The 288,358-nt window shown below is 39.0% G+C and overlaps 3 protein-coding genes and 1 long non-coding RNA gene across 16 annotated transcripts; 3 read left to right on the top strand and 1 right to left on the bottom strand.

The window, feature by feature from the left end:
- The first annotated feature begins 13,317 nt into the window (after positions 1 to 13,317).
- CFAP300 (cilia and flagella associated protein 300) lies at positions 13,318 to 54,978 on the top strand. Of its 5 annotated transcripts, none has more exons than XM_047753744.1 (7): positions 13,318 to 13,468; positions 25,553 to 25,634; positions 36,067 to 36,142; positions 42,084 to 42,250; positions 46,072 to 46,244; positions 52,963 to 53,029; positions 54,310 to 54,834. In XM_047753744.1, exons 1-7 carry the CDS (start codon positions 13,455 to 13,457, stop codon positions 54,436 to 54,438), a joined length of 708 nt encoding a protein of 235 aa, XP_047609700.1. In that variant the 5' UTR covers positions 13,318 to 13,454; the 3' UTR covers positions 54,439 to 54,834. The 5 variants fall into 5 exon arrangements, with proteins under 5 accessions (XP_047609700.1, XP_047609697.1, XP_047609698.1 ...); XM_047753741.1 differs by lacking the exon at positions 13,318 to 13,468 and adding an exon at positions 24,847 to 25,451; XM_047753742.1 differs by lacking the exon at positions 13,318 to 13,468 and adding an exon at positions 24,847 to 25,448.
- A 14,093-nt stretch (positions 54,979 to 69,071) lies between these two features.
- On the bottom strand, positions 69,072 to 70,070 carry LOC125110589 (uncharacterized). The gene is made up of 2 exons (XR_007130672.1): positions 69,839 to 70,070; positions 69,072 to 69,465 (listed from the first exon to the last, which is right to left on the bottom strand). It is a non-coding gene; the product is annotated as an uncharacterized LOC125110589 (long non-coding RNA).
- A 721-nt stretch (positions 70,071 to 70,791) lies between these two features.
- On the top strand, positions 70,792 to 184,659 carry YAP1 (Yes1 associated transcriptional regulator). Of its 8 annotated transcripts, none has more exons than XM_047751941.1 (9): positions 70,792 to 71,527; positions 74,336 to 74,586; positions 124,766 to 124,881; positions 146,190 to 146,309; positions 162,563 to 162,756; positions 165,685 to 165,732; positions 175,597 to 175,727; positions 179,684 to 179,796; positions 181,593 to 184,659. In XM_047751941.1, the coding sequence occupies exons 1-9, from the start codon at positions 71,204 to 71,206 to the stop codon at positions 181,829 to 181,831; spliced, it is 1,536 nt and encodes a 511-aa protein (XP_047607897.1). In that variant the 5' UTR covers positions 70,792 to 71,203; the 3' UTR covers positions 181,832 to 184,659. The 8 variants fall into 8 exon arrangements, with proteins under 8 accessions (XP_047607897.1, XP_047607899.1, XP_047607898.1 ...); XM_047751943.1 differs by having other exon boundaries at positions 70,818 to 71,527; positions 162,563 to 162,744; XM_047751942.1 differs by having other exon boundaries at positions 70,818 to 71,527; positions 146,190 to 146,303.
- A 77,897-nt stretch (positions 184,660 to 262,556) lies between these two features.
- LOC125110729 (baculoviral IAP repeat-containing protein 3) lies at positions 262,557 to 279,832 on the top strand. Of its 2 annotated transcripts, XM_047752236.1 has the most exons (10): positions 262,577 to 262,693; positions 267,117 to 267,222; positions 268,355 to 269,092; positions 269,194 to 269,293; positions 271,933 to 272,011; positions 273,003 to 273,051; positions 274,888 to 275,130; positions 278,500 to 278,754; positions 279,018 to 279,059; positions 279,178 to 279,832. In XM_047752236.1, the coding sequence occupies exons 3-10, from the start codon at positions 268,456 to 268,458 to the stop codon at positions 279,369 to 279,371; spliced, it is 1,599 nt and encodes a 532-aa protein (XP_047608192.1). In that variant the 5' UTR covers positions 262,577 to 262,693; positions 267,117 to 267,222; positions 268,355 to 268,455; the 3' UTR covers positions 279,372 to 279,832. The 2 variants fall into 2 exon arrangements, with proteins under 2 accessions (XP_047608191.1, XP_047608192.1); XM_047752235.1 differs by having other exon boundaries at positions 262,557 to 262,693; positions 265,910 to 269,092.
- Positions 279,833 to 288,358: the final 8,526 nt, after the last annotated feature.

Genomic DNA, 288,358 nt, shown 5'->3' on the forward strand with positions numbered 1-288,358 from the left:
GGAGTTCCCGTCATGGCGCAGTGGTTGACAAATCCGACTAGGAATCATGAGGTTGCGGTTCGGTCCCTGCCCTTGCTCAGTGGGTTAACGATCTGGCGTTGCCGTGGGCTGTGGTGTAGGTTGCGGACGCGGCTCGGATCCCGCGTTGCTGTGGCTCTGGCCTAGGCCAGTGGCTACAGCTCCAATTGGACCCCTAGCCTGGGAACCTCCATATGCCATGGGAGCGGCCCGAGAAATAGCAAAAAAGACAAAAAAAAAAAAAACAGTTATATCCCAAATTAAATTCCTCACACCAAACAGCTACGCAACTCCTTTCTTTTATCAAAGCAGGAAAATTTAACAAACTAAAAATAAAAGAGAACTGCTTTGCTGTGCTAAAGGACATTTAATAATTGCTGTGATACCCTGCTGAGACTCCCCCTTCAGGCCTAAGTAGCATTTGGCCAGGTGGTGGGGATGTGGGCAGCTTGCAGCTCTCAATTGAGTCTCTAGCCATTGGCTTCAGGCCATGAGACTCCTCACACAGGGTCCCACCTGATCCCTAAGGGCAGCCCTTAGCCAGTAACTGGTAAATGTTGGGTATAAAAGCCAAGCACCTTTGCCTCAAGGCAGGACAATTCTGAAAGGCATTGCTATACACAAACAAGAAACAGAAAATAATACTTTTTGAGAAAAAGAAACCATTTACATCAATGACAAAAATTTAAAGTACGAATGATGAACCTTTAAAAAGACATGCAAGCTTTTTTCTGAAAGGAAATATATATAATATTTAAAGACATCAAAATAAATAAATAAATAAATAAATAAAAGTATATACCATGTCATTGGATTTGAAAATGCACTCTCATACAGGTGTCAGTTCTTCCTATTGATCTTAAATATTCAATGCAATTCCAGTCAAAATACTAAAAATCTGTGTGTGGAACTTGCAAGCCAATCTGAAAATTTATACAAATGAAGAAGAGAACAAGAATAGCCCAAATACACCTGTATAAGAAGAACACATGGAAGTACTTGCTTTATCAAATAACAGGACTTAGTGGAAATTATAATTAAGATAATGTGATATTAGCACAGGGATACATATAAAAATCAGTGGACGAAAATAGAGAACCTCAAAATAAACCCATGCAAACAAAGAAATCTGATTTATGACAAAGCAGGCATTACAGATCAGTGGGAGAAGGGCAGAAGTAACAGTCATGGGTGTATGCTGCTGAGATTTCCCCTTGTAAACCAAAAGTACAAAAACTGTCCACCATCATTCCATTATACAAAGGGTTAACACTGCAACAGTGTACCCTGAGGGGAATTCAGGATGGGAAAAACAAGATGAAAATTCTGTGCTTTGGATATGTGGGATGAGGGGCACGTAGGTTGTTAAGATGCATATATCTAAGGGAGGATTTCAATGGCCCCAGATTCGTGCATCTTCCCATAGTAGAAAAGCACTAAAATTATTAACTTGAAATATCTATTATTTGTGATGTATGCTTGGCTACATATATCTCCCAGCCCCTGCCCCCAAAAAATCATATGTTCTGACTAGCTCTTCTTCTACTTCTTCAGAGCAGTCCCCTCAGAACTACTGAGAGGATGTTTCCTGGGCTATAGTCCTCAGTAAGACCTTGGTTGTTTTTCTTTGACACCTTTGAAAATAACTTACATCAAGGAGGATGTTGTCTGACAGCCCCCACCTGTTGTACCTTCAGCATCCACCATAGTGTTCAAACAAATGCTTTGCTCTCCCAGGCGGCTCCCTGGGACTGAATAGTGAGTGGATTAAAAGAGGACCATTCTGGCCCAATGAGGACGCCTCTTGTGGGCAGTCTTTGCTCACAGGTGACTTATTAGCTTGGGCAAGACTTCCTCGAACCTGCTTCTTCCTTCCCTCCTTCTTTTTCAGACATTACACCCACATCATAATATCAAAACTTTCCTAGCCAACCCCTGCTCCTGTTCGACTTTATCTTCACAGATGTGTCCTACCAATAAATCCTGTACATCTCTAATTCCATCTGCTCCTCAGAGGAACTGAACTGAATACTTGGTACCAGGAAATGGTCTAAGAAAACAGCCTGGAGGGCAGAGACTGGATCCCTCACTGGCTGGCAAGGAAAACCCCAACCTGATAGAAACATTGGCCACAATTGTCCTTGGCACAAGATGGTGGCTCAGCTGCTGAATAGTTCACAAATAATGGCCTGGGGAAACATACCTAGCAGAGAAAAGCAGGCTTACCAATGCAGTAACTCAGGCTTTTAAAAGACAAAGGAGGAACAATGCCTACAAGGACAGCAGCTAGATTTTACTAAGTGAATGGAAGCCCTTCAGAAGGATAAAGAGAAACTGAGGGCAGTTAGCAAACAGTTTAAGGCTGAATGTGACAGCTAACGTATGCTTTATGCTTGTGGTAGTTCGTCTTACAAAGAGACCCTTTTTTCTGCAGTAGAAGAGAGAACATAGCTAAGGAGCAATCACAGGACTTAATATATAGAGGGAGAAGCTTCAGAGACAAATTCCGTGTTACACTAAGGTCAGAGTGCTGAAACATGGAATGGGGACATCTGGGTGGATGTCCCCCCAAATTGAGGCTCAACAAACCTCCAGCTCTGTGCCACTCTCCTACCATCATCCCCAGACTACAGAGGGGAACCACCACTGAAGTTCTTAATCATGCTGGTACCTATCTCACCATACAGATTCTTCTTGCAGATCCTTCAGGCCCAGCAACTCCCTAGCAGTATTGTGCAGGGATTTAATAATAGTTATCTGCCTGTCAGCCAGGAGAGGAAATGGGGGCCCAAGAAATGGCAAAAAGACAAAAAAATTTAAAAAAAAGAATGGATAAATAAAATATGATATAGCCATTTAATGGAATATTATTCAGCAAATTAAAAAAGAATGGGCGTTCCCACCTTGGTGCAGTGGGTTAAGAGTCCAACTGTAGCAGCTCAGGTCACTGCAGAGTTGCGGGTTTGATCCCCAGTCTGGTGCAGTGGGTCAAAGAATCCCGGGTTGCTGCAACTGTTATTCAAACCCTGGCCCAGAGAACTTCCAAGTGGTGTGGGTGCAGCTATAAAATTAAAAAAAAAAAAAAAAAAAAAAGAGTGAAGTACTGACAAACTTGAAAACACTAAGCTCAGTGAAAGCAGACAGTCAAAAAAGACACATATTGCATGGCTCTCTTCATATGAAATGTCCAGGAAAGGCAAATCCATAGAGGCAGAAAATAGTTTAGTGGTTGCCAGAGACTGGTGGAAGGGGAAATAGAGAGTTTCTGTTAATAGTATGAAGTTTTTTTCTGGGGTTGCAAAATTATTCTAAAATTATGTAGTAATAATTGTTCGACTCTATAAAGATATTAAAAACCATGGAATTGTATACTTTATAAGGGCAAATATTACGGTAAGAGAATTATATCTCAAAAAAACTGTTGTAAAATTAAAACTAAAAAAAAAAAAAAAATCCAAAAAAAGGCAATGTGAAACGTACAGCAGAAAATAGTAAGGTTGAAAGAAAAAGAATCAGAAGAAAAGCCGAAAGCCACAATTCAAGCAAATGTGTATCATGGTTAAATAAGTGAGTGATAAATTATAGAGATCCTCACTCACAGAGTCACACATGGAAATTTATTTCTCAAATTTGGATATAAAAAGTAATATTCCTTCTGATTTTTATATACAAAATATTTACATACTGATTACCATAAACAAATGTTCAAATAGTTCAAGATAGTTGGGTTTAAAAAAAAAAAATTTTAGGGCCTAGGGATTAGAACAAAAACCTATGACGATCTATTTCATCAACATAGGGAAGTAGACTGTTTTTTCCTTGGCTTGAGAAGAAAAACAAGGACTAAGCGGGATTTTTTTTTTAAATAAACTGTTTAGCAAGGAGATACCCCATTTTTAGGACAGTCTAACAGAAGTACTCTGATGCAAAAATATTCCCTAGTGTTTATTTAGGTTGCTTTCCAAGTGCACATATTGCCTAAAGTGAGGAAGGTTTTCAAAAGGCTTTTTGCCAAATGAATTGTGAAGGCAAAAATATCATCAAAGACCCAGAGATGCTATCAGAGCATTACAAGAAAAGACCTGGAAGGAGCGCATGGCCAGGAAGCCAAGAGGGCCTTCCTCCAAATGAGTCATACGCCAAAAGCATCATTTTCAATGGAAGAGAATGAAATCAGCCTCTTCCATAAAGCCATCTCCTCACTTTCCAGTTTATTTCCATTACAAACAAGCTAGAAATACATGAGACTTGACTGGCAAGGTTAGTTTTTTAATCATTTGAGGCATATGCATAAATTAGATATAAACAAAAGGTAATCTCTTCCTAGAAATAGCTGCCAAACTATCTCATATATGACGTTTCACTGATACATACTTTCAGTCAGATCAATTCTTAATTCCTGTAACTTTATCTTTCAGCTCAGGTACCTAATAAATACAATAAAATACAAACACTTTGAAACTTTAAAAAAAAATATGACCAAAAGAAAAGAATTATTTTGAGGAATAGGATATTTAAGCATAGCATTTCAGATCTTCAAAGGCAGGAGTATGTATAAGCTTTCTAAGCAAGCCTAGCTAATGTATAGGTCAAGACTGTGAGTTTATTTTTTATCTTCATGAATCAGAAATGCTAGAGCAAAATTAATATCTATATATTACAGCCATACTCTGTTAAAATAGTCTTAAAATAATTGTAAATATTTATATTCAAATATGCTATTTTGAGAATTTCTCATTCTCAAAAAGAAGGATTGAGATTCCTGTTGTGGCTCAGTGGTAATAAACCTGACTAGTATCCATGAGGATGCATGTTCGATCCCTGGCTCTGCTCAGTGGGTTAAGGATTCAGCATTACCATGAGCTGTGGAATAGATTGCAGACATAGCTTTGTTCCAGCTGTGGCGTGGGCTGGCAGCTGCAGCTCCTATTCGACCCCTGGCCTGGGAACTTCCATATGTCTCAAGTGTGGCCCTAAAAGAAGAAAAAAAAATATTGTTTTTATATCCCACAGTTTCCAGAATACATTTCAAGGTAAAATTCAAACTTCCTATTATTGAAATGTTTCAATATGCTTTCTTTTACGATTAAAGGCATCAAATAAAAATAATTCAAGTTACAGAGTTCCCACTGTGGTGCAGTGGTTTGAAGATCCAGTGTTGCCACAGGTGTGGCGGCATAGGTTGCAGCTGCGGCTTGGATTTGATACCTGGCCTAAGAATGTCCATATGTCACAGGTGTGGAAAAAATATATATATAAATAAATGATTCAAGTAACAGTTAACATATGTGACCCAACAATAGATTCATAAACTTCATAAATGGAAAAGTAAGACATCTCCAACTAAGTTTTCAGTCAGTTTTTATTAAGGACTCACCTTAGGTCAAGCTCTCATAAATTAAGGTATCCTGGATTATTTTTCAGAAGTAAACAGTGGTATGCAGTTAAGGACAGCTTTTGGATGAGTTACTATAAAGATAATTTATTGACATTTATAATAAATATGATATCATTGATAATGACCATAATAAATTAATGGCACTTTATTGACCACTTACAGTGCATCTTGCTAGGCACAGTACAACATCTTTTCATCTAATGTTCTCAAAACCTTATAATGCAGCTGGGACAGTTTTACCTCTTTTAACAAACGGGACAGTGAAGCATAGGGAGGTTAAGAAATTTCCCCAGAGCCACACAGAAAGTGTGACAAGTTGGAATTCTAAACCAGGTAATCTGACCCCAGAACCTACACTCTTAACTACTAGACCATCTCTTGAAATTCACGAGTTTTCCTTTGGATCCATATTGTAACTGTAATTAGATTCAAAAGCTTGTCTATAAAAGCCTAGAAACATACCTAGACAATAGACTATACACACATAACGGGACTGATGAACCATTTCAGACCCAGAAGGAATTGCTAGCAAAATGGGTGTTTTACCTCTATTTTTAGTGATAGTCTTTACTTTGAAAAAAAGGATTTCAAAGCCAAAGAATCCTCTTTGCAAGTGAAATCTTACCCAGCACTTCAACTTTTAAGATGGGGAAGAGTAGGACTTCTCTAATTGAACTAGGAAAGGAAAAGCCATACTCTCCTCCCCAACCCCCCAAAATAAACCCCAAGCAGGTCCCCAAAATTTCAGGGCTCCAAGGAATACAGCCTTAAAACCACTAAAGTAGACAGAAATTCCCACATACCCAGTGGACTGTATTTTCCACAAACCATTGGAGAAAGCGTCTTCTGATATTCTCATAGACAAAAAATCAGATAAATATGGGTTGTAAGAAAGTTACACTCAATGTCCACAGTAGATCTGCCCATCAAGTGGAGGGTTTTCATTGTCATGCCAGAGGATACTGTATCCTCTTCCCATTCACTATTTTTCATCAATAACTTGGATGAAGTCATAGAAGACCTGCTTATGAAATAAAACGAAAACAGCTATAAATTATCACCAAACTTAGAGTATAAACTGCAAGCAATTCAGGAATTTGCATTTTAAAACACTGAATATTTTCCACAGAAATCTTTTTAGGTGAGACCTAGCACAAGTGCAGACCCTTGAAAGGAGTCAAAGCATTCAAGACTCCATCTTAAACCTAAACCTCAAAGTGAAGTCACCTCCTCCTTGCACAGAGTTAACTTTCCAGTTGTGTGAATTCCTGCCCTCCTCCCTAGGCTGCAAGAATGGATTGCTCACAAGATCACAGGGAAAGCCAAAATCAAAGAACAGAAAACTAAACTTCAAGGAGACAAGATGATATACAGATTAAATGATCTAGAAACAGATAACTAAAACCAGTGTAAGGAGCCAAGAATTATAAAACCAGGGAGACGGGGATAACCAACCCATGGATCACAAAGGGAGGTCTGGGTCAAATGTTATTCCTTTGTTTTGCTTATATTAACTGGCCAGAGTGTGGAGCAGGGGCTGACAGCCAAGTTTAAAGGTCCAGAATTGAAACAGACACAATTCTCTCCAAGGTAGGGTGGAATCAGCATTTTCCTGGTTAACCCAATGAGAAGGTATAATAAGTTCTAGGCTATTCTGGAGGTGAGTGCATATTCACACACCCTCTTTCAATCCCAAGCACTAAGCACTCTCACAAATATACTAAGTACTTGAACTGAGTTGGTGTCAAAAGAAATCTAATGGTTTTCCACTCTGTATTCTGTTCCCTATCTCAGATTACAGAGTGTGGGATAGAGAGCAGGGTTTCAGCTGGCCAGGTGAAGCCAGGAAGTAGTAGATGGAGTAGACAACCAAGGAACAGACTAATATCTGTGGCAATGTCATAGCATTTGTGAATTCCACAAGATAAAAAACCCTGTATCTGGTTATTGCTATCTTTGTCACTGCTTTAGGGGAAGGCCAGCATGTATATGGGAAGGCGAGATGAACAGCATCTCTCTAACTGCCCAGTAAAAATAGGTCTATGCTTTGTACTATTAGTAATACCCACATAATGGTGTCTCTGAGAGAATTCAGGGAAAACACATGGAAAATGTTTAGAACAATGCCAGATGGAACAATACATGTTTAAAACTATTAGGTATTATTTTACTATTATACTATCACTATGATCATCCCCCTGGCTTTATGATTCTGGCACCTATCAATCCTCTTTGACAGCCTGTAAATCCCCCAGGTACTGAACAGCTGCTGGGGTGGTGGTATGGAAAGATTACGGCACCATGAAACCAGAATATTTCAGCCCAGATCTGGGATAAGGGCAATGAAAGTTCTAGAAACTATATTTTTGCCATCTTAAAAATTGCTTTCAACAGCCTAAAGTATATCTTCTGTTAATTGCCCTCTCTAGACCAGATAAGTGGTGATGCTTCCTGTAGGCTAGGCTCCAGGGAGTTTGCCTAGGTTGGAGATCAGAATAAGTAAGAGCAGGTAATGGCCTATAATGCTCATTAAATTAGTGTTCAGTAATGGCAGAGTGTCTGATGAAATCTCTACAAGTTGGCAACTACATAAGTGTTGAGGAAGTTAGTTTTGGACTTCAGTAGGGACCATACAACTCAGACCCTGGCCGCCAACTCTTTTTGAACCGAAGTCAGTTTAGGGGATCCCTTTCATTCCCAGGAGGAATCTGAAAATATCCTCTGGCAGGTAACCTTTGATGAGGATTCAAGACCCATGTGGGGTGGGAAGCTGGGATGAGGGTGTTGTTGTATGGACTGACTTCATGGAGGTCTTAGATAATGATGTGGCCAGATTCAGAGGTAAAGAAAGTGCAGACTGTGGGTTTCCAGGAAGACACTGAAAGCTAGAGAGGAATTCATGTAATACATGAGGAAAACACCTGGTCCTCAGAATGCATCCCCAAGTGTAGCTCAAGGGACAGTTTTACAGATCACCAGAGCCCCTAGCAGAAAGTGTCCCCCACCAAGACTGCCTCTTCCAGGGTTCGATGAGCAGTTGGACCAAAACTTGCAGTATATTCTCATCTTTTTTCTTATGTGTATGTTTGTGTTTTGTAAATAGCAGGATCATCATCAACATAGCTTTTTTTAGCTGCTCATTTTGCCTAAAGATATATAAAGAAGTTCTTTTCATATCATCAAATAATGTTTTATCAACTCCTTCATTCTGCAAATGTTTACTGGGCTCACACTACATGTCAGGTGCTATCCTAGCACCAACGGTATGGTGGTGACTAAGACAGATTAGGCTCTCAGTCTCAGGAGATTTCAGCCTGGTGGAGGAGAAAATAAACAAATAATAAGCAGAGACTGAGAGTGTCAGATCTTGATAGGAGCTACGCAAAGAATTCAACAGGGTGATGTGATTGAGTGCCTGAGATGACTTTTAATTGCTTGGTTAGAGAAGGCTTCAGTGAAGAGGTCTTAAATTCAGATTGAATGACAAGAGCCAGCCACACAAAGATGAGGGTAAGGAATTGCAGACAAATGGAAAGCTAGCACAAAGGCCTAAGGCAGAAAGAAAGAAGCTCAGCCCATGAAAGAAAGGCCAGGTGACTAAGTGTCTTGGGGAAGGGAGATGAGGTCACAGAGGTTAGGAAGGCCTAGCTCTCCCAGCAGAAGTGAGAGGGATTCAGGGTTCTATTCCAAATGTGAAAGGAAGACATTGGAGGTTATTTTATATAAAGTGTGTGTGTGTGTGTGTGTGTGTGTGTGTGTGTGTGTCTTCTTTACTGAGGTACAATGTTAAATACAATAGAACTTCCCAACTTTAAATCTACAATTTAATTAATTTCATACATATATACAGTTGTGTAATCAATACCACAAGCTATGATATAAAACATTTTCATCTTTCCAAAAAGTTGTTTTCTGCCTCTTTGCATCAATCCCTTCTCCCGTCACAACCACTTGTCTGCAATCACTAAAATTTTAACTTCCCTATAATCTCATACTGATGGAATAATGCAGTGAAGTCAATTACATAATTTGCAGGACCCAGAGAAAAATTAAAACGTGGTGCTCCTTGTTAAAAAATTATTAATAATTTCAAGGCAGCAAAAACATAACATTAAACCAAGCAGAGTGCCCTTCTGAGCATGGGGCCCCACGTGAGTACACAGGTTGCCCTCCCCTGAAGCCATTCAATAAGTTTTTTTGTGTCTGGCTTCCTTCTCTTAGCATGGAGATTCATTCCGTGTTGTCACACGGACCTGTAGTTTGTCCCTTTCTATTGCTGAGTAGTATTCCATTGGGTGAGTGTGCCACAATTTATGTATCTACCAATTAAAGGACATTTGTGTTGATTCTGTTTTGAGCTGTTATGAATAAAACTGCTATGAACATTGAAATACTAGTCTTTTTGTACAGTCTTTTGAAGAAATGTTTAAATTTTAACAAAATCCAATTTCCAGTCTTTTTCCTCCATGATTGATACTTTTTATCTCCAATCTAAGAAATATTTACCTAATCCAAGGTAACAAAGATACTCTCCCAACTTCTTTCAGAAGTTTTGCAATTTTAGATTTTAAATTTAGGCCTGTGCTCCTTTTTGAGTTAGTTTTGTATGTAGTGCAAAGTATGACTCAAAGTTCTTCTTTTTTTAAACTGATTTATTAGCTAGCTGTGGGAAAGGAAATAAAAATTGGCAAATATCCAAGGAAGCCTAGGATAAGTTAGGTGTGGGTTTGTTGGGGTTTTTTTGTGGTTGTTGGCTTTTGTTTTTGCCTTGCTTTTTTCCAATTTATTGAAACTAAAAACAAAACAAAACAAAAATAGTTCACCCATTTCTCCCCCCTCACCCACCCACCCCCCAGCTCTTGCTGACTTTTCTCTGCATCTATGAGCTTGGGACTTTTTTTAGATTCCATATGTATGAGAGATCATACAATATTTGTCTTTCTCTGTCTAGCTTATTTCACTTAGCATAATACCCTCACTGAACATATAAATCTCCATGAAATAGACTATTGGAATTCTCATAGGGCTTGCATTGAATCTCTAGATTTCTTTAGGTGGTACAGACATTTTAACAGTCAGCAGCCATCAGCATTGAGGCAAGACTTTATCATTCCTGTGTTCACTGGAGTAGCACTTTTAATTTCCTTCAAGATCTTTTCCCTTGCATTCACAACTTGGCTAGAGGCCTAGCTTCAGGCCAAACTCAGCTTTGGACATGCTTACCTCACAAAGCTTAGTCATTTCTAACTTTTGATTTAAAGTGACAGTCATTTCTAACTTTTGATTTAAAGTGACAATTCTTCCTATCATTTGAACACTTGGAGATCATCGCAGGGTTATTTATTGACCTAATTTCAACATTGTTGTGTCTCAGGAAATAGGGAGGCCCAAAGAGAGGGATAGAGATGGGGGAATGACTGATCAATGGAGCATTCAGAACACATATAACACTTACTGGCTAGGTTTGAAGTCCTATGTGGGTATGCTTTATGGTGCTCCAAAACAATTACAATAGTACCATCAAATCACTGAACATAGATCACCTTAACAAATACAGCAATAGTGTAAACATTGAAATTTTTTTAGAATTACCCAAACGTGACACAGAGACATGAAGTGAGCAAATGCTATTGGAAAAATAACACTGATAGACTTTCTTGATGCAGAGTTGCCACAAGCCTTCAATTTGTTTGCAAAATGCAATATATGTGAAGCGCAACAAAGTGAAGCACAGTAAAATGACATAAACCTATATAATGGAAGCAAAAGTGGAAGTAGATCAGTTGGAAGATTATTTATAGTACAAGTGAGAAATGATGGAAAGTTGGACTAGTTTTGAACAGTGGAATAACAAAATCTCACTCTGATTTAGATTGTCTTTTCTCTAATGACTAATAATATTGGGCATTTTTATGTGCTTATTTGTCATTTATTTGTCATGATTGGAGAGGTGTCCATTTAAACCATTTGCCCTTTTGTTGTTGCTATTTTACGTTTAGGTCCAATACTCATTGCAGGATTTTAAGTAGAAGAGTGACAACTCTCATTGCAGTTTAATTGACATTTCCCCAATATCAAATGATGTTGAGCATTTCTTTGCCATCCATTTAACAGCTTTGGTAAAGTGTCTGTTCAAATCATTTGTCTGTTTGTCTTTGCATTTAGTTCTATGATCCATTAAAGGATTTTAAGCAGAGGAGTGACAAGATCTTTTCACAAGATCATGCAGCTGCTATGAGAATGGATTATAATGAAACAAAAGTATAATCAGAAAGATTAGTTAGGAGGCTATAGTCCAAGGGAGAAAAAATGGAAGCTTGTACAAGTGTGAGAATAGGAGATGGGAAAAGAAAGGGACAAGTTTGGAATGTTTTAGAAATAGAATTGATAGAAATTTCTAGTAAATTTCTGTGGAAGATAGGGGAAAGACAGGGATTCTTATATTTAGGACAAACACTACGAAGAAGATGGAGAGGCTATTGACTAGGATGGAAAAAACTAGAAATCAGTGGAAGAGGCAGGAAAGGGAGGTGGCCTGTTCTGGCCACGTTGAATATAGGTACTTGTTTGACATCCATGCAAGATGTTAAGGAGGCATTTAAAGATATAAGTCTGGAACTTCAGAGAGAAGTCAGAGTCAGGGAATTCTTTTTTTTTAATTGACATCTAAAAGGTATTTAAAACCAAAATGACTATTACGTACAAAGTTGTGCGTCCCACCCCAAATTTCTTAGGTTGAAGCCCTAACCCACAATGTGATTGTAATTAGAGATAGAGCCTTTAAGGAAGTAATTAAGGTTAAATGAGGTCATATGAATGGAACTCTAATCCACAGGGCTAGTCTCCTTATAAGGAGTGAAAGAGACACCAGAAGTACAGAGCTGCTAAAAGGTCAAGTAAAAGAATAAATAAGAAACAGTAAGATTTAGAAATGTAGTCACTAAATTCCTTGACAAGACAGTCTGAGTGGATTGGTGCAGACCAAAGTTTAACTCTCCAGTTAAAGAGCAGATGGAGGAGAAAATGTGAAGTAGTACAGTGACTAAGACAAGTTTTCAGGATGTTTTGCTGTGAAGGGGAGCTAAGAAATGGGGCAGTAGCCAGAAGGGCATATGGAGTCCAAGGAAGTTTTTATGAGTTTGCTTTGTTTTTAAGATGGAAGATGATAGTGCAATTTGTGTGGATGATCAAGTAGAGAAGATCAAATAGAGAATCAAAGTACCAAAAAAAAGAGAATCAAATAGAAAGAGCTAATGCAGGAAAGAAGGAAGCAAATGCAGAAGGTAAGTTCTTGAGGAAGTTGAAGCTTTAGAATACAAATGAAGTGTTTGATGTTTAATGGGAAACATAGCAATGGTGTTTCAAACAGGTGTACAGAGTTGATGGTGTGGAAATGAAGAAATTCTAACTGCTTCTATTTTTCTCATTCAAATATGAGGCAAGGTCACTAGCTAATGTTAATGTAGAATTTAGGGGCTATCAGAAAAGGTATGATATAGGTGTTGTAGAAAGTGGGAGAGTGAACACACTAGAGAAATTTCATAGGATTGCTCAGCAGTGTTGAAAGTCCAGGGAGGAATCTTTCCTGGAAACATTCCAGCCGATTTCCCTTCTATTTCAGCATCTTTTTTTTTTTTGGTCTTTTGTCTTTTTTTGTTGTTGTTGTTGCTATTTCTTGGGCAGCTTCCACGCATATGGAGGTTCCCAGGCCAGGGGTTGAATCAGAGCTGTAGCCACCGGCCTACGCCAGAGCCACAGCAACGCGGGATCCGAGCCGCGTCTGCAACCTACACCACAGCTCACGGCAACGCCGGATCGTTAACCCACTGAGCAAGGGCAGGGATCGAACCCGCAACCTCATGGTTCCTAGTCGGATTCGTTAACCACTGCACCACGACGGGAACTCCTATTTCAGCATCTTAAATGGAATTCAGATTTATCCTTAAACCAGAGACTGAAACTGCCTTCACTGAGAACATTAAACCTCTACCCCATTTGAAAACATAGCTATGATCCTGTTAGCAAAGAAGAAGGCTGGATGGTGGCTTTTGGGTAAGTAACCAACAGTATCTGCCATACTTTGCCAGGTTAATATGTGGGGGAGAAAAGGATGTCGTTCTTTTAAGACATCCTTTTCTTTGATTATTAGAAATTTCTTTGATTCTTAGAATTTTTTAATTGTGGCTGGTATTTAATATTTTATCTTTTGTGAATTAGTGGTTTATATAACTGCCCAATTTTTCTATTTTTAAGTTGATCTTTAAGAACTCATGGTCAGAATTGTAATCTTTATTTTATTTGTTTCCGAATATATTTACCATTTATCATTTGGCTTTCCTTTTTAGTTATGGTGTTTTATATGTGCAAATGTTTCTAATATTTCATCTAAATCTGTCAAATTTTTCTTTCTTTCTTGAGTGTCATGCTTTAAAATGTAACTCCTGTGATATCACGTTTTTAAGGAAAACCCCAAGATTTTGTAAATATTTATGTATTGTATAGTAATTTTATGATTTCATTATGTGTCCATATATAATCCACCTGAGAACTGTTATAGAACGTGAGGTAGAGATTTCATTTTTTTCCCCTTACATTTAACTGTTTGCCTCAGTGCGGCTCTGATCACGTCATTCCCTTAATTAAACACTGTCAACACTCTCTACCCTCCTATGCTCACCTCCAGAATAATGTTCAGACTTCCTATCCTGACATTCAAAGCATTCAATGGCCTGGCCCTGTTTTTTTTCGTACCCTATCTCATGGATTCTGTGATTTTCCTACTAGTTTTCAAACTGTACTCAGATGACACCCAGTGGGTGTGTAAAGCCCTCTGAAAATCATCTTGGCATAGAATCAGGAACCCAAAATAGGCAAAGACAGTAGCACTCACTCCCACTTCAAGTACAGAAACTCCTCTTTCACCTGATTTATATGATGGTGCTTCCAGACAAGAATTTTATTGAAGAGATTAAACTGCTTTGAAAGGAAAAAAAACCATCTCACACTTCTCTAGACCAACTCTTCCTCCTGTGCAAGTCTCATGATGTCTGCATTTATTTATTTATTTATTTTTGTCTTTTTAGGGCCATACTTGCAGCATATGGAGGTTCCCAGGCTAGGGGTCAAGTCAGAGCTGTAGCTGCCAGCCTACACCACAGCCACAATGCCAGATTTGAACTGCATCTGCAACCTATACTGCAGCTCACAGCAACACTGGATCCTTAACCCACTGAGTGAGGCCAGGGATCAACCCTATATCCTAATAGATGCTAGTCAGATTCGTTTCCACTGAGCCATGATGGGAATTCCCCATGATGTCTGCCTATTTTAGGTCGAGGTGCACAGGAAACAGACTTTGAGGCAGAGATCTGTGCGCCAGAGTTTTATCAAGGTGTGCTATCTGGTAAAGGAGTGAAGGAAGTAGGATGAAACAGAGAGAGATGTTTGAACTATGGAAACAGTTCCAGCAGAGATTCCAGTCAAAACTAGAAGGAACTCTGAAGCTCAAATGAGATGCCCCAAATCGAGGCAAGGGTCAATGTCATCCAGCCATTGGACTGTGGATATACTGAAGAAGTAAACTTGGGTGAAGGAGCTCCCTTTGGCTGTGGGTCTTTCCTGGAGAAAGACTCACTTGTAAGCCACCAGAGACCACAGTTCCATCAGTTGGACGAATGAGTGGCTCACCCAGTTCGGCAAGGCTTTCTGGGTGGTACACGCAGCATCTGCACCGTTTCCAAGCACTGGCTCAGGCTATTTTGTCAAGGGTGATTATTTCTCACCACCTCTAAAGCCTACCCACCCAACCATTAAGCCCAGCTCTCAAACTATATCCTCCGTTGAACACTCCCTGATTCTTGTCATTGTGAATACTTTCGAGTACTTTGTCTGTACTCCTCTTATGGCACTATGGCATTTATCCTGATCTATCTTCCAGTAGAGCTATTTTTCACTTCAATAAATTGAGAATTTTCAGTGATCTAGGCAATAAATTGGGACCTGGGGATATAGAGTGAACAAAACAGATATGAGTCTCTACATTCTTTATACAAATAATTGAAAGTTTTAAAGTACACAGGAGTAAAGGAGCATGCGGAGTGAAACTGAATTCAAACAAGGGTGTCAGGGAACGACTCTCTAAAGAAATGATATTAGGAGTTCTCATTGAGGCTTAGCAGGTTAAAAACCTGATATAGTGTCCATGAGGATGCAGGTTCGATCTCTGGCCTCAATCAGTGGGTTAAGGATCCGGTGTTGTCACAAGCTGGGACGTAGGTTGCAGATGCGGCTCAGATCCAGTGTTGCTGTGGCTGTGGTGTAGGCCAGCAACTGCAGCTCTGATTCAACCCCTAGCCCGGGAACTTCCATATGCCACAAGTGCGGCCCTAAAGAGGAGAAAAAAAGAAGATAAAGAGCGATATTAAACACAGACCAAGAGGATAAGTAGAGGGTAGCTCAGTGAAAAAAGGTGATGAGGATAAGAAGTGGGTTGTGTTCAAGTAAGAGAGAGCCACGAATTCTAACCCAGACACTTATTCAACAAATATATATGTATATTGATCTCTTCCTGTGTATCAGACCTCCCCTTAGCTGCTGGAGCTCCATCACTTAAACAAAACAGAAGAAAATTCCTTCCCCTCATGGACCTTGCATTCTAGGAAGCGAAAAAATCCAACATAGTTAGAGTTTAGAGAACAAAGGAGAAAGTGGTGCAAGGTGCTACAAGATGTGGTTGTTTTGGCAGGTTAGAAACAGATGACTAGTGGTCTGGTACGAATTTGAAGATTTTAACAGCACAGGATATGATCAGATTTTTTTAAAATAATAACTCTGGCTGCTATGTATATGTCCTGTCTCCCCTACTATATTGTAAGCTTTTAGAAGACTGCTCTCTAAGAAGCATATAAAACCCCTTTGTAAATAATGAGCACCCAGTAAATAATAATAGCTCACACTTGAATGCTTTCTGTGTACAGGAGACTGGTCTAAGCACATTCCATGTGTTAAATCATTAATCCTCACAATCCACCATTTCAGTTGACTGGCTGCATGAGAGGAAGCATGCTTATTCATTTGCAGCACTGGTACTTGGACACACCTGAAAGTCTACAGATACCACTCTATGTGCAAAGGAAGGGGAAAAGGAAGTTGCACAGGGGAACAAAAAAAAATCGGAATGCCACATGCACAACTCCATATGCCTTGGCATCTTATCTGAACCAAATCATTAAAAAACATTCACAGTGAGCTACAAGATAAGAAATACATGGACCAGAAAACAGTGTGATCCTAGAGCCAAAAAGGACTGATGTACCCACTGGCACATCTCTAGGACCCTCATTGTTTCATCCGTATTAATAACCATTTCAGGAGTTCCCATTGTGGCTTACTGTGTTAAGAGCCCAAAAGAGTGTCCCTAAGGATTCAGGTTCAATTCCTGGCCTCACTCAGTGGGTATTGCTGAAAACTGCAGCATAAGTCAAAGATGCTGCTCAGATCCAGTGTTGCTGTGGTGTAGGCCTGCAGCTACAGGTCCAGTTTGACCCCTAGCCTGGGAACCTCCATATGCTGCGAATGTGGGCAGAAAAAGGAAAATTTAAAAAATTTTAAATAATAGTAACCATTTAAAAGTATGTCTAAAGAACATGATGAGCTGGTTTAAAATATTTCTGCAGAGCCATTTATTATAAATCACAACAATCACTTAAAGCATCACCAATACTCCATCCCTCTTGTTAAAAAAAAAGTTGTTTTAATTTTTTTAAACCTCAAGAATTTGTCTCCTGGAGTCCACAAAGAGACCTGCTCTGATTGGGGATCGTCCCACCCCGTCCCTGCAGCTCCCCGACATGGCAACACACAAATGAAAGAGTCCCCTACAGCCTGGAAAGAGCAGCCATGCTTGCCTGCATGAGAAGCTAAATATTCCACTTATGAAGAGGCACCAAGGAACAAATAGCTATTAGACTTAAGTCTCACAAATTAGTTCTTATTTCCAAATAGTAAACAACACAATGAGCCAGGACTTCTCAGAAGATGAGGAAAGGCAGTTGAGGTGGGAGGATACAGTTGTGCAGTGAAGGGTGGTCAGGGTTAATAGGTTACCATGGAGGATCTTTGACCAGAATTCTATTTGAATTCAAAACAAGTGTGAAACAGCTCAGGGGACTTTTCCTTCAAGCAATCCCAAACAAGTCAGATCTTGGATCAAGTGTAAGTCTATCTATAGACTTATCCGTAAAGAAAAATGTCTAAATAATAAAGAGCCACACCCTCCCCCACTCAAGCTTTATTTCTGCGCACCAATTTCCCTAAGATTTCACCCCCTGCTTCCTTTCCTCAGTGTTTGCCTCCATCTCAGGCAAGAGGTATAGCCCCTCCTTGCGCCTTATCCCTCTTACAGTGCTGGAGGCATGGCAAACTGATTGGAGTAGGAAATCAGGGTACCCTATTTTATAACATTTCATAAATTTTGTTTGAGCAAGTGTAAACCAAAACCAGAATTTTGCAATAAAAAGTATTTTTATAGAAACCAAACAAGACTAACGAGAGCTGTACCCAGCCATTAGAAAGGCAAAGAAACTGCTTTTCTTGACAGTCCTGAAAAGCTTTAATGTCAAAGACAGGAGGCCTATCCCAGACCAGAGAGACAAGTTCCAGCCCCTACTTGTTTATATCTTCCCTGGCCATAACTCCACCCCAGCCCATCCCCCCTCCTCCACCCCCAGGCTTAGGTCTTCCAGAAATGAAAGGAGTCAGGTTTAACCCTTTCCTTTACCACAGGGCCTTTTAACTGCCCACAGATACACAATGTGATGAGCTACAGGCTGCTGTGCTAAAGCATCCAAGTCAATACGAAAGCAAATAATGATAATGTTCATTTAGTTCAGCACATACCAGACACAGCAGATAAAGGAGTATATTCTCGCAACAACCCAGACGAGGAAACTGAGGCTTTAAGAAGGTAACTTGCCAAGTTACCGTCACACGATTAGTACGTGGCAGAGCAGATCACTTGACCTAAAAGTCTATATTTACCCACAGTACTACACTAGCTATAAATTAAATTTATAAAATGTTATCCTTTTTTTGGGGGGGGCGCTCTTCTGTAAGCCATATGGAAGTTCCCAGGCTAGGGGTTGAATCAGAGCTTCATGCAGCTTCCGGCCTACACCACAGCCACCACAACTCCCAATTGGTAATCCACTGAGCAAGGCCAGGGATTGAGCCTGAGTCCTCATGGATACTAGTCAGGTTCATTACCACTGAGCCACTATGGGACCTCCTATAAAATGTTATCTTTAAATATACTTCTTAATCCTTAGAGTACAAATTGTTTAATTTCTTTATTCATTTGGCCAAGCCCTCAGTATGTGGAAGTTCTTGAGCCAGGGATCAAACCTGCGAGGCACTTGTTACCTGAGCCATAGCTGAAGCAACTCCATACCCTTAACCCACTACCCTGCAAGGGAACTTCCTCAAATTGTTTTAAATACATCCAGGTAGCAAGTCTGACTGTGGCAAAAATTAATACCACAAAAATACAACTTAGTCCAGTTATTTGTCTTATTCATATATAATATAAATCAGTAAAAAGATTCACTGATTTGCTTATTCAATAAATGTTTTGGAATTTCCTTCTATGGGCCAGCCACCAAGAACACATGTTGAACAATCTCTGACCTCTTGAATTGTACTAGCTAGTGAGGGAGACAAACATTAACTATGGAAGCACACAAATATTTAAATAATTGCATGGGGTTATAAGCATTGTGAGGGACAAGTATGTGTTATGAGAGTATAACCAGGAAAACCAGTGTTAACTGGTCTGTCAGAAAGGTCAGCTGAGGGAAGCAATTAATAATCTGAACCGTGAAGAATGCATAGAAAGTAGTTAGGCAGAAAGTGCAAAGAAGGAAGGTGGTCCAGGCAAAGGATTTTCTTTTTACCAAGGCCCCGATCAAGAAGAGAGAGTTGCTTTTTCCAGACCAGTGATCCCTGTGTAGGGAGCCCAGGAAAGAGACAGGAAAAGAGGTTGAAAATAAAAACCATGGAGCAACAGGAGTTGGATTTTATCCCGAGGGAAATGGAAACCCATTAAAGGATTCTCAATAGTATAGTTTTAGAGTCTGATTTTTTATTATTAATTTTTTTTTGTCTTTTGAGGGCCACACCTGCAGCATATGGAAGTTCACAGGCTAGGGGTCTAATCGGAGCTGTTGCTGCCAGTCTACACCACAGCCACAGCAACACCAGATCCCAGCCGCGTCTGTGACCTACACTACAGCTCAGGGCAATGCCGGATCCTTAACCCACTGAGTGAGGCCAGGGATCGAACACGCAACCTCATGGTTCCCAGTCGGATTCGTTTCTGCCGCACCATGACAAGAATTCCTGATTTATTATTTTTAAAACTCCGTCTGGCTGCTGATGTCAGAAGGGCACAAATAGAAGAGGAAGATGAGTTAGGAAGTCTTGCTTACAGTCATCCAAGCAAAAAGATAGTGCTAGCTTGGACTAAAGTGTCAATAGAGGAACCTGGAGAGAAGTGGACAGATTGTAGTACATACATTTAGAAGATTATATGATTTTATGATGAGTTTGATTTGGGAGAGGATGGGGAGGGGTGAGACAAGATGGAATCAGAGATAATTCTAGGTTTCCGAATTGAGCAGTTGGGTGGACAGAGGTGTAGAATAGCTTGAAAATAAAGGTGAAAGGGGGTAGGGCTGTTGGATAGGTTTTGTCTAAACCAGCACTTCTCCTTTAATATGTATATGAGTCACCTGAGGAATCTGATACTGTAGGTCTGTGGTCAAGTCAGAGATACTGCATTTCTACAAGAACTCAAACGGTGTCAGTGCTGCGATCAATCGACCACACTTTAAGTAAAAAGGCTCTACTCTAACATGCCAACAGACATAGGGTTTTAAAATTTGTATTTAGTTGTCATGATTTCCTAAGGAAAGGAGATCTCAATTAATTAAAAAGAGTATAATTTAAAAATAAAGAAGTTTTTATGAAAAGCTAATTTAGTTTTATGAAAAAGTAGAGCACCCTAGGAGTTCCCGTTGTGGCTCAGTAGTAACAAACCTGACTAGTATCCACGAGGTTTCAGGTTTGATCCCTGGGCTTGCTTAATGTGTTAAGGATCCGGCATTGCCATGTGCTGTGGTGTAGGTCACAGACACGGCTCAGATCTGGCTGTGGCTGTGACTGTGGCATAGGCCAGAGGCTGCAGCTCTGATTTGACCCCTAACCCGGGAACCTCCGTATACCACAGGTGTGGCCCTGAATTTAAAAAAAAATAAGTATATCACCCTAAGTGTGTTCATTTGGCCATGGATGAAATGAAATATTGATTATGAACAGACTTTGAATAGCCACAGATCTAAACAAAATAACTTATTGATAAGCAACATTTCTCAGATTTCAAGTAGTTGTGATTACAACTATTATTTCATTCCTCCAGAAAAGTAAAAATTCTATCACTATTTATCAGGAACACACAACCACTAGAATCAACTTAATATTGTTCTTGGCTTCTGTGTTCAGTAAATCTTTTTCATATCATTAGAATCATAGAAAATGTATACCAAGTAAAAACATAGAAAGAAAGAAAATAAGTGTTACATTAATATAAATTAATATTTAAATTCATTAATTCTAATCATTAATATTTAATAATTTAGTAATTAATAATTAATATTAGAATTAGCTTGCTCCTCACTTTATTGAATGTTTTTAGTCAGGCTTACTTTCAGTCAAATATATGTGTATCATAAATTATCAAATAAAAGCTGGTGGCTTGGCAACTTTAAACAGTGACTAGAGAGCAAGTAAATGGTCAATGAGAAGAGTAGATTGAATTTTGTAAGAATGAGAGGAAGCAAGTTGAGTTTAAAAACATGAAATAGCAAGATGACAAGAATTTTTCAATAATTTCCAACTAATTTATAAGGACTTTTCAGGCAGAGATGGATATTTTATACATCTTGCAATTCCCATAGCGCCTAATAATATGCAGAGTATGGGCTACCTAGTCAGATGAAAGGAATGTAAAAAAACTGAAAGAATAATAACATCTAATGACCAAATATTAGAACAGTGGTATGTTTCACTTGGTAAACTTTTACGATTAAATTAAGTGAATGGGAGCCAGTAGTAGTAATTAACACATTCATCTTGTGGCAACAATTACACAATCCAATAAGACAAAGTTCATGTTTTAAGGATGTAAAATTAAGATTCATAGCTGGAGTTCCTGTTGTGGCTCAGTGGTAACAAACCTAACCAGTATCTGTGAGGGTGAATGTTCAATTCCTGGCCTTGTTCAGTGGGTTAAGGATCTGGCGTTGCCATGAGCTGTGGTGTAGATTACAGACAAGGCTCGGATCTGACATTGCTGTGGCTGTGGCATAGGCTGGCGGCTGCAGTTCCAATTCAACCCCTAGCCTGAGAACTTCCACATGCTGCAAGTGCGGCCCTAAAAAGACAAAAATAATAAGATTCATAACAATTAAGTAATGAAAAACTTGAAACAGCTAACAGCTAGAGGAGAGAAAGCAATAATTTCTAACCCAGTTATTCTCTGGGGGATAGTCATAATCTGAAATATGACAAGTCAAACCTCATTTCCTATATACACAAACTATATATTGAGATTCTGTTCTTAGAAGTCCATATGAAAATAGCCATTAATATTAATAACTACCATACATTGGACTTTTAAGTGTCAGTCATTGTGATAAGCACTTCCTACAAATTAATTTAATCCTTATGGTAACCCTATAATGTAAAAAAAAAAATTACATTCAATTTACAGATGAGGCTACTAGACACCACAGCTGCAGTTGGATTTCTAATCTGACTTCAAGCTATCAAACATAGCCATACTGAGATAGGCTTGGATCTGGGGCCTGGGACCCTTTGCTGCAGTGCTTGCACCTGGACAAACATCTCCTCCAGCAACAGAATATGAAGAAACTATAAAGGACTAAAAATAACTTCACATTTGCAATTGGGCCAAATTACTAACAACAAGATACAAAAAGGCCAATATCCAACTGCCACTTCTGAGGTGGTTGGAGCAAAAGCAGAGTATTGCAGGTGATCCCTCCACACAGCACTACAAAGGGGGTAGGCAAACCACCTAAGCCACCTTGCTGGCCCAACCCACCACTTCACCCCTACCCTCACCCCATAAGAGACCAGCTCCCTCAGGGAGTGAGCAATGAAACCTGTTACTTGCTTTAGTTTCCTTGTGCTACAGTCTCAATAAAGCCTTTCCTGAATTCCTTTTCTGGCCTCTCATCAGTTTCTATTGATAAAAGAGTCCAAGGACCCTGATTAGTTCCAATACTGTGAAAATACCAAAACTGATCATAAAATATAAAACAAACCACAAATATATGCAAAATTAAACACAATCTGATAACTGTTTTGTAAATATGGAAGAGTTTTTTTTCCACATATACTTGTCTGGCCAAGGCTCCTTAAAGTGTGAGTCAATGAAATTTAGACTGAAAACATGTTTTTTCTGGTAAATCTCCCTATGGAAAATGTTCTTCAGTGCTCCAAGAATTTGAAAAATTATATGTCTGGGATTATGGGTGTTTTTATTCTTTTTGCTTACTTGGTTTTTTTCCTCTCTGTTAAATATGTGTCACATATGCAGTTTAAAAAAGAAAAACTTAAAGATGATTCGGAGATTCAAAAAATGATTTTCAAACTGAATTAATAAAGGTTATATAGAACATATACCAATCATGCATATTTGTGACAAATACCAATTAGAAAACTATCATTTTCCAAGTAAATATTGAACTTAAGACTATGTAGTCAAAGTATAATCACTGATTATAGGGCTGAAAAAAAGAGGATGAATTTCGTTAACAACGCAATAAAAATGATTTACTTTTGAATAATACAAAAAAAAAGTTCCTAACTTAAATTAGCATCTTAAATCCAAAATAAATATAATTATATCTTTATCATGTATTACATATTTGAGGAGTTTTTAAAAACACTTTTTTAAAAAGACTTTTTAAACACATATATAAAATTTAATCACATTGTATACTTTAAATATGTGCAGTTTGTTGTATGTTGTTTATACACCAACAAAGGCCAGAAAAACCTAGAAAAAGAATTAACTAAACAAATACTTCATCCTTAGGCCCTGTGCAAAATGTTCTTATAAAATGTTAAGCAAATTCCCCCATGTTGAATAGCATGTAATCTGTTTGGAAAGATATCTACAAAAAATCAGAAAGATAAAAGTACAAAGTAGTATATGATCAAATATTTGTCTAGCAATAACTAAATATATTTGAAGTTAAAGGTAATGGAATAAATTTATTCATGAGATGGGATTTAAGATAAATTTGTGTGTGTGTGTGTGTGTTTTTAGGGCCGCACCCACAGCATATGGAGGTTTCCAGGCTAGGGCTCTAATCGGAGCTACAGCCACGGGCCTATGCTTATAGTTTTTAAATACGCCAGGAGTTCCCCTTGAGGCTCAGCAGAAATGTATCTGACTACCATCCAGGAGGACTCAAGTTCGATCCATGGCCTTGCTCAGTGGGTTAAGGAGCCAGCGTTGCCCTGAGCTGTGGTGTAAGTGCCAGATACGGCTTGGAACTGACGTTGCTGTGCCTGTGGCATGGGCTGGTATCTGTGGCACAGGCTGGTAGCTGTAGCTTCAATTTGACCCCTAGCCTGGGAACCTCCATATGCCTCAGGTGCAGCCCTAAAAAGACAAAAAAAAAAAAAGAAAAGAGAAAGAAAATAATCCCATATTCAGAATTGCACGAAAGGAGTAAGAAAAATGTAAAGGGTAAATATACCGGTAAATATGAAATAATATTGGCTGTTTAAAATAATAGTAACAAAAATAATGTATTTTGGATGAAGGTAGAAGTAAAACACTGACCCCTCCCCCACTAAAAAAAAAACACAATGAAAAGTGAATAGATTTTATATGTTGTAAGTTTCTTGTTTGAAAGTGTGTGTCGTGTGTGTGTGTGTGTGTGTGTGTGTGTGTGTGTGTGTCCCCCTCTCCTACTGTTGGCTGGGTAATATCAACATCAGTTTTTGGAGAGCTATAGGAAAGGGAGAGGGAGTTAGCAAAGAATTGGAAAAGAACTGTATTCCTCCCTCCCCTTTTCAAAGCCCAGATTCACAGATATTAGGCAAAACAAAACTATAGATACAAAAGGTAATTTTTAGTAGAAAATAAGAAATACGTGTTTCTATTAAACAGCATATTGTACTGCAGTGTGTATGGAAAAATTTGTTTAGCCTTCAGATGTAACTTTTAAGGGGGGAAAAAAAAGCCGTAGGTGGTAAAAGAGAATATAGTTTCCCAAGTAGTCATACAAACATCTACCTTCCAAAATAGCACTAATTAATTCAGAATAATTTTTTCTGCAAAAATGTTTGAGTCACTAAATTTAGATGGCTATATATCTAAGATTACAGGGTTTGAGACTAAGAAGTTAACCCACGTTGAGTAATTATTACTGACTTCATTTCAACAAAGAAGTACTGGCAATTTTTCTCCGCTCCCGACCCCTAGTTTCCAGCACCGCGGGCTGGGGTGGAGAAGCCAGAGCGCTGGATCGCGAGAAGAAAGGAGAGACTGGCAGGTTTCCTCCCTCGCCCACCGCGGCTGGGCAGGGAGGCGGGGCTCCTGGGTTGCCAAAGTCCGTGGCCCCGCCCCCCGCAGCGTCCCGCCCACCCGAAGGCCGCCGCGTCGCTATGGAAACGGCCACGGCTTCGGCGCTGCCAGGACCAGGATGGCGGCTGGGGAGCCGGGGGATTTGGGCGGCTACTACTTCAGATTCCTGCCTCAGAAAACCTTCCAGTCTCTGAGCACCCCGGAGACCACCAGCCGGCTTCGCCAGTGGTGAGAAGCCGAGAGACAGGGAAAGAAGAGCCCCTCGGCCTGCATGGATGTGGAGACTCCAGCCGACAGTCGAGGCGGCCTGGAACCGCCCTTAGGCCCCAGCCTGAATGAAATCCAGAGGAGGCAGTAACACTGGCGAGGGGCGGACTCCGTGGGTGGGGCGGGCTGGATGTGCCCTATCTGAGGATGCTACCTCACGTAGACTGCTTTTTCCTCCTCTGCCTCAGGTCCATGCTGGGCAGAATCAAGGTGCAGGCATTCGGCTTTGACCAGACGTTTCAGGCCTATCGGAAGGATGATTTCGTTATGGTTGGTATGGGGGTTGGAATGTTCCTTGAATCACTGCTGATTTCACCTTTTTACCCACTTCAGGCATAGATTCGTAAGAGCACACCGTTACTTAGTCGTTTTCTTGGAGTTTGAGAATAATTAAAAGTTCAGATGATCAATTTGAGGAGGAACATTTCCCATCACCACAAATTAGCTCATCTGCGGTATCCTGCCATAGAGAACTTTTCAATTTTGAGACGTCAGTGGTCAGTGTCTCTTCTCTTAGAAAATCTCTTTTTTTTAGTGAACACACCCTCAATTTTAAATATTATCCAGCTTTATCCCCGGCTTTATTTACTAGGCTTAGCTTCAAATTACTCTTGTTTGTTTCTCAAAATCAAATCTACCTTGTGAGAACAGGCTCTATTAGCAGTTCCAAATGAAGAATTCCCAAAAAAGTTTTAAGCAGTAGCAGAGTTATTAGAATAAGTCTTATTCTGTTAAAGTTAGCTGCCTTGAAAAGGGAAAAACTCACTTGAAAATACAAATCCTGATGTGTTAGTTGAATTCCAGTCACACTATTTAAAAGTCCTGGGTTTTTTTATCCTCAATTAAATGGAAAATACTGTTATTGTTTGTGATATTATCTTTGTCAACAATGTCCTTAAGGTACTGACTCTAGTGTACAGTTGGCATAGTTTATTCACTCATTCACAAACACTTCGTGAGGGCCTACTATGGGCTAGGAATTCTGTCAAGTGGTAGGGATGCAAGAAGGAGCAAGACAAAGAGGAACCTGGCTTCCAAAGATCTTACATACCCATGGCAAAACTGCCAGTAAACAAACAAATCATTCTCATACAAAGTGATAGTACAGTGAAGAAAATATTAGCCTAATTAATAAACCGAAATATTTACTGTGAGGGTGTATTAGTTTCCCAGGGCTGTTGCAGTAAAGTACCACAAAGCGGAGGTTTAAAATAGCAGGAAATGTATTGTCTTACAGTTTTGGAGGCAAAAAGTGCAAAATCAAGATAGCAGAGTTATGCTCCCTCTAAAATCTATAGCAAGAGTCTTTCCTTACCTCTTCCTAACTCCCAGTGGTTGCCAGCAACCTTTGGCACTTCTTGGCTTGCAGCTGCGGAAAACTTCAATCTCTGCCCCTGTCAAGGTCACTTACCTCTCTCTCCTCATCTCCTCATGTATCGATGGCTGTGTCTCTTCTTTTATAAGAACATCAACCATATTGAATTAAGGGCTCACCCTACTCCAGGATAACCTCATTTTAACTAATTATATCTGCAGCAAACCTGTTTCCAACTAAAGTCACTTTCTGAGGTTCCAAGGAGAACATCAATTTGAGGGGTTGGGAGAGGCTGGAAGGACACGATTCAATCCTGAACACAGGGTAGATTGATTAAATGTTTATTTTCCTTTACTAAGATAATGTTACAATGTTAGTGTAATATACTACTGATGATGACATTAATGATATTTCTCAAATATTTATGGTTAGTCTTTTTATATTTTTCATTTATGCCAGAACTGACTTTCAAAGTAATATTTTTTAAAAGAAGATCAGAATTTTAATTCACTGAATTTTATTAGAGTTCTGTAAAATGTTTAATGTAAGCAATTCATTCATATTTATTCAATATTTATAGAAAGTTCCCGCCGTGGCTCAGTGGTAACGAACCTGACTAGTAGCCACGAGGCTACAAGTTCAATCCCTAGCCTCACTCAGTGGGTTAAGGATCTGACGTTGCCGTGAGTTGTGTGGCATAGGTTGCAGATGCAGCTTGGGTCTGGCCTTGCTCTGGCTGTGGTGTAGGCTGGCAGCTACAGCTCCTATTTGACCTCTAGCCTTACTATATCCCTGCAAGGAGGCTGTTAAAAAGTTGAAGAAACCTGATCCCAGCTTGTAAGTCATATGTACAGTTTTGGAAGCTAGAAATGTGAAAAGTTCTCTATAAGACAATAAAATAAGTGCTATACTGGAAGATGTATAAGGTGCCGTGGACACAAGGCAAAAAAAAGATCACTCATTGGAGGGGCATTAGTGTTAGAAAAATTTCACAGAGAAGTGTGTAAAATTAATTTGTGTTGTTCAACAGACACACAGTTCTTCAACAGAATCAAGATTTCATCCATTAAGCACAATAGATTTCCATAATACCAGGCAGGTTTCTTAAACTAACTTTTCAATGTCTTCATGTTTATTCTAATTTTTTTCCTGTGAGGTAGACAGTATCATTCCCATATTTCAATTTAAATATATATGCTCAGGAGTTCCTGTCGTGGCGCAGTGGTTAACGAATCCAACTGGGAACCATGAGGTTACGGGTTCGATCCCTGGCCTTGCTCAGTGGGTTAAGCATCCGGCATTGCCGTGAGCTGTGGTGTAAGTAGGTCGCAGATGCAGTCAGATCCTGCGTTGCTGTGGCTCTGGCGTAGGCGAGTGGTTACAGCTCCAATTGGACCCCTAGCCTGGGAACCTCAATGTGCCGCGGGAGTGGCCCAAGAAATGGCAAAAAAAAGACCAAAAAAATAATAATAATAAAAAAATAAAGATATATGCTCATAAAATCATTATTTTTACTCATGTAACTAATTTGGAGGAAATACAGTACTGTGGCTAAGAGCATGACCCAGAAGGGGATTAACCTTGAAGCTCATAAATCTTCAGGTCCCCTCATTAGCTCATGCTCCTCATTTCCAGAATACCCTTCCAAGGAATTCTGAATTATTCCAAGCAGTATGTTTACATGGTCATATGTTTTTGGAATTTCTCAAAAGTAGATGGTTTTGTATTCTTTGAGCCCCTAAAATTATATATACTTCAGGTCCTATAAAACCTGGATCCTCCTATCAGTTGGACTCTCGGTAGCTGTCTCTTTTCAAATTCCAGCTCTGCAAGTTACCAGCTACCAGCTACATGACATTGGGCAAGTTACTTAACCTTCTACAGCCTCTATTTACTTTTCTGCAAAATGGTCACAGTACTTGACACTTAATAAGTATTTTTGAAAATGAAAATAATGCTGAATATCTGATGGTGCATTATGAATATTAAATGAAATGTATAAAATAGCAAAATGGATGAAATATTTAGTGATACAAAAAATGTGTAAAATATTATAGCACTGGCTTATAATAAGTGCTATTATTATTATTAATATTTTTATACTATTTTAAAAAGTGTTTTCCCAAAGCAGTAGTGACTCCTCTGTGCCACGTTTAGCTTTCAGCACTTTTTATCCATTTATCACTAGTCTTTACAACCTGGTAAGTTTGGTGTTTTGACCCCCATTTTACAGCTGAGGAAACTGAAGCTCAGAATGGTTAAATAATTTGTTCAAGATTGCCCAGCAAATGGTAAAACCTAGGCAGTTTGATTCACACTTCCATGTTACTTCTACAAAAACTGTAACTGAACAAAGGGTATGGCTTAAACAAGGATTCTAGATTTTGAATTTTCTCTTTCAATTTAAAAACAAATTCTGTTCCAAAAGTTTATTTTTGAGAAAGTAAGTGGATGGAAGGAAGGAAATATTCATCCAGCAAACATTCCTTTACTTCTTAAGTCTGTACACAGGCACAAGACACAGTCAAAGAGAGGGAAACAGACCAAAAATTGCATTGCAGAGTGAGAAGTGATATAAAACAGCATGTGTACAAAGTCGTGTGGTAGCACAAAAGAGAAGATGGTCATTTTTGAATGAGAAGGTTAAAGGAGAGTTTTAAAAAGGCAAGCACCTTGAGCTAGGGCCTGAAAGATGAGTAAGAGTTTGTCAGGTAGACAAAGTAGATAATGTTAGACAAATGGATGGGACAATATACTACTTTCTGTGCCATGCAAAGGAGTTTGGGCTTTATCTAGCTGAGGAGTTGCTAAAAGGTTTTCAGAAAGACACTAAAATTTGAAGTAATGAGATCAGGAGCTCCCTGGTGGCTCAGAAAATTAAGGATCTGGTGTTGTCACTGCTGTGGCATGGGTTCAATCCCTGGCCCCGGAACTTCCATATGCCACAGGTGTGGCTAAAAATAAAATAAAATAAAATGTATATCTTACTGTGGGTCAAAAAGTACTGAGGTCACCTGGCAAAAGTATGGAAGCAATTAGACCAAATTAGAAAGTTATCCTCCAGGCAGTGTATGGTGATGCCCTGAATTAAGACAAGAGCACCAGGGAGGCTCCCCTTGTGGCTCACTGGTAATGAACCCAACTAGTATCCATGAGGACCCGGGTTTGATCCCTGTCCTACTCAGTGGGTTAAGGATCCAGCATTGCTGTGAACCATGTGGTGTAGGTTGCAGAGGCGGCTCAGATCCCGTTTTGCTGTGGCTATGGAGAAGGCCAGCGGCTGCAGCTCCAATTTGACCCTTAACCTGGTAACTTCCATATGCCCTGGGTGTGGCCCTTAAAAAAACAAACAAACAAAAAACAGAAGCACCAGGATGGCTTGGAGGGATGTTTATGAGAAAGGAAGGTAGTACTTATGGACTGATAAGTTGCTTAGGTTAAGTCAGGGCGATATGTAGGATGACCAAGTTTCTGATTTGGTTGACTAGAGTGGCAGATTGCAATGCATAGCAAATGCAAAAGAATAAACAAGGAAAAAGAGTTCAGTTTTCAGCATGCTAAATTTGAGGTGCATCCAAGTGGCAATATCCTAGATAGGTGAATGTAAGATCTCACTTTGAGTCTCAAGTGAGAGTTCTGGGCTCAGTATATAGAGCTGACATCCTCACCATGGACTAGGGATGATGAGTGGAATATTCCACATACACTGCAAGGGATCTCGTTAATTTACAGAGCTTTCTGAAGGTCTGCAGAGCACTCTGCTTGTATCTCATGACCCATCTCACTGAGACTACTAGAAAGTGCAGACATTTAGCTGAGCATATTGCTATTCCAAATACAAATGGGAATCCTTAAGGAAGAAGGAGAGATTTGATATTGAATCAGAAACCAGCAGTCTGCCAGATAGATGATAGAGTCAAACATCTACTTATATGCGTGACATATAATTAGCATATGTTTCTACTTTCACATTTTATGAAACAAATTTATTCAAATCTTCACATGCATTTTGACATCAGTATCTTTTTATCATGGGACCTCGTTTGTGAATCAAAATTTTTCCAAAGCACAGCAGCTTTCCTAAAGTTATTTGAGATACAAAGAATCCCTTCCAATGCCTTACTGGAAATTCTATAACAATCCCAAAATACCATTTACACACACTAGGGCAGGGTTTGTGTTTTTTTAATCCATCAGATATTGGCTATGTATAATTGTGATTTAAATAACGTAACAATTATTGCTTTATTTGAAGGACCTTTACGAAGATTTATTTCCATTGCCTCCAGGCCAATTCACTTTAGGCCACTTAATCTACTTCCATTTATAATGACATTTAAAATGTAATTGTAGATGGATATCCCCCAGGAATAATTTCTAAATGTGAATTAAATTTTCCCTTTTACTGATTCTTTCAGGAAACCTAAAATATTCAAAAACAGTATTGATTGAGATTAATTCCAGAATATGTCTTTACACAAAGTGTGTATTATATAAATTAAAATAGTTGAACAAACACTCTTTAGTTTGACTTTTTAAAATTATAAGGCACCTTCCCTAAAAGAAGAAAGACTGAGGAATAATTTTGGGGGAAAATATTTTTTTGTCATTGGGCATATATGATAGCTGTCAAGTATTTACCTTTAACTTCCAACATTAGAATGTAAACACCACAGGAGCAGGGACTTTGTCGTATCCAGCATAATGTAGACATTCACAAATACTTGTCAAATGTACTGATCTTCACCCACACACTTTGTCTTCTTCACTGTTGCCTCTCATTAAACGACATTCATTCTGCCTGGCTTTTCATGCAAATATTTCAGGAGTCATAATTCCTCCTCTCTTGGTCCTTTTCTTCTAAATATTCATTGAATCTGTCCACTTCTTTCCCTCCCCCCACTTGCTATCATTTTGACTGATGTGAACTTCCTGGATTACAGCAGTACCATCCCCTCCTAACCAGTCTCTTTACAGCCCCTCAATTCATTTTCCACACTGCAGCAGGAATGAGCTTTTAAAAATACAACTCTAATCACATCTTTCCTCTGCTTGAATCCTCCAGTGTCTTCCAACTGCCCTTACCTCAAAAATACAGCTTAATGTAGATCAGTCTTAGATTAAGATAAAAAATTTTGACTTAAACTACAAGGTCGAGTTTAATTCCCCGACCTCATCAGACCATCAACCCATCCACTCTGATCTCACTGGGCCAAACTACTTTTCTTCAATGGGATGTCCCCTTCTTTCTCACCTTACAAATTTAAATTTGCCGTTTTCTCCGTGTTAAGAAACAGTCTTTCCAGTGTTGTGCTGGAACCAGCCCAAGACAGCCTAACTGCTAAATTTTCAGGAATCTTTGCTGGTTGTTAAACTATTGGCAACTTGAAATCCACTCTGAAAATCAGCAAATGCTATAAATCAGGCCTTTGGGGGGAGGAAGGGGAATCAGCTGATAAGCATTTGCCCAGCTGACTCCTACTCACATTTTAGATCTAAACCTAAATGCCAAAAATCATTAGAGTAGGTCTGTCTATTATGTACTTCAATAATAGCACCCTGCACTTTATAACACTCATGGCATGTTAATATCTTCCCTTCTAGTCTATAAACTCTGAAGTTGGGGACTGTGTTCATTTGATTTTTAGAATTAGGATGTCAAATATATGGGAGCAGGAGCCAATGCAGAAGGAAAAACTGGTAGAGAAGTGAAACGATAGACTCCTCTTTCAAGAAGCTATTTAGGAAAAGAGAGTGTCAAAATAAGAGAAATACTTATTGCAATAATCTGAACAACAGAGAACAATTCACAGATTCAAATCCCAAACAATCTTTCAATATCCCAAACTAATATCCCAAACTAATCCAACCCCCTCAACCCCTTTCTTCCGACAAGCCTACACTTAGTTAACTATTGTGAATGGTTTGATATATATTCTTCCGTACTTGTCTTTATGTTTGTGAAAATAGAGGCTTTATCTTGTCTTGTTTTTTTAATGTATATTACTCTTAAACTACTCTTTTTACTCAGAATACTTATGGCTTTCCTTCAAAGTCAGTACAGTAAATGGGGATATAGCAGTGAATAAGAAAAACAAGGTTATGGAGCTTACATTCTATTCTAATACTTTCTTTTCAGTAACTGTATCATTCAGTATAGATGTAGTATATTCAATCATTTTTAAAATCATTATTATTCAGCCATATTATTCAACCATTCTGTTGATGGGCATTGAAATTTCCAGGTTTTGACATCACAAGCAATACTATTAAAAATTCCCTACGCATAAATCTTACGTACTAGTGATTTCATTTTTGTATAATACATTCCCCAAAGTGGAATTTGTTGGATCATAAGTTACACATTTTATTTTAGGGCTACACCTGCAGCACATGGAAGTTCCCAGGTTAGGGACTGAATTGGAGCTTCAGCTGCTACCTATACTGCAGCTTGTGACAACACTGGGTACTTAACCCACTGATTGAGGTGGGGAATTGAACCTGCATCCTTATGAATACTAGTTGGTTCTTAACCTGCTGAGCCACAGCAGGAACTCCAAGGTATACATGTTTTTAATGTTCAAGATAATATCCAATACTTACCCCCAAAAGATTGTAAAGATTCACACTTCTACCAGTGATTTGTAAGACTGCATATTTTCTGGTACTCTTACCAAAAGTTACTAGTCTTTTAAAAATTTGCCAGTGAAATTGGTGAAAATGATGTCTTCTGGTTTTTATTTTTCTCTCTCTCACTCCTCTTAAAGATGAGCATCTTTTCATATGTTTGTTGGCTATTTGGTATCCTTTGGCTACATTGAAATCATGTTGTCAAGTTCTTCTTATAAATATTGGGCATTATTTTAGCCATTGGGGATGTTAGCCTCCCTCTCCCCCATCACCATGTGAATCATATTGCAAATATTTCCTCCCAATCTATTGTTTTTCTTTTCTTTTACTGCTGATTATGAACATCATTATATTTTCTTACTCCCCAACACCTTTTGAATATACTTGTGATTTCCACTACTCATTTTTAGGAAGTCCAAAGTGGAACCCAAAACCCTTGTCTTTTTTTAGGTATAATTGACATATGATATTATATTAGTTTCGGGTGTTAGCATATACTGTGAAATGATCACCACAGTAAGTCTAGTTACCATCTGTCATGTTACAAAGTTACATTTTTTTCTTATGATGAGAGCTTTTAAGATTTATTCTCTTAGCAACTTTCAAAATGCCTTACAGCATTATTAATAATTGTCACCATGCTGTCCATTACATACCCATGACTTACTTATTTTATAACTGGAAGTTTGTACCTCTTAACTCCCTTCACCCATTTCATCCACTCCCCAACCCATCTCCCCTCTGGCAACAACCAGTGTATTCTCTGTATCTATTTGTTTGATTTCATTTTGTTTGTTAATTTTGTTTTTTTAGATTCCGCATATAAGTGAAACCATAGAATATTTGTCTTTCTCTTCCTGACTTATTTCATTTGACATAATAGCCATAATACCATCCATGTTTTCACAAATGGCAAGATTTCATTCTTTTATATGATTGAGTAGTATTCCATTATATATATGTAACACAACTTCTTTATCCATTCGTCTGTCTGTGGACATCTAGGTTGTTTCCATATCTTGGCTATGGTAAAAAAAATGCTGCAGTGAACATAGGGATGCATACAGCTTTTTGAATTAGTTTTCACCTTCTTTGGCTGAATACTCAGAACTGGAATTGCTAAATAATATGGTAGTTCTATTTTTAATTATTTTAGGAACCTCCATACTGTTTTCTATAATGTATGCACCAGTTCACATTCCCACCAACAGTGCACAGGGGTTCCCTTTTCTTCACATCCTTGTCAATACTTGCTATTTTTGTCTTTTTGATGATAGCTATTTTAACAGGTGTAAAGTGATACCTCATTGTGGTTTTACTTTGCATTTCCCTGATGATTAGTGTTGAATATCTTTTAATGTGCTTATTGACCATATGTGTAGATTCTGTGCCCATTTTAAATAAGATTGTTAGATTTTTTTTTTTTTTTTTTGTCTTTTTGCCATTTCTTGGGCTTCTCCTGCGGCATGTGAAGGTTCCCAGGCTAGGGGTCGAATCGGAGCCGCAGCCGCCGGCCTACGCCAGAGCCACAGCAATGCAGGATCCAAGCCGCGTCTGCAACCTACACCACAGCTCACAGCAACGCCGGATCCTTTAACCCACTGAGCAAGGCTAGAGACAGAACCTGCAACCTCTTGGTTCCTAATCGGATTCGCTAACCACTGAGCCACGATGGGAACTCCGATTGTTAGATTTTTTTTTTTTTTTGTTACTGAGTTGTGTGAGTTCATTATGTCGTTTGTTCATTATGTATTTTGGATAGTAACCCCTTATTGGATATATAATTTGAAAATATCTTCTTCCTTTCAATAGGTTGCCCTTTCATTTTCTTGATGGTTTCCTTCACTGTGTAACACTTGCCTCTTTTGCACTCAGAGCACAGACCTGGAATCTAGGGTTACCAATCTGACTTATCAGTGCAAAACTAGTTTTTCAAAGTGAGCCACTTAAGACGTGCACACTGAATCCTGAATTTTAATGGCAGAGCTGGTGGCAGAGGCATCCAGCTTTCAGGCAGGGCAGTCCTAGCACTGTAGTGATCTTGATGAGAAGATGGTAGCTTTTTTAGTGCTTGATAGGGCTGTAGCAAAAGTGACAGTTTCCTCAACAGTGCAGTTCTATATATGATTTTTGTATTATTCCCAGGGCCCAACACTTAGCCTGATTCTCTACATCTCCTGAAAATTATGTGGGCCTGAGGAACTTTTAATAAGTTTTTCTTCATACCTTTTCGGACATTGTTAGCTACTGATGCCTGGAAGTAAAACTTGTGGCTACTTTTCTTTCTTTTGCCATGTAGAAATTTTTCATTTATTAAGAAGTCAAGTTTATAACTTTTTCTATGTGTGCTTCTTGGGTAGAGATAGGTTGACAATAACATTTAGATTTAGATTTAGTTGGGGAGAGGGGGAGCAATGGTTACTAAGTCAATTAACTGGAAAAACAAGGTTGAAAGAAAATACAATTCTCATATATATATATAACCTCCTACTTTTCACTGTAAATCATTACTTTTTATTTGTTAAGTCCCAAAGATACCTAATTGAACATAATAGTACTGTTCATACTTTTCTACCCTGTAGGTAACAAAGCTTCATTTCTTTATGAAATATTTATCACTTAGACATTTTTCCAATTTAAAATTATCCTTCCCCAATTTGAATTAAATGAGATTTTACTATAGTTATGTTAGAAGTTAATTCTTGTTATTCTTTGTAATAATGTATCTAACTTGTTTTCCTCAAATTTGTATTTTAGGCTTTTTTCAAAGACTCAAATGTTATTCCCAATTTGAAGTTACTTTCAGATTCTTCTGGACAGTGGATTACATTAGGTAAACAAAATTTATTTGGTTTTTCTTCAGATTACTCTTTTACTATTATAACAAAATTTTACTTCAAGAATTTTCATTTTTAAAATAAAAATTGTTAATAATGACTTGTTTGATAGAATCAAGGTCAAAAGTCATCAGCTGTGCCAGGCCTGCTCTGATCTTTCTCGCAGAAGTCCATTGCTGCTATCCTGGCTTAGCACATAAGAGCAATTTTTCTCTCTTTACATTTGTCTGGAAAGTATTTGTTGTGTACCTTTCATGGATTCTGCCAGATGCAGAGAACATTAAGGTGAATAAGATAAAAAAACCTTTACTCAAGGAACTCATTGATATATTTTTATTTGTCTTTTTTTTTTTTTTTTTCTTTTTAGGGCTGCACCTGCGGCATATAGAAGTTCCCAGGCTAGGAGTCAAATCAGAGCTGCAGCTGCTGGCCTACACCACAGCCATGGCAACGCCAGATCTGAGCCACATCTGTGACCTACACCACAGCTCATGGCAACACCGGATACTTAACCCCCTGAGAAAGGCCAGGGATCAAACCCGAATCCTCATAGACACTAGTCACATCCTCGCGGATACTAGTTGGATTCTTACCCGCTGAGCCACAGTGGGAACTCCTCATTGATAGGTTTTTAAAACTGTGCAATAATATATCACAGGTTTTAATGTAGTAACAGGACCAAAAAAGAGGGGAGTGATCAGTTCTACTCAGAAGGAAAGGGTCAGGTGAGATTCCATTGATGTGAGGATCCTTGGGCAAAATCTCAGTTGTGACAGGGGAATGGATTTCTTACAGGGAAAGCAGCCACCTTGGAACATTCTTAAAAATGACGACATATTAAATCATAAAGAGTCTTAAATTCTCAAAAGCAGCACTCTATATAGATAATATTTTCATAGTACATTGAAACCCAGCTAGAAATCTTTAAAGAAAATTACCCAAGTACTTCAACACTTAACAACACTCAAATATCTCAACTCTCAAAGAATAAAAGAGTTAATAAAAGACTTTTTTTGTTGCTTTTTAGGGCCGCACCTGCGGCATATGAAGGTTCCCAAGCTAGGGGTGGAATCAAAACTATAGCTGCTGGCCTACACCACAGCTCACGGCAACACCAGATCCTTAACCCACTGAAGGAGGTCAGGGATCGAACCCTCAACCTCATGGTTCTTACTCTGTTTCGTTTCTGTTGTGCCACAACAGGAACTCCTAGAAGACTATCTTTAAAATAGAAACATAAACACTGTATTTTAAAATTTAGGTTGAGGCCTTGTAACAATGGAATAGATCATCCCAACCAGAAGGAGAATCTGGTTGGTAATGAGGATGTGTGCTCACAAAAATGTAAATTAGATGGAGGTGTTTTGGTAAATTCTTAGACTGCATTTTCATGGAACTCTGGTAGCCTTACACAAAAATAACTTGTCATAAAATATTAGTCAAAAACAAGTTTACAGATAGTTCAGCATATTAGACCTAGTACATCATATTTATCGATTTTGACTAAAGCAAAAATTATAGAACAAAAAGCTGGTACAGTGTGCTCTTTAGACTACTTACAAGGTTAGGCTGAATATCTGAGCAAATTTATTTACAAGTTCAAAAATCTTCAAAAGGAAATAATTAGAGTCAGGTGTCACAGTGTTTACAAAACATGTTTACAATAACTTCAGTAAACTCATTTAGAAAAAATATAGTTCGTTGAAATAAGTGTTCCACCTTCCCCGATTTTGGTACATATGTCATAAAACAGCACTGACTTTTTTCTAATTTTTGAAAAAGGCTTTGCAAAAAGAGGTTCTAAAATTCCACATGTGCCTGACAGAGTCAATTAGAAGTACTCTGAGAAATAAGGCAGAAGAGGTAGTGCTCCATTTCAGAATCAGAAGTTTCTAGAAGATTGCTTGTACTCTCACATTAGCTGGTTTTTATCTCCTCCTACTTGCTTTTCTTCTGCTTTTTCTCATACATCAGCTGTCGTCTCTCTAATTTTCCTCTGAGGGCCTTTATAAGCACTAAAAATCACTTTTTAAAATAAAAGACATTCTAGCAAGTGTACCAGTTTTAAAAAGAGTGAAGATGGAATCTCCATCACTAGGCTACATGCCCTAGGTTGCCAACTGTTGGTACCAATACATCCCCTCAGCCAGCTGCCCAGCCCCCCTCACTTAGAAGTACTTTGCCTTTTTTGGCTGACATGTAATGGATGCTTCCTGTGTGCTCTGCTAAGGGCATTATGTACATTTACCTCCTTTGATTCTCAAAACAACTCTGAGAGAGGTACCGCTATATATCCCTATTTCACAAACGAAGAGTCAGAGGCATGAGCTAAGTAATTTATGCAGTTTTATGCAGCTGGCTGAGTGGAATTGAGATTCAAATCCATGCTCTAGAATTTAAGACCTTGACCATCCTGCCTCTTCACTTCCACATTAACAGGGGTGCCAGAAAAGCACCAGCTTGGACACTAGATAAAAAAGAGATACCCAGTGTATTGAGGAGAAAGAACAATACATTCTTAACTTCTTTTGTGATCTCAGCGATGCACTGTAAAGCTTATATATGCTGGAGATGTAATTTAACCAAATTCATACATGACAGCATGGATTATGCACTGGATTGTGACCCCTCCCAAATTCTTACGTTGAAACCATAACCCCAGTGTGTTTGGAGATGAGGCCTTTGGGAGATAATTAGGTTTATAGGTAAAGTCTTGAGGGGCCCCCGTGATGGGATTAGCGTTCTTGTAAGAAGGGTCTGTCATGTGCAGACATAGCTAGAAGGCAGCTGCCTGCAAGCCCAGAAGAGAATCTTCACCAGGAAATGAACCAGCTGATATCTTGATTTTAGACTTCCCACCCTCCAGAACTGTGGAAAAACAAATATCTGTTGTTTAAACTGCCCAATCTATGGTATTTTGTGATAGCAAATACCTAAAAATGTGGAAGTGGCATTGAAATTGTTTAATGGCTATAATCTGTAAGAGTTTTGAGGTTCATGCTAGAATATGGTTGATTCTGGTGAGGAACATGGCATTAGAGACTGGAGGAATGGCAGTCCTCATTATAAAATGGCAGAGAACCTGGCTGAACTCTGTTCCAGTGTTTTGTGAAAAATAGAACTTGCAAGTGATAAAATTGATATTTGCTCACGAGATTTCTAATCAAAGTATTGAAGGAGTGGCTTGATTCCTCCTGAATGGTTATAGTAAAATATGCAAGGAGAGAAATTAATTGAACAAGGAATTATTAAGCAAAAAGGAACCACAACTTTAAGATTTGGAAATATCCACATTGCAGAAAATGAGGAAGCTTGTTCTGAAGAGACCACTAAGTGTGTCATTGAGCAACCATTTGATAAAGAGATCATGGGTGCAATTCATGGACTTAATCAGCCATTTCAAAAGAACCCTGAAGAGTTCCTGTTGTGGCGCAGTTGTTAACGAATCCGACTAGGAACCATGAGGTTGCGGGTTCGGTCCCTGCCCTTGCTCAGTGGGTTAACGCTCTGGCGTTGCCGTGAGCTGTGGTGTAGGTTGCAGACGCGGCTCGAATCCCGCGTTGCTGTGGCTCTGGCGTAGGCCCGCGGCTACAGCTCTGATTAGACCCCTAGCCTGGGAACCTCCATATGCCGTGGGAGCAGCCCAAAGAAATAGCAAAAAGACAAAAAAAAAAAAAAAAAAACCCTGAAACAGAGATAGGATTGTACCAGCAAAGACACTGCTGGTTTGAACGAAAAGGGACAGAAAAAAATGAGACAAAATGGTAATCAGACTTTTTAGATCCTACAGGACCAGATCATGGAGCCATTCAACTGCAAGCCACGTGCTTTTCTTCAAGAAAAAAGAAGAAAGAGAAGGCAATTCAGATCTACCCTCTCCATTTCAACAACACCCTCCCCTTGGGGGGAGGACTGTGGAGGTGGGGCCCCAGTAGTTCTGCAAGGCAGAACATTGAACCAAAGAGGATTATTCTTGAGTCTTAAAGTCTAATAGAATTTGCCTTGCCAGGTTTTAGGCTTGCTTGGGACCATCACCCCTTTCTTCTTTCCTGTTTCTCCCTTTTGGAATATAAATGTCTATCCTATAACTATCTTACCCTTGTATTTTGGAAGCATGTAACTTGTCTTGTTTCACAGGTTCATAGCTAGAGAGGAATTTTGCCTCAGGATGAATTGTACCTCAAGTCTCACCCATATCTGATTTAGATGATATTTAGATGAGACTTTGGGCTTTAGCCTTTAGAGTTGATGCTGGAACGAGTTGAGACTTTGGGGGCTGCTGGGATAGAATAAATGCATTTTTCATGTGAGAAGAACATAAATTTGAGGGGCCCAGGGGCAGAATGCTATGGACTGAATTGTGTCCCTTCAAAATTCATATATGGAAGGCATCCTTATCCTGCCCATGACTTCATCTAACCCTAATTACTTCCCAAAGACTCCATCTCAGAATACCATCATCACACTGGAGGTCAGGACTTTAACATATCAATGTCAGAAGGATACAGTTCAGTCCATAGCCGGGGCTATTTCTGCATCTCAGATTAAGTGGTTTGAATTGAATTACACTCTCACACCACCCACACCCTCCTACCACTCCCCAAGTCGGAGCTAGGGTAGATTTATTAAAATGGCATATTGCCCAGTGTCAGTCCCCCATCCTGTTGCCACCAACCCATCTTCAAAGATTGTCTGGCTTTACCCTTGTTCTTTAGTCTTCCAATATTGCCCAGATCTACTCTATCATTTCCTATGGTCTTTTCACTTTAATCCCCCAGAGGATTTGCCTCTGAAACAAAAGGAGCTTTACTTAGCAGCATAGCTTTTGAAATAACTGAGGCATACACAGTTCTTGGCTCCAGGCTAGAGCTTCTTGCTTCCACACTAGCCCAGCTTAGGATCAGAACAAGAGTAACAGGTCCTAGCAGGACTATGGGTGGACAGCCAGAGAGAGGAAGTGCAATCACCAGAATTCCTCTTCTCAAGCTTAAACTGCTTCTCAGGTCAGTGATCCAGCAAATGTACTGGCAAGAGGACACATCAGGGACCACCACATCTAGGCCGGCAATCTTCCTAGAACTTTAAAAAACGGAAAACACCACCCCTGTGTATCTGAGGGGGTGTATGTGCAAATGGATGCTTAAAAGAGATTGTTTCATTGAGGCAATAATACAATGTCTTTCTATAATTTAATAGAAACTTTAGTTACACACAATCCATTCCTGAAAGACACATTCAGGAAATGAGTACAGTGTAGGGGAAAGTGTTAAAGGGGGAAGAACTGGAGTTACAAGAGAAAAATAGAACATTATGATTTCAAATTTCTCTAATTCCAAACTTGTAATAACTTGATTAGGGCAGGGTTTGAAATTTACCTTGACTTGGAAAACCTTTTTTTGTGTGTGTGTAATAAACATGTCAGTGTGTAATATGAACTATAAAGCATTAAGCATAATACAAATCCAATCTTACGAAACAATTTCTGTTTTTATAGGCAATTCTGATACATACATTAAAACTGATATAAGTACCCACTACTTCTTTTTCAAGCATTTTCTTATTTATACATCCTTCATCTATGCCTGAAATGATAAAATTTTGTTGTAAACTTTTAATAATTAGTAGAAATAAAAAACCTGAAAAATAAGATTATAATAAAATTCCTGAACTAATATATCTTTTCAATATTTCAAAACTTAGGAATTCCCTTGTGGCACAGCAGGTTAAGGGTCCAGTGTTGTCATCGCAGCAGCCTGGGTCGTTGCTATAGCATGAGTTTGATCCTTGACCCAGGAATTTCCATATGCCATGGCGCAGCCAAAAAAATAGTAAATATTTCAAAACATATGTCATATTTTGTTACTTCTTAGTAATTCTGCATAGTGATATTTATTTTGGAAATCACTGAGAATACTAAATTTTTATATCTCTATTCAGGAACTGAAGTGAAAAAAATTGAAGCTATCAACGTTCCTTGCACACAGCTTTCAATGTCATTTTTTAATCGGTTATATGATGAAGATATTGTACGAGACAATGGCCATATTGTTAAATGTTTAGATTCTTTTTGTGATCCCTTCCTTATTTCCGATGAGTTACGCAAAGTAAGTATTGAATTTAAAATTTTTACAATAGAATTTCATTTCAGAAAATGCTTAGTGTCAAAAACTTTTGCCTGCTTAAAACCCATAAAATACTTCCTCTCGATGAATAAGGATCAGCGAATAATCATTCCACTACTAGGTTTCTTCTTGGGTGGCACTTTTCTTAACGACTTGATTATTTGTGGATTTTATTAGTTCTCAAGGGGGTTCTACTGATATCTAAACATCAAAGAGTGCATAGGAGAGTCCCCACAGCAAAGTTATCTGGCCCAAAATGTCAATAGTGCTGAGGCCAAGAAACCCTGGCCTATTTAATTGATGACTTTTTTCCTCCAGTATTTTCTCTTAACATAGCAAATGAATATTTAAAAACATCCCTGGAGTAAAATAATCTTTTTATATCATTGCCGAGATCAAAAAGCCATTCGATTAACTCAGTTAATTTTTATTTTAGTGAAAGGTATACTGAACTTTACCTAATTCTGGTTTATTCTTTATAAAATAATAATAACCATAGGCAAGTCATTCAGTATATTGAGATTCAAGATCTTATCTGTGCCGTATGAAGATTAAAATATCCATTCTACCATATTCTTAAAAATGTTGAGAAAATGTTTTGAGAAAGCATTTTATGAAATGCTGATAAAGTGAAATATTAGCATTATTTTAATTATTGAGAAAGAGTATTATAAAGTGGTCAAAAATTAGGGCTAAATAGACATAGGTTCATATCCAAGCTGTGCAACTTAAAAACTGTCATATTTAACCCGTTTCAGTTTTTTATCTATAAATTAGAAATAATATGAGAATTATGTGAGATAATACATCTAAAATGCTTTGCACAATGTCCAATACTTAGTAAGCTTCCAATAATATTAACAACTACAACTGATTACTATTACTATTATTATCATTCTACATTAAGAGAAAAGGAAGATGTGCAAGTTTAATGTATTACAAATCCAGATGGAAATGAGCTAGGGAAGCTATTGATGTACCATTCTGGAATGGTCTTATCTGCACTAAGACAATACCTAAAAGAACTCCTAGTTTAAGAAGGAAATAAAATTAACTAATTGAGAATAACCAAACTCACTGAATTAAGTAAGACTATATATTGTTTGCTCTTTAGTTAAGTGAAGTATATTTATATATAACACAAGATGATATAAACACTATACAGTGGGGATCTGCTATTAATTTTTACTCCTTACTAACGATTGGAAATTAATATTCAGAAAGTGTCTGGTCTAAGTTTGGGTTTCCCTCCTATTGGGTACTACTTACCTATCTCAGCTCTTCTCTCTGTCACTAATCTGTGGAGGCATACTTACCTCTTTGTCTCAAGGCCCTTACTCTTAATTTCAGAGAGTTCACTGTCACTTCTGCAGGGAGAGCCTCAGTAATGGACATTTTAAAAGGAGGATTTGCATTTCAACAGAATACTCTGCAAAACTGCATGTTGCTTGCCTGTCTTATTTATTGCCAGGAATAGCATCTCTATTTAGGAAGTGCTGGGACTTGGTGTTTTTTGCTAGTTGCCTGTATGCTCTTCCCTTGTGTTCCTTGCCACTCCGTGGCAACAGGGAGGGCTTTAACTTGGTTTGCTCTTTGGCTGAAAAAAATATAAATAACTTCTAGCTTTAGCCTGAACTAAAAAGGGCCCTCCTGTTGTGTAGCAACACAGATTCTGTTGGCACACTATGTAATGGAAGTACTGATAATAACCTCCTTCCTGACTGCGGCTCAGAAGTTGGACTCATTAACTCTTGCGTATCTACTCTCTGAGAGCTACACAACTAAATGGATTTGTATGCGAATATAGAGAAAGATCAGACATAAAATGTTATTGTGTTAACATTAACTCCAAATTTTTTATTATAATTTTTTAATTGCACAGCCTAATCAATTTAATATATGAGTCCTGCAAAAGGAATGTATAAACTGTTCATCTGTAAGAACTTTTGTCACCCTTGTATTAAGCCAGATCTTTAAGTAACTGCAAACTTGAGCTTCAATATCACGTCATTTCCTTGGAGAGAGAGAGAGAGAGAAGGAGGGAGGGGAGATGTGCAAGACTCACATATGACACACAGAGAGCAATAAACTGTGGACTACTTCCCCTTACCTATCTTTTATTATATAAAACTTCAGCTTTCATCAGGTCATTATAAGTAAACTATATTTAGACAACACTATAGAGTTTATTATTATTATTTTGCGGCCACACCTGCAGCATATGGAAGTTCCCATATGCACAGAGGTTGAATCAGAGCTACAGCTGAGGCCTACGCCACAACTATGGCAACACTGGACCCAAGCTGCATCTGTGACCTGTGCTGCAGCTTACAGCCATGCCAGATCCTTAACCCACTGAGCAAGGCCAAGGATCGAACCTGCCTCCTCATGGAGACAATGTCGGGTTCTTAACTTGCTGAGCCACAATAGGAACTTTGAGTTTATTTTTTAAATGCCTCTTATATAATGACCTTGTGATGATTTTCATTTGAGATTGGGGTAAATAAAATGTTGCTTTTAATCAATTTTCCTAATAAAGTGTATTTCTTGCTGCTATACAGCAATTGTTATCTGACTCTTATTTCCTTCCTTTACCTGTATGGTAGTCTTAAATGTTAAGCACAATTTTTTTTTTAGCTTTCCTCCATCTAGAATTTCTTGCATGTATTTATTTTCTCTTCCCACTTTGTATCTTGGTTACTGTCCTTGTCTTATTACTTTTATCTTTATATTTTATTGTTAGCTGTTTCACATTCTTTTTCAAATAGGTGGGTTGTAAGCAATTCAATAAAATGAATATGTTTTATAGTATATATTCATCAGCTGGTTCAAGTCTACCACAGTCAACAAATTAAGCAATTATATGTAATTCCCAATGGTATAAGGAAATCCCTCACATCAGGCCCAGCCAGTTTGTTTTCTGAAAAAGGTAGCAAGTTCTCAAGCGAGCAAGAGTCCATATAGATTGGTGATGTGTAAGGTGATAATATTAGAAGAGAGCAAGAAAAGGAGAAGTGATCATGAGGCTCCAGCTACCTGAGTAGTTCAGAATTAAATATCTGTGGGCATAAGGAAAATAGTGATCCAGACACTATGAGAGGCCTTAGAAAATGACCATTTGTGTTTAGCCTCTACGTAAAAGCAAAGACTATGGACTTTATGGGATGGAGAAATTTCTCCATTTATTTATACTCCCATTGTTTCCAAATGAGATTCAGGGTGACTAAGCACTAAAATTGCAGTAGCACTAAAACAATTACTAAAAATATACACTTGGGCAAGAAGTAAAGCAGAAGAAGGGAAAGCCTAGATTTAGACTTATTCCTTTCCCTGAGTTATGAAATAAATGGAGGGAAAATCAACACAGGTCTCACAGATCACTTTCTCCATTGACTCAGGCTTGGTTCTTGAAATAGGTCTTAAATTATTTTTATTATTATTATTATTATTTTTTTGTCTTTTTGCTATTTCTTGGGCCGCTCCTGCGGCATATGGAGGTTCCCAGGCTAGGGGTTGAATCGGAGCTCTGGCCTCCAGCCTACGCCAGAGCCACAGCAATGCAGGATCCGAGCCACGTCTGCAACCTACACCACAGCTCACGGCAACGCCGGATCGTTAACCCACTGAGCAAGGGCAGGGACCGAACCCGCAACCTCATGGTTCCTAGTCGGATTCGTTAACCACTGCGCCACAACGGGAACTCCTTAAATTATTTTTAAACATATAAATTGAAACTTTTGAAAACATAACAATTAGAATCTAGAATTATGTTACATTAAGATGGAATTTATCATCTTACACAGGTTTTGCTAGTGGAAGACTCAGAAAAATATGAAGTATTCAGCCAACCAGATAGAGAAGAGTTCCTGTTTTGTCTTTTCAAACACCTTTGCCTTGGTGGAGCCCTTTGTCAATTTGAAGATGTGCTTAGTCCATATCTGGAAACAACAAAGCTTATCTATAAGGATCTAGTGAGGTAATGTTGCTCTACTACAATACTTAAATCTCTGGTTAATAGAGCAAATTACTTGTTTAACTCTGATGGGATTACCTAGCATCTCTTTGTGGATCTGCTAACAACTAAAGTGAGTAAACCCCCTGACCCCTTTCTCATAGCCTCCTCCTCCTCTTCCAGACTATAAAATTTCTAGATTCCCCTAACCCTCTTTTAGTCCTTAGTCCTCCTATCTGCTTCTTGTCCTTGTTTCCTCATCCAGATTGTTCCTTATGAGCAACAGGCATTTTCTAGGTCTCCCTTTTCCTCCAGGCCTCCTTTTAAATCTCAAGGCAACACGAAATTTCCCAGGATGTTTGAAGTTGCTTGACTAATACTGATAAATAATAGTAAAAAAATATATATATATATATATATTACCTTTGTTCTAAAGAGGTGGAAGAATTTTCACCTAGGTGTTAATCTTTACCTTTTCAAAATTAATCCTAGTCTTGTTTTAGGTATTCTGCTACAGCTTTTTTTTTTTTCTTTTTGAAGATCAAATGAGGATTAAAACTTTAAATCTTTTATTTATGCTTTTACTTAAAGTGAGCATTCTTTAGTTGGGTTTTTCAATGATGAAGATACTGGATCATCTTTATAGGCAAAAGGGATAGTAACATGAGAAAGCAAAGGGTCTCAGAGTTTAGTTTAATACGAAAACAACAGAATTAGCTTCTCTTCAGACCCTTGTTTGTTTGTTTGTTTGTTTGCCTGCACCCACAGCATATGGAAGTTCCCAAGCCAGGGATCAAATCCAAGCCACAGCTGCAGCCTATGCCATAGCTGCAGTAATGCCTGGACCCTTAACCCACTGTCTGGGGCCAGGGATCCAATCTGCACTGCCACAAGCAACCCAAGACGCTGTAGTCAGATCTTTAACCCACTGTGCCACAGCAGGGACTCTTCATCAGATTCTTGACTGAAACTTTACTTATCCTCAGCATCTCAATTCTCATATCCATTATGTGTGTTGTGTAGGTACACGGCAAACTACGGGATTTAATTATTCTATTGGGTTTATTTCTGATGTGGTTCTAAAAACAGAAAAACATTTCTGTAATGTGTCTCTGATTTTTATGAAAAAGTTATTATGTCAATACATAAAGATTGTTGGAAGAGAAATTATAGAAACAATTTCAGAAACAGCATACACATACATCAGACATACTCTGTTCTTATCATTTCCAGCTCATGAAAACTTAAAATACTACTTCTAACACTCCCACTATATACTTACTCTTCAGTGTACCCTAGATACACACACACACACACACACACAACACACACATGCACACACCACTGTGTATTCCAGTGTTTTGTACCTCATCAGCCACATGAACCTGTGGAATTCCTCACTACCATGTGCTGTGGAGGAAGAGATTCTGTTGGAGATGTTTGAAATAGAAATAACTTCAGACCTAAACATTGAAGAAACTGCCTTTTCTCCCCGCCATTATTCCCTTGCCTGGATTCTTACTCGTATAATGATTTTTATTTTTTTTCCATTATAGCTGGTTTACAGTGTTCTGCCAATTTTCTACTGTACAGCATGGTGACCCAGTTACACATACATGTATACATTCTTTTTTCTCAAATTATCATTCTCCATCATAAGTCGACTAGACAAAGTTCCCAGTGCTTGCTACACAGCAGGATCTCACTGCTTATCCATTCCAAAGGCAATAGTCTGCATCTATTATGGATTATCACTTGTGATTCTCTTCTATACTTTTTGGGTGCTTAGAAAAGGTATGACTCAAATTATAAAATGATTATAAAATGAGTAGCCAAAATTCATGACATCTTACAGAAAAAATAGGAATTGTGTGCATGGAATCACTTCAGCAGGCAACCAGCAAGCATTAATAGTCTTGGGCACAGAACTCTGCAAGCCCTGAAGAGGGCAAGAGGAGGAATCAGGCAGTCTTTGACCTTAAAGAAATTACAGCAAGTTAACATAGTAGCATAAATAATAGTAAAGTAATTGTTTAAATATTTTGTAAGTAAATATTTTTATATAATCAGATATTCAGTTTATAGGCAGATTTTTACAGCTCTTTATACTATGATGAAACCCCCAGAAGTTCAAAAGAAGAAATTGTCAGTGCAGGTGTGAGCGGTCAGGGACGTCCTGAGGGAATGGAGTTCACAAGGGCCAGCAAAGAGGAGTGCAGTCTGTTCCCAGTTCAGGGGCAATGCATCACAAGTCTGTCATTCTAGGGGAGACTAGGAAGGAGACCAGTCCAGTCACAGTATTACTGTTGTTTTGTTGTTGTTTTATTGTTTTGTTTTGCTTTGCTTTTCAGGGCCGCACCTGCAGCATGTGGAAGTTTCCAGGCTAGGGCCTGAATCAGAGCTGTTGCTGCCAGCCTAGAACACAGCCCCAGCAATGCAGGATCCAAGCCCCCTGCCTGCGACCTACACCACAGCTCACCGCAACGCCGGATCCTTAACCTACTGAGTGAGGCCAGGGACCAAACTCACGTCCTCATGGATCCCAGTTGGGTTCATTAACTGCTGAGTCACGAAGAGAACTCCACAGCATTACTGTTCTTTTGAGAACCACTAAATATTTCTCTCAATAATCCAAGTTTAAACATGCTTGTGAATTTCTTTGCTGAATGAGGAAAGGATATGAAACTGTCTTCTTAAAGTGACTTGAGTAAAAAATTAGGATTAGAATAAATATTTGAAATGGCTTAGGTGCCAACACAAAGCAATTGAATGGATTAAATGATCTCAGCATCCCTTAAGAACTATGTTGGTTTGCTTATCATATGCACTTTATGTCGCTTCTCTAATGTTAATCGTGCTGATTTGGGTCAGATGCTGTGTCGTTTGGTTAAGGTAGAGATGTAGGATGGTTCAGCATAGCAGTAATCAAGGTGTATATAAGTAGAGGAAACACAGGTGGAACTTGAACTATCGTAGTAATTTCTCAGAGTTCTGAGCCATATATCCAATTCAGTCATCAGTACAAGCTAACTTAACCAAGCAGGATATTTTTTCCTATCCTTTACTTGAATTTGGGGTGTTTTTATATACTTTAGAAAAACATCTGCTATCTTTCTAATTATACATGCAGTAGCTACCTTCCAATATCAAACCTGCACTTGTAGATAAACGTTGTCATTAGTTCATTCTAGCGAATTCCATCTCTTATGTTTGTAGATACTGAGGAAACATTGAGCCAGGGGTCTCTGGCTCAAACAAAAGGGTAAAAACATTCTTAAGATATTTTTTCCCTCTTTCATTGTTACAAGTCCTATAAAATACAGCTTTTAAATGTTTTGGAAAATGCCTTATTTTCAAGGATTATGATTCCTTTAAATCACATAGGCAATATACGTCAGAACCATTTTCCTGGAGAGCAAATGTTTCATTACATTTCAAAGATGTCTTTTCAGAAATAATTCTATAGTTACTAATGGTGCCTGTTTCATTCCTACTTTAAACATTAAACACACACTCTTGTCAAAGTTTTTGGAGAGGTTCCCCAAACTACACATCCACCTCAGATTTTCTTTTTGAACTGAAAATCTTAGATCATAGCCTTCAGATGCTAATTAAGCAGTGGGACCCTTTTTTCTTAAAATGAGAAGAGTTACCTAGAATGGCCTGCATACCATGATCTTTAGAGTAAATATGGGATCCATCCTCAGAAATTAGCACAAATGATATTAAGAAACCATTATATTTTATTTCTAAACCACTAATATAATCATACTTTAAAAAAGAACTATGTAGAAATTATGTTCTAGCATCCTTAAAAACCGTGGTTACCTAGAGAGCGACTTAGTGACTGCCAAAACTCTGATAAAATGCAATTATTAGTAGAACACCCTAGGGCACAAATTGAATATCACTTTACATTTGCTTTTCTTTTTCTCTTAGGAGATATAGGACAGGTGATATTATACTACTTTGCTTGACTATAAAAAAATCAGATAAAACGTTTTAGAGATATTTTAAAGTAACAGTAGGAGTTTCTGTCATGGCTCAATGGAAATGAACCATGGGGCTGCAGGTTCAATCCTTGGCCTCACTCAGTGGGTTAAGGATCCGGCATTGGTGTAAGCCATGGTGTAGCTCACAGACATGGCTTGGATCTGGCATTGCTGTGGTGTAGGCCAGCAGCTGTGGCTCAGATTCAACTCTTAGCCTGGAAACTTCCATATGCCACAGGTGCAGCCCTAAAAAGACAAAAAATAAAGTGAAATAAAAAATAAAGTAACAGTAATACAGGATCAGAGGTAATAAAATTGAATAATATGATTTATTTCTATTAGGAACCAATTTCTAATGTACAGATGATAGTTTCTTTTTTAAATAACACACTTATGGTGTTTGGTGTGTTAAGTGATATGTGTTAAGTGATTACTATATGAAGTTTCAAATGCTAAATTTTCCTTTAAATTTATTTGATAAGCACAAACTTTTACAAGGTTCATTTTTTTTTAGTTTTTTTTTTTTTTTTTTGACCATGCCCATGGCATGAAGAAGTTCCCCAGGCCAAGGACCAAGCCTGCACCACAGCTGCAACCAGAGCCACAGCCATGACAGAACTGGATCCTTAACCCACTGAGCCATGATGGAACTCTTAGATTTTTTTTAACTGAGGAGTAATTTACATACAGTAAACCAAGCAAATTATAGTGTACATATAGATTGGTGAATTTTTGTATATGTTTATACCCATATAACCACCTCCAGATCAAGATTTAAAATTAGATATAACCATAGATATGTTCTATATTTTGACCTGGGTGATCATACATAGGCATACACATACATTTTATATGTAGTGGTTCTAGTCATCCCTTGGGTAAATAAAAATTTTTTCCTTTCTTTTGATGACTACTCCTGTAGCATATAGAAGTTCCAGGGCTAGGGGTCGAATCAGAGCTACAGCTGCTGCCTATGCCACAGCTTACAGCAACAATGGATCCTTAACCCACTGAGCCAGGCCAGGGATCAAACCCACATCTTCACAGAGACAACATCAGGTCCCTAACCCACTGAGCCACAATAGGAATTCCTAAGTATGAAGTTGTAAATGTGGTCTCCAACTTTAAAACTGTGTTATCTTAAGCATTATAGAAATGAAAGACAATGACCTCAACTCATGTCATAGAAATATATGGATCAACTGCATTATTCCTAGATTTAAATCTGAATGAAATGTTTTAGAGATGAAAACCACCTAAGAATCTTTAACTCCAAACACTGAAATGGCTTAGGTCTGGCCATTTCCAAGAGGTGCACCAGCTCAAACATACATACACGTACACCCTTCCACAGAGTTCCCCTTCTTCCTTCTCCTCTCTTTCTCCCCATTACTTTATGTCGTAGTGGAGGGAGAGCAATACTTTCACCTGAAAAAGTGAAGAAAAGGGATAACTTCCTTTATATTTAACCTACACATGTAACACATGAACAATACCTTTGATGCATGTAAATTTATAGAGTGGATGTAGAATAAACAGGTGAGATGTAGGGAAAGAAAACTGGATTCTGTATCACCTAAATTCTGTTCCCAGAAATACAACTTTGCATTGGACATCTTAAATATCTCATTTAACTTCTCTAGTCTAGAAAATTAGCAAAATAGGAGTTCCTGCTGAGCCTCAGTGGCATCCATGAGGATGCAGGTTCGATCCCTGGCCTTGCTCAGTGGGTTAAGGATCCAGCTTTGCCGTGAGCTGTGGTGTAGGTCGCAGACATGGCTCGGATCCCACATTGCTGTGGCTGTGGCATAGGCCAGCTGCTGCAGCTCTGATTGGACCCATAGCCTGGGAACCTCCATATGCTGCCAGTGCAGCCCTAAAGAAAAAAAAAAAAGACAAAAAGACCCCCCCAAAAATAATAAAATGAAATAAATAAAATAAAATTAACAAAATAATGCCTCCCTCACTGAGTTGTGTGATCTTTATGGAGGTAAAGTATATCAAGGTATTTTGCAAGTTGTAAAGCATTATAAATATAATGTATATGTATTTATATATTAACTATATATGTTTTTGTTGTTGTTGTTGTTTTGTTTGTTTGTTTTGTCTTTTCTAGGTCATATGGAAGTTCCCAGGCTAGGGGTCTTATTGGAGCTATAGCCACTGCCCTATGCCAGAGCCACAGCAAATCAGGATACGAGCCGCATCTGAAACCTACACCACAGCTCATGGCAATACCGGATCCTTAACCCACTGAGCGAGGCCAGGGATCGAACCCGCAACCTCATGGTTCCTAGTCAGATTCGTTAACCACTGAGCCACGACGGGAACCCCCTATATATGTTTATAGCTTATGTATTAGTCTATTTCCTCAGTCCTCAGTTGACTTCCTCACTATACACCGCCACAGGTAATCTTTTATGGGGAAAGTAACTGAAAGAGAGCTATGAGAGTAAATGATGTTAATATGATTTAGTAATATATAACTTAACAAATAATTTTCATGTATATTACTCCACTTAATTCTCATATAATTCTAAAGGTACCTATATCATGTCTAGTTTACACATGAGACAATTGCAGTTCAGAAAGGTTAATGTTGCCTAAAGTAAAATAACAAATCTGTGGCAGAACCGGCATTTATGTTTAGGTTGTTTAATTCTTTAGTTTAGCATGCTTTTATCACTTACAGCTGTTTATACTTCAATCTGACTTTAACCAATTCTTGTTCCCTTCCCACCCTATTTTAGTGTTCGAAAGAATCCTCAAACCAAGAAAATACAAATTACCTCTTCTGTCTTTAAAGTTACAGCATATGTAAGTGTGGAGGGGAATCTTGCAACCAATCAATTTAATTACTTGTTATTAAGAAGATTGTTATAAATGGAGTCAGCAACTTGGATGATGTTAGGCCTCAGAGAGGTACAGTTAGCAGAATATATGTATATACATATATTCTATATAATATATGTATATATTATATATATTACATTATATAATATAGTTAACAAAATATCTTTATTCTGTATATTATATATATAATACATATATTACGTTAACAGAATATAGTTAACTAACTAGTTTTCTATTAAAATTAAAAGTTGATCATGTATGCTTTTATTTGGAGAACAGTGTAAACGTTTTCCCCTGGATTCTTCTTATTATCCATATCTAATACTGGTTCTTTCTTATTTTAAAGCTAAATCTGTGGCTCAGATGAAGTAGAACACAGTTCTTTAGATTGTCAAACCATAATTTATAGGGCAAATAGGAAAGAATGACAAAAAATGTCTTTATATCACAGACTCTGATACTTGAATTTTAGTATCACAAAAAAAATTAACACATATGAAACAGTTTCTAGATATCTGCCTTCAGTTACTTAACAAATATTTATTGAATATCTGCTGCGTATCGGCTACTGTGCTGGGCTAAGGCCCAGTGAGAAATAAAAGAAACACAGTTCCAGCCCACGTAGTATGTAAAGACTATGTTCTCAAAAAAGCAAAGACAGAAGAAAAATGCAAAACAAATTTTTGTAATATTAGCATTTTTTTAAAGATAGGCTTTCCTTTGGACTATAAATTCCTTAAGGTCAAGTATTATGCATGTTTGTATAGTAGATATGTATTTTTAGCATAATAGACTGTGCTCTCCACAAATATTTTAAAATTAGTTAACTGGGAGTTCCCGTCGTGGCGCAGTGGTTAACGAATCCGACTAGGAACCATGAGGTTGCGGGTTCGGTCCCTGCCCTTGCTCAGTGGGTTAATGATCCGGCGTTGCCGTGAGCTGTGGTGTAGGTTGCAGACGCGGCTCGGATCCTGCGTTGCTGTGGCTCTGGCGTAGGCCGGGGGCTACCGCTCGGATTTGACCCTTAGCCTGGGAACCTCCATATGCCGTGGAAGCGGCCCAAAGAAATAGCAAAAAGACAAAAAAATTAAAAAAATAAATAAAATAAAATTAGTTAACTGCCAACTTATTGTCAAGGATTTGATACGTTTCATGACATTTTAACAGAAAATATATGAGCAAAATATGTTAATTATTATTTAAATGCAGTCGTATACGAAATAATTTAGGTTTATCTTTTTCAGGATTCTGTTGGTATGTGCTACCCTTCAACAAAGAGCCATGAACAGACATTTTCTTACTTTATTGTGGACCCTATCATGCGTCATGTTCATGTTTTATACCACTCTTACGGTGTCGGGGAAATGCCTTGATGATTTTTTTTTCAGATTTTCTCTATTTACTATTTTTTATTCACCAATTTTACATTTTAATACTGATTTATGGATAAACATTTACTTTGAAAGCTAATTCAGGTAAAATGTAAGGAACTTGCTTAAAGCAAAAGAAAACAAATACCAAGATGCCTTTCTTTAAATTTTTCTGGAATACACAGGAATCAAAAATCATCCCTAACATAATCTATACAATACAGGAATAGAATTTTTACAGAAAGTTACAAAGAACTAAAAATCTACTAGTTCATGTTTGTTGCATTAAGATTTGAGTGAGTCTTCAAGTTTTCTATGTATTTTATTTTAGAAGTGAATTAATTCTGGATTGCAACTGTTGCAGAAAACTAAATAAAATCTCTAACCACTGGTCATTAATATCATTAACTTTAAAAATGAATTCAAGCTTTCATTTGGTTACATTTCTTCATTGCAAAGATTTACATCTCTGAGGCTGTGAAAAGCATAACAATTCCTTTGCTTCATTTGTCCCACTTAAAATCCTCAATTAAAAAAAAAATGATATTCTAGGAGTTCCCATCATGGCTCAGCAGAAATGAATCTGACTAGCATCCATGAGGATGCAGGCTCGATCCCTGGCCTCGCTCAGTGGGTTAGGGATCTGGCATTACTGTGAGCTGTGGTATAGGTCGCAGACATGGCTGGTGTTGTTGTGGCCATGGCCAGTGGCTATAGCTCCAATTCGACCCCTAGCCTGGGAACCTCCACATGCCTCAGGTGTGGCCCCCCAAAAAAGACAAAAAAAAAAATCTGAACATAATTGTAAACTCTTTTGTCACATAATAAATTAAAGTTGGAGCTGCCCCCACAGCTAATACAAGAGCTACATATAAACAAAGAAGGTTGCCCTGATATTATTATCAAGTTAGCAAAGCGAGTAAAGTGTTGGGTGGTTTTAGTACTGTTCCTATATTACCTTCATCCTTTGAATATATAACTTAGATTTTTTTTTAATGGAAAACTTATTGACCTGTATTCCAAAGGTGATGGTGGAGAGCCTGTTAGAAATGTTGAGACCTTGATAAAAGGGCACATTTGGAATATGTGTTTCTAAGTTGTAGGGATAAGAATGACAGCCTTAGATTTGAACCTGTGGCTGTATCTGAAAGGCAGCTGGCAAACACAGCTCAGGAGAGAGAGTTTTGGGTTGTTTTTTTTTTTTTGTTTGTTTGTTTTTTCTTTTTAGGGCCCTCCTGTAGCATATGGAGGTTCCCAGGCTAGGGGTTGAATCGGAGCTATAGCTGCTGACCTATGCCACAGCCACAGCAACGCCAGATCCGAACCACGTCTGCACCGCTCATGGCAATGCTGAATCCTTAACCCACTGAGCAAGGCCAGGGATGGAACCTGCGTCCTTAGGGATGCTAGTCAGATTCGTTTCTATTGAGCCATGACAGGAACTCCCTATTTTATTTCTGATGCTTAATATAATGCTTTGGCGCATTAAATGTTTATTGAATGAATACTTTCCAGATATGTTCATAATATCCATAGATTTTTTTTTTTTTGAAAATCATGTGAAAAACATAAAATCAAGAACTAAAATGTCCACTTGCTACCAGCTTTGCTGCCTACCACATAGACTGCTACAATCTGGGGACCCTCTCTTAACCAATCAGCAATTCTTTTTGAGTACCAATTCTGTGCAAGGCACTGTACTATTTACTTTGGGAAAACACACTCCCTATAAACCTAGGAGACAAGGTAATCTGTAAGAGTGTGTCTATAGACAGTGATTGTTACATGAATTCAGAGATGGAAGTGATTACTGTGATCTAGGCCTAGGAAGGATTTTGTCTGGCTTCTGTAGAACTGATGGTGTTTCAGCAACTAGAAAGGAGAGCAGTCCAGCCATGTGAAGCATGATATGGCTCTGAGCCTGGCCCTGGGATGAACTGCAGAGGCAAAAGGTAGGAATGCACCTTTGAGGAAAGATTATGTAAATTCTCTGTACTGAGAGGCATAATAACATAGTAGTAAAGAATTTGGGCTGGGCAGTCAGATTGCCTGGATTCTGAATTCTGCCATTACTTGCTGTATGACTTTGAGCTAGTTATAACCTTTCTGTGCTTAGTTGCCTCATCTGTGAAATGAGGAAAATAATAAGTCTCCTTCATAGGTTATTGTGAAAATTATGTAAATTTATATATATATATATATATGTGGTTCAGAATGGTGCCAAGCACATAGTTTAGCATTCATGCATTTTGGATCTTTTCATTCTCCATGCAGGAAATATTTATTTACTTATTTTAATTTTTTTATTTAATGACTTTTTTCCATTATAGCTGGTTTACAGTGTTCTGTCAATTTTCTACTGTACAGCAAGGTGACCCAGTCACACACCCACATATACATTCCTTTTTCTCACATTATCATGCTCCATCATTAGTGACTAGATATAGTTCCCAGTGCTATACAACAGGATCTCACTGCTTATCCATTCCAAAGGCAATAGTTTGCATCTGTGAACTCAAAATTCCCAGTCCATCCTGCTCCATCCCCCACGGCAACCACAAGCCTATTCTCCATGTCCATGATTTTCTTTTCTGTGGAAAGGTTCATTTGTGCTGCATATTATATTCCAGATATGTGATACTATATGGTATTTGTCTTTCTCTTTCTGACTTACTTCACTTAGTATGAGAGTTTCTAGTTCCTTCCATGTTGCTGCAAATGAAATTATTTTGTTCTTTTTTATGGCTGAGTAGTATTCCATTGTGTATATATACCACATCTTCTTAATCCATTCATCTGTCAATGGACATTTAGGTTGTTTCCATGTCTTGGCTATTGTGAATACTGTTCATGCAGGAAATATTTAAAAACCAGGAGCTAAACTGTCTGTATAATAATGTAAAATGCTGTCTTCCTTAAGGTCATAATTGCTTTTCTATAGATTATACCATTGTTAATTTGATCAGACATCCTGTAAGAGATGGAAACATTGGGGTTTTTTCTTCTTTCTCTGGGCCACAGAGAAGATAGAGGACCTAAAATTGTACTCCAAGCATTTCTTTGGCAGCATTATGCATACTTAGAATTTTTTTTTTTTTTTTTTTTTTGCTTTTTAGGGCCGCACCTGTAGCATATGGGAGTTCCCAGACTAGCGGTCAAATCAGAGCTACAGCCGACAGCCACAGCCACAGCAATGTAGGATCCAAGCTGCATCTCTGACCTACACCAGAGCTCAGAAATGCTGGATAGCTGACCACTGAGTGAGGCCAGGGACGGAACCTGCACCCTCATGGATACTAGCCAGATTCATTTCCACTGAGCCACAACAGGATCTCCCACATACTTAGAATTATTTTCTCAACTATTTGTAATAATTTATTTAATGTCTGTCTTAAAAACAGGAACTGTGTCTATTTGGTTCATCTCCAATGCCTAGCACAGTGCCTGGCACTTACCTGGCACTCAATATCTGTTCCCCAAGTGAGTCCACTTGCTAGAAAGAAACTGGCCCTTGAAGTGTGACCGCAGGTGTGGAGAGAGAGGAAGTGGGAAAAGGTAGACAACTAAGGTCTGCAAGTATAAGTAGTGCAAGAGTTTATCTAACTATCCCTAAGGCTTTTGTAAAATTTTGCAAACTGCTATAATCTCGATTTAGCTGAACTGTGTGGGATTAGATATGTAGCCTCAGAACATGCCTTTGGACAAAGTTGTCCCTGGAGAACAGCAGCAGCCTGTGAAACCAACTTTGAAAGAGCAAGCTGTGATCAACTGAGGGTGGAGGGTTTTTCTGAGGTCAAAAACTGACCATGAAGGAGTTCCCATTGTGGCACAGTGGAAACGAATCTGACTAGGAACCATGAGGTTGTGGGTTCGATCTCTGGCCTCACTCAGTGGGTTAAGGATCTGGTGTTTCTGTGAGCTGTGGTGTAGGCCACAGCTACAGCTCGAATTTGACCCCTAGCCTGGGAACCTCCACATGCCACAGGTGCGGGCCTAAAAAAAAGACAAAAACAAAAACAAAATACAAAAAAACCTGACCATGGAGACAAATGACAACAGAATGGTTTGGGGGGATTTGAGAGCATTCTTCAGAAATTTCGAAAATTACTTAAGGAGAGAAGGCTCACAGAATTATAATTTGGACATTCAAAAAAGGCTTAGGCCAAAGACAAGAGAACTTGAGAATCTTAGGGCCAATGAGCAAAAAAATGAATATGGAGGCATAGAAACACAAGGTGGCTTGGGGAGGACATACGTGCATCTGACTAGTTGGAACTGAGGGGTTCTGTCCAGGAGTTCTGGGCAGTAACACAGGGGAGACAGATTAATGGGATCTTAGTCACTGAGGGCTATGGTTACAAGGCTGAGAAAGTGGGTGATGTATAGCAGTTTTTGAAGACTTTTGAGCAGGAAAGTAGCATCATGAAAATGATATTCTGAAAAGATTAGTCTGGCAGTGGTAAGTTGGGGTGAAGAAAGTCCAAGGTCTAGTGATTAAATAGAAGAATACATGAATTGTCAAAGCACAAAATTGAGAGTGGTCTGAGTTAACAGCAATGGAAACCTTTCTGGGCATCATGATGATGTATTCTGTGCTCATTAGAAAAAAATCAAATATGGCCCCCCTAAAAAGGTTAGTTATTGGGTGAATTATGAAGTGTTGAGTGTTTGAGGTACTAAGAACTAGGAAGTGGAAATAGTAGTAGGAAGCTGTGGTCAGAGAGGGGAAATCCCTTTTCTGCCTGTCATTCCTGTTCCAGCCTGTGCTCAACCAACTTTGGTCCTTAAAACTTAGAAAACCTAGGTCTGAAGTTTCTGCAAAATGACTGAAGGCTTCTCAGTCATCCAATTATTCAAGTGTTTGTTAAGAAGTAATATCCTTCATCCTTCCACAAATATTTATTGATTACCTACTATGTGCTAGGTGGGTGCTTTGCAGGTACTGCAGAAACAGTGATGAATAAAAAAGACAAAAATGTCTATATTTGGGAGTTTACATTCTAGGGCCTATGACTCTTGTTAGATGCAATGAGAGAGAGAAATACCCAGCTACTCTTAAGAAACTTGAAATTTTTTTGGAAACATGACACACTCAATTTTTAATTTTTTTCAATGTGATGAATGTGAAATGGTATTTATTGCTTTAGTTGTTTGACTTTTTCTTAATGAGGTAAAGCATTATTTTGTATATTTCCTTGAACATATATTGATTCTACTGGGCAACTTCATAGTCAGGAACCACTACTGTTCTCTACTTCTCTGGTTTAAAAAAAAGGAAAAAAATAGACGAAAACAGAAGAACAAAGGGAAGAATAAAAGACAAGGAAGTGTGCTGTATCTTACAATAAAAGCTGCATTTAGTGCCACATTTAGCAGTGTCCAACTGGCAAACTCTAGCAGCTGGTCTATCTGATATCCTCTAATGTAAGTCTTCAATCTCCAGACTTGGCACACATGTCGAAGTTCATTGGGATAGGCAGGCTAAACTGGGTTTCAGTAAAGTTGAAACCTACCATTCCTGTTTATCTTTTTTTTTTTTTTAAGAAAAAAAAGTAAATCACTGGGCTAAGAATCTGTAAATTATTTTTCTTATTTTTTTGTTATTAGAAAGATATGTGAGAGAAATAGTAGAATAGAAACCACTTATAACATTATAAATTAACTTTAATGCAGCCAAATTTTAGATCAGGCATCACCCCTTATCCCCTTAACATGTTATAGCATAAAATACTTATTCTGCTTGAAACTACTACTTCCTACATATAAAATAAATATTACTTCATACAATATAAAACGTACCACTGAAGTTCTTAGGGAACCTAGAGAGATTGGAGTCAAGGACAATCCACAAGGAAAGGCCTCCTTGAGAAAGGAATTGAGGCACATTTTAAAAGGATTATCATGGATTGGCTTAGGAAAGGAAAGAGTTCTAGGCAGAGAGGATGTTGCAGGCTGTGGTATAGAAAGTACATGTGGGATTACAAATTTATTTGAATAGAGCGGCAGATATGCTGAGAAAACTAGATCATTTATCTAATGTCCGCTGTGCACCAGGCACAATGATAAGCCTGGGAACACAACGATAAACAAAATACAAAATCACTGCTTCCAAAAACATACACTCTAGTGACCAGAAATATATTAAAATACATAAATTAATTATAAATTATGATTTTTCTAGGAAATAAATTAATAGTGGTTAGTCTGATAATGTTCTCAGATAAAATACAGCAAATATGAAGGCCCTGGGTGGAAATGAGTTTTGTGTATTCTATGAATTAACAGAAATCATTGTGAATGGAGCATAAGAGGCAAGAAAGAGTGACATGAGTTGAAACTGGGAAAATAGAAAGACAGATCATGTATATCATATTAGCCAATGAAGTGGCTTATTTAATGGTAGTACAGTGAGAAACTACTATAAGTTTTTTAAAAAAGGGAATGATGTACTTTTTCAAAAGATCACCATGGCTATTGAATGGTAAATGGATTGAGAAGATGTGGGGAAACTATTACCACAGTCTAGTGATAAATTAAGGTAGTTTGGGCAAGGATGGTTTTGGTGAAGATGGTGGGTTACGGGCTTAGTTTTGTCCTTCCCAAAGCTCATGTGTTGATGTCCTAACCCTCAGTACCTCAGAATATGACTGCGTTTGGTGATAAGGCCTTTAAAGAGATAGTTGAGATAACATGAGGTCACCTTTATGGGCCCTAATCCAATATGACTAGCATCCTTATAAAAAGAGATGGTGGTGGTTCTTTTGTGGCACAGTGTATTAAGTATCTGGGGTTGTTACTGCAGCGGCTTGGGTCACTGCTGTGGCATGGATTTGATCCCTGGCCCAAGAACTACATGCCGTGGCAGGGCCAAAAGAAAAGAAGAGATTAGGATACAGACTCCAAATGAAGTCTGTGTGAAGACTCCAGAAGAAAGCCATCTACAAGCCAACGAGAGAAACCTCAGGAGAAACCAACCTTAATGACACCTTGTTTTTGAACTTCTAGCCTCCAGAACTGTGGGAAGGTAAATTTCTGCTGGTTAAGCCGCACAGTCTGGGGCACTTTGTTATAGCAGGAGAGAAGTGGATATATTCCAGCTGATTTTTTGAAGGGGACCCAAGATTGACATTAACTTGCTATTGTATTGAATTGGGGGATGAAAATTAGAGAAGACAAGAATGACTCAATTTCCTGGTTTTAGGACTTTTAGAAAAAAAAAATCTATTTAAAGTATTTAGCAAGAGGAGTTCCCATGGTGGCGCAGTGGTTAATGAATCCGACTAGGAACCATAAGGTTGCAGGTTCGATCCCTGCCCTTGCTCAGTGGGTTAAGCATCCGGCGTTGCCGTGAGCTGTGGTGTTGTAGGTCACAGATGTGGCTTGGATCTGGTGTTGCTGTGGCTCTGGTGTAGGTTGGCAGCTACAGCTCCGATTGGACCCCTAGCCTGGGAACCTCCACATGCCGCGGTGAGCAGCCCTAGAAAAGGCAAAAAGACAAATAAAATAAAATATTTAGTAAGAAACAATCTTATGAAATAAAAGGACAATAGTGATTGAAGGTCTTGAAATCTAGAAAGAAAAATGGGAATAAATTAAATGAGACAGTATATGGGGGAGTAAAGCTATATGCAAATGTAAGTAGTTGACTGTATCACAGTTACCATTAGTGTATGATACACAATAGGAATCTACTACAGTTTTGAGTAGGAGATCAAGAGTGAAATGGCCCTTGAGAGAAATGAGTTTCAAATCATAGAAAATTGATGGGATCAGGAAAGGCCAAATGTAGCCTAGGCGACCAGCCAGGAATTGGCTGCAGGAATTGAGGTGTGAGCTGAGAAGTGTCTGATGTCTTTGGAAAATCAAAGGGACTGAAGACATTTCAGTGAACATTCAGTGCATTCAGTAAATGCACATTTGCCTACAGATACAGTGGACCCTTGAACAACACAAGTTTGAACTGATTGGGTCCACTCACATACAGATTTCTTTCACTAAATATACACTATGGTACCACATGATTCAAGGTTGGTTGAATCCTTGGATGCAAAACCAAGGGCCAAGTGTAAAGTTACATGTGGATTTTTGGACCGTGGGGAGGGTTGGCAACCTTACCTTTGCACTTTTCAAGAGTCAACTGTATATATTAAATAACTGGAGACCAGAGGGAGATGTCACTAACCCACCTGCCATTTTCTAAATAGGCAATCCTACCTAAAATTATTTTCTTCAAACCTTCTGGGGGTCAGGATCCATGCCTCACACAATACTTTGTACAAAAACTTAATAAATGTTGTAGCTAGGATAAGTAATCTCTTATATTTTGCCTTTTTAAAAGAGAGTAGTATGGTGGGATATCTCTGGACCAGAGCCAGAGCCCTGGCTCTGTCACGCAAGAGCGGTATAGCTTTGGGCAAGTCACTTACCCAGTGCTATCCAGTAGAACTTCCTGTGACGAGGGGAATGCTCCGTATCTGTTCTGTCTAGTACTGGGGCTGCTAGCCACATGTGCAGCTACTGAGCACCTGAAATGTGGCTGGTGTGATTAAGGACTTGAATTTTCTATTTTAATAAGCAGCTAGTAGCTGCCGTAGTGGATGGTGCAGATTAACTTCTCAAGACCATAGATTCTTTTTATGTAAAAGGAGGAGTTGGACTGAGTGACCTTCTTGGCCTTTTAGTTCTAAAATGCCATCATTCTAATTCAGCCTAAAAATTCATGTGCACATCATAAGCGTTCAAATTTTAACATCCTAAAACAAAATGTGTTTCCAAAGAACAAATTATACACTTTTACACACGAAAAACATGTAAATAATGATCTTCACAAATTTTAATCAATTGTGTATAAATGATGTTTTGGGCATTGTATAGCATATAGTGGGACATTAACAGCTGGAGAAGAACATAGGGTACTTGGAGAAGAGTCAGGACTGCAAGGAGATTAAAGAGTTGAGAACAAGACATTGAGTAAAGGTTAAGAAACTGGGATTGTTTAGGAAAAAAGACTAACAGGAGGCTTAATAAATATATTCAAGTATGAAGTGTTGTTAGAGATGGTATCCAGATGTTCTCCATTAGAACACTAGAAACATAAGTTAAAGAGGAAATAAGTTAGATATTAAGAGGCACTTTCAGAATTTGGTTTGTTAAATTCTCAAAAGAAATTTAGACTTTAATTGTTTTTAAAACATTTTCATGCTGTATGTCATGTTGAAGATATGCAAATGTCAAAATAATAGTCATAGAATGCTAAAACTATAGACAAGTTGAAATCACTGCTTAATAGATCATTTTAAATAGGATCATTGTCAACTTTTAGGTAAGATTCAAGACATCCATCACTTTTTGAGATCCTTTACAATGTGAATCAGTTACCAAATAAGTAGTTTTATTTCAATTATCAAATAATATAAATAGATAGAGATAATTCTAGAATAAATGATGAACTTAAAGGGATAGTTATCTATAAACTGTACAGCATGGCGTTTACAAGCATGATATTTAATAATTTATAGAATAAAAACAATGTGAAATACAGAGTAGTAGTTCTCTACACTACTCTACACAGGATTGTTAAAACTCAGATTACTGTATCTATCTCCAGAGTTTCTGTTTCAATAAGTTTGGGTTATGGCCTGAGCATTTATGTTTTTAACAAATATAAAATTTTATATTTTATATTTTACACTTTCAGTGATGCTGATACTACTGGTTTGGGGCCCACACCTTGAGAACAATTGACAGAGAATATAATATATTTAGTATTTTCAGAGGACACCTTTCCATTTTTAGCAAATTTAGAAAAGTATAGTAAACGATGAGACTAGTAGCCTTTACTTTCAAGCCTGGATGTGGAAAGCACAAGCCTGAACTTGACAACCTGTGTTGCCTACAGCATTTTCCATTATATGCCCCACTTGTTTCTGCCCTAAGTCTGAAGGGCATCATATGCCAACATTCTTCACATCCAGCTCTCAAAACAATCTTTAATTTCTCCCATATGGAAAACTTTAGCTATATTTTAGAAGAAAAAGAGATATGATTTAAAATGATTTTTTACTCCAATATATATGACATTATGTTAAAAAAGAAGCCTGTTAATCAAAATACATCTATAGTGGTAAAATAGGAAAATTTTATACATTTGAAAGGAATAGTCTTTCTGTAATAGGCCTGTCATGTCCTCCAGCACAAAAGAACTGAGCAATTTCCCTGTGCCCCCAACCTTTTCTTGAAGGTTGTTATACCTTGGTGTATTATTTATTAGTTTAGGCAACAAGCTCATCCAGATAGTAATCTGGGTAGAGTTGCTCATAAATATTTTTTCTGCTATCAGGGAAAAGTGTCCACTATACAACCAATGTCAGAGAAGGCCATTGAAATGAATGAAAACTTGGCATTATACAAAGTATTGTCACATACTGTGGCTTATCTTTTTCTAACCCTAGCTTCCTATCCCAACTGATACTGTGGTGACTAAACAGGGACGAATGTTATTCTGATTTTTAAAATAATTATTTGCATATAGATGTCCATTTTTAAAGTACTTTAAAACTTCCTGTTCCCTAAAATTGGTAAATAAATAATGCTTTGAGACCTTGCTTATCTTTCTTATTTTCTTAGGCTTCTCATAGCTGAAACTATGAAAAAATCCAGACTAGCACCATTTATTGTCACATTTCTCAAAATAATGTATCCTGAATTAAGAAAGTTCCCCAGGAGTGGCAGCACATACCCTTTGGCTGAGTATATAGCTTTGCAGTATCCTGTCTTTAAGTATCCATCTGTGTGCTAAATCCCTTTTCCAGTTCTCCTTATATCTGTTCAATAATAAGATCAGGGAGTTCCCTTGTGGTACAGAGGCTTAAGGATCCAGCAATGATACTGCTGTGGCATGGGTTTGATCCCTGGCCCAGGAACTTCTGCATGCTGCAGAGTTGGCCAAAAATAAAAAATAAATAAACAATAATAATAACATCAGTAACTCGTACCAGTTTTAGAATTTTTTTCAAAGAAGTGGGTAGTGGAGTTCCCGACATAGCTCAGTGGAAATGAATCTGACTAGCATCCATGGCACGCAAGCTCAATCCCTGATCTCAGTCAGTGGGTTAAGGATTAGGCACTGCCGCAAGGTCACAGACACAGCTCAGATCTGGTGTGGCTGTGGCTGTGGCTGTGTCGTAAGCCAGAGCTGCAGCTCTGATTCGACCCCCAATCCTAGGAACTTCCACATTCACTTCTGTATGCCACAGGTGTGGCCCCCTGCAAAAAAATTAAAAAAAATAAAAACCAAACTGTAGATTCAAATTCAGCTCCACCATCTACTAGCAGTACAACTTTGGGCATATTATTTAATCTGTGCTTGATTTCCTTACCTGTAAGAGGTTAGTTTTTAATTTTTAACTTAAAAGACTTTTTTTTTTTTTCTTTTTAGGGCTGTACCTGCAGCATATAGAGGTTCCCAGGGTAGGGGGCAAATCGGAGCTACTACTGCCAGTCTACACTACAACCGCAGCAACACAGGATTCAAGCCATGTCTTTGACCTATACCACAGCTCACAGCAATGCCAGATCCTTAACCCACTGAGCGAGGCCAGGGATCAAACCCGCAACCTCATGGTTCCTAGTCGGATTCGTTAACCACTGTGCCACGACGGGAACTCCTAAAAGACTTTTTATAAGAATTAAATGAGATACCCTATTTAAAGTACTTAGCACAATATCTGACATAATGTTAACTGTTGCTTTCATTTCATTTGAAAATTTAGGCAAATTCATTAGCATTTCTTAAATGTTGTTAAGTAGTAAAGGTATATGATATAGAAACATCTGGTCTGTGAAGACTGAATTGTCAAAATTGGAATCATGGCAGCAAACCCATACCTTTAGTTTTGAGCTCTGAAATCTCTCCTTACCCCTTTCCTCTCCTTTTCTATATTTATTGAGCACCTATTGTTAAGTGGTGCTGGCATGGGAATAAAGAGATGGGAGATAAGGTTGAGAAAGTACCCAGAGTGGTGTTGGGGACACAGAAACATTAAAAAGAAGTGGTAGCTGGATTCCGAGAGAGCCCAGAGGAGAAGCCTCCTACCTACTGTGGGGTGGAGACCAGTGAGAAGGGGAGAACCAGGAAGATTTCCCATTAGAGAAATCTTGCAAATTGAGAACCAAGGAAAATCAGATGAAAGGGGGAGTAAGGGAGTTCCAAACAGCAAGAATATCATCTGCAGAGACCAAAGGGTGAGAGGAAAAAATGGCTTTTTCAAGTGGAAATACACCTGGAGTTGGGCAGCAGGCTTTCAAAGATGTGAAAGAAAATTAACACACATTAATAACTGGTCAGATATAAGTGATGGTAAGAGGGAGGTGATTAAGAGGACATTCCATTTTCCAGCTTGAATAAGTGGGTAGATCCTGATGCCATTAACTGAGATGGTGAATCAGAGGAGGATGTGTCTTGGGAGGGTGTGTGTGTGGTAGGAGGAGGAGGGTAGGGGTAAAGAGTTCAGCTTTAGATGTGTTGAGTCAAAGGACAGATGAACAAAAGATGAGGAAGTGAAGAATAGGCATGTGGGCTGCTCTTTCCAAAAGTGTGCCTGTGGTGGGAAGGACCTGTATACAAGATGTATATGTATTTCTGAAGCTTTGTGGTGGCCTCCACTTCCCTGAGCAGCTGGAGGTGATATGATTTTCTGAAGAGCAGGGGGATGATGAATAAACATGATAAGGAGAGTGGTAAAGTATGAGTGATAATATGAATAAACATGATAAGTATGAGTGGTAAAGTATGAGTGATCATATGAGTGAGAAGCTGACTATGGACACAAGGAAAAATGGTCAGAGGTGATAAATATGGAGGGGCATCAAACTACCAGCCTGTGAAATTACCTCTATTTGCCCCCAGGAACCCGGTTGCCAAGCTAGGCTTTCCAGAGGCTGGGAGTGGGAGAGGGCTGCACACTTTCTCTTTTCAAGCCCCTAGGATACTCCAGCATGCTGGAATGCCAAGAGAGGGTTACAAAATCAGTGTATGTTTCAAATGCTTACGCTTAGGAAATTAATAACTTTAACATACAATCATTTCAATGCAGTATAATTACACTCTTCAGATAATTACTGAATTTACTTAAAATATTAATTTATAATGCATTACAGACAGGTGCCATTTGGTACTAGACAGGGTTTAAATTCTACAGTGAATGCTTTCTTATAATCGCATAGGTATATCTGTGGGATGATAGTATAACTTTATTTAGCATGTCAAAAGCTTTGACTGAAGCTTTTAATGAACGTGGGACTCAGGTCCCCATAAACCTCAAGTGTTGGAGTAGAAAAGACAGATGACTGGATTAATCCAGTTTAATGGATACAGTTCATTGGAATACATGGGACAATAGAATTGAGGGCACAAATGATTATGAGAGGTTGAATGAGTTATGATGTCTAAACTGAATTGGAAAAGAAGTGAAAACAGGAGTGATAGGTTGGTAGAAAAGAGAGGTTAATAATAAATGAGGTGCAAGTAATTATGAGAATAATATAGTTTGATTTCACAACTGGAGTATTTCTGGATGATAGCAAGGTGTGGACATAGACACAGATAGCTAAAGTGAAGTGGAGAAAAGGGTCTATTGTAGTTGAGAGGGCAAGTCATTGTAAGGCTAATGTTCTCAGATAGTGATCTACATGGACATTGAAAATGATCCAGGATAACATGGATCTTCTGTGAAGAAGGCAACTCCCTATATCAAGTTTCCTTAGACTGATCATTGCCCTAAAAGTGGGGCTGAAGAAGGAAAGGGGGGACAAAGGGTTGAATATATATTATTTTTATTCCTTACTAACCTGTAACTGAATTTTTTTTTTTTTTTAATAAGGCCATACCCGAGGCATGTGGAAGTTCCCAGGCTAGGGGTTGAATTGGAGCTGCAGCTGCAGCTGCAGGCCTATACCACAGCCACAGCAACGCCAGATCCAAGCTGCATCTGTGACCTATGCCACAGCTTGTGGCAACTCGGATCTTTAACCTGCTGAGCAAGGCCAGGGATCAAACCTGCATCCTCGTGAATATTGGTCGGGTTCATTACTGCTGAGCCACAACAGGAACTCCTGAAATTTTATACATGAGGAACAGTCAATTACAAAATCTTGGTTGATGCTGCAGAGGAGCTTATGGAATATAAAATCACTCCAAACAGCCTTTAAATCCACTTATCAAAGTAATTTTGTTCTCAGTTGAATAGTAGGTGAAACAATAGTGAACAAAGCAACCACTGATGTACCCTAAACCCTTTAATTATAGTGTTCATGGTAATAAATACTCTAGTAAAGGGACAGCTTCCATTATAATCCCAGGTTTTCAGTCACTGTGGATCTTAAAGTTTTGGTTTTTTTTTACTTCCGGTTGAAAATTTTAATGCATAGTTTCTGCCCAAAGCCTTTGTCTGTGTGAATTAATTATTGGGTGTGAGAGGAAGGGATTAATTACTGGATGTGAGTGGTCCCTGGGGGTCACTGCTGCAAAGGAGAGGCCATGCCACTACCTGTGAAGAAACCCATGAACATGAGACAACACAGATAGCTGACATTTATGCAGATCTCAACACAAAGTAGCCGAAAACTGGGCCAAGTGCTTACTCTATGTCCATTGACTCATTTTATTGTCCGAACTTATGAAGTAGGTGTCATTATCCATGATCTTGATATTAAAGAAATGAAAGAATAGGAAAAAACTTGTCCAGTGTCACAGTGCTAGTAAATGATGGAACTGGGATCTGAAAAATCTCTGTAACTCCAGAACCTATACATTCGTGGTTAAATATACTTGACATTTGGGGATGGGGTAAGGGATAAATATAAGCAGCAGTCATGGGCATCATGGAGGCAGATCCCTTTCTTCAGTCAAAACTGGGTTCAGAGTAGTTGATTAGAATATTGCCTTAAAATCTTGAGGGTCTGAAGTCTTTTTCCCCTGGCAACACCAAGTGATGAAGATCCTTCCTCAGAGTTATCCAGGGCATGTCCTGGCTGGAGAAAGAGATAATTATTATTATTGTTATTTTGCTCAGGGGACCTTTTCTTGCTTAATTCTATTTATACATCTGTTTGACTAGCATTGCAGACAAAATCATTAAAACAGGAAGCTAGTTTTCTTCAGAATGAACTAGTGGATTTAAAATCAGAATAATTTTGCATAACCCTTAGAATATTCTAAAAACATTGGATTGCTTAAATGGACACATAGTATGGTGTGTGAACTATATCTCAGTAAAGTGGCTTTTTAAAAAATCACAATGTATGAATTTAAAAAGTCTCATTGCTTCTGAGTGATTTCAAATGGACTCCTTGCATTTATAACACTGCCACAAAGAGAACCAGGTGCGTGGGGTGAGCTTCTCACCTGTTCATTTCTTACTGCTTACCGAGTCCGTGCTTGTGCCAGGCACAGGGATAACAAAGAGGTAGGCGCCTATCCCTTGGAGGATGAATGACAGGTACACAGATGACCGCTTATAACCCAAATTAAGCTTTTTTTTTTTTTTTTTGCGTTGAGGTTTTCATAACTCTGCTGCAAGTTTGAGCACTAAAAAAAGTTTTCACTTTTTAAACAGGCAATTTTTTTGTTATTTAGTAAATTACCTTGTCACAGATCTGGTCTTCGAGCTTCAAATTACAGTAATCGTTTACTCCATTCAAGTGTGTTTTGCATATTAATAAGAAGTTTAAAAAATCAAGTTGTTAAAAAAATGGACCCTTATTAAAATCAGTGTCTGTTACAGGTACCATTGTGCTCCAATCTAGTCTTGAGGCTTTGAGCCCATACTGACACTCGAGTTGGTCAAGTAGAGCTAACGCGGGGAGGGTTTAAGTGGATTTACACGTCCTCTCTAGACTTCTCTCAGCCTTAGCTGTTTCGCATCTAGGAAGCCTTTCAACCTTTCCCGGGGACTGGCGGGGAACCGGCCGCGCCGGGCGGGAGGACTTCCTGCGGCCAAGGGCGGCCGCGTTCCCCGCAGAGACCAAACTCCAACCCAGTCTAAATCCAACATTCGTCGTCGGGCCAGCCGCCCTCCTGGTGCGGATCCCCAGGCACGCTCCCGGCCCCGGCCCCGGCCCGAAGCCCGGTAGAGGCCAGGCCGGCGGGCGGGCTAGTCACGTGCGGCCGGGAGGGGCGTTGGAGGCCCAGAGTCTGCAGGAATGTAGTTAACTTGCTGGGGAAAGTTTCCCTCCGCGGCCGGCCACAGATTCGGTGCGGGCGGGCGCGCAGAGGAAGGAAGAGCCGTGAGGAGGCGGAGCCGCGCGCGGCTCGGGCGGGCGGTTCTCTCAACTTTAGTTTTGGCGTCCGAGGCAAGTTTCTGTCTCAGTCGGGCGCAGCCGCCGCCGGGGAAAAGAAAGGGAGGAAGGAAGGAACACGAAAAGGAAATAAGAGAGAAAGGGGGAGGGGAAAGGCAACTAGCTGTCCGGCATCCGTCAGGGGAGTGAAGGAAAAAAGTTCTCGGGCGCTGCAGGTTCGGGTCTCTGGCAGCCCCTCCCGAGGCTCAGCCGCCGGACCAGTGGAGCCGGGGCGCAGGGCGGGGGCAGAGGCGCCGGGGCGGGGGATGCGGGGCCGCGGCGCAGCCCCCCGGCCCTGAGAGCGAGGCGAACGCCGCTCCCGCCGCTGGCCCACTGCCCTTGCCGCTTCTCCCCTCTCGACCCGTCGAGCCGGGGCGCCCGGGTGGAGCCGTTGCCCGCCTAGTCTGGGTGCGCGTCGGGGGAGGCAGAAACCATGGATCCCGGGCAGCAGCAGCCGCCGCCTCAGCCAGCCCCCCAGGGCCAAGGGCAGCCGCCTGCGCAGCCCCCCCAGGGGCAGGGCCCGCCGTCCGGGCCGGGGCAGCCGGCACCCCCGGGGTCCCAAGCGGCGACGCAGGCCCCCCCCGCCGGACACCAGATCGTGCACGTTCGGGGGGACTCGGAGACCGACCTGGAGGCGCTTTTCAACGCCGTCATGAACCCCAAGACGGCCAACGTGCCCCAGACCGTGCCCATGAGGCTCCGGAAGCTGCCTGACTCCTTCTTCAAGCCACCGGAGCCCAAATCCCACTCCCGACAGGTAACCTCGCCGCCCCTCACCCCACTTCCCCGTCGACGGGCCCCAAGCCCGGGGGCGCTCGGGAGCGGCGGCCGCCAGTCCTAGCCGGCGGTGGGGGGGTTCCGGGAGCGCTAGCGGTGGCGGGACGGGGGCTCGCGGAGAGCCAGAGGGACCGGAGACGCCCGCCCGGCCGCGGCTCCCCACTTCTCCCAGAGTCCGGGGCCGAGATTTGTTTTTCCCCTCGGAGTTTCTCTGCGGTTGCTGCCCCGGGGGGCGTGCTTTTCCCTTTCCTTTCTTTCTTTCTTCCTGGGGTTCCCGGGAGGTTGGCGGGAGTGGCGAGGGAGGTGGGGAGGAAGGAAGGGGGTGGGGAGAGTCGGCCCGGGCCACGGTGGGCTTGCACAATGCGCGCGCCTCCGCGCGCTCCGCACCTTCGCTCCCGCCGCCGCCGCCGCCGCCGCCGCCGCCGCCGCGGGCCCGGGAAGGGGGAGGGGGGCCTCTGGCATCTGTGTGTGGGTGAGCTGCCAGCGGCGGCCGAGTTTGTGAAGTTGAGCCCTGGGCCCCCTTTCCTTCGGGGCCTCTCGGTCCACTTCAGTCTCCTGGGGAGTCAAATAATTGTTCTCTTGTTTTCCAGTGTTGATTAGGGGTGGGGGTTGAACCAGTCCATTTACTTTCTCGCTCTTTCTCCCCCTCCCCCTCCCGAAAGCATTTATTTTCCTCGCGGCCCCGGCGCTTTCTGAATACAGGATCCAGACTTTCCTGGAAGTTGTTTATGGAGTTAGTGCTTTCACCCCTGCCCTTCCCTTGCGCCTTGGAACTCAGGCAGGCTCACTCTTATCAAACCTAGTAGGTTCACGTGTTGGCTTCCCAATTGCAGACTATTATTTACAGTCTGCTGAAATGCTTTTAAATTAGCCACATCTGCACGTTGCGCAGGACCTGAGTTGTGCTTACAGTGCCTAGGTTTTAACACAAGCCTTTGATAATGCACTGCAGGTTGACTCATAGGCCGAGTCCTGCCTGGTTCAACTGTGATTAGAAGTTAATGTTTGGGAAGCGATGACTAATTCGAGGCTCGCCATTGCTTTGTAATTCTCACTGAGGATATGAACATGGCTGTTCCACAAACACAGCGTTCGATAATTTTGACAACTTGATCTAACGTTGAAGTGAAACTATTATGAAAGTGTTAACATTCTGAACGGTCCCAGTAGATTTGTTTAGTGTAGGTTTTTCTTTCTTTCCTTCCTTTTTTTTTTTTTTCTTTAAAGAGAACTTGCTTCAGGCTAAACTTCAGCATAAGAACTTTGCCCAAAAGTTAATTGGTTTTCCAAATACTGCAGTGTAGTTAGTCCACTCGGCTGTAACTTGAGTGGAAGGAACAGTTATCGCCCCCACTCCCTTCGCCCCTCCTATTTGCAGGCCTGTGGTACGTTCTCTTGCCGCAGACCAAGGGGTTTTGGAACTTAGAAAAACTGCCTTAACCTGCTGGCAAAAACTTGGGTTAAGGAGTCGGGAGGAAAAAACAGTTTAGGTGCTTGCCCTAAATACTTCAATTTGAAAGGTGTAGACTAAGGTATGCTTTTTTCTCTTATCCCTGGAAATGAGCTTCTGGACTAATGGGCAAAAATGTATGTTGGCATTGCACCTCACAGTCTAGTTACAGCTATGCTGCTAGTTACTTAATATGTTTTGAGAGTATAATACTCAGAGGAGATTGTATTCCGAATTTTGTGGTGTCTATAAGCCAAAAAGACATGCAACTGAAAAGTGTACTTATTCTTCATGTAAATAATTGCACAAGAATAATAGCGGTTTATAGATTCATTCTGTTTATAATCCCCTTTAGTTTTTTTTTGTTTTAATGAGTTTTTTTAATCGTGTTGTGCATCTATAAGTTTGACTTTTATTTCTACTAATAATTTCTGATTCAAATTTATTCTGATTGTAAACTCAGAATGTACATGATTTACCATCAAGGCATAAATGCCTCTGCTGATTGCTTCCAGTCTATATCACTCTAAGAAATTCTAACTTTTGGTAATCAAGCCCTAACTCTAATCAAGGAATTTAAATAGCTATACTAACTTATGAATAGTACAAATGTGGATTGTAAATACTATTGCCCACAAATTATTGGATATAAATTCATTCATGTCCTCATTTTTTCATCATGAAAATAAGCTCTTTTACAAGTGAGAAAATTTGAGGCTCAGAGAATCAGATACTCAGTGTCACACTAGCCAGCTTGGATAGAACCCTGACCTTTGGAGTCTTGAGTGCAGAATTTTTTCTGCTGTTACACAGTTGTAAATAATGTAAGCATGTAAATTAAGTGGTGTTATAGTTGAATTCTTGACGTCTTTATCATTTAGATATATATATATATATATAAATGGTTAGGTATTCATTCATTAGGTGGCTTTTAAGAACCTATGGATGGTTTTGGATCTTTTGTATTCGTTAAAAGTTATGTTAATTTTGGTGGTTGCTTTATTGATGACATTTGTCCGTAGTGGGGGAAAAAAAATGACTACCATCATATGTTTAGGGCTTGGCTTGGGAAAAATATTACTTAAAACCTAGTTTAAAGCATAGTTATATCCCTTGGGTTTTGTTTATACCCAGAACATTTTAGAATTTGGAAAAGCACTCATACTGTCTTGGCCTTTACATAAGCAAAGTATCCATCTGCAAATCTATATACCTTTTTGTCAGATACTAAATGCTGAAATTTGTCTTTGGTATTTAGAGTTTCACTGCAACCAAATATCTAAGGAATTTAAAGTGAAAACAATTTTTAAGAAATTTTCATTTTAATATTCCTAATAGGCCAGTACTGATGCGGGCACTGCAGGGGCCCTGACTCCACAGCATGTTCGAGCTCATTCCTCTCCAGCTTCCCTGCAGCTGGGAGCCATATCTCCTGGGACACTGACCCCCACTGGAGTAGTCTCTGGCCCAGCAGCTACACCCACTGCTCAACACCTTCGACAGTCTTCTTTTGAGATACCTGATGATGTACCTCTGCCAGCGGGCTGGGAGATGGCCAAAACATCTTCTGGTCAGAGATACTTCTTAAAGTAAGTGAAAATAATGATGGGTGATGGTTTTCTGAGGAAAAAAAAAAAAACCTATTTTGGAAAACATAGGTGGTACCAAAATATAAAATGTCATTTGCTTTTATATTTTACTTAATATTTACATCAAGCTCAGTTATGTCTTCTGTAACTTTTTTTTCAGTTTAATAAGACCTAAATACCTTTTTTGGATAATAGTTTAAAAGCTTTATTGATGCCTCGTTCATAGCCTTTTAATAATCTTTTGTGCCAACTTTGGATATATGTTTCAAACCTATTAATTAGCTCATAAGGAAAGAATCCCATGAAAAATTTCTAATTGTGAGAATTATGGGTTTGGTATAGTTATATGAAATATGTATGGCACTACTTTATAAACAAACATTTTACTGGCAGAAGGAACTATAAGTGGGACTTACCTAGGAATTTAATTTTATAGTATTTTAGGTTGTAAAACAACAAGCCATTTACCTGCAGTTTGATGTGACTTATCAGTTTGTTTTCCCCCAAAAATGTAAGGAGAAGTATGAGTTTTCAGGCTTGTTGTCCAGTAGTTCTTTGGCAGACTCCTTTCAAGTTAACAGATCTTGAAAACAGAATCCCTCTTCTCTGAGAAAACAGAAACAAGGCTATTGGGTTATTTGTTTTTGTCAGCTTTATTTTTTGGATATTTAACAAGATGGCAAAATTTCATTAAAGTTAAAAGGATCAAAATAGAATTTTGTTCCCTCTCACTGTGAAACTATAGGTAAGACCTTAATATTTTAATTTGGCTTGTTTGGATTAAGTATATACAAAAAGTTTTCTAAAAGTAATTATAGACCGAAGTTGATGTTTTCAAAGAGTAGCTTACTTAGTACTATTTAATCATGTTGAGATAATAAAGTAAAAAACAATCCAGGTTTTGATTGAGATCTGTCTTGACATTCTATTACCAAGGCAAATGTAACCTTCATTGATTAGATTAGATAATAAATTGGTGATACAGTTCTTTTGTGTGTCTTAGTATTTTATATTGATTGTCTTTCAGGGCAGATTTTTTCTTTGCAGTGTAAGATACAGTTTTGTGACAAGCTTATTCAGTAGGAGAGCAGAGGAAAAAGTCTGATCTTGAAAAGTTTCTATAGTTTTTTGCCTTCTTTCCTGCAACTTTTTTCTTTTTAAAATTCATTTTCTGGTATCCTGGTATCCATTTCAAAGGGTCAGGTTTCAACCAGAACAATAAAGGGCCTGAGACTGGAAAGTACACACAAGTCTGGCAAACTCATCTGCATGAGCAAGATCATTTGTTCTCAAGCAGACATCCAGAGTAAATGATTGAAAGAGCTTCTAGCTGTGAGGGATGTGTCTTGAAGGGAAAAGGAGTGGAAACAAACCAGGTTGTTAGGAAAAAGAAAGGCTGTACTTTTTTGAACCTCTCCCTGCTGGGTCACATGCTGACCTGGGGAGATTTTTAAACAGCTTAATAGCCGGCTTGCCTCTCTTCTTTGGTTGATGTTATAGCTAAAAGTATGTGATTAAAGAGCAACATTTATGCTTCTCTCTTAGTCTTTTGTATTTTGTAATATTGCTTCTAGGTGACATCTGCCTACATTTTCATTATTTTGAATGATCATTTTGTTTTGACCTGAAATAATTTATTCTTAAAAGTTTCTAGTGGTTCTTGGAGAAGTTTCTCTCAAAGATGGATTAATGAAGGGTACACACAAACACCCCCCCCCCCCCCGACTCCAGATACTCTGCTCCAATGGGCCTGTAGCAAAGGTAAAAGAGGACAAAATGATATGAAAATCATGCCATATGAGTAGTGGTTTCAGGAGTGGAGAAGCTTACCTGGAAAAGAAAAAACTGGGAAGAAGAGAGATATAAACATGATTATTGTTAAAGATTTTTGAGGGACAACGCATGGAAGTAAAATTAGGTTTATTAGCTGATAAGAACCATGAAGATTTTTTGACTCCAAGGAATAATTTTCTCAAAGCAGACCTTCAGAAATAGAAGGGTTTTCCCTGATAGATGGGTCTCAGTAAAAGCAGACAAAGTCATGGAATAGTTGGTACCTGTCAGGAACTGTAGAGAGGCCCCTGTGCATTTAATGTGGAGGATGGATGTGGGCTTATAAAACTTCATAATATTCTAAGGGATCTGCTTTATGAGCAGTGTGCAGTTTGGATAAAAATTATGAAAAGATTAGTTCACATCCAGTTGTTCGCCATTTCCATGATGTGTGACATGTGTGTTGTCATAAAGAATTTATTTTTGTGTACTGCACAGGTGAATGAGATTAGCATTGGTCCTGACTATGAATCAAAGAAGATGATGATAAATGAAGCATGTGGAGCCAAGTTGTTATCATCAGCGTCCATTTTGTTCTAGTTTTCATATTTTAAAGTCAGGCTTTCCTTGCGGTCAGTACTTAACATATCTTCTTCATGTGTCTAAAGAAGGTGCTTATTATTAGCTAGATGTAGAATGAAGATTTAAATTAGTTGGTGATTTTACAAGCATTTCAACAATGAAAGGTGTGTCTTACTATACACTTTTTTAGATACTTGTTGAAACTGACTTTTAAGTTACAAAGTACATAATATATTGAGATTTATAATTGGCATAAAGAAACCTGACCATAAGTAGTCCAAACATGCAAACTTGATTGAAAACTTAGAAAGGTTGACTGTGGAAACAACTGATTGTTTTTCTTTTGATGATTAATGAATGAGTTTGAAGTCAGTTGGCCCATCCTGTAGTTTCAAGACAGTACAACTACTAAAGGATTATAGGCAGGCAATTATTGAAATTTTTAAAGCTCTGCCTCCATCAGTGAGATTTTCAGAAGAAGATTTGTAGCCTAGGTTGGCAAGTGATAAGGTGGCAGTGTAGTACTAGCTACGACACATGTTCAGGCTCTGGTATGATTGTGGGGGGTATTTTTTAAAAGTCTGTATATTGGGTATAACATTTCTTCTGTTGAGTTTGCTATTTAAAACTAACTTCATAATACATTATGTATTGAGCTTTATTTTAAAAGAATTATTTTATTGCTCTGAGAATTATTGCCTTCTTCATCTGTCTTATAGTTTTCCTACAGGAAATAGTTCTTCAAGTAGTTGGTCGACAACTTCCTATTTCTTTATAGACTGCTGAATAACTTCCTGAATTAGTATTCTGTAATATCTCTGGTTACAAGGAGTGTTCTTACTTCTTAGGTTTATTTTATTGACTCCAATGCCTTGTAACTATTACAACATACAAAGAACTTCTTGTGTAAAATGTACCACATAGGACCTTATAATTTAAGAACTCTCATCCAGTGATTTTAAAAGTGTGTAGATTTGCATTGTTTTAATGATCTAATTTTTAAAAGGGCATTTTGTTTCATTTCTGTTACCATTTTTGGAATAACTGGTCTCAGTGTTTTTAGTCCTTGAAGATTCAAGGTTTCTTGTGGCTGTGATTTTATTAAAAGTTAGGTTGAGTATCTTGATCCACAGTTTAAAAAGTCATTTTTTTTCAGAGATTTTCAACATTCTACAGCATATAACTTAGTCAGTATTCCAACATTAAGTGAACTTGCCTTGCAGATGTTATTAATTGCTATAAATGATTTGATTCTTTTTTTTTAGGGGGGGGCCACATATCTTGTTTCAGAAGTGAAAGCTCCACTGCCTTAATTAAAGCTTCTTCAGACATGTATCAATTAAAGGAGAGGAATTAAACTGTTTCTTCTTATAATAATTTGATCTTGTTTCTTCTCCCAAACACTTGCCCAGTAAAAGACTCTGAACACATACAGTGTATATTGTTACCATAATAGAGTAGATGTTTTTAAAAGGAATAGTTTCATAGAGAGTAAGGCTATATTCTGTTCTTGGTTTCTTCCTATATCAAGTGTAACCCAAATGATTTCTCTTTAAAAATGAAAAGCTTATGATATTGCCCTTAACTGTGGGTTAACTGCAACCCCCCCAAAAAAAACTGAAAAAAACCCCCAATTTGTAAATTGTTGAAATTGCAATCAGAAAATATTTGCCTAATATAACTTGTCAGTTATACTTAAGTTTTAAAAGTGAATGTTTTTAATTGCAACAAACTCAATTAGCTGAAAGATGGTAGGCAAATTATCTTTAAAAAATATTTCTCCACCAAAGCCTCATGGTTACTATTAAGAAAAAGGCCTGGAGGATATTTGAATAGTTAAAAGTGTAAAACCAAAGTATTTACCTAACAGAGAGTTTCCATTGTGACTCAGTGGTGACGAACCCGACTTAGTGTCCGTGAGGACACAGGTTCTATCCCTGGCCTTGCCCAGTGGCTTAAAGATCCGTGAGCTGTGGTGTAGGCCAGCAGCCACAGCTCCAATTAGATCCCCAGCTTGGGAACATATGTCATGGATGTAGCCCTAAAGACAATAAATAAATAAAATTAAAATTTAAAAAATCCAAAATATTTCCCTAACTGAGGGAAGGGCCATGCCTAAGTTTGTCTTGCTGATTGAGGCTGAGTAGAGAGAGAAGATTAAAGAATGCCCTCAGCTCTCTGAAAAAAATGCTTGCTTGTGCTCAGTGGGTGGGCACTCCACTCTGGGAAGAAGAATGGCCTGCAGTGCCACAGTGATTTAGGCAGAAAAATGCTGGTGAAACTGTTGAATACGGTGGCAGGGAAAAAAGAAAAAGAAAAAGAAACAGTTGGAAGATAGTGGATGTGACAGTAAATAGAAGATAGATTAGTTTATTCCTTGGAAAAACAATGAGTTTTTTAGTGTGAACTCTAGAAAGGCATTTAGTTAACAAACTAAATGCTTAATTGCAACAAACTCAATTAGCTGAAAGGTGGTAGGCATATTATCTTTAAAAAATAGTGTTCAAGAAATAGTTCTCCCCCAAAGCCTCATGGTTTCTATTAAGAAAAAAGCCTAGGTAGTAATTGAATAGTTGAAACTTAAAAAAGTTTTTGAAACCCTGAGATCAGTTCTCATTAGTAATGTAGAGAAATAAGTTTTACTTTAGAGTTGGAGAAATAATGTAAATTAGCATTCTAAAATAGTAATACTAGCATGACCATAAACTGCATTTACCTTAGGCCTTTGGGAAGAGGTAAACTCTAAACCTGACCTTTTAGTTATCAAAATAAGTAGTGAAGTTGAGGCTTAGTGCAAATCAAAGTGAAGTCATTTTAAAAATCAGTTGTAAAGATTTAGGATTATCCAAACTTAATTTGCTCCCTTCAGTAATAGCATAATTTAGCCATTAATTATGGCTTGAGAGTTTAATAGTAGTGGAGTAGCATTCTATAAAGGAGGGTCTTAAAGAGCTGTATGGTTCTTTATGGTTACTAAGTGGTGGCAGTTTTTTACAAAAAACGGCTTCTAAACTCTAGGAACTTCAAGACATGAAGGGGACCTTGTTTTTATCGAAGAGGAATTGCTTCATGGTTCTGGTTGCTCGTGTACTGTAGTACTAAGTTTCCTGGGAATAAGTACTGCCACCATGGAAGCGCTTTTATTTGCGTAGGGCCTGACCCCTCCTAAAAGTAAACACGTTTGGGATAAATCACAGTGTGGTTTTTTTTGTGGTTTTTTTTTTCTTTCCTTTTACTATTTTAGACAAGAAAAAGTGGTCAGTGGTTTAATCCTTATTTCGCTTTTAGTATGAGAAGAATCATAGTCTTCAACACATCAAATGATAAGATGTTCCTCTGAATAATGTTGGAAATTAACAAAATGCAAATAGGGGTATCTATTAAAAATATTGCCGTTTTCTTCCACCAGATGTTTTCAGTGCTTTATTTGTGGTTAGTGCTATTACTTACCTGTTTTCACTTCGGTGTGCTTCTTTTTCTCTTCACCTGCCGGATAATGTTAGTCAATAGACTTATCAAATTTTTTAGCTGGGTCTTGATTGGAGGGCAGTGAAGGTACATTTTGTTAAAAGCGCCTTCCTCTTGAAATTGCTTACTTAATGTTAGTGAGGAAATTTTTGTTTAAAAAGGTTTAAAGTAAGTTTGACCAATAAATATACTTTTAGAGAATGTCCTTTTTGATACATGCATGAAAACTTATTATAGACTAGTTGATCTGGACTTGAGTACAGTGGCTTTCTTCGTTCAGAGTGCTACTTCGTGCTTTTACAAAATGAATGTGGATTTAGGAGTTTGTTTGAAATTTAACTTTTTTTTTTATCATAAAGCGACTGACTGTAATATGAAGCAGGGTTTGGTGAAGCAACTAAACCCTATCATCTAGGAAGTGGGGATAAGAGGTGGATTTTTCTTCTTTTTTGTACAAGCATGAATGTGAGGTTCTTTTGTTTTATGTTTATAAAATTATCCTTCCTTCATTTCTTCCCCCGTGTATCTGATTTTGCAGATTTTTGAATGAGGTGTATGCTTTTTATTATAAAAATAACGCATGTTCATTAGAAAGAATTGGAAAATTCAAAAAAGGAGAAAGTATGGGAGGAGACACCTAGATTCTGCAAAGGAGAGAGATGTTTGAAGATACTTGTTTTTATTATAGTCCCATCTATAAACACCTATTTTGAAATTTAATTTTTAGGGGAATAACATGTGCGTAGATTTAGAAAATCCCTTAGTGCTATAAGGGTTATAAAGAAAAAAAGCAGTTCTGACCCCCTTTTCTTTCTTTCGCTCGTTCGTTCATTCATTCGTTCTTTCATTCTTTTTATGGCTGAACTGGTGCCATATGGAGGTTCCAGGCTGGGGGTCAAATCAGAACTGCAGTTGCGGGCCTCCACCACAGCCACAGCAACGCAGGATCCAAGCTGCGTCTGAGATGTACACCACAGCTCATGGCAATGCTGGATCCTTCACCCACTTATCGAGGCCAGGGATTGAACCTGCGTCCTCGTGGATCCTGATTGGGTTCATTAACTGCTGAGCCATGAAGGGAACTCCCTGACCCCCTTTTCTTTATCTCCAGCTTGCATTCTCCAGAGGTAAAAACACTTCCAGTGCCTTTGAGAGTTCCTCCCTCCCCTTATAAAAATTCCGCTGCGCTACTACTTTAAAAATTTTCTGCATCCCCTAAAATCAAAATTTTAGGATCTTAAATTTACTAAATCCTAAAATTTTAGGATTTAATCCCTAAATTAAAATTTCCTTAATCTTTCCAGGGTAATTACTGTAACTTTTTTGTTAAGTATTCTTACATTGTTAGGACTCTTTAGGGTTTGCCTACAGCTGAGCTGTATAATATGATTTTCTGAACAACTTTGGTATTTTCTTGGAACTGTTAATTACTTTGTTTTTTCATTTGTGATTGTGTTGCTTTTTTGGCCCCTTGGAGACATCCCTGAGTCCTTTGTCTTCCTGCTCTGGGCTAGATTGGTTACTCTCAGCTTGCTTCAGAGTTGTCTGTCACTGGGACTTGCCTTCAGTCTGATCTTGGCAAGTCCTTGCATTACTCTTTTTGGTTGGATACCCTATTTATTGCTTTTCTCCTTCTTGATTTGCGCACTCTCACAGTTGGCTCATCCCTCAGGAGTTTGTTGAGAAAAAGGGTGCATGGTTGGTAACTGCATTGAGATTTTTAGGTCTAAAAATATCTTTATCTGTAGGCATTTGATGGCAGTTCTATTTTAGAATTCAAGATTGAGTTATTTTCCCTTGGAGGTTTTTTGTTTGTGGTTTTTTGTTTTTTGGGTTTTTTTTTTTTTGCTTTTTAGAGCGGCATGCATGGCTTATGGAGGTTCCCAGGCTATGGGTCCAATCAGAGTTGTAGCCTCCAGCCTGTGCCATAGCCACAGCAACTGGGGATCCGAGCTGCATCTGAGACCTAAACCACGCTTCACACATCGCTGGGTCCCCCACCCACTGAGTTAGGCCAGGGTTTGAACCCGAGTCCTCATGGATACTAGTGGGATTTGTTTCCGCTGAGCCAGAACAGGAACTCCTTCCCTTGGAGTTTTGAAGGCAATGCTCCATTTTATTCTAGCCTCTTTTTTTTTTTTTTTTGGCTGCCCTTGTGGCATATGGAAGTTTCCTGGCCAGTAATCCACCTTGTGCCTCAGCAGCAATCTGAGCCACTGCAGAGACAATGCCAGATCCTTAACCCATTGTGCCACAGCAGGAACTCCTATTCTAGCTGCTGCTGCTACCTTTTTTTTTCCTTTTCATGGCTGCACCTGCAGCACATGGAAGTTCCAGGGCTAGGGGCGGAATTGTAGCTGCTTCTGGTCTACATCACAGCCACATCAATGCAAGATCCAAGCCACATCTGTGATCTACTGTGCTAATGCCAGATCCTTAACCCAACTTAGTGAGGTCAGGAATTGAACCCGCATCCTCCCAGATACTATGTTGGGTTCTTAACCCTCTGTGCCACAATGGGAGCTCCTAATTTTTTTTTTTTTTTTGCCGTATTCTAGCTTCTCGATGAACAGTTAAACTTAATTTGCTTACTTTGAGAATTTTAGAATCTTTGGTTGCGGGGGAGGTCTTAAATTTCATGATATGTTTTGGTATGTACCTTTTAAACAATTCATTGTAAAGATTGAATTGTTTGGAAACTCAGCCATCAATGTGAGTGATACCCCTTAAAGTTTTGCAGTGTAGTTGCCCTAACGGTCCTTTGGTCCTGGAAAAGATTATTTTATTAGTCCCTGTGTAATTTCTTTCAGTCTTTTATTTAAAGAAATTTTTTTTTAATATATTTTTTTTGTCTTTTCTTTGCCATTTCTTGGGCCACTCCCACCACATATGGAGGTTCCTGGGCTAGGGGTTTAATCTGAGCTGTGGCTGCCAGCCTACTCCACAGCCACAGCAACACCAGATCTGAGCCGCATCTGCACCTATACCACAGCTCACAGCAATGCCAGATCCTTAACCCACCAAGCAAGGCCAGGGATCAAACCCGAAATGTCATGTCCTAGTTAGATTCATTTCCACTGCACCACGACGGGAACTCCTCTCTAAGGGTATTATAGTGGATGTTTCTTTTAAAATTTTCTTCTGCTTTCACTCTTAAGTGGGCTTCTCTGGAGAGTGATATAACAGGAACCAAGCAGTCCCTGAAAGTTGTTGGGAGGGCCCTAAATATCAGTATCTTAGTTAGGTTCTCTTGTAGCGGCCAGTTTCTCCAGATAAAATTTCCAGTCCTCTCTGCAGAGCATTGATGGTGATAATGGGTATTGAGACTGACAGCCAGTGTTATAGGGCTGAAAGTGTGGGGCTTCATCCCTTCTCTTGTCTGTGCCATGTATCTAAATCTGGATCCTCTGAGTCTACTTCTCTGGAACATAAATTTCCTGTTTTCTGCTTGGGCCAGGGAGGAGGGTGTACAATAGATTTTTTTTAAATGGCGTGTAGGCTGTATTTTTATGTATGCAGTTTTTAGTTATTAGGTTTACTATATAAAGCCCCAAACAGTAATTATTGACAGTTTATATGATTTGATGTAAATATTACAGGATCACTTTTTGTGTGTGTGTGTGTTTGCCATTTCTTGGGCCACTCCTGTGGCATATGGAGGTTCCCAGGCTAGGGGTGGAATCAGAGCTGTTGCCACCGGCCTACACCAGAGCCACAGCAACACGGGATCCGAGCTGCGTCTGTAACCCACACCACAGCTCACTGCAATGCCACATCCTTAACCCACTGAGTAAGGCCAGGGATCAAACCCGCAACCTCATGGTTCCTAGTCAGATTCATTAACCACTGAGCCACGACGGGAACTCCCAGGATTACTTTTAAATCAATACTTAAAGTAAATGCTTTTACCAGGCAAATGATTAATTCATTTGTCTCCTTCAGCATCAGTTTTGCCACATTAAATCTTCATGTTAGATTTTCTTAAAGGAATTACTGTATACTGTTACACCAGGGTGGTTGGCATTGGGCAGCATATGAATCAGTTTAGAGGGTTTAGATTCTGAAATAGTGTAAAGGGGCAGAGAGACTGGAGACTTAATTCCTATATATATATATATGGAGCTGATCCTGTCTGTTTTGTCATTTTCGAGTTCTTCATCCAGTATACATAGCTTTTAAAAGTAAGGCTTTAAAGTAAAATAGCCTTATGAAATCAGTGCATCTGTCTTCCTGCTTTCATTTCCTCCCTTCCACCTGCTTTTCATCAATTTAGATGGTGGTAGGATAAAGAAAATAGTTATGTCTACTTAAATTCATTAAATCGTTTATTGGTATGCTTATGTAGGCTAAACTCCTGAGGTCTGTAACTTGGTTTTATCTTCGTTTTGGTTAGTGCTTTCCCTGGCAGGTGCACTTTTGATAGCTCAGAAGAGTAACCTGTGCTGTCTTCAATAGGCAATTGTAAATGTCCTGGAGGAATATTAATATTTCTGTGTGTAAACTAATCAAGGAGATGTAAGTAGTTAGATTTTTATGGAAACTGGGTTTAGGTTAAGATAGATTCAGCATAGGTAGTAACAGATGTTGTTGATCTCAAGTTCAAATTCTTAAGATCCACTTTTTCTCAGCAATCCTTTCCTTGAATAGTTAAAAAGTAGTTCCATGTGGAAATTTTTTATAAAAAGAGGAAGCAAACCCTTTAAAAATCTGCATAAAATCTTATGTGACCAATGCAAAACCAGACCAGAACACTCTAACATAGAGAAGAGTGTTAAATGATACTGAAAATGTGTATACTTTGGGGTTATAAAGGATATTAAAGTGTGGAAGAGAAATGAAACAGAATCTGAAACAGAATCGACACATCTTAGTTAAACACTTAGAGTAAGGAAGTGTGTTCAAGTAGTCCTGTGCTAAGGTTAGAAATGAGCTAAATAAGATTTCTGAGGCCTTACCTGGAACTAATCCTTACTAGTGATGGGGTCACAGTTAAAATTTACCAAACTCTCCTGGATAACTTTTTTTTTTTTAAAGATGAAAAATAACTCTGAGGAAGAGTTGGCCAAAATACATATGTTTCTGTTTTTCCTCTACACATGTTCAGACTGATATAGGTTATGTTTCTGAAATTGTGTCGTTTGAATGGGCTCCAGATGATGTAATAGGATCACTTTTAACCCCTCCCAGCTGGAGGGTGTTGAGACTTTCCTGTTGAGACTGGTACAAATCTCCTCTTAGGGTGACAGTAATCACTGTTTCTAGACAATGATATATAAAATTAGTATTTCCCTCTGAAGACAAGGATGCCCTTTGTGTACCTGTACCTGCCTTTCGTGAACACTTTTCAGTCAGTACCCATCACACTGCAGATGAGAATTTGCATAGCTCCTTCTACTTCAGACACAGTGATTTTTCTCAAAAAAAAGACCCACTTGGTTCTGAATGGTGTTTGTTGAATCAGTTATATTGATGTGACTCTGGTTTCTTGCTCCCTGCTATTCTTACTGTCTTTGAAATCATTATATGTGCCTAGTGGCCTCTTCATTTCCTAAACACCTACTTCTTGGTTTTATATAGCAGGCATCGTTTGAAAGTTTCACTGGGTTCCCTTCTCTGTGGAGTTGGAACAGAACTAATAATATGTCAGTCTTCATAGACTGCATATGTCTCAAGATACCATCGTCATCTTTGCCTTTTCATTGCTCTCTCACTGGAGAAGCTGTGGCAGCTAATTACAAGCTCAGTAAAGTTAGGTCTTGCCCTCTTTGTTGAATATTAATGTATGTAGCACTTGGTGTATTTATTGGTAGATGGCGTCCCTTAGGCTGCTGATTTATTTCAGTCTATTGGTTGACAGTCACTCTGATTAATGCCTCCTTAATTATTATTGCTATGTAACTCCATGCTGAAAATATGCTAGAGTATTTACTTTTGAATTCTAAAGCTAATTTTATAAGTTTGAGATTATTCTTCAACTCAAAAGTGATACCAGTGAGTAGATTGCTGTGGGGATTCAGGGGAGAAGTAAGGTGGCAATAGGACCTGGAAGAGACAGTATTCATATTTAGCTTGTGGAAATAGCATTTTCAATTCAATGGATGTGGCAGAAGAGGTGAGGAGACAAAGGTGGGGGCCACAGGGTTTCCTGGTAATAGCCAAAGGCCTGCTCTTCCACCTTGAATTACATTTGCATCTTAAGAGACTCCTTCCTTCATCAGAATGAAGCTGTTAATTGTTAAATCTGTGCTCTGACCTTGGGCATTAAAAAAAAAGTTCTAATATCAAAACATTTGAAATACTACTTAATGCTCTGGTTTTATTCACTGCTTGGGGAAAATGTTTTAAACGTGAGACCATCTATTACAGATTATCTGTTACATGAACATTATCAAATTCAGTTATAGCCTGTATTCATTTCTTAAGTTTATTTTGATGTTACAGCCTATTTAAGATTTTTTTTTTTTTTTTGGTACTCTTTAACACTATTATCTGTCAGGAAATGCTAGTTGAAAGGGGATTGTTTTCATTTTTCTGGTACTGTTTAAATTTTACTTAATGTTTATTTGTTTATCAAGTAAATGTTATTTATGCAAAATGAACATAACTCCTTTTCATTCATTGATATTATTGCTGAACAAATTGAATAGTAAAATATGCCGTAAGATTTTACTTTTTAAAGTTGATAGGAAAGCTGCTGATGACTGAAATACTTTCTTTGAGAGATTTAAATAATTTTTAAAATTAAGCTTTAGAATTTTAGACAAGAATCACATAATTTAGTCCACTTTACATTGCTAAAACCAAATAAATATTTGAGTGCATGTTTATTAATCAACTTTATTAAAGTAAATTATAAAACAAACCTAATACTCTGCCTGTCACCAGTTATTGTGGAGACTAAATTTTGTCTTTTAAAAAACTCAGATTTTAAATTTATTAATAAAACTTTTGTGGGACATGGAGCAGTCAGAATTCTTCACCTAAAACTGTTTAATATGGTTCTGGAAGGAGGGAGTTCGAGGAATGCTAATAATTAGTCAGTAGCAACACATTAGACCATCAGGATTTCCACTGATTTTATTATAGTAAGCCACATGGAGTCATTTGCTCTTACTGGTTGAATTAAACTGGGCTCCATCACAAAAAAAGCATAGACTGGTGGCTTAAACTACCACCAAGTATTTCTCATAGTTGTGGAGGCTGTGGAGTCTAATATCAAAGTGCTGACAAGGTGCCTTTCATTCTGAGGCCTTGGCTTGTAGGTGGCTGCCTACATGTTGGTCAGAGCCTTCAAGTGGACCAAAGGTAGAAGCTGCAGAGCCTCCTGAGGCCATTATTGCATGATGTCACTTCTACTGTATTCTGTTAGTTGAAACAAGTGACAAGGTCAGCCCAGATTCAAGGTCTTGGAAAGTAGACTTTGCCTCTCGATTGGAGGAACTGCAAACTATTGTGGCCATGTTTTTCAACCTGCCACACTTGGATTGGAAATTTTTTTAGAAATAATGTTCAGGGTAGGTAAATTATCACCTAAGGCCTGAAAAGTCAGAGTAGAGCGTAATGTCATGGGAAAACAGTTTATATTGTTAAAATGTAAATATCTGATTTTTTTCTGAATAATGTAAAATAACATATATAATACATTGTAAAGTAAAATAAGAATTTCCTCTTGAGATGCCATCAAATTAGTCAGGTTATTTATAAACCATTCAGTAAGTTAGCAGAATATGGGCTTTTTGATTATCATCAGCATTTACATTTTAGCCCATGACTTCTCATTGATGTCTAATTATAGCTATCCTCTAAAACTTGACTCTAGTGTTTTATTTAAAAACAAAAACAGGAGTTCCCATCATGGCGCAACAGAAACAAATCCGACTAGGAATTGTGAGGTTTCTGGTTCAATCCCTGACCTTCCTCAGTGGGTTAAGGATCTGGTGTTGCCGTTAGCTGTGGTGTAGGTCACAGACGTAGCTGGGATTTGGCGTGGCTGTGGTGTAGGCCAGCAGCTGTAGCTCTGATTCGACCCCTAGCCTGAGAACTTCCAGATGCAGCGGGTACTGCCCAAAAAAACAAAAAAAAAAACCTGCCTTATTTTAGATTAATTTAGTCATGAATTCACATGGAAAACTGTATCAGAAATGGTGCCTGGATTTCCTCATACTTGTATTTGATTATGTTGCAGCATTCTTTTTCCCTACCTGAATTCAATTACGAAAAAAATCTTGGAGTTCCCGTCGTGGTGCAGTGGTTAACGAATCCGACTAGGAACCATGAGGTTGCGGGTTTGGTCCCTGCCCTTGCTCAGTGGGTTAACGATCCTGCGTTGCTGTGAGCTGTGGTGTAGGTTGCAGACTCGGCTTGGATCCTGCGTTGCTGTGGCTCTGGCGTAGGCTGGTGGCTACAGCTCCGATTCAACCCCTAGCCTGGGAACCTCCATATGCTGCGGGAGCGGCCCAAGAAATAGCAAAAAAAAAAAAAAAAAAAAAAGACAAAAAAAAGAAAGAAAAAAATCTTCATTGTTTTTGCAAATTTGACATTGTTCATTGGTTTTTGTTAATTTACAAGTCTGAATTATCAAATTACATATGAGTAAATATACATAAACATAAGTAGTGCAGGAGTTGAGTGCTCTCAGTGACTTCAGAATGTTTAATTTAAAATTTTTTTTTACATTTTTGTTTTTTTTGTTGTTTTTTGCTTTTTGTGTTTTTTTGTCTTTTTGCCATTTCTTGGGCCACTCCCGTGGCATATGGAGGTTCCCAGGCTAGGGGTGGGAATTGGAGCTATAGCCGCCAGCCTACACCACAGCCACAGCAATGTGGGATCCCAGCCAAGTCTGCAACCTACACCACAGCTCACGGCAATGCCGGATCCTTAACCCACTGAGCAAGGCCAGGGATCGAACCCGCAACCTCATGGTTCCTAGTTGGATTCGTTAACCACTGAGCCACGACGGACGGGAACTCCCCAGAATGTTTATATTTATGTGGTTCCTGCTTCCCAAAAGCGTTTTCCGTGACCACACCACATGTGTCTAGGTTTCCAGGTTGCTTATGAATGAACACTGGAGGAGCATTGCTTCAGTGGGGGTTAATGAAGACATTCTTAAACATTTAAATTAAAAACTTAGGATACATCCTTTTTTCTAAAGACCTGTAAGAACAGTAGTTCTTTTTCCTCTTCATAGAAACGCTTGATTGTAAAAACTGACTTAATCCCTTGTAATTTTTGTTACTTAAAAGTTGAATTTAAACAGTGGATCAGATTTCAGCACTGTGATTCATACTCCCAAATGAGTAACCTGGTTATTAGCAGGATATCCCTACTTGTTCTCTTGACTTTTTTTTTTTTTTTTTTTAATGGTCCATGGTGACTCCTCCATTTTTGGTAGTGGAGTTCTGTTGGGTCTATGAAGAGGCTTTACAAGAAAAAAAGAGCAGCTATTTATGGAGCATTTCCTCAGGCCTGCAATTTGAAGCCATTACAGCAAAGTTGCTGAGCAAGTCAGTGATTGCACGCCAGCAGTCACTGAGGCCCCCACCCTTCAGTTGTGTAGAGCAAGAGTTCAGGACTGCTGCTGTGCAGTTTGCCCTCTTCAATTATTGTCAATTGCTTACTTTTTAAAGAGAAGGAGGGTTTCAAGCATTCTAAACCTACTTTCTTAACATTAAATGATTATAGAGTAGAAGCTAGTTTTTTAAGTTTTCAGGAAATAGTTCAGCATCCAAGAATTGAGTGATTCCTCCATCCCCCACTCCCTGTTAGTTAAAACCAGGTCACCTTATCAAATGCAGAACTTATCTAGCAATCTTGCTTAAGCTCACAAAAACAGATGACAGGAGTCATCTATTACAGGAATTCCAACTTAATGTATACATCCTTTAGATCTGGAGTCTATGTTTGAGAGGAGTTTGATTTTCAGAGTTTAGTAACTTTGTTGCCTACCTATGAAAACATCATTTCTCTATAGAGTTTTTCTTTTTTCAAATAGTAATAGAAAATAAAATAAAAGGTCTCATTTGCGGGAGGTTTTTTGGGTCATTAAAGGATGAAATTGGGTTATCTGAATGTGGTTGGATTATATTTGATTATTAACAGCAAATGATTAATTGAAAGCCAGTGAACTTCAGGTCACTCAGGATAAAGTAGTAGCTCTCGTAAATCAATGTAATAAAATTTTTTTTTAAATTAGTAGCTCTTTTATCTTAAACAGGACACTTCTAATATGTGAATATAAACTTCCAGTCTTTGTTGTCAAACTTTAAAACTTAGTAGATTGTGTATATTATAGTCTGTCTTAAAAAATTTAGGCATTGTTCCACAGTTTTCTCCGTTCTATTTTTTTTAATCTATTTTTTCTATTGTTCTGGATTCAATTTCAGGGAAATTTTAAATGAAGAAAATTGTTTTTAACAATACTTATAATTTTAGTTTTAAGAAAGCATCAAATGATAAAATCAGGAATTATGTTAAACTGAAATATGCTTTTAATTCAAATTCTTTGAAAGTGTTGACATTTGGAACTCTAATAATCTAGGATATTTGAAGTGGTTTTCTAGTCACTGACATTATCTATAAAAGGTGACATCCTAACTTTATGTCTAATATATCCTAATATTATGTCTCTAATCCCCCCTCCCTACTCACAGCAAACCACCATGATAGTCAACAGCATGGACTAAAAGGAAAAGAGAACAGTATCATTATAGGATGACCCCCAAATTACTAGGCCTTTTTAAAATGGCGCCTCAATCCCTGAATAATCCTTCTGAATTTCACAGATCGAGTGAAATAATGAATTTCTTAATTGTGGCAGTTATAGTTGAGAGAAATTTCCTAGTTCTGTGACCAAAGTCGAGATTTAGTACATTTCACTCTGTGTTTTACTAGGGGGTAGCTTTTGGGAAGCTGCTTTTTGGATTTTCTCACCCTCCAACTCCTACCCCTCTTCCAGGAGCTGTTTAAATGAAAGACTCAGCTCTGGATGTTAAATAATTCTCTAGAGGATCTTCCTGGATTTTTCCTAGCCCCAAGTCTGCCTCAAAGTCCAATTTTCTGGCCTCTTATGAACCTTTCTGCATAAGGAGTATGTTTTCATTTACAGACTTGCTGATGGTATGTCCCTCAGCACCTAGCACTGTGCCAGCACATACTAACTGCTCACCAAAAAATGTTGAGAACTGTGTTTAAGTTTTGTTGACATTCATTTTGGAAGCAATGAGTTATTTTAATCTGTTTTGATACTTTCAGAAAGCATCAGTATCATGCTCAGAGCTATGGACCTACAGATTAAAAACAATGTGCTCCCTGGCTCAGTTAGGAGGCAAGGCATGTGGAAACAAACGGCACTAGAAAAAGCCTAATGACATAAAGTGATGCAGTCAGCCCTAGGCAGTATAGATTAGTAACCCCAGAAAAAGAAGAGATTGTTCTTGGAGAGAAAAGGTTTGTGGAAAAGTTTGGTCTTTGGTTATATTTGAAGGATAAATAGGATTAGGTAGATGAAGATTTTATTCTATACTGAATATTGAGTCCTTTGTTGACTTTGCTTTATTTGTGAATTGTTTTGTAACTTGACAATATGTGATTTTTAGTAAGATCCTATATCTGATAACAAGAAAAACCCTTCTTGAATTTCATTTATCTGGATTGCTTGTCTACACCACTGGATATTGCAAGGCCCATCTGTTTTACTATTATGTCTCAAACACTCAGCATAGGGTCTGGCATATAATAAATGCTTGATAATGTGGCTGGCTGGCTGACTGGCCGATTTACTCACTCAGAAGCCTTGGTTTTCTCATTCGTAAAATTAGTAGATTGGATATATGATTTCTAAGAAATTCCATCTCTAAAATGTGAAAATCAATGAGAAAATTCACAGAAGTAGTTCCCCTTTGTGGCTCAGTGGGTTAAGAACCCAACTAGTATCCATGAGGATGTGGGTTGGATCACTGATCTTGCTCAGTGGATTAAGGATCTAGTGTTGCTGCAAGCTGCGGTATAGGTTGCAGATATGGCTTGGATCCAGCATTGGTGTGACTGTGGTGTAGCCCAGCAGCTTCAGCCACAATTCAACCTGTAGCCTGTAACTTACATAAGCTGCAGGTGCAGCCCTAAAAAAAAAAAGAAAAGAAAAAATTCACATGAATTTCTAGTCTAAATATAAATATGATATTAACTTTCTGATATGTTGTATTTACAGTGATTTCTATTTATCATAAAGTATATTAAATTTAATGTATAAATACTACCATTAAGTGAAAACACTTAGTAATGTTGGCAATAGCAGGGGGTATATTTAAAAGAGGAATTTTTCTTACTGTGATTTAACTGTGAAGGAAAATGAAAAGTAAAAGAGCTCTAAGAGTGATGGTAAGGGATTTAGGTAAAAATTTTAAATGAAATTGATATTTAGGGCTGAAGGAATTCAAAAAGGAATAGGAAAGAGAAGGCTAACATTCCTAGATCAAGAATTGGTGATTAAGAGTTCCTGCTGTGGCACAGTGGTTAACAAATCTGACTAGGAACCATGAGATTATGGGTTCGATCCCTGGCCTTTCTCAGTGGGTTGAGGGTCCAACGTTGCAGTGAGCTGCCATGTAGGTCGCAGATGCGGCTCAGATCTGGCCTTGCTGTGGCTCTGGCGTAGGCCAGCGTCTGTAGCTCCAGTTAGACCCCTAGCCTGAGAACCTCCATATGCGGTGGGAGTGGTCCTAGAAAAGGCAAAAAGACAAAAAAAATATTAAAAATAAAATAAATAAATTAAAAAAATAATTTGTGATTAGTTTGGGGATGTAGTTTTGGTAAAAACGCAAATTGATTTTAAGAAATATTTTGTTTGAGAAAATACCAACATGTGGCTAATTGTTTATCATCTATTAAACTGTAAAATAGATATTAGGAAAAAGAAATTAGAGATTTAATTTTCAGCCTATTCTCATTGGTATCTCCTCTGTTAGCACAAAAACTGAGAGGCAGTCACTGTCTGAAAGTCAAAAAAAAAAAGGCTTTAGTCTTATGAGAGAAGAGCAATTTATTTATTTATTTACTTATTTATTTTTGTCTTTTGCCATTTCTTGGGCCGTTCCCACGGCATATGGAGGTTCCCAGGCTAGGGGTCTAATTGGAGCTGGAGCTGTCCGGCCTATGCCAGAGCCACAGCAACGCAGGATCCAAGCCAAGTCTGCAACCTACATCACATGGCAACGCCGGATCGTCAACCCACTGAGCAAGGGCAGGGACCGAACCTGCAACCTCATGGTTCCTAGTCAGATTCGTTAACCACTGCGCCACGATGGGAACTCCAAGAGCAATTTATTGTTGTCAGTCATAGTGTAGTAGTCCCAGACACTTTACATATTTTCAGAATCTTTTTTTTTATAGTCAGTTTTAATTTTGGACTGTTTTGGTTGTCAAATGCAACTTAAAAACTTTTTAGCCCATTGTCAACAGTAATGCAAATTGTTGATGCTTTATAATGCAAGTTGCTTTATTCAATTCAATGTATGGAAGAATGTTAATATTTTGTGAGTAGGGTAGGGATTTATATTTAATTTCAAAGAAACACATTTAGAGGAGTTCTCTTTGTGGCTCAGTGGTTAACAAACCTGACTACTATCCATGAGGACTTGGGTTTGATCCCTGGCCTCACTCAGTAGGTTAAGGATCCAGCATTGCCATGAGCTGCTATGTAGGTCTCAGAGGCAGCTTGGATCCCGTGCGGCTGTGGCTCTGGCTCTGGCTGTGGCTGGCAGCTGTAGCTCCGATTCTATCCCTCAGCTGGGAACTTCCACATGCTGCAGCAAGTGTGGCCCTAAAAAGCAGAAAAAAAAAAAAAAATCCACGCACACATTTAGAGAAACTCCCTTTTGAACATGTAAAATTTTGTTGTCTGTACCACATTTGATATCACTGCTTTAAAGTTAGAGTAGGGAGTTCCCGTTGTGGCTCAGTGGTTAAGGAATCCAACTAGGAACCGTGAGGTTTTGGGTTCGATCCCTGGCATCGCACAGTGGGTTAAGGATCTGGCATTGCCGTGAGCTGTGGTGTAGGTCACAGACGCACCTCGGATCTGGCCTTGCTGTGGCTCTGGCGTAGGCTGGAGGCTACAGCTCCAGTTAGACCCCTAGCTTGGGAACCTCCATATGCCTCGGCTGCGGCCCTAGAAAAGACAAAAAGACAAACAAAACAATAAAGTTAGAGTAATGATGCCTTGAATACTTGCTGTGTGAATACTTAACAAATGAGTACTTACCAAACTTTATCTCATTTAGTCCTCTCTGTAGTCCTGTAGGTGTTTCCTGTTTTATAGGTTGGGCTTCTGCCTTGAAAAGATGAAGTAACTTAACCGATTCACCTCTTCAGGCTTGTGTCATTCCATCGCAGGAGCTTTTTCTGTTAAATCTCTTTTTGTTTCTATCCTACAACGGACAGAAGTAGGACAGGTAGGCTGAGCTACAATCTATGTATTTGTCATAGAGTTTCATTCAATATTGTGTACTCATTTGGTGAGCAATAAACACTTGTTGAATTAAACTAGGGTATTTTAATTTCTTTACCATGTTCCTTAAAAGAACACCAGTAAGGATGAATTATCTGTTCTTTCAAAAGGTTAGCTTCCAGAGTGATTCTGATAATGATTCCACTTATTATTAAATGGTTGATAAATCATACTATTTACATAGCCTTTACATTCTGTTATGTATTAATAAGTAATCTAGATGTATATGAGAGGATGTATGTAAGTTATATGCAAATACTATACTATTTTATATGAGGGACCTCAGAATCCTCAGATTTTGGTATCTGAGGGGGTTCTGGAACCAGCCTTCTAAGGATACTGAAGGAGACTGTACTCTTTCATATCACTAAAGACATACATTGGTTTGTATTTCCCTAATTGCTATGATAACAGTGACATTGAACATCTTTTCATGTGATTATTGACCATTTACATATTTTTTGGGGAAATGTCTATCCATGCCCTTCTTTATCTTTTAAATTAGTGTTCGTAGTGAACATACTCATTTATTCTGACTTTGTTTTCTTGTTGTTGAGGCCTGCGCTTGTGGTGTAGGGAGGTTCCCAGGCTAGGGGTCCAACTGGGGCTACAGCTGCTGGCCTAGACCACAGCCACAGCAGCGTGGGATCTGAGCTGCATCTGTGGCCTGCACAGCAGCTCATGGCAACACCGGATCCTTAACCCACTGAGCAAGGCCAGACATCGAACCTGTGTCCTCATGGATGCTAGTCAGATTCATTTCCACTGAGCCATTATGGGAACTCCTATTCTAATTTTCTTAATAGAAATGTCCTAGTTGGGTTTCCCCATTTCTAGGAATGTTAAGCATTAGGAATGATTTGTTTCATTAGAATGATTTGTACCTGATTAAGTGGCCTTCATTATGAAAGTGATTAATGAATAAGCAAACATGCAGGCAGCAGGTGTGTGTAGAGGGCGTTCCAGCATTGGCAGTCCCGCATGAGAAGAGGCAGGATGACCTTATGGATGACTTTTGGCTCCAGATCTGTGATCAAGAGTTAAAACTAAAACTCCTGGAATGCTGAAAATAGTAATACCAGACAAACTCACTTAAAGTGAAAACTGAAAAATTATGGCATTATATCAAAGATTATTTGTACTCACACACATTGAGGATTTTTTTCCCATGTGCAAAATTATTTCAAGTTATATAGTTTTTATCCCAGGGCTGAATTACTTCCTTGGGATTAAGGTATTTGATTGTATAATTTTAAGTAGGAAAAAATAATTCTATTTAAGGAAATTTACCTTGAGCCATTTTAGAACCTTTTGTATTCTTTGAGATACCTGTTGTATGAATTTTAAGTAAGGCTTATCGATTTTACTAGGTTGTTTATTTTCAAGTACAGAATACATTTCTGCTTTCAGGAATACAGCCTAGTGTTTTCAAATGAGAGCTCATGTATTGCAACATTATTTATCTATTTTTGTAAAGGGCTGTTAATCACTTGGTGCCACCCTGTCTGAGTTGTGTGCTTGTGGATTGTCTACATGAAATCACTTGATAGGGCCTCTCATTTCTGCAAATTTTTTAAAAATATTTTTTAGCCCACTGCCCTAATATAAATCTGAATTATTTAATGGAAATATTTACAGACCAGAAGCTTACTTTTAACAAAATCTTTATTGCAGATGTTGCCCTACCCTTTTTGGAACAGGACAGTGTTTAAAAGCAAATGTCAATGTAGTTATGAAATATAATTCATTTACCCTACCTTTGGCCAAAACACATGTACTCACACACACTCACACTCATGACTCTCTCTCCCTTTCTACTATTTCTAAGCTACATAGTCTTTTGCCTAAAAGAAGTATTAGTGTGCTCAATTTATTTCTGGATTTCTAGATTTGAATTTTCATTGGATACTTGGTTTTTGATGGAACTGTCATTTAATCCCTCTTGAATTATTCTGCAGGAGTCTTAGCAAGAGTTGTAAACTAGAGTTCTTAGGTGAAACGTGAGACTGTGACCTCTTGATCCAGAGGCCAGGAGTGTTGCCAACTGAACCAAACCCTGCTGTTTCCTAAGAATAGAAGTACTCTGCTTAATGATTGGAGTTCGACCAGTGCTTATGGTGTTCTCCTATAATTGGTCAGAATCCCAGATACACATGTTGGTTTGAATGTCTTTTGAGTGCAGAAGCAAGTATTTCTTTGTAGGAAGGATGAGAGGGGAAATGTGAATACTTTCTTCAAAGAGTTTGGGAAGGAATTCCAGTGTACTGTGTACCTAAGACCTACCTCTGCCAGAACCCCATAGAAGTTGTCTTTGAAGTGTGGAAAGGAGTGTCTATTTTTATGTTAAATTAAGCAACATTTAAACATGTAATGTATCATCTTAGTCTATCATCCTTGAAAAATTAAGCCCTAGAAACCATAAATATTGATCTGGAAGAAAAGAATTAAGGTAAAGAGAGGTTATTAAGAAGCATGAAGAAATAGGTTTATCTGCATGAAGAAATAGGTTTATCTGTGAGTCATGAAATTTTTTTGTAAAATGTTGACCATATTTTTCCACCTAAGAATTTAACTGTTCAAAATAAAAACACAGCAAGCTTCACAGGTCTTTGTTTGATAGACAAGGTTAATAATAATTCATAAATTGAGAATTCTTGTTCTTTATGCTTTTCAAAATTTGTGGTGTTTCAATATCTGAATCCTTTGGGGTCTTTCAGGACAAAGGTAGTTTTGAAAGCTACTGTCCATTAGAAAGTGATAGAAGAGAAGCCCGTTTACCTGACCAGGTAGTTACGATAGGTTACGTAATCAAAATTTAGTTAGGTTGAGTTAGTTGAGTCATGTATGTCAAAGAATTAGTTCAATTGAATTAGTTATTAAGTCACATATAAACAATGTACAAATTAGTGGAACCACTAGCCTAGAGATTAAGTTTCATAGCCTGGCCCCAAATTTCCCTTCTGTCCTCATCTCTATCTCCCACTTCTTCCTCTCCCAGTCTCCCACTACGCACTGCATATCACCAGTTGGTTCCACTGCAGAGACCCTGCTTTTTCATGTGTTTGTAACTTTGAGCATGGCATGTTCCCACTATTTGGGCTGCTTATCCAAGAAGGATTTCCCAACTTCTCTTAATTTTTATTGTATCATTTAAGGCTCAGCTCCAGCCCAGATGTTAGCACGATTTTTCTTTTTCTTTTTCTTTCTTTCTTTTTTTTTTGTAGCTTGCATTAACAATATTTGAACCTCCTCCCCATCTCAACTTTTGTAGCATTAACTTCACTCATTTTTATTCCTGTAGCTTTTCATTAATTCTAATATGTGTATTTTTCACATTTAAACCTCTGAAATTAGGGTGCTTCCTACAATTCACTAGACCTTACAATTCTTGATTAAATAAGGTATTTTTTTCTGCTGCATATTATAGAGAATTGAGATTCTGTGGTTGCCTTCCTTCTGGAATTTGCACTCTTGTTTGCACCTCTTCTAACAATTTATGCTAAAATATTGTCAAATGAAATTGAAATACTTTATTTGGCTTTTAATGCATTTAGGTAAATTTCAAAGACAAGATATATTCTAAAATAAATCAACAATAGTGCAGTAGTAGTAGTGATGTTTTTGTTGAATGTTTATTATGCGCTAGTCACTGGTTTAAGTCCTTTATATAGAGTAATTAAATGAATTCTTGCAACAACTCTGTTATCCCCATTCTATTGATGAGGAAGCCAAGGCACAGTTCAACCAAGATTATTTAGCTAATGGCTGTGTCAGCATTCTAGTTCTCAGTCTGACACCAGAGTTCATACTCAACCACTATTCTATACCAAAATGTAATTGAATATTTAGGCAGGCACTATGCTGTGTGCTTTAGCTGCATTTCTCATATAATTCTCAACACAGCCCCATGGAGATTTATAATGTAATATCACAGAACACTCCATCTAGTCATCTCTAGATGTAAATTCTTGTTTTGGCATGAAAAAGAGATAAACAAGATTAAGTGATTTCCTACCATTAAGTAGTATGCATAATAGAGTATGGGAGTTACTAAAATGATCTCTCTGGGTCTAAATGATCTCTCTAGGTCTCTTCCATCTTTTTTTTTTTCTTAAGGACCATACCTGCAGCATATGGAAGTTGTCAGGATAGGGTCGAATTGGAGCTACAGCTGCTGGCCTATGTCACAGCCACAGAAACACCAAATTAGAGCCGTGTCTGCAACCCATGCCAGGGCTTGAGGATCCTTTGACCCACTGAACGAGGCCAGGGATCGAACCTGCACCTTCATGGATACTAGTTGGGCTCTTAACCCGCTGAGCCATAACAGGAACTCCCTCTCTCCCATCTTTTGAAATTACTAAAGTCAATTGTGTAATTAAATTCAGACTTAAAAGAAATGAACTAACATTGAGTTTCCACACTTAAGGAAGGTGGGCATCATTCCTGTTTTACAAATGAAGAAGCTGAGGTTCAAAGAGATTAAATAACTAATTGAATAAGAAATATAGGCTGAGTTCAGTTTTAGCATTGGAACTCTGCCTCTGAGAATGGCTTCTAAGCAGGCAGAACTTCTGTGGGGTTTTTTTTTTTCTTCTTCAGGTTTTGGGGAAGTCTTTTTATTCATCTCATCATCCTTTTATTCCACCAAGAAATTATTGTAAAACTCACCAGCTTTTATCCCAAATTTCATAACCTTATTTAATATTAGCCACATGCAGAGTTCCAGTCATGGCACAGCAGAAACAAATCCAACTAGGAACCATGAGGTTGAGGGTTTGATCCCTGGCCTTGCTCAGTGGGTTAAGGATCCGGCGTTGCTGTGAGCTGTGGTGTAGGTTGCAGACATGGCTTCGATCCTGTGTAGTAGTGGCTCTGGTCTAGACCAGCAGCTGTAGCTCTGATTGGACCCCTAGCTTGGGAACCTCCATATGCTGCGAATGCGGCCCTAAAAAAGCAAAAACAAAAACAAAAACAAAACCCAGCCACATGGTATCTATCAGCAATACCATGAACTTTAAAAACTGATATATTAAAAAAAAAAAAGAGCGATTAGAATGATAGTCATGAAGAAGAAGGAAAATGTTTACTCTTTTAAGTTTTAGAAATTATTTGAATATATTGTGAAATTTTGGTAAAGCTGTAGAAAAGTCTTTTAAAAGCTTTTAAAACATTCGTGTGAATTTTCTAGTTCTGTACTAACTTTGGCTACCCTTGATTATTTAGAATAATTAACATAGGGTTCAGTCTGTATTGGAAAAAAGAATTTTGAATGTTTTTAGTCTGTTTTAAACTCCAGCCCATCTGAAAATAATAGAGCATCTTAAACTTGGGAAACTTGGGAAATTTCTTAGTTGACTCTTACGAGAAAGTGCAACTTTGATCTCTAAACTGCAGGTAAATGTCTTACCTGTAAATACCTGGTTTCAGGGAACCTAAGAAGACCGTTGGTTTCAAAGCTGAAATAAGTGTACGTTTATGACAGCCTGTGTTCCTATAAAAGGAGAGTAGGTTTGGGTTTTATCTCTGGAAGATCTTGTATAATATAAAAGAACTGAATAAGCAAGACCTGTAAGATGTAGTTTATCAGAGGTTTATTCAGTTCAGTAAGCCCCATGTGCTCCCTGTGCTACACACCGGCGGTTTCTGGATGGCGTTAGTGTGCCAGGTTTAAGGATCACATAAGAATCAGTGATACCTGCTCCTTGTTGGTGTCAATTTTGGGGTGACTGTACAGCACTAGAACCATTTTAGAGTGTCTACTATTTGATACGCCTTTTTAAATACTGTCTTAGTACTATTCTTGGATAGCACACCAATGTCTGAAATGTCTTCTGCCAGTTCCTGATCATTCCTGCCAGTTCCTGTATCAATCCACTTATAAAAGTAGACACAATTATATTGTACATAATGGAGCTGTTTTGCAGCTGGAATTTGAAGGGGCTTTAGGATAACAGAAAGACTAGGCATGGTTTGTACAGGGAGATGGAATAAGATGAGCATAACTTGTGTGCTGGGTGAGATATGGGGGAATCCAATTAAGTGTTAAGCCAGGGGCAATGAAAGAGGACCCCAGATTTATTGTTGTAAAGAAGGGGAGGAACCAGATAATGAATTGTGTTTAAGGGAAGCTGGCCACGCAGCTTGTATAGAAGGTGGCCTCTGAGGCAGGGAGTCAAGTTTAAGTCTTTTTAATTAAGATGGATTTGAAATGGTTGGTCACATTTGCTATTGCTGAGTATAGGAGGTTAAAAAAAAAAAAGGATATGTAATGTTTAATATTGCTCATGGAAAGATGGGAAGAATTTGGGAAAGTTAAAATGATTGTTTTTGTTTGCAGTTATGTAAAATATTAAATTTGTTTCCTTCGTAATCTGTCTTCTGTCATCTTGGGACTCTGGTTGGGAACTGGATCTCCCTTATTCCATACTCCAGGTCACCCCACATGATGGCTTTGCCATAGTCGGTGCTTAAGAACATTCATTGTATAATTGCACAAATGAACGAATATACTTTACTGGGGTGTATTTTAACACCAAGACAGTCCTGTGGAGGGGCATGAGCCTGTCACTGCGTATAACTTCTCAAAGCTAAATAAACAGGAAAAGCTGTCAGAAATGAAGTGAGAAGATAGCCACAGGGCTAGCTAATCAGTGCCAGAGAGAACTCTTGAATCCACAGAGCGCCTAGACCAGAGGAGAATAGAAACCAACTCCTCTGTTATTATTTGCTAAGAAAGAGATTGAAAGCAGTGTGCGCACTTCTTTCCGCAGAAATTAGAAGTGTCATTTTATGTCTTTTGTCTGTGATATAAGAAGTTTCAGGATGTTTTGATTTTTGGCCAGCTGAAATATTGCCAACCAGTATTTTGGGAACTTTAGAAATGATGGCTTGTGCCCAGTTATCTTGTGTGGCAAATTGTTGAAATATGAAGTCTAATGACAGGTAGCTTTGGTTATCACATTAAGCCTGAGTTAAACCATATATTTGGTTATCTAATAGTTTAATCCAGCTCTCTTTCTCCCTTTAGATGGCATCCTCAAGAGAGTAGGGGGGTTCTGTCTTACAGTATTTATTTTGTAGTTCCTGCAATGTCTGTAGTTGTTCATGGTAGGCAGTAGTTGAAAAATACCTGTGTATTGACCTCATGTATGCTTTAATCCTTGAAAAATTCTTACACATACAAATTTTTTGGTCCACACATCCTTATGAAAATACATGTCTAAACAGTAGTTGTAGTCATAGTGTGAAATTTCATTTTCTTAATTTTGATAAAATTATCAGACCATTTTTCAATCTACATAGAGTCTTTGCCACTTATAATGGCTTTAGGATCCCCTTAATAGGTGCTTACTTGATTTTGTGGGAGAAAAAGAAGCAACAGGTATCTTTCTTTCTTTTTTTTTTTTTAGGGCTGCACCCACGGAATATGTAGGTTCCCAGGCTAGGGGTCTAATCGGAGCTATAAATACTGGCCTTCTCCACAGCCACAGCAACACCAGATCCTTAACCCATTGAGCAAGGCCAGGGGTTGAACCCACAACCTCATGGTTCCTGGTTGGATTCGTTCCCACTGCACCATGATGGGAACTCCAACAGGTAACTTAATGATTAAGTTCTTTACCTTAATTTTTTTTTTCAATTGTCTATAACATATGTATCATAAAATTTACCATTTTAACCATTTTAAAGTGTACGCTTCGGTGGCATTTAAATGCATTCACGGTATTATGGATATTGTTCATCATCCCAAATAGAGATTCTGTCCCTATTATATTAACAGTAGCTCTCCATTCTTCCGTTTCTCCCAGCCCCTGGAGGGAGGTAGCATAGGGGAACCTTTATTCTGCATTCTGTCTCTGTGAATTTGCCTAAGTCCTTCTTTTATAAGTAAAATAGCACAATGTTTGTCCTTTTTTGGTGTATGTTATGGCTGAATGATATTCCATTGTATGCATTTATCACATTTTGTTGATTCATTCATGTATTGGTGGGCACATGGATTATTTCCATCTTTTGGCTGTTGTAAATAATGCTGCTTACACATATCAGCTGGAGTCCCTGCTTTCAGTTCTTTTGGGTATATATCTCGAAGTGGAATTGCTTGATCCTATGGTAATTTTATGTTGAATTTTTTTGAGGGACTGCCAAATGTTTCCACATTGTACATTCACATCAGCAATGCACAGAGTTCCAAATTGCTCCCACATATCTGCCAACACGTGTTTACTGTCAAAAACATCGCAATGGGTGTGAGGTGGTATTTCATTGTGGTTTTGGTTTATGTTTCCCTATTTGCTATGATAAGAACATCTTTTCATGTGATTATTGACCATTTATATATTTTTTTGGAGAAATGTCTATTCATGCCCTTCATCTTTTAAATTAGTGTTTGCAGTGAACATTTTTGGACACTTACTTTTCTCTGTGTGATAGGTGAGGGGTTTAGAGCCTGTGAAGTTTCTTCAGAAAGTACAAACTTTGTGTCTCGAACATCTGAATGGACATGTGCTCAGATGCTAGCAACACTGTTCTGCATTTTGAATTGGCACAGGCTAGGTTATGCTGGGTAACGAATGATCCAAAAAAATGATCCGAAAAAAATCTCGATGTCTTAAGTGCTTTATTTCTCATTCACAAGATACTTTTTGGTGATTTGTTGGCTTTCTGTAGTGCTACCTTCTTAGCAGTGAGTCAGACATCTCATATGTAACTCTCTTGATATATATTGACAAGTTGCCTTCATTATTATCACACGAAGGGAAGAGAAACACGGAAAAATCACAGGTATCGCTCTACGCTTTGGTCTGAAAATGAAGCGCAGAACTTACCATAACCTACTGGTTTGTATGTATGTGTGTGGTACTGGCAATGGTTGTGGTTGTGAAGAGAAAAGTTGATTGGGAGGAGACTTGCCTTTTAGTTCTGCCTTAACTCTAGTGTCATCATCTCAGTCAGGTGATTGAGTGACCACTGGGTCTCAATTTTGTCATTTACAAAATGAAGGAGAATTGGACTTGCTCAACCTATAAGAAGTGTATCATAACCTACGTAACTGGAGGCCAGACAACTCTGTCCAAGACTAAACAGAAGAGGCCTTAGTGTAACTTCTGGAAAATTTCCCCATAATTTAAGGTAGGGGATTATGAGCAGTAGTTAACAATAAATAAACACTAAAAACTGAGAGTCCAAATGAAGAGGACTAATTGCACTTCTTTGTAAAGGAACTTTTAGGGTACACTTTTCTTCTTTATTGGTGACGTGGATAAGCGAAGTGTCGTATTCAGTCTGGTTCACATTCGGTCTTCAGTGAGCACCTGGCTAATGCTGTAAGATGCTGATGAAATGAGCTTGTGAGTTGTTTTTCATCCTCTGAGTCATAGGCATCAAAGCGGTTATAGATGCTTCTTCCTACCAGTGACCCTGATGTTAGCAGTTGTTGGACAGGTAAGGCAGTACGCAGGCCCCCTTCACTCTGACCTCTCTAGGCCAAGCTCTTTAATTTAGGAGATCAGCCTGGGTGTTGCCGAAGGAAGCCATGCTACTCTGTGAATCAGAAGATTTGTGTTACAGTCCCATTGCAAGCATTGAGTTAAATGACTGTCCATTTCCTCATCTATAAAATTAAGTGGTCAGATGGTCCTCAAATTTCCTTTTAGCTCTAATATTGTACTATTCCATCTAAGTATTGATAATTACTAATTTAGTGATTCAGAAGATTCAGGTCATGCCTAGAACATAAATGAATGATACAAATGTAATTTCGGGTTTGCTTCAATTAGTAGAAGTTGTGCTGTCTTTGGGTGATTAAAGGAAATTTTAACAGCCCATCTTGGCATATTCTTTTTTTTTTTTCCTCCCAGTCAGTAACTTGGGTTTGTTGTTCTGTGCGTTGACATAGTATATATACAAGAATGGAAAATAAATGTTTTGTTTATGAACAATAAGCAAATAATTATAAGCATTTTGTTTATAGTTTAGTTGGTGAGTTAAACCATACCAAACATCTTGTAGTAGACGCAGGATCCCTCAAAACCGTGAAACATTTCTATTCATCTTTGTTTCCCCTGCACATAGTACCATGGTTAGTGTTAACAAATCACATGTTCGTATGATTGGATGGTAAGTCACACACACTTGCTACTGTAACAGTTTTGGAAAAGAAAATATCATTAAGTGCTGAGGTAATTAAGAAGGTTTTATGAGACAAAGCAGACCTAAACAGTTTAAGATTTGGAATTTTCCTCCCTGGTTTTATTGAGATATAATTGCATTGCAGCTTTGTGTAAGTTTAAGGTGTAAGCATAATGATTTGGCTTGACTATATTGTGGAATAATAACTTAGAATAAGTTTGCTTAATGTCCTTCATCTTGTAAAATCAAGGAAAAAGAAAAAGGTTTTTTTTCTTCATGAGAACTCTTAGGACTTGCTCTCCTAATGTTTATATGTATCACAGAGCAGTGTCAACTGTAGTCACCGTGTTGTACATTGTATCCCCTGTGCTTATTTACCTCATAACTAGAAGTCTGTACCTTTGACCACCTTCATTCAGTTCCCCCTGCCCACACCCCCCAGCTCTGGTAACCACAAGTCTGATGTCGTCTTCTTTGAGTTTGGTGGGTTTTTGTTCTTCCTTAAGATTCTACATATAAGTGAGATCATACAATATTTGCGTTTCTGCATCTGACTTGTTTCACTTAGCATTATGCTCTTAAGGTTCATCCATGTTGTTGGAAATGGCAGAATTTGGTCTTTTTTATGGCGGAATGATGTTCGTGTATGAGTGTGTGAGAGTGTGTGTGTGTGTGTACACCACAACTGCTTTATCTCTTCACCCACCCATGGACACTTAGGTCATTTCCATGTTTCAGTTACTGTAAATAAAGCTGTTACAAATATGGGAGTACATATATCTTTTTGAGTTAGTGATTTTGTTTTCTTTGGATAAATACCCAGGAGTAGGATTGCTGGATCATATGGTAATTCTGTTTTAATTTTTTGAGGAGCTTCCTTACTGTTTTCCATAGTGGCTGCGCCAATTTACAATCCCACCAACAGTGCACAGGTCTCACTTTTCTTCACATCCTCTCCAGCATTTGTTATCTCTTGTCTTTTGATGCTAACCCTTCTCACAGGCATGAGATGGTATCTCATCATGGTTTTGATTTGCATTTCCCTCATGTAGCAGTTTTTTTGTTTTTTGTTGTTTTTGTTTTTTGCTATTGAGTTGTAGAAGTTCCCTGTATATTTTTGGATAGTAACCCCTTATCAGATAATATGTTTTGCAACTATTTTTTCCCATTCTATAGATATCTTTTTGTTGATTGCTTCTTTTGCTGTATAGATTTGGGATCTATTATGCTGCTTAATGTTGATAGTTTTTGCAAGGCTTTTACATGGTTTTGGAGATTACTTGAACTAGCAGGGTTCTTCTGTTTATTTTAACTGTCCTTCCTCACTTTCCCCAACAATATGTTGCTTATTTGGGCAACTTTATTTTATTTGGGCATCTTTGATTATAGATAAAAAAGTCAGTTTTACCTTTTGTTTGCCATTTTCCTCCTCTGTTACATGAGTGTGTTGGATTAAGTAGTTAAGATCTTAAGGAGCTCTTCTGAACAAATATTAGGTCTTCTACCTGCTGCTGCTTGGCTGATCACATTAAAAACTCTTGATACAAGTGTGTTTCTACTTTAATTTTTGCATCTTTCAGATTCATGAAATAGATTAAGAGTTTGGCCTCATACTAATAAAACTAAACCCTCAGACCCTTAAATGTTTTCTCTGCCTTAATATTTATGGTGATATACTTTTTTTCCCATACTGCCTCACACTCTCATAGAGCTTTATAAATCTATAAGATTCCATGAATATCCTCTTTTGTTCCTTAAAACATTTATGAATGCATATTATAGATATAAAGTCCTAAACCTTAATGAGCTTGTAGTCTAGTGGAGGTTGAAGAACATGTATGCATAATAACCCTCTGATCAGTGTAGTTGTAACTCTAAAGAAGTTCCCTTGAAGACAGGAGGGGGCAGTTAGATCTGTTAAGGGCTTGAATGGAGGTGGACAGGAGTTGACATTTGAGCCAGCTCAAAGCTTTTGACAGGAGAGGAGTGTGCGAGAAAAAGGAATTGAAGGCCAAGGGTATACTGTATGTGCAGAGGAGATGTGAACTAGTAATTGATGTCTGAAATTTTCTTTTAGGTGCGAAGTGTTTTTTGAATTTTGAAAACTTGATATTTTTCTTTTTTTTTTTTTTGTCTTTTTGCCATTTCTAGGGCCGCTCCCGCGGCATATGGAGGTTCCCAGGCTAGGGGTCGAATCAGAGCTGTAGCCTCCGGCTTACGCCAGAGCCACAGCAACGCGGGATCCGAGCCACGTCTGCAACCTACACCAGAGCTCACGGCAACGCCGGATCATTAACCCACTGAGCAAGGGCAGGGACCGAACCCGCAACCTTCATGGTTCCTAGTCGGATTCGTTAACCACTGCGCCATGACGGGAACTCCTTTTTTTTTTTGTCTTTTTGGATATTTTTCATATTTCATGTATTTCTTATTTTGAGAAAGAGTTTTCCTTTCCATTTGTGATTTTAATCATATCTCTACTTGGACTTCATCTTTATTGACTGAAGCTTTCCAAATAGGCCTGGTCTGTTCCATCCCTTAAGCCGTTTTAATAGTTTGTCTTTGTCCAACAACTCCATTTTGTGAGTCTTGAGCAATAGTGACAAAAACTTTCCACAGTTTCACAGATATAAGTGATTCATAATATACTGGCAGATGTTATAACTCACTTTACCATTTGACTGCTGCTCCTTTCCAGAGCTGTAGTGGACAAAATATTTTGTGAAAACTCATATATAGAGGTGGTTTTTGTTTTTAAGAGACAAAGAAATAATCTTCATAATTCAGGTATTTCAGTCTTCTTACCTTAAAGTCCATTAGTATGTTCTGATACTATGTTAAAGAATCAGTTATTTTCTATATGTACATTATATGTGAATTAGAAGTTTTAACAAAATGAGTTCCACAGACAACCAAATTAAATTCCTGCTTTGGGGATCCTTTTTCAGTTACTAATTATTTTAGTTATTAAATAAGAGAATTTTAAAGATAATTTTAGTGAAACTCCCAAAAAGGTTGAGTAGCCCCTTCCTTAATTTTTTAAATTCCTGGAGCTTGGATTTGTTCTCAGTAAGCTAGTGAATATTTAACATCCTAATCAGAGTAGAGCTAAGTGCATAGGAACTCTCAGAAACAAAACAAAAACCTGAAAACTTAAAAACCTATGAAGTTACTCTTCGGGCTATGTCTCGTAAAATTGAGGATCCGACCCAGTAGCATGGTTCAAAGATTGAGGCAGTCCTTAAGTGATCATGTTACTTAGTGTTTACAGTATAACCTTTTTGTTAATTTCCTTTTAATGACCATGACTGTAACATTTTCTACCAATATCCATAAAAATCCTCTTCAAAAAGGTGTTAATATATTTCATAGTATAATTGAATTTCATAGTCATTTAACTTGAAAGGTTCAAAGAAGAAAAGTATTTTCACTGACAGGATCACATTTCAATTGCAGCCTAGAAAAACCTAGTTGAATCATAGTTTTCTGTCTGAACAAATGTTCTGATTGTGGTAAACTAGGCAATTTACGAAGTGATTTTTTTTTTCTTCTTTTTAATGACCATAGCCCAGAGGAGACGGAAAGGAAACTTTTAATCTGTATTTATAATTTAGTGTTGGCACACTACTGAGTATTTTAGGTAAGCCATCTCTACCTAATAAGGTAAACCTGGTTTGGATGACTGTCCAGCATTTGTTTTCTTTAATTTAAAAAAAAAAAAAAAGTTAGCATGGCATGACCATACAAAGAGAACTTAGAGGTTGGAAGAAAAGTGAGTGACTCCTTGGCCATGGATGAAAGAATCCTACTCCTCCTTGCCACATTTAAAATGCACAGGCCTGGGAGTTCCCATGGAGGCTCAGTGGGTTATGAACCTGACTAGTATCTATGGGGGTGTGGGTTCCATCACTGATTGCTCAGTGAGTTAAGGATCCCAAGTTGCCGTGGACTGTGGTGTAGGTCACAGACCTATCTCAGATCCTGTGTTGCTGTGACTGTGGTGTAGGCCAGCAGCTGCAGCTCTGATTCAGCCCTTAGCCTAGGAACTTCCGTATGCCACAAGCGTGGCCCTAAAAAGCAAAACAAAACAAAACAAAAAAACCCCAAAAACAAACAACCAACCACAGGCTTGGCAAACCACGTTATTAATAACTGTAATAGTCCTATGTATAGATTTTATTTATTTATATAAATAAATATTGTTACCAATAACCTTAATTTAGCTAAGTGGTTCTATCACTCCAGTCAAGATAATTTTTTCAAGATAAATCAGATATTAATTTATTTACTTTAAAAATGATTACATGGATAAAATACTTGGTTTTCATACAGTAGGTTTGCAAAAAGTGAAGTATTGGTTATTATTTAATGGAGCCCTATCATGTATCACAGCTACTGAAAGGTCCAGAAAAGATGAGTAACTTGATTGAGGTTGGTACCTTAAGTCTCAAGTTAAGGAAATAAATATAGCACCTTTCCATCAGTGTCCTGCTTCCTCTTCTGAGAAACTCCTTGTGGAACCCCTGATGGCATTACTAAATTTCAAAGTACCTAAGCAACTAGCATCCCTCAAAGTGACATCGAACTATTAAATAATTGAAACATCAAATAAAAAAGGTTTTATATACCATATTTAATGAAATACAGTTAAGATTAAATAAGACTGTTTATTGTGTATTTGTATGAAACCATCTCTAATTGTTCAGTGTGCATTTATCTAGTCATTCTAAAAATGCAGTGTAGAGTTTAACTGTTAAAAAATGTTGGGGTCCCTTCCCCAGTTATTTTGCTAATTTTAGTAAGAATCTTTTTAGATGATTGAAAACCTACATTGTTATCAAACTATTGTTTAAAGTTGTGATTAGGGAGTTCCTGTCATGGCTCAGTGGTTAACAAATCCTACTCTGAACCATGGGGTTGCGGGTTCGATCCCTGGTCTTGCTGAGTGGGTTAAGGATCCCGTGTTGCTTGGCTCTGGCATAGGCTGGCGGCTACAGCTCCGATTAGACCTCCAGCCTGGGAACCTACATATGCCATGGGTGAGGCCCTAGAAAAGGCAAAAAGACAAAAAAACAAAAAACCCTTGTGATTAAAAGGAAAAAATATATATATAAGAATTTAAAAAAATGTAAGACTCTTTAATTGTATTATTTTCATCAAAATGGTAGTGGTAGGTGTGCTGGTGTTTATGTTAAAAGTAGGGGAGTTCCCATTGTGGCGCAGCGGAAATGAATCTGACTAGGAACCATGAGGTTGTGGGTTCGATCCCAGGCCTCACTCAGTAGTTAAGGATCCAGCGTTGTCATGGGCTGTGGGTGTAGGTTGCAGACTTGGCTCGGATCCTGTGTTGCTGTGGCTGGGGCATAGGCTAGCACTTGTAGCTCCCATTTGACCCTTAGCCTGGGAACTTCCATGTGCCACAGGTGTAGCCCTTAAAAAAAAGTAGGGCTATTTGCCTACTTTGTTTAGAAGTGTTTATTACAGATTGTCTTGACTGCCTTCCTGGTGATCTACCATTTAGGAAATATTTTCTAGGCTGTTAGACTCATGTTAATATTTTGGGTGGCTTAAGCCCTGTTGTGTTGATAATAGTTGAAAACTTGAATGTAGCCATAAATATGCAATGAATATGATTCCAGGTTTGTATCTTAATGTGATTTCCTCACGGTAAACCCATGAGCCAACAGAATGAACAGATCCTTATTTGGAAGCCAACTGGTGTCTGATGAGACACAGAAGGCTGATTATAGCTTTGTTTGACTGCCTAAACCTGTCTCCCCTGGTCCCTGGTTGAGGGCCTCAGGCCTAAGTCATGTCATGGCAGATGAAGTCGGAGTTGGTACTCAACACATTCATTTCCTTACTCTTCACAGTTTTTTTTTTTTTTTTTTTTTTCCTACCCCTAGACTGACAGCTATAAAATGAAAGGGTAATACTGCCAAGGTTTTTAACGTGTATAAGAAAGTTCACTTCTTTTTGTCATTTGACATGTAGTAGTTGCATTTAAAGCAGTATTTGCTGAGGAATATCGCAGTAAGCATAACTGTGGAATGTGAGAAAATCATCAACCATCTTTAGAAGAGATTATATTTCTTATCTAGTGCCTCTGGATAAATAAATGTCTTATTATTGTATATATGGATCTCAATTTATGAAAGACTATGTAAAAATATTAGATAAATTATTCTCCAGTATTACTGTGCTTAAAAGTACTGAGGAGCTAATGACTCTTCCAGGTAATTGTGATGTAAGTGGTTTCAGGACCGCATTTTGAATAATGTTTATAGATTTTCTGTGTCTTAGTATTTCTTAGAGCTTTTTTAAAAAATTTTTTTGGTCTGGAGTTTCTGTCGTGGTGCAGTGGTGAACGAATCCGACTAGGAACCATGAGGTTGCGGCTTAAGGATCTGGCATTGCCGTGAGCTGTGGTGTAGGTCACAGATGCAGCTCGGATCCCTCGTGGCTGTGGCTGTGGTGTAGGCTGGCAGCTACAGCTCCGATTAGACCCCTGGCCTGGGAACCTCCATATGCCGAGGGACGCAGCCCTAGTTCTGCCATTCAACCATTTCCGTTTTCCTTTTCTTTTTTTTTCCCCCAAAAGATAACACTTAGGGAAGAATCTAGGTAGATCTCATAGTTGAGAATCAGGAGACTTGAATTCTGGTCTTGTTCTGTTAACAAGATTTTGAGCCTCAATTCAAATTGTGATGACATCTGTCATTTTTTGTAACCTGAAATAAGGCCAAACACTTATTTTGAACTTTTGCAGAGAATGTTCTCAGACATTATTGAAAGAATGTTGCTGAGCCTAACTAAGATAAAAGCCATCTGGGACCAAGATTGAGAGAACTGTGTGTGTTTCAAGAAGCCTCTACTAGAACTTTGGCTGTTTATTCTCCTAACTGCTTCATCCCATCCCTTCCTTAGGGAAGGATGTTTCTAAGGGGAGATGTATATAAGCATGTCAGTCCTATATGGAACCATGGTTAAGTTGTGTTTAAATTGATTTCATACTTGTGAGCAAATATTAATTTTATTCAACCTAAGGCTATAGGGTCAGATTGCAGTGTAGTTATATAGTTTGTAGTGTGGAATATAATCAGTTGTCACATTTGCTTTTATGTGTTTCTGCCCATACTTGTTTATAACTTTAACCCATTTTTAATAGCCTTTAGTGATTGTCCAGTTGTTTAAATTTCAATATGGGTATTGATTTCCAGTAATAAAAAATATGCTATCACAGAGGAAGTATGTAAGTTTTCTCATCCTTATCAAAAAATTATAGTATGTGCATATCTCTGAACTTTTGAGGGTTCTAAAAATAGTCTATGGTAGACATATACAAATATAAAAAGCATATGGTTGTGGCTTAGGAAATGTAGCTCATAGGAGGATTAGCTTGAACAATGTATCATTGTTTCTAGGGTCAATTAAGCGTGTAGGTTTAGCCAGCTTGGGAACAGTCTCTAGCATGTGACTCTATAAATAACACTTGCACAACAAACACAGGCTTGATAAGTGAGCAATAAATCTGGGCTGACTGCCCACTCTTCTAAATTTTAGAACCAGTTCTGCCATCATAGTATTTTGAGGGCCTGACAGAAGTAACAGAAGTTTTAAAAATTAAAATGTTTTTCACATCTATTTTGTGTTTCTGGCTGTCTAGTTTTTTTCTTATTTTTGTTGTTTCCTAAAAGTCAGCTTTTCTTGATAAAAAGAATTTTTAGTTTGGTCACCTGGCTTCTAGTTCGATACTTAGGGTTTTGTGGTCTTACGTATACTTAGTACAAAGTATAAATTTTCTCACTTTCTTTAGGAGTGGTGGTGATTTGGTTGCCCAAATGTCTATAACCATAAGAGCAGAACATCTTTCTATCATTTCATCTTTGTTTGCCTTTATTAGGAAGAATTAGGAATTTCTAACAATTCTCACAATGTAGTTGAATTACAAGCCCACACAACAAAAGATAAGTTCACAGAGATGCATTTTTATCAAAGGACCTGTCTAAGCAGATCTTTATTGCCCCCCCAAAATTTCTTTAATTTTGGTTTTTCTCTATTGCAGCACAATGAGGACGGTCTAAAGGGTGTGTTAGGAGATTAAGCTTTTGCTAGATGTGATTTTTTTTTTTTTTTTGGTCTTTTTAGGGCTGCACCTATGGCATATGGAGGTTCCCAGGCTAGGGGTCAAATTGGAACTGAAGCCACTGGCCTACACCACAGGCACAGCAACTCAGGATCTGAGCCGCATCTTCAACCTACACCACAGCTCACAGCAATGCCGGATCCTTAACCCACTGAGTGAGGCCAGGGATCGAACCCAAGTCCTCACGGATGCTGTTGCGTTCGTTAACCACCGAGCCACGACGGGAACTCCTTGTTAGATGTGATTTTTAAAAGTTTCTATTTGTTGTTAAATTCTTATGACCAATTCGTGCCATCTGATGCCTCAGAATCTTGGTGGAGTTGAAAAGAACCAGTTAGCTAGCTGTGCACAGGCAAAAACAATTTAGGACTATACTGCTAGGATTTTGTGCAAAGTAAATTTTATGGTTTAGAAGAAAAACATTTTCAGAAGTGGATTATGAAAAGGGAATAAACCACACATATGATATAGTTAGACTTAAGTTTATGACAATTTCATTTTACTAGTACTAGTTCTAGATTTTAACCAAGATTGCAGCATTTAACAAATTGGGAGTCGTTACACTTAACACGTTATGTTGAAATATTGGTGTTTATTTTTCACTACTTTGAGTTTGGGGCAGGATTTTGTCTTTAGTCTCAAGATTTAGCTAATTTATTCATTACTCACAAACGTGCCATGCCCTACATGTCAGTGGACCCCTTTAGGATTTAGGTCACAGTATTATTCCATGGTTAAAAAATAACCCAGTTGATTAAATTTTCAGTTCATCTGACAAGTTACTGAGCCTTATGCAGAGCATTGTGTTAATGTATGAAACATAGAAAGGAGGAGAGAGTGAGATTGTTTACCCTCCAGATATTTCATGACCTGATGTCAAGGACATTTTAGATGTTGTAGACTTCAGCTATAAAAGTGCTCTCTCTCAGAGTTCCCTATGTGGTGTAGTGAGTTAAGGATCCAGCATTGTCACAGCTGCGGCTCAGATTCAGTCCCTGGCCTAGGAACTTCCATGTGACATGCTGGGGTGCTGCCAAAAAAAAGCTCTTTATTTGTAGTTTATGGTCTCTTCATACAGTGTTTCTTACCCATTTCAGTCCCATCAGCCTGTTTTATTAATTTTTTTTAATTTAACTCATTTTATTTTCCCCCAGCTTTTAGAGTTCGTTTTTTGTTTGTTTGTTTTTTGTCTTTTTGCCTTTTCTAGGGCTGCTCCTGCAGCACATGGAGGTTCCCAGGCTAGGGGTCGAATCGGAGCTGAAGCCGCCAGCCTACACCACGGCCACAGCAACCTGGGATCCAAGCTGCATCTGTGACCTACACTACAGGTCACGGCAACGCTGGAGCCTTAACCCACTGAGCAAGGCCAGGGATCGAACCCACAACCTCATGGTTCCTAGTCAGATTCATTAACCACTGAGCCATGACGGGAACTCCCCATCAGCCTGTTTTAGTAAGAAATATTTCAGAAAGAGTTTATCATCCTAAAATGAAATTCATTTGTAACATAATCTAACTATATACATAACTTTAAAAAGTCAACATTGTATTAGAATTATGCAATATGGAGGAGAAATAATTTATCATAAAATAAATGTATCTTAATATGTAAATGCTTGTGCATTCCTACATTAGAAGCTGTAATCAAGTAGTCAGGTGCCTGCATCTATACCTATAATTGCCATGAACATGACAGGTTTTTGTTGTTGTTGTTGTTTTCTTTTTAGGGTTGCACCTTCAGCATATGGAAGTTCCCAGGCTAGGGGTTGAATCAGAGCTTCAGTTGCTGGCCTACACTACAGCCACAGCAAGGCAGGATCTGAGCTGCGTCTGTGACCTACACCACAGCTGTGGCAGCTCGGAAACCTTTGACCCACTGAGCAAGACCAGGGATCGAACCCACATCCTCACGGATATTAGCCAGGTTCTAAACCTGCTGAGCCACAACAGGGACTCTTGACAGCTTTGAATAAATGCCACATGTGTTGGATTGGTAATTAAAATACCAAGGGGGCATTGCTATTGATAATGTGAGTATCCAAAAAGAATAAACTATTAACAGATTTCCAAACGAAACAGTCAGTTGATCGCCTTCCAGAAAAATTTTGTATATAACTAAAATTGTGCAAAACATATTTTGTCTCTAAAGTAGAGTTTTAAATAAAATTTGGCTTTTTGCCCACATGAATGTCTGGCGTGGCATTCAGAAGCTGTGGAAGACTATCTACTGTATTGCATCCAGTGCCCTCTCCCCCATTAAATGTTTGTAGGACTGTGGTAAACAAAAATGCCTCTCTCCTCCCATTCCTAAATTGAGAACTGTTGCTCTAAATAAAAATACTTTAGTATGGATACCAAACCAGGTTTTGAAATGATGCAGCTTTTTGTTTTGTTTGTTTTTAATGAAGAGTAAAGCATAAAGGAGTAAACTACCACCATTGTAGTCAGTGGTACAATACAGTGAGAAAGCTGCTTCCCTGTGATGGAAGTGGTAGTTTACTGTGGTATAATCAGTGGCTGGTGGATTTCAGTGTACCCTTATGCAGTAATGATGCAAATTAAACTTTGAATTTTTACCACAGGATTTTGGTTTTGCTTTCTTTAAGTCTGATATCTAAACCATGTAGTTCTTCATATACACAAAATATTTGCCCATCAGGCATTAGTCATCCTTAAAACGGTGTAGGTGGTTAAGTCCCAAAGTAGTGTCTAAGGCAGTGTTTCTAAAACTTCAGAATGCATACAGATCTATGGATCTTGTTAAACTGTAGATTCTTAATCGATGGGTCACATGGAGCCTGAGAGTCTGCATTTTTAACAAGCTTCCACCTAGGTTTTATCAATGCTGCTGGCTCAAGGCCCACACTCTTAAGGAGCCAGGGGTGTAAGGCATTTGTTAGTTACCCATTCCTTAAGGTGTCTAAACTCTTAGCAGTATAATGTTAATCACTAAAATTATCTTACTAAACTGCATTAGCTTAATTCTCTAATACTTTCACTAATGAGTGGCATAGAGTTAACCCTAAATTCTGAGGATAGAGATAAGGAAATTGTCAGTATTTTTCTATCACTGTAATATCCATTTCCCATTATGTTGCTCATTATCCCTTAAGGGTTATGAATTTAGTATCTGATAGATGAAACATTATAATTAAGAATTTGAAGAGCACCTTAGAATTTGTTGGGATGAGCTTTGCCTGTTTCTTAAGAAATGTTGCTTTCTCTTTGCCTTGGTTTAGATTGATAGAGTTGACCATCTTAAGGCTTAAGTTAAAAAAAAATTATTTTCAACAGTGAATATTTTAAGAAATTTCATTATGTGAATAAGATTGTTCCTTTTTTGCCTTTTGTTTGGCTTTTTAAGGCCACACCTGTGACATATGGAGATTCCCAGGCTAGGGGTCAAATCGGAGCTGTAGCTGCTGGCCTACACCACAGCCACAGCAACACCGGATCCTTAACCCACTGAGCAAGGCCAGGGATCGAACCTGCATCCTCATGGATGCTAGTCAAGATTCGTTAACCGGTGAGCCACAACAGGAACTCCTGAGATTGTTCTTTTACTCCCATATTATTTTGCTTCTCTTCCCCTAGGAGGCAGTATGTCTGTAGTTGTATGGTTTCTTTTCAAGTTCATTCTTACTCTAAGCTGCTAACCCAGTGCAGGTTGACCCAATGGTCCAGAAACATTCTGTTTCTTGCCCTGAAACCTGTATTGTCTACCTGTTGCATCTCTTCATCACCCTATCAGGGGAAACCAACTCTCTTTCAGAGCTCTTAACTGCCCTGATGCTGTCATTCTTACTTAACTGAAGTCATCTCATTCTTTTTTTTTCCTTTTAAAGTTGATTTTATTTATTTATTTATTTATTGTCTTTTTGCTATCTCTTGGGCCGCTCCCGCGGCATATGGAGGTTCCCAGGCTAGGGGTCGAATCGGAGCTGTAGCCGCCAGCCTACGCCAGAGCCACAGCAACGCGGGATCTGAGCCATGTCTGCAACCTACACCACAGCTCACGGCAACGCCGGATCGTTAACCCACTGAGCAAGGGCAGGGACCAAACCCGCAACCTCATGGTTCCTAGTCAGATTCCTTAACCACTGCACCACCACGGGAACTCCCTCATTCTTAAACATTTCTTGACTTAGCCTGTCTACCATGAAGTTTTCCTATTGTAAATACTATTGGAGTAGCACCAGAATGAAGTCAGGAAACATATTAAGGGCCTTTTGTGTACCAGGAGCCATAATACTAGTTGCTTTTGTATATGCTATTGAATGTAACCCTCAAAACCCTGTGAAGTAAGTAAATAAATCAGTCCTATTTTATTGAAGATGATAAAGTGACCTGCCTGTACAACCCAGTTTATCATTGGCAAATTTGAGACTAGGATTCGAATCCATGTCTGCCTTACTCTTCTTACTATTGTACAGAGGAGACCTCTGAAAGGAAGGATCTGGGTCTTGAAAAATTAGGTGGAAATTAAGTGTTTTGTAGGCTTGTTGGGGAAAAGATCACCTGAGGAGAAATAGTAGTCTCAAGAAGTGTGGCAGATATTTCAAAAGGATCAGAAATTTATATTAAGCTTATATAATGGTTGATTATATAGTGTTGATAACATTTGATTTGCATAAAGGATTTTTTTTTTAAGTAACACTAGATAAGCTCTTTTTCCATGACCCCTTCCAAAATGGTTTCACTGCTCTCTTAAAACATTTGTTTATGTGCCATTGTGACACACTCTGTTGAAGTAAATTGTAGGGAGAGTTCCTTACATTAATTAGATTGTCAGGAATGACTTGACAGGAGTCTGAAAACCTACACTTCCTTAGGAGCTTAGATATTACAAATAACAAGAAAACAATCACTAGATAGGGAAGCGCCTTGCAAGTTATTGTATCTGTATCTTAAGTTATACCAGTGCCAGGAATCTTATTTCTAAAGTAAGGAAAAATTTTATTCTGCTAGAGCAGCAAATTATCATATTAGAAAATCCTTTCCTACTTACAGACCTCAGTAAGGTAAAGTGAAAAGAACACTGAGCTGAAAGCTAAAAGACATTTATTTTAATCCTGGCTATGTTGCTTACCAGCAGTGTAACGGAAGGCCAGTTACTCAGTTTTCCTGAGCCTCTGTGTCCTCAGTTACGGGAGGTTTATTCTGAGAAGTGAATGAAAATTACTGTGATAGGTTTACATTCTTAGGTAGCAAAGTCTTGACTCTACCCATCTCTGCTTCTTACCATTCCAACACTAAATTCTCCCATCTCTTTTCATTGTCTGCTGTCATTGGCTCCTTGAAAGAGCCACATCGTCCTAAGAGTAGTCAACGGAAGTTGCCAACTGTTTCCTGGACAGTGAACCTGGGATTTCAGTATGGAGGCAGCACCTGTATCTCATAATGTGAGAAAGTATCTGTAGGCTGTTTCTCTGACCTTTGGTGTCTATGTGTGTATCCATAGATCCCAGGAAATTTTTTTTTTTTTTTATCATTAGTTCTTTCTAAAAGTCCTGAGAACTTCTCTTAGTAATCATACTCCCTTTGTATTTGAGTGGGAAAGATGCGGAGGAGTGTGATCCTGGGTCTTTAGTCTACTGAGTGTTGTTGCAGAGGAGATGTTTGTCTCCTTGTACTTAATTATTGAAAGGATTGGAGGAGGAGAGATGATGACGTAGCGATCAGGCTTAAGAAATCTAAACAACACCCAAAATGCTCTTGCAGCATAAGAGGAAGTCCAATAGAGTAGAAAGAATGCTGATTTTTGCATTAATTATTTATGAGTTTAAATCCCATTTCTGTTGCATACTGGTCAGCTGTCCTTGGGTATGTCACTTAATAAATTGTGGAAAGTGATTATATTGTTCAGGCTTTGTGAAAGAGTCCTGAGGCAATAGCACAGTATCATCTTCCCCATTGAACACTGGTCCCGGGGAGATGAGATCTTTTGGTCTCTCTACGATAGCTGCAGGCAGCATTTTGTGTACTTATGGTTTTCCCAGTAATTTGAAGATGTGACAGTAATATTGTTACAGTTTTTAAGGGTCCAGTCTCTTATGTTCCCTGCCAGTGGTTGAGTTTCATTAAGGTTTACATTTCACAAGAGGATATAAAGCTCTTCAAATATTTCTATATACTGTAGCCTCAATTAACTTTTGTGGGATTATGCAAAAAGTCAGTTTACTGATTCACTTTTGGTTTCTGCCCCTTTTTTGGTTCTCTCTGCATTTTGCTAAGTCATCCATATGTAAGACCAAATTCTTGAGTATAAAATAAATGAGACAAAAGCCAATAGGAGAGGTAGCTCTGTATACACAGGAGGAGCTGCTGTCATGGAGTTTGATCAAAGTACAGCTGCTTATGTTTTGTTTCATCAGTCCAAACTTTGACAAGTTCACTGTTTCCCAGCCTTAGCTGCTCTAGAGTAAGATCATGGGGTTTATCTTGGTGATAAATCCACTTGCCTTTTCTGTTCCAAAGTAATAGCAAAGAATAATTTATTTACATATCTTGAGGGGGCTGGAGAATTTCACACTTAATATTTTCCTGTAGTAAGTTCAGAAGCTAGACTATTCTTAGAAACAAGATAAACTAAATTATTTTCTATGTTATGTATGACCACTCATATTTTTAACGCTGAAAATACTGATTTATGAGTTGTCCTTAATTACCTCTCCTTGGTTTGTATATTTTGATTCTGTTATTTATAATTTGACGTTTTTGAGAATCTGTAGTTCCGAAAGTGAAAATTCTTTTCAACTCTTTCTCATATTAGCATTTATGTGAACTCTTAATCACCTGCATTCTTAAATAATGCACACTGCTTTCATATTCAGTTTATATATTTATTGAGCCCTATCATGTACCAGGCACTCCCAGGTACACCTTCTTTGAGAAGCTTATACTCTTCAAGTAGTAACAAATTGTGTCTTATAATATTCTGGCATCTTTTAGTGAGTCTTCAATACCATGCCTTTTGATTCTGCTCACTCTTTAGTATTTTGTATTTATGCAATATTTTTATAATTCAATGTATACTACAAAATTTACATTTTAATAATATTTTCCTTTTGACATAGATGTCTAGTACAGAAACTGTTTTCAACATTCCCGGATACCAGATGCAGTCCTGTGTGTACTGAATATGTGACTCTATGTCAGTCCCTCAATTTTTTGTTTGCATAGTGGGGGTACCAATACTGCAAGCCTTGTTTAATCTTCTTAACTCTCTCGATTGGAGAGTAGAAATCATCACACCAGGATGTGCTCAGCTTTCACCAACCATTGAAATTAATTGCTTCTGCGCTATCCTTTCCTTCTCATCCTCTAATGGATCCTCAATGATCCCTTAGCACATCTTCAGTGACTCTGTTTCCATTCTTCTTTTTTTTTTTGGTCTTCGTAGGACCACACCCAAGGCATATGGAAGTTCCCAGGCTAGGGGTTGAAATGGAGATGTAGCTGCCAGCTTACACATCAGCCACAGTCGTGGCAACTTGCACAAATATCCGAGTCACGTCTGCCACCTGCAGTGTAGCTCACAGCAGTGCCAGATTCTCAACCCACTGAGTGAGGCCAGGGATCGAACCCACATCCTCATGGGTACTAGTCGGATTCTTAACCTACTGAGCCGTAATGGGAATTCTCCATTCACATTTAAACACTTTTCTTCTATATCCATCCATTTGGTTTTTGTTTTCCTCCCTGTACACAAATAAATTTGTCTACTTTCTTACCTCCTACTTAACTATTCCCTCATCATGCTGCTGAAGCTGCTTTTGCCAGTGTCACCAGTAATCTCCTTATTGCTATTTCTAGTAGGCCCATAATCCTTACCTGCAATTACATTTTTGGAAAAGAAGGTATAATAAAGTCAGTAAGGCTATAAGGACTTTGGGAGAAAATTTGATGTTCTTAGGGCAAAAAGAAAAAAATGATCTTATTAATTAATTTATAAGTATTTATCAAGCAGTCTTTTAATTATTGAAGATACAGTAACTAATAAAATGGTTAAAAGTTCCTTTTCCCCTGGAGCTTGTTAGTTGAAGGAAATAGACAAAACAGGTAAATTACATGTCAGGTAATGATAAAGGGCTATCAAAAATAAAGACAGGAAAGTAGAAGTTTAAATAGGGTGAACTTCTGGAGTTCCCCGTCATGGCACAGCGGAAACAAATCCAACTAGGAACCGTGAGGTTCCCGGGTTCAATCCCCGACCTTGCTCAGTGGGTTAAGGATCGTTGTTGAAGCGAGCTGTGGTGTAGGTCGCAGACGCGGCACAGATCTGGCGTTGTTGTGGCTGTGTTATAGGCCAGTGGCAACAACTCCAGTTAGACCCCTAGCCTGGGAACCTCCATATCCACAGGTGTGGTCCTAAAAAGACAGAAAAGACAAAAAAAAAAAATAATAGGGTGGACTTTAGATGACATGGCTGGGGAAGGCCTCACTAAGAATAAGACAGTTGAGTAAAGACCAGAAGGAGATGAGGGAAGGTACTTATGAGTGGGCCTGGCAAACTGTTTATTTAATCTCAGCAAAAATACTTCTTTGTCACATGGAATATTTTTATAAAGATTCTTATTCTTAGGATAAAAAGGAGAATGCTATTTTGAGGAATACAGCTGCAGATTGACTTTTTAGGATGAAACAGTATTTTTCATTATTTAACTTTATAGAATAAGCAAAGACAAAAATCCAAAAGTTAATCTTACTGCACATTCCCTTTGGCATCTGCATGGTTGCATGCGTTTATAGTTGGGACAATTTCAATAATAATAATAAGGATTTACATTCCTTAAATGTAAATCTTTTTTGAGTAGGTGAAAAACACTAGCTGAGATAACATAGGATAGGTCTCTAAACTAACTTACTGAGGTTCAACAGAACCCTTTTCAAGAGGGGAAATTTTAGCGTTTGCAAACATAGTAGCATTTCAGCAAAATAATTGCTCTTTTGAGAGAAGTAAAACTATGCATTCTCTGCATTATATTCAAAATCATAATTTAAAGAAAAAAGCTTTAAGAACAAATTTACTAATTGGGTCCAATATTTGGACCCCCTAGGTAGTTATAAATGGATTAATATGTTGTATGTAATTGTTTAGTTTTCAAAGAAACCCAACTGTTAGATCTTTAAAAAACCTTCAGCAGAATCCTGAACTTGCTTCCTCCCTCTTCTCTTTTACCAAACAAATATAAGGGATTTTAAGAAGTACTAGTGATAAGGAGTAGGCAGTGGCACACAATTTCATTGAAATTTAAGAGCCAGTAGAAATGAATCACTGGCCATTTTTCTTGGTTTCTTAACACTGTAATAGCTAATGAGAAACAGAAACATTTACATAAATTTTTATTGTCTTATAGATTTCAAGCTTCTTTCCAATAAATATGACTTATTAATTATGTGTATTGCTTGATATTTCTAAGCGTGAGAAGCACTGTGTATCTAGAAAACAATTGTATGGTTTAATTTGTTCAGTGGCTCACATGGAGTCTCGAAAAGGAAAGGGAATAAGCTCTCAATTGGGCTTGATAAGGACTTGATCTTTTGGAATGAGGTGTGTACATATCCAGACTTGAACAAAGTTTTACCTTTATTTTCTGAGCAGTACTAGTGCAGCTGCTAAAAAAAGCGTATATGACTGGTGGAAATTAAGCGCTGATGAGGTAACATTTGAGAGACTATATACTCTATTAAATAAATATTTTCTGTTAGCATTTTTAGTAGTTCTGCAATAGCCATGAATTGGCAGGTACCACTGTCATTCCCAAGTATGCAAATCTTCCACATTTTTATCCCCCTATTTTCATCTTCTTTTTGTTTGCTTAGGAAAAAGAATTCTCCCATCTCTGGTAGATAATATTTAAGGTCCACTCTAGCCAGTCTATGATCCTTTTTTTTTCCTTACTGTGTTATTGATGAGATAGCATTCTAGTTCCATTTCAGAAAGGTTAATGACAGGGTATCATTTTCTTACTCTTTACATGGGATAATTCAAGAAGAGAGAGATTGGAGCAAACAGCCATACAAGGGAGTTCCCATCCTGGCACAGTGGTTAATGAATCCGACTAGGAACCAGGAGGTTGTGGGTTTGATCCCTGGCCTTGTTCAGTGGGTTAAGGATCCGGCGTTGCCGTGAGCTGTGATGTGGGTCGCAGACGCAGCTCGGATCCCGAGTTGCTGTGGCTCTGGCATGGGCTGGCGGCTGCAGCTCCAATTCGACCCCTAGCCTGGGAACCTCCATATGCTGCGGGAATGGCCCAAGAAATGGCAAAAAGACAAAAAAAAAGGCCATACAGAAATGATTTGAGTGTTTTTTTTTTTAATAACTCTTAGTTCTGATGTCCTCCCTCACTCGTTTCAAAGATAATGATTTCATAATTGTCTTTCTAGGTTTTCCTATTATTAAATAGTTCTGTAATTTTGTTTTCTAGAGAAAAACACTGTTAAAACATTTTGATTTGTATCCTTCTCATATGTTTTCAGTACACACACATACATATTTAAACAGCCTCATACTATATATACTATTTTAAAACCTTTAGAAAGCTGTATTATGAATATTTTTCTTGCTGTTCAATATTATTCTAAAACATTTTCAGTAGCTGCAATATAGTACATCAGATGTAACAATATTTATTCCCTATCATTAGATGTTATTAGTTGGCTTTCAAATTTTTGCTTTTATAAATTATACAGAAGAGATCTTTGCATGAATCACTAAGTATTTCTCTGGCTATTTTTATTTCTTCAGGATAATATTTTCAGGTAGTTTCATGGGTATAAATTTTTACTTTTTGTTTCACTGAAACAATTACATTTTGCTAAAAGAAGAAAGCTAATATTTATTGAATGCTTGTGTATTAGATGCTTTATGGTTTTATATTTCATAGAATTTTTAGCTGTTTTCATCCCTAGTTTAGTAAATGAAGATATATATATGCATATAAAATGTTTTGCAGTTAACAGTATGTAGAAATGCTTAAATGTTTTATTTAACAAATAACAAAGGCCTTCAGTAGTCACCAGAGACAATGAAAACTTAGTTTGTAATCTTGTTTTGGCTTTGGAATATGTGTTATAAGACACTGTCATCTTTTTATGTTTTATTTGTTCAGTGTAAAGGGTTTTAGGTCTTAAAATTATATGTTAATTGGTATTTATAGCTTTGGAGAAAAAAAGTGTACGGACTCATGAATTTTGGGTTTTGCTCATATGACTACTGTTATAGACGATTAATTTATAAATCACATTTCATCTTTAAATTAGAAGCAGATGATAATTGTCTATGAGGTGAAAATAGTTTCCCTTCATTTAAAATTCCAGACATAACTTTTTTAAATCTTGCACTTATAAGATCTAAGAAGTAAAAGTTGAGTGGTTGGGAAAAAGAAAAAAAAAAAAAAAAGGTTGCAAAGGTAAGGGTGGGAACAGTGAGGTGACCAGACTCTATACTTTTACAGAGCTAATTTAGAACCCTTTGCATTCATACATCTACCCTATTTTGGTAAGTCAGGTTGTTGTTTTTAGGGCCTCATACTTGTTATCTAAAGCAGTGGTTTGTTTTGTCTCAGTCACATAGATCAGACAACAACATGGCAGGACCCCAGGAAGGCCATGCTCTCTCAGATGAATGTTACGGCCCCAACCAGTCCACCAGTGCAGCAGAATATGATGAATTCGGCCTCAGGTGAGTGAGATGTTAAAATTAGAGCACACCAAGTAATGCTCGTGCGGTGGCAAAACTTTCTGTGGAGAAGAGTACCTTTTCTTTTAAGGAAACTGGGGCATGGGTAACGATTATTTTCTGTCTACTTTCTTATGAGAAACTTACTTTATTTCAAATAACCTGTTGTACTAAAGCCCTGTTTAATCATTAATACATGAGGTGGTTGGTAACTGAAAGCCAACAGTTTTTATAGTTTCAGTTCTGAAGTGAATATCTCAGATTCCTAGTTTGGCTAATTTTGACATGCTTCTGTTTTAATCTACTGCTTTCTTGTGTCTGGGATCTTAGAGTTGACGTTTCCCCCTTCCTTTTTTGCTCTGAATGGGAAGCCAAGCTATGGTGTTCTTAACCCACCTCTTAAAGTAGATGTTTGTTCTACCTTGAGAATAACTGGAAGGTAGCAACTTATAAACACCAAAGCATCTTTCTTGGGTCTGGTATTTAACAAATTGTCACCTTTTTCACTGATGATAAACCTCAGTATAAATCTTTTTTTCTACCCCCTCTTTGGCATTTTACTTAAATCTACTCTTTCTCTCATCTATATAATGGGGAATAAAAATGCCCTTTACAATAAATAGAGAAGATATTATGTATAAATAATAAACATAAGGCTTTTATATTACAGTTCTGGTACAGGGTAGGCACTAAGTAAAGGATTAGTTCTTTTTTCCTTATGTCAGTTAGATACTGTCTGGCTTTTCTTTGTTTCATGGACCCAGGGCCATAGCTACCCATTATGCATCTTTGTGCATATTAGGGAAAGGTGCCCCTTCCTCTGGGAAGAGGCGACCTCATGCCTGGCATCAGAGATCGGAGCATTTGAGTTAGATTTCTGACCATTCCTCTGCCCCCTACACGTTATCCCTTTTGCTGAGTGTCCTCTCTCAGGGCATAGATGATAAGAACAGTTCTTGGCAGCCCTTGTGGCCTTAATGGCTTTCTCCTTCACAGCCCATCCATCTTCCCTACTAAAAAACCTGATCAACGCATGACTATAGGAAGCTGCATTCTAGATTTTCTTGAGCAGCAGCCTTTGGAAAGGGACTGGTGGAGGTGGAGAGGATGGTACAATTCATTATCAAAAAGATTCTTTGACTAGGAAAGCTCACAGAATCTGAAACATCTTTCTGCCTCTAAAGGGTAATGACAGTGTGTTAGAATGTTTTTGCTATTACATAACTCTATGTTCTTGCCTTTGGGGGGTTGAGCCCTTGAAAGAATTCAAGAATATGAAAATCAAGGCAAGATTCATGACTGGGCTTTTCTTGTCATAAGTTTTCTTTATAAAAACTCTTGAAGAGTTTATATAATCTTCCATTTCAGCATTTTTTAATATGAATATATTATACTCAGAATGTTTTATTTTTTGTTTTTTAATTACTCAATGAATTTTATTACATTTACAGTTGTACAAGGACTGTCATAACCCAGAATGTTTTATTTATTTTTTATTTTTATTTTTTTATCTTTTATTTATATTTTTTTTTTGTACTGTACAGCATGGCTACCCAATTACACTTAGATGTATATATTCTTTTTTCTCACATTACATGTTCCATCATAAGTGATAGAGTTCCCAGTGCTACACAGTAGGATCTCATTGCTAATCCATCCCAAAGGCAACACAGAATGTTTTATATGTGACATTTAAATTAAAATTTTTTCAAAGTTAAAAAATTATGCAAGCAGTTATTAGCTAATATTTTTACGTGACAACTACTTTTTAAATTATCAAATTTCCAAGTAAAAATTGTGAAAACTACTTTGTATTTGTAGTCCAAAGAAGATGATACACATTATTCATTTTGTCATAATCCATCTAAAACTGTACCTGGGGAATTAGTAACAAATGACTCATTAAGTTTTATTTTGGAAGATTAGGCGTTTTGCACCTAATGGTTATGATTCTTCAAGAACATTGGTTTGTCTATGTTGTTTGTGTTAAATTTTCTAATAGCAATAGTCTAAGGAAATGGGGAGAATTTATATTACATTTATGTTTAAAACAAAAAATGTGGCTCAGTGGGTTAAGAATTTGACTGTAGCGTCTCAAAAAGACCAAAAAAAAAAAAGAGTTCCCATTGTGGCGCAGTGGTTCACGAATCCGACTAGGAACCATGAGGTTGCGGGTTCGGTCCCTGCCCTTGCTCAGTGGGTTAACGATCCGGCGTTGCCGTGAGCTGTGGTGTAGGTTGCAGACGCGGCTCGGATCCCGCGTTGCTGTGGCTCTGGCATAGGCCGGTGGCTACAGCTCCGATTAGACCCCTAGCCTGGGAACCTCTATATGCCACGGGAGTGGCCCAAGAAATAGCAAAAAGACCAAAAAAAAAAAAAAAGAATTTGACTGTAGCGTCTCAGATTCAATCCCTGGGCAGGGAACTTCCATATGCCATGAGTGTGGCCATTAAAAAATTAAACAAAAATTTAAGTATCTACAAATTTATTTTTATGGATTTTAGGCTATTTGCATATATTTTATTTCAGCTCTGTGTTTTGTAAAATAAGAAATGGGTTTTTATGTACCACACATGAATTAACAGACATGCTTATTGCTGTATTAATTAAAAAGGCAACTTTGGCAACAACAGCTTGAGTTAGAGTGGCAAGAAGCACTGGTTGTAATGGGTTAGTGATGGGGGAAGATGTATGAAGAGGCTTAGAGAGTTGGAGGGAGGACCTGAAATGGGAAAAGCCACTCCCAGAGAGACTTGAGCATGTTGAAATGGTGACAAAAGGTATTTAATAGTAATAAGCCCTGTTAATATGCCAGGCTTTCTGCTGAAGTCATTTTGTACTATCTCATTTAATTCCCATAATGATCATTTAAGTTAGTGCTATTATTAGTCTCACTTCACATCTGAGAAAACTTGAGTGACTCCTGAAATTACACAACTTTTAGGTGGTGGAAGCCAGAATTCAGACTTTGGTAATAAGGCTCCAGAGCCCAGGCTCTTAATCTTCAGGTGAACAAGGTTAAGTGACAGCTGTTCCTCAGAGAAAGCAGAGGGGATAGGACCTCTCAATGCCCTGGAGGAGCTTTTTTCTTTTTTCTTTCTTCTTCTTCTTCTTCTTCTTTTTTTTTTTTTTTTTTTTTGTCGCACCTATAGCAAATGAAGTTCCTAGGCCAGGAGTCAAATCCTACACCACAGCTGTAATAACACTGGATCCTTAACTAACTTCACTGGGCTGAGAATTGAACCCGTGCCACCCAGGGACAGCACTGGATACCTAACCCCCTATGCCACAGCGAGAACCCCCGGAGGCACTATTTTAAAATACTAGTAGCTATAATGGAGAACTACTTCCACAGAAGGTGGTGGGTGTAGGGATGATGTTTGCTTAAGGAGGCTTTGTAGCAAATAAAACACACACTGTACCTTAAAGAGGACACTAGAGGTCATTGTCTTTACTGGGACAGTCAAACAGTATAATGAGTTAAAAGGAAGAGAGGTGTGGTGAAACCAAAAAGCCACCTTCTTTTTTTTTTTTTTGCCTTTGCTAGGGACGCTCCCGTGGCATATGGAGGTTCCCAGGCTGGGGTCTAATTGGAGCTGTAGCCACCGGTCTATGCCAGAGCCACAGCGACGCAGGATCTGAGCCGCGTCTGCAACCTACACCACAGCTCACGGCAACGCCAGATCCTTAACCCACTGAGCAAGGCCAGGGATCAAACCCACAGCCTCATGGTTCCTAGTCAGATTCGTTAACCACTGCGCCACGACAGGAACTCCCACCTTCATTTTTTTTTTTTTTAAACCAAAACCAAAAGCTGATCCTGAGAAAGGAAAGGAGTCAGCAGAAGTTTTTAAAGGTGTTAAGTTGATACGAAAATTCTCAGATTGGGACAGATTTTAAGTTTGGATTATTCTGAATTTTGTCGCAAATATAAATGAGGGCTTAACCGGCAAATCAAGTGTTGAGGCTATTGATAACATTTGTATAGTGCATACCTCTTTTTACTCTGAATTACATGTACTCCACTGTAGTTTTTCATTTCTTCCATTTCAGTGGACATTTAAAAATAAATAGAAGACTTCTACGTGGTGTTAAACTGCTTTGGCGTGAATGTCATGGGAACTGTAATTTTGGTATACCTCATATTCATGTAAAGTTATAGCTATAACGTCATTTTAATAAGGTTTCGACCTAGGAACTTCTTCTACTTCTGAAGCAAACCCATGGTGCTTGGTGGCTGTGCATTCCCCATTGACGTACCCCACATGGTTTCTCAAATAGCTTTAAGAGAAATGATCTTATCTTAGTCGAGGATTTCTCCTTGAGAAAAGCAGCAAAAGTGATGTTCCTCTGTGCAAAATAGTCTTTTGAGTTTTTAGAGCCTGGAGACAGCAAAGATTGTGAGGGTATGTAAATAAATTTTGAGGGTTTACTGTAACAAGCAGCAAATCTGTTTCCAGTTAAGCAGGGTATCTACAGACAGTTTTCACCCTGAAGGGAATGCCTTCTGAACCTCCTAATCTGAAGCCTTTAGATAAAAGAGAAAGCTGCACAACTCTTTTGAAGCACCTTACTGGGTTTAAAAACATTTTTTATCATCAGTTATTTTAACAAGAACTTTTCAGTGTTGATCTTTTTAAAAAAAGACCTCTCCTTATTCAGATATTTGAATTCATGTTTGTGCTGTTCTAATTATTTCTTTTTCTTTTGTCTTTTTAAGCGTGTACCTGAGGCATGTGGAGGTTCCCAGGCTAGGGGTCAAATCAAAACTGTAGCCACCGGCCTACACCACAGCAATGCCAAATACGAGCCACATCTGCAACCTATGCTGCAGCTTGTGGCAATGCTAGACCTTAACCCACTGAGTGAGGCCACGGATACACCTGCATCCTCATGGATGCTAGTTGGTTTCTTGCTGAGCCCACAACAAGAACTCCTGTTCTAATTATTTCTAATCAGGCCAATTTCTTTAAAATAGTGTATGTCCTCTAGACTCCTGAATTTTCTGCATAATTATTTTTGTCTTTTTTTTCTTCTCTTTTGCTTTCTGCATAGTTGAATGATATTTTAAGATTTTCTCCAGTTCTAAGATTTTATGAAATCCTGTTTCTTTCCCTCAGTCTAATTTGGTTTAGCATAAATGATTAGTTTACTTTTGTTTTTTTACAAGTCCTTTTTCAAAGTATGAGGTTGAAATGATGACTTTCATTGCTAGAGACTGGAGATATTTGATTTGTAACTGACCAGCTTTCTAAATATATATAAGTAATTGATAAGCTACTTAAAGTGACACCTAGAAAGAGTTCTAGAGGCAAGGCTTGATTCTGTGAAGTTTAACTTATATTCTTTATCTGTCCATTTAATTGGTAAGATGCAGTGAACTTTGCAAAAGGAATTCGAATTGTGAGGAAAAGGAAATTTGAATAATTCAGTAAGAAAATGGTTCTGTTTTACTTTATGTGGAAATATATACACATAGTAAAAGTATATACAAACCCTATTCTATTAAGTGACTTAATGATTGCCCTTTACAAGTTATGTTAAATTTATTTTGCTTATAGCATTTTAGTAGTGACAAATCAGATCCTTAACCTAGTCACATCAGATTTTGTGCCAAAATCTACCTTTGGTAACAGTCCAAAGTCAGATGTTGTTACAGGTACATTTTATTTATTTATTTATTTATTTTATATTTATTTTTTGTCTTTTTGCTATTTCTTGGGCCGCTCCTGCGGCATATGGAGGTTCCCAGGCTAGGGGTCTAATCGGAGCTGTAGCCACTGGCCTATGCCAGAGCCACAGCAACGCAGGATCCGAGCCACGTCTGCAACCTACACCACAGCCCACGGCAACGCCGGATCCGTTAACCCACTGAGCAAGGGCAGGGATCGAACCCGCAACCTCATGGTTCCTAGTCGGATTCGTTAACCACTACGCCACGACGGGAATCCCTATTTATTTATTTATGTATTTTATAATTTTTATTTTTTCCACTATAGCCGGTTTACAGTGTTCTGTCAATTTTTTACTGTACAGCAAGGTGACCAGTCACACATACATATATACCTTCTTTTTTTCTCTCATTATCATGCTGCATCATACGTGACTAGATATAGTTCCCAGTGCTATGCGGCAGGATCTCAATGCTTATCCATTCCAAAGGCAATAGTTTGCATCTATTAACCCCAAATTCCCAATCTATCCCACTTCCTCCCCCTCCCCCTAGGCAACCACAAGCCTGTCCTCCATGTCCATGACTTTCTTTTCATCACAGGTACATTTTAAGGGATTCATTATTTTCATATTTTAAAGTTAGGTGTTTATTTAACTAATGCCCAGATCTATTGATGCAGCACTTTAAGATTTCCCCATCATGAAAACCTGCATAGAATTCCTAGGAAATATCTCAAGATGGGTGGAGAACATGCCCTCTTGATCGTGAAAGATGATCTATGTTAGAGGAATTTGCTAAACACCTTCACTGCAGTGGGGGAAATGTTCAAAAGCAAGCAAAGTGGGTAATATAGAGCTGCCTTTGATATTTGCCTGCAGTATTACTGCCGCTTTGTGTAATCTCTGCCAGAGGATGAAAGACCAGATGGGAAAGAGAGATTGTTACCAAGAAAAATATGACATAGAACAGATGTGCAATGTAGAAATAACAGGTAAAAAGTTGATAATAAGGTTTTTAAACTTTACGGAGCACAGATAAGGTAAAGATGTGTGAGAAGTTGCAGAGCTGACTACAAGTTTTAGGAGTTGATAATTCCTACTTCTAAGTTCTTTTTGCCTTTGGAGAGAACTAAGAAGGAATTTAGAATAGGAGTTAAGGTCAGGGGCTCTGGGGTCAAGTGGACATGGGTTTGAATCCCAGCTCTTTCACTTACCTGCCGATGAGATCTTGGTTATGTTACTGTATCTACTCTCTTCACTTGGAAATGGGAGTGACAGTAATTACACTAACACTGAATTTATAGGGCTGTCGTGAAGATTAAATGACTCAATCTTTTATTTGTTATTTTAACCAATAGACTAACTTAGAAGATTAAGATAAGATATTGTTAAAGAATATGTAAAGGAAAAAATTTGATACATATCATTGCCACCAGCTTTCTTCATAAAATAAGTTATTAGTGGCATTTAAAATATAAGTGTCTGTGTTCAACTTTTCTCTAGTGATTATTTGTAAATTTTTTCAAACTTTGCTCAGCTTTGGGAAGAAAAGATGAGAAAGAGATTAAATTATTTACATTTAAAAACCAAATAAATGCCTGTTTTATTTCTTCTCTTGATAAGTGTTAGAATATTATTTTTGTCTTTCCACTGATTTCTAAATCCTTCTGGATACTCTGTTGCTGCAATAATTTTATGACTCATAGGAGGAATATTTGTGTGAAAGATTAAGATGCTAATTCTTTAAAAATGATATCCCTAGACTACCATATATAGGCAGCTATCAGTGAAATGAAAAAAAATGCAACAACAACAGACAAGAGTTTTCTAAAATTATTTCTTTAGATGTCAGTAAGGTAAAGAGGTGATAAAACTTTAGGTTAAAAATTTAATTAAAGGTCATTGCTTTATTTGAACATTTCTGAAGTCTAAATGAGCTTATAGAAAGCTCATCTTTTAAAAAACATACTAAAACTCTTAAGCTATTTTTTTTTAAAGGCCTCACCTAAGGCAAATGGAAGTTCCCAGGCTAGTGGTCAAATTGAAGCTGCAGCTGCCAGCCTATGCCATAGCAACGCAGGGATCTGAGGCACATCTGCAGCCTATGCTGCACCTTGTGTCAATGCCATATCCTTAACCCACTGAGTGAGGCCAGGGATCAAACCCATATCCTCACACTGTGTCAGGCTCTTAACCCTCTGAACCATGGTGGGAAGTCCAACTTTTAAGCTAAGTCAATCTAAAAGACAACTTACGGAGTTCCCATCATTGGTCAGTGGTTAATGAACCCAACAAGCATCCATGAGAACGGGGGTTCAAAGTTCAATCCCTGGCTTCACTCAGCAGGTTAAGGATCTGACATTGCTGTGAGCTGTGGTGTAGGTTGCAGATGCAACTTGAATCCCGAGTTGCTGTGGCTGTGGGTGGGCTGGCAGCTGTAGCTCTGATTCGGCCCCTAGCCTGGGAACGTCCATATTCCACAGGTGCAGCCCTAAAAAGACAAAAAAAAAAAAAAAGTGAAAGACTCAAGTTATGGTGAATAAAGTCTGGAGAGTTGTATATTAGAAAGTTCTTTAAAAAAATTTTTTTAAGGGAGTTTCCGTTATGGCTCAGTGGTTAACGAATCCAACTAGGAACCATGAGGTTACGGGTTCGATCCCTGGTCTTGCTCAGTGGGTTAAGGATCCAGCGTTACAGTGAGCTGTGGTGTAGGTTGCAGACATGGCTCGGATCCTGCGTTGCTGTGGCTCTGACGTAGACTAGCGGCTGCAGCTCCGATTCAACCCCTAGCCTGGGAACCTCCATATGCCATGGGAGCAGCCCTAGACAAGGCAAAAAGCCAAAAAAATAAAAATTAAAATTAAATTAAAAAAATAAAACTTCCAGAACTGCAAAAAACAAAACAAAACCTATTTTATCTAAATTCTAAAAAAAAGAAAGAAAGAAAGAAAGTTCTCTGGAAGTTCCCATTGTGGCTGAGCGGGTTAAGAACCTGATATAGTGTCCATGAGGATGCGGGTTGGATACTTTGCCTCTATCAGTGGGTTAAGATCTGGCATCGACACAAGCGCGGCAGAGTAGGTTGCAGATGTGGCTGGATCCCTGTGTTGCTATGGTTTTGGTGTGGGCTGGCAGCTGCAGCTCTGATTTGACCCCTAGCCTGGAAACTTCTATATGCTGCAGGTGCAGCCATTAAAAAAAAAAAAAAAAGAAAACTTCTGAACTTATATTTGGCCTTTTCCTCTAGGACATTCACCTAGCTATAACAGACAATTTTTAACAGTCTTATTATTCTCCTTGAGACAATTATCCCTTTCTAAATCATTCAACAAATATCAAATGCTCTGCTTTGTACTAGACATGGTAATGGTCACTCAGGCTGTGGAGTCAAGGTAAAATAATTTTTTCCCATATGTTTACAACAGTAAGTGTGTACCGAGTGCTGAGAGAGTAGAGGGAGGAATAAGTGAGTCAGTAATCTGGAGGGTAGAACAGACATCTTTAAGGAGCCAGAGTTTCTTTCATTCCCTCAACAAATACCGAATGTTTAGTATGTACAGAACACTATTCTAAATCATGAAAATATAGACTAGAAATAAATAGTATGTCAGTTTAAAATAGAGAAAAATAAACCAGTTAAGGGTCAGAGAGTGATTGGCTGGGGATGGAAGGAAATGATAATTTTAGGTAATTTCTGCAGTGTAGGCCTCTATAATTGATGTTTTCTGAGCAAAGATCTGAATGAACTGAGGGCAATGCAGATATCTAGGGAAAAGGGGAGGAATGTTCACACATAAACAACAGCCAGTTCAAAGAGTGCTGAGGCGCATTGGAGGAATAGCACGAGGACCATTGTAGTGGGAACAGAGTCAGTGAAGAGTGGTATGGAAGCCGTATTATAGAGGGACTTGTAGGTTTTGAATAGAGGGGTGATATGCTCAAGTAAGTTTTTTTTAAAGTAGGGAGGATTAGTTAGGGGGCAATTGCAGTAACTCAGGGGAAATGATGGACCAGGTGGAGGTGAAAATGGTGACAAGTGGTTGGATTCAGGACCTGAATTTTAGTAGATGAACAGGAGTTAAGTTTGTGAAAGAAAAGGGAAGATAAAGGTAGCATTATATGGGAGATGGCTGAGGCTGAAACTCCAGCAGCATAAAATTAGTGATGGAGTAATGGGGAGATAGGACTGAGGACAAGACCTTCGGAGGAGAAGGCCTTCGTGTGATCAGCTAAGAAGTTTGAGCTTGATCCTGAAAAATTGGGAGACTATAGAAATGACTCCTCTCTAAGGTCCTTCCCCTAAGGGAACACCTTCTAAAGGTCTCCTGATTTTTTATCCAGTTATTTCATCTTTGAGACCCATGTTTATTTTTTCATAACCTTGCCTCTTTATTATTTTTGTCGGTAAGTTAAATATATTGTTGGAACAGAGTGGCAGAACTTCCAGGAAAGAGTAAGGGAACATTTTCTAAAGTATCTACTGTACACCCTGCCCTTTGTTAAGCACTTTACCCATTAATCCTTTCAACAATTGATTGAGAAGATGCTTATCTCCATTTTCTGGATAAAGAAAGTGAGCATCAAGCAAATGAAGGAACATGCCTAAGGTTAGAAGGTTAATAATTATAAATATTGGATTCAAGACTTGAACCCGGTTCTGTCTGAATCTAAATCTTTCACAGTTTTCTTTAAACTATGCTATCTATAGAGTTTAATTTCATTTATAGTGCATCACGGATGATTGTTTTTTGTTTTTTAACCAAGTAAAATATCAATTGGTACTTTTTTTTTTAAGTCTTTTTGCCATTTCTTGGGCCACTCCCACAGCACATGGAGGTTCCCAGGCTAGGGGTCGAATCGGAGCTGAAGCCGCCGGCCTACACCAGAGCCACAACAACGCGGGATCCGAGCCGCATCTGCAACCTACACCACAGCTCACGGCAATGCTGGATCCTTAACCCACTGAGCAAGGCCAGGGATCGAACCCGCAACCTCATGGTTCCTAGTCAGATTCGCTAACCACTGAGCCACGATGGGAACCCTTCAATTGGTACTTTTGCTATACTGGTAGAGTTTGGGTGGTTGGTTGTTGTATAAAAGAATGTTCGTTTTTTTTTTGAAAGTAGTAAGCCTTAGTTTTCTGTATTCTAGATCAGTGGTTCTCAGTTTGTAATGTGTAGAGGAATCACCTGGGGATTTGTTAAAATGCAGATTCTGACTCAGTTAACTCAGGGGTAGGACTTGAAATTTAGCATTTCCAACAAATTTTCAGGAGGTGCTGTAATCCTGGCTTATGGACCACATAAGTCTGGAGAAGACTCTAGAATGGTAAACTTAAAAGCATAGAAGTGTTACTAAAGATTCACTTTGTTACTCCTGTTTTTATTTTATTCCTGTTTCAGTTGAAAAAAACCCTTTACTTAAGTGCCTACTACATATGGAAGAATGTTATGGACTTATTAAAAGTCTGTGATTTGTAAAAGCACAAACTAAGGATCTGATAAACTGAAGGGACCAAGACCAGTCAATCATTCTTTTCACAAATAGTCTTAATCATTTCAGCTCAATAAACTTTGCTTGCATTTGGTGGCAGGGCTACGCTCTTAGGGTTATTACGAAGACCAAAACAGTCAAGGTGCCTTTAAAACTTAGTTTGATGGGGAAATCTGGGGATATAGGCAGGAGTGAGTAGAGTACAGTGAAGTGTCTTCTAAGGTGACATGAGGACCTTGGTTGGGGACACAGTGAGTAGATACAGGAAAGTAGCAGTGCCAGAATTCCAATCTAGGCCTTCAGTGTTTGGGCCAGAGTTTTATCTTACCCTGTGCACAGTGATTCATAGGAGACTTGGGGTCATTGGCATGATCTAGTAGTTGAGCAGAATTTTCTACACTATTGTAAGGACCATAGGAGAATACCTGAACTCAAGGGGAAACAAAAGAAATGATTGAAATGGTTTGGCTACCACTCTGCATTTTTTTGCCCCTGAAGTAGATTTTTCTCATCAGTTTTATAATCCTTTTTGTTTTCCAGCTTCTAGACCAGTATGCACAAATGAGAAAGCCTAAGCTCATGACTTAGAGCTGCATGGTTTATAAACCAGTTTTCACCTGAAGATAGAACACTTACTATGGAAACCAGAAGGGAAATCTTTTTCTTTACTATAACTTGATTTTATAAACTGCTTTTTTTCCCCAGTAAATTCATTTATACACACTTGTCCCATGTTTGGCTTACTAAAGCCACAAAAAGTTAATAATAATGGTATAATACTTATTATACGTGACAACCTTTTCCATTGAGTCTACCTGAAAATTTTGGTGTTGTGGTCAGAACTTTATTAAGGATTGTTTAGGACTTATAAGGTCAAGCATAAGAGTTTTCAGAGGTTAATGTTTATGGATGATCCTTTTTAAAAATAACTTCATTTTTAATTATCTTTTGATGCATCTGTAGCATGTGGAAGCTCCTGGGCCAAGGGTCAAAGCCATGCCACAGCAGCAACAACACCAAGATCCTTAACCTTCTGCGTCACCAGGGAACTCCAGAGACTCTTTTGGAAACAAAACTGTAGAAGAATCGGGGTGAATATATTTAGTTTCTCACATACTTTAAAAACCACAAATCTGCAGGATCAAAGAATCACAGTCTAACCTGGTGGTCGTTTTCCAGTGAAGGTGGCCATCGTTGTCCTAAGCAGCCTTGTAAAATTGAGCATCCCCTACTCATTTAAACAAACAAGCAAACAAACAGCTTTTTTTTCTTCTATATTCTAGGGCAGAATGGTAAATTCTTCCATACCTGGCCTATAGTTAAACTTAGTGTAAAGGAACAAATACAAGACCAGTTTTCAGTAAGCATCCACGAGATCAAAAACAAGTGTATGTCATTTCATAGGTCCGATAGCAATTGAGAAAAGCTTCTCAAAAATACCACATGAGAATAGAGTAGAATGCAGTGGGTAGCAGTAGTGGAGGCTAGGAGGAGATAGCCTGGGGTGTATGTGGAGGTGAAAAGTGCATAACCCTGCTGAGTACTGGAAAGACAGGACATGCAGCGGGAGGACTAACACCAAATGGATGACTAAATTACTGATATGAGAGGATCATTTTACCCAAGAGAAAGTACCTGGTGCAATGGAGAGGAAACTATATGTAGGCAAAGTCATCTTGAGGAAGGGGCATACCATTAGAGAGGGTGAGTAAGGAGTTAGCTAAGCAAGGAGGGCAGGGAAAAGAGTACCTGCAGGAAGGCTCTGGAGAGGGGAGAAGAAGAGAAGTTTGAAGGATGGTAGTGGTGATGCTTTCAGAACCTGTGCAATGCTGCATAACACATGACGACAGAGGACCTTGAATAACCCGATAAAGATCCGAGAATTTTCCCTGTGGGCAGGGAGCCCTGAGTCATAGAGCTACTTCTTCAGAGGAGGTAGGAGGCAAGATGCTCTGAGTACATATAATGTGTTAATGTTGCAGTGGATTAAAACTAGTTGGGAGGCTATCGCTAAAATTTAGTCATGGAAATATGAAAGTCTACCTTGAAGTTTTATTTAAGGCATTATATTTTAAAGTAAAATCAACTCAAAATATGAGGGCATGTTTTGTGAAGTGTTGGTGTCCAGTTGGTGAAGGAGGTCTAGTGTTGGCTCTGTGAGAGGCATTAAAGATGTAGGAGTCATCTCTATGTCTATGACTGAAGCAATGGGGTTTCATGAAGTTCCAGAAAAGGAAATTTTTGAAAGCACTACTTTGGATTAATGTTTGTCACACTTTCAATGTAGTACTTAAGAGCATGAGTTCCAGAGATTATCTGGGTTTTGTCTCCAAGCTCTGCCACTTACTAATCTGGTCTAAGTGATTTTAGGGCAGGTTTTCTGTGCCTTAGTTTCCTCATCTTTAAAATGGAGGTAATAATAGGACCTATGCCATGGAACTGTTAAATGAATTAATACTCACGTGTAAGAACTTGAAACAATGCCTTGCATGGAGTAAGCAAGTACAGTTTGTAATTCGTCATAAATACAAGAGACCAGAATTTCAAAACTGGTCAGAATTAGAAGTTGGTCAGTATTAGATTCCTTTGAAAGGTGCATGGCATTTCTTTTTCCAGCTACTCCTCTTACATTCTGAAGAAACTGCTTTCTTGATATTCCTGTACTTTGAACCACTCATCAGGGGTGTGCTTAGTAAAACTTCCAGTATTCTGAGTGACTTCTTCCTGAATTGTGGGCCAAGCAAGAGGGAGAGGTTGATCATGAAACTTGTGGCATATCAGACTTTCTTGTTTGATTAGACATTACGGATGGTTTCTTAGTCCATTGCTAATGTAAGAGGGTCCTTAGGCAAGAGCAGGAAGTTGATTTTGAGTCATCTTCAGTATTATGACACAGAGTTTATGTGTCGTTTTAAAAAACTTTATGTTTTTAAAATACTGCAGGAAGTTAGTATTTGCTATCGTAGTTATCATCTAACCAATAGTTGTAAATCCTACATGAAAGTGTTTTTTTCCCAAGGATAAGTAATTCTAATTCATGAATTAATTGTAGCCTACTGCTCTCTCTTGCTTGTCCTAATTCCTAATTTATCTTGTTAAAATGATACCTTTTAGAGTTAGCTCATGACTCAGCAGGCTAAGGATCTGGCATTGCTGCTGTGGGTCTGGTTACAGCTGTGACATGGGTTCGATCCCTGCCCTCAGAGCTTCTGCATGCCACTGATGCAGCCAGAAAAAAAAACCCCAAAACAACAACAACAACAAAAAACCAATGACTCCTTTTTCTTTACCCTCTGGCTCTAGGGCCTGTTTTTTTAATCTCCTTTTCCCCGGAGACTTTGATGTGGTCATCAGGCCTGACAGCCCGACCTTGGAACACTCCTGCATTGTTCCCTTGTCTAACGGCCTACCTCTGGTATATACAAGCATGGTCTGGGCTAAAAATGTTTATTACCCACTCTTACGTGTTTAGATGTTGGCCATGAGTTTGGAGAAATTGAATTACCCTTTCATATTAGTGATCCCCTTTAAGGATCAAGTCTGCATCATAAAAACAAAGTGAACCACAAATCCCTAACTCCTTGCTTGCTCTGCCCCTTCCTGCTGGCCTCCACATTGCCCCCTGACCAAGTCGCCTATGCCCTAGACCATCACATGCTTGGCTTGCACTGGGTTTGAGTCTCAGCTTTAAGGTCACTTTGTCGGTGTGCCCCTTCTTGGTCCACATTTCTAAAAGGCTGTTTTGTTGTTGTTGTTGTTTTCCCCTGGTTTTTTTTGTTTTTTTTTTTTCATTTTGTGCTCAATGCTGTTTTTTGGTTTGGGGGTTGTTGTTAACTTTTTCACTGCACTTATCATTAGCCAACATTAACTATGCATATCCCTTTGTCTTCTTGGCTAGAACATAAATTCCAAGAAGCAGGGACTCTTTTGCTTATTGCTGTATCTCCAGGGCCTAAAATATAGTGCCTGAATATAGTAGGGGCTCAGTAAATACCGAATAAAATAATTCGCTATGTCCCTATGCCTTTAAGTAATACCAAATAATGGAGAAATTGAACTCACATGGAAAGGATAAAACAGGACATTCTATCTCACCAGCACAAAGGATTTCTCTCTCTCTTTTTTTTTTTTTTTTTTTTTTTTGCTTTTTAGGGCTGCTCTTGGGGCACATGCAAGTTCCCAGGGTATGGGGTCCATTTGGAGCTGTAGCCACCAGCCTACACCACGCTCATGGCAGTGCTGTATCCTTAACCCACTAAGCGAGGCTAGGGATTGAACCTGCATGCTCATCCAGATTCATTTCTGCTGAGCCACCACGGGAACTCCAAGGATTTTAATTGAATTTTGCTTGATTATATTAATGTCAGCCAACATTTATTCCCATGCTTTGTGAATAGTTGGCAGTCTGGCTCAACAGTAAAAGAGAAAAAAAATGCATAATAAACACTGTTGTATTCACATATTTCACAGTGTAGCCTGGAAGAAAACCTCCATAACCAAATAGCACTGTGTGGTAAGTATTATAGCATTAGATATAAAGAAAATATTTTGCCAGAACAGAGAAAGGATTCTTCATTTGAATTGAGAAAGTGGAGAGTTCTCAACTAAACGTGGTTTGAAGCCAAGTTACTAGTAATAATTCCCATGGGTCACATCAGTTTACCTGACTCCAGAGTCCTACTCTTCATTTCCATCTGGTCATGAGAGGACAATCAAGAAATGTGTTTTAGTCTACTTATCCATAATAATTGCTTGGGCCATTTCAGGGGTTTTTGTTTTTGTTTTTTTTAAAGAAGCATCACCCTTCTTACGACTGCCTTATTTATCTTGATAGCTATTGAACCGTTTGCCTCATCCTACTCTAGCAGATGTGGCATTTTGCCATTCTCACACACGTAGTGCTTGGTTGTTTGATCTTTGAACTGCCCATGATGCCTAATGATGAATAATTGTAGTTTCATATAAGTTAGATAAATTCAAGAAAAAGTTCTGTACCAGCTAAAGAATTCTAAATAGTTATTTTTAGGTCAGTGTTTCTCAGAGAGTGTTCCTTAGCGTCTTCTGGGAATTTCAGGCCCAACCCCTAACCTCTTGAATTAGAAATGTGAGGGATGGGGCTCAGCCTGTGTTTTATCTTAGTTAAACAAAACATTGCTTTTTTTTTTTTTTTTTGTCTTTTTTGGTCATTGAACCTCCCGAGGCACATGGACGTTCCCAGGCCAGGGATCCAATCGGAGCTGTAGCCGCTGGCCTACACCACAGCCACAGCAACGCCAGATCCTTAATCCAATGAGCAAGGCGAGGGATCGAACCCGCAACTTCATGGTTCCTAGTCAGATTCGTTAACCACTGAGCATGACGGGAACTCCAAAACATTGCTACTTATATTTGCTTCGTTTTATATATTCCATATTGGAGAAGTTATAATATCTATGACACACTGAAATCAGGATATAAATTGAACTCAGCAGTATTCTAAATTTATTTTGGTCCATCCCTGTAGTCTCTTCTTATAAATTTAGTTTTGTGAGAAGCCAGATTTCCCCTTGGACTTGCTGACTGTACTCTAGTCCAAACAGATGCTTGCATCGAACTTTCAGTAGCCTGTGTAACTTGATGATTCAGAAAATATATCACTCTTCCTTTCTTAGCTTCTCATGGTTATTCATCAGTTAGCTTGGTTTAATGTGATGACTTAGAATCCTGCATTATCAAGTCACTGAATTTCTTCTCAAGAGCATTTAACTAAAAAATGTTTTTTTGTGTGAATAAAGCCCATATCTGTTATTGTTTAATTCACATTTAAGATTAAAGATTTGTTTCTATTCTGTTTCCTTTTATTTACTGCCAAGAGTCAATTGTGGTACAAAGCTTTATTTAAAGGTAACCTTTCCTCATCTACTCCTTTGCCTTTGATCAGTAGCTTTATTTTTATATAAAGAAAACATCCTATTTTAGACCATCTCTTTCCACACGTTAAATTTTTACCCAGTGTTAAACGAACAACATAAATGAATATAAAAAGTATTCTTTTCTGTTGAGCATATATATCTGGTATCAATTTGAGGCTTATAAAATTAATTATACAGTATAATTCTATTTCATATGTACATTCTTCTTTAATTAGAAATATGTGAGAAAATAGCTGACAATCACTACATTCTTTATTTGTACCAGGCTTGTCTCTCCTTTATACTAGTGTCTAAAATTGTTTAGAGGTTTGCTTTTGGTTATTTATGGTATATAAGAACAATACCGGTGAAAAGTTTTCTGGATTTAGTTTTTGAAGTCTACTCTTTTTAGCAAAATACTAAATACTTAATGACTTATATGTGAAAAATATGTGATAAATATGCCTAACAATTTAAACTTGTGTATGAATGGATAAAGTCACCATTCCACCTTGTCAGTTTAATGTAGGGAAACACTTGCATAAGTTTTGGGGAATGTGTTTATATCTCTGAGAAGCAGCGTATTTTACGGTTTAAAAACAGAAGCTTTGAAGCCAGAGTGCCTGGGTTCAAATCTTTACCTTGGAAAAGTTTACTGTCTACTTTGCGCAGTGATCTATCTGACTGTCACTGTTTCATCTGCATGGGAGGGCTAAGAACAGAGCAGGTGACAGTAATGAGCTGGTGAGTGGTGGAGAAGCTGATGCCATCACTGCCATCAGGGATTGTGCACTGCACTATTAGAACAGCAAAAAAAAATTTTAAAGTAGCTCTGATAGGTAGCACTGGGAAAAGGGCAAATGAATTTTAACATCTGTGCAGTAGGATCTGTGAAGCCATTAAGAAGAATAAGAATTAGGTGTTACATCAAGAAAAGACGTCCATAATATATATTAAATGAATAAAGTAAGTATGGTATAGGAGTTCCCGTCATGGCTCAGTGGAAATGAATCTGAATGGTATCCATGAGGTTTGATCCCTGGCCTCACTCAGTGGGTTAAAGATCCAGCATTGCTGTAAGTTATGGTGTAGGTCACAGACACGGCTCAAATCTGGCATTGCTGTGGCTGTTGCATAGGCCAGTGGCTTCAGCTCCAATTCAACCCTTAGCCTGGGAACTTCCATAAAGCTGCAGGTGCAGCCCTAAAAAAGGCCAAAAAAAAAAAAGTATAGATAAAGTACTATAAAGCATCAGTGCTTGTGTGTTACAGAATGTGCACAAGAAAAGAATCCAGAACATGTCACAAAACTAAAGTTGTTTAGTTCCTGCTGTTTAGCACTGAGAACTATGTCTAGTCACGTATGACGGAGCGTGATAATGGGAGAAAAAAGAATGTATGCATGTATGTGTAACTGGGTCACTCTGGTGTACAGTAGAAAAAAAATTGTATTGAGAAAATAACAAAAAAAAATTTTTTTAAGTTATTTAGTTTTTCCCCTGAGAGTTGGTTACAGAAAACTTTTGCTTTTCCGTTATGCATTTCTACAAACTTTAAACGTTTTTTAAAGATTTCCAATGAACTGTAAAAATGATACATTTATGATGAATAATAACATGTCATTCACATATTCTGTTTATGCTTATAATTGGAAGTAATGTGTACTACATGATTTTAAGCTCACTTATAGAAAGTTCGGAGTATTGCAAGGCAATATACTCATTCTTCATTAAATATCTAGTGAGCAGTTACTCCAATACTAGCCTGTGAGTTAAAAAGATCAGTCATTGTCAAGAAGACAGACATGTAAACAAGTAAATACAGTTTTATCTACTGTTAATACAGAGTAGAAAAGGAAATTAATAATTTTATCTGAGGTAACCAGGAAAGGCTGAATTGAAGAGGTAACACCTGAACTTTCTCTTTTAAGATGAATAAGGGTTTATAAGAGGTGGAACATTACATACAAGGAGATGGCATGATTTTACGAACTTGGGGGTGGAGTAAGGTTTCAGTGTGTGAAAAAGACTTACTAAGAAATGAGTCCATCTGTCATTTTCCTTTTGATGGTGGGCAGTTATGGAAATGTTTTTAAAGGCAGTGAGTGACATGTAAATGTTAATTAGGTAGTATTTTAAGAAGAAAGCCCTAGTGGCTGTTTGATAGAAGACACTGGAATTAGGGGAGGAGATCAGAAGTCAGGCACCAAGGAAGGATGCTCTATAGTGGTTAGGAAAAAGAGCTGGAAATGGTTGAATTCTTAGAGATAGATTGCAACAGATCAGTCAGAGAGTTGGAGTAGGTGGAGCAGAAAGGGAAAGTTGGATTATATCCAAGACACTGCTCTTGCTCTTGGTTTTAACTCAGACAGCAAAGGGAGAGGGTGGTAGTATTTTTTTTTTTTTTAAAGGTAAGGAATCCATTTATTCAGGTAGGTTTGGAGGCTATAATGAGGTCCGTTGAGGCCATTGGGTTGATACTTCCCAAGGCATGATGAACTCCTGTTGACTTGTTCATCATCATGATATCTCAGGAACTTAGTTTTAGTTACTTTTCAGAAACATTTTACAATTGAGTCATCTTCCCAATTAAAGGTAGTAACAAACCTTAGTATTTAGTTCTAGAGATTCTATCTTCCTAGTGGGAAAATAGAACCCAAAGTGACAGTGAAGTCTACTAAGAAAATTGGTTGAATTTATATATGTTAAAAAAGTTTGCTTTCCATTCACCAGATAGTAAACATGAGATTCTTGTGGCAAACTCCAACTGGACATTGTTAGAATTGAGCTCAGAACTCCACATTCAGGGCTAGAGTAGGGTCTTCCACCTGTGGCCTCTCTAGGAGCACAGAACACTCCCGTTTCACATGCCTGCGTTCCCTAACAGGATTTTGACCCCATCAAAGCAGATCTTTGATAATAGTGTAGTAGCAAATTGGTCTGTTCCTGATACAAGCAGAACTAGCCTAGAATTAGGGCTCTGGGTCCCAAGGGCCTGTTTGAGTGGTCTGTTTAACCAAAGTTACTTATTCAGCACCGCTCGTAATTACGGCTGTCTTGGACTGCCAATATAGAAGGAAGGAACATGTTCCATTTTTGCACAGGAAGCATACTTAGTCTCTAATCTTGGATGTGGGTGATGAATCAAAAGTGTAGTTAGGAGAAAAATGAGGGAAAAGGCTGCTGGCTTTGAATATCATCTTGACACTAGCTTTGTGATGTCCCGCAGACTGAACCACAATATGCCTCAGTTTCTGCATTAGATTGGAGACAGTAGTACTGCTTTTCATCACTGGTCATTGTAAGGATTAATGAATTCATGCCCTTAACATGCTTAGCACAGTGACTGACACATAGTAAGCAGTCAGTTCATGATGGTCCACAAGTGGCAAATTTTAGGCAGTTACTCAAACTCCAGTTTACCCTTGCTTCTCCTGACTCCTGGTGGGAGTGGGAAGTGGAAGGGGGGAGTGGGGGGAAAGAAGAAACATGCTTGAATTCAGTAATTTATTCTGGGCCTCTCTTTTCATTGTTGTTTACCTCTCAAAAGCAACCGTCTAGTCTCCCTACCCTCATAAAGATAGAATAATCTTCTTATCCTTTCTGTATTCTTTAGTCCTATCTTCTAGGAGTTGTTTACTCACTCTAGAGCTTTGAAATTGTACCTTTTCTCTTTTTCTTCCTGAGAAATTTGCCTTCCAGTAGTTGGGTACTTACCCTGCCCCCTTCCCAAGTCTCTGAAAATGTTAAATTTCCAGCCACTAACCCGCACCTCCTAGCAACTTGTGTGCTGCTAAAGAATAAGCAGAATGTTATGTATTAAGTAGAATGTTTATGATACTGTAGGTGCTCTGAGAACACTTGGGTATATTCCTTAATAAAGAACCTTGAGGTCTATAGAAGAAACTCTCACAAAACTGACTAGACTTGGGGATCCCTGAGCTACAGCACGTCATGTCTTAAATTAACAGTGATAATAATTCTTCAGATCATGTCTTAAAGAGGATTTTTCAAAATCTGACCTTTTTTTTACATCTGTGTCTTTGGGGATATGAATTTTGTTATTGTGTAGTTTCTTTTTAGTGGAAAAGAATCAGGTATATATGTTTACCATTCTTCTCTGAACACATGCTTAATTATATTTTAATGAGTAGTTTTATGTCAGGATGTGCTTTCTTTTTAAATTAGCACCCTTTCCACCTTTTTTTAAGGTGCACCAAATAAAAACCAACTGTGATGTTTTTCTGTATTTATAGGTCCTCTTCCTGATGGATGGGAACAAGCCATGACTCAGGATGGAGAAATATACTATATAAACCATAAGAACAAGACCACCTCTTGGCTAGACCCCAGGCTTGACCCTCGTTTTGGTAAAGGTTCATCTCAATCTTTTTAGATACTTTTGATTACTAGGTTTGATATGTGAATTTGGGGAGGTACATTTAAATTAAATTGCATTGCTTTATAGTTTTAAAAAATGACTGCCCAGGAGTTTCTGTTGTAGCTCAGTGGTAACAAATCCGACTAGTACCCATGAGGATGCAAGTTCAATCGCAGGCCTTGCTCAGTGGGTTAAGGATCTAGTGTTGCTGTGAGCTGGGTGTAGGTCGCAGATGTGGCTTGAATCCTGCGTTGCTGTGGCTATGGTGTAGGCTGGCAGCTGCAGCTCCACTTTGACCCCCTAACCTGGGAATTTCCGTAAGCTGCAGATATGGCCCTAAAAAGCAAAAAAAAAAAAAAAAAAAGACTGCCACCTAACTTATCTAATACTATTTTTTATACCTTTCACTTTAAAGTTGAGAAATTCAGGTCTAAATCAGCTTTTTAGCTTAGATTTCTCAGGGTGGAGAAATGTTGTAGTGGTTTACTAACCAGACTTTCACATCTTTGAGACACGGCAATCTTTTTAAAAATGACTTTTCTAGCTGTAATAAAATCACACTGTCTCTTCATCTAAAACCTGGGATATCAGCTTTGGTCTGTGACCTGGTGTCTGCTTATGCCTAACTTCAGAGACCATTGAGTCCCACCCTGTGCCTTGCTAGATGTCATAATGTTTTCTATGCTAAGTGGGTTGGGGGGGGAAGTACCCTGTCATCCTAGAGATAGACCATTGAAGCATTTCTTTTCCTCTTCTCCCCCCACCCCTGTTTTTTTAAGAAAGGGGTTTTTTGCTTTTCATTTAAGAAACAACAAGGCCATATTTTCCTCCAAATCAAATGACAGAAATTACCATTTGCATAAAGGAATGCTCCCCCCAACCCCCAACAAATGTGCATATTTTGATAATAGTATACAAGCTGGTTAGGGCCTTTTTATCCATATTTTTCCACTGTTTTCAGTTTCTTTAGTGGGTTTCTGAGATGTTTTTCCAAAGCCATGGAAAAATGAATCTAAAAAGGAGCAGATCATTGTGGTTTTAAAGCTTTTCGTCTTGGACTGGATGCAGCTAAATGAAAACAATGTGCAGATCACTGAGTAGGTCAGACTGAGGGGACTCGGAACCTTTGAAGCTTTAGAGGGGTTGACCTAACAACAACTGCAGGGCCCTTACGGGAAAGAGGAATTAACTCTGTGAATGCCATCAAAACACAGTCTGGGGGGGAAAAAAGAAAAACTACCCAGAGATAGCTGGGTAGAATAACTTCCCTGCCAGGAATGTTCTGAACAGTTCTCCCAAGTCTGTATGTATGCCTTTTTAAAACTCCAACATTTGGGTTTGCCTCAAACTGACTGATTGAACCCCATTCAAGTAAAGTCAAAGGTGGGATCAGGGCAAAGACTGTCATTTTGATAGATATCCGGTTTGGCTAAAATGCAAGCTAGCCTTTTGAGCTTCAGGACCTTGTTTGGGTGTTAAAAAAGTAATATGGCATGTTAATAATTTGAAACTTCAGATTCTATTTAATACTTGAATAAGCCTTTGTGGTTGAAACAGGAAACCAAGTAAGGTAGAGAATCTAATAAATGTTGCCATTTGTATGGACTACAATAACATCCATGTTTCCTTAAATCATCTTTAATAAAATGAATTCAGCTTGTCCACGTTTTGAAATTTTTTAAAGTGGTACTGTGAGGTTTTTTTTCCCCCCTCTACATGAGGTTACAAAAAATGATGATTAACTCTTAGCTAACTGCAGGAATCAGCACTTAGAACAAAGCTTTTTTCTTTTTCTTTCTTTTTTTTTTTTTAAGAATTTTCAGTTAATAAAAGGGAACTCAAACAACTTGGCTGTGAGCTTAAGTAGATCCATTAATTATACACACATCTTGGTCTTTTGTTTTAAGTGGAAGACCGTACCAACACCCCCAGCCCCCCAGCACATATGTACACACAAGCATACAATTAGGTATGCCAAAAAAAGATTTCATAAAATACTCTTACTGCTTTTAGTTTCCCTTTTTGGGCCCACTGTGTATGTGTACTCCAGACAGGCTTGACAACATGCCAAAGCTTTTTATTTTGTGGCCCGACTTTTAATCTGTTCCAGACCTTTTCAGTCAGAGAGCTCAAGTGTAACTGAAGGGGAACAGGAAAGGAGAAAAAAAAAAGTGTGGGTTTCTCTGATCCAGAGTGACAGCAAATAGAGACAAGCTGTTAGCTGTGAATTTGAAGGAGTTTTCCTTGAAATCTGAAGTTCTATTGTGGATTGTATTTTATCTGCCAAAAAAATATAAACTGTCCCCTTTCTGACCCTTTGAGCCATGCAAACACCAACAAATGATAGGTTATTGCTTTCATGTTGTGAAGTTTGCTTACCTATATTCCCCAAATCTGTATTTAAGAATTTACCGTTTCTCACCCTAAGTCAAATTGACCTATGTCCTTTGACATTTCAGAGTGGGAGATAACACCTCACCTCTGTGTGAGTTTAACTTCAGCACTTGCTTGCCTCCTTCAAACACCAGCCTCTTTCGGATTTCTGTTCTCTATCAAATGCTTTAGATTAATTATATTTAGAATAATTTATCAGTCCTTCACATTCCACATGAAGTTAATAAATTATCTGTATAATTTCAGGAAATAGTAAACTTGTGCATTGTTCCTTTTTAATCTGATTTTTTTGTTCTTTAACATTTAAAAGCCATCTCTTTACAATTTTTAAATTAAAATGTTTGTTATGTTTTACAGTATTAGTGTTAGGAGTACAATGTAGTTATTCAACATTTTTATAGATTATACTCCATTTAAAGTTATTATAAAATAATGACTTACTCTGTGCTGTGCAATATGTGCTTTTGCTTAATTATTGTATTGAGTAGTTTGTATCTCTTAATCCTGTACCCTTATCTTGTCCCTCCCTAAAAACTATATATCTGACCTAAAAACTATATTTCTTTGACATTTGTATTATTTTGGAGCACTGATTAATAATTTGTAACAAAGCATGAAGTAATCTCCCATGGCAATAAGAATTACCTGATAATTACTGACATTGAAAAAAGGAGGGTTTTTGTTTGTTTTTAAAAATTATATTAGTAATGTTTTTTATTCTGTATTAAAGTTGATGCTTGAATATTATGCAGGTCATTAAATTATTTCATAAACACTTTTTTTCCTACAGATTTTGTGCTTGCAAACATGGAAGAGTCTCAAATTTAAACATTTTCTTGTACATTGTAGACTCACTTATTGTTTGACGTAATGTAGTCATATTTTCCAGTAAAAGTCCTAATGAAAACACACCAAAAAATTACAATTCCTGTTCTTCACAATGAAAAATCTACTCCAAAACGCTAATAGTCAATGAACTGATCTTTAATGTAATTTTATTATCCCTATTTATAAGGGACATATTAAATAGTGCTAGAATCTGTTTCTGGAAATAAATGCTGATGGCACCACTGGGATGAAAACACATTTGGTCTAAATAAAATACTAGAACTACAGATTTGGATTAGAAGGTATATCTTTTGAATCTTAAAAGGAGATAATAACCTAGGGTGGCAAAAACAATATGTTTTTACAATTCCTAATGCCAATTCTGTGCATAGAAATTCTGCCCATGGAAATGTTGCAGGTAATTAAAATCTAGATGTTGATTTTGATCCTTGGTTTCAAAGTTTCCCAAAACTTGCTATTAAGTCCCAAGCCAAAAGTTGTTTAGTACATCTTTCTTATCAAAGTTAAGTACTTTGCATCAATAATTAGATGGCTGTTAAATTTTTAACTGTTTAGACATTCATTAACCTTTTCCCTCCAAGACCAAATATTTCTGATGGCTGTTAGAAGTAATATTTTACTTTCGATGAAAATGCACCTAATGACCAACTAAATACCCAAGCCTGGTGATTAGAGGTAGGAAGCACTAAAGGCTGTAGAAACTAAATCTGTAATTCCATTAATGAAGTCTTGGATAGCTAGATACCAACATCTAATCATTTGAATTTTACTGAAGCAAGTTTCTTGATATCCGCACATTAAATACAGGTTTTTTGTTTTCTTTACCCTTTTTAAAAAATCTTTGCTGGTGATCCTAAATGTCAATGTCAGTATTTGGTTGCAAACTGTGTTACAATATTAACTACTTAAGGTAGGGAAGAAAAGATGTTTCTGTGTGTTTTAGGTAAAAAGAGCTGTTTCTAACTAAAACTTCTAAACATAAAATTCGGCCCTGAAAAGGAATTTATAATTGTTCTAATAAACGTTTCTCAAAGGAGAAGGGAGGGTTTAGCAGAGTTAGGAAATACTGCCCCAAATCTGAGTTTCTCTGAGATCCAGGGACATTGTGACTTACTCTGGGTTATATAGTTAAGTGACAGAACTAGAATCTGAACTTGATCTTTTGATAACTAGAATTTTAAAGAAATTTAGAATACATGGAGTTAATCTTTAAGAAACACACCTAAGTCACCAACACTAATACATGGAAAGTTCATCAGAGGGAGGAAGATGACAGTGGTGAATGCGTTTACTTGTATACTGTGCTGTGACTCATCTTGAGGAAATTACCCAAAGATAATGATTTTCCAGTTACAGAGTTGAAATATAAACTCTCTGATTGGAGCAGACTGTGAAGCGTTCTAGATGAATTATAATGCCTCACATCTACCTTACCTTTAAGAGATCTTCCAACCTCTGCTTTGACCTTTCCCTTTCCCACATTGCAAAGCAGCCCATTCTATTTAAGGAAGATTCTAATGACCAGAAAATGTATGTCCCTTTATTACGCAGAAATTTACTTTGTGAATACAGTTCTAATCCCAGAGTGTTCTCTTTTTAATTATGGTTTCACCAGTTTTTTCATGCATTAAGAGTTCTGCATTCTTGAGCAGTTTACTCCCGTCCTCTGGATGTCTTTCATTTTACTAGTGCCTTTTTAAATATGATATTCAGTATAATTTTTAAAAGTGTACATTATCCAGTGATAAAAATAATTACAACATTGCTCTGACCTGAAATTATGTATGCCTTCCAAAAATCTATTAGAGGTTAGCTATCATCCTCTTTTCTATATAGTAGTTATGTAATATACTAAATTCAAATAAGTTAAATAGTGATATAGAAAAATTGACTTCAGTTGGGAATCAAGAGACCCAAGTTTTCGGATATCATAATATAATCAACGCATTCGGAAAAATACCTGACTTCCCTTGACTAAATTGGACCACATACTGAATGCTTTTAAGAATATTTCCAGTCCTTAATTAATATAATATGCTAGATTATGAATTTTTCAGTGACTGCTTTTCACCCTTCCTTAAGGTTGCTTCTCAATAGCTTTATAGATTTGAGTGCACTGAGGTTTCAGAGATACTTTTGAACTATTTATTGCACCATTTAAGTTTAGCTTTTGGCCCTCTGGTCACAGCTGGGGAATTACTTTTGAAGAGGAGACAGGGAAATCTTTCAACCTTTAATCTAAAGATAAGCCTTATCACCTAGTGAGTATGCTCAGGCAAACAAATCTGATGGGGGATGGGCAGTGCTGGATGGAATAGTTAAGTTTGGTCCACACTATCAAATATCAAACTCTTGGAAGCATATAGAAGTTTAAACATGCATTGTTATCAGGGCTCGGCTTTACTGCCTTAAAGATGGTGCATTTTTGGTATGCTTTTTTTCTAAAATTTAGAACTCCCATAAAGTTGCCATGATAGAAAGCCTGATGTAGACTGATTTGAAGTGTAATTCCAGGCCATGTGCTTAGTGAAGCCTGATTTAAAACATACTGTGGAAGATTGTTCCTAATTGTTGCCCTCGCTACATTTTTTTTTTACTTAAGAAAAGTTACTGAAATGAATATTTTATTGTGTAAGTTTATAGAATAGAGAATATCAAAATTAGTTCACTACTTGAGGTTTGCAGTTTTTTTTCTTTTTTTTTTTTTTTTACATTATATTCAGGAGGATAATGTCAAAATAGTTTATCAGTCATAGTGAGCATTCTCTCCTGCTCACCAAAGGTGAGTAGACATACATGAATGAAGTTAAATTGATAAGTAGTTTCTGCTTGATGATGGTTCAGTGATACAAATAATTGTATAGTGAAGGAGTATTTTTCTTCACAACATTTTTCTGTGTTTACATAGTGAGTTTTTCATATAGAATGTTTAAAACTTAAAGCTTAAGATCATGATAATGATTGATAAATTTAATGGTTACTAAAGCCCTTCACATCAAACACAAGAAAACTTAATTCATTTTTAAAAGAAAATTATGTTTCAAGTTATATTTGTGCCAACTGTGCATTAATAGGAAGTATTTTACAAAAGGTGCTGGAGAAGAGAGCATTGTAATGCTACTTTTTGTGCCAATCCAGAGATTCAGATACAAGAAACAGAAAAAGAGATTATAGACTTCCTGAAGAAAAGTAAAATAGATCTCTGTTGAAATAAATCAGAATGACTTCAAAGAGGAGTGGTTCATATTCTTTGTTTTGTTTTATACTCATGTTGTTCTGCTACCCTGGTTGCTGAGATCACTTCAGAACTCATTCTGGACTTGCTTCAACTTGGAGATTCTCCTGTGCATTGCTAATAGCATCCTACTAACTAGGAGTAGAAACCATTTCCATATTTATTTACGCATTCAACAAATATTTGAGTGCCAGTTATATACCAGTCACTATGCTAGCAATCAGGCAGGAGCTTACAAGGCTACTAAATAAATACATTATTACAAAAAACAAGGAAAGATAATAAACAAGGTGCTATGACATTACTGTGAGGTGGTCAGGAAAGGCTTTTTTGAAGAGGAACATTTAAAAATGAGAAGAAGCCAGTCAAGCTCTAGACTATCTAAGAGGACCAGTTTTCGTGCTTATCAGTCAAAACTCAGGTAGTCATCTCTTCTAAATTGCCCTAGTAAAGTAACATTAACAGTAATAAACTACATGTAATTAGGAATAAAGCTATTATTAATGGGACTATTCATTAATCTAACATAAATAGGTAGATTTTAAAATGTAATTGCCCTTCTCTTTAGACCAGTAGTTTAAAATTTTTTTTTCATAGTGGAGGGAAAACAAAACAAAACAAAACCAGTTATATCCTGAGGACAAAGAGAGCTGAAAGCTGGTTAGAATGCTTCCTCCCATCTCCTCACCTCATTTGACAACTCCTGTGCCCTGCCCCAAGCTGCTTTTGAGGTGATGAGAAAATGTTCTATTGGATGTTTTTTAAGCTCCACCCACAACTGTATTGTTTGAAAAATACCGTTATGATGAATTTCCATGCCAGACTTTTGATAAATGATGGCCGAGGGAAGCAGATATCAAATTGGCCTAAATAAAGATGTTTGTTGTTGATATTTTTGAACGATTTAAAAATTCTAATACTTTAGCCCAGTTTTGGGGGCCTGGAGGTTGATACTTGCGAAGGGAGAGACAGAATGTGGGAGGAAGAGATTACTTTGCCTGTGATGAGAATGAGACCTGGATTAGAGTTTTAGAGAAGGTGAACTGTTCCAACATCATACAAAATAAAACCACAGTGAGATACCCTTTTCAGTGAGATGGCTAAAGTGAATGGCATTAATAAGTGTAGACCAGAATGTGGAGCAGTTGGAACCCTCATGCATTGCTCATGGGATTGAAAAATGATGCAGCCACTTTAGAAGACGCTTTGGCAGTTCCTCAAAAAGCTAAAACATGGAAGTATCCTATGACCTAGCAGTTCCATTCCTAGATATGTTTGCCCCCAAAAGGAAACCATGTGTCCACACAAAACTCTGCACATTTGAATGTTTATAGCAACATGATTCATACTAGCCAGAAAGTAAAAAATAACATGAATGTCCCTCAGTTGATGAACAGACTAACAAGATGTAGGACGTCTGTACAATGGAATGTTAGAATACCATTCGCTGATAAAGGGGAATGGAATACTGATATGTACTATAACATGGATGAATCTTGAAAATATGCTAAGTAAAACCAGTCACAAAAGGAATTGCTTGATTCCATTTATATGGCATGTTCAGAATATGCAAATCCTTAGAAACAGAAAATAGATTAATGGTTACCAAGGACCAGAGAAGGGACAATAGGAAAAATAGTGCTAAAGGATACAGGGTTTCCTTTGGGGATGATGAAAGTGTTCTGAAATTGGGTTGTTGTGATGGTTATACAGTTCTAATAAAACTACAATTAAAAGGATGATATATTTCATTATACCCTTTTTAATTTTTTTAATATCATTCCTGGCTGGCATTGTCACTTAGCTATAGCTTAATTGAATGTTAGGAAACATTTTTCATATGTTGATAGTAAAAAGGTCTATTTAGTCATTAGGTTTGGACCTTGGCCTTCTGCTTTTTTTTTTTTTTTTTGTCTTTTTGCCTTTTCTAGGGCTGCTCCCGTGGCATATGGAGGTTCCCAGGCGAGGGGTCTAGTCAGAGCTATAGCCACTGGCCTATGCCAGGGCCACAACAACATGGGATCTGAGCCATGTCTACAACCTACACCACAGCCCACAGCAACGCCAGATCCTTAACCTACTGAATGAGGCCAGGGATCAAACCCGAAACCCCATGGTTCCTAGTCGGATTCATTAACCACTGAGCCATGACGGGAACTCCCTTTTTGCTTCTTTTTTAAGAGACAGGTTTCAGGGTGAGTCAAATAGTTTTCACTGAAAAATCATCATTTTATATTTAAATACATAAATTATTGTGCTGATTAGTAGCAACTTTTTGGAGACAATTCAGTCCCCTAGGTCATAGCAAAATACTTAGCCAGCAGTGGCTATTTTGTATTTTGTTTTGTACATTTTAAGACTGACAAATGGTTTATTGGTTTGTGTTTTTAGAAAAGCATTTATTTTAATAAGCCTACTATTATAGGCTATTATAGTACCCTTGTAGGTATGGGAAAAACCAAAATTTGTTTCTAAATGTTGTGAACAAACTAACTATTCTAATAGGTAAATATATAATATCTGAAACTTGGTAAAATATTAGACAAAGTAAAGAAGTAAGTGCTTTCCTGTGTTATGGGAGACTTGATTAAATTAATGTTTTAAAAGTTTTATTTAGGATTTCCCGTTGTGGCTCAGCTATAGTGAACCCAGCCAGTATCCATGAGGATGCAGGTTTGATCCCTGGCTCCATTCGGTGGGTTGAGGATCCTGTGTTGCCTTGAGTTGTGGGCCTAGTTCACAGATGAGGCTCAGATCTAGTGTTGCTGTGGCTGTGGTATAGGCAGGCAGCTGCAGCTCAGATTTGACCCCTGGTCTGGGAACTTCATATGCCTCTGGTGCAGCCCTAATACATTTTGTGTGTGTGTGTGTGTATATATATGCAAATGTTTCTAAATTTAAATTTATAATTAATAAATTTATTACTAGGATTGATTACTAGATCTGTAATACTTTATAATATTCTAAGGTTGAAGACATAAATTAAGCAAATCTAAAAATTGTCTGAAGTTTAAAAATTCAGATGTTTAGAAAGAACCCATGGTGATGACCTCCTTTGTTTTTGAGAAAGTGTTCTCTTATTTTTCAGTAATTGCTGAGTGAATAGTTTGCTCCCATAAAACTGTCAGGACTGATTTGTTAAGAGAAACCTGAAATAGTTACTATTTTATAGTCCAGGCAGCAGACTCAATTTAAAAATATAGCATGTTTTTTTTTTTTAATTCTGTCGTATTTTAGGAATTTATTTCTCTTTTACCTTTTAGAAATTTTGTAACTGGAAACTGGGATTTTGGTAGTTGATCACAGAGGGGAAGAAGTTGGTAATGCAATTCTTTTCTTTTCTAGCTGCCCTGCCCCCTTTCCCCAGGAAACAAAGCCTGTTTTGTTTCTTGCCTGCCTGTGAGGTCTCTGCTGCACCCCATGTGGGTGCAGTACTCTGTGCTTTGTTGAAATGCTTGAGATACTCAGAAGGTAAAGAACGGGATGCTTCTGAAGAGAATAAATCCCAGCTTCAGTAGATAAACAAGGTTGTTTGAATTGGTCATTTAAGTGAGCTCTTTAATGGAAACTTGTAGCACTGCTTGTATCCATAGGTAACAGCGTTTAGGTAAACACAACCAAGTGTTCACCATTATTAGCCAGAGAGACTATTCCTACTGCATGTTTTGTGCAAATTTAGGTTTAATTCTGTGGAGTTCTTGCTCCACCTTTTGATACCCTGTTTTCCCCTTTCTATGGTTTTTAATAGGCAAGTTTAGATTTGAAAAAGAACTTACCAGCCAGTTCAGTATGCCATCAGCAGTGATAACTGTCATTAATGATTACTGCTAATGGTCTCTAATTCTGGGAAACTGGTAGGAAGCAGAGGATGTTTACTCGTTTATTTTCATGCAGTATTGTTATTGTCCAATTAGTTTTCACAAAGACTATATATTAACTTATTAAATACTGTATTACTTAATAAAAATCCAGGGTGGAAGGAAAGCTCTAAAGCTTTTTCTAATGTTTCTTAATAGATGAAACATTTAACAGTATATAGCTCTAGAATCTGTTTTGAAATCAGTCATGTTTTATAATTTCAACACTTCACAACTTAGTAATGGGTTATTTCCTAGAAGTTTTTAACAATTTTGATTTTTTTAATTGCTTAGAATGGAAAACATTTTTCCCCAGTAGTGTGTTTGCTCTAGGCTCAATTTGTGAGATGTTGAGTGTATGTGATAGATATATAGACCAGTCCCCTAATTCGTATTTAACTCATATTATCGAACCTGACATAGCACAATGTATAAAAAAATTTCTGTGGGGCAGTAAATATGTTGAATGCCCTACAGGAATGCCAGCAACCTGTTTACCAAAAGAGAAGGAGCTCAAGGGAAGTTGAACTAAGGCTTAAATTCTGCCACCTATTTTTTTTTTTCCATTTAGATCTTACAGGAAAAATAAGTATGCATATCTTTGTGCATCATAGAATATTTCGAAACAGTGAGTGGTATGGTGGGGTAGAAGGGCAAGGAGGGAAGGAATGGGAATTTAAGCTAAGATGATTACCTGTGGTAATCTAGAAATTTAGGAAGAGCTATTTGGAAAAGGGAAGAGACGAACATTTTTCAAGCATCTGTTGTATTCCAGGACTACAATAGATGCTTTACATGTATTGCATATTATCCCCACAGTGATCCAAAAGGGCCGTGTTAATGTCCCCAGGGATAATCAAGGAAACTGAGGATTAGATGAATTGCTGAACTGGTGCACCCAACTCTAATCATGGTTTGTTTGACTCTTAAAGACCGAGTTTTTGTGTCATACTATGACAACTATCAGTTATGGATCTAGTAGAGTCGGTGACAGGTAGACATAAGCAATTGTATTAAATGAGGTTATTGATTGCCAACTCTTAGATGTTAAACTGTTTTTGCTTTTTTCCTTTCTATTCCCCTGTTAGATTCTGACTATAAACCATTATTATTAAGGTTCTAGCCACTTATACTTTGTAAAGACATTTCATAAATAAGTGTGATTTGGGTGGGGGCATGCAATAGAGAATAAGGCTTTAAACAATATAGAGCAGCAAGTCACATTTTTTTGAGATCCCTTCTCGGTTTTGTCAGACAAAACATTAAAAGAGATAACCAAAAAGATGTAACAGCATCATAAATTAAAAAAAAATAAATCTCTGTGAGTTAAAAGATAAAAACCACACAAAGCTGTGATCAAGGGCAGGGCTAGCAGCCAGTCAGCCAGTCAAGATATCAAGAACTCAGAGTTGTTAAGAACAAAGAAAGATACATGAAACAGGCTCAATGGTGAAAGCCAGGCCTGCAGCCGAATGCGGCCTGGCCTGGTACAAAAGCAAGGATTGACCACATGTCAAGTCACAAATTTCAAGAATCGATATACAGACTAAATTATTTTAACCACACTGCAATGAGATTAGATCCCAGTAATAAAAAAGTTAGCTTCAGGGAATTCCCTTGTGGTGGAGCAGGTTAAGGATTTGATGTTTTCACTGCAGCAGCTGGGTCACTGCTGTGGTCTGGGTTCGATCCCTGGCCTAGAAACTTACACATGCCACAGGCACAGGCAAAAAAAAAAAAAAGTTAGCAGTCAAAAAATATGGCTTGCCCTACCAGCTATTAAAACATACTATAGGAGTTTCTGTCGTGGCTCAGTGGTTAATGAATCCGACTGGGAACCATGAGATTTCGGGTTCAATCCCTGGCCTTGCTCAATGGGTTAAGGATCCAGCATTGCCATGAGCTGTGGTGTAGGTTGCAGAGGTGGCTCGGATCCCACGTTGCTGTGGCTCTGGAGTAGGCCAGCAGCTGTAGCTCTGATTGGACCCCTAGCCTGAGAATCTCCATTTGCCACGGGTGCGGCCATAGAAAAGACCCAAAAAAATAATAATAATAAAACATATAGGTTGCAATTAAAACTGTGGTAACTAATGTAAGAGAAGTTAATGAACAGAGTAGAAAATCTAGAAACAAAATAGCAAGTATGGAAATTTAGTCTATGATGATGGTGACTGGGCAAAGGATACACTTTACATGAGTGGTGTTTGTACTAAAGGTTAGCCATGAAGAAAGATAAAATCAAATCCATTACATACACCAGGGTACATTCCAAATGGCTGAGGTTGAATTGCCAAATGGGTATGTAAAGTGGAACCATGTAATTTTTGAATTAGAAAACTGATGAATTCGTCTATCATCTTGGAGTGGGGAAGATGGCTCAAATTTTGAAAAAGATTGATACACTTGACTATTTAAAATATACACTTTAATGTGGGAGAAAAAAATAAGCAAACTGAAAATACAGAGGATGGACTAAGGGAAATTATTTGTAACTTAGATATTGACAAAGGTTTTCTATCTCTGGTATATAAAGATTGTGTAAAATAGAGGAAGTAAGGACAAATAACACTGTAAGAAATTATATGAATGCATTTCATGTAAAAATGTGAATGGCCCCTTTAAAATAATTATTGATTGAACTCTTGTAGTAAGGCCTAGAGAAATAAAATCATACTGAGAAACCATTTTTCATCTTTCAGATTAGCAAAAAATCCAAAAGTTTGGCAGCAAAGTACAGCCCCAATGTGTGGGAAGAAGAGGAAGATTTGGTGATATTACTTAAATTTTCAGCCGTTAACTTAGCAGTCTCTCCCATATAGGATTCTACCCCAAAGATGGTGGTAGAAATGTGAAATTATGTATGAGCATATTCTATATGGTACTTTGTAGTAATAATGAAAATCTAATAGGAAATTGGCTGAATGAAATACTAATCAGCTTTTTTTTTTTTTAAGAAAATGGGGGGGCCTCTGCTGCTTTGGAGTAGTCTCAAGGATGTCATTAGAAAAAAAGCAAAAGTGAAGTTAACTATTCAGAGTATGCTACCTGATATCTAAGAAGTATGCTACCACATCCATGTCTTTGCGTAGATTTTTAAAAGAGAATAAACTAGCAACGGTCACCCGTTACCAGTTGGGGGCAGAAGGGTGGTAGATGGTAAGTAAACAAAGTGTCTAAAATTCAAAAGCACAGTGTCACAAGCGAACCTGTGTAGTGAGTTGGCAGTCGAATCACACAGAGAATTATTATTTCAGGTGACTTTTAACCACAGTGATTTGGCTGGATAAACTTAATGAAATAGCTTAAGGACAAATAAATCAAACCTTTAATAGTCATTTGTTGATCATAACTTCACTAACTTCATGTTATTTTGAAATAATTGCATCTTATAGAAGGATAATACATATTAATGTCATTGGAACCAAGTCTTTTAGCGTAAGACAGAAAATCAAGATCAAGGAATCTAAGTAAAAACCCTGAGTGATACATACTGAGATTATTTATGGGTAAAATGCTGTATTATTTGCTAAAAAATAATTGAGGGAAAAGCCAATGAGAATAAATAAAAAACAAAACTAGCTATGTATTTTGTTTTTTGTCTTTTTGCCTTTTCTTGAGCCGCTCCCGCAGCATGTGGAGGTTCCCAGGCTAGGGGTTGAATCGGAGCTATAGCCGCTGGCCTACACCAGAGCCACAGCAACTCAGGATCCGAGCCATGTCTGTGACCTACACCACAGCTCACGGCAATGCCAGATCCTTAACCCACTGAACGAGGCCAGGGATCGAACTGGCAACCTCATGGTTCCTAGTCGGATTTGTTAACCACTGAGCCACGACGGGAAGTCCCCAGCTGTGTATGTGTTGGCAGTTAAGAAGCTAGGTGATAACTACATGAGTATTCATAATCTGTTTTTTGTACTTCTCTGTATGTTTATGGAAATTAATTTTTAAAATTTTGAAAGTATGTTTGAGAGCATAAAATGTACTGCTAAATAACTTATGAGTTAAGTGGAAGTCACTAGAAATTACAAATATTTGGAATAGAGCAATCACAAATTATAAGTACTATTTCAAATGTAATGCATGTGGGAAAAACAGTAGTTGAAGGTAAATTTATTGGCTTAACTGCTCCAAGAAAAGATTTCAACTAAATATTAAGTTCAACTCAAGAAGTTAGGGGAAAAAAAACTAGAGGGGAAAAGAAAAGAAGGAACAAAAATGCCATCACCTTATGTTAGTAGCTCAGTAGGTCAAGTTGAACTAAGGCCTTCTGAGAAGGGGTTGGTCTGTAATTTCCTTTCTTATAATATCCTTGGTTCTATATCGAGGTTATGCTGTCTCATGAAAGAAGTGGTCAGTCTCTGGGGAAATTGTTAAGATTTCTGTAGAGTCATTTCTTAAATAGTTAAATGTCTGCTTCATGAATACTCAATCAAGAAACGTTTCAGTGGTTTTTCAACACGAATTTGGTCCCAAGACGCTGTCCCATGTTCTAATATGTACGTTATTAGGATACTGCTCTGGCCCTGAAGTCAAATTTGTTAATACCGAATTACAGTCAGGTGAGAAATGTCAACAGACAAAATGGAAAGTGCCCTGAAGGAAGATGATTTTTAATGTGCATGGTGGATTCAGAAAGGCTGGGGAGGTCTGCTGCAGTTGCCTCCAAGAAGAGTTATCATTTACCAGGCAACTTCTGTGATACAACAGAGGGCATGTGAAAAACCACCACAAGGAGTTTGCTGCGTGGCCAGGAGCCAATAAGTCAGGAGCTGTCAGCGAATGTCATTTCAGATTTTGAAAATGTCGTTTTCAGTAAGGTTCATAAGAGAGATTGGTCTATAATTTTTCTTTCTTTTAATGTATAAGGTACAGGAGTTATGCTGGTCTCAAAAGTGTAGTGAAGTTTACTTTGCTATTCTTCTTCCTTAAATGTTTGTGAAGTCCTTTAGTCCAGATACTTTCTTTGGTCAGTATGTATTAAACATTTAATAGAAATAGTAACCCGAAATTTCACCTTCAACAGTTGAATATTTGTCTGAAAAGATTACATATCATTCTTACTGATATTTTTACATAATAACGCTTCTATCTACTCACTGAAGGTTACCACAATCCTGTCCGATCAGTGTTGCGTCAGTGACAGAAATTCACTAGTATGAGAATCCAGTCCGTTCCTAATTATCATATGGTGTGTTACAGATTCAACTGAAAAATACAGCCCAGCATGACTACCTGGGCAGTATTGGGGGTACAGTGTTGTTGAATAAGACCAGTCTCTGCTATCCAGATCTTGCAGGCTTGTTTTATCATGAGTATGCATCGAATCAGTTTAATGTACTTGATTTATTAGAGGTATATTTAAAGATTAATAATCTTGAACTTTATTGCTTAGGATACTTTGTCTCAGTTGCTTTGAGAGATTTATTTTTAATGTATTATATTTTATAATTAGCAATGCATTCACATTATTCAAACTTGAGAAGTTATTTTTAAAAATGTCTTTCTTTAGTCACCCAGTTCCCCACCTCCAGAGCCAACAAATGTTAATTGTTTCTTGGCTGTCCTTCAGTTCATATTTCCAGATATGCATGTAACATATATCCCCCCCCCCTTTTTTAATGCTTTCTGTTCTGTATTCTGCTTTTAGCATAATATGTCTTAAGACTGTTCCATGTTATTGCCTATTAAAACTACTTCTTTCTCTTCTCTTATGGATGCCTTGCATCTTATGGTAACAACAAGGATGACTTAAATGATAATAAATTAACGTAACCATTGTACTATAGGTACATTTTTAGGTTATTTCTGGTCTACAGAAAAGGCATGTTGAATATCCCTGGTTGGTTTTGAATAACTAAATATCCTTTTCCTTTGCTAGTTTTTTAGGATAGATCTTCTATTTCATTTCAGCCATGAACCAGAGAATCAGTCAAAGCGCTCCAGTGAAACAGCCCCCACCACTGGCTCCCCAGAGCCCTCAGGGAGGAGTCATGGGTGGTGGCAGCTCCAACCAGCAGCAACAGATGCGGCTGCAACAGTTGCAGATGGAGAAGGAGAGACTGCGACTGAAGCAGCAAGAACTGCTTCGGCAGGTGAGGCCACAGGTTAGAGACCAGCCTTCCACTTTGGGGGTTTTGTTTTCCTACATGAAATGGGCATGTTTCATTTTGGCACTTATTAGTTACTGAGGAATGTTGTTTCTCTAAAACCAGAGTGGCACAGAAACATTCTGCCCATCTCTGTCCTTGTCTTAGTTTCTTGACTGGCCTTTGGACAAGGGGGCTGTAATTTGTATCACAAAGAAAGAGATAATTTGGCCTTTAGTCATTGGAGTCAAGCAGAAATTGAAGGAAGCAAGGGTAGTACTTTTTCTCAAATATCCAGGCATACCTCAGAGATATCGCAGGTTAGTTCCAGACACAACAATAAAGCATTACAGTAAAGCAAATCACACAAATTTTTTGGTTTCCCAGTGCATATGAAAGTTAATGTATATACTATATTAAATATACTTCTAGATCACCACAATAAAGCAAATATTACAACAAAGCAAATCAGATTTTTTGGTTTCCCGGTGCATATGAAAATTAATGTATACACTACACTAAGTATGCACTAGTGTATACTTAGTATATACCGAATGTTTACACTGTGCTATAGTTTAAGTGCAATAGCATTTGTCTTAAAAAAAAAAAAAAAAACAGTGTACATACCTCAGTTTGAAAATACTCAACTGCTAAAAAATGCTAACCATCATCTGAGCCTTCAATGAGTCATAATCTTTTTGCAATGGTAACATCAAAGACACAGATCACCATAACAAAAATAATAATGAAAAGGTTTGAAATATTGTGAGAATTACCAAAAATGTGACATAGAGGCATGAAGTGGGCAAATGCTGTTGGAAAAATGGCACAGATAGACTTGCTTGATGCATGATTGCCACAAACCTTAAAAATGTGTTTAAAAAAGAAGTGCATTGTTTGCAAAGTGCAGTAAAATGAGGTATGTCTATACATAGAATTGTAAATTGCTATATATCTGAGGATTTCACTAAAGGGAAACCTTTGAGACATCACTTGGATAAACCTCTGTTACTTTAAATGAATTATTTGTCCAAGGGAATACACCAGTATGATATTTCTCAAATATGTTTTAGTATTGCTTAATATAAGATGTTTTATTTAAACATAATACCGGCTATCCCAAGTTTAAAAGATTCCAAAGTACCTTAAAATTACCTGCTTATGGATGTTATTTCATGTCGGGAACAGTAGGTGCTACCATTAGAGAGTCAGAAACCCTTTATGACCATTTCTATCAGTTTTCTTTCATAAATACTGTTGGTCATTAAGTTCCATGAGAATATATAATCCCTCATCTCAAAATGAGTGTTTATCTTATTTCAGAATAATAAAATCTAAGTTCAGATATTGGGGGTGTGATCTTAACAGAGCAGTGTATTAAATGTTATATATATGTAAATATTTTGGATAATAAAGGCATAGTGTGATTTTGAAAGTGTGCAAAAGGAGGAAGGTACAGTGAAAATAATATCTCCTTTTCCAGTTCTCTAGTTCTCTTTTCTGGATATAAATAGCTATCAATTTCTTGTATTTTTTTTTCCAGAAAAATTCTCTCTGTTAGAAATCATGAAATTCATGTTATCTATACTATTTGTCCCTAGCTAAATCATAGGATACTAAGGGTAGGCATTAAAAATACCATTATACTCTACATTTCTGTTGCCAGGATGTAGATATTTGAACAGGTACTTTTTTAACACAAGGGTTATTTTTTAATATTGTTTCTTGAGTGTTAACGGAAATACAAGAACTTGATAACAGTCATTGAATTCTGATTTGGGATTTGAAGAACTGGTCCCTAAGAATTAAACTAAGCCGCACCTCTTAATTGTTTGTGCTATCAGTAACCTGTCAGTGTAATTCTAGTGTGATAGGCACCGAAAGTGAGTGCGAGAAATGATGCCAGCATAACATGTCAAGAAATGGTCTTGAAAGAAATATTTTTTTCATCTGCCTTTAAGAAGGTAGAGACAGGAAACAACATTAACACCGTTTGCTGTATCTCTAACTTTTTAATAAATGACTGTAAAGGAAATATATTTTTCATTTAAATAAAACTTTATCATTGAAGCAGGGTAGCACCATCAAGAATATAATTACATAGCTATTAGAAGAAATAAAGCAGTTAAAGGGTATGTTTTACACAGCCTGTTTTTCTTGCTTGCTTTTCATTTTGTTGTTACTGAGTACTCGATGGTGTAAGTAAATGTAATTTGACATATGAATTGAAGACTTTCAAAACCAAAAAACCTTATTAAGAAACATTAAGTCTAGGAATGGCCATCTGTCATTTTGTTGTTGCCATTGCTCAGCCTCTCCCAACCCAGTGGGCAAAATGCTGCTACTTATAAAACTCTTCATTCCAAAGAATTTTTCTAAGTCTTATTCTCACTCTTACTCTGGGTGATGGGTCCTGAACAGAATAGCTTCCTTTAAGGTTAACTTCTTTGTTTCTTCCTTACTACCTATTGTGTTGCCTTTTCCTTTGTTGAAGTGACAGACCTGCTTTATTCTTATACTAATGGTCTATTTTTTAGGATTTTTGTTTTTGTTTTTGTTCTTTAGCAATCAGTATACATTCTTAGTCTTTTGGCTTCCTGTGAACTTCTTCCATTGACAGTTTCTCTTATCACTGAAACATCCAATTATATTTTTCCTGCCTCATCTCATACCCAGAAGTAAAGAACCTACCTGACTAGTACCAGGTTTTATTTGAATCCTGATACCTAAAGTCTTACTGTCCTATCCTCAGTGCTGTGCAAAACTTCTCAGGTCTCCGTTTGTTGTGTGGTGACTGTTGGCGCTTGTCTTCCTCAGTCTGCTTCTTGGGCTAGCTTGGGAATTCTGTGCTATGGTGATATGTCTGGATACAATTTGTAACTCGGCCTACACAGCCAAACTATGTGGCTTAAAATAATTTTTATCCATCTTATTTTTCACTCTTAGGCAATGCGGAATATCAATCCCAGCACAGCAAATTCTCCAAAATGTCAGGTAGGCTCTTGTCTGATGTTTTAGCATTGAAAACAGATATTAAATTAGGAAAGAGAAAAACTTGTGCTCCAGTGGCCTGTCCTCACTGAAGATTAGGCCAGAGTGACTTTGAGCCATCTTTCTGCCAAGCTACTTAGGTTAACATTTCTGTTCCTGGAAAGTTTACCCTATCTGCTGCCTCCCCTGCTTCTCCCAGAGAGCTTCCGGTATTCACTTTGAATCTGTGGAGGTCCTTTTTTATTCCACATTTGAGATTATTGTGTACATCCTGTCAGCTTTGAAGTGTGCCTGATTTTTATTTGCATAGCCTAAAATAGTCCTTACAGTGATTTCTGGGAATTTATAATTCAAACAATAGCAAAGGTAGCATAGATTATTTACTTGAGTAGGCTACTTTAGGAAATCTTATTAAGAGTTAGAATGATAACTACTAGGAAAAGAAAAGTTCTTTCTGGTGAACATTCCAAAGAAAGAATATCAAAATTATCAGAAGAGAGAAGGATCTATCTGAATACTGTCCCAGGTTTCTTTGTTGGCTTTTATCAGTATTTCTCCCTGATGAATCCAGGGAACACTGATTGCGAAGGTATCGTATTTAGATGGGAAGATTGTGGCCATTTTTTCCTTCTATAACACAGGCAGTTTCTTCTAACTCGTGGCAAGAATCTCATCCTTGAAACCAAAGAGATTCTCTGTGTTCAAGGTTCACAGATTTGAAGGAATTCAAAGCTAGGGGATTATTGCACCCTTCTCAGGTGGACAGAGCAGCCATGAAACACATAGTACTCTATGTAGGTCTCTGCAGTAGGCCAGCAAGTGCATTCTCTTAGAATCAGCCGTGGAAGTGGGAATTGGCAGAACTCCTCTCATTTTGGATGCTGTTAACTTGTCCATTGGAGCACCAGATAGAATCCTCATAGAGACCAGTTAATTTTGTGAGAGGAAAAGCTCTCTTTATCTGTCTCATAAATAATCTCCCTAATCAAGAAATCAAGTACGGGAGTAACTCATGAAAGTCATCTTGCTGAAGCAGAGCACAGACGTTCTTTTTTGTCTTTTTGGACCTGTACTCACGGCATAGGGGGTCAAATTGGAGCTGTAGCCGCTGGCCTACGCCACAGCCACAGCAGTGCCTGATCCTTAACCCACTGAGTGAGACCAGGAATCAAACCTACATCCTCATGGATACTAGTCATGTTCATTGACCACTGAGCCACGATGGAGAACTTCAGACATTCTTATGGTGAGGGCCACAAATACCACACTTGACTGGGAAGAACACTGTAGTATTGGATCTTTACAAAATGAAGATGTTTTCCCTTGCCTTTTTCTCTAAAGTGTTCCTTTTATTTGTGATAAATAAAGTGGAAACTAACATAAGAACAGAAATTAACTCAAATGAGTTTCGGGATCAAGCAAAAAGTTCTCCATGCTCAAAGTGTTTTGAAATTGTTTCCTTTTTACCCTGAGATCTTAAACTTTAAATCTGAAAAATAAATACCCCCAGGTCTATATTTCATACATCAGTGTAAGTGCAAATAGTTTTTCTCATTAGTATTATCATCAGGAATTTTTAGATAATTTTTTTTTTGCCTTTTTCTAAGGCTATACCCGCAGCATATGGAGGTTCCCAGGCTCGGGGTCTAATGGGAGTTGTAGCCACCGGCCTATGCCAGAGCCCCAGCAACGCCAAGTCAGAGTCGAGTCTGCGATCTGCAGCACAGCTCACGGCAACGCTGGATCCTTAACCCGCTGAGTGAGGCAAGGGATCGAACCTGTAACCTCATGCTTCCTAGGCAGATTCGTTAACCACTAAGCCATGATGGGAACTCCCTAGATACTTCTTTTAATAGTAAAGCTTTAGAAAAAGTAAGGCTTAATAAATTAAATTTTATTATATTTGTATGGTATTAGAGTTAATTCCTTAATTCCTTAGATTTGTCTAAGCCATAGCAGGAAACCAGAAATAGATTTTATAAAGGGTTTTATAAAGTCAACTTTGTATATGTGGACAATAAAATACTGACTTGTTATATGAGTTTTGATTGCCACTGTATTGACCTGACGCAATTGTGAAAATGTATGAAATTCTAGTATAGGTCTAAGTTTGGAGTTGCTCAAATCCATGAAATCTGGTGGTGTCTGTATTGAGCACACATTTGTTTTTCTCATCTTATATATTTTCTAGGTGATCTTGAGGTAGATGTCAGGAAAAATTTCACAAAGAAGGGGTCATATCTTAAGCGAAAATGGCTTTAAATAAGGTTACTAAGATATTCAAGAAAGCCAGAAAGTGCTTTCCAGTCTCAAAGAACAGTTTGAAGAGAAAGGAGTGGATCCATTCAGTATTTGAGTGCCAGGCAGTCTTGTTCAAAGTTGTGCAAGTTTGGGGGGTTTAGTTTGTTTGTTTTCTACTTTTCCAATAGAAATTAGTACAGATGAGTTAATAAGCCATATGAAATCTGTGACATTATTTTTATAATTATATATTCCCATTTGCTGTGAGCTATTGGAAGGTACCAAACTTGTAAATGTTTACAGGTTTCTTGTTTCAAAAGCTGTCTTTAAGTACTTCTTATTAGGATTAACAAAACATATCTACATTATAGAATTCTCTGGCGTGTAAACCAGTGTCAGTACGGGTGACGTTAATGCAAAATTCTGAAAAATTAAGGCAGCTTTGAAGGTATAAGCATACTCTTAGTTAAAAATGGGAAATTATTACCTTTATTTGTTAGGATTTATTTGCAGAATTTTGGGAAAAAACTTACAGAGCTTTTAATTTTGAAATTTCACTTGATTATTCACTGTTTTATACTTCTAAAGCATCAATTGCTATTCTTAGAGGGGGGAAAAAAGCTTTTTAAACTATAAACACCATCCTTGCTCCATGAGATTGAACATTGCATGTATTGCTCAATTTTCTAAGTGTATCTCTTTCAACACATGGATTTCTCCTTTGTGACTGTAGAGAGAATGGGTTAGGAGTGCATCCCAGCTTCTGTTTCAGAGTCTTTTGAAACTAACACTTTGAGGAAAGATAGTTCCCCCTGAGTATGAATGTTTTTACCTTCTTATATGCTTAAGATTGTGGTTCCCAATGCCTGTGGTTTCCTGATACCTGTGAGATCAGCCTAAACTCTGCAGCCTAGCTCATTCATGGTCTGTGGTCAGTAGCTTTCTTCCTCTCCCCATTCTGGTCAAGTCAGTTACCTTTCTTCAGCCAAGTGTACTCCTCTGTCTCATTGCTATGATTCCTTTCTTGAGCTTTGCTCCATAATGAGTACCTGACTTTTCCCCTTTCCACTTAGTGATTAAGATTCTCCATTCCCTTCATAAGGCCTAGGTCCAAACTCATCCCCAAGTGCCCTCATCAGAATTCTTGAAACTACCCAAAAATTGAAACAAGACTGCTATGTATAGATATCTTTATTTCTGAGCAAATGATTGCTATAATCATCATAGAAATTATGGCTATAAATATTTTGCAAGTAGTAAATCTTGTGTAGTTGCCATTCCTTCTGGGTAGTAATAAATACACACCAGGGTTAGTTGCTGGTTCAATGAGGGATAAAAAAATACACAGTGTTCATGTTGAGGGTATTGTACTACACTGTTAGCCCAAAATGATGAAGAGATTCAGATGTGTCCATAGTTTTAGTCAAATAGAGCAAAATAATACCCCTATTCAGAGCCATGTGAAAATAATTGCCACAAATTTTGTTTCTGTATTTAGTAATAACAAAGGTTTGGCTTTATTCCCTCCAGACTGTCTTTTATGTTACCAGATGCTACAAAAGCTATTTTAGAATCCATTTAACACCTTTTCCAAGATTCTCTCTCTTCTTTTTGAAGTCCTAGTATTGAATAAATCATAGATTCAGTTACATGTTTTCCCATGAATATTTTGTTTTATTTTTTTATTTTAGTTTAAATTTGTTGAAATATAGTTTTATTTTTAATGGACATTTTGAAAACTTTGTATGAAAGGGGAGGAGTTTTGACTTCACACCCTGCATGCTCTAATAGATTATCTCATTTGTTTTATTCATTAAGGTCATGATAATTTGAACAGTGCTATATATATTATATATATTTGACACCGTAATTACATAACACAAATTACAACAGAACAATGTAAATCAACTGCAATAGAAAAAATAAAAACCTTAAGGAAAAAAGAAGAATAGAAGAGAAGAAAAATGGGGGGGGAAATTACAAAAGACCTAACTCTAGAGATCTGTCAGAGGTGTTGAATCTCAGGATAATGCTGGGAACACCAAATTGCATATCCATTTTGGATATCACTTTTCAGAGTTTAGGACTGTCATATAGTTTGGGATATCATAGCTACCCATGGACACACATTTTTTAGTCAAGAAAAGTTCTAAAGTTAAATACTTTGGCGAATAGCACAAATAATTAAAAAACAAAAAGGAGTTCCCATTGTGGCTCGGTGGGTTAGGAACCTGACTAGTATCCATGAGGATGCAGGTTTGATCCCTGGCCTTGCTCAGTTTGTTAAGGATCTGATTTGCCACAAACAGTGGTGTAGGTCGCAGACGCAGCTTGGATCCAGCATGGCTGGTGCTGTGGCATAGGCCAGCAGCTGCAGCTCTGATTCTACCCTTAGCCTGGGAATTTCCGTATGCTGCAGGTGCCACCATTAAAAAAAAAAAAAAAAATTAAAAATTAAGAAAAATATTAAAAAAATCATTCTAAACACTGGCTAAATGTTTTAATAACTTCCAACGTAATGAAATATTCTGTGACCATTTACAGCTATCTTAGGTCTTGCCATAGCCTATTTTCTATCTAGAACAGTTGGGGAGAAATAGCTCCCCCCCCCCATTTTTAGAATTATTGACATAAAGTGCTATCACTGAGAGAAACTGTTTAAAAGATGCATATTTTTAGAGTTGTTCTCCATTTCTAAGCTTGGATTTCTAGTTCACTAAACTACCTACTGTAAGGGAATTGATTGGGTTGAGGAGGGTAGACCTTCACTTGTGTGCTATATATTCAGAAATGCTGCACTCTTCCATAATATTTGCTAAAGATAAAATTGTTTTAAAAAAGTAAACATTAATTTTATGGACTTCTCTATCGGTAGAATCATACTTAGTCACCTGGCGTGATTATTTTGAGATTCATTCACGTTGTACATAGTTCATTCTTTTTATTGCCAACTAGTATTCTATCATACAAGTAAATATACTACAATTATTAAATCTGTTCACCTGTTGATAGACATTTTGGCTTGTGTCTAAATTTTGACTTTGTGGGGACATATGCTTCCATTTCTCTTGGATACGCTTAAGAATTTAATAACCTAAAAACATTCCAAATGTTTCCAGACTACTAACTTCTAGTGCCTTACTCCTTATATTTCTCAATGATAAGAACCAAAGCATTGATTTTATATGAGGCCAAAATACTTTACTACCAGATACGTATTATCTTAAATTATCTTTTTTTACCCTATGGGAAATGATACTGCTATTTAAATAAGAAGAGGGAAATATAAAAAGGATCAATGGCTCATGGCTGGTTCCTGAGTCCATAAAAGTCCCCTGTGTGAAACAGGCAAATCATGGTTTCCTTTCTAAACTGTCCTGGAAAGTTCCCTCCAGACCAAGCTGGGACCATCAGTTTTACTTATAGTGGAGATAGCTCTGACTGCATATGTGTCCCAGATTAGCTAAGATTTACAAGCTCAATGGGAAAAGCCACCACATTTTTGTATTATTACAGAAGAAAATGAGCTAAAAATACTTGCTTCCTTCAGAAAAAGTTAAATTCTCTTAAAGAACTATTTGACCTTTGAAATACAGCAGCATGATTAAATTTTGGCTGAATTTCCTATAACTTGCTTACTTCTCCATTTTTGAAAGTCTGTCAGACTATTCATTCTGACTACCTTTGGGAAAAGAGAAGCTTAACGAATTTGTATTTTTAGCTCAGTATTCTAATTTTAGGCATTTGTTCAGGGTAAAAAAACTCCTTGGAAATAGACATAACTTTCAACATGAAATATTTCAACTGAAATCCGTCTTTGTAGACAGTCCAATTATGTCCCAAGGCTAATTTTTGAAACAACTCTGCCAGATTTATAAAGTTACAAAATGTTCGCGTTCATCCAAAATGTGTTTTGATAAAATTACTTTATTACAATAGAATGGGTTTATTCTACATAGGTATGTATAGCTATATATAGGCATTATTTTTAAATATATATGAGAAAGTTTATGTGCTATTTTTATTTAAAAATTCAGATTATGTAATTTCCATATTTATCCATTATTAAAATAATTATTTTTCGCTAAAGTCACTGGCAAAAGGTATGTACATTTCTGAAACAAATTTTCAATATTTCACTTCTGAAATTACTAATTTTATGCAGTATATTCACTTTCACATTTACAATCCTTGGCTCAAAATACAAGGAATTATAAAACTTACATTGAAAATCCATGATTTAACTATTCCTCTCTGGCAGCAGGACAGCTTAGGAAGGAACTCTCTCAGTTAGTTCTGACTCCAAAAAATAAAAAAATAATGATTTGGGGAGAGGGATGCCAATTCAACTTCAATTACTTAAAGCAATGTTGTCTTTAGAAAATCCTTAACTATGTAAGAATGTGCCCATTTTTAGATAATATGTGTAAGTTGTTGCATATCACTTATATATCAGTAAAACTTCAAAAATTACATAAGGCATCTAATTAACATTGGATGGTTGGTTTTCGGATTTTTGTTTTTCTTCCAACTAGAAGTTTCAGAACTGAGCTAAATATTCATACCTGGTATGTGGGTTCTGTAATGTATGTGTATATCATTTGTATCATTGGCCTTATCACATTACATATGTTTTCATACCTGACTCTTCACTATTTGATTGATAATGCTAATACCATCCTGCCACCACCAGCAGTAAATAAAGTGGCTTTTTTTCCCCCTTGATCCTTTCAGTTTCAGTTAAGCAAATCCCTCGGTTAGTTACTCTTTACTTGTGGCTCAAATGTGGATTTTATGAGAAGTATATTTCCATAGCCCGTCGGGGGGTTGGCTGTCTTCTTAAACAACTTGGAATGATTTGCTGCCCTTTTTTTTTTCTCTTCCTTTTTTGGTGCTGTACTCATATCATGTAGAAGTTCCCAGGCCAGGGATGGAACCTGAGCCACAGCAGTAGCAATGCCTGGATTCTTAACCTACTGAGCCACCAGGGAACTCCTGGTTTGCCTTCTTATTCACATCCCTAAATTACCTTTGTTCATAAATATGGATAGTTGGTTCAATAAATAATAAGAAAGAAAAGTGTTCTAGTCAAGAGAAGTGTATGGAAAGACGTGGTGCCAAGAGAGAACATGTCAGATTACAGACCTGCAGTGAATGCACCGTCACTGTTTGAAAGTCACTTCTCGCTTTGTAAGATGAAAGTGCAGGGCATCAAAGACAGAAGATACAGAGAAAACAAGCAAAATGGATCCCCAGAAGCTACTAGGAGTGTGGGTTGGCCTAGAATAGGAGGAGGAGGGAGGAAATCCATTTTCTGAGATTGGAAAGAAAAGTAAAGGTGAGTATGAATGAAGATGGCTTTGGGGGAACTGAAAGGGATGGTAGGAGGATCCAGAAAACTACAGATTGTGTTTGAATGAGAGCGAGATGGAAGAGGGCTTGAGTGATGGGGGCTTGAGAGAATGCCAGATCTGTAGTAGTAACCATGAGAATGTGACCAAGAACACATGTGACCCTGCCCCCCCCCAAAAAAAAACCCCAAAATAAAAAAATGAAAACAATGAGTGGTACTGAGGGCCCAGCCAAGGCCAAAGACTATAATTTTGTAAGTCTGGATAGTTGTATGATTTTTCTGTAGCATTTCTTAGCAGTCTCAGTATAGAAATGAAGCAAGCATATTTTTAGTATTGATTCATGGTTGGAATTTTCTGTGTTGAAATAAAATTATGTGAGTTTTCTGCTGGCTGAGTGGTTAAGGATTCAAATGTTGTCACTGCTGTGGCTGGGATTCAATCCCTGGCCAGGAACTTTTGCAGGCCATGGGCATGGCCAAAAAAAGAAAGAAAATTGTGCATATCAGCAATCTGAAAGGTACTCATGTATGTTTAAAATGATCAGCCCTGAATTCAAGCTTGTAGGGACGGAGAGCCAATAGGCTAGAATAGTAGGAGGTAGAAGGAACTGAGAGAAAAGAAAAAAATACAGTCCCAGAAAGTAGAATTGAGTACCTGTGAGATTTCTGGGGATCGCATTTCTAAACCAACTCCAGGGTATGAACGAAGGAGTGACTGATTGCAATGCAATGGTGAAGTGGTCCGTATCCTTGCAGTTTAGAAATCTGGAATTTCAGTGGTAGATTCCTGTACAGATTTTTGTGCATGGGTTTTGACCATTCCCGAGTAGTGGATGAAGTTGCCACGAAGTAAAACACTGATCATTGTCCCAAATGTGAGTGAAGATTGAAGAGGTTGGTTTGGTTTTGAACAGCAGGGTCTTGGCTATAAAAGTGGGTAATTGAGGCGGGGGGGTGGGGGTGGGGGTGTGATTGGAATCCGGAAGGTCAAGAAGCTGTCATGTTGAGCGAATCGTCTACCTAATGTATAAATACTAAGATACATTAGCGTGTCTTAAAACGCATATAATATTGAAATAGTAATGAGCATAAATGGTATTTTAAGATATTTGTAACAACTACAGCATGAAAAATCAAAGGTACAGTAAATACTAGTTTGTCGTCTATGTTCATAACTGAAGAAAATGCTAAATTTCAGTTAGAGGTTAGTGAAATAAAGATGTAATGTTTTTCTCCATCCAAGTTCACAGACCCTCTCCATTCTGTCATGATCGTCTGGTTAAGAAATCCACTTAAATAGATCCAGAAGGGTAAAGCTGAGTAAAAAGAAGTGCTTGGTGCATAGTCTAGAGGTGGTGGTGCAGAGCGCAGAGAATACTTCCTCTGCCTCTGGGCGCAGGGGTGACCATGGGAGAGAGGGTCCTAGAGGTGGTGGCTGTGTGCCGCAGTGAATAGGCTTGGCTCAGGAAGGCTGCAGGGCATGGGGCAGTGTCCTCTGTGATCCTCAGGGAAGGTAACAGTGAATGGATGAAAAGGTGAGAAAAAGAACAGGGTAGTAATGAAAGGTGTAGGGGTTGGCCAGAGTGAGGTGAACTAGCCTTGAAGCCCCAGGCGGATAGAAAGTCAAGGCCTGGAGCATTGGGAAGCATGTTGAGACAGGCCTTCTGGAACCATCAGAGTAGTTAGTAATGGCCCATAGCTTTTGCTTAGTTTCCAGGGAGAATCCTGCTGAGAAGTTGCTGGATACCCCTGAAGATAGCTCAAGATAGAAAAACCTGAAGGCAAAATGAGTCACTCAATAGTGAAGTGTAAAGCAATGCAGGGGGGCAGGAGGGGATATTGCTGTCTTGGTAAATCATCAAGTTTTGTTCTTCTGACTTTATTTTTATTACTGGTGCCAAACACACAAAACCATATAAGGGTTGGTGAGTAAAAATAAACTTTAAGAAAAATTATTTTTTTAAAGACCAGACTTGTCATCCTGTCCCAAAGAAGGGACTTAGGAGTGTGTGCCAGAATAAGGAAAATTACAAAAGGGAACTAAGCAGTTAAGTAAATATGTTTTGGGGTTAATAAAACTAGATAAACTTTCAGTTTATAAATGTTCAGTCACTTGAAGTGAGTAGAAGAACTCGGTCTTTCTGCCTGGAAAACTCATTAATTTTTAGATGTTAATGCTTCAGCTTTCTATGTACATGGTTATTACTTTAAACCTAACAATAAGTTTGTTAACTTGTAGATTGATTCTATTTGTTTGTTTCGATTTCTTCTAGGAATTAGCTCTCCGTAGCCAATTACCAACACTGGAGCAGGATGGCGGGACTCAAAATCCAGTTTCTTCTCCTGGGATGTCTCAGGAATTAAGAACAATGACGACCAATAGCTCAGATCCCTTTCTTAACAGGTTAGTGAGAGTTGCTACTGGCCAACATCTGAAAAAGATCATAGCTTTAAAATGATTCTCCTTAGTACTTGTAATGAGCTGGTTGAACATTTGTGTGGGCCAAGAACCATAGCTGTAAATGAATCTCTCCATAAATGGCTAGTACAATAAAACTCAAGGATGAAAAGACGGCTCCTGTGAGAGGAAATGAGCTGTTCAGACTTGTAGAGGGGATACTTATTCAAAGTCACGTGTTTGCTTGTGCCTATACTGTTGACTAACAGTTACGTACAGAATCATGAAGGAACATGTGAATGCCTTTCTATGAAAGCAAATGAACTGCATCTTAAACCTACTTAGGTTTAGCCTTGTAAGGATCATTGGAAGGACTTTTCCACACAGAACTGTTAAACCTGAGAGGCAGAACTGTAAGGCCTCATGTTCTGAAAAGGGCTGTAGTTCAAGGAGACAGAAGTAAGGTTGTGTCTCTTTCAAAAATGCATTACTATTAAAGAGTATTTGAAAATAACAGTTTATTTTAACAGATGCCTTTTAGTGAGTTACCACAAATCTTGGGTTTCAGGCACATTGCAAAGATGTTATTATGTGAGTGCTATGTTAAAAGCTGCATGCTGAGACAGATCATAGTCTTTGCCTAGAAAGCCATTTAAAATTAAGATTTGACTACAGTTCTTTTCTTCTAGGCTATAATATATTTATTGAGTTTCAGTTTTTGAAAATATGGAAAGAATGCTTTCTCATTTTTGTGCTTTTGATTTTTTAACCAACTTTAAACAGTGTACTTTTTAAAATGTTTAAAGGTAATTTTGGTATAGAAAGGATATTTGCTGCTCTTTTATTAATTCTCACCAATTAAATTGAAAGTGCCCTGATCCTTTAAAAAAAAAAAAAAAAAATCTTGTTGTACCAAAATATTTAGTACAATAAAATTTCTCATTGTTTGCCCGGTCTTAAGACCTAGTGCTTGTGTCCTAATTGATAGCTTTGGTTTTGAAGGCCATCTAAAATGTGTTTTAAGTTTGTATTTATTCTTCTGGTACATGCAGTTTAAAGTTCTGCCAAAAATTGAGTGTATCAGAGTTCCCATCATGACTTAGTGGAAAACAAATCCGACTAGGAACCATGAGGTTGCGGGTTCGATCCCTGGCCTCGCTCAGTGGGTTAAGGATCCGGTGTTGCAGTGAGCAGTGGTGTAGGTCACAGATATGGCTCGGATCTGGTGTGGCTGTGGCTGTGGCGTAGACTGGCAGCTGTAGCTCTGATTAGACCCCTAGCCTGGGAACCTCCATAGGCTGTGAGGGTGGCCTTAAAAAGCAAAAAAAAAAAAAAAATCAAGTATATTTATACAAGATTTTAGTTCTGAGTTTCAACTGAAGTTAATTAGGAAAGGGCACAGCCACAGAACTTTTGTTTTTTTCACAGGGGAAATTTCAGATCAATGCAATTCCAGTACTCAACTCATTTAAGGCCTGCATTGATCCAGGGATAAAATAAGACCATTTAAAAAATGGATAGGTTGTATATCCTCCTGATAGTTATTTGTGCAGATTCTTTTTTTTTTTTTTTTTTTTTTTTGGTAAGGGAGTTCCTATTGTGGCACAGCAGAAATGAATCCTACTAGTATCCATGAGGATGCAGGTTTGATCCCTGGCCTCGCTCAGGGGGTCAGGGATTGGTGTTGCTGTGAGCTGTAGTATAGGCCTACAGCTGCAGCACCAGTTCCACCCTTAGCCTGGGAACTTCCATATGCCACCAATGTGGCCCTAAAAAGCAAAAAAAAAAAAAAAAAACAACAAAAAAACAAAAAACTTTTGGTAATTGCTGAGCTGCAGTTTAAGATTCTCTTTTCTGGTAAAGATTACAGAGTGAAACATCACTACTGTTCTCAGTCTCAGGGCAAAATCCTATGTCCACTCTCTGTTGTACCCTAGTTTCTAAAACACGCATCTGACTATAGCATTCCCCTTTTCAGAAACTCTTGCTGGGTTCCCATTGCCCATTATTGAATTCGTCCATACTCCTTAAGCTCTAAACACTTGTCCTCCTGACTTGCCACGGAGTTGACTTTTGGTGATAGTGGAACATCCTCTCCTTTTCCTTTGACTCTGAGACCTCAAAGCCAGCTCTGACGTTCCCCACTGTGAAACCTTCCCCCGTATGTTTCAGGCTTTCTCCTCTTTGTTCTGAAAGCACTTTGCTCACATAGCCCTTGTATATGATTCATAAATGTATTTGTTCACCTTCACCCCAGGGAAGTTATGAACCTCTCAGAGGGGAGCATCATTTGTAGGTGTTTGTTGTTGTTAACCTCTGTATCCTTACAGCCTGGTCTAATGCCTGTCACATAGTAGCAGATGCTCAGTGAATGTTTATTGAGGAGGGGGATGCACTGCAGGCTGTAGGGTCCTGCAGGGAGCAGTTCCTAATCAGGGAAATGGCCCTCTGAACTCTGTCCTCAGGAATGCCCATGTGCTTCCCCTGAGGCTTGGAAAGAACTGAGGACTTTGTAAATTCAGCTATTCTGTAACAGAGTCTTGGGTATCTTGATGCTTACCGGTGCTTAGCAGTGGAAATAGAGTGATGACTAGGACCAGGCCCTTGTCCCAGATCAGGACAAGCAAAATAAAAACAAACCACATCCTGAGACCTTCTCCGAAGTAGCTGCATTGTATACAAATGGTCTCAGAGGCAAATTTGTGTTTTCTTGGAACTGTGTGAGGCTTTTGAATCTTGCCAAAATCTGACACAGAAGCATTAGAGTCAACTCGTGGTTGCAATATACAGAGTGAAGGAAAGGGAGAACAAGGCAAGTACATTGAGTAATTTAGGAAAGAAATTTGGGAGACTGAGCCTTCAACCTTTAGCAACTGTTAAAGCTGTTTTTAAAGCTTAGTTATTTTTTTGTTTAACTTTGTGTAAGCTAAACACAAAATGTCTGTTTTAATGTCTAAGCTTTGGGGAAAGTTAAAGCTCACGTTGTGGTCGGAGACCATTAAGAATAATAATTGCCTTTATTTAAACACTTTGCCATAAGATTTTCCAGAATTAGTAGAACCCCCAATTTTACATTTGATGCCACCTGGTATATATGTGCTACTAGCTTAGAAAAGTGTTCTATTCATGAGTGTCCTGAGGATATTTACCATAGTTGTGTGTATAACTTTTTATTTAGCCTGAAGTAAAAAATCCATCTTGGCTCTTACCTGTTTTTCTCAAGGTATATGCCTTGGGTTTTTTTTGTTTGTTTGTTTGTTTGTTTTATCTTTGTTTTTAATCTTTCCTTCAGCTGGAACTCTCAGGACTCGTGTCTTAAGTTACGAGGTTTGTTTGGGGGTCCCGACTTCAGCAGAAGCCAGGATATCAAGATCAGGAGTTCTTATCTGCAGCAACTCATCTATTGTGGCCCAATTCAAAACTGAATTCTGGGTCTTTATTTTGGGTTGATTTTTTTTCCAGCTTAAACTCTGCATGAGAGCTAGGAATTTAGCATGAGTCTAGTGCAGACCTGTCTCACCACCCACCTGGAGGTTGTGTTTTGACCTATGCCTGTGACTTCCAGCACTGAGGAGTAGAGATCTTGAAACAGATGAGCTATATGGAGCCCCCAGATTCAGGTGCTATTAGAGAGAAAATGCTTACATCGAGATTTTTCTGTCGGGTAGGAAAAAAACTGACCATATGTTTCTTTTCCCTTATTGTCACCAAGCCTAGAACCTCAGGGGAAGTCTTGACCCTTAAAGTTGCCAGCCTCGATGAGAATTAACTTGTCTATTTCCCTTCATAGCACAAGGGCTTTGTATGAATCCTAAAGGAGGGTGCTTGTTTCAGACGCTGCAGGGCAAGAATCTTCACTGATCCTCTCTGAGAATCATGTTGGGACTCAGCAGGTGTTTATTTTTAGTTTGAAGTAATTTTTTAAGTTTCTTGTGTTGGTCTTTAACTCTCATTCTTTGTAGTGGCACCTACCATTCTCGAGATGAGAGCACAGACAGCGGACTAAGCATGAGCAGCTACAGTGTCCCTCGAACCCCAGATGACTTCTTGAACAGTGTTGATGAAATGGATACAGGTAAGTGTTTTTATTCCTCTTGGTAATCTAGCCTAAGTCAGGTATCATCATTTTATCGCCAGGTCTAATAAACTATTGTGAGCAAAGATTATTTAAAAAACAAATTAGGAGTTCCTTTGTGGTGCAGCTGGTTAAAGATCTGGCATTGTCGTTGTTGTGGCACAAGCGTGATCCAAAAAAAGGAAAACCAACTAAGGTCCTATAAACTTTAATTCAAACTGAGCCTGCTTTGTTTTATGGCAATTTATAATTTATCTTTTCCCAGTCCTGAGTTTGGTGTTAGTAGATGCAAACTATTATATTTAGAATGGATAATCAATGAGTCCCACTGTATATAGCACAGGGAACTATATATATATATATATATATATATATATATATCCAGTCTCTTTTGATAGGACATAATGAAATACTGAGTTAATTTTAAAACTGAGTTAGCAAGGTAGTTGAGGATTTGTTTCTCCTTTTTTCTTTTTTTTTTTTTTTTTTGTCTTTTAGGGTCGCACCTGCAACACATGGAGGTTCCCAGGCTAGGGCTCTAATCTGAGCTACAGCTGCTGGCCTACACCACAGCCACAGCAATGCTGGATCCGAGTGGAGTCTGCGACCTACACCACAGCTCACTGCAATGCAGGATCCTTAACCCTCTGAGCGAGGCCAGGGATCAAACCTGCATCCTCATGGACGCTAATAAGATTTGTTTCTGCTGAGCCAGGACAGGAACTCTGAGGATTTGTTTCCTTAATTTTAGAGAGAGATCTCTGTGTGATTCATATGTCTCTTTCTATATGTGATTCATTATTTGTGTTCCTCTTTTTTGTAAGGGTCTTTGGTCCAGCTTAGGAATTAGGGGCCCAGGAAGCTAGGGAAGGCTAGGTGGTGGGGCTCATCTACTTTATTGTTAGAATAGTTGCAGGGGTCTTTTAGGATCCTCACGGGGTTATTACTCAAGTAACCCTTTCTCCTGTGGCTTAGCTGGTGACCCTGGACTTGGTAGCTATCAGAGGGCATGAATTGGCAGTGAAATGAAGCAGTTAATCAGCTAACTAGTTCCTTAGCTGACAGCTTCTGAAAAAAGTGTTTGGCAAGTCTTTTGTGCCTTGTGCTCATCCAGCTCTTTGCTCTGATGAATCCACACCACCCTCTCTTCATCTAAATATTATATCATCCTTAGGAGTCAAACCCAGTTCATTCGTAACACCTTTCCTTACTCCTCAGTCCTCCATTAACCTGTCTCTCTAATCCTTTGAACACTTAATGGTTTGTATTTGTTTTTCTGAAAGCACATTTCATCGAAATGCTTAGGAATGTTTTAACATTGTCATGGCCAGGTAAGTATGACCTAGAAGCAAAGCTAGGAAGATTGATTTATCCAAGGACTGCTGGGAGGCCTGTTTTTACTATTACAGATGTGAGTCTCCCAAGAGTAGAGTAAGAGTTTTATCCAGCCCTTTAATTGTATTCTGTTCCCTGGTGTGTACTTAAGAGAAAGATGAGTCTGTACCATTCATTTTCATATTTTCTCTTATTATGGCGGTGCATATCTGGAAGAGGGCCAAGTACTGATGCTGTTGTCTCATACTTATTCTTCCTTTCTTGCTGTATGTAATTTATCAAGGGATTTTTTTTTCATGACCCCCTTCAGTGCTCAGCACATTGTAGTAAGTAATCAAGCTGTTGGTTCAATGTCTGAAGCTGAAACAAAAGCAAATGTGCATTGTTATACTCAGCTGATACAGCTCTGATGTTAGCTTTTCAGAAAGGACCTATTCTCTCTTTCTCTGTGTTCCAATTAGGTGACACTATCAACCAAAGCACCCTACCTTCACAGCAGAACCGTTTCCCAGACTATCTTGAAGCCATTCCTGGGACAAATGTGGACCTTGGAACACTGGAGGGAGATGGAATGAACATAGAAGGAGAGGAGTTGATGCCAAGTCTGCAAGAAGCTTTGAGTTCTGACATCCTTAATGACATGGAGTCTGTTTTGGCTGCCACCAAGCTAGATAAAGAAAGCTTTCTTACATGGTTATAGAGCCCTCAGGTAGACTGCATTCTAAATCTGTGAAGGAGCTAAGGCGATTCAGACATACACCTGAAATTTCCAAATAAGCCAGTTGCGACCTTCTGGCCAATACAGAAAAAGATGAACAAACGTCCAGCAAGATTCTTTCATCCACTATTTTGCTCTTCCTTGTCCATTGCTGCTGTTAATATGTTGCTGACCTCTTCCATAGTTGGCTCTAAAGAATCAAAAAAACTTTTTTTGTTTCTTTTGCTATTATAACTACTGTTTGTTTTGGGGGCTGGGGGAAGTGAGCCTGTTTGGATGATGGATGCCATTCCTTTTGCCCATTTAGACGTTCACCGATCATTTTAACTCGATACTCAGACTTGGAAGTCAAATGCTTCATGTCACAGCATTTAGTTTGTTCAAGCAATTGTTTTCTTCAGCTGCCTTTAGCCAGTGGAAAAACATGACTTACTGGTCTGACAAGCCAAAAATGTTGTATCTGATATTAAGTACTTATGCTGATTTGGAGAGATTGCTGAAACCAAGGCTGAAGACTGTTTTACTTTCAGTGGTTTTTTTCCCTCCTAGTGCTATCATTAGTCACATAGTGACCTTGATTTTATTTTAGGAGCTTTTAAGGCTTGAGACAATTTCCATAGAAATATATTAATTATTGCCACATACTCTAGTGTAGGTTTGATGAGTTTTACTGTGGGTATTTTTTTGTTTAGGTTGATTGGGGGGTTGGGGGTTTTGTTCATTTGTTTTTGTTTTTCCAGAACATAGGCAAATTACCATAGTAGTAAATCTGTTTATAGTTGTAGTTTGGGGAGTTACTGTAGTACTTTGGTAAATCTACATTTCCGGTTATTTCTGGTTTTTTGGGGTTTTTTTTGTTTTTTGTTTTTTTACCATCTTATTTAAATCTTGATTATCTGCTCTCTCTATATGTATAACCACACACACTTATAATGTTTATGGTAGTGTGATAGCAGAATGTATTTTTTTTTAAGTTTTCCCATCTTTCCAATTTATTTTAAAATGGTAGCTTTGTGAATGTATGCATTTAGAATACATGACCTAGTAGTTTATATTTCACAGATAGTTTAAATCTGGTTGGGGCAGTCTGCAGATGTTTGTAGTAGTTTAGTGTTCTAGAAAGGGCTGTAGTTATTAGTAGTGCCCAGAGGAAGGAGATCTGTATGTCCTCTGGGCACAGAGTGGATATTTGATGAATTTGAAAGAAGCAAACAAGAAATGGCTTTATTATCCCCTGGTTACTCTCTCAGACTAATACTAAGTCTTGATGGGAAATCACTGAGTTAGGTTCATAATGTACATGACAGAAGTAAGCTTTATATAGTGGTTTACCTTCCTTTAGCTTTAAAAGTTTACCTTCACCTTAGTTTTGGACATAAATTCTAGTCTTTAGTTCTCATTTGTAATGAACACATTAAAGACTACATTGAAATATTGCCTACAAGACTGTTCCTACTTAAAAGACTTGCTCCTACTTCTATATGCTGAGAATTTTTGACCCTGAATAGTATGTAGTATACCGTAAGGTCATGAGTTAGCTGGTAAAGTGCTCAGATTAATGTATATTGGTAGTTGAATTTAGCAAAGAAATAGATAATCATGATTATACTTTTATTTTTACTGGAAGAGATATTAACTAGAGTATGTGTCTACAGGAGTAATAATGGTTTCCAAAGAGTATTTTAAAGGAACAAAATGAGCATGAATCAACTCTTCAGTATAAGCTACGAAGTAATATTTGATTGTGAATTATAGTGGCATCCACTAGCACCTCTATGATTAAGGGTCTTTCAATGTTTCTAGAATAATCCCTTATTTTCAAGGGTTTATAAGACATAAAATCTCTTGGTGGCCAAAACTGATATGAAAAGCCTCAGCTTGGAAGATAGGTGGATTTTTTATTTTTTTCCTTTCTAATTAAAAATCTAAGTATTTTGACCCTTCAATTTAGAGGAGTGCTAAAGTTGGATAAGAAGGTTTAAAAGTTGGGTAAGAGGGTTTATATTAAATACTTTCAGTGCTCAAAATGCAATCACTGTGTTGTATATAATGATTCATTGGTTGATCTTTCATAATAATTGACTCTAAGGCTATAAGAAAGCAGCAGAAAGATTAAATCTTGAATGAGGTCTGAGGGAAAACGGCCACTGCAGATGTATTGATTTTTTAGAGGAATAATGAAATTTTGCCTAGAATGCACACTTGATTTTATGGACGATATAGCATGTTGGGTTTTTTTATGTGCAGAAGATCAAAGCTACTTGAAAGGATGGCCTACAATTTGCCATTAAGCCACAAATGAAGATCGCATCTCATATCTCAGCAGAGTAGCTGTAGATTAGGGAAGAGGGTGGGAAGATAGGAGGGGGGTTGTGACGATTTAGTGAGACCTTGATAGAGAACTTTATAAGCTTCTTTTTCTTCAATAAAGTCTGGCATCTTGTTGTCATTAAAGGCAGTTGTTCCTAGAGTTTCAATCTCTTAAGTACACCCACAAAACAAAAATACGGAATTCTTAATTTCCCTTCGACTTTAATTTGCCTGGTTATACCTCAGTGTTGTAGCAGCACCGTGGTACTGACAGACATGGTGCTTTGATCTTATCGTAGCTTCTGTACTGACCTGAAGGAGACCTGAGTCCTTTCTGAGTTTGAATCACAGCCCTGATGTGGTCTTTCTTGTTTTATGTCCTTGTTCCTAATGTAAAAGTACTTAACTGCTTCTTGGTTGTATTGGGTGGCACTGGGATAAGATTTTAACTGGGGATTCTTGAATTGCTTTACAATAAACCAATTTATAATCTTTAAATTATCAGCTTATCACATTTGTGTTCTTTTTAGTTAGGGCTTCTTAGATCTCCTTATGGTTGATGGAGCACATTGATTTGATGTTTCAGATTTTCTAGAGCACTGTTTGTTGTAATAACTTTTTCTAAATATAGTGCCTTTTTTAGAAAAGAAAAAAGGAACATAAGGAAGTGACTTTCATACAAATAATGTTGCTGTTTGAAGTATTCATACTAAATAAAATTCTGTATGGAACTTTGGCAGAAACACTATAAAAAAAAAACTAATTGTGTAATTGATAATTCATACCAGTCAGTGTTGAAACTCAGTGCAGAAGTGGGAGGCAATATTCAGTGATTACCAGTTTCACAGCTACACATCTGAGAAATGAGCACTCAGATGAATTTTATCTTCCCATGAGCACGTTTTTGTAAGAATTGTGGGTGTGCCTATCTTGACAGTTGTTTTCTGTATCTGGAAAGAGTATTCTCCACATTTTAAATGTTTTATATTAGAGAATTCCTTAATGCACACTTGTCAAATATATATATATAGTACCAATGTTACCTTTTTACTTTTTTGTTTTAGATGTAAGAGCATGCTCATATGTTAGGTACTTACATAAATTGTTACATTATTTTTTCTTATGTAATACCTTTTTGTTTGTTTATATGGTTCAAATATATTCTTTCTTTAAACTCTTCTTTGTTGTTTTTAACAGTTAATATATTTAAAACTCTTTTGCTTCTTACTGGTCTTCCAATAGAACAAGTACTAGTAGTAAATCGTGATTACAGTGGTAACCGGTAGGTTAAACTTAAGGTTGATTTGGCTTTTGGAACTTTTGTAGTAGGGATATAATTTTTTGAACTTTATGTTCTGTACTCTTCCTGTAGGCCATCCCATTAGTAATAGTGTGTAAGCAGATTGTATCTCCTTCACTCTTAAATGATTTTACTATACTTGAGAGCACAGAAGAAACTGCTGTTCATTTCAAAATAGCCTTAGGTTTTATTTTTCCAAAATATTCTCTCATGATCTCCAGAATATAAGACTTATGAGTATCCAGTGTGGTGCAGTGGGTTAGTAATCTGACTGCAGCAGCTCAGGTAGCTAGCTACAGGGGTGCAGGTTCAATCTCTAGGCCTGGCACAGTAGGTTAAGGGATCTAATATTGCCTTTAGGTTGGTGTAGGTTGCAGCTGCAACTCAGATTCAATCCCTGGCCTGGGAACTTCCATGTGCCATGGTTGCGGCCATGAAAAATATGTGGTGTGTGTGTATAATGTTTAGTGAAAATTATTAGTTACTGTTTTATAATTTAAAAACACAGATTTAAGTTGTAGGTTATGAACTTTGAATAAGGACAGTTGGGAGTTCCTATTGTGGCTCAGTGGAAATGAACCCAGCTAGTATCCATGAGGAGGCAGGTTCGATCCCTGGCCCTGCTCAGTGGGTACCTAAGGATCTGCAGTTGCTGCAAACTGTGGTGTAGGTTGCAGACACAGCTCAATCTGTATTGCTGCGGCTGTGGTGCAGGCCAGCAGCTATGATTCCAACTGACCCCCTAGCCTGGGAATTTCCACATGCCATGGGTATGGCCCTAAAAAGCAAAAAAAAAAAAAAAAAAAAAAATTAAAAAAGGAGGGATTTGACTATCTTTGAAAAATGGCTAATTTCTATGTTTGTGTATGTAATATCTTCAGTTATTCACCAAAACATTTTTGGTGAGGCAATTCTGAAAATAGTATTTTATTATGTGTAATTTCTTTATGATAGTAGCACACTAATTTTGTGGAGACCAGAATTTATCATCTTCCTTGTGCAAAATATAGTGATTGTACATTTTAGCTCAAAACTATACTTGATGGCTATAGACATTGCACCTCTTCCTAGGGAGTTGCTCTTTTGAGGTGGTGTGCTTTATGTTGGATGGTTTGAAATCATTTTGGATCCTGTAAACTAGAATTGTACAACCTTTAGATAACTGATTTAGTCCAATTGAGTAGAATATGCAGAAGAAGATATTAACTTATATTTGGGAAAAAATATCCTCTAGAGAGCAAGGACTAGTAATAAAAGGAAACAGTGATGATAACTACAGAAAGATGGTCAGCAGATCTGTGAGTTATGTTTAATCTCTCTTGGTTTATCTTATGAGCTGAAGTTCCAAAAGAGGAACAGCCCCAAGGACCCCCATCACATTTTTTTTACCTTCTATAAAGGCAACCAGACTGTCCCTGATCCTGGCAACCATCTCTCATACTGAGAATCTGGCTTGGAGTTCTCCTATGGCTCAGCAGTTTAAGAACCCTACAGAGTGTCCGTGAGAATGCAGGTTCAATCCCTGGCCTCACTCAGTGGGTTAAGGATCCAGTGCTGCTGTGGCTGTGGTGTAGGCTCTAGCAGCAGCTCCAGTTCTACTGCTAGCCTGGAAACTTCCATATGCCACAGGTGTGGCCATAAAAAGAAAAAAATCTGGCTTTATTATTTGGTTTGTATGGATACATTCATGTTCTGCTTTTCTTGGGCTTCAGGGTTCCGTGTACACTGGTGCTTCTGGAACCAACCGTGTCTCTGGCAGAGTATCTCCTTGGTATACCTACCCCACCTTGAACCGTTGGCATTTAATTGCTTTATTTAAAGAATCATGCAGATACTTGATAAATATCTTCTTCAGTTAGAATTTTACTGAATTAGAGATGAGAATTCTGTGGCCTTGAGTACTACAGTTTTTCTCTTTCAAACATGGAATATTTTTTGCCATAGTATATGGATACAAAAAGCTCTAGAATTGTACAACCTCTAGATAACTGATTTAGTCCAATTGAGTAGAATATGCAGAAGAGGGTATTAACTTAGATTTCCCCTCATGGCTCAGCAGTTAACGAACCAGACTAGGATCCATGAAGATGCAGGTTTGATCCCTGACCTCACTCAGTGGGCTGAGGATCTGGTGTTGCCATGAGCTGTGGTGTGGGCCACAGACTTGGCTCGGATCCAGTGTTGCTGTGGCTCTGGCATAGGCTGGCAGCTACAGCTCCAATTGGACCCCTAGCCTGGGAACCTCCATATGCCATGGGTACGGCCCTAAAAAAAAAAAAAAAAAAAAAGCTCTGATGTAAGTGTGATTGATAATTTTCTAACCATACACATATCCTTAAACTGGGAAACTTAATACTCCCACAGATGAAACAGTTGCAGAATCAAGACACTAGCAAAACAAGATGGCATTGGAAAGGTACTCTAAATTCTAAAATCTGTCATATCTTAACTAAAAACAAAACTCTTCGACTATGGTGACCTGTCATCTAAGCTGCGAGGATCTTGTTAGAAGTTCAGAACTCTTCAAAGCAATGTTTAGAAATATCCAAGTGACAAGTCTACTTCTGCAAAATTCCTAAATAGCTAACCTGGCGCTTCAAAAAAAAATTTTTAAGTGAAACTATTAAATACTAGAGTTACCATAAGTTTGTGAAATTGATACTTGTTCATATGCAAAGTAAATGAATGGACACTGCTTGATTCTTAACCAAAGGAAACCTCTCTAAGAAATAACAAAGGAAAAAATAGCTCCTAAATCAGGAGAATACCCTTTAGTATGACTTTTAAGACTGTCAGCTTATGTTTTAGGATTAGCACTCAACTTACCCACATTTCCTCATATCTCAAATATATTTTATATTGAGACTACTTGCTGTACCTTTATAGAATCTGTATAAATGAGTTAAACATTGCCATCTGGGTACAATTTTCATTGTAGGCTATTAGAAATCACATCTCAAATCTAATTAGGGATATTTGTTAGTTACAGATCAAGTTCTTGATTTACACAGGATTAAAGTGATACTCTAGCCAATTAGAGAAATTTAGGACTTCCCTGATGGCTCTGCAGGTTAAGGAGCCAGCGTTATCACTGCTGTGGCTCTGGTTACAGCTGTGGTGTGGGTTTAATTGCTGACCCAGGAAGTTCTGCATGCTGCAGGAGCAGCCAAAAATAAATCATTTTCTCAAAGCTGTAGATTAAGTGGCAGGATCCAAGGAAAAAACACTGTTGCATTTCAGTACTATCTCTGACCTACTGAAGCCAACATAGTGATAAATGCATTAGGAAACCAGGCTAAAGATCATTTCCTTTAAGCTTTGTAGCAGCTTGTATTTAAGCACTGCTTTCTGTCAGTTAAGAGGTAAGCCATACCTACAGCTGAGTTTCAACAGAGGCATCTCATTGGCTCAATGGTGAGGATTGGAATGGCGGTCAGAGTATCACATCTGTCTCATTCTTCAATCACTGGAGTGACCATGAATCAGGATCTTAGTTTTTTTTTTTGTTTTTTTGGTTTTTTTGTCTTTTGTCTTTTGTCTTTCCTAGGGCTGTACCCACGGTATATGGAGGTTCCCAGGCTAGGGGACGAGTTGGAGCTGTAGCCACCGGCCTACGCCAGAGCCACAGCAACGCCAGATCCAAGCCAAGTCTGCAATCTGCAACCTACACCACAGCTCACTGCAATGCCAGGTCCTTAACCCACTGAGCAAGGCCAGGGATCAAACCCGTAACCTCATGGTTCCTAGTCGGATTCGTTAACCACTGCGCCACAACAGGAACTCCAGGACCTTAGATTTTATGAGAGATACAAATAATCCTATTCACGAGCTGCCAGACCACTGAGTAGTGTGAAGTCACACTGCAAAGCCACATGTACAGTATCTTCTAAAGGAGGCCATTTGCTGAAGTGTTTTATCTGGACACCAGGAAGTCTCTTGAACTCTATAAAATAACCTCAACAAGATTGGCCATAGGAGAATATGGACTTGAGATTTAGTTGTTTTTTACATTACAAAGCTTAAACAGCATGAGCCAATACATGGTCCAGTCAAAAAACAGCTACTGCCTCTGGGGACATGTGTGTCAGATGGCTCAGAACTCCCCTTGGAGGGCATATCTTTGATGTGGAATGGAGTGGGATGCCCTGGCCACATCTGGAATATTGTATAGGAAATTTCACACTGATCTGAACTAAAAATGAACTGTTGGCCAAATCCCTCTGTCTTCCAAAATTATTAAAGCAAACTTCTCAAGGCCTCTGCATTTCCAACAGTTTCATGGTTTACCCTGCTGTTAAATATGGCAAATTTCAAAAGCAAGTTCTTCCCAATCACGTTGATGTCCCACTGCCATCACTTCCTGTGGGACTTGAGCACTCTGAGAGTTTTTCCATCAAGGGTATAGTGAAAATACTATAACTTACACAATCTCTGACACTGGTTATGACAATTTTTGATACTGGTTGTGGAGACCAAGACAAAATGTTATAGCAGGAGTTCCCTTGTGGTGCAGCAGGTTAAGGATCCAGTGTTGTCACTGCTGTGGCACAGGTTCGATCTATGGCCATGGGCATGGCCAAAAAAAAAAAAAAGTTAAAAGAATCACTGGTAAGCTATTGACATTCTTTAAAAGCAATGTTGTTTTTCAGAACGAATGTGATCTTTCTCCAGTAAGATATACTATTATTGAGTAATTTAAAATGGTCCTTAAAACTTAGAGTAGGTCTGCTCAGTACATTTGTGTAGGTACATGAGCCACTGCCTACCCTCATTGGTAGGAACCTACCCCTTCCCGTTTTTAGGTCACGGTATGATTTTCAACAACAATGAATGTTTTAATAGTCTATAATTATCAAAACACTTCTTCATGTTACCTTATTTGATCATGCCAAATCATATCATATGTATGTATTATTATTGCTATTCCTAACTTAAGTGCCTCAAACCTAGGTCCAAGGCCCACCCTATGGTCATGAAGTGACTAGTAGAAGTTGAGGGCATAGCCCATAACTGGGAAACATGTATCCCTGGGGCTTCCTCCCTATTGCTCACCCCACCCAGAGGCAGTCCTAGAAAGGCAGCCACAACAATGACAGAGCTCTAATAGATTATTAAGTCTAATGTCCATTTTTAAGAATCGTGCACATTGATTCAACAAAGTATCAGCTATTAGTCTAGTCTTGAGAAATAAATGGTGTGCTAACTTCAAGTTTCTTACTAAATAGAAGAGAGAAGGCTGCTAAACGCTGAAGAACACTTCACCCAGTGTACCATGCGAGTGTAGTCTAGGGAAAGATTCCTTCCTCCCGGAATGATTAGGAAAGGCCTCATGCTGCTATTTAAGCTGGGCATTGAGTGGTTATGACCAACCACTAGAAATGGTGTTACAAGCAAAGGAAAGAGCACAAAGCAGGAAATCTAAAATAGGTGGGAATGGGAAGCATTTCATTTGGCTGGTCTGTAATAATGGATTAGCCCACTTAACATATTTGATGAATATGTTCTAGGTACTATTCCAGTAATAAAGCAAACACAAATCCCTGTCCTCGTGGAGTTTACTGCACTCTATCCAGGCCAGGATCAGATGATAATATGTTCTCAGAGCGCACTATAGGCCAAGTACTGTCCATGTATTAACTCAATCCTGAACAACTCAATGAAGTAGATCCCAGACTAATTTTGCAGGTAAGAAAGCTAGAGGTCACATACCTTTCAGTAGTGGATTTAGGCAGTCTAGCTCCAAGAACTAGGCTTGAATTCCTGGGTGAAAAAAAAAAAAGTCAATATCCAACAAGCAGTGGAGGCCTTTGAAGGTCTTTTAAACAAGAGGACAGTACTATCAGAAATGACTTAAAGTACAGGCTATCCATGGAGTTCCCATTGTGGCTCAGTGGTTAACAAATCCGACTAGGAACCATGAGGTTGCAGGTTCTATGGCCTTCCTCAGTGGGTTAAGGATCCCCCGTTGCTGTGAGCTGTGGTGTAGGTCACAGACTCGGCTCGGATCTGGCGTTGCTGTGGCTCTAGTTTAGGCTGGTGGCTACAGCTCCAATTCATCCCCTAGCCTGGGAACCTCCATATGCCATGGGTACAGCCCTAGAAAAGACAAAAGACAAAAAAAATTTAAAAAGTACAGGCTATCCATCGAGATTTAAGGGAAATTATGATTGAACTTAAACCAAATAGTAACAAAATGGGCTGGACACTCAAGTTGAGAGAGAAAAAAACAGAGGTATCTTCCATGCACATTCCCAGAAATTAACAGTGAACTCAGGAAGTTCCCGTCGTGGCTCAATGGGTTAAGGATCCGACGTTGCTGGGAGCTGTGTTGTAGATCACAGACGTGGCTCAGATCCCAATTTGCTATGGCTCTGGAGTAGGCTGGCGGCTACAGCTCCGATTAGACCCTTAGTCTGGGAACCTCCATATGCTGTGGTCATTTTCTGAAGAAAACTGAAGTCACAGACCAACTCTTAACAAGAGGCAGGGTACCTCCATATGTGCTAAAGCAAAAACTCAGTCTAAACTTACTTGTGCACTGCTCGAATCAAGATGTGATCCTGGCACTTGAGTGCCAGCGCCAGCATCTCAGCAGGTGTGCAGTAATCACAAGCCAGTATGCGCAGAGGTGACACTTGAAAAGTATCTTAGGAGTATTACCTCAGCTTAACCTTGCTCCTCTGTGGCTCACTGAAGACCAGTGGCAACAAACCAGTGCAACTATCCGCCAGAGTCGGGTGTGTGGTAGTAAGAGAGGTGGTTCTAGATGATCTCAAAGATGGCTCCCCATAAGAATTGTCACAATGGGAATAAGACCTCAGTGGCTCTGTGTTGACAAGTTCCCAAAACCCTTCCCAGTTCACTCCTCCGGAGAGGGATAAGTCCTGAAGGAATTTTCTCAGGCCTCTCCATCCAAGAGAACACTGAATCAAGTCTGGGAAGAAGATAAAGGAATTTGTAGAGGTAAAACAAATACCACAGGGTAAGTCACCCACACAAGAGAAAACATTCATTCATTCAACAGAGAGAGTACCCACTAGGTGGATGGTATTCTGCCAGGTGTGGAGTTACAACAATGAGCAGGACAACAATCCCTACCCCCATGGAGCTGACTGTCTCAAGGGAGAGGGCAACCTGAAATATTTCAGTTGTGTAACTATGATTGTGATCATTAGTAACCCATAAAGAGTTCGAGAGCCATGAGAGACGTGTTGGCTAAATGAGGATCAAAAAGAAAAGTTGCTCATTGCTAATTATTAGAGAAATGCAAATCAAAGCTACAATGACTCACTGGTCAGAATGGCCATCATTAAAAAGTCTACACGTAACAAATGGTGGAGAAGGTATGGAGAAAAGGGAACCCTCCTGCACTGTTGGTGGGAATGTAAGCTGATCAAACCACTATGGAAAACAGTATGGAGGGTCCTCAAAAATCTAAAAATAGAGTGGCCGTATGATCCAGCAATCCCACTGCTGGGCATAAACCCCAGACAAAACTATAATTCAAAAAGATACTTGCACCCCTATGTTCATAGCAGCACTAATCACAATAGCTAAGATACAGAACAACCTAAGCGTCCATTGACAGATAAATGGAATTGTGGTACATATATACAATGGAATACTACTCAGCCATAAAAAAAACAAAACAATGCCATTTTGCAGCAACATGGATGGAACTAGAAATTATACTAAATTATACCCGTCATGGCTCAGTAGTTAACGAATCCGACTAGGGACCATGAGGTCATGGGCTCGATCCCTGGCCTTGTTCAGTGGGTTAAGGATCTGGCATTGCCAAGAGCTGTGTGGTAGTTTGCATACACAGCTTGGATCCCATGTTGCTGTGGCTGTGGTGTAGGCTGGTGGCTACAGCACCAATTGGAACCCTAGCCTGGGAACCTCCTTATGCCGAGGGAGCGGCCCTAGAAAAGGAAAAAAAAAAATTATACTAAGTGAAGTAAGTCAGAAAAAGAAAAATATGATATCATTTACATATAGAAGCTAAAATATGTCACAAATGGACCTATCTACAAATCAGAAACAGGCTCACAGAGAACAGACTTGTAGTTGCCAAGGGGGAGTGGGGCAGGGGGGGAAGGGATAAGGAAGGATTTGGAGTTTGGGATTAGCAGAAGCAAATTATTATATACAGGATGGACAAACAACAAGGTCCTACTTACAGCACAGGGAACTGTATTAAATATCCTGTGATAAACCATAATGGAAAAGAATATGAAACTGTGTGTGTATGTATGTATAACTGAATCATTTTGCTGTACAACAGAATTTAACTCAACATTGTAAATCAACTATATTTCAATAAAAAAAAAAAATTGCTGCCTGGCCCAAAGAGAGGTTGCTGCTCTGTTAATCCTGTCTTGTCATGAAGAGCAACTGATTTAGATGATGGGCTTAATGGGCAACACTAGATTGTGTTTGATCTCATTAAACTCTAATGTGGGACACTCAGGCAACTCCACAAATAAGATCAGTCCACAACCCCTTTAAAATCCAGAGTAAAGCCAAAGGAAACCCAAAGGAAACCCAAACTGGAGTTCCTGTCATGGCACAGCAGAAATGAATCGACTAGGAACCATGAGATTGCGGGTTAGCCATGGCCTCACTCAGTGGGTTAAGGATCCGGCGTTGCCATGAGCTGTGGTGTAGGTCACAGACATGGCTCGGATCGGGAGTGGCTGTGGCTGTGGCTGTGGCCAGCAACTGTAGCTCTGATTAGACCCCTGGCCTGGGAACCTCCATATGCCGAAGGTGTAGCCCTAAAAAAAGGGGGGGGAAAGAAAAAACCCAAACTAACATACACCAGTCCCAATGCACAACATGCATTGAAAAGATTTGTCACTTCGAAATTTCTAAATGCAGGTCAAATCCCATTAGAACATATCTATATATGGTTAAAATAAAAATCCCTGGTCCCATCCAAAGATTCTCAGTTAAAATAATGTAAGTACAACAAGAGAATATTGTGTTTTAAAATTGACCAGAATGCCATGTGTGTTTGATTAGCACTTTACACCTTGTTTACAATGTACAGGGGTTGGGGGCAAACTTGTTGGCATCTGTCCATCCGTTCCTGATGAGCCACCAGGCTGAGAAACCTCCCTTGATTGGGATAAATAGGGCAAAAGCCAAGGTGACTTTGTGAAACATCAGATGGTCCTTTTAAAAGAGAAAAAGAAATGTCCCAAAACCTGAGCTGGACTCCTAGAGCTCTCCTGACTCCCCAGAACCAGCATCTAGGAAAGAGACTCATTTATGGTGCTACCCCTCCCCCTGGGCCACAGCAGAGTGTTTTCCCTTTGGGCTAAAGTTATAAATCACAGCTGGTTTCCAAGACTACTTAGTCAACCCCCATGGCTGCTGACCTATTCAGAACTGTTACTAAGAATATCTGCTGCACCACCCCAGGCCTGGGGAGGCCTCATGAGCCATGGGGTGGGGAGAGAGCCTTGACCAGCAGCTGCACAGAGTAGCCAGGAGTGAGGTCAGCACAGTCATGACTGGGGACCCTGATCTCTCAGGCTCACAGAGCAGACAAGGATGGACTAAGACAGGGTTCATCCAGGTTTCAAAATCAGAAAATAGAGGAACTCTGGAGAAAAGAATGAGGCCCAGAAGTTTGGAAAAACTTGCTCAAAGCACACAGACGTGTTAGCCGGCACTGACAGTACCGCAGTCTGGGGCCTCCCTGAAAGCTAAGGGAGCTGGGACGTCTGATCCAGGTACTGAGAGTCAGAGATTGATTCCCAGAGGAAGTTCAGTGTGAGGTCACTCCAGGCCTGCCTCACGAAGGTGTGTTCAAAGGGAGTCTTGTGCCCATCATGTGCTTTGACTCAGCTACCAAGTTGGTCCTGTCACAAATGGAAACTGTCAGTTTTAAAGAGCCTGAGCTAGGGAGCTCCCATTGTGGCTCAGTGGGTTAAGGACACAAGGTTGTCTCTGTGAGGATGCAGGCCGATCCCTGGCCTTGCTCAGTGGGTTAAGGAGCTGGCACTGCTGCAGGGTAGCTCAAAGATGCGGCTGGGATCTGGTATCGTGCTGACTGTGGAGTCAGCCTCCGCTGCAGCTCCAATTCGACCCCTGACTAGGGAACTTCCGTATGTCACAGGCGCAGCCATAAAAAGAAAAAAATTTAAAAATAAATAAATAAATAAAGAGCCTGAGCCAGTTAAGGGCAAGCAAGCACTCGTGAGGGTAAGAGGTCCCGCTGTGAAACCAGGCACTGGTTTTCACACCCAGCAGGAGGTACCTGTTTTCTGCCTGGCTTTGCAGTTCAGCAGCAGAGTCACTGTCCCCAAGATGGACTGAATAGGACTGGTTATCAGGGAGAAGGGTGCTGGCTTGTTTGAGAAACTTCCTTTCTTGGTGTAACTCTCCAAAATCCAATATAATCTTCAGAGTAGGAGTTGAGGTTTTGACTCCTGGTTAATATTGCCGATGCACTATAAATCAGATGGATTATATGTGCTAATTTAGGGACTGAGAACTATTCATAACACTGCTTTTGATGGGTAAATTCATTCTGGTTCCAATCAACTGGCAAAGAATGCTTAGAATATGTTCCAGCTATGGAAATTGAGTCTGTATGATATACATTATAATCCAAGATATTAATCAGAACTGATAAAGTAGGTATAAAATGGAAAATATTTTATTTTAAAATCCATATTTGGCCTGACTACATCCATGTTCCTACCCTAAATGGTTTAACATATGGAACAAAATGGGAGGGGGTTGCTGGTAAAAGGCAGGTTTCTCACTGTTGGAGGAGTTGCAGATAAGAAAGGGGAGGAGACTAAAATGACCCCCGTGGAAATGGAGACATCAGTACAAATTCATGTTTAGTTAAATATAGACACAATTGATTTTGTATTAAAATACTTATAGATATGTATATGTACATGGTTAGTAAACACACATATATTTTCCTTATTCTGTCAGCTCAGACCTATAAGCAACAGTAACAAATATTCTTACTCCTGTCATTTTTACACAGAGTAGCATAATACACACCATTCTGCATCTTGCTTTTTCACTTACTATATCCTACATATCTTCTATATCATCACATAGGCTCACAATTTTTTTTTAACGGCTACACAGAATTGTGTGTATATAACAATGTAACAGCTTCCTATTAGTGAACATGTATTATTTCCTACCTTTTGCCTTTTCAAATAATGCAGCAATAAATCCCCTGGTACATACATCATTTTGTACACACACACATATATCTATAGCATGGGGTTCTAGAAGTGACAATACTGAATTAAAGGGGACGTGCATTTGTAATTTAACGAGTACAGATTTTAGAGCATAGAGGTCGTTCCATTTTTATACTCCTGCCAGTAATTTACGAGACTGCCAGTTTTCTCACAGCCTTAGAGTTTGATGTCCTGGTTCTGGCATTTTGCCAATTTGGTAAGAAATGATACATCTGGAAGTTCTTGTCATGGCTCAGTGGAAACGAATCTGACTAGCATCCATGAGGACGCAAGTTCGATCCCTGGCCTTGCTCATTGGGTTAAGGATCCAGCGTAGTGTTGCTGTGAGCTGTGGTGTAGGTCACAGACACGTCTGGGATCCTGAGTGCTGTTGCTGTGGTGTAGGCCAGCAGCTGTGGTGCCAATTCAACCCCGAGCCTGGGAACTTCCATATGCCGCAGGTGCAGCCCTAACAAGCAAAAAAGAAAAGGAAAAAAAAAAGAAAGAAATGATACCTCTGTAGTTTTAATATGCATATCACTTATTATAAGTCAGACTGAGCATCTTTTATAAATTTAAGGCTCATTCGCATTTCTTTTAATTTTTCACTCAGGTCATTTCCCATTTACTGTTTCCTATTACTGTTCAGTTGCTGGATTTTTTTTTTTTTCTCATGAATACAAAAGGGTTCTTTTTTTTCTTCTTTTTAGGGCCGCACCTGTGGCATATGGAAGTTCCCAGGTTAGGAGTTTAATCAGAACTGCAGCTGCCAGCCTACACTACAGCCACAGCCACGGCCACAGCAACGTGGAATCTGAGCTGTATCTGGGACCTACGCCACAGCTTGTGGCAACACCAGATCTTTAACCCACTGAGCGAGGCCAGGGATTGAACCCACATTCTCAAGGAAACTATGGTGGGTTCTTAACCCACTGAGCCACAATGGGAATGCCACAAAAGAGTTCTCTATAGGAGATTAGCCCTCTGTGACATAAGACATAGAAACATTTCCCAGTTTGTCACTGGTCTTTTGACTTTGCTTAAGATATTATGTTGATACAGGAATATCTTTTTTTTTTTTTGTCTTTTCTAGGGCCATACCCTCAGCATATGGAGGTTCCCAGGCTAGGGGTCCGATTGGAGCTGTAAGCCACCGGCCTACGCCAAAGCCACAGTGACATGGGATCCAAGCTGCCTCTGCGACCTACACCATAGCTCACACAATGCTGGATCCTTAACCCTCTGAGCGAGGCCAAGGATTGAACCCGCAACCTCATGGTTCTTGGATTTGTTAACCACTGAGCCATGACAGGAACTCTGGGAATATATTTTTTATAGTATTTAACAATCATGTTAACAGTTACTTAGGTAAAGCTGCTGCAGAGCACTAGACCCTTAGAAACATCATATGATGTCAGGCCCCAGTGTTTTTGTGGGGTTCACCTACCCTTCCGGGATGTGAAAGTGTCTTGCTAAGGCATCTAGGTCATCAGCCATTTCCTGCTTACCAGGTCCCATCACTTGTGAATCTAACAGTGATTCAAGACAAACTCATTCACCAAACCTAGAGATGTGGGTGTTCTCTTTTGTTTGTTATTATTATTATTATTATTATTATTATATAGATCAGGCAGGACCTGCATGGGCTGCCCTATAATTTGGCCATGGGGAACTCGTAATTACCAGCTTCTGCCAGCTCCAGCAGTCCAAATTCTTCTGAAAATGATTCTGACCTTGCTGCCTATTCTTGTCATGACGCTCACTTTGCATCTGTCCATTAATGGCCTCTCCTGAGCCTCTGCCATATGCCTTGTGTCATGTTTTTGTCCCACAGAAATCAGGATGCTCATGTCAGTTAGGTATTTCCTGACAGCCACTCTAGCAATATTCAGATATGCTGGTGCACCTCTTTCCAATATTTCCTAAGGTCTGGGTGGTTTCTCATAGATGTCTTGGTGAACAAAGTGTCTTCTAGCCCTTTGAAGGATATAGCTAGGAGATGAGTGAGAATTTCACCATTAATAATTTACTCTAAGAGTTCCCATCATGGCTCAGTGGTTAACAAATCTGACTAGAATCCATTAGGAGGCAGGTTCGATCCCTTGCCTCGCTCGGTGGGTTGAGGATCCAGTGATGCTGTGAGCTGTGGTGTAGGTTGGAGATGTGGCTGGGATCCTGTGTTGCTGTGGATCTAGCTCTGATTTGACCCTAGCCTGGGAACTTCCATATGCCTCGAGTGCAGCCCTAAAAACAACAAAAATAATAATAATACTTTACTCCAGAGTTCCCAACATGGCTCAGAGGAAACAAATCTGACTAGCATCCATGAGGACGCAGGTAAGGCCCTAAAAAGACACACACACACACAAAGTTTACTCCAACATTCCTATCTCCCTAAGTCTTTGAATTATTCTTTTCACGTTACACCAAGGAATTTCCAGCTTCTCAACTTCAATTAGCATGGGTAAGCTAGGGCAGACCACAAAAGTGAGCCCGTGTGTGTGTACCGATGAGAATGACAACAGACTTGGCTAAGACTTCCCCAGCTTAGGTTTGCAGTTGCTGCAAAATACACACAAATGATTGTGGTTACACATTGGTGTGAGCAGTCAAAACCTAAGGATCCCCATTGTTCATGACAGAGATACATCAGGCCTCACAGAATAATGAATTCCTCAGGTCAATAGAGTTTAGAACATGGCTGGCTGTCTTTCATATCAATTTAAGCTGGAAATGGGAGTTTCCCATCATGGCTCAGTAGTTAATTAACCTGACTAGTCTCCATGAGGACTCGGGTTTGATCCCTGGCCCCATTCAGTGTGTTAAGGATCTGGTGTTGCTGTGAGCTGTGGTGTAGGCCAGCAGCTACAACTCCAATTCCACCCCTAGCCTGGGAACCTCCATATCTGCCATGGATGCAGCCCTAAAAAGACAAAAAACATAACAAAAAATTTAGGCTGAAAGAAGGAAAGCCCTTACCATCGTTTAGGGGTCCCTTTATTTCCATAAAAGGAATTTCTTAGTCAACCACAAATATATAATCTGGTTCCTGCTGCTTTTACAGCTTTCTGCATCATCAAGCCTGTTTGAAAGTTTGTCATAGCAGGTCTGGGCAACGATTGCTTCCATTGGCTTCAGTGAGCCAGATTTTAATATAAAAATGGGCCATGCAATTAAATCTCCCCTAGCTGTTTGATCTAGCCCAGTGTTTTCAGAATCTGTGGTAATTTCCTCCACATTGATAATTTCAGTCTAATCTAAAATTTTTACCTTCTGTATTGGACCCAGCACCATCAGAAAACCACTTAGGTATTCCATCTTTTTTTTTAATAATATAAATTAGCAAAACCATCTCCCTTCAATTTGACTTTGTAATTGGCCAGTCAGGGCATGATGGGCTCTGATAATAGTTATATTTTGGCAAGCAATGCAGGGCAGAGGGCAAGTGAAGAAGTGACTTACTCTTCCAAGCAGGTTAAGCTGTAGGGTCTTCAAAGAATGCAAGATAGAGTCGTAAGAATGGAAGCAGGGCAACTTCCTCCAGCAAAGGAGGCTCAGAATATGCTAGAGATTCCAGACATGATATATTTCAATTGTGGGGAGCGGGGGGGGGGGGGGGGGGCCAACACTCTTTCCCAATAGAGTTCTAACTTTTCACTTTTTTAGAACTGAGGAATCTGTGAATTCTCCTAATAGAGTTTGTCAATCGAAAGATCCAGCTTTGAGTTTGGTTTTATCTACCTTAGCCCAGTGGCTGCAAAAGACAAGACTTTTCTTTTTTTTTTTTAAGTACCACCATAGAAAGTTTTTTGTTTCCAGCTGGTCCTTAGCCAGGAATTTAGGACTCTGAGCTGGACGTTCTCTTTCTTGAGGCTGTCCAGCAGCAACTACCCACTTGTACAGATCTTTAGTCCCTCATTGCTTTCATATTGATCTCTGTCAGCCGCCACTTGTTTCTCAGGGAATTGCCTTTAATGAGCACTTCAGATGCTCTTCTGGTTGACAGTCTTGCCAGTGTGTGGCATGGGCTCCCAGAGATCTGTCCTTGAATACTAAATGAATTTTTTTTTTGCTGTCACTGCCGAGTGTTCAAATGATGAATCACAGATTCTGATTGTTTCCTGAGAGGCTGTTGCCTGCAGTTGCTCCTGTCATTGGTTTCTATATGAATCAAAGTCTTGTTATAAGCAATAGAAACCAACTCAAACTATTTCAAGCGGAGAGCAGATTTATTTTTTAAAAAAATACATGGAGTAGATAATAGACTCTGCAGAAGCCAGAAAAGCGGGTTTAGAGATTGCAGATGAGCTGGAAACCATGCCTAAACTCATGCCATAGAAGGAGCCCGCTGGCCACACACACTGCCACTTGCACCACTAACTTCAGTCTTGGACAAGGACAGAAAAAAGTCTGTTCTTGCTGCCTCTGGGACATGGTTGCAGGAACCACCACTGTGGTCTCTTGTACCAGAATAGAGGCAGTGTGGTCTCTACTTTTTTGTATCACTATGCCAACTTGGCTAGGCTATGGTGCCCAGTTGTTCAGTCAAATGCTTGTCTGGATGTCACTGTGAAGGTATTTTTTAGAGGTAATTGACATTTTAATCAGTAGATTCACACCACTCTCCATATTGTAAGTGAACTTCATCAATTTCTTGAAAGTCCTGAAGAGAGGCATCTACTTGGGAGGACTTTGGTCACATGTCTCCTCTCTAGATGGAAGACTTACTGGCAAATAGTACATTCAGCTTCCATATTGGAAGTGGAGGTTTGCAAATATAGGAACTGGTGCTTGAATGCTGAGGAGCCAAAAGGAATGACAAATGACCGGTTCAGCTTCTAAGATCAATTGACATTTACAAAAAGAAGAAATTTCTCTTTCAAACTCAACAGTAAAAAGGGCCTTCAAGTTCTCCATTTTATTTACTGGTTTACAGTATATTTTTGCTCATCTTTCCTTATTTGCACTCAGTAGGACAGCTTTTTATTTTTTATTTTTTTACTTTTTATTTTTTAGTAGGACAGTTTTTTGTTTTTTTTTTAATCAAATGGCTATATTTTGCTGTGAGCCACAAGGGAAGTCCAAATAGCTGTATTTTGTTTTGTCTCTGTACTTTATTGATATACTGCACCTATGCCATCTTTGAGTATTAGATTTTATACAGATTAATTCCAATTTTTATTTCTTACATGTTAACATGTTTGAAAAATAGTGGAGTCATAAAATAAAATAGAAGCGCAGTCTTTTTTTTTTTTTTTTCCGGCCACACCTGCAGTGTGTGGAAGTTCCCAGGCCAGGTATCAAATCTGAGCCACAGTGGTGACAATGCAGGATCCTTAACCTGCTGCACCACACAGGAACTCCAGAAACACGCTCTTTAAAAAAAAAAAAAAATTTTTTTTTTTTTATATTTGTTGGTACAGTATCCTAAGCCTTCCCGAGTTTGCTTTATTGTAAGTAGAACTGATGATGGTCCCACCCCTACACAGGAAATTGGATTTAGTGAGTGGCAGCCACAGCCACACAGTGAGTCCTTAAGCGGCGATCCATTTCTAACCCTGAGCCTCTAGACAGCACACTAATCCTGGCAATATGAGAGAGCACGCAGATCAAAGCCCATTTGGAGAGAGAAAGAAAATAATCCTAAACTGCTCCTTTGTTGTCACATTAGACCGTTAATATACATCATGTCTGTTTAATTTAAAACTTCTGCCTAGTGCCAGTACGACTTAATTGCACACCTCCTGAAGACCCGGCATTAAGTTACTGTGTACTTGGATGGGAAACATGATTTGTGCCATAGTTAATGATGAGGTTTGGAGTCAAGTCCATGGTCATGCATCCTCTGTACTCTCTTCTGGCCTGACTACATGTCCCTCATAAATAACATCTTCAGTGGATGAGAGGACCATAAATCTGTCCAAAGAGGAGTCTCTCCACTCTGTCCTGCTTTCTTCCTGGACACTGCCTTTTGATTCTCTAAAGTATAATGAGAAGTCTGTTAAGTAAGTATTTTTCTTTTCTCTCCCAGTGGGCTGCTCATTTCCTTCCTATCCTTCTTCTGTATTATGTTGGGGAGAGTGGGATCAGTTGTTAGGTTTTGAACAGTATCTTTAGAATATATCCATCATTCAGACTATCATCTCTATTCCTATTCTAAGTAATTTTACAGCATGGTCCTATTTTTTTTTTTATTATAGAAAGTTTCTCTTAGTCTTATCAAGCTTTGTACAAAAACTGGAGGAGTAGTTGAAATAATTGAAAAAGATTAAAGAAAATACAAGGGCTTAAAAATTATATTAAATGGCATCATGAACTATATTAACCTCTAGCCAACTCGGGAAATGCAGAAATGGCATATCAAATTTTAGCAGAAAAAAACCTCATGCTTTCACCTCTTGTCCTTATAGAACAGCAGAAGAAGCAGCTGGAAGTTCATAGAAAGAAGCTGGGAGGAGAAACCAGAGGTGCTGTAGAGAGATTAGAGTTATGTGAACAGCTCTGAGTCAGGGGTAAGGATGCTGAATAAGAGAAGCTAGTGTGCATATGTGGGAATTGGTGCCCTCAGGAAAGGGACATCCAATACGAGATAACCAGCCTGGTCTGAAACCATGAGCCTCATGCACAATACTTAGGCATTTACAGACAGTTGGAAAAAAGAAAAAAGAAAGAAAGAGAAAAAGAAAAAGAGACGAAAGAAAAGAGAGAAGGAGAGAGAAAGAAAGGAAGGAGAGTTCATAATAGTTTGGCACTACTCTCTTAGTCCTCAAAGTCCTACGAGCTTTAGATGAGCTCCTTTTGTTGTTAGCATACCTAGGAGATGGAGAAAGGGAGAATGATAAAGACCAAAACACAGCCAATATCAAGGCTGGCTAGCTTTTCTTGAGGTCATTTAGTGAGCTCTGGCCGAGATCAACATATTAGGTTAGAGCATCTTAAATTCTCCCAATCTCAAGGAAAAGGAAAGTGAACACATATCCTCAGGCAATTGGAGAGATGATGCCAGCACTGCGAGCAAAATTTTCTTTAAAATGTCCTGTTTTATCTTAAAACAAACAAACAAAACCTGTACAAATATTACATTCTCTTCATAATGTAGTTTGTTTAATGTAAGACATTTTAGGTTAAAGGGCACTTAGCAAAATGAACATTCCTGGAAATGGTGCCCCATTAGTCTGTGATTTGCAAAGTCCATAGCCCATTGCCAAGGGTATCTGAGAGGGCTGTGCTAGCCATTTGGGAAGCCAAAGAAGAACAATTAGTTCAATTCCAAATGTTGTATCTGAAAATATTGTGACTTTCAGTTAAGTGTATTCAGCCATTTAGCCAAATATTTTAATAACCTGTAGAAACCCAGGGAATATAATTTTAAACTTTGGCCCGCTCTGCTCTCAGTTGAGCAAACTGAGCTTTGCATGACTCCTTTCCGGCAGGAGATGCTTAGTTTAGTCAGAGACATTGCTCACTCTCAAAATGTGATCCAAATCTGGACTTAGTATTAAATGGCACCATGTGTTTCCTCTGGTTAAATAAGGTCAATAAATCATGTTCCTTTTGTTTTAGAAAACTGAGAACTTTTAGTTCGCTCACATTGAAATTTGAAGTTTGCTTCAAATTTAAGAAATCTGAAGGAGAAGTGGGGACTCTAATGCTGTGTTTGGCATGCCCACTCCTCTTGCCTTCAGAATTCCAGGGTATTTGAGGTGTTACTATCAAGAAGCAAGTCTGCTTTCCTTATGGCCTAAAACACGTCTGAAAATGTGTTGAGAAATGCCAGATGGCATTGTTAAATAGGCATCAACCTTGCAGGAAAGGGGAACACACATTTGACTATCGAAATGAAAATTTAAAAGCACCTATAACTGAACAACTGTCAGAGATGAGGTTGAGCAGAAAGTCCTTCCTTTGAAAAATAAAAACTCATACTTAGGCAGCTATGATCACTAAAACTCTACCCCCAATATTAATATCTCTGTGGTACCCATTATTGATTCTGCATGGAAATAAGTGGAGAAAGGGGCGGGTTGCTAAAGATGACAAACACTTAATTGAATATAAATAAATTCTAAATAATTTAACAGTTCCAGAATTCCCAGGGTAATTTATATCTACATAAGCGTGGGTTAGAGGTGAGGAAGAAAGGCTGAGAGATGTGACAAGCAGTAATTTTCAGTTATTTGGCTCAAAACCTAGCCTGAGTGACTTCAGTGTATAAAAGATCTAATTAAGAAAATGCTAGCCACTTATTTCTGACGCCTCACACTTTATCTGGGTTTATCTTCCTGTCTGACCTGTTCTCTGGGGTCCACCACAGACCAAGGATCCTCACCATTGGAAAGCTTTCCTTCCTATTAAAGGGACTTATTCATTCCACAACCATCTTCTAAGTGCCAGGACAGTGCCCACAGAGAAACAACAGAAGGTCAGTGGTCTAAGGAGCTCCTAGCCTGGTGGGGGAGACATCAATAAATAGGTACATTTAAAATGGGAGTTCTCTTGGAGGTAGAATGTATGGTGCTGTGGGGCACAGAAGGCACCAAACCTAACAGCAGGTGCCCCAAAAAGGCAAATGCAGGGCAGACGCAGAAACAGAGCCACCTTCCGAAATGTCCCAGCGGAAGTCCTGGTGAGGCATCGAGTTGTAATCAGAAGAGAGGATATGTGTGACTTTGGCTACCGCCCCATGGTGGGCCTGCAACACACAGGGTGGGCTCTGTGGGACACAGACAAGGCCAGTGTCAACTAATGGGAACAAACAAAGAGGGGTAGAGCATGGAGAGCTGTTTCCAGTTCAGGGAGAGGAAAACATTCTCCAAGGAAGCACCAGATTCCTGAAACGTGTCCAGCCTTTGTGGAAAAGATACGGTTCGGGCTGCAATTCAAGTCAACTTCTGAGGAGCTTCAAAAGCTCGGACTTGGCAATGCAACTCAAATGGCTCTTGCAAAGGCGTCCTATTCAACCGCCGCTTCTAAGACAAAGTCATTGTTTACAGCCTGGCAGAGCTGGAATATTGTCGAAAAAACAAACTTGTCCTGACAGTTGGGTTTTATAACCACCCTTGGACTTAAGCTACAGGCGAATTTGAGGAGCTTCCAGCACGGCGGCCTGATGGCTTCTGCAGGCCCGACGGATGTCTCTGTGTGAGGCTGAGGCCGATTTGCGAGGGACTCCTCGTCAGTGAACACCCTTCCCGTCTGCTACGCCCCTAGCCCACCTGGAACTGCAGTGTCGCTATTTTCCACCGCATTTCCGCTGAGGAAGCGCTACAGGTGCCGCAGCCCAGCCGCCCAGCCACTGTTCCACCGCCCGGCGCGGGTTGGGCGGGGCACCTTGCGGGGGCGGGACCCCGGGCGGGGTGGGCGGGGCATCCTGGTGGGAGGGGCGGGATCTGGATTCGCAGCCGCGCGGGCGGGGAAGGCGCCACCCTTCCGCAGGCAGTCTTGCTGCTGCCCTACTCTGCTTCGGAAGCGGGCGTCTTAGCCCGACAGGACCTCTTTTAAGTGACTGAACTCTCGAGACTCAATTTCCTCCTCCGCAAAATGAGGTTAATGACCCTTACATTTCAGAGCTGTTTGAGGATTAAAAGAAAGACGTGTCTAAATTACCTACGTGCCTAGGACTGGTAGATACTCTTCAGCCTTAGTTACTTTACACATTCAATCTAATTGAACGCATAGCTACCGAAGGTCTAGGAGTTTTCAGATCCTGGGGAGGTAATACTTAATAACCCTCAAGGAACTCGTTGGCCAGTGAGAACACGGACAAGTAAACGGGCCGTGCTGAGTTCTGTAATGGCCGGATTGCTGGGTGCTCGCGGAGCAACCGAAGGCCAATAAGCCAGTTTCAAGATGTCAGGGGAGCCTTGGGACGGGAAAAACAAACAAGTCAGGAGGCGCTGGCAGGGCAGGAAGGGCTGTGGAGGGAGAAGAGGCTGCAGTTGGAGATCAGAGATGGGATGAAAGCAAAGACAGAGGGAAGCCGACTGGAAAGGTGAAATTGCAGGGCCGGCTCATGAAAGAGCTCCTAAATTATAAAACTTTAGTGGCTATAGATTTTTATCTTAAAACAAAGGGAAACCATTGAAGTATTTTAAGCAAGAGAGTTACATGATCTAATTTGGATTGTAGAAAAATTCCTCTGAGTAGAGATCACATAGATGCAAGGTTCAATTTAACTTCCCAGTTCCCCACCGTTAGCAACCTCTTGTGGGGGGGTCAAACGAAGAATTCTTGTAGAGTCTAAAAAAAACATTTGGAATTTTTCAGGTCAGGTGATCCTGAGTTCTCAGTAACAACCAGAAAGATTTGTTAATTCTTTCTCTTCAAGTGGGATTGTGTTGGGTTTCAGTATCCCCTCTATGAATCAGGCTTGGTTCCAAGGCAAATTTTATTACTCAGTTGGGGGGAGGGTAGCAAACTTTTATACCTGCATTAATCAACTGCCTCTTGGTAAACCTACTTTCTCCCTCACCTCCATGTGCTTGGCTGCCGGGATCAAGAAGCTAGGAGGCAGTGAAAAGTGTTATCAGACTTGTGTTAAGACCAGCCCCTCCCTAAAGATGTTCTGGAGACCAAGCCAAACAAGGTGGAGTTAGGCAGGGCAGGAGGCTTCAGGCTCAGGCTTGCAGGCTGGCTTGGGGGATTAGAAGCCTAAACAAGTTAGAGGGGTTATTCTGCTCCCTTTGTTTCCTGTTAGGTGATATGTGAGTTGGTTATGTTTTTATTTCAATGATTGGCCCCTGAACATTTCTTTTGAAACAGCAGTTTGCAGGATTAGCTAATAACCATGCTGCCATCCTTGTTTAAACCCACTGAACAGTGGTTTAATGTCAGATTGCTCTGTGCAAGCTTCAGGTGCTCTCAGCCTACCCCTAGCCTTGCACTGGGAGGGTGACTGAGTGGGTCTGGGGAGAGGTTATTTGGCTTCTCCTGAGAGATCCTCCAAGTGGGGGAGTTGTGAGAGAGTGAGTCTTGTCAACATCAACTCCTGTTTTTTTTTTGTTTTTTCCAGTTGATTATATGGGACATGGTGCAGATCTGGAATTTAGCCTTGAGCTGCTCCTAATTTGTTCTGCAGTCTGGGATTATTCCTTCCATTCTCTGAGGCTTAGTTATAAAATGAGAGTTTACTAAATGCTAGAAGCTTCCTTCTGGCTGGCTCTAGGAGGGTCTCAGTCATCAAAACAGTCAGTTTCAAATCCCTGTGTTTAAAGGCATAGCTTGAAATTATAATCTAATGAACTTTCTTCAAACACCCCCTGGGTCTACGTCTTTGCCTGTCAACCAGTCTCTGTCATTGCAAACTGATTTCTGAGTGAACCGCAAATCTTGTCATATACAAGATTACATAAAGTTGATGAAGGTAACATCGGAGATGGCAAAGCCTTTGACAAAGTTTAGTCAGGTCAGAGTACCTAAAAACTGAAGAAAATAATCGACAAAGATGGTGACAAGGTAAGGGTTTCAAAAAGAGAATGATTTAATTAGCAACAGATTCAATACAGATCTCTGGGAAAAATGGGTAAGCCCATTCACATTTTTATAAAAATGATCATTCTGTAAAAGTCAAACATGTTGATGAAGAATGTAAGAAAGTGATGCCAATAAAACAGCAAATAATTCTTTTGTTGTTGCTGTTAAGGTAGTTCTCTTTTTTAAAAAAATTTTTGGAGTTCCTGTTGTGGTGCAGCGGAAACGAATCCAACTAGTAACCATGAGGTTGTGGGTTCCATCCCTGGCCTCACGCAGTGGATTAAGGATCCGGAGTTGCCGTGAGCTGTGATGTAGGTCGCAGACGCGGCTCAGATCCGGCGTTGCTGTGGCTGTGGCGTAGGCCGGTGGCTATAGCTCTGATTAGACCCCTAGCCTGGGAACCTCCATATGCTGTGAGGGCAGCCCTAGAAAAGATGAAAAGACAAAAAAAAATTTAAAAATAAAAATAAAAAATAAACTAAGAATACTTATTTTTATAATTTCATTATGTTTTTCAAAATAAAATGGCAATCAAACTTTTTTCTATGACATTTTTGTTCCCTATTAGAGTCTACTCTAATTTATTTTTTATTTTTTTATTTTTTTATTTTTTTTTGTCTTTTTGCCTTTTCTAGGGCTGCTCCTGCGGCATATGGAGGTTCCCAGGCTAGGGGTCTAATCGGAGCTGTAGCTGCCGGCCTATGCCAGAGCCACAGCAACGGGGGATCCGAGCCGTGTCTGCGACCTACACCACAGCTCACTGCAACTCCAGATCCTTAATCCACTGAGGAAGGCCAGGGATCAAACCCGCATCCTCATGGATCTTAGTCGGGTTGTTAACTGCTGAGCCATGAAAGGAACTCCCCTAACTGGCATTTTTAAAGTAGTGATTTTTCCCGTACTAGATAAAGTTTTGTATACGTGCCTCTGATTAGCACCGCAGAGAATGGCTATAATCATAGCTAAAAGATGAGATGTCCCTCTGGCCCCCAGTCACCCTCAGTGTTGGACCACCATGGGGTTGAGGGAGACAGAGGGCTTCCGGGATAGATGGGCATCCAGCCCTTGGTCAGGACACAGGATCAAAGCTGTGGAGAAGGGGGCAGGATAAGAAGAAACTCAGATGATAAGGTGGTCACTCAGTTGTGATTGGCCTCTCAGGGTCTAAATCTTTCCAAGTCCGAGGAGTAGAAGAGAGTGGAGGACTCTTAATTCATGCGCAGCCTGCATCAGAACTGGCATGGTTTAGTCTGAGTGCCAGTGAGATGACTAGGGAACATGAGGGAGGAAAGTGAGAAAAATATCATGTTTGAGTGGATGGGGAATTTCAGTTGAGGACTAATAGCAAATGTTTATCTTTTTTTGTCTTCCCTAGCATACTCAGGGGAAGCTGAAATTATGAATTTATGCCAGGCAGGTTTTTTACTTTCATCTTTCTTTTCTGTCTAGATCTGCCTTCTCTTTTCCTGTATCAGTACTTGGGGAGGTATCCTGCATGGTAGTGATGACACCAGCTTTGTTAGTCAAGTGTAAAATAGTGACTATAGCTTTAAAATGTTTAAAAGTATGTATAATTAGGAGTTCCTGTTGTGGCTCAGAGGGTTAAGAACCTGATTAGGATCCATGAGGATGTGGCTTTGATCCTTGGCCTCGCTCAGTGGGTTAAGGATCTGGCATTGCCATGAGCTGTGGTGTAGACAGGCAGCTGCAGCTCCACTTCGACCCCTAGCCTGGGAACTTCCATATGCTGCAGGTGCAGCCCTAAAAAGAAAAAAATATATATAATTAGTAAAAAATTAGTAATATTGACAAATATTAAATGTTGACACATTTAAGAACACATAGAGAATAGATAAAAAAGAAGAAAAATACCAACTAATAAATTCACCTCCTTAAACCACGAACAATATTATCATTCTGGTGTGTTTTTTTTTTTTTATTTCTATGGTTTTTGCTTTTTTACGTATTTTTGTACAATTTTTCTTTCAATTACTGTTATATCAAAAATATGTTCCCAGAGTTCCCGTCGTAGCACAGTGGTTAACGAATCCGACTAGGAACCATGAGGTTGCAGGTTCGATCCCTGGCCTCGCTCAGTGGGTTAAGGATCTGGCGTTGCCATGGGCTGTGGTGTAAGGTCGAAGACGCAGCTCAGATCCTGCGTTGCTGTGGCTGTGGTGTAGGCTGGTGGCTACAGCTCCGATTAGACCCCTAGCCTGGGAACCTCCATATGCCACAGGAAAGGCCCTAGAAAAGGCAAAAAGACAAATATATATATTCCATGTTGTGATATGGTCTTGATAACCATCTGTTTCAGAGGGCTTAGAGTTTTCTTTATTATTGGACATTCAGGTGGCTTTAAACTTTTTGGTGTTTTCTTTTTAAGATATTGCTTTTATGGGAGAACCCTTGTGGCAATGTTAAGGATCCAGCATTGTTACTGCAGCAGCTTGTGTTGCTGCTGTGATTCAGGTTCTATGCCTGGCCTGGGAACTTCTGCATGCTGTGGGCATAGCCCCTCTCACCCAAAAAGATATTGTTTTGTGGGATTTTAGAGGACTTAAAACCAGTGGGAGAAAAAAATAACTTCATTAATTCATTCACTCAGCAAATGCTAATTGTAAGATACTCTCTTAGGTTCTGAGAATAAAAGGCTTCAAGGAAAAGTCCAGTTGTTCTTTGGTCATAGTACAAGTTTTAAACTTACCCTGACTAAACAATGACTACATCAAGTATCCACACTTCTGAAGGCCAGCAGTCAGCTTTAGGCTCCCTCTGGCAATCACACTTTCACAGCTAAAGCTCAGCACACCTTAAATATATACAATTGGTATTTGTCAATCAGACCTCCAAAAAGAAAAAACAGATTAACTTTCTGCTTTAGAGAGACACTGCACAGCCATAAATTCAGCTTTTTCTTTTGGTGGCTTCTTCCTTCAATAGTGATATCAATGATAAAACTAAAATTAAAACTATTTCTTGCCCTGAAAGACATTATGACTTAGCGATAGCTCTCCTACACCCAAAAATCCATTATAGCTGGGTATGCCACAGGAAAAATACTAACTAAGAACCACAGGAGTTGATAGGAGAATGCTTCCTACTAGGAAATTCAGAGAAAGCCTCACAGAATGGGCCTAGAAGAAGGTGCAACTAGCATTGCTCATACCTAGGAATAAAAATATCGCAGGAACAGTCACAAACTAGATTGGTTCTATTTTCACAGCATATTAATCTGCTCAGGTCGCCAGAACACAATGCCATGACGTAGGTGACTTAAACAGAAATGTATTTTCTCACAGTTCTGGAGTCTGGAAGTCCAAGATCAAGATGCAAACATGGTCAGTTTCTGGTGAGAGATCTGATCCTGGCTTGCGGAGAGCTGTCTTTCGGTTGTGCTCTCATATGGTAGAAGGAGCAAGCTCTTTGGTGCCTCTTATATGGTTACTAATTGTATTGGATGAGGACTCTGCCCTTATGAATTACTCCCTTGCAGTTCCTATCTCCAGCTATAGTCCGAATAGGGAACAGAGCTTCAACATATGAATTATGTGTCCATAGCACATAGGAACTTTAAATGTCACTCAAATCACAAGTCACATATAAATTATAGACTTGACAAAGCTTAGCATGTGATTTGAAATAGATTTAGGAGAGAAGCAGAGAGAGAATTCTGAGGGGAAGATGGTTTAAAGGTTCCTGATTTGGTGACTGGAAGCAGATTAGTGAACACAGAAGAAACACTTTGCAAAACAAGTGTGAACCTGTGGATGCTCTACCTGTGGAAATTCAAATAGGCACTGACCTAGAAACAACATGTGGCCAGCCTCCTTGATGGCCCCCAATGAGTCTCACCTCCAGTATCCATGCCCTTATGTAGCTCCCTTCCACCCAGACTTAAGTAACCAACAGGACATGGTGAAAATAATGGTGTGTGTCTTCTTCCAAGGCCAGGTGTTAAAAGATTTTGGAGCTTTTGCTTTGCTTCTTCTTGGATCACTCAATTTGGGAAACGTCAGCTGCCGTGCAGTGAGGACACACAATTTTATGGAGAGTTCTAAGGGGCAAGAAACTGAGGCCACCTGCCCCCAACTAGCACTAGCCTGGCAGCATGTGAGTGAGCCACTTTCAAAGCTAATCCTCCAGCCCCAGTCAAGCCTTTAGGTGACTGTAGCCCCTTATACCATCTAGATCTTGAGGCAGGACCATCCAGCTAATAAGTTACAGTCTGATTCTTCCTCCACAGAAACTGTATGAGATAACAAATACTTATTATTTGAGGCCGCCTTTTCCGGGGGAGGGTAATTTGTTAAGAAAAGATAATACATCTACTTTAGAGGTTTCAGAGTCGTTAAGCAGCAAGCTATAGAGATAATATGTATTGGATTTAGATTAAGAGTGTATATTCCTGAACCTGTCTAGGCTTATGTCATGTCTCTGCCATTCAGCCTCTGGCCCTCTATTTTCTCATTTGCAAAGTAAGAAAATAAAAATGAGGGGTTCTCACTGTGGCGCAGTGGGTTAAGAATCCACTGCAGTGTCTCGGGCAGCTGCAGAGGTGCAGGTTCTAGCCCTGGCTCAGCGTACTGGTTAAAGGATCCAGCGATGCCATAGCTATGGCTTGGATTCTGTCCCTTCCCTGGGAACTTCCATAGGCCACAGGTGTGGCCATAAAATAAAAAATAAGAAAAGGAAAATTATACATATCTCATTTTTAAAAAGATTAAATGAGACAATGCACAAATTAATTAGAATAGTTCCTAGGACATAGTTAGCATTCTTCTTCAGCCATTCTCATTAGATGATGCTACTTAGTATTATCATCTAAGTGGTACTGTAGTTATTGGCAAGCAAGACAATTGAAAGTTCTTTGAGTGAGCATGTAGTGTAAAAAGAGAACCTGGCTGTATATATCAAAGTTGCAGGGCTTCAGGTTGCTCCAAGTTCAGTTCCCGCTACTTTCAAGGTCGAATGGACTTCCAGAATTTGTCAAAATATTTCTACACCACCATTTCGCCAGTGAACCAAACCAGAACTCTGAACTTATCCTGAACCCTTTCCTGTACCTTGTCCCTCCTTCTACATATGTTTATTAAGACTCCAGTAGTGCCAGGCACTGTTTCCAGGGCCCAGAACAGGGAATAAGACAAAGTCTCTGCCCTAACACAACTCACATTCTATGTCATTCTAGTGAGGGACACAGCCAACCTACAAACAGGAACAGATTGTACTGTCATCTAACAGTAAGTGCTGTACGAAAAGTAAGTGAGGATAAGGTAGTAGTGGAGGAGGGAGCTCTTTCAGGAAACATATCCACATCTGTTCACTTTATCTCCAAAGTTCCCACACCACATCCTTTTCTTCCCACTGCCTGAATCAAGACACTCCACCAGCCTTTCCACCTGTCTCACCGCCTTCACTTCCTGGATCAAATTATATCCCAGCTCAAAGTATTTCATCATTTCCCTGTCCCCACAGAGGATAACACAAAGCATCTATAAACTCTCAGTGGATAACCTTTCTTATTTCGTTGAACGCATCAAAGCAATCAGAAGATAATGTTTATTCTCCCGTTTGAGCTACATGCACGCCTGTGTTTGTGCCCATATGCTCTGCCTGGCCCTGCATTTTTGTGGGTGAACTGCCCTCACTGCTGTCTAAGTCCACCATTTCCCCTTGAACAGGAGATCCCATCCTCTCAACCACTCAAGGGCATTGCTGTATCAGTCTTCCCCTTCCTTCTCTACATCATCAACTTCCCCCTCTTTTCAGGAGCATTCTCACCATAAACATACTATTTCTGACCATTAAAAACTACTCTGTTGAGGAGTTCGCATTGCGGCACAGCAGAAACAAATCCGACTAGAAACCATGAGGTTGTGGGCTTGATCTCTGGCCTCGCTCAGTGGGTTAAGGATCCAGTGTTGCCATGAGCTGTGGTGTAGGTCACAGATGCAGCTCAGATCTGGCATTGCTGTGGCTCTGGTGTAGGCCGGTGGCTATAGCTCTGATTCGACCCCTAGCCTGGGACCCTCCATATGCTGCGGGAGCCGCCCCAAAAAGACAAAAAAAAAAAAAAACTACTCTGTTGACCTACTTCTCCCCTCGTTACAGCCCCATTTCTCTTTAAAGAAGAACTACTTAGGAGTTCTCTTGTGGTGCAGCAGATGAAGGATCCAGCATTGTCACTGGGTTGCTGCTGCGGTGTGGGTTCGCTCCCTAGCCTGGGAACTTCCACATGCAGGATGCACGGCCAAAAAAACAAAAACCAAACCAAACAAAAAAAAAAACCTATTAAAGAGTTATCTGTGCTCATTGGCACTAAATCTGCCCTTTCTATTCTTTCTTGAATCCATTCCAATCATTTTTTACCTCAAAACTGCTTTTGTGAAGGTTACCGATAACCTTCTCATTGCTAAATTCTGATGACATTTCTCAGTCCGCATCTTTGTTGATTCACAATCATAGTTTGGCACAATTAATCAGACTCAACGCCTTGAAAGACTTTCTCAACTTTATTTCTAGACATTGCAAGTCTTCTGATTTTCCTCCTCCCTCATTAGCTTCTCTTTCTCAGTTTCCTTGCTTTTATCCCAAAGAAAAGGGAGGGACTGATACTCTCAATCTCTTATTGATAATATTGATAATATTTAGTCTCATGGTTTTTAAACTCATATGCCAGGATTTGCTTACATCTCCTAACTTCCTATCCCCAGCCCAGAACTTCTTAGATTTCTACTTCTTCTTTTTCGGGTTTTTTTGTCTTTTTTTTTTTTCTTTTTAGGGCAGCACCCACGGCATATAGAGGTTCCCAGGCTAGGGGTCGAATCAGAGCTGTTGCCACTGGCCTATGTCACAGCCACAGGAACACTGGATCCGAGCTGCACGTGCGACCTACACCACAGCTTACAGCAACGCTGGGATCCTTAACCCACTGAGCGAGGCCAGGGATCGAACCAGAAACCTCATGGTTCCTAGTCAGATTCATTAACCACTGAGCCATGACGGGAACTCCTTGGACTTCTACTTCTAACTGCTCTTCAAAACCCCATCCTCTTTCCTCTTCATCTCAGTAAACGACAGTGCCATCCTTCCAGATGCTCAAACCCAAAGCATTGGAGTCAATTTCTTTCTTTACACCAACCCTCATAGTCTCCAAGTCTTTGCTCAAATGTCATCTTTTCTTTGAGTTCTTCCTGGACAACCATGTTTTAAATTGCAGCCTCCTTCTCTGATTTATTCTCTGTAGCACTCACTGCAATTTGACATGGAATGTTCACTAATTTATGCCACTTTCCTATGAATGAGATACTGTTTTTGACTTAGAATCTTGGCTAGGAGTGAAGAGAGGGCAGTTGTAAGGGCTTCTACTAGGCTTTCCCCTCTAGGGTAGTTTTTATCTCCTAGGCCAAGGACCCAGTTTGGGTTTTTGCCAGGTATGTCTCTGGCAGTGGTAGATGTGGGGCTAGGGAAATGGACATTGGGTGGGGACCCACTGTGAGTTGAACTCCACTTCTTACTTCACCTCTGTATGCCTCCCTCTGTGAAGGGATCCATGCTATCACTCAGGTCCCTAAGAATCATTTTCAAGTCACGTCCAACATCCAGTGGTTCTTAAAATATCTGATTATTCCCTTTCCCTGGTGTGCAGTGACTCAGGTACCTACTGATTGGTTTCTTGGGCTGGGGGAATATTTTCATGCTCCATAGTATTTCAGGGGTCTTCTTCTTGGGTATGTGCCTTCTTTTTTAGTTAGTAGGTTCCAACCTGGAAAACCGGTTCAGGTTCAGAACCTTGGCAAAAGATTGTGACTTTTTATGGAGCTAACTATCTTCAGCCTCCTGTATATCCTGAATTTTTCTTTTCTTTACAGTAGCTTTATTGAGATAGAATCCACATACCACACAACTCACTTGTTTAAAATGTACAACTTGGAGTTCCCTGGTGGATCAGGGGGTTAAGGATCCAGCATTCTTGGAGTTCCTGTCGTGGGTCAGTGGTTAACGGATCCGACTAGGAACCATGAGGTTGCAGGTTGGATCCCTGGCCTTGCTCAGTGGGTTAAGGATCCAGCGTTGCCATGAGCTGTGGTGTAGGTCACAGATGCGGCTCGGATCTGGCGTTGCTGTGGCTCTGGCGTAGGCCAGAGGCTACAGCTCTGATTCGACCCCTAGCCTGGGAACCTCCATATGCCGAGGGTTCGGGAGGGTGCAGCCCTAGAAAAGAAAAGAAAAGTAAAAAAAAAAAAGGATCCAGCATTCTCTCACTGCTGTGGCTCTAGTTAGTGTTGTGGCACAGGTTTGATTCCTGGCCTGGGAACTTCTGCATGCCGCAGGCACAGCCAAAAGAAAGAAAGAAAGAAAAGAAAATGTACAAGTCAGTGGTTTTTAGTGTATTCAGATATGTGCAACCATCTCCACAGTTAACTTTAGAGCATTTTTGTGACCTCAAAAATAAACACTGTGTCCTTTAGGGATCACCACCTTACCTCTCCAACCCCTCACTGTAGCCCTGAGCAATCACTGAATTTGCTTTCTGTATTTATGTTTGCCTATTCTGGACATTTCATGTAAACTAAATCATGTAATGTGCTTCATCCCCCTTTTTTTTAGGGCCACACCCACAGCTTATGGAGATTCCCAGGCTAGGGGTCCAATCGAAGCTACAGCTGCTGGCCTACACCACAACCACAGCAACATCAGATCTGAGCCACATCTGCAACCTACACCACAGTTCATGGCAACGTCAACGCCAGATCCATTGATCGAGGCCAGAGATCAAATCTGCAACCTCATGGTTCCTAGTCAGATTCATTTCCACTGCACCACGACGGGAACTCCTGCTTCATCCCTTTTTATGGCCAAATGCTATTCCATTATTTGGACATTCCACATTTGTTTATCCATTCTCCGGTTGATGAACCTTTGAATGGTATTGCTATAAAGATTCATGTGCAAGTTTTTTATGTGGACACGTGTTTTCATTTCCATCCTTGATTTCTTTGGTTTATACAGATTAAGTAGTACCCATGTTGGCCACTCATCTATTTTGCCCCAGGGAGGTGGTGTTCTATGAACTATCTCCACAATTCTCTGTGAATCAGGCTTTCCTGGCTGCCCCTCCAGTCTTACCAGTCATGACAATAATTACATCCACCGCCTTTTAATAGCTAAGTGCTTCCACCTGGCCTCTATTGTCTTTCAGGATCCTAACATTTCCATGGCTGTTAGTGACTCCTGCTGTTTAATGACATCTCTCACCATCAGCCCTGGCCTTGAGAGAAGAGCCACATTTGACCCTTTTAGTGACGCTGGAGCCCCTCCTCCCAGTGCATTCCTCAGTGCCTTGGTAAATGATGTATCCTTTGGCTCTTCCATGGAACATAGTGCTCTGATGGATTATTCATGGTGTCTCCTCACCAGCATACCCATGTCTCTGGGCCTTTTAATCCCTTCTACTTCTTGGCATGTTTACCTCACTCAATGTGGGCTTCTCTTTTTCCTGCATCTAGCCACCATCCTAGTAGCATATCTGCAACACTTCCTGGCGAGGTGTTAAATCCTATATTATGATTCAAGCTGATAAACTCTAAACTCTATTATCCAGCCTATGCTTGGCTTTCTTTAAATCCAATCTCAAGCCTAGTCTCCTGGCCGTGGCAAGTACATGCTGGCCAGGACCTGCAGCTTCTTTGTAACAGTCCCTTGCCTTCCTCATCAGCATGGCCCCATTTTAACCTGTGACTTAACCTAGTTATTATTCTTGAGGCCAGAGGTTAGATGGGTCCAGATCTTGGGGAGGGGCTAAGGGAGAAAGGGAGGAGCACAGGTTGTCTTCAGGGGAGGGACCTTTGCATAATCCTTAGCTCCTAATCGGACCAGGTAGGGTGGGGGGGTGGTATTTTCTGCAGGCTCAGTTTTGAGGACTGGCGATTTGGGGGTCATCAATTCACATGAATCCTGTCCCATAGGAGGGTTCTATCCTTTCCCAAACAAGATTCTGATCTTGGCATAGAAGACGTGCCTCAGTTCTTTTTATGATGAAGCCCTGGGTCTGGGCCTTGGCTTTCTCTGCATCCCCACTTCAGTTGATGAGAGCCTCTTCATGTGCTACCAAGGGGGCCAGATGGTTTTCAGTCCCCCTTTCAGTGACTCTTGGTCTTTTGAGTTCTTTTTCCAAAGCATCACTCCTGCCTAACAAGAGCTGCCTATAAGGTACTGTTTCCCTCCGTGTTTCTCAAATACCTGATACATCACACCTAGTGCTAGCGTCTATCCATGTACAGAAATACCATTTTACTTTATTATTTTATGCAATATATTTTATTTACTTTTAATTAAAATATATTTGATTTACAATGTTGTGTCAATTTCTGCTGTATGGCATAGTGACCCAGTCATACATATATAAACATTCCTTTTCTCATATTATCTTCTACCACGTTCTATCACAAGAGATTGGATATAGTTCCCTGTGCTGTACAGCAGGACCCCATTGCTTATCTGTTCTAAGTGTAATAGTTTGCATTTACTAACCCCAAACTCCCCGTCCATCCCATTCCCTCCCCCTCGACCACCACAAGTCTGTTCTCTATGTCTGCATTTCACTTTATTATTGGCACCAGTTTTAATAACAGCACTGCAGTCTGTGCTGGGGCTACCTGTGCTCCCTCAGCTACCATGGATGAGATCCTCATTGCCAAGTGGGTGGTGGGTGATCCAGCTCCCAAAGCCCATCCCGGGGTTGGTACTTTTGATAACTGCTGTTGCGGGTTGGATTCGCCAGGATGCAGACTCTGAGATGGAAATTGGTGTGTAGTAGGCTGCCAGGGAATGCTCCTGGCATCAATTCCCAGAGAAGAGAAGGGAAGGGAAGGACAGGAAGAAGGTTTGAGCAGAGGGAGAAGTTGAACAGCAATGCAGTTTCAAGGAAGTCCTCAGTCATACTTCTCGGCAGCCCCGAAGTTAGAACGACTCTTCTGGATTGTCCCAAGTTGGGGTGAGGGTCCTGCGCCCCACTTGGATCAGCTGTGCTGTGTGGGCTTCTCTGGGAATGAGGTGCAGCCTTCATTACACAGGCAGTCCCTGTAAGGTCCTGAAAGCTGATGGCTTTCTGCCAAGGGCCCTTCTGGCAGTTGGGGAATAAGTCCTTCATCATCAGCAGAGAACAGGGTAGCACACTGTAGCATCCACATATGGATTCCTATTTGCATCACCGAGATTTTGTCTGGTGACTAGAGTACAATGTGTACTCAAAAAGCTTTTTCTAAATTCATCAGTGTTGCCCTGTGGGCTGAATTCTGCCGTGCTTTGTGTTTGCCTCTAATTATGGCTTCTAGGACTTAGGGCCCAAGGTCTGCCAACTCTGTGTCTTCAGGCTGCTGACGGGTTGCTCCGATGGTCAGTTACTAGCTGCAGATGCCTTCCCCACCCAGCACCCATCATAAGGCAACTTCTTGTCTAGATACGTACATTGCAACACAACAATGGGAGGAAAAATATGTGTACGTGTATGTGTAACTTGGTCCCCATGCTGTACAGTGGGAAAAAAAAAATAATAAGGCAACTTCTTTCTCCTGGACTTTCTTCACTTGCTGCTTCCTCCAAGCCCTGGTCTACCGTGGGGCCATTGCAGCATCTGTATCTGAATTTGCCCAGCGCTCTGGACTCAAAGCCCAGTAAGAATGAGCCTGACTTGACTCCCAGTATTCCAGGATCTGCTTCTGCCACTCATTCATGGCTTTCTCAATTTTAGCCTTTTGGTTAAAACTTCATTTGGACTCTACTTAATTCTTTTTTTTTTTTTTTTTGGTCTTTTATCCTTTTTAGGGCCGCACCTGCAGCATACGGAAGTTCCCCGGCCAGGGGTCCAATCGGAGCTGCAGCCGCCGGCCTACACCAGAGCCACAGCAACGCAGGATCCGAGCCGCGTCTGCGACCCACACCGTAGCTCACGGCAACGCTGGATCCTCAACCCACTGAGCAAGGCCCAGGATCGAACCCGCAACCCCATGGTTCCTAGTCAGATTCATTTCCGCTGCGCCACAATGGGAACTCCTTACTTAACTCTGAAGCTTCACTCTGGATGGTGCCTTTCTGGTATTTCCTGGCTTTAAGCTCTGGAGCTCATAAGCAAAAACAAGCAGCCCCACACTCACTCCAGCCCCTGCTTGCCTTCAAATACACTTTGACAACAAGGGGCTGAAAGACTTAAGAGCAACTCTGGATTCAAGCAATGTACTTTTGGAACCCAATCCTCATTTTTTCCATCCAGAGCAGTGCCTATTTCCAGCGCTCCTGAGGGCGGACAAATGTGAAGGAACCTGTTTTGCACTCTGTAAAACCCCCCAAGTAGAAATTACCATACAACTAAGCCAAGATCTAACTTCCAGAGAACACTGAGGGGTGTAACTATAAACATTGTATATAATTAGGGTTCTTTCTTCTGATGCTAGTTTGTTATTTTTTTTCACTTCAAGGCAGTGGAAGGCATTTCCTTTATGTTGTTACTCCTGTTTTCCTGTTTTTTAACCTGTTTACACCTGATTTTCATTTTCCACATCATCTATTTGTTTTCACAGCATAAATGCTGTGACTTCCCATCATTGTATACTTTTCATTATTTACCAAAAATGGATAACTTCTAGACTTATTGGCAGGCAAAGAAAGCACTGTGAAAGTTGATCTCTGTTCCTACTACCTAGCAAATTGGTAGTAATCACTTAATAGAAGTGGAAAAGTACAAATTTTATTTGATGCAGCAAAGTGGTAATTTCTCCAGATACACAGCAGTGCTCGTTCATCCTTATTGTAAAGTTAACTCAGACTGGCACTCGAGTGGCTTCACTCCCTGGCTCCCCCTACCATATCCCTCAGAACAGCCAGTCCCGAGCTACATATGGGCTGTGTTCCAAAAATGTGTTTGAAAGTCAGTTTAGGACTCAGATCACTTTTCCCATGGAAGCAATGTAATAAGTGAAAGTTGACTCCAGGGGCCAGTCCCCCAAAGTCAACCGAACACACAATGTAGCTGAGATTGGGAGGGCAGGAGTTCTATTCCCAATGGCCTCCCCCCTGCTGCCTATACCCCTAATCCCATCTGCCCTTCACACAGCTGTGGCCAGTGATCTCCCTTACGATACGACTCAGTGCTTAAAACCCTACCTCTCCCCCAGAGCCCCACGTCAAATCAAGTTTCAATTCTATCCCCTAAATATGTCTCTAACCTTAATGGTTTTTTCCATCCTCAGTGCTAAGATCTTAATCTAGGCCGTGACCTGTTCTTACCCAGACTGTGAGAAGGGTCTCCCAGCAGGTGCCCCTCTCCCCTTCCCACGTGCCCACGACACTGCTGCCACCCTCTGGAGGATGGCCCAGAAAATCTTTCAGTCTTGTCACAACCCCCTGTAAAAGCCCTCATCTGCTGCCACAGCAAGTCACATGCTTCTGCACATGATATTTGCTTAACTAGGAATTCCTGAGAAATGTCTGCTTAAAGCCAAGTGTCAGCTCCTCTGGGAAGTCTTCCCCAACAACCCGAGAGAGAAAACCACTCACTCCTCATGCTGCCAACGCACTTTTATTACAGCCGCCGCACAGGACTCGTGACGGATCATCAATAGGAGTGTGAGGAGGACAGATTCCCTCTCCTCATTCCCCAGAATCTCATTATAGATAGAAGCAGAAATCAGTAACCACAGAACATTCACTTTACTTATGTAAGTGTGTTTACAGTGCTGTGGATTCAAGGACAAAGGAGTAACTAACTTTTCCTTAACTGAGGGCCTGGAAATAATTAAAGAGGAAGTGATATTTGAGTTGATACTTGAAGGGTGACTAGAACTTCATGAAGTGCTTCAAGGGGAAAAGGGCATTACAGGTAGAGAGATTAGTTTTTGCAGAGGCACAAAACCATGAGAAAGTTTAGACTGTTTGGGAAAGTGTAAATAGTTTCATATGGTTCCAGGGCAAGGCAGGTAAGAGAGAGCAATGGAAACCAGGCAAAATCAGATCATGAAAAGCTTTAGCAGCCAAAGTAGAAAGTTTCGATTTTATTCTATTTGGATGCCTATGAGAGTTACGTCTGCTGGGTTACTCTTCTTTGTTATCACTTCTGGCAGCTGGCACCAGGTGGGCACATAGTAAGCTAGTTATTTATATTTTTGTCATGATTTTAATAATGCTTTTTGTTATCTCTTTGTGATAAGGTCTGGGGAAATATAGGCAAAATTAATAGTTAAAGATAATAAAATTTGTAAAGCAACCTATTATTATTATTATTTTTTTCTCTGGAGGGTTTTTTCTCCCAGTTTTATTGAGGTCTAATCAACATATAATAACATCATATTAAAGCATATAGCATAATGATTTGAGAGATACATATTTTTCCAAAAAGTTTACCGCAGTAAGTTTAGCTAACATTCATCACCTCACATAGTGTATCTTAAGACTAAAAATCCTATCAAAGGGTTAAGATATATGCGATTTTATTTGCTATTGCCAGCTCTTCCTCCACTGGGTTGTATTTTTTTTTTTAAAGCAACCTATTATTTCTAGACATTTACTTCCATTATTTTATTTTATTTTAGTCTTTTTGCCATTTCTTGGGCCGCTCCTGCAGCATATGATGGTTCCCAGGCTAGGGGTCGAATCAGAGCCATAGCTGCCAGCCTACGCCAGAGCCACAGCAACACGGTATCCGAGCCGCGTCTGCAACCTACACCACAGCTCACAGCAATGCCAGATCGTTAATCCACTGAGCAAGGGAAGGGATTGAACCTGCAACCTCATGGTTGCTAGTCGGATTGTTAACCACTGCGCCACGACGGGAACTCCTGCTTCCATTATTTTAATACTAAAATAAATCAAGAGACACAAGAAAATGGGTATTACTTTTTCCCTTTAGTTGTATGTTTCTGTACAGTTTAAACATTTAGAAAATCACGTTCATACGCTTTTCTAATTTCCAAAAGAGTTTATATTTTGTTAATTTAAAAAAGCAAATGGAGGCCTAAATATTGAAGTTTGAAAAATGATTCCCTCATTAACTTACATTCCCTTTGAGATTTATTGCACAGTAAATTAGTTAATTGCAAACCTTCCAGCAATGTTTTACTCCATTATAGATTACTTTGGAAAAACAAATTTGAGTTTTCCCTCTTGAACAATGAGTGGTTTATTTTAAAGTAGGTGAAAGGTTATGTGAAGGAAAAAAAACCCCAGCTTCACAGATGTATGGCTTAAAGTTTGCCAAGTACTTAGAGAAGGGTTACACTAACTTCAAACGGTTGGAAAATATAAGGTAATGTGAGAACATGAAGGCCTTGTTTCTTTTTCAGCTCTTGCTCTCCCCTCAGTTCCCTGCAAACCATCAACATAAAGAGCAGGGAGTGCTAGAAATCGCATCCACTGGTGGAGAGGAAATGAACACAATGGGACCGAGAAACGCAATGCAATGCATGTCCTCTATTATATTTGCAATTGGGTTATGCTGTCCTTGGATACGAATTTTACATTCCCTAGTGAGCCTGAGAGTCTGTCTGTGCTCCAATTACTGTGTTGCTCAATTCAAGCAATGATCCACAGCCAGTGACAGTGTACAGAGCTGTCATTTCTTGGTAGGTTGAGCACTTGTTTGTATATTTTATGTACCTTAAAAAAGGCACAGTAAATCTTGGTGCTATAAAAGTTGATATTCCACATGAGTTGTCAATTGCTAGTCAAGTGTCTCAAGCCTTTCTCTTTAGGTGATGGAGCTTAAAATCTCAGCAGGGAGAGGTTCTTGAATTTGAATTCTCTCCCATAAGCACTCCAGTAAGACACTGTTTTTTTCTAAGATAGACCTCAGGGTGCTAGTGTGGAAGAGAGCAGAAGATGCCATCCCAAGATAAATTCTTAGGCAGAAGGATTATTTTGAACTGATTATTTGAGAAACAGCAGATACAGGAGAAGCTCTTAAAACAGTGATATTTTCCTTTGGAAAGGGGCATTTACATTGATAAAGGAAATTTCCATTTGTAAGTGGAGTCAGGAAGAGAAGGGTGATTAAATCACAAAAGAATCTTGTCAGTGGAAAAGGCACCAACTTAAATCTATACCACAAATGGCACTCTTTTCCTGGTAGCCTCCCCATAACCAACTCTCCATCCCACACCCCTTTCTTTCCAGTATTATGTTGTTTTTAAAAATTATTACTATTATTTTAATTGAAGTATAGTTGATGTACAATATTAGGTAAGTTGGAGGTATATGATGTAGTGATTAACAATTTTTAAAGTTTATACTCCATTTATAGTTATTATAAAACATTGGCTACATCTTTCTTTTTTTGCCTTTAGCTGAAGATGGCATTTAAGATGGTGTCTTGGGCCACCTTGGGAAGTTACTTAGAGAGAAATGGGTGTGGGTTGGAGAGTTGGTTATGGGCAAGCTACCAGGAAAAGGGTGCTATTTGTTGTACAGATTTAAGTTGATGCCTTTTCCACTGACAGGATTCTTTTGTGATTTAATCACCCTTTTCTTCCTGACTGGGCATCTCCCCTGTGTACAGGAGATCTACATGTTGATAAACTTCTGCATTGCTTTCCTCTTGTGAATCTGTCTTTTGTGACAGAAGGTCTGGGTCAAGAATCCTGATGAATAGAGGGAAAATTCTTTGTCCTCCCCTTCAGGTGTTCCCCAGAAACAATCCAAAGGACAGTCACTGTCCTATTTGTGACTCCTCTTGGAGGATACTGTTTGCCCCAATCTGCCCCAGATCTGGGTAGAAACTAACCTTGACGGGAGCCTTTGCCTGGGACCATGCATGATTCCACTACAGGCAAGCTGTTTTTACCCAGTAACAAGCCTTTCCTTATAGATGAAGGAAGTGACTTCCTGTGGGATGTGATTTTAGGAGTGGAAGTTCACCTGAGGTTCCTGGAAGAAATGCTTTTCCTAGCTGCTCCCTCCCTGATACACAGCTTCATTCCTTCTGTCAAAAAGCAAATGTACCCTAGAGAATAGTTAAAGATGTTTGTTGTTATAAGTCATTTACATTACAGTGAGAATGAGGCTCTTATTTAACCTGAGCACAGGCTTTAATAAAAAGTGGAAGAGGAGTTCCTGTCGTGGCGCAGTGGATAACGAATCTGACTAGGAACCATGAGGTTGCAAGTTTGATCCCTGGCCTTGCTCAGTGGGTTAAGGATCTGGCGTTGCCATGAACTGTGGTGTAGGTTGCAGACGCGGCTCGGATCCCGAGCTGCCGTGGCTCTGGCTTAGGCCATTGGCTACAGCTCTGGTTCAACCCCCAGCCTGGGAATCTCCATATGCCATGGGAAGTGGCCCTAGAAAAGGCAAAGACACACACACACACACACACACACACACACAAAGTGGAAGAAAAAAAAACATGAAGGTATCGAGATCTTGGCAAGAAAAGGAAAGGGAGAAGGTTGGTTTTAAAACAATAATAATGCCAGAGGGAAAAAGGTGGAGGGATAAATTAGGAGGATGGGATTAACATATATACACTACTACATATACCATACATAACCAACGAGGACCTACTGTATAGCACAGGGCCCTCTACTCAATCTCTTGTGATAACCTATAAGGGGAAAGAATCTGAAAGAGTATATATAACACATACATATATAATTTATATATTGATCTGAATTGCTTTGCTGTACATCTGAAACTAACACAATATTGTAAATCAACTATGCTTTAACATGAGAAAATAAACTTTCCATTTTTTTTTTTTTTTTAGAGCCGCAGCTGCTGCAAATGGAAGTTCCCAGGCTGGGGTTGAATTGAAGCTGCAGCTGCTGGCCTACCTCACAGCTACAGCCATTTGGGATCTGAGCTGCATCAGCTTGAAGCAACGCTGGATCCTTAACCCACTGAGTGAGGTCTGGGATCAAGCCGCATCCTCATGGATACTCGTTGGGTTCTTAACTTGCTAAGCCACAATGGGAGCTCCCTTATTTTCTTTATCACTTAAAAAAAAAAAACCCAATAATAATGGTCAATAGACATAGCATGTAAAGACAAAAAAGGCCGGCTGAAGATGTTCAAGATAACTTCACTACAGTTTTGCCTAAGGTGAGGCTGAATACAACATTACTCTTTTCATTTTATTTTTTTTTTCTCTGTAATGTTTCCCTTTAAACTGAAGGGATAATACATTCACTCAACAAGAGAAACAATTCTAGAGAAAGAATGATAATTCAATTTTTAGAAATTTTACAGAGGAAAATAAAAACCAATACTGAAAAAAAGCCAAATTTTTTCCCCCAGTGGTTCTATTATCAAAGTATAATTAGAATTATGAGTGCAGAGTTAAATTCTGTTTTTCTATCAAGAGGTAATTTTAAGGGGCTATGTCTTAAAATGTGGTTTTTCTTCTGAATACTCTTTGTTCTGCCTCAAAGACATTTTCTCAATATGATTTGTAACCCCTTTTTTTGGTCAAGACACCAGCACCGTGACTTTACACAGTGTGTCATTAGCATACATTTTAAAAATGTACCACTTAAGGAAAAAATGGGATAATAGTACATCTCTCTAAAGCAAAGGTTGGCAAAGTATAGCCCGTAGTTTGTGTCAACTGAAAAAAAAATGCACAACCTAAAAGTTGAGAATTACCTTTTATTCGGTGGACTTACTAAGGACTTAGGCCAGGAAGACAGGCTCTCAGATCGCTCTAAGGGATAGCTCTGAAGAGTTAGGGGAGGAGCCAGGATGTACAGGAGTTTTTACAACAAAGACCAGATAGTTGGAACTTGAGATTATTGTTAACTAAAGAAAACCAGAGAGTTCCCATTGCGGCTCAGCAGAAACGCATCTGACTAGTATTCATGAGGACACAGGTTTGATCCCTGGCCTCCCTCAGTGGGTTAAGGATCTGGCATTGCCATGAGCTGTGGTGTAGATCACAGATGCAGCTCGGATCTGGTGTTGCCATGACTGTGGATAGACCAGCTCCGATTCCACCCCTAACCTGGGAACCTCCATGTGCTGCAGGTGCTACCATAAAAAGACAAAAAAGAAAAAGAAAAAGAAAACCAGACATCTCAAGTTAATGAACGTAGCACTTTTCTATATATGGGATGCAAGAGTCCAGGCTCTCTGAAATCATTCCCTTGATATGCACCTTAGCTACTTCCTGCTTTTCTCTGTCTTGAAGCCCCTCAGGGTGCACAGTTGGGCTGGCTGCAGAGGCTGATGGCTTGATGGCTGCAACATCCTTTGTTTATTGATATGGCAAGCAATATTATTCATTCATACTTAAATCCAGTTTCTTAGCTGTTTTCGTGTGGCCAGTAAGTTAAGAATATTTTCATACTTTAAAGTAGTTTTTTTTTTAAGGTCAAAAGAAGAATAACATGTCATGATATGTAACAATTGCATTAAATCCAAGTTCCAGTATCTATAAACCAAGTTTTATTAGAACACAGCCACACCCATCCATTTACGTGTTGTTTGTAGCTGCTTTCAAACCAAAATGGCACAATCAAATAATTGCAACAGACCATTTGGCCCCCAGAGCCTATAATATTTACTATTTGGTTCTTTGTAGAAAAAGTTTGCCAGCTGCCAGTTTGTTCCCAACGTGTGTTCTAAGGAATAGTCTCAACAGTTGCTCTGCATAAAAAAGGCTTCCATGGTCGATTATGTTGCACAGAGTCTGCAAACTACAACTCACTTTCAGATAATCATGTCTCCATTGGCATAGTAAAGGATCTGAGAAGTCCTAAAGTAAATAAACCCTTTTTAACTATTGTAAGAGAGCTTCCAAAACTTCTTGGACCCCAGAACAATTTCTCTCCTTCTCTTGTACATTATACTTAGAAACTTTCCATGGGACCAAGAGAAATTCTAGCCTAAAAGTTTTATGTTGGGACCTCCTTACATGTGGGAAGTATTTTCAAGCAAGATCCCTGCTGGTCGTTCCACTGAACCTGCTCCCACATACACATTACATTCCTAAGGAAAGTTTAAAGTCGTTTCGTCTGATCATCTCACTTTATAGATGGGAAGATGCAGGTGCATCATGGGCCCGTGCTTTGTTATTCCTTTTGCCTGGAAAGCTCTTCACCCTAGTCATCCATGTAGACTCACCCTCTGCCTCTTCCAGGTGTTGGCTCAGGTGTCACCTTCCTGCTGGGGCTTCCCTGACTTTCCTGATGAAAAGTGAAACCTGCTTCCTAGCACTCCCTACCCACCTTTACTGCATTCTTTTATTTCACAGTATTTGTCACTATCACACCCCTGACATTGACATTTTTTTATTATTACTCAATGAATTTATTACATTTATAGTTGTACAATGATCATCATGATCAAAATTTTTTAAAAGTTATGTGTTATGTCTCATGAGCCTATCAACTCCCAGGGCTTTCTGTCTGGTTGTACCCCAGGGCCTAGAATAGCTTGTGACTCACATGCATTCTATTCAGTATGTACGTGTTGTTGTGCAGTAGCGGCAAAACCAGGGGCTTGTTCCCAGACCTCCTGTATCTTCCGGTAGGAAAGCAAGTGGGCTCGGAGAACAAATGTGCGATTTTACCTTCATGTATGTTCAGATTTATATCTTAATTCTTTTTTGGGGGGGGTGCCCCTGTAGTGTACGGAAGTTCCCAGACTAGGTGTTGAATCGGAGTTGCAGCTGTTGGCCTACACCACAGCCACAGCAACTCGGAATCCAAGCCTGTGATCTACACCACAGTCATAGCAAGGCCAGATCCTTAACCCACTGAGCAGGATGGAACCCACATCCTCATGGATACTAGTCAGGCTCTAAACCACTGAGCCCCAACAGGAACTCCCTCATATCTTAATTCTGACACTGTAGTGGTGGCAATTGGGACTAGGTTTCACCCAGAAAGCAGTGATACAATGAGGCGTAATTTTAATTTTTATTATTCTCCTGTGATAAAGAGGTCAGGGCAGACATGGCAACGCTACAGCCATCAAGGACCCAAGTTCCTTCCACCTATTTGCTTTACCCTCCTTAGACTCTGGTCTCCTTCCCCAGGTCCATTTCCCCCCCCCCCCCCCCCACGCCTTGGGGGCTCCAGGCACAACATGTGCTACTGGCAGGAGGAAGAATTCCATTTCCTCTTTGGAGTCTTCCCAGTGACTTCTGCTTCTTTCTCATGGACCATCCCTGGGCTGGGAAATGGGGATGTTTTTAATCCCAACAAAGCTTTGCTCTGCTGGTGAGGAACAAGGAGAGGTTAGCTATTGGGTGGGTAACTAGTAGTCACTTGTAGCTCTGGAACATTGGTCCTGCGCCTTAATGATATCTACCTTGTAGAGGGTTTTCATTTGCTAGGGCTTCCAAAACAAAATACCACAAACTGGGTGCCTTTAAACAACAGAATTCATGTTCTCACCCTTCAGGAGACCTGAAGTCTGGAGTCAAGGTTTCCAGAGGAATAGCAGTAGAGCTGATTGCTTGCTTGAGGCTCTGACAGCGAAACCACACAGATGAGGGGAGAGCTTTCTTCCACCCTCATAATGTTCCTGGCTACGTCTGAAAATTAAACAGACAAAGACATACGCAGGCAGAAAGCATACAAATATATTTAGAATCTAATTTTATGTGACCCAGGAGCCTTCACAGGGAAATGAAGGCCTGAAGAATTGCTTACGCATATATTTGTATGGCACGTTTGCTGAAGGGTGGAAGGTATAACAGGACAAGGGGAAGGAGGTGTGAGCAGAAAGCTGGGGGAAACTTGGCAAAGCCTGCTCGTTTGGATTCTTGGCAGCCCTGGTCTTTGGAGATAAGGATGTTCCTTCCCTTTGAGTATAGGGAAGGCATCTCTTACTGAGAGTTTTATGATCTGCCTCAGGGGAGAAGGGCAGGGTGATGCTGGTGGTGAGGTCAGCGTGACTTTTTGTGTCTGCTGTTTCTGCAAACTCCTTCAGCCTATGCCTAGGTGCCTTATTTTGTTTTTGTGTTTGTTTTCTTTTTAATGGCCACACCCACGGCATATGGAAGTTTCTGGGCTAGGGATTGAATCTGAGTTGCAGCAGCAATGCCAGCTCCTTTAACCCACTGCCCTGGGCTGGGGATCAAACCTGCACCTCTTTAACGACCTGACTCGCTGCAGTTGGATTCTTTTTTTTTCTTTTTAGGGTTGTACCTGTGGTATACGGTAGTTTCCAGGCTAGGGGTCCAATCAGAGCTGCAGCTGCCAGCCTACACCACAGCCACAGCCATGCCACAGCCAAGCCACACCTGCAACCTGCGCTGCAGCTTGTGGCAACACCTGATTCTTAACCCGCTGAGCAAGGCCAGGGATCAAACCCACACCCTCATGGATACTACTCGGGTTCTTAACTCTCTGAGACACAATGGGAACTCCCTGTAGTCAGATTCTTCACCCACTGCTCCACAGTGCCAACTGCCAGGTGTCATATTTTGGAACAGTGTGTCCTGGACCTAGCCATAGGCAATCCTTAGCCTTTCTTGGCTTGCAGGTTCATTTCTCCAATCTTGGCCTCATTTTTTTCTTCTTCTGTGTCTTCAGTGTGTCTTTTTCTGTACCTTGTCTAGACACTCTCTTTGGATTTAGGGCCCATCCTTCTCCAGCATAATCTCATCTTGATCCTTATATCGGCAAAGACCCTACTGCCAAATAAGGTCATATTCTGAGGTTCCAGGTGGGAACCTGACTTTTGGTGGGAAACACTCTTCAATACATGACATCGAGTTATGGTGATGCTTATAGATTGTGGATATAAAGTGCTAGCACAGACTGTCCTATCAGGAAAATAAATCTTTTTACAGAGATGTGACTATGAATCTACATACACGGTCACAAAACTCTTTTTGCAAGTTATATGAGAAAAGATGAACTTTCCTGCCTTTCTTAGGCTTATGTATATTTTCATGCATTTCAAGCATATATCACAGGCATTTGGTTCTATAATATAGCATTTAGTTCTGTGATCCTGAGGATTAAACCCGGGGAAAATTAGGTGTTGGACTTGAGAAATATCATTCATCTGTATCATGTGAAGAAATTTAGGGAAATTAATAGAAGTGCCCATGGCCACAAGTGCCTCTTGGGTGGATGCCCTGCTCAGAATCATTCCTCCCTTTGTAGGAAATGCCAACAGCTCAGCCAGTGGTATCGGACTGCCCTGGAGGCCAGAGATTGGTTTAAGGATGAACCCTGATCGACTTATCAGATCCTCTTTTTAAAGTATCTGGGGAGTTCCCGTTGTGGCGCATCAGAAGCGATTCCGATTAGGAACCATGAGGTTGCAGTTCGATCCCTGGCCTTACTCAGTGGGTTAAGGATCTGGCGTGGCTTGATCTGGTGTTGCTGTGGCTGTGGCATAAGCTGGAGGCTATAGCTCTGATTAGACCCCTAGCCTGGGAACCTCCATATGCTGCAGGTGTGGCCCTAAAAAAACAAAAAGACCCCCCAAAAATAAAATAAAAAATAAAGTATCTGGATTTTTTTTTCCTTTGTCTTTTTAAGGCGGCATTGGAGCACAGGAAGGTTCCCAGGCTGGGCATCAAATCAGAGCAGTAGCTGCCGGCCTATGCCACAACCTTGTGGAATCTGAGCCTTGACTGTGACCTATATCACAGCGCATGGCAACACCAGATCCTTAACCCACTGAGCAAGGCCAGGGATCAAACCCACATCCTGATAGATACTAGTTGGGTTCTTTAACCACTGGGCCACGATGGGAACTCAGATTTTTTGTGGGGGCAGGGGAGCTGCACTGTGGCATGAGAAAGTTTCCAGACCAGGGATTGAACCCTTGCCACAGCTGTAACCAGAGCCACAGCAATGACCCTGCTGAATCCTTAACCCACTGAGCCACGAAGGAATGCCAAAGTGACTTTCTTTAGTAGTTCTCAACAGTGTCTTGTCTTTAAACTACAGATATAAATAGTGAGTGAGTGGAGCTGAGCCCTGTTGCTACAGCCTTCTGGTCCTGCTTCCTGCTTGCTCCAAGGGCAAACCCAGATCTTTGCAATTCATTTGTGCTTTGGGGTTCATTGAAGCTGGTACAAGTCATTTTCTGCAACCCAAAGAACCTTACCTAATAAAATACTGAATTCTCGGGTTACTAAACCCAATATGCAAAGGATGGTACACAAATTACATATTTTAAAAAAATTTTATTCAAGTATAGTTGACTTACAATGTTGTGTTAATTTTTGCTGCATAGCAAAGTGATTCAGTTATACATACATATATGTATTCTTTTTTTTTCTTTTTTTGATTTCTCTCTCTCTCTCACACACACACACACATACACGCGCGCGCACTCCTGCATATTTATTTATTTATTTTGTCTTTTTGCTATTTCTTTGTGCCGCTCCCGCGGCATATGGAGGTTCCCAGGCTAGGGGTCGAATCGGAGCTGTAGCCACCGGCCTACACCAGAGCCACAGCAATGCGGGATCCGAGCCGCGTCTGCAACCTACACTACAGCTCACGGCAACGCAGGATGGGTAACCCACTGGGCAAGGGCAGGGACCGAACCCGCAAGCTCATGGTTCCTAGTCGGATTCATTAACCACTGCGCCACGATGGGAACTCCCATATATGTATTCTTTTTCATATTCTTTTCCATTATAGCTTATCACAGGATATTGAATATAATTCTCTATGCTATACAATAGGACCTTGTTGTTTTTCCATCCTATACATAATACTTTGCCTCTGCTAGTCCCAAACTCCCAATCCTTCCCTCCTCTACCCCTTTTCCCCCTTGTCAATGACAAGTCTGTTCTCTATATCTGAGAGTCTGTTTTCGTCTCATAGATATGTTGATTTGTCATATTTTAGATTCCACAGGTAAGTGATATTATATGGTATTTGTCTTTCCCTTTCTAGGTTTATCCATGTTGCTGCAATTGGCTTTTTTTTTTTTCATTCTTTTTAATAGCTGAGTAATATTACATTGTATGTATGTATCACATCTTCTTTATCCATTCATCTGTCAATGGACATTTAGACTGTTTCCATGTCTTGGCTATTGTGAATAGTGCTGCTATGAACATAGGGGTGCATGTATCTTCTCAAGTTATAGTCTTATCTGAGTATATACCCAGGAGCAGAAATGCTGTCTTATCTGGCAACCCTAATTTTAGTTTTTTGAGGAAGCTCCATACTGTGCTTCATACTGGCTGCACCAATTTACATTGCCAACAATGTAGGAGGGTTCTCTTTTCTCCACACCTTCTCCAGCCTGTGTTATGTGCAGTCTTGTTAATGATGACCCTTCTGATTGGTGTGAGGTGGTATCTCATTGTAGTTTTGGTTTGCAATAAAATGAAAGACTATATCTACTTTCATAAGTTTTTTATTTAAATAACCGTATCTATTTACTTTTATGATAAAGAATGCAAACCTGATTTTAAAGCAATCTTCACTGTCTGGATAAACATCAGCACATTGAAACCCTTAAGCATGTCACTGGACCTTCAAGTGTCAAGACTTCCATTTTTCTGAACCCTGGGAGGGTGGAGCTAAAAGAGCTGGGGCAGGTGCAGATAGAATTGGCACCAATGCTGTATTTATCCAACATGTAATGTGTCCATCTTTTCTCCATTAAAAGAAAACTTTCACTTAAAATAGAAGTTCCCTGGTGGCCTACTGGTTAAGGATTGGGCATTATTATTGCTGTGGCTTGGGTCACTGCTGTGGTGTGAGTTTGAGCCCTGCCTGGGAATTTGCTCCTGCTGCAGACGTGGCCAAAAAAACAATTTTTTTTGTTTTTGTTTTTGTTTTTTTTTGTTTGTTTGTTTTTAGGGCTGTACCCGCTGCATATGGAAGTTCCCAGGCTAGGGGTTGAATCGGAGCTACAGCTGTTGGCCCTGCACCACAGCCACAGCAACACTGCATCTGAGTGTCATGTGCGACCTACACCACAGCTCATGGCAATGCCAGACCCTCAACCCACTGAGCGAGGCCAGGGATCAAATCCTCGACCTCCTGGTTCCTAGTAGGATTCGTTTCCACCGCACCACAACGGGATCTCCAAGATTTTCTTTTTTCTTTTCTTTTCTTTTTTTTTGCTTTTTAGGGCCACACACTGCGGCATATGGAGGCTCCCAGGCTAGGGGTCAAATTGGAGCTACAACTGCCGGCCTACACCACAGCCACAGCGATGCTAGATCCTTAACCCACTGAACAAGTTAAACCTGCAACCTCGTGGTTCCTAGTTGGATTCCTTTTCGCTTTGCCTTGACGGGAACCACCCCCCCCCAATTTTTTTTTAAAATAAATTTAAAAAAAGGAGAAAACTTTCACTTTAAACAAAAAAGTAAGCAAGTAGTGTTTTTTCTTTCTAGGGCCACACCTGTGGCATATGGAAGTTCCCAGGCTAGGGGTCAAACCAGAGCTGTAGTTGCTGGTCTACACCACAACTACGCTTGAACGGAAACACGTCTGCGGCCTGCACCACAGCTTATGGCAACACCGGCTTCTTAATCCACTGAGCATAGGCCAGGGATCAAACCTGCATCCTCATGGATGCTAATCTGATTCCTTTCTTCTGAGCCGTGCCGGGAACTCCCAGCAAGTAGTGTTTTGTCTTTACTGGGCTTCCAATTTTGTGACATCTGAACTAAATCAGTTGCTGAGGACTACACTTCCACGGTGCGGCTTGGGACTAGGCTGTCCCCTGTTAGAATGTAAGTCTCACTAAGGCTGAGATTCTAGTCTCTCCTGTTCACGGTTTCCTGTTACACAGTACCTAGCTTGTAGTAGACACGCAAAAAACATTGGATGGATGAATGGTAAGTTGAAGGGAGTTGCCACTAGGTGGCGATGTTTTCTTGGATCTGTACTACAACTCTTCACAGCATCAACAGTCCAAGGATAGGTGGTGGCTTGAGGCGGAGTGGGCAGAGGGATGATCTCATCAGTCACACGCGTTGGAACCTCCGCCAGCCAGCCCCCTCGTGGCTGAAACTTCATCCCCCACCGGCTCCCCCCAGCCCTCTAAGATGCTAGGGGTTGGAGAATCACACATTTTTCTTCTTAAGTAATCTCAGATATAACTTGCTCTATTCCAACCTGTTGTATTCCGACTCCCAGATTTTGCAAACCAACAAAATGGGGAACGGCCAAGCTGTAAGCTCCACAGTGGTAGCTTAGCCTTCAGCAATTGATTTAGTTCAGTTATAACAAACTCCGGAGCCCAAAATAAAGCTAATACACCAAACTACTGTATATATAGTGTGTGTGTATAACTATGAGTTTCCTGAAAACTCTTCTAAGATTGTGACATTGGAAACTGGAAGAATGAATGGGAATTTGGAGGCACAGAAGTAAGAGAAAGTTCCAAAGGAAGAGAAAGGCAGAGGACAGAGCAAAGAGAAGCACATCAGTGGGTTCTCTGGGCAACAGCTGCAGGGTTACGAGTGCACTGCCCAAGGGCTCTTTACCTGCTGTCCCTTGGCCCAGCCCCCTTCCCTCCCATCATGCCTCACTCTGTTACTTCACATCCTCCGGCAGGCTTCCCTGGCTGCTTCCCTAGAATAATCACTGAGACCTACCTCCCATCTTGTTCTCTTTTCTTTCAGAGCACGTCCACTAATCATCTATTTGTGCAAGATCTGTCTCTCCAACTACAGTATAAGCTCACTGAAGGCAGGACTTTGCCTGTCTTTTCATGGGGCATCACCAGTCCCTAAATTAGAGACTTTAGTGAACACAGAGAAAGGCACACAATACCAGTAATAAAAGTGAGCCACCTCTGCACAGCAACGACTGTCCTTTCTATCAAATGCTGCCTTCCAGAAAGGAAGGGGAGGATTGTGCAATCCCCTCCCCTACATATAGAGCTACCATATTATCTGCTGTGAAGATCAGGTTATGAACCAACTATAGATGAGCTTTGCATGTGTCCTCTCACTGCCAGCCTGTGGTGTCACGAAGAGTAAGAGAAGTTGTTTAAGCTTCAGATGGGGAGGAATATACTGGAAACAGAAAGGACACAACTAGAGGCAGTTAAAAATTTATCTCATACTCAAATCCATTCGTTGTCATGGTCCTGCTATAGTCTCAGACCCAGTTCTCAGAACAATTAAATCCTCTTATGACATTTTATTTAGTTTTAGTTTTAGTTTTTTATCTTTTTGTCTTTTAGGGCCGCAGCCGCAGCACATGAAAGTTCCCGGGATAGGGGTGGAGTCAGACCTGTAGCTCCAGCCTACACCACAGCCACAGCTATGTGGGATCCGAGCCGTGTCTGCGACCTACACCACAGCTCACTGCAACACCAGATCCTTAACCCATTGAGCAACACCAAGGATTGAACCTGCATCCTTATGGATCCTAGTCAGGTTCATTAACCACTGAGCCATGATGGGAACTCCCTCTTATGACATTTTACATTTCCTAAGCAAGTAAGAAAAACTTAGAAAGCTTCCCACACAAGAGAAATGTCAGATTAATTATGTGCAGAGGTCTGAACCACGGCAAAATGAAAATCTTCATAATGACATTTAAACTGTCTCCCCATAATGCACGGACAGACTTGGGGTGCCCTCCAGTGCAGGGAATGCTATTGGGAGAAGCTTGAAGAAGATTCTCCTTTAGTACTTTCCAGTCTTAATAAGGCCAGATTTTCTTTCTTTTGTTGCTAAATGTGCAATGCCACATCTTCTATTCTTGCCGCCAGATGGATGTGATTTAGCATAGTACTACCCCATCAGCATTTCTCTTCAAACATGTCAGTATAATGCTGAGCTGGAGCCTGTATAAAAGGTAATTAACCACAAAGACAATTATAGTTTAAGCAGCTGTTTAAAAATCTGAGATATTATGAAAAGTTACCATTTTAAAAAAACACGTAAAATTTTCTGGAATATCTTGACCTTTTATAACTAACCTACAATACATGACTGTGTATTTATGATGATGAAATTATGCTCTGAATTGACTTCACGCTAGGTTTTTTTTTTTTTTTTGAGTTTCACAGTCTTTGAAGCTATACTCAGAAAAGGAAAGAAAAGTAAAACTACCATGAAGCTATAAATTATGTTTTCTTTTTTTTAAACTGAACCATGTGGGTCAGGCTTTTGCTTTTTTACCGCTAGAAGGTGCTAATATCACTATTAAACAGAAGTTCACTGTTTAATGTTTCAAGTGTGACAAGCATGTGAAGAAGCCTGTGAAGAAGCCTGGTGACACAAATTATTGTGTTTCATTTTGAAAAATTAACCAATATTAGTTTTGTGTGGAAAGACAACATACAAAGTTCTGGTTTTTTGCTCTAATGGGAGAACACAATCATAAATGCTCTCAGTTTTCAGTCCAAAAAAGTAATATAAAGAAGGAATACATACAAAAAATAAAATAATCTTTTAGTCTCTCAAATATATTAAAGTACACTGAGATTTACTCTTTGTATGTTGAGATGACTCAATGATATTAAGGTGGAATATCTGACAAGTGAACAGAAAATGAATGAGTAAGGTGTTCACCTTAACATTCTTTAAAATACTGTATGATGGCTATATCTTCACATAGCGGAACACTGAGTAATCATAAAAATTGTGTAAATCTGGATTTATTATCGTAGAAGGCTACCATGCAATATTTTTAAGTTAAGAATGCAGGTTACAGGAGTTTCTGCTGTAGTGTAAGGGGATCAGTGCCATCTCTGCAGAGCCGGGGAGGCAGGTTTGATCCCTGGCCCTGCAAAGTGGGTTAAAAGGATCCAGTGTTGCTGCAGTTGCAGCATAAGTCACATCTGTGGCTGGATCTGATCCCTAGCCCGGGATCTCCATATGCTATGGGACAGCCAAAAAAGAAAAAAATTCAGATTACAAAATAGTAATTCAATGTATAATTTGAAGAATTTAATGATAGAAAAAGCATGGCATATGTTCACCAAAATGATGACATGATTCTTTGCAGTTATCTTCTGGTTGTGTGATCTTGAGACAGGTGTGACCACTATGTACCTTCAGTTTCATCAGTAACAAATGGAGGCAATGATACTTCATAATAATACATGCAAAGCACTAAGCAGAGTGTTGAATACATAAGTACTCAAAATATATTAGCCATCATAATCATTATCCCGTCTGTATTTTATGATTTTATGAGCATGTATATGTTAATGTTATAATCAGAAAAGATAATGAACTTTTTAAAAAAGATAATGCACACTGGGGAGGAGGGAACAGAATGTATTCCCCTCTGTAAGAACAGTAAGTCGGTTCCCATTTACCCAGAATGTTACATAGTCCCATCTTTTTTTTCTTTTTTTTTTTTTGGTCTTTTTGCTACCTCTTGGGCTGCTCCCTCGGCATGTGGAGGTTCCCAGGCTAGGGGAGCTATAGCTGCCAGCCTAGCCCAGAGCCACAGCAATGCTGGATTGGAGCCGCGTCTGCAGCTTACACCACAGCTCATGGCAATGCCAGATCCTTAATCCACTGAGCAAGGCCAGGGATCGAACCTGCAACCTCATGGTTCCTAGTCGGATTCGTTAACCACTGAGCCATGACGGGATCTCCCATAGTCACATCTTTTTAATGTCTGCTTTTCTGGCTATCCTAAACAAGAATTCATTTACCATTTATGGATTAACTCCAGCATTAGGTTTTTTAGTGTCGATTTATCCTAAAGGGTAAAACTTAAATGTTACTAAGTCTAGCATAGAGTAAGGAGTTCAAACTATATTGCAGGTGCAACAAAAGCAATTTAAAAATCTTGATCCTAGCGACACTTTGCATCACAGCTCTTGGTAGATAAGGAATCACTTTCATTTGGAACAAAGACACTTAGGTAAATGTTTGGGTAAGTGGTAGGTACCACAGCTTGGAGCTGGGTGTTGATTGGGTGAGGGCTTTACAGGGAAAAGGAAGTGTGTGCTCTTCAGTGTGAGGGGAAAGATGGGAAAAGGGGAAAGCTGAGGGCAGAAGAAGAGAGGAGGGAAAGAGAGGGGAGAGTGGGTTAGGTGAAGAGAAGGGAGGGGAGGGAAGAGGCTGGTTGGAGGACTGAAGGAAGGACTTCTCAGAAATGTCTCAGTTGTTATGGGCAGTTGGTAATGGGATGGACCCCAGTGATTCTGTAAAGTCTGTGTGCTTCGGTTGGTGGGAAACGATGAGACTGATAGATTTCATATCTTTGTGGTTGCTGGTTGGACAGAGAGAGCTTGTGCAGATGCAGAATTCCAGGAGCATAGGGGATCATGAGACCACATGTATTTCCAGAAATTCACAGAAAACTTGGACACCCCTAGGCCATGAAACTTGGGCTCAAGGCCATCTAAATCTCAAGGGACAAGGGAGGGAGGGCTCCAGGTAGCAGCATTCAGATTACATAAAGGGGTGTGTGTGTGTGTGTGTGTGTGTGTGTGTGTGTGTGTGCGCTTGTGCATGCAAGTGAGAGCAAGAGAGGGAGGGAAATTCACAAATGGGAGGAGAATTGGGGAATGGAGAGAGAAATCAGTTGTGCTTATGAAAAATCTAACTACAACTATATCTAAAGTCCTATAATGGTCACATTTCATGCAAATATAGACTCTTCTGGTTTCCTCCCTGCTTCAAATTAGTAGTTGAATGTATTACCCAATATCCCTGACAAGTGGATATCTCAAGTCATAGGAAACTCAGTGCTTTGGGGGATAGAAAGTCCTTCTTTTGAAAAATGTCTGTGGTTAGGAAGGTTTTTGTTTTGCTTATTTGTTTCTTTTGTCTTTTTAGGGCCACACCCGCAGCATATGGAGGTTGCCAGGCTAGGAGTCCAATTGGAGCTACAGCTGCCACAGTAACATGGGATCTGAGCTGAGTCTGTGACCTACACCACAGCTCATGGCAGCACAGGATCCTTAACCCACTGAGCGAGGCCAGGGAATGAACCTATGTCATCATGGTTGCTAGTCAGATTCGTTTCCACTGCACTGCAACAGGAACTCCTGTTTTGTTTTGGTTTTTTGGGGTTTTTTTAGCATACTTGCAGCATACGGAGGTTCCCAGGCTAGGGGCAAAATGGGAGCCGTAGTTGCCAGGCCTACACCACAGCCACAGCAATGTGGGATCTGAGCCGGGTCTGTGACCTACACCACAGCTCATGGCACACCAGATCCTTAACCCAGTGAGCAAGGCCAGGGATCGAACCTGTGTCCTTATGGATACTAGTCAGATTCGCTTCCTCTGAGCCACTTCAGGAACTCCAGGAAGTTTTTCATATTAAATTAACAGTTCATTCATGCATTCATTCATCTAATAAATACTTATTAAGTATGTACTATGTGCCAGGCACTGTTCTATGCATGAGGATTCACAGGAGCTGCCGGGACAGTACCCTGGCAGGAGTGGCAGTGGCAGCAGCGACCTGCACCCACCAGCAAGGCTGAGGCCACAAGGCCGCAATGCCAGATCAGTGCCAGTGACTGCGGAGACCTTTACTGACCACCGGGAGAAAGACAAGCCACCCAGAAGCTGCCCAGGGGAAGGGATTTGCATGGGCCAAGAGTTCCAGTAATTATAGAAACTGGAGGCTGCTGTCATCATGTCCCACTTTCCAAAACCTATTCACACTCTTCATATCCCAATCCCATGCTAGAATGGCCAGGTTAACACAGGTTACATTACAGATCACATCTCTGCAATATTTTTTTTTTTTGAGCTATTTTATGCAGGGGGTGGGGGTTGGCTATAGCACAGATCTCACCTATTGAGATCTTAAGTTCTAAGACTATTATCCATTTTACTGGCTATCAATCCTAGATTTTACTGCAGTATGAAGTGATGAGCAGTCTCTTCATGATGAGAAGTATCTTCATGCAATCTATTCATTATAGTCGCTAAAATATTGCAAAGGACAAAGTTGAGATCAGATCCTAAGACATCATCAAAATCTTCAGGGAGAAAAAAAAAATCGTTTGGCAATAATCAGGTTGGATTGTACATTAGATACAAACTAACACCACTTATGCCATCATCCAGCCAGTTCCTGTTCATTTTGCTGCAAAGATATGGTGAGAGGCGTTGCCAAGGGCTTTGATGAAATTCAGACATCTGCAGTATTACCACCAGTCTCCTAAGCTTATCAAAACAGGAAGTGGGTGTGTCGGACCCAGATCTTTCCTTGTGATTGCAAACTCTCATGGTGATCACTTCTTCATTTTGTAAAAGCTTACACACTACTGTTTGACTAATTCATAGTAGAATCTTGCTTAAGACGATTTTTGCATTTATTTTCCCCAAATTTTCTGCAGAAGTTCCTTTCTTCCATTTTATGAAAATTAGAACGTTAGCTCATTTCCAGTTCCTACACTATTTTGTGTTATTTTCAAAAATTATTATGTAAGTAATGGTTAAGAAATATGTTCTGCACATTTTTTTGAAGTCATTTGTCCAAGACAGGAAACAAGAATAATTTAGAGTTGCTACTGCTTTTTATAACTCCCTCCCTATATTTTTTAATTTTTAATTTTTATTTTATGTTGGAGTATAATTAATTTACAATGTTGTGTTATTTAAGGATTTCAGGTATACAGCAAAGTGATTAAGTTATACATACACCTCTATCAATTCTTTTTCTGATTTTTTCCACATGTAGGTTATCACAGAATATTGAGTAGTGTTCCCTGTATACAGTAGGTCCTTGTTGATCGTTTTACATATAGTAGTGTGTATATATTAATTCCAAACTCCTAATTTATCCCTCTCTCCACCTCTCCCCTCATTATCTTTTTTTTTTTTTTTTTTTTTGTCTTTTGTCCTTTTAGGACTGCACTGGTGGCTTATGGAGGTTAGGGGTCTAATTGGAGCTACAGCTGCCAGTCTACACCACAGCCCCAGCAATGCTGGATTCAAGCCACGTCTTCAACCTACACCACAGTTCAGCGCAACACCAGATCCTTAACCCACTGAGCGAGTGCAGGGATTGAACCCGCAACCTCATGGTTCCTAGTCAGATTCATTTCTGCTGTGTCACAACGGGAACTCTGGTCCTGGCTTTCTTTTGAAACCCAATTTTGACCTTCTATTTGCTATGCATTAGATTCTATCTTTCTTGACCGACGTAAGTTTGGTCTCATCTCATTATCCCTCATTGCTTTCAACTAAATCAGACTATCAAGATTTCACTTCAGTTTTTGGTCCCATCCTCTGGCAACGGCTACCTGGTTAGTGTTTCTCCCAGTCAAGCCTGAATCCCCTGCAGGGGGGTGGGAATAAGATGGGGTAAACATTAGTAAGAAAATAACAGAGGTCAAGATAATGAGGATTTCCCATCATGGAGCAGTGGAAACAAAGCCAACTATGGACTGTGAGGAACAGCCTGCATGTACTGGCTGTGGTGTAGGCCGGCGGCTGTAGCTCCCATTCGACCCCTAGACTGGGAACCTCTATACGCCACGAATGCAGCCCTAAAAAGCAAATAAATAAATAAATGAAAGAAAAAAAATTTAAAAAAAGAAGAAAGCAAGCCAGGACCAAGTAAGTACGTGTAAGGCTATTGGATCAAATTCAGTAGCTGCTAACAACGTGGTCTCCTGAAAATTCGAAATGTGGCTAGCACCACTGAGGAACAGAATTGTTACTTTCAGTTTAATTTAAACTAATTGATTTGGAAATTTAAAAATTGAATCAATGTCATTTTTTTTTCTTCATTAAATACAACCCCAATGTCCTGAGAGAACTATGTTTCACTTTAACCATTGAATCACTTAAGGTGTGATGTAGGTAGCATGCATCCTTGGCCTGTGTCTTTTCTAGTGTTACACATAAGCGCAGGGCCAATCTAGTTGTTGTCAACAAAGTGATTTTCCTATACATTGATGTAACATTGTAACTCAATTATTTAGATGTTTATGCAGGCAGCCCAAGTTACTATGATACCTACATAAATTGTAACTGGTATTCGAATGGAAATACTTACTAGTTTAATTAAAACATAAAAATTATATTATTGTTTTAATTCAAAAATTAAATTAGACAAATTTTAAAAGAAAAATTGGGAGTTCCTGTCGTGGCGCAGTGGTTAACGAATCCGACTAGGAACCATGAGGTTGCAGGTTCTATCTCTAGCCTTGCTCAGTGGGTTAAGGATCCAGCGTTGCCATGAGCTGTGGTGTAGGTCGCAGACGCGGCTCGGATCCTGCGCTGCTGTGGCTCTGGCGTAGGCCGGTGGCTACAGCTCCAATTAGACCCCAGCCTGGGAACCTCCATATGCCGCGGGAGCGGCCCAAAGAAATAGCAAAAAGACAATAAATAAATAAATAAATAAATAAATAAAGGAAAGAAAAAACTAGGAGAAACCACACCTCAAATTTCACAGTGTTTGGCAATTGCAGTTTGTTGAGACCAAGCAAAACAAAAAAATCTGTCTGCTTGAGGTATGTGTATATTTTCTAAGATAATAAAAAAAACAGTATTAGAGAATTATCAGAAAATACATGGTGTATTTGATATGTTTCCTCTCAACAGTCAAAAAGGTTGTTTTTTGTTTTTAAAAAAAGACTAAATTAGTTGCCTGAAATCAGAAATGAATATCCAGCAAAATTTTAAAAATTATGTCTAACAGGATGTGAGCTTCTAACTGTAGCTTGCTATTAAATGACTTGGATTCTTGCACAGAAAAGAAAATTATTTTTAGATGGCAATATGGTAAAAAATTTATTATCTCAGTTATGGAAATATTATAAAAATTTATTATATCAGTTATAGAAAAAAGTAAAAAGTCATATTTTACAAAAAATAAAGTATATTCAATGAAGTCACCAAACAACTGCACATAGAATACAAGCCCTTTTTAAAAATATCGAAGATGAATTGATTCAGAATTGGAAAGATTTTAAGTAGTTTTCTTTCACACATTTCAGTGCTCTCAGTGAGTCATGCCCATGTAATACTTTGGTTATGTTTAGTCTCAGAGGGCTTCCAAATTTATGAAGAAGTGTGGTCAACTTTTAGTCTAAAGAGTCAGACTCATGCCATAGATATATTTGAAGTTTTTATGACTGTCAAAGAAGAATTTCAGCTAAATATAAGAAAAATTAGTTTCTATTGTGATGAAGGTGATTGAGCTAACACATCAAAAATCTGGATTTTTAGTCATTTAAAGATAAGAGACATGTTTCCTTTATTGCCCTCTTCCGCAAAATGATACCTATTGAAAATATTTATGCTCGGTTTTCTGAATCAGACTCATAGAAGGTGTCACAGATAGAGTTATTAAAATTGGTCAATGTGTAAACACCAGTGCTGTGACTCAGCACCAGTTCATGGCACTGTTGAAAGAAGTAGAAGACACTGAATTTAATGATCTTGTATTACTGACCAATGCTCACTGGTTGAATTGTAAAAGAATTTTACTAAGATTTACTTTGTTGATGGGAATTTCCTGGTGGCCTAGTGGTTAAGAACTTGTTGTTACTGCTGTGGCATGGGTTCGATCCCTGGCATGCTGTGGGCAGGGCCAAAAAAAGTTTACTTTGTTGTTGACTCCAGTTCAAGATTTTCTTGAAACAAAAGAATGTTTGCCAAATCATCAATAATGGAAGAAAAAACCATGATTATGATCCATCTTTTCTTTTCTTTTTTTTTTTTTTGTCTTTTATCTTTTATCTTTTAGGGTCGAACCCGTGGCATATGGAGGTTCCCAGGGTAGGGGTCAAATCGGAGCTGTAGCTGCCGGCCTACGCCACAGCCACAGCCACATGGGATCCTTAACCCACTGAGCGAGGCTAGGGATTGAACCCTCAACTTCATGGTTCCTAGTCAGATTGTTTCCACTGTGCCGCAATGGGAACTCACTGATCCATGTTTTCTCAGTCATATCACCTGCATGTGAACAAGCAAAACTTGAAGCTCCAAGGAATAGAACAGCTTATTTGTAACTTGGTTCTATAGATATGAGAAGTAATGTTGAAGTTAAAATTTTCCATAATACGGAGTTCCTGTCGTGGTACAGTGGTTAACGAATCCGACTAGGAACCATGAGGTTGCGGGTTCGGTCCCTGCCCTTGCTCAGTGGGTTAACGATCCGGCGTTGCCGTGAGCTGTGGTGTAGGTTGCAGACGCGGCTCGGATCCCGCGTTGCTGTGGCTCTGGCGTAGGCCGGTGGCTGCAGCTCCGATTAGACCCCTAGCCTGGGAACCTCCATATGCTGCGGGAGCGGCCCAAGAAATAGCAAAAAGACAAAAAAAAAAAAATTTCCATAATACTTGTCAATAATGATTTTACACATTTTTCTAACAAATTAACTTACAGAATATTTAAATTATGTAAATTGGCTGAAAATTTTTAAATCGAAGAATATTTTGTTGCGGATGATAAATTTAGAGTTTCTTGACAAACAGATGTATAGTAGGCATGTGAAAATATACTCAACATCACTAATTATTAGAGAAATTCAAATCAAACTACAATGAGGTATCACCTCATGCTAATCTGAATGGCCATCATTGAAAATTCTACAAATAACGGGAGTTCCTGTTGTGGCTCAGAAGGTTAAGAAGCCAACTAGTATCCATGAGGATGTGGGTTCGATCTCTGGCCCTACTCAGTAGGTTAAGGATCTGGCATTGCTGAAAGCTGTGGTGTGGGTAGCATATGTGGCTTGCATCTAGCATTGCTGTGGCTGCGGTGTAGGCCAGCAGCTGCAGCTCTGATTTGACCTCTAGCCTAGGAACTTGCATTTGCCCCAGTTTTGGCCCTAAAAAAAAAAAGAAAAAGAAAAATTCTAGAGAGGGTACAGAGAAAAGGGAACTGCCCTACACTGTTGGTAGGAAAGTAAATGGAAAAAAATATGAAGGTTCCTCAGAAAACTAAAAACAGAATTACCATATAATCCAGCAGTTCCACTTCTGGGATTATACATGGACAAAACTATAATTCAAAAAGACATATGCACCCCTATGTTCATAGCAGCATTATTCATAATAGCCAAGACATGGAAATAATCTAAATGTCCATTGACAGATGAATGGATACAGAAGATGTGGTACATATACACAATGGAATTCTACTCAGCCATAAAAAAGAATGAAATAATGCCATTTGCAGCAACGTGGATACAAGTAGATATTCTTATACTAAGTGAAGTCAGAAAGAGAAGGACAAATACCATATGATATCATTTATATATGGAATCTAAAATATGGCACAAATGAACCTATCTACAAAACAGAAACAGATCCATGGACACAGAGAACAGACTTGTGGTTTTTAAGGGGCAGGGAGGAGAAGGAAGGATGGATTGGGAGTTTGGGGTGAGTAGATGCAAGCTATTACATTTTGAATGGATAAACAAAAAGTCCTGCTGTATAGCACAGGGAATTTTATCCAATCTCCTGAAATAATTGTTACAACAGTGTAAATCAACTCTCCTTTTTTTTTTTTTTTTTTTTGGCTTTTTAAGGGCTACACCTGCCGCATATGGAGGTTCCCAGGCTAGGGGTCGAATGGGAGCTACAACTGCTGGCCACAGCCACAGCCACAGCAATGTCAGATCTGAGCCTCATCTGTGACCTATACCACAGCTCACTGCAGAGCCAGATCATCAACCCACTGAGCCAGGCCAGGGATCAGACCTGCAACCTCATGGTTCCTAGTCAGATTTGTTTCTGCTGTGCCACAACAGGAACTCCTAAATCACATCTAGTTTAATAGAAAAATTCTTTAAATTTTTAAATTAAAAAAAATTTTTTTTGTTGTTTTTTTAAGGTTGCACCCATGCACATGGAATTTCCCAGGCTAGGTATCCGAATCAGAACTGCAGCTGCCGGCCTATACTACAGCCACAGCCACACCAGATCCTTTAACCCACTGAGCGAGGTCAAGGATCGAACTTGCATCCTCATGGATATTAGTAGGACTCGATACCGCTGAGCCACAATGGGAACTTCCTCTTCTTTAAATTTAGAGTTTCTTTGCTTCCTCCTCCCCAGCTTTATTGAGGTATAAGTGAATATAACATTATGCAAGTTTAAGATGTACAATGTACGACTATGCAATGATTACCCTAATAAGGTTACACATACATCCTTGACATAATTGCCTTTTTTCTTTTTTGAGGGACTGGTGTTGAGAATATCTAAGATCTAATTTCCTAGCAACTTTCAAGTATACAATATAGTATTGCTAATGATAGTCACCACACTACAACAGATCCTCGGAACTTACTCATTTTGTAACTGTAAGTTCTTAACACCTTGACCCACACAGCATTGCTTTCAATTTATGCAATACCCCTTTGGATTTGAAGTTAACAATGAATTAAGTTGGTGAATTGACTAAACTTTGACAGAGTTTGAAATTGATACGCATTTTTGAAGGATACCAAACAGAGTTTGTCATATTGCGTGATGTTTCATCAGAAAAATGACTGAAAACTGTAAGACATACAATCATCCACCAGCTAATTATTAGCTGTACACTTATGCTAGGTGGACATATAATCTAAAATTTAAAAACTAGTTTCAGGAGCTCCTGCTGTGGCGCAGTGGGTTGGGAACCTGACTGCAGTGGCTTGGGTTGTTCAATCTCCAGCCCCGGCCAGTGGCTTAGGGGATCCAGCATTGCCACAGCTACAGCAGAGGTTGCAGCTGTGGCTCAGATTCGACCCCTGGCCTCAGGAACTTCCATGTACCAGGGGTGTGGCCATAAAACCTGAAAAACAAAACATGATTTCAAAAAAGTAGACCAAAAAATTTAACATGATGAGCTTTTATATATGACATATTTGTAGTTTCATATTCTTAAAAAGTGCTTCAAATGTACTGCTGGAAAGTTGCTCTTTATACTGTAAATATTGTTGGGGGTAATATCAGCTTATAAACTGTAAAAACTAATTTTTATGGAATTATAGAGCTAACGTGGTAATCATTTTTCAATTCTCACTCAAGTTAATATAATATTAATAACCTAAATAATCTGTTTTATAACCAATAGAAGTCAGTTGAATTCACGTTATGCATGTTAAATGATCAGGCCTCTGAACAGGCCTGAATAGCGAGGTCTTGGAGCCGACTGAGGTTGGTGTTAATGACTTGGGCTGTGCAGCCTTCTCTATCACCTTGTCTTTTGAGCTCACTGCACATGGAAACTTTGAGTTGCCATTCAGCTCTTTCAGAGACATGTTGCCCTTTCTTGTCTGATCATATAAACCAAACGCCTCTTTGTAACCTCTCTTCACTGATAGCTTCAGGTCTGTTGATCTTATTCCTAAGAATCAGTATAGATACATACACTAGCAATGTTTCAACTGTCATTAGTGAAATGTTCTCCTTTTGATTCTAACAGTCTTTCACAATCCGTCCTACAATCCACCAGAAGTACAATGACACTGAAAGCAAGCAGGTAGTTTTCCACACTCTGAGCTTGAACATCTTCACCCAGATCAAAAGTTGTAAAAGGTGGAGTTCCCATTGTGGCTCAGTGGTTAACGAACCTGACTATGAGGATATGGGTTCAATCCCTGGGCTTGCTCAGTGGGTTGAGGGTCCGGCATTGCTGTGAGCTGTGGTGTAGGTTGCAGATGTGGCTTGGATCCCGCATTGCTGTGGCTGTGGCTTAGGCCGGCAGCGGTAGCTCCAATTCAACCTCTAGCCTGAGAACCTCCATATGCTGAGGGTTCGGCCCTAAAAAGACAAAAAGACAAAAAAAAAAAAAAGCTGTCAATCGTGCCAGCAAAATGGTTAGTTCAGGAGTTCCCACTGTGGTGCAGCGGGATCAGCGGCTCCTCTGGAGCTCTGGGACACACGTTCAAACCCCGGCCCAGCATAGTGAGTTAAGGATCTGGTGTTGCTGTAGCTTCGGCTTGGATCTGATCCTTAGCCCAAGAACTGTATATGTGGTGGGGTGGCCAAAAAGAAAAAAAGAAAAAAAAGTTAGTTCTTCTGAAGGGTATGTAACATTGGGACATGTGTCAAAGTCCGTCATCTTTTAACATGAGATTATGTTGTTTTTTCCCATGTTATTCAGTCGAAGCAATACCAATTTGCCAGTGTTCTTTTCTTTCCTTTTCTGGCTGCACCCTCAGCATGTGGAAGTTCCTGGGCCAGGGATCCAGCCTGTGCCACAGCTGTCACCAGAGCCACAGCAGTAACAACCCGGATCCTTAACCTGCGGGGTCATAAGGGAACTCCAGAAATTTTAAATGGCATATGGCTCACATTTATTTCCATTGGAAAGCTCTTGACATGAACAGTGTAGGAGTGTCAAGAACTCACCTTTTCATGCTTACATGGGGATATGCAACTACTTCAAAGGACCAGCATAGGCAATTTTACACCTTTCTGGTTCTGCTGGATTGTTAGGTTAAAAATGGAGTGCAGTGTTTTGCTGGCACATGCTTAACAATTTGTTCTCTGGCATTTTACACCCTGTTTTGTACCATTATCTGATTTCCATGGTATATATACTCTCACCACGGCCCATTTCAAGCTATCAACTGGACATTGCTGGGAGTTTTTTTGGAAGAAATACCGATAATTTGCTCTCACTTGCAGGTAGCAGCCAGCTTCAGTCATCACAACTGGGGATTATCTTTTATTCTTCATTGTTCCTGCAATATCTTGTATAGAGATCAACAATGAGTAAGTCCATTCTAAGTATTTGTTGAATGAAAGAATGCTCCAGCTAGCTACAGATCTGTTATTTCCATTTTTCCTGATCCTTTAACCTTTCTGAAAAGAGAATTTTTTTTTATTTTTTTTTAGGGCCACACCTGTGGCATATGGAAGTTTCCAGGCTAGGGGTCCAATCAGAACCTCAGCTGCTGGTCTATACCACAGCCACAGCAACAGCAACTCAAGATCCAAGCCATGTCTGCCACCTACACCACAGGTGACGGCAACACCGGATCCTTAACCCTCATAGTGAGGCCAGGGAATGAATCTGCAACCTCATGGTTACTAGTTGGATTCATACCACTAGTGACTGAGCCACTGCAGAAGCTCCCTGAAAAGGAGATTCTTTAAGTTGAGGGTAGATGTATAACTACACAAGCATTCTCTTCCTTGGCCATTTTAAAGAATGTGTTGAGCTGCTAGAGCTCCTCTTAGCTCTGAGTCATTCATTATCCCAGCTGTTGGGAGTGTTTTCTTTCTCTTTAAAAATTTTTTAAAAATTAAAATATAGTTGATTTACAATGTTGTGTCAATTTCTGCTGTACAGCAAACTGACCCAGTCATACATATGTACACATTCTTTTTCTCATATTATCGCCATCATGGTCTATCCCAAGAGACTGGATATAGTTCCTTGTGCTGTACAGCAGGACCTCATTGCTTATCCATTCTAAATGTGATAGTTTGCATCTACTAACTCCAAACTCCCCATCCACCCCTCTCCCTCCCCGCTCCCGCTCTCCCTTGGCAACCACAAGTCTGTTCTCTATGTCTGTGAGTCTGTTTCTATTCTGTAGATAGGCTCATTTGTGCTACATTTTAGATTTCATATAAGGGATATCATATGACATTTGTCTTTCTCTTTTTGACTTAACTCATTTAGTATGAGAATCTCTAGTTGCATCCATGTAGCTACAAATGGCATTGTTTTGTTCTTTTTTATGGCTGAGTATATGTACCACATCTTCTTAATCCATTCATCTGTTGATGGACATTTAGGTTCATTCCATGTTTTTTGCTATTGTAAACTGCGCTATTATGAACATATAGGTGCATGCATCTTTTTGAATTGTAGTTTTGTCCAGATATTTGCCCAGGAGTGGGATTGCTGGATCATATGGTAGTTCCTTTTATTTATTTATTTATTGTCTTTTTCTAGGGCCGCACCCATGGCATATGGAGGATCCCAGGCTAGGGGTCTCATCAGAGCTGTAGCCGCCAGTCTACGCCAAAGCCACACCAACTCAGCATCCGAGCCATGACTGCCACCTATATACGGTAGTTTCCATATCGAGTTTTCTGAGGAACCTCCATACCGTTTTCCATAATGGTTGTACCAGTTTACATTCCCATCAAGAGTAGAGGAGTGTTCCCTTTTCTTCACACCCTCTCTAGAATTTGTTATTTTAAAATTATTAATGATAGTCATTCTGACTGGTGTGAGTGTTTTTCTTTTTTTTTCAGTTGCACCCATGGCATATGGAAGTTTCCGAGCCTGGGATTGAATCCAAGCCACAGCTTTGACACAAGCAACCACAGAGACAATGCCTGATTCCTTAACCCACTGTGCCACAGCGGGGACTCCTACTGGGAGTGTTTATCTGCTGAAGATGCTCAGCTGAGACTCACCAAAGGCTTGGATATGAACGGAGCTGCCTCCCCTGGCTCCCCAGGGGGCTAGCTGTATCTAATGATTGGTTAATACGGGAGTCAAGGTATGGCCCCTTCAGTTTTAGACTTTTGAAGTGCTATCCCAGTTTCAGAGTTTCCTGTGAGGTCTGCCTCGACCTCTGTTGCTGCTGCATTATGATTCAATTTACAGCTCTGCTCAGCATTGCTTCTTTCATTCCTTTATGGGCGTGGTCTCTTGAAAGCGTCACTCCATAACCCACCCGCACACCATCTGGATCTCAGAGTCTGCCAGACTGTGCAGTCTACAATAGTCATAACAAAAACCATCAAAGACTACTTTGCTCCTTTCTCTCAAGGTCTGTGTTATTTTTCACTTCATCAACCAGTTCTTCCATGTTGGTTACAATGAGGGCCAGAACTTACCATTTCCTCTACCTTTTAAGAGGTGAAATTTATTAGCAAGGTAAGTCAAGAAGTTATATTTGAGAATATTCCTAAGAATTTTCATTGTGGATGCATTCAAAAGCATGAGTTTGCTATCTGAATAGTTAGACTCCCCATGACTCTTATGTCTTAATACTTTTGATTTGCTGCTTGGAATGCTGTGATTTTTACTTTATTGTTGTAAATTCCTGCTTATTGCTATGACTGACCTTAGCCACATTCAGCATTTTTCACACATCAGAACAACAGGAATAATTTCCCAAAGTTGAAGCACTTTTCATTGTATCAGAGGAGGGCTATTTCCAGAACTCCTTTACTGATAAAACCTGACTTCTCAAGTATTCTGCTTCTGAGCCAATATATTGTACATTTAATTTAGCACTTTCCAATTTATGAGAAAATGTTTCTCAATCTACCCCAAAAGCAAATTTATTTACTTTATCATTCCAAAGTTCCTGTTCTTTCAAGTATAATAATAGGGTAACATAAAGTCAGGTAGTTCTATTCAACTGATGCATAAAATTCTATAGACAATTTTGGAGCAGTCCCTTGCATGAATCAGAATTTTTTTTAACAAGGCCTTTTGCCACTGATTAAAGTGTGTTTTTTTCCTAATTTGAGCTGCAGACTAAAACAAAAAGTATATGAAATGAAATATAAGAATTTGCTTTATTCTAACTTGAGAACTTTATTCAACATAAGTGAATCTTAGCTTTGAACACTTAAAAATAATTTTGCCAACATATTTGCCAAACATCTAGAGGTATAGTCTCTTATTTATTATAAAGTTTTTTTTTCCCATAGTAACTGATATGAGAATACAGTTGAGCATATATGTCAAAATGTTCTCCATAAACTCACTTTATCAACAGAATAACTCCAAAGCTGACATTTACTCTCATTCTCATGATATACTTCTAGAGAAAACAGCGTTGTTTTTCTTTTTAGGGCTGCACCTGAGGCATATGGAAGTTCCCAGGCTGGGGGTCAAATCGGAGCTTCAGCTGCCGGCCTACGCCCCCAGCCCCAGCCACAGTAACAAAGGACCTGAGCCATGTCTGTGATCTACACTGCAGTCTGCAGCAACACCAGGTCCTTTAACCCATGGAACAAGGCCAGGGATTGAACCCACATCCTCATGGATACAGGTTGGGTCTTAACCTGCTGAGCCACAGTGGGAACTCCAGAGAAAACAAAGTTTTTATTGCTAGTTGTAAATGACTATTCCCATACGTTAGAGATACAATCTATTGTTGAATAGTCATTGGTGATTCCTATTTGGTTATGGCTTAATAAAGCAATTGCCACCTTATATGACTGAATCTGAGGCTAGGTGACTTTCAGTATTTCTGGAAAGGTCTCAACTACTCCCTCCTTACATTGTATTTTCCTGTCTCTTTATTGTCTCTTTCTGGATTTTGAATTAGACCAATAGAGGGCCTGTCCTCCATGTCCAACAACCTTTTCCTTTTTCCGTTTCTTCATCTCTCCATGCTGCAATCTGCTAGTTTCTACAGGCTGCTTCTCAAGTTCACTAGTTTTTCCTCATTAGCAGTTTGATTATTTTGTGAATGTTTTGACTTCGATGATTATTTTTTGGCTTCTAGAAGTTCTATTTTGTTCTTTGACCAATCTTCCTGTTTATTTTTTGCAAGCTCTTTCTCCTTACCCATGTTTTTAATTTCCTCTTTTAATTCTTTGAACATATTTGATGCCCTTTAATATTTGATGATTCTACTATATCTTGTGACTTTTATGTGTAAGCTCATATTCATTGGGGCTCTATCCACAGATTTTTGGGACTCAGTTTGAGGATGCATTTCTCCAAGGAGAACTTAAATTCGCTTCTGTTATACAACTCATTACTTTTTAAATAGCTGTATAATGTTCCATGGCCTAGACATGTAACTTATTCATTTATTTCTCTGCTGGTAGAGATCATGGGGTGGGACATAAAAGTACTGTGTATTTCTTCCTCTTACATTTTGAGGGTATTTTTTCCTCTGTTGAGATAGATTTCTGTGAAATACTGATAGAACTTAGCATGTTCCTTGTGACTAATGGTTTAAGTAAGACACTAACTTGGCCTGAGAGGCATCAGTCCCAAAACAACTGTACTAATTACCCATTCTGAAAATGTAAAGAACTCTCCTATCTTTCTATCAGATGGCATCAACCTCTCATAATAAGAACTAAACTTACTGACTACGTGTCAGAAACGTTTCGAAGTCCCTCATGAGTATCAAATTGTTTAATCTTCACAACACTCTTAAAAGGTATGTACTAATGTTATCCCAGTTTTATAGCTGAGGTACAGATTGGTGCATAATGGGTAACTTGCTCTAGACAGACAGCACTGTGTTAGGCTTTCTGGAAGGAGAAGCTAGCACAGGGACTCAGGGACACACAGTCTCCTGAGAGGGTACGGCTCTTCAGGAAAGCCTGTGGCGTCTGAGATGGGCTGAGCCTTAGCCTGATCCAAGGGGGAAGGGCAGGGGATGGCAATGGTAACAGTATGGTAAGTGGTCTCAGAGTCACATCAACCAAGGGTGATGCTCTAAAGCAGGTCACAGGTGCAAGCTGTTAGCAGCTCTGAGCCATCTGTGGTTTAGATGTATAGGGAAGTAAAGGGGATCTGATCTGAGCAGTCACATAGGTGGGAAGGGGCTCCAGAATTGCACTACTGCCACTACAGGGCCTCCTGCAGACTCTGCTTCTGCTGCCTTCCAACACCTCAGCCCTGTCCACCAAGAAGCCCCTCACTTGCCAAGTCAAACACTGCCTCCAATTTTCTAGAAAGATAAAAGCTCTTTGTTTGGAGGAAATTGTACGCCCATTTCATTCACAGGTTGCAAGACTAATTCAACTGGAACTCTGTTTCCATTGCTCCCAATTCAGAAAGTCCTATTCAATGCACCTTTTGCACAGGCCAGGGCCTAGGGCCAGGACTAGGATACACAAACCTGAGAGGAGTGCTCCTTAAATTTTGTGCCCATGTATCTCTCTTGCCCTGCCCCAGGGCCACTGAGAGAGGGGCTACGATCCTACCCTTTTTCTTCAGACAGCAGAGAGTCTACTCGGCCTGAAAAATCCTGCTATTTCCCCATGTTCCTCTTCCTATACCTTGTAAGTGGGGAAATGGTAGAATGAGGGAGGTAGGCATCTGGAATTGATCCCTGCAGTTTTTAAAGCTTCTGGGACTTAGGAATGTACTCAAAACCTACACAGGCATGGAGTCAACAATGGAAGGCTGGAAAGAATTGAGAATGGGAAGACAAGTCAACACTAGTGTCCTATATACATTCAGCCCTTTGGATATTCTCTCTCTCCTTGCAAAGTCTTCTAGTCTTCTTAGCCTAGTTCTTTTGCACTCAATGAACTCCCCCAGATCTGAGAGTGCTGTGTCCTGTCTACCATGCAGACTGTCAGTCCCCACATCTTTACCCTCCGAGGGATCATGCATTCAGCTGGCTTGACTCCTGTAATAATTGATGAGGTCCTCAGGCCGACACTTAGTATTTTTTAGCCTTCAGTCATGAATTGGCCTGCTTTATCCTGCCATGCACCAAATCCCAAATGCTGCGGGAACCACTACCTACTTTTACCTATGACCTACTCTAGAGCCTTACCCTTGGCTGATGTGATTCTGGGACCACCACCCAGCTGCCATGGCTCCAAAATTCTGCTGATAAATAATATTTACTTCATGGGATCAAATGTAATAAGTATACATTAGTATGTGTTCCTCTTCATTCAACTACACAGTAATAGCACTTAAAATAAATCGTTGACTTTTAATTAGTTCTTATCTTCTCTACCAAATTTAAGTATTTTATTCTAGTATTATCCTATGTTCTCTTGGTATCTCAGTTGTCTTATTTCCATTTTTTTCCCTTTATTGCTCTTCTTTTCCACCCTCAACTAAAAAATCCTAAACAAAATACTAGGTAACAAAATCCAAGAATATATAATAAGATACTATATCATGATTAGGCAGAGTTTGTCTTATAAATAAACTTATAAGTATATCTTATAAATACAAAGTTGATGTAATACTTGTAAATTAACTTAATTCTCCATATTGATAGAAAAAAAGGACAAAAACTATGTGGTCATCTCTATAGATATAGCTTCCATTCATGATTTAAAAGGACTTTTAGTAAACGAAGAATAGAAGGAAACTTCCTCAGTCAGATAAAGAATATCTATGAGAAATCTATGGTTGACGTTGTTTTTTCCCTAAGGTTGGGATTAAGGCAAGGAGGTTGATGCTAACTGAGCCTATTCACCATTGTACTAGAGGTCCTGACTTGTACAATAAAGCCAGAAAAAAATAAAAGGAATAAAAATAGGAAAGAGAGAACCATGATTGTTTTTATCAACAGATGACATGGTAGTTTACTAAAGAAAATATAGAAGAATCTAAGAAATGACTACCATAAGTGAATTTAGCAAGGTATATCCTGATATTAAACTCAATTTCATTTCTACATACTGACCAAAAATACGTGAACATGGAATTTTAAAATACTATTAACAACCAAAATCTAAATTTTAAAAATAGTATTTAAGGAGTTCTCAGGTGACGCATCGGGTTAAGATTACAGCATTACGGCAGCTTGGGGCACTGCAGTGGTGAGGGTTTTGTCCCAAAAAGATTTTTAAAAAGAGTGTTTGAAATAGCACCAGGAGTTCCTGCTGTGGCACAGTGGGTTAAGGATCTGGCACTGTCTCTGTGTCAGCTCAGGTTGCTGCTGAGTCGCAAGTTCAATCCCCAGCCAGCACATTTGGTTAAGGATCCAGCAGGTGATGTGGCTGTAGCGTAAGTCACAGCTATGGCTTAGATTCAGTCCCTGTTGTGGGTGAGGGACCTCCCCCCCAAAAGGCATCAAAAATATGAAACACTTAAGAATAAACTTAGCAAAAGATGAGAAGGGAGTTCCCGTCATGGCACAGTGGCTAATGAATCCGACTAGGAACCATGAGGTTGCGGGTTCGATCCCTGCCCTTGCTCAGTGGGTTAAGGATCCGACATTGCCGTGAGCTGTGGTGTAGGTTGCAGACGTGGCTCGGATCCTGCGTTGATGTGGCTCTGGCGTAGGCTGGCGGCTACAGCTCCGATTCGACCCCTAGCCTGGGAACCTCCATATACCATGGGAGCGGCCCAAGAAATAGCAAAAAGACAAAAAAAAAAGAAAAAAAATTAATTGGAGATGTCATACTCCTAAGAGTTCCCCGGTGGCTTGGTTCCCTGGATCTGATGTTGTCACTGCTGTGGCTTGGGTTGCTGCTGTGCACAGGTTCCATCCCTGGCCCAGGAACTTTCACATGCGACAGGTACAGCCAAAAAAAAATTTTTTTTAAATCATACTCCCAAGTGTAAAAGCTATAATCACAAAGCTTCTAAAAAGAATACAGAAGAAAATTCTTGTGATCTTGGGATAGGTAAGGATTTATTAAATAGGATATGAAATGCACTATACACGGAAGAAAAAAATGTTAAATTAGACTTCACTGGAAGTAATCTACTCATTAAAAAAAAGGTAATAAAGACAAATGGCAAGCCACCAGCATGAAGAAAATATGCACAACGCACATATGAAGGGACTCATATCCAGAATTTATAAAGAATTTCCCTAAATCAATAATAGTCAATTGATTCCATTGAAAAATGGACAGAAGATTTGAATAGGCACTTCACAAAAGATGATGTCTATATCATCAAAAGGCATATACAAATATATTCAACAACACTAATCACCAGGGAAATGAAAACTAAAAGTATAATGAGATACCACGACATACTCAAAAGAAGAGGTCACATTTAACAGGTTGACAATTATAAGTCCTAGAAAGGATTTTCAGTAGCTAGAACTCTTATCTATTGCTTGTTGAAGTGTAAAATGGTACAAACACCTTGTTAACTGTTCTGGTAGTTTCTAATAAAATAAATATACACCTCCCCAATGATAATTACATATCCAGACATTTATGCAACAGAAATGAATCTATAGCTTCACAAAAAGTTTTGAACTGAAATGTTCATTGCTTCACTCTTCATAAAATATCAAACCAGGAAATAACCCAAATATTTATCAGCAGGAGGAGGGGTAAATATTGTATATTCAGTCAGTGGAATAGTACTTGGCGATAAAAAGGACAAACTACAGATACATGCTACCATGTGGGCGAAACTAAAAATATGTTGAGTGAAAGAAGTTTTCATACGAGTACAATTCCATTTATATGAAATTCAAGAACAGACAAAATCTATGGTGATAGAAATCAAAATAGTTGGTTAAGTCAGGAGGATGGGGGTTACAGGTAGGTACTGACTGGAAAAAGGTATGAAGGAATTTTCTGGAGTGATGGAAAATGATCTTGATCTGGGTGATGGTCACCCAAGTATAATTTAAACCTTTTTAAAGTTCATGAGCTGAACACTTAAGATGGGTGCCCTTTAGACTGTGTAAATTGCCTGTCATTAAAGTACTGTCAGGACAAGGAAATCAGAAGTAAGCCACCATTTATAAGGGCAAAATCATCACACTGAGAACAAGTTTGTCTATATTACAAGATATTTCTTTCTAAATATCTTCAGCAGCACTTGTTCAAAGCTGATCTAATTGTATTTTATTTGCAAGATAGGAAGTTGTCAATGGTCCAAGAAATTTCCAGAAGTACAATGACTCTCATATTTACTTTGGAATTAGAATGGCATGTTCCCTTTGTTAGATTTCACTTTTACTTTCACTTCTAGATTCCTGGATAGAATCTTTGTGTATTTCTTTAATTAAAAATGTAAAAACTTACAGTGAGATACCTTTAGGCTGGAACTGAATTTGTTCCAGGAACATTATTATGTGAAATTCCTTCTAGAGAAAGAATACTTTTTATCATGGTTACCCTCAAGGAAAAAATACTTTAGAGTTGATTATTTAATAACAGGATATTGAGAACACACCACTGTTAAGGGTTACCAAAGTTCCAGACCAGGACAGGGGTGGAAAACCCTCTCTCACACTTACTTACACACTGCGTATAGGAGAAAACTGGCAAACTAGAGAGAGTAATGGCCACATGTGCCTACCTTGTTATTTTGCTCAAATATTTCCTTGTTTATTTCTATCTCTAAAGAGTATTTGGAAAGAAAATATATTTAGGAAAGTTGGATACTGGGCGGAAAAAGGGAGTTATTACATGAAATATTTGGGATCGTTAGAGGGCTAGAGGGGAAAAATGTAAGGTATATTAGGCTATTAAAAATTGGGGTGTGGAGTTCCTGCTGTGGTACAGTGGGTTAAGGATCCCGTTGCAGAGGCTCCAATGGTTGCCAACTTGGCGTGGGTTCAACTTCCAGCCCAGTGCAGTAGGTTAGGGATCTGGTGTTGCCGCAACTGTCGCTTGGGTCGTAGGAACTTCTTTGTCCCAGGGATGCGGCCAAAACAAAAAACTGGGGGTACAGGTTTAGAATCAAGAAGAACCAAGGGAGTTCCCGTCGTGGCGCAGTGGTTAACGTATCCGACTAGGAACCATGAGGTTGCGGGTTCGGTCCCTGCCCTTGCTCAGTGGGTTAACGATCCGGCGTTGCCGTGAGCTGTGGTGTAGACTGCAGTCGCGGCTCGGATCCCGCGTTGCTGTGGCTCTGGCGTAGGCCGGCGGCTGCAGCTCTGATTGGACCCTAGCCTGGGAACCTCCATATGCCGCGGGAGTGGCCCAAGAAATAGCAAAAAGACAAAAAAAAAAAAAAAAAAAAAGAAGAACCAAGGGCACAGATTGACTCCATTTTTGTAAGTCAGTCAACAAAGATTTATCAAGCACCTTCTGTTTGCAGGTACCTCACTAGTGCTAGAATAATGTGGTGAATGAAATATACAGGGTCCTTGATCTTGTGAAACTTAAAATTGTTACAGGAAAACAATTACTTTAAAAAAAAGATCAATAACTATAGTTGTGCAAAATTTTGCAAAGGAGACATCCCCTCCAGACCCTGACAGGTCCGATCCCAACTTTTATTACTAGTGTGAAGAATGTAGGAATCCTAGTTAGTTCAGGATTTCTTAGGCCACAGTCTTTTTTTTATTTTTAAATTTTTTTGGTCTTTTTGCCTTTTCTAGGGCTGCTCACTGCGGCATATGGAGGTTCCCAGGCTAGGGGTCAAATCGGAGCTGTAGCTGCCAGCCTACGCCAGAGCCAACCTATACCACAGCTCTCGGCAACGCCGGATCCTTAACCCACTGAGCAAGGCCAGGGATCAAACCTGCAACCTCATGATTCCTAGTTGGATTCGTTAACCACTGCGCCACGTAGGCCACGGTCTTTAAATTGAGGTAAGTGTCACCTTTGGCAAACTTACCAAGTATTTACAAAGATTTAGCAACGGGTAAGTGAAAACTCAAATAGTTTTAAGGGAATTAGCAACCTGATCCTCAATTTCTATATATAGTTTTTCCTAAAACTGATCTGCCTGAAAACAAGAGCTGTTACCATTGCCAGGCCTGTCCTGTCTTCTCACCAACCTTTTTACAATGGTTCTCTCTTCTTAAATGAGACAGACCCACCTCTCACCCATCTTGATTTCGGAAGTGGTATAGTATTGGCCCTGGGTATAAAATCTTCCTGGACAACTAGAAATAACTGGTGTTAGTGCTGAAAAAAATGAATGACTCTAATATCTGGGTATAGTTATCAGGTATAATATAAGTCGCTCAGTTAAATCTGAATTCTAGCTAATCAATGATTAATGTATCCAATGAAGAATATATTGCATGGAACATACTTATATTAAAAAATATTCGTTATTTATCTCAAATTTAAATTTAAGTAGATGACCTGTACTTAAATTGCTAGCTATGGCAACCCTAACTGAGCAAAATTCCTGTGGTTTCCAAGTTACTGATTTCAATAAAATTGAGTTGTCTACTGATAACTAATCACATTTGAAGATTAAAGATTACTAAATAATTTTGGAGCTATAAAACAGATGTAAAATTCTGAAAAAATGATGTAATAACACTTATTCTGGGTCCATACTTATTTATGCGAAAAAGATTTTTCAACACATAAGCTTTAGAAATGAAAAAAGGAACAGAATCTATGCTGAACCCTGAAATATTCTAGTAATAGGTAACAAAAAAATAGTTCAAATATAAGCTGCTACTCCCGTTAAGATTGCACTTACAAAAGAATTTTACTTTTTATCTTGAGTAATTATCAGTATTTATAGTTATATTGTCTTGACCAATAAGTACTGAAAGTAATATAAATGCTAATGCAATCAAGGAGAATTTTTTTTCTTTAACATAGCTTTATGATCACAGGAAAAGGTTAAATTTCAATTTATAAATGTTTGAGTCATAAATGTGTGCCAGAGTGGTCATAAATGTTTTCATTATAAACATATATTAAAATTTGGTGGGGAACTAAAATGTCCAAGGACCAAAAGCAGTAATGCATTATTTCCAATTGTTAAAGATGAGCTGATACATTAATGACAGAGGGTATCAAATGGCTGTCATATTTATAGCCCACTGAATACATTTAAAAGTGTTCATCAATTTTATCCTAAAACATCTATGTCTACATTTTGTAGTCCCTTGGCAATTACAACAACTTTTATGTTTTAACATTAATTTAAAAATGTGAAAAGAATATATTCCTCTTTTTTTCAAAATCATTTTGTTGGTTATATGATTATTGGTATATAAGGACCACAGTATTTTTTCCATCATCTCAAAGATGAGTTGAAAACGGCTTATAAAGTTTTGAACTAAGCAGGCTCAAAAATGGATTGAAATTCATGTGGATTGAAATTTCCACATGATGGGTAAGCAATCTTTCTGATATAATTCCAACTGGAGCTCTAACTGCTATGAGCAGCAAAATCCACCTAATACGGAAGATACCCCAGCTTATCCTGACTGTACTGCATTCTTGTTTCCACAGGATGATGACGTTCTGAGTAATATGGGTTCTGCCTTTAATGCTTCATATCTTTGATTTACTGGAAGACAGGAAAATCAGGTGAGTTCTCTCAATCTGTTACCCTGTGTTGCAGTGTCTTTAGATAAATGTGCTTAATTATAGCTTAGGCAGAGAATGTAGAGGAAAATATGGCAGTCTAGTTAAGACTCTGAGATCAGGTTTCCATGAGACTATGGTGGTAATTTAGACATCTCTTGTGAGATAGAAGACCAAAAGGAGGAATTTGTTTTATAGCCACTCCACCCTAATTATAAAAACCAACCAAACCAAACTAAACCAAACAAAAAAGCAAACCCCACTAAAAATAAACTGAAAGGGAGAATCTTGTGCTTTTTTTTAAACATACCCCTATATTTCCATTTATGCTTTACTTTCTCAATTAGAACAAAAAGCACAAATTATCAGGAAAATTTCACAAAGTTTCGGATTTTTCCCCCCTGTAGGAGATGGACCTTTTCCAAACAGGCTGACCAATGATCGATCACCTTCCGCCTTCCTCGTCTGACCCATGAACAATGAAGCAAAGGTCTTTCAGTAAATGCCACGCGGATACGCCCCTGTTAAGAAACAGTCACGCTTTTAGGGTCATGGAAATCCCCGAGTGGGTTTGCCAGGCCACTGATTAAGGGGAAGTGTGTGTGGTTATTACCGCTGGAGTTCCCCTAACTCTTAAGAGGAAAGCACCAGCACTCAAGCAAACCGCCAGGAAGAGTGCGGGACACTGTGATCCGGCTGGGGGTGGGAAGGGGTGGGAAGGGGCGGGGCGGGGGGGGAGACGTTTAAAAGGCTACGTGAGACTCCAGCCCGCAAGGAACAGCCGGGTGTGACGCGTGTCACCCGCGAAGACTCGGCCGGCACATCCTCGTTGCGTGGACCGGCCAGAGCAGCACATCTGCGACAAGAGCTGGGGTGAGTGAACGCGCGCGCGCGCGCGGGCGCGCGCGGGGGGTGGGGTGGGGTGGGGGCGGTGCTGTCTGTGCGCCTGCGCGCGTCTGTGCCCGCGACCCCTACCCCCTCGCCCCCGCCTCCCAATCCGGAAGGAGCCGAGTCAGCATCTGTCTGGGGGGCGCACGGAGCCAGCCGCAGAGGACCGGGGGAGGCGGTAATCAAACTCGCTGCAGGGCCTAGAGGGGCTCCAGAGGGCCTCTCGAGCCCCCAGGCACCGGATGAGAGTAGGAGCCCGGCCGCCCCTTCCCTGCGCGCCTGCGCTCTTCCGGCCTTTCCCCGCCGCCGCCGCCGCCGCCCATACTTGCTCCTCCGCCGGTGGGACCGGTGGGGCGGTTGGGACCCGCGCCTCCCTCAACGACACTCACTTTCCGTACGCCTTCCTGCTCGGTGTGCAGTTCCTATTTTCCTTTGGGGTGAGCCAGTGGAATGGGGAAGTTTTAATTGGTTTAATTCGATTGTCAAGCTGGTGCCAGATGAGTTACAGCTCAGAGCCTAAAGCAGGGCATAGTCAGGACTCGGTAGAAAATCTTTACTTAATGAATAGATGGAGGAGTGTTCCTAAGTGGTGGCAGAAAGAGCAGATTTTTGGTGGTTTTCCTGGTGATCAGCGTGGCAAACGCTGTAGTGCCACCAATCCAGTTAGTAAAAGTGCTAGGGGTGTTTACCAGATGCAAAACCGGCAGTAGTGTTAACTTTGCCATTCTCTATCGCCAACATTAGGTATTTCTAATACCTGCTACGTTCTAGGACCACCTCAGAAGACTGTACATGGGTTCTTCAGGTTTAATTCTCACAGTTCTAAGAAGTAGTTACTATATTTATCTCCACTGACAGTGAGCAAACAGGTGACACCCTTGCTATGGGGAGAGTGGTACTGGGACCCTAGATATCAGCCAGACTCCACAGCCTGGTATTAAACAGTCACTGAGTAGACTTTGTAGTCATTAATGTAAAATTGATGTCCTTGGTGCCATCCACATGAGGGTGCTTGGGGGCCCAGTCAAGTTTGCTAACACGCACTTCTCAGCAGAGAGTCTTAGTGTCGTATTTCCCTGGTGGCTCAGCAGGCTGAGGATCCCACGTTGTCCCTGCTTTGGTGTGGGTTCTTTCCCTGGCTCGGGAACTTTTGCGTGCCACAAGCACGCATGGATGTTGGGGGTGCGAGGGCTGATACAGAACTGAAACTCAGTTTTGTGAAGGAGGCAGACAGAAAAGGCACGCTCAACCTCCGGTATCAGAGACATGGATGTACTAAGTGCCTGAGAGGATAGAGACACCCAACATGCCGGAAGTCAGGGAGGCTGCCCACTAGAAATGATGAAGTAAGAAGAGATGAGGTTGGAGAAGGAACTGCTAGAAAGAGGAATTCCAGGAGAGTGGTATCAGAAGCCAACATTTCTTGAGAGGAAGTGGACCTCAGTGTCAGGTGCAAAAAATTCCACTGGTTTTGGGAACGTCATTGGTGTTACTCATATCGAGAGTTGTTTTGAGTGGTGCTGGCTAAAGCCAGAAGGGAGACCTCCGTAGACACTTGTGCACTTCACCTGGCAGTGAAGTGAAGATGAGGTACAGGTAGTTGCTCAAGTGAAAAGTGGGGTTGAAAGAAGGTTTTTTTTTTGGTGGTTTTGTGTGTGTGTGTGTGTGTGTGTGTGTGTGTGTGTGTGTCATTCGAAAGCCTAGACAGACCAAAGCATGCTTGTTATATTGAAGGGAAAGAACCAGTAAAGAGTGGGAGTTGAAATGAGGGAAATGGAGTTAGGGGCAAGGTTTCTGAGGTCTGTGGGAGAGGATGGGATTCTTTCAACTGAGGCTGTGAGTTGTGAGCAAGAAAGGCATAGATTTGAGAATGTAAAAGGGTTACTGCTCAATGATTTGTCTTCTTTGAGAAATAGAAGGCAAACAATCTACTGAAAGTGAGATAGGGAGTGGAGAGTAGCAGAAGGTACATCTGAGGAAGGTGTTGAAGGTTTGGAAGAGCTGTGTAGGGCAGTGGGCTAGGGATGAGTGTAATTGCTGAGGGATGGCGAAGGGCCAGCCAAGGTGGAGTCTGATGTCATGCTGGTCCCTTGTCTGCAAGGCTGTAGATCTTCCCCAGCAGTGTTTAGAATTCTAGTATTGGAAATAGTTAAGACAGTTTGAATTGATCCAGGGTTGGCATCTTGGCATATTTTTGTATATTTATAGTATAACTGTTGCCTAAATTCTCATAGACATATGCCTTGTTCCCACATCAGAACTTCTTTAGGATAAGATCTTTTGAAGGCTTTGCAATTTCAAATGCCTAGGACCTAGGCTAACATAAATGAATGAAACTAGGAGTGGTCTCTTTTAAAGCACACTTTGCTCACATATTTAACAGGAAAATTCCTAACAGGTAGGAATCGTCTTCCTTTCCATGAAGAAGTATGGTACCACATGTCTGCCTTTCATTGTTATTATTTTTGATGGACACAGATATTAGAACAATTTCACTTTGTAATTCTACTATTTGAAAAACAGTAGTGCTGGCCCAGTGACAAATAGCAGCTGACAGTCAGTTTCTGTATCAGAGCGCCAAACGGCAGAGCGTGTGCCCCTCTAAAGGGTACAGCCGCTGCTCGGCACTAGCTGATTGTGCCATGCAGGAATATAGGCCCAGTGTAGCCAGATCTTGTGATTTTTCAAGAGAAGGTTGGAATCTAGAATGTCATGGGAAGTGTCTTAACTTCTTAAAAATGTTGGTCATTAGCTATAACATTTAAAAATACCACAGTCCAAGAAAAATCTTATTTTGAAAACTGGTGAAATTCAAATAAGGCATGTAAATTAATTTATAGCATTGTATCAATGTTAGTTTCCTGGTTTCTATAGTTGTAGATGTTAATTTGGGGGAGGTTGAGTGAAGTATGTAGAAACTCTTTATTTTTGTGAATTTTATGTTTAAATTTCAAAGTAAAAAGTTAAAAAATTAGTGAAATGTTGGAGTCCAAACATAATACCTCTGCTGGCCACCTGTTTGAGCACTCTGGTTTTTGTGTGGGATTTCTTGGCTTCTGCAGTGCCTGGCATAGAACCTTGTACATGGTAGACATTCAGCAAGTATAAGCGCTCTGCTTTGGAAAACTTTAAAAAGAGATCATTGTGTTACATCTATGAGTGATTTGACTTTCAAAACTGTCTTTTTTTTTTTTTTAACAGGTTTTACAAAAGAGACAAACTTTTCTACTTCTAGATTTTTCCAGTTTTTTTCTAATAAATCAAAACATCTCAAAATGGAGGCCTAAAACTCTCAAAAGGGACTTAGTCTAATCTCCGGGAGGTAGTTTTGTGCATGAATAAACAAAGTAGTTCACTGTAATTTTTGGTATCCAAAGAATGTTAATTTAAAAAATATGATCTAGTTGTAAGAGCTATTAACTATAAAGCAATACTTAGTTTGATTCTGAATTTGACTTGTGGATGTAAAGAAGTGATTGTAGCTGGCACATACTGTTCAAGTACTCTTTTCAAAGTTGGCCAGGTAGTCTCCCACTGGCTGCTGTATGGAACAGAAAGAAGTACCTGTGTTTGGTAAAGATTTAAAAATGAGTGACAGTTATCTAGAACAAAGAGCTAATATTCAGCCCTCTGCTAAATTAGAGAAATACGCGTATAAAACCTTTGCTATGTTAAAAGTTTCTGCAATGACAAAGAAATGTCAAGAACAAAACTTTTTGATAGATGCAACAAATTTAGAGAAAGTTTGAAAGATGAATGTGATGGTTGGTAAAGAAATTAACCGCTTATAAGACTATTGATACTTTAAAAGTTAAAAATTTACCTTGTTCAGATGGGCTATTATCTCTGAGGATAATAGAATGAGAATGATGGCTGGGTGGTTACATTTTGGTAAATGAACAAACTTACTCAGAAAGAAAATTCACACAGAGACAGTAATAAACACCAAGAATGTTTTTCTAACAATGTGTAAAATTTTTGACTAATGAAGGGAAAACTGAAGTTAGTTAGACACAATAACTCACCTCTGAGGGAAATAATCACTGGTATTGAGGTACGTTTCTCTTGCCACCTGGAAATAAAGCATTCACATCTGCAGTAGAGAGCCCCGCCATGTGTGGTACCCAGGAAACATGCTTGCAAATCACTTGCAGAAAAACCATGATGACTTGTTTATTGGTCATTGCTGATATTGATGTAGCACCTACTTACCAAGAGCTAGTCAGTAGTTGAGAAACTCTGAATTTTGCAGTCTCTGCTGTTCAGAAGTAGTGGATTGTGACAAAGTGAAATTATTATTGTGTTTTGTCATGATGAATTCTGGCTCAAGATATGCTATCTGTGAAATAATTTCTGACCAAGGCCAATTTTTTTTATCCGTTTTTTTTTTTTTGATTACCTGTCTTAGCTTGCAGACTCAGCATTGTGACATTTGACTGTTTTTAAAAATAAATCCACTATCAGGAGATTTGATGTTAGTTCTCAACGGGATGAAGCTGAACCTAAAAGACCAAGTGAGCAAATATATTCATCTCTGATTATTTATTTGAAGTGTAATGTTTAATTTGCTAAAATCTAATGGTATCACTGTGACTAAGCAGTCAGGTACCTGACTATCTATGTGAAGTAATTATTATTTCTAAATCTTGAAACTAGGTCTTGAGATAGATTAGCCAATTCTGATACTAATTAAGATCATTATTTGGAAGAAAATTTTACCTTGTTTTGTTCTTCCTATTAAAGTGATTGTAGGAAGGAAAATTACTTAATTTGAGCAAGATTTAGGATATACTATATTTCATTGAATCTAAGATGTCATCATTTGTAAAAAATCATATTTTATGTACCCATAAAAAATAAAAATGCTGTTAATTAAAGTATGACATGCCATTAACTGTAAGATAACCTCTCCATAACAGAGATACTAAAACATGCACCTTAAAATCAGTGAAATATAGTAATCCATTCTTTTCCTCTTTTGAGGTAGGTCTAATTTTTTTTATGGCTCCCAAATTTCATAATTTTTTAAAAAGCAAACATGGTTTGAATAGTTTTGTGTGCATAGAACACTTACACAGTATAGCTTTCTGCCAAAACAAACTAGCTGCCTGAGACATTTTATCTTCAGGCTGACTGAATGTCACTGAAGCATACCAGTGGAGAGAGTGGCCCGCCTGTGGAAATGCAAGACACCAAACAGCATCTTGATCACCTAAAGCACTCTACACTTTTATGAAGGGTTTTTATTTTTATCACTAGGTACTGTGAGGCATCTTGTTTACATTGTACAGTAGAAAAAGTATAAAGTGTATACAAAGGTGCAGGTTGTACATAATTGTCCCTTAAAATGTATCAGTATATAGAAATTAGAATCTTGCCATGCCCAAGCCCTAAATGCAAAGAAGAAAACAGAATGAAAGATTTCCCGTTCTAAGTGTTCAACCTAGTACTAAAATTAGTAAAAATCAAAAGCCATGCACAAAACTACCTCCCCAGAGAAAGGCTAGTCCCTTTTCCCCTGCATCCACTTTATTATGAACATAGAGAAAAATAGTGTATTCTTATCAGATTTAATGAAAAGTACCAACATGTTTGAACTGAAGTATGACTTTTCATGTGAACTCTACCGAATGTCTACATATTCAGCTTTCCCTGCTGGAGTTCCTGTCTCAGAAAGGAGTCTTGCTCGTGCTGGTTTTTATTACACTGGTGTGAATGACAAGGTCAAATGCTTCTGTTGTGGCCTGATGCTGGATAACTGGAAACAAGGAGACAATCCTATGGAAAAGCATAAAAAGTTATATCCTAGCTGTAGCTTTGTTCAGAATCTAAGTTCAGTTAACATTTCCGGAGCCACTTCTCAGCCTACTTTTCCTTCAGGAACAAATTCCACACATTCACTACATCCAAGTTTGGAAAACAGTGGCTATTTCAGTGGCTCTTATTCAAGCTTTCCATCAAATCTTGTAAACTCCGGACCAAGTCAAGATTTTTCTGCCTTGAGGATAAGTCCCTACCATTGTGCAATGAATACCGAAAAAGACAGATTACTTACTTTCCAGATGTGGCCATTGACCTTTCTGTCGCCAGCAGATCTGGCAAAAGCAGGCTTTTACTACATAGGACCTGGAGACAGAGTGGCTTGCTTTGCCTGTGGTGGAAAATTGAGCAATTGGGAACCAAAGGATGATGCAATGACAGAACACTTACGACATTTCCCCAACTGCCCATTTTTGGGAAATCAGCTTCAAGACTCTTCAAGATACACTGTTTCTAACCTGAGCATGCAGACATATGCAGCCCGCTTTAAAACATTCTGTAACTGGCCCTCTAGTATTCCAGTTCATCCTGAACAGCTTGCAAGTGCAGGTTTTTATTATATGGGTAAGAAACTTAATCTGATGATTAAAAAAAACAAACGTGTTTTATCTAATGTTTTATCAAACAACATGTATTCATAAGTTTGGGTCCAAAATTGATTTTAGGTCACAGTGATGATGTGAAGTGCTTCTGCTGTGATGGTGGGCTGAGGTGTTGGGAATCTGGAGATGATCCATGGGTGGAACATGCCAAGTGGTTTCCGAGGTAACTTTTAAAATTTTCTTTGCAAATGGGTGTGATTATTGTGAGATGAGTTATATGTGTTTATCTTATAATAAAGTCTCTTTGTTTTAAAAACACATTTCTGAATAAATTTAGGATGGATTACTTAGAAAAACAATTGCTTAAAAGGTTCTGATGGAAATTTAAGATGAAATATCTTGGGTTTTCTTTGTAAATACAGACACACACACACACACACACACACACATACATATATATAAATAACATACGCTCATTGTGAAACCCAAATCACAAATTCCCGTTGTGGCTCAGCAGAAGCGAATCTGACTAGTATCCATGAGGATGCAGGTTTGATCCCAGGCCTCACTCAATGGGTTAAGGATCCGGTGTTGCTGTGAGCTGTGGTGTAGGTCTCAGACCCACCTCAGATCCTGCATTGCTTTGTCTGTGCTGTAGGCCGGCAGCTACAGCTCTGATTTGTTCCCCTAGCCTGGGCGTCTCCATGTACCATAGGTGCAACCCTAAAAAGACCAAAAAAAAAAAAAATTGTTGAAAAGTACAGAGACAAAAAATTTAAATGTCCCGAAAGCTCATTACCTAAGGATGACCACAGTTAGCCATTTTAGTGAACACCCCTCCAGAGATAGCTCTATGCAAATGTACATATAGATAAATGTATATAATTTTACATGAATTAGATATTATATGTACTGTTTTGAAACTTGTTTTTCAGTCAACATTGGGTATTTCCATTCCTTCAACACTCAATAATGTTGATTGGTTACCTGTCACCAGGTATTGTCTGTCATAGGTACTTAAAATAGTTGAACAATACCAAGACTCTAGTCTCAATGTTAAACTTTTAGAAGGAGAGGACAGACAATAAAAATAATAAGTTATGTAGCATGTTGGAAGATAATAAGTGCTATGGATAAAAAGAAAAAAAGAGGAGTTCCTGTCTAATGAATCCGACTAGGAACCATGAGGTTGTGGGTTCGATCCCTGGCCTTGCTCAGAGGGTTAAGGATCTGGTGTTGCCGTGAGCTGTGGTATTGGCTGGCAGCTACAGCTCCAATTCTTCCCCTAGCCTGGGAACCTCCGTATGCTGTGGGTGCAGTGCTAAAAAGCAAAAAAAAAAAAAAAAAAAAGAAGAAAGAGCTGAGTAAGGGAGATTGAAGGACCAGGTTGGTTGCACTATTAAGTAGGGTGATCAGGGTAAATATAGACCCATCTCATCTATTTTGATCACCACATAGCATTTTATTGTTAAGTCTTACAGTTTTGATTATTTCATACTTCTCCATTTTTAATCAAAATCAGTTAGCCTATAATTATGTTTTTCATGGTCAACACTTTTAGCTTTTTTTTTTGGTCTTTTTAGGGCTGCACTGGTGAAATATGGAAGTTCCCAGACTAGGGGTCGAATCAGAGCTGTAGCTGCCACCCTACACCACAGTCACAGCAATGCAGGAACCAAGCTGCATCTGTGACCTACACCACAGTTCACGGCAGCACTGAATCCGTAACTCACTGAGCGGGGACAGGGGTCGAAGCTGCGTCTTCATGGATCCTAGTCGGTTCAGGTTCGTTACTGCTGAGCCATTATGGGAACTCCACTTTTAGCATTTTTAATGTTGATTACTAAACTTAGTATCCTAACTCATTTGCATTATTTAGGTTTTTAAACATAATACCGTATTTTCATTTATAGCAACTTTGTACTCCCCAAATATTTCAAATTTCAAAAATTATGAAGATGATAGAAAACACCTTGCATAGGCATTTTTCAAAAGTGCCCCTGGCTTTCCACTGTGGTAATTTTGTGAATATAGAGAAAGGGTAAATTTGCTTTGGTTGTATCATGAATTCATTTTATACTTAAATTTCACAGTAAATATACATTATCTAGGAACTGCCAAACTTGTGAATATCTGACTTATTAGAAAATGTGTTCAGGAGTTCATGTCATGGCTCAGCGGTTAACAAATCTGACTAGCATCCATAAGGACACAGGTTCGATCCCTGGCCTTGCTCAGTGGGTTAAGGATATGGTGTTGCTGTGAACTGTGGTGTAGGTCACAGACCTGGCTTGGATCCTGCGTTGCTGTGGCTGTGGTATAGGCTGGTAGTTACAGCTCAGATTGGACCCCTAGCCTGGGAACCTCCATGCCTCGGGTGCAGGCCTAAAAAAGCAAAAAGAAAAAAAAAGAGAAAAAAGAAAATGTGTTCATCTTCCTCATTCTTTTTCCCTTTGTATATTTTCAGTTTTTAAACATAACAAAGCTTATATATGAACAGTATGATTTATTAGGGAACTTTCTACCTGTCTCCTTGGCTCATTATTAATGTTGAGAGTGTTTTTAGGAATCTTAGAATAGTTGAAGAGGGCAGCTAAGGACTCAGAGTGGAGACAGCCTCACTTATCTACAGTGGACTGACAGCCTCCTGACCCTTATCCACTTCAGCCTTGGCAGATTCCAGCTATAGCCTTCCTCTTTCTTATGTCATCTTGCTTTGACTGCAGTATCTCCTACCACTTCCTGTATGCTAAATGAATAGTTGGGGGTTATAGTTATATTTATGCATATTTGAAATACTTATCAATCTACAAATGACTGAATTAAAATAAAGACGCAAACTTAATTTTGCTTACATTTTAGGTGTGAGTACTTGATACGAATTAAAGGACAGGAGTTCATCAGTCGCGTTCAAGCCAGTTACCCTCATCTACTTGAACAGGTAGGGACAGGTTTTCCTTTGCTTTTTTAAAATTGTTGGTTGAATTGATTTTCTGATAATTGTAGAGAATATAGTATTTTAGTGAAAAGAGTTACTTTAAAAATACATTTTCTTTTTTTAATACACAACATGTTTCAGCACTGTTCTTTGGATAACAACAGCTCCAGAATTAGAAACCACCTGAAAAGGAACACTTAAATTATATTTCTGAGTATTTCTCCGATAAAGTTGCAATAAATATAATTATTTGAAGAAAAAACTCAATAGTAGCATTTAATAGTTTTATTATATAAATTTTTCTCAAAAGGACTCAAAAAAGATAATTGTTGAGTTCCTGTCATGGCTCAGCATAATGAACCCAACTGGTATCCATGAGGATGTAGGTTTGATCCCTGGCCTCGATCTGGTGTTGCTGTGAGCTGTGGTGTAAGTCACTGACGCGGCTTGGATCTGGTGTTGCTGTGGCTGTGGCATAGGCTAGCAGCTATAGCTCCGATTCGACTCCTAGCCTGGGAACTTTCATATGCCTAGGGTGCAGCCCTAAAGAAGAAAAAAAAAGAAAAAAAAGATAATTGTATTGCCCTTTCCGCTTTTACCAGAAAAGCAAATAAGAACCTGTAGAATAGTTTGAAGGTCAAACACTTTCTTCCCAGAGGCAAGGGTCTAGCTTATCCCAAAGGATCTTCCAGAAAACAAAAGATTTTCAGGATGATAGGCAACCAATGATTGTCTGATAGATCACTGAAAAGGTGTAGCCCTTTTCTTGCCTTAATGAAAGTGGGTTTTATTTCTTAATATACATAGACATACTCTCTCAGTTTGTGACCTATAGAGTCGCTGTTGAATGTAAATGAAGTTCTGCTTTTGACCAAAAAAATTATGTTGCCAATAAGCAAGTTAGTTTGCAATGAATTAAAGTTTCTTGATTAATTTTTATTGCAATGTATAGGATAAGATTTACATTTTAATCGGTACACATTTTTTTCTATAGCTATTGTCTACTTCAGACAATCCAGAAGATGAAAATGCAGAGCCACCAAGTATGTATAATGAGGATAATTACTATACTTAAATATTAGAACTATTTGATACTGTTAAGATTGAAAATTGCTAATTATAATAATATACATTTGTATTATGATTTGTAATTTCAATGTATTTTCAAACACACTGGTATTTTTCAAGCTTTAGTGCATATCACACTTGCCTCAGGAACTCTTAAAAAATACTGTAGATTTCTAGTCTCTACTTTAGCCGTACTGAATTGAATCAGAGGATCTAAGGAGGGGCCTTGAGCATCTGTAGTTTTAACAAACTGCATACATATTATATCCAACCTAATCCTTATTTTCAGACTAGTGTGAGAATGGGTACACTGTGACATTAGATTGCTCACATATTCCTATGAAATGGAGAGAGCAGAAAACAATATCCCCATTTTTCAAAGGGACCCTGAGGCTCAGGGAGGTGAAGTGACTTATTGATCACCTTAAACCTTAAAGGTTTATAGAGCCAATATTTGAACATGCTCTTTTCCATTATGCAGTGTTCAATTCAATAAATATTTATTGTGCTTTTGCTATTCTGAGGAAAGAATAGAGAAGAGGATAAACATAACACCTGCTCTCTTGAGCTAGTGATCTAAGAGACACAAGCAAATACACAGATAGGAGAACAGTATGGAACGTAAAGTGTGCTCTCAAGAGTACATGCGGGACAATTAGCCCAGACTTGGAAGGTCAGAGAAGCCTTTCTAGAAGTATTTGTCTTAGCATAGAATCAAAGGGAAGAATAGGAGTTAACCAAATAAAGGGAGAAAAAGAATATTCTAGGCAGAGAGGCCAGCACATGAAAGGCTAAAATGACAAAAGAGAACAGGTGCATTTGATGAACTGAATAAAATTCTGTGTGGCTAGACGTAGGATTTGCAAATAGATAAGTGAATGAGGAAGGCTAGCTGTAGGAGTGGTCAGCACTACAAGGCAGAATTTGACTGAAGAGCTGTCAGTTTGTGACTTCTGGGCTAGAGTTTAGAGGGGGAATGAGTAAGTAGAAGGAATGAGGCTGAAGGGGTAAACAGGATGCAGACTATAAGATCTTGTAAGCCGCAACTCACTTATCCTCAAAGCATAAGAATTGTTGATGAAATTTAAGAAGGAATGTGACACATTCAGATTTGTGTTTTTAAAAACTCATTCTGGTTACAATGTTGAAAATGAATTTGGAGCAATATTGTAGGAGGCCATTGTACTAATAGAGGTGAGTGATGACAGTTGGCCTCTTTCAAAATCATGTGAAACAGGAGTTCCCGTTGTGGCTCAGCAGATTTAGAACCCAACGTAGTCTCCATGAGGATGTGGGTTTGATCCCGGGCCTTACTCAGTGGGTTAAGGATCTTGCATTGCCACAAGCTGTGGTGTAAGTGGCAGATGTGACTTGGATCCAGCATTGCTGTGGCTGTGGCGTAGGCCGGCAGCTATAGCTCTGATTCAACCCCTGGCCTGGGAACTTGCATATGCCGCAGGTGAGGCCCTAGAAAAAAGAGAACTGTGAAACATATTTGATTTAGATAGCTCATTTGTTCACTGAGCATGGGAAAAAGGAATCTCAGTGCTGGTGGGAATGATCCCCAACCTTCTGTTTATTTCTCCCACTCATAGTTATGCCAGATAATGCATATTTTGAATCTGAATACAATATTCCACATTCTTATTTTAGTGACTCAAGATGTATATTGTTATTTTAAATTTAAGAAGGGTAATACAATATAGTACTTATACATTTTCTGGGCCTTACATTTTTGATATTGTAATATCTTACAGTTTAGAAAATATGTAGACTATCCCAATATGTGTTAAATTCTTTATTCCACATAGTTGTTCATTTTGGACCTGGAGAAAACCATTCAGAAGATGCAGTCATGATGAATACACCTGTGGTTAAAGCAGCTTTGGAAATGGGCTTTAGTAGAAGGCTTGTAAAGCAGACAGTTCAGAGTAAAATCCTAACAACTGGAGAGAATTATAAAACCATCAGTGATCTTGTATTAGATTTACTTAATGCAGAAGATGAAATAAGGGAAGAGGAGAAAGAAAGAGCAACTGAAGAAAAAGAATCAGGTACACATATTTATTAACAGTCTTTATTTCCATAAGGATGTCACTGGTATAGTTATTGAAAATATACTTATAGTTATTTAATCCAATCAGATTTTAAGTCTAATATTCTGCATTTGAATTCTGAAAATTTTCTTCACATTAAAATATATTTGAATTGCTTATAAGTAAATGGATATGTATATATTGAGTGAAAGCATTGTTTCCTACTTTTTCTTAATTTCTATTTTTCCTCTGGATAATTGACTGCATATGTAATTATTCATGGCACATTTTTGATCCCAGACTAGTTCCTCACTCCTCTTTGCTGTAGATTGGGGTGGGATCAGGAACAATCATTAATTTTAATACTGGCATAACAGTGTGCCTAAGCCTGTGACTATAATTTAATGTATAAATTATAATAATAGAAATTATTGTATATAATTTATTATATACAAATTAAATAATACAAATTACAATAATTTAATGTACAAATTATAAATTTGTGACTTGTCCACACAAGGATTGAGTTCCATTTTAGAGTATCCTTCTGTTATTTAGGGGAATGCTGGGATGCTATTTCACATTCTCTCAAAACAAATTACACATGACCTTCCACGCCAGCCTGTCTGCTCCCTGTTGCCTCTACTTTACTGCCCTTTACAAAACACTCCCTTCTCTGCAGGTTCCTTTTCATCTGGTTGCTCTGACTGCCATGAGCACTCTGGCCTAGACAAAGAGAAATGTTGATCTCTCCTTTGCCACTCTTTCCCAAGCATGGACCAGATCCAAGAGTTCTTTCAACACAGCTGAAAACAGGCTACAACTTAAAATAAGCTCTTACTGGAGATTTAGGGATAACAGAAGAGCATTATATCACAGATGCAGTTGACAACTAAATGTGGGCTCTCTTGGTGCCCGTGCCCCTAAGCACATCCTCATGAATCTCTCTGCCTAACTCCTGATTCATCTCTGTGTAGCTCTGGTCAGTTTACCTAATGACTGTGACAGTCCCAAGCAAAGCTCAGGGCCCTAAATATCCACAAAGTCCAGAAAGAGAAAGGTTTGCCCCATATCCTTGTCCAAGGTCATGTGGCACCTCTTTCTTCTCAGGATGGTTGATGGTGAGATGTTACTCCATTCCTGGAGGAACCTTCCCCTGGCCAACCCAGACAAACATACCAGACTGTAGTAATAAAGCATCCTCTATTTGCCAAAGTGTGAAATATTCAGTTCTGCACGTCACCAGTACAGCAGCAACATTGACCAAGTTCATCTTCGTGCAGCTTCGTCAAGTTCTTTTCCATCGTCAGGTGAAGAGAAGGCTACAGGTCCTTCCTGTAGTCCTCTCAGTCTTCACTGTCATTAGTGAACAGCTCCTCTCCACAGTGGTTTATGGACTCTATAAAGTCTAAAGCCATCCAGCTATAAAATATTTCTTTTTCTTCCAAAAAAAAAAAAAATCAACAAAGTTTCCAGAGATGACTTCATGTCAGCAGTATACAGTAATTTTCATTGTCAAAAAGATCCATTAGCTTCTCAGCTCCCCATTATATCCATACTCCCAAACACAGTGTCTGCACATAGTCTGTACTCAATAAATATTTTTTGAATGACTGAATGAAAATACTTATGTTTTCATGGCATATTTATAGTTTCTCAGAACAGTAGGTGACTAATTCCTTGATGGGTGTAAATAAAGAGGCAACTTAGGATATTTTTTTCAGAATAAAAGAATAATACACTTTAAAGTTATATTCAAGTCTTTACCACTTATAATCCATAATACAGTTAATGACTTTGAAAGGAGACTATTTTCGTCAGCTACTAGCAATCTAGTTTTATAAATCAGAGAACTTACTACATTAGGTGAAGTAAAATGTAATTAGAAAAATAAAAAAATTGAAAAATTAATATATTCAACATCAAGTATAAATTATATTTTAATTTTCTGATATAATCACTACTTCTGACATAGATTATTTAACAGTATATTAAGCGCTAATTCTTTTGCCCTTTTGGCTGTTACTTCTTTGTGCTACTGCTCTTTCAATGCTGGAAGTTGGCGGTTCATTTGTTCAACAGGTATTTCTGGAGCATAGACTTTGTGCCACTCGCTGTTCTAGGTCCTCGTCTCTTTCTCATTTATTCCCAGAACTTCAATTCTCTTCAGAATGTCTATCTCAGGCCTTGACTTCCTGACTAAGCACAGTTTTTTATTCCTTATTAAACAATATTTGACAAAGTCATAGTTTCTAAAACCTAACAGTCATCTCCCCCCCCCAAATATTTTTTCATTAAACAGCCCAATTTCTCATTATTTTGTATAAAGGCTTTATGGATCATGGTAAAACTATGATAATTGATTAATAAACCTAGATTCATAAGTCATATTCAAAAGAGATGATAAAATTGCAGAGTACCCAAGTATAAAATATTTTACCAATAGGTACAAAAATCTAGATCTGGAAGGAGAATACAGTGATGACTAGTAGGATTTATTTTTCAAAATGCTGTTACTGCCTTTCTCCCCTTATTGTAAAATATTTAGGCAATGGCAATATTATGTCCAATCTGGGGAAATAATCATTAATCAGCAATTTCATCTTAAAATGGAATTTTAAATTTAATGACTGAATAATTTAAGAAAAAAAATAGTCTGTCACTTTAAATCTCTTGATTTTTGCCTTTCCCCACTTTGACAGGATTGGATTGGAATTTTTTTTTTTTTTTTTTTTTTGTCGTTTTGCCATTTCTTGGGCTGCTCCCGCGGCATACAGAGGTTCCCAGGCTAGGGGTCTCATCGGAGCTGTAGCCACTGGCCTATACCAGAGCCACAGCAACTCGGGATCCGAGCCGTGTCTGTGACCTACACCACTGCTCACGGCAACGCCAGATCCTTAACCCACTGAGCAAGGGCAGGGATCGAACCCGCAACCTCACGGTTCCTAGTTGGGTTCGTTAACCACTGCGCCACGACGGGAACTCCTGGATTGAAATTTTTTAAGTTGTAAGTTTTATTTGGTTAAAAGCTTATTAGCAGTATTATTACAGAATGGTTGAGAGCATAGATTGTGACACCAGGTTGCCTCGGTTTGACTTTTGCTAGTCATGTGTCCTTTAGCAACTTACTTGCCTCGAAGGGCTGTTGTGAAGATGAAATGAGTTAATACTGTAAAATGCCTACCACAGTGCTCAGGGTTAGTTCTTATTATAAGTAGAGTTATTGTCAGGCACAAAGGATAAGGTAAGCCCAAAGCTAGCGATCAGCCTCAGCACCTAACTGATTATGAATTATGGTTGTATTCATTCAGTTGTATGTGTAGATGTGGAAGGAAGTTTGTGGGCAGAGTTGGAACATGATTGCGTTTTTTATTTTTTTCTATAAAGATGACCTATCATTGATCCGGAAGAACAGAATGGCACTTTTTCAACACTTGACTTGTGTGCTTCCAATCCTGGATAGTCTACTAATTGCCAGAGTGATTAGCGAACAAGAACATGATGTTATTAAACAGAAAACACAGACATCTTTACAAGCAAGAGAACTGATTGATATTATTTTAGTAAAAGGAAATTTTGCAGCCACCATATTCAAAAACTCTCTACAAGAAATTGATCCCATGTTATACAAGCATTTATTTGGTGAGTGCTAGAAATTTACTTTTGGAATTTTCTAGGTCAAGAAAATATGCTCTTATTAATAATTTGTAATTATTGAAGATAATTTAACGTAATTTAGAAACCATTAATTGTACAAAAAGATTGGAGATTTTCTCTGCCTTGACATTATGAAAATTATTTGTAGTATTTGGCTAGAGTCTAAACTGTTAGTTTAAAAATATATCTTCTGTGACTAAATATTAACCTTATTTGTAACAGTGATTCTTTTTCTTTTCCTCCCTTAGTGCAACAAGACATAAAGTATATTCCCACAGAAAATGTTTCAGGTAAAATAGCATTAATAATTTAAACTAGTACAAAACATTATTTTTTTGTTTTCTTGGCTTTTTGTTGAGGAAGAAGTAGCAAATTGCCTTTTATTAAAATTTGCTTTTCTCTTCTTAGATTTATCAATGGAAGAACAATTGAGGAGACTACAGGAAGAAAGAACATGCAAAGTGTGTATGGACAAAGAAGTGTCCATAGTGTTTATTCCGTGTGGTCATCTGGTAGTCTGCAAAGATTGTGCCCCTTCTCTAAGAAAATGTCCTATTTGTAGAGGTACAATCAAGGGTACAGTTCGTACATTTCTTTCATGAAGATCTAAAACTTTGCCTAAACTTTAGAACTAATGGATTAAATGTATTATAATCTTAACTTTGTTACTGCTTTAGTTTCTTTAAATTTTTTATTTATTTACAACTCAGAAAATTTTGTTTTATATAAATGTATTTATATAAATATATATCTAAAACATGAACATATATATTTTATATCGTAAGGGAATGATAGACTTTTGTTCTTGTGAACAAAGAATAAGGAAAGCACTACAGGCACAATACTAAATGAAAATTATAGTACTATTGATATTGTAACTGAAGTAATTTTTTTGAACTGATCTTTCAGAATTTTCAGTATTTTGGAGAAACATGGATTCTCTTGCTTTATCTATCCCTGTCTTATACATAGAAGATCTTGATGTTTGTTGAATGACTTTTTCAGGACATGATGTTTTTGTAAAGAATTGTTAAGCAACATTTTAATAAAGCGATCAAAATTACTCTTGTTCTTAATACCTTTATTTCTATGATATTGGATAGTTCAGGCTCCCAGGCTCCTTCCATACCTCCTTAAGACCTCTTGAATATTGAACTACACGTTAGGTCCCTTTCTGGAAGAGGCTTCTCCGTTTATACTTGCAGAGTTTAGGGGTCAGCCTGGCTTTAAGCTATAGGATTTTATTGGATGTCTGAGTCAAAAGCAAATAATCCTTGCAGTAGGTTTGTTTATTCATTTGTCTGTTGATTCATTCAGGAAGTTTCATGCCTGCCCTGCCCATGGGGAAAAGCCCCTAATTTTATTGTCACTGCTTCTGGGACTTAGTACACTGGTTAGCAGTGTTTGGAACAAACTGCTTGTTCTCTTAAATCAGCTTTTTCTATACTGCCAGTGCAGAAGGATTTCCTCCCTTGCATTATTTTTTGGCACTCAGTATGTCCAATTCATAATTCTCTATCCTGCAGAGTTTTGAGGGCTTTGAAACCAGAAGTAACACTGTAATTGTGAATAATCTACAGAGACAAACAAAGGCCAATCACTTAAACCAGTTCTGGGTGTTTCTTGGAATTCTGCAGAGAGAAAGCTTAGGAAGCAAGCAAGGAGGAAGAGATTCCATCTCTTCGTTCTGATGCTAGGAGACTACTTGGGATGCACTTGATTTTGCCTCTTTGTTAGAAGAGATTTAGTTTTCCAGTTTCATGCTAACTGCGCTGTGTGAGGCTTAATTGTAATATTGCTTAGGTGATTTGTAAGTCAGTAATAAGATAAATCTTTGGATAGTATATACTCTTTTCACAACATCTGTTTTTTGTTTCATTCTTATTGCACACTACATATAATATTTGAGCTTTGCAACACCTCCACTGTGAAACTCTTGTTCATTTCTCATATTGGTAGTATATGTATAACTAACATAACCAACTTATTTATTCAAATATTTTGTTATTTCCCTAAGTGTTAGTTAAATTGAAATTTTTTTCTGGGAAAAATAAATCACTGTAAATAGTAATGGTAGCGCCATTTGCTGATGATATGTCAGGCACTGTTTTTAGGTGTTTTACATGCGTTAATCCATTTGATTCTCTCCAACTTCAGCCCCCATCCAACCTGGCCTTCAGTTCCCAGAATAAGGTAGATAATTTAAACCTCAATATACAATATATAATAAGTATTAACAATTCACAACTTTGCAGTGGGCTTAATTTACATAGGTTATGCTCATTATAACTTCTATCTACTCTTTATATTCATTTCCTGATATTGATACTATTAGTCATTAAGTTCCTTTGTGATCACAGCAAATGTCATTCAATCATCTTTACCTCCTGTAGAGATCTTGCACTTAATAGTAGACAATATGGATGTTTACTATGTAAGTTCCAGGCAAAACTATCTTTTTTTTTTTTTTTTTTTTTAGGTCCACATCCTTGGCATATGGAGGTTTCCAGGCTAGGGGTCAAATTGGAGCTGCAGGCACCAGCCTACACCATGGAGCTGGTGTCTGCAACCTATACCACAGCTCATAGCAACACTGGATCCCTGACTCACTGAGCAAGGCCAGGGATCAAATCCACATCCTCATGGATAGTAGTCGGATTCATTTCTGCTGCACCACAATGGGAACCTCAGATGGAGTGTTTAAGGAATTCACTCTTTTAGAAGGAACTCTAGTACCCTTGAAACAGAATATTAGTGGGTCAGAATTACTCATTCTTTTTAAAATTGTGCCAACCCCCACCCTTCTAGTCAAGAAGAAATAGGCAAGGTCTATGTCTGGAGTTTGTACTGTGCAGACAATAGGTATTTTTCAGATTTCACAATATACCTGTTATTTATCAGATTCCGACATGGCCTTGCATAGTTTTCAACCTCATTTTCTTCACTTTCCCCTTGCTCACTATATCCCAGCTATCTTGACTTTCTTAAGTTACTAAACGTAACAAACTCTTGCCTCAGGGTCTTTGACTGGAATGTTCTTTCGTTCACTCTTTCCGTGACAAATTTCTATTCATTCTTCAGGTCTTAACTTAGACTAGATGTTACTTCCTCAGAGAGGCCTTCTCTGACTTCCTCCATCTAAATTATATCCGTTAAGATTTTCTTTCTAATGCCCTCTTTGTTCTTTTTCTTCATGACATTTATCACAATTTGTATTTATATATTTATTTAATGTCATGTTATCAACATTTCCATGATAAAAGAAACTTGTGTTTTGTTCACCAGCACACATCTAGCACCTATCTTAGAACCTGATGTAGAAAAGTCCCTTACTGAATAAATGAGTGAATAAAAGACTCTCTGACTCTGAGTGAGAGTGACACATGAGAGAGAATTTCCTCCTCCTTAGTTACCACTGTTGATGAAATGCTAAGGCATAACCATTGATAGAGAATCATGGGCCAAATTCTGCTCTCCTATCAAAGGGAATTTTTAAAGACGAGCCATCAACCCAATTTAAAAGAAGATATATGTAGGGGGTTAGAATTGGAAGTAATTTCTGAATGATGAAGGCATTTCAAATTAGGAAAGAGCATTTTTAAAAGGTACAAATAGGGGCATTAGACTTAATAAAGTGACACACTGAACTTTCATGTATTAAGTGTCTATGCACATTATCTCATTTCAGATTCACTGTAACTTAAGAAAGGCAGTACAGCAGAGAGATGAAAAGTGCAGGCTTCGGTTTCAAATTATAACTGAGTAATCTTGGGCAAATTATTGAACATCTCTGTGTGTGAGTGCGTCTGCATGGAATGCGGATAATACAACAATATCTCACGGGATTGTGGTGTGGATTTAATTAGCTAATGCAAATATTTTGTAGGTGTTGTTTTTGTTCTTTAAAGATGGAATAGAGAGGTTAAGGTCTCATTGCCAAAGGTCTCATAGCCGGTTAGTGAAAGAGTTGGGAGGAGAACCCATATTAACTACCATCATCAACTGGAAGAGACCTTGGAAGTTCTTTAGCAATTATCTTGCACTAGGATATTTGAATTACTTCTGCAAGGAACCTCTCAAAAAGTTCTCATCTATTAGCTTTATTGATCTTACTGTAATAGCAGTGGATACAATATAACTTAGGCCATGCCTAAAAATAGTGATCCACGTGTTTTGTCAGGCCAAAATCCAATTCAAATTGGCTTAAGCATGTTGTGTCACATTATACTATGATATGGTACCATGTAACACCATATCCTACTGTACCATTTTCCAGAAACACGTAAGCACTGTTACATAAAATAAATATACATGGAAAAGCATTGTTAAACTTACTCAAAAGAGTTTTTTCAATATGATTGATCAATTGATGACATTAAAAGTGTCAAATGGAGTTCTCTGGTAGCCTAGTGGGTTAAGGATCCAGCATTGTCACTACTATGGCTCCAGTCACTGCCATGGTATGGATTTGATCCCTGGCCCAGGAACTTCTGCATATCCATGGGTTTAGCCAGAAAAAAGTGTCAAACTATAATGTGGATATCCTCAAAATATTTTAAGAGGTCTTCATTGTTGAAAATATTGGGAACCATTAGTTCAAAATAGATCTATGTCAGCTATTATGTTAGTTCCTAGCCAGGCTATTGAGCACCTAAAATGTGGCCTAGTTTGAATCGAGATATGTGGTAAGTATAAAATAGACAGTAAATTTCAAGGACCTAGTATGGAAGGATAGAAAAATATTTCAATAATTTATAATGATTACTTGTCAAAATAATATTTTATATATATGTAAATATATTATTAAAATTAATCTCACTTGTTTCTTTTTGGGGGGGTGCACTTGAGGCACATGGAAGTTTTCAGGCTAGAGGTCAAATCTGAGCTGCAGCTGCAGGCCTATGCTATACCCACAGCAATGCTGGATCCAAGCTGTGTTTGCAACCTACACCTCAGCTTATGGCAATGCACTGAGCAAGGCCAGGGATTGAACCCGCATCCTCATGGATACTAGTTGGGTTCTTAACCCACTGAGCCACAACAGGAACTCCCTCACTTGTTTCTTTTTACTTTCTTAGAATGGTTACTAGAAAATTTTATATTACTTATGTAGATCACATATTTTTTTTATTACTGAATGAATAACATTTATTGTTGTACAGTGATCGTCATTGGACAGCACTGATCTAGATAAATGTAATTGCTCTTAATTTTATTTCAACACATTAGAGACTCAGAGTTTATTAAAAGGTAATATGTGCTATAAAATATGATCTTCTCTAGAAAGCTACTCTCTCTGTGGACTCCCCCCAACATACTTTCCTCTGGGCTAGGTTAAAATTTTCTTTCATACCCCTTTATCATCCCTGTGCTTGACTTTATGATAATGCTTATTACATTGTATAGGGTTTGTTGGTCTCTTTTGCTAGTTTGTGAGCTCCTGGGAAGGGATGGTTTTTTATTCTCCCTGTCCTTAGAATTTATGCATAAGGTATGTACTCCATGATCCTCCCCCCCCCCAGTTTTATTGAGATATAATTGGCATACAGTACTATACAAGTTTAAGGCATCCAGCATAGTGATTTGATTTGCATACATCATGATATGATTATCACAAGTTTAATAAACATCAGTTATTTCATATAAGTGTAAAATTTAAAAAATAGAAAAAAATTTTCCTCTTGTGATGAGAACTTTAGGGATTTACTCTTAACAACTTTCATCTATAACATACAACAGTGTTAATTATATTTATCACGTTGTGTGTTACATTCCTAGTACTTACGTACATTTAATACTATGCATTTAATACTATGACCCGTTTATTTTGCAACTAGAAGTTTGTATCTCTTAACCTCCTATACTTAGTTCTTTCCTCCTCCTACCCTCTGGCATATACAGGCTTGTTCTCTATACTGTAACTGTTTATGTTTTGTTATGTTTGCTCATTATATAGATAGATAGATAGATAGATAGATAGATAGATAGATAGATAGATAGATAGATTCCGCATATAGCTGAAGTCACACTTCTGTCTCTAACTTACTTCACTTAGCATAATACCCTCTAAGTCCAGCCATGTTGTTACAAATAGCAAGATTTCTTTTTTATGGTTTACTAATACTCCATTGTATGAATATACCACATCTTCTTTATCCATTCATCTATTGATGGGAACTTAGGTTGCTTCCATATCTTGGCTATTGTAAGTAATGTTGCAATGAACATAGAGGTGCATATATATTCTAATTAGTGTTTTTGATATCCAGGAGTGCTATTGCTAGATCATATGGTTCTATTCTTAATTTTTTGAGGACTCTCCATACTGTTTTCTATAGTGGCTGCAATAATTTACCTTCCCACCAACAGTATACAGAATTCCCTTTTCTCCAAATCCTCACCAGCATTTGTAATTTGTGTCTATTTTAATGATAGCCATTCTTACAGGTGTGAGGTTATATTTTATTGTTATGATTTGCATTTCACTAATATTTAGCGATGTTGAGCATTTCTTCAAATGCCTGTTGGCCATCTATATGTCTTCCTTGAAAAAATATTAATTCAGATCCTCTGCCCATTTTTAAATGGATTTTTTTTTTTACGTTGAGTTGTATGACTTTTGTTTATTTGGATATTAACTACTTATCAGTATATCATCTGCAAGTATTTTTTCATGTTCTGTAGGTGATCCTTTTGTTTTCTTGATCATTCCCTTTACTGTGCAAAGGGTTTTTAAGTTTGATATATTGCCATTTGTTTATTTTTGCTTTCGTTTCCCTTGCCCAAGAAGACATATCCGAAAAATATTTTGAAGACTGATGTCAAAGAGTGTCTGTTTTCTTCTAGAAGTTTTATGGTTTCGAGTTTTACATTTAAGAGTTAAATCTATTTTGAATTTATTTTTGTGGATGGTCAGAGTAGTCCAGTTTGATTCTTTTGGATGTAGCTTTCCGGTTTTCACAAAACATATTGAAGAGACTGTCTTTTCCCCATTGTGTGTTATTGCCTCCTTTGTCATAGATTAGTTGCCCATGTAAGTGTAGATTCATTTCTCGGCTTTCTATTTTGTTCCATTGATATATGTGTCTATTTTTGTGCTAGTACATGCTATTTTGATCATTATATCTTTGTACTATAGTTTGAAATCAGGGAGCATGATACCTGCAGTTTTGTTCTTTTTTCTCAAGATCGTTTTGACTATTCAAGTTCTTTTGTGTTTTCACCCAAATTTTAGATTTATCTATTCTAGTACCATGAAAAATGCCATTGATATTTTGATAGTTATTGCACTGAATCTATAGATTGCCTTGGATATATGGGCATTTTTACAATGTTAATTCTTCCTATCCGAGAATGTGATATATCTTTCCATCTGTTTGTGTCCTCTTTGATTTCTTTCATCAGTATCTTATAGTTTCCAGAGTATAGGTCTTTTGCCTCCTCAGTTAGGTTAATTCCCAGGTACTTTATTCTTTTTGATGCAGGGGTAAATGGAAATGTTTCTTTAATTTCTCTTTTTGATAGTTCATTGTTAGTGTATAGAAATGCAATAATTTCTGTAAGGTTAATTTTGTATCCTGCAACTTTACCAAATTGATTGATGATCACTAGTAGTTTTCTAGTGGTGTCTTTAGGATTTTCTATGTATAGTATCATGTCATTGCAAAAAGCGACAGTTTTACTTCTTCCTTTCCAATTTGGACTCCTTTTATTTCTTTTTCTAGTATGATTTCTGTTCTAGGAATTTCAATGCTATGTTGATTAAAAGTGGCGAGAGTGGGCATTCTTGTCTTGTTCCTGATCTTAGAAGAAATACTTTCTGCTTTTCACCATTGAGTATGTTAGTTGTGGGTTTGTCATATATGGTCTTTCTTATGTTGAGGTATGTTCCCTATATGCCCACTTTCTAGGGAGTTTTTATCATAAATGGATGTCAAATTTTCTCAAAAGCTTTTAAGCATTTATTGTGGTTATGATTTTTATTCTTCAGTTTGTTAATGTGATATGTCACATTGATTGATTTATGGATATTGAACCATCCCTGCATCTGTGGTATAAATCCCACTTGAACATGATTCTTTTAATGTATTGTTGCATTCAGTTTGCTAGTATTTTATTGAGGATTTTTGTATCAATGTTTATTAGTGATACTGGCCTATAATTTTCTCTCTCCCTCTTTTAGGATGTTTTGGTATCAGGGTGATGCTGGCCTCATAAATGAGTTGAGAAATGTTCCTTCCTCTGCAATTTTTTGGAATAGTTTGAGAAGGATAGGTGTTAACTCTTCTCTAAATGTTTGGTAGAATTCACACATGAAGTCATCTGGTCCTGGATTTTTGTTTGTTGTGAGGTTTTTTGCTTGTTTTGTTTTTTAAATTACTCATTCAATTTTATTTCTAGTAATTGGTCTGTTCTTATTTTCTATTTCTTGCTAATTCAGTCTTGGGAGATTGTACAATTTCAAGAACTTGTCCATTACTTCTGGTTTGTCCTTGTATTGGTATGCAATTGTCCATAGCAATCTCTTATGATCTTTTTTAATTCTGTGTTATCAGTTGTAATTTCTCCTCTTTTGTTTCTGATTTATCAATTTGCCGCCCCCCCCCCTTTTAATGAGCCTGGCTAAATGTTTATCAATTTTATCTTTTCAAAGAACCAGCTCTTACTTTTACTGATCCTTATTGTTTTTTCCATCTCTATTTCCTTTTTTTCTGCTCTGATCATTATGACTTCTTTCCCCCTCCTAAATTTGGGCTTTGTTTATTCCTCTTTTTCTAGTTTCTTTAAGTTTAGGTAGTTTATTTGAGATTTTTGTTATTTCCTGAGGTAGGCTTGTATCACTGTAAACTTCTCTCTTAGAACGTTTTTTCTGCATCCTGTAGATTTGGGATCATCGTGTTTTTGTTTTTATTTGTCTCCAGGTGTTTTTTAATTTTTTTCCATTGGTTGTTTAGTAGCATGTTGTTTAATTTCCACGTATTTGTATTTTTTGCAGTTTTTTTTTTTTGATTGTTGATTTCTAATCTCATAGCATTGTGTTTAGGAAAGATACTAGATATAATTTCAGTTTTCTTAAATTTACTGAGACTTATTTTGTGGCCTGGCATGTGACCTATCCTGGAGACTGTCCCTTGAACCCTTGAAAAGAATGTGTATTTTGCTTTTGTTGGATGGAATGTTCTCTATATATCTATTAAGTTCATTTGGTCTAATGTGTCATTTAAGGCCAAGATTTTCTTTTTCTTTTTTCCTTTTTTTTTGCTTGCTGCGTTTGCAGCATGTGGAGGTTCTCAGGCTAGGTGTCTAATCAGAGCTACAGCTGCTGGCCTCCACCACAGCCACAGCAAAGTGGGAGGCTGAGCTACATCTGCAACCTACACCACAGCTCACAGCAATGCCATATCCTTAACCCACAGAGCAAGGCCAGGGATCGAACTCCACAACCTCATGGTTCCTTGTTGGATTCGTTTCTGCTGTGCCACAATGGGAACTCCCTAAGGCCAACATTTTCTTACTGATTCTCTGTCTGGGTGATCTGTTGATTGACATAAATGGGATGTGAAATTCCCCCATTATTATTATGTTACTT

Source organism: Phacochoerus africanus, chromosome 11, assembly GCF_016906955.1.
Source record: "Phacochoerus africanus isolate WHEZ1 chromosome 11, ROS_Pafr_v1, whole genome shotgun sequence".
Taxonomy (NCBI): Eukaryota; Metazoa; Chordata; class Mammalia; order Artiodactyla; family Suidae; genus Phacochoerus; species Phacochoerus africanus.

Excerpts from the sequence above, each read along its gene's own strand:
- CFAP300 (XM_047753740.1), top strand. The coding sequence starts at position 25,216 with ATGGCGGCTGGGGAGCCGGGGGATTTGGGCGGCTACTACTTCAGATTC. Across the intron at positions 25,326-25,552 it reads ACCAGCCGGCTTCGCCAGTG|GTCCATGCTGGGCAGAATCA; the intron begins GTGAGAAGCCGA and ends CCTCTGCCTCAG. Across the intron at positions 46,245-52,962 it reads ATCTATAAGGATCTAGTGAG|TGTTCGAAAGAATCCTCAAA; the intron begins GTAATGTTGCTC and ends ACCCTATTTTAG.
- YAP1 (XM_047751941.1), top strand. The coding sequence starts at position 71,204 with ATGGATCCCGGGCAGCAGCAGCCGCCGCCTCAGCCAGCCCCCCAGGGC. Across the intron at positions 162,757-165,684 it reads TTCGGCAGGTGAGGCCACAG|GCAATGCGGAATATCAATCC; the intron begins GTTAGAGACCAG and ends TTTCACTCTTAG. Across the intron at positions 179,797-181,592 it reads TGTTGATGAAATGGATACAG|GTGACACTATCAACCAAAGC; the intron begins GTAAGTGTTTTT and ends TGTTCCAATTAG.
- LOC125110729 (XM_047752235.1), top strand. The coding sequence starts at position 268,243 with ATGAACATAGAGAAAAATAGTGTATTCTTATCAGATTTAATGAAAAGT. Across the intron at positions 272,012-273,002 it reads ACCCTCATCTACTTGAACAG|CTATTGTCTACTTCAGACAA; the intron begins GTAGGGACAGGT and ends TTTTTTCTATAG. Across the intron at positions 273,052-274,887 it reads TGAAAATGCAGAGCCACCAA|TTGTTCATTTTGGACCTGGA; the intron begins GTATGTATAATG and ends TATTCCACATAG.